Here is a 288,358-nt window from a genome sequence, read left to right on the forward strand (position 1 = left end):
TAAACATTGTGGGAGACTGAGTAGAGCCTCTTTGTTGTTTCTGAAATAATTACCAGCAATCAAAAAGCAATTAAGATCTAAAAGATTATAGACTAAAAAGCTGGCTCATAATTATTTTAGAGACCCTTGGATTGACTTAATATCTGAAGATAGCTGTAGTCCCGGTCTGAAATCAGCTGAAGATCCCAACAAAGTGTACAAGGCAGAGTGTGGAGTGTCTGTAACAATACGGGGGCTGAGAAGTGAAAGCCCCAAACTACCGCTTGTCGTTTTCCTCTTCCATTCTCCCAAGGCAAACGAGACAGAAAGGGGGAATCAAGCAAGCCCCAGTGGAGGGTCTTACGCTTTATTTGCGGGGATAAAAAGGTAAAACAAAATTTCTTAGACGATCCCTCTTTCTCCTTGCTGCAGAGGGAAAGACAAGCTCTCTGACCCCAACTCCCACTGCCCCTGGGTCTCTTAAAATCCCGCCACCCCTCCCTCCCCTGCGTTTCGCCAGGGACCTCCTCACTCCTTAGTCCAGGGCTTCGCCGCCAGGATTTCTTGCTGCTGTTTCTTGTCGTATTTGTAGATTTCATCAATACTCTGGGCTTCCTGCATGTTGTTGGCTAGCTCCCACGTTTTCTGGGCCATGCCACTCCCGGAAGCCGCCATCGCCGAGGAATCGGATAAGCTGTCGCCTCCGCAATCGAGACGCAACTTTACCTAGCTAGGTTTTCGGGCGTGGGCTCCGGACCCACCCCACCACAGGTGCAAACTCACACTAGGCTCTCGGGGCAGCCATGACACCCAGCACCGGAGGTGAAGTTGGTACGGACCATCCGCGGGATGGCGGGGGTCCTTGGGGGACGCGGCTATATACACAGCAGTTACACAATAGTTAAGAGGCAGAGGAGTCGTCTCATTACTGGAAAGAGAACTTATTATCTTGGAAAATTATATGTGTGAAATAAGACGAAAACAGTAATTACCTAGGGAATGGTATAGTCTTCTGCACCGGAAGAAGGGCATGTAACGTTATGCCAGAAACAGGAATTGACCTTCCTTGTTCGTCCTGCGCAGGCTCGGCCTCCGCCATGTTAAAAATGGGTAGATACTTAAAGCTGCAGTGGGGCAGAGAACTGTTTTTACGTGGGTGTAGGTACTTTTAAGATTGTTGAAAGCCAAAAAAAAAAAAAAAAGATGTTTATGGAAAAGTTGACATAGAAGTAGTTCTGAATGCCGCTTTTGAGAGAATGGTAAATGGCCTCCTAGTTTACTTCCCGGTGAATCATTGCACATGCGTAAAGCCCTTTGACTTGTAGTGGTTTGGCGCTAAACTTTCCTAGAGGGGCGTTCTCTAGCGTCCCAAGGTGGCCATGGAAACTCGTGAATGGCTATGATCGTGCCTTTTGGCGCGTTTGTAAAAATTAACATCTATACGAGCTATTAGTGTTTTGCAAGTGTCCAGTACCCACTTCTTGAAACAGTTTACAGTTTAATCTACATTCCACTGTGGAACCAGTTCTGTCCCCTAAGCCGAATTAATTTAGGGGGAATATGTTGTCACCTAAGAGTTAATACAGTGTTTAATTATTTCAGTTATTTCCTTGTTTTAGGTATTCTTCTTTCTTCTCCTATCCCCCATTCCACACTAGATTCTAAGTTCCAAAACACAGGGACCGGTGTCTCTATCCCTTGTTTTATCCCCAATACCTACCATAGATGCTCAGTGTTTATATTACTGGGAAAAATAAAGGGGTGGAGGGGGGTGGAGTTTCACCTCTGCAACTTCAACTTTTAGTTACCTTGAAACTTTGCATAAGGGGTCAGCGTTGCCTGGAGTGCTTTCCCCTTACTTTTCTAACTGGGAGCTCATATTAATATTTAAAAACAGAGCTCAAAGATCTCTACCATGCAATCATTCTCAACTTCTTTCTCTCTCCAGTCATCTTCCTTCCACGACGTCTCTAAATGTCTGTAGGTGCTTCTGTAACTGTTACACATTGAAATAATGTATTTGTTTACTTGGAAGTTTTTCTTTTCACTGTAAGCGGGTGCACTCTGCTCTGAGTTGTATCCTCCATTCCTAGAAAGGTGTGTGACATTTAGTTAAGACAAATATATAGGAATTAGGGAATCCACAGCCCCGCCTGCGATTTTGACATAATCTTTTTTTTTTTTGACATTATTTTTCAAACCCTCATACAAGGTGACTTCAGGTAAAGGACCCTTATCCCCACTGGCCGGGGAAGCTAGAGATCTCTTTTCTAGTGGTGATATATGGCCACTAAGTATTCGGGTGAACTGAGTATTTTGAAATTAGTAATAAAGCCTATGTTGTAGTAATAAAGACAAAATGTTGACCAGACTCCTGAGGGAGCAGTAGTGCCCGGAGAGGTGTGCCAACAGTTTTTCTCTACCACCCCTGACTTGTCCCCCATCTGCACCCTCCAGGCTCCCCCCAACCACCGCCCCCAGGCTCTGAACAGAGGCCAGCTGGGGCTTGGAAGGTTTGAAGTGGGCAGAATCAGTTTAGCCTGGGAAAGTGGCTCCCGCAGTTGAACAGTCTCAGGCGGAGTCCCAGTCCCAGATACGGGTGAGCCCTGCAGACTGCCGGGCGTCCATGCGGCCTCCGGGGCGGCAGGGGGCGCCCCGGGCCGCGAGCCTCTGCCCCGCGGCCGTAGTTGGGAGGGGCCACGCCCGGCCGTTGGCGAAGGGCGGGCGGAGGGCTCGGCCCGAGAGGCGGAGCCCGGGCGGCTTGTCACACCGTTCCCGCGCTGGGCGACCGCCGTCACTTCGGACCGCGGCGAAGAGCCGCGCTAGAACGCTGTGCTGTTCCCCGACGCCAGCCCGCTTGCCTGAGTAAGCGTCCGTCGGCCGCTGTGGGGAGCGGGCCTGTCGGGGTGTGGCCGGGCTTGGAGGGCGTCCCGGGGCTGGGTTCGCGGCTGAGGGCCTCGCTGGGGGCGGAGGTCTGGCAGCGGCCAGGCTGGCCAAGGTCCTGGGGTTACCTGGGTTGGGGTGGGGTTCCCTGCGTACTGGGGTCTCGTGGCCGCCGGCCTGGGGTTGGAGTCTAGCAGCTGCGGGCCCGGGGATCCCGGACCACTCTGGGGTCTCGCTGCAGTGTGGCTGGGGGCGGTGCTCTGTTCCCGGGTTGCCCTGTGAGTGAGGGTCTCGCCGTCGCCAGACCTGCCCAGGGCGGTGCCTTGGTTACGCGGTCTGGACTCCGGGCCGCAGCTACCACCGCCGCCGCCCCGGGTGCTGTTGAGATCCGGTTGCCTGACAACGCGTTGACGCTTCCCGAGGAGACTGCCACCCACGGCGCCGGCACCCGGAGACCAGCTGCGCCTCGGTTCTCGTGCCTGTCCTCCCCATCAGCCGCTCTCCGCTGCTTGCCTGTGCCTGCCGAAGCACCTTTCCTTTAATTGGGGTTAATGGTTAACGTTTATTGAGTGTTGTGTCCCAGCGCTGTTTCTCAGTGCTTTGCTTTGCAAGTAAAATTGGTTTCCCACAGCCCTGTGAGGTCGGCGCTATTATTATCCAGTTTTCCTTGAGCTTGAACCTGTTGTTTCTAATTGCCTTAATTCCTGCGATTGGAATCACGTTTGCAATAACTTAGCACTGGGATTCATTCTTTGAGAGAGGCTGGGTTTCAAGATTATAGGATGAAGTTTAGCTTGGGTTTCTGGGAAGACTAATTTCTATAGTAAGCCACTACCTCGATTCCAAACACCTCTGGAAATGAAGGAGTCTAATAGTAACCTATGGTTTTTCCAGTGGTCATGTATGGATGTGAGAGTTGGACTATAAAGAAAGCTGAGCGCCGAAAAATTGATGCTTTTGAACTATGGTGTTGGAGAAGACTCTTGAGAGTCCCTTGGACTGCAAGGAGATCAGTCCTGGGTGTTCACTGGAAGGACTGATGCTGAAGCTGAAACTCGAGTACTTTGGCCACCTCATGCGAAAAGTTGACTCATTGGAAAAAGCCCTGATGCTGGGAGGGATTGAGGGCAGGAGGAGAAGGGGACGACAGAGGATGAGATGGTTGGATGGCATCACCGACTCGATGGACATGGATTTGAGTAAACTCCGGGAGTTGGTGATAGACAGGGAGGCCTGGCGTGCTGCGATTCATGGGGTCGCAAAGAGTCGGACACGATTGAGCGACTGAACTGAACTGAATAGTAACCAATATGAGTTTGTAAAAAGCCAATTATCCTCAGACAGGGTTCAACTTTATATGAATGAATGGCTTTTCATGTTCATAAGCAAAAAGGAATCCTATGGTAACCCGTAAAATATTGCTTTCTTTTCTGCATATTTCTTCTTGCTAGGAGTGCACTGACTTTCTGATGGTTAAGTGTATGCTGAAGTGCTCCCCAGGGAGGAAATTTTGAGTCTCCTTCACACGTGGCGCTAGTGGTAAAGAACACCTCCTGCCAGTGCAGGAGACCTAAGAGAGAGGGTTTGATCCCTGTGTTGAGAAGATCCCCTGGAGGAGGGCTTGGCAACCCACTCCAGTATTCTTGCCTGGAGAGCCCCATGGACAGAGGATCCTGGAGGTCTACAGTCCATGGGGTTGCACAGAGTCGGACATGGCTGAAGTGACTTAGCACCCAGGCACGCAGTACAGATAACCCAGTGGAAGGGAGCAGGTGGTTTTAGAAAGGATAAATTGAAAAAAGGTGCTTTCACTGAATGGATCTGGTTGTGCCTTCCACACACACAGACACACACACAGGCATAATGATGGATTGCTTAGAATGAGTTCCTCTGGGATTGCTTTTTCCCTCTAGGTTTTTCTTTAAATTAAAACTTCAGTTTTGAGTCACTTAGTTGGCTGTTGCATCAAATGATTGGTTTTACAGGTTGTCTTCTAGTGATGGCAGATGGGATCAGCATAGCCACAGGTGCTCCGTTGCTAATACCTATCCTATGAAATAACATCTCCCCCCACCCCCCACTGGAGAATCATTTAAGAGTTCTTTGGACTTCATCTTCAAAAGTAGCCAGAAAATTCAAGTGACAGGTTAACCCAGAAAATCTTTTGCAGTTAGTGAAATAACTAAAAACATCCAGAATACCACACACACAGTTCAGGTGATGCTGGTATAGTGATGGGACAGCGGTGATTGTAGAATGAAAGTAGTTAGCATGCATATTCTCTGTTGGGGAAGACTAAGGGGAAGCAGGGGGTCAGCCTAGACGAGAAATAAGTGTCTTGGGTTTAACTTTGAAATAAATTTAAAAATTGGGGGGGGGGGAGGTGCTTTGAGTACAGCATTTCTCAAATGAAGTTTTTAGACTTAACCTGATTAACTATTACAGACTTTGAGTGGATTGCAGATTATCCTTTAACGTCTTTCTGACTTAAGTTCTGATTGCTTTCCTGAGTGGGAGACAAAAGTGTTTGAATAAATGTTTTGGCAATTTTGCATAACCAAAAGTTTATCTAATTTATGCTACTGTTCTTAGCACTAATGATGTATTATTAACAGTTACTAACAGACTTAGTCATGCCTTTATAAATTTATGTGCTCCCTCTGTCCTAACCCTGTTGCCTTTCTCCTCCCAGTAACGTGGTATTTACTTCTTAGCAATATTTAGAGAGATTTGTCAAAGTTTAGATACAGCCTTGGAAGTTATTCATGTGGATGTCATCTGCCAGGAGAAAAAGATTTAGCACCTTTCATTAGGTGGAAAGATCTTCACGTGGATGGGAAATGAAAAACGTTGTCTTGGTTCAGCTCAGAACTCCCTTTTTTTATTTTATTTTATTTTTTTTCAGAACTCCCTTTTATCTTCTAAGGCTTTTTCACAGGTTCCCCCCTGCATATATAATCACTCCCTGCTATTCTGTTCTCTTGCACTAGGGTCTCTTTTTCCTGACAACCTCTTTTTTTTTTTTATAGCTTTAAAAAGCATTTTAAAAACTACTAACCCTTTTTTACCAACATGGACTCTACTCTGAATTCCAGATGTATTCAGATTGTTTTCTTGATACCACTATTGGATCCTTTATGGGTGGGTACCTCACATCAACCCCAGTCTGGCTAGACTGTGAGCCAGTGTGGCAGGGGACATAATGTCCCCAAATTTGAGGGCAAGGATCATATATCACACTTTTCATTCCCCTAGCATCTAGAACAATGTCCTTCTTTGGGATGGGAGTTACTTTCCCTTCCTAATACTTCCATAAAGTGAAAAAGTGAAAGTGAAGTCGCTCAGTCGTGTCCGACTCTTTGCGACCCCATGGACTATAGCCCACCAGGCTCTACGGTCCATGGGATTCTCCAGGCAAGAATACTGGAGTGGGTTGCCATTTCCTTCTCCAGGGGATCTTCCCGACCCAGGGATCAAACTCAGGTCTCCCGCATTGCAAGCAGACCCTTTAACCTCTGAGCCACCAGGGAAGCCCTAGGGTGGAAATTTGCGCTTCACCAGAGAGAGAAAGAATGGGAACAATATTTTCCCTTCCCTTTGTGGTTATGAGATTGGGAGAAGGCAGCAGGCATACTCAGTTCTTTCTGGTTTCTCTGTTTTTTGGATTGACTCAGGTTTTTCAGAATGAATATGTTTCTGGTCAGCTTATATTACTATCTATATAATAAGCATGAAGGGCGTATGTTTAAAATTTAAAGATATTGATTTGGATTATGATAAATAAGTATTATTTGTTGGTGACATGAATCCCAGTATACTTTGGATGATACATGTATACAAAGACTATGAAGATATAATGAGAATTAATATTAGTAAAACAGTTGTGATTTATTGATTTATTTTAATTAATTAGGCTTTGTCGGGTCTTGATTGTGGCATGCAGAATCTTTTTAGAGTCATGTGAAATCTCTTCTTGGGGTGCCGGGACACTGTCTAGTTGTGGCATGCAGGCTCTGGAGCACATGGTTTCGGTAGTTGCAGTACGCAGACTTAGTTGCTTCACAGCCTGTAGGATCTTAGTTTCCCAACCAGGGGTGAAACCCACGTCCCCCTGCATTTCAGGGCAGATTCTCAGTCACTGGACCACGAGGAAAGTCCCTGGCTATTGATTTCTGTGTGTCAAAGGTACCGTACACTTTGTATGTACTGAATCATTTCATTTTTTCTTCATAGCAACCCTGGACTAGATAGTTCTACTTTACAGGTGAGGAAGCAGAGGGACAGAGAAGTTAAGGAACACACTGAGGTCAATCACATAGAGTCAATCAGTGATAGAATTGGTTTCAAATCCATGTCTTTCACTTAAACTGATTTTCTGAAAACTGTTTATCATCTACATACTACATTTACAGCTACTGGGGAGAAAAACTGGTAATATCTTGGGAAAAATGTGAGTGGTGTTATATTGTAGAGTGAAGGAAGAAGGAAGAATCCCATTTAGATTTCTCAGGTTGATCTTCCTTGTAACTTAATCTCAAAATTGTAAACCTTTTTTACTCTATTTTGTACTTAGACTGTATCCATTAATTCAGTCTCTATGATTCATTAATTCTTGAATAAATTTTTAATTGAAATATGTTTTATGTAACTTGTCACATGATTTTAGGAGTGAGAAGCAGAAAAATGGCCATGACAGCTAGAGGCCAGCATGTAACCAAGGGCTTGGTGTTGCTAGAAATTGGCCTGACAATACTGCTTAGACTTGGTGTTCTTCTGTTGAAGACACGCAGTTGCACAGAACATCAATATTAGACAGAGCTGCTCTGTGTCTATGGGAGAGCAAGTGAAAAACAGTGCTACTCCACAGTCATGTCCAAACACAGGTGAAACAAGAGTGTTGTCCCAGCCACAAAGTAACTAACTCCCAGTTGGTTATGATTGCTGCTGCTCTACTAGTTACATCTTTAGCCTCCCTGTGGTTAGATTTACTAAGATGTCCAATCATAGAATTATACTTATTTCCTGACAGCATGACGGAGGAGCCTGGTAGGCTGCAGTCCATGGGGTTGCTAGGAGTCGGACTCGACTGAGCGACTTCACTTTCACTTTTCACTTTCATGCATTGGAGAAGGAAATGGCAACCCACTCCAGTGTTCTTGCCTGGAGAATCCCAGGGGCAGTGGAGCCTGGTGGGCTGCCGTCTATGCGGTCGCTCAGAGTTGGACACGACTGAAGCAACTTAGCAGCAGCGGCAGCCTGACAGCATTTAGTCCTGAGCAAACATCTGCTTCCTTAAGCTAGCTAGCTAGTGTGTGCTCAGTCATGTCTGACTCTCTGCGACTCCATGGACTGTAACCTGCCAGGCTTTTCTGCCCATGGGATTTCCCAGGCAAGAGTACTGGAGTGGGTTGCCATTTCCTCCTCCAGGGGATCTTCCCGACTCAGGGATCGAACCTGTATCTCTTGCGTCACCTACAAGAAAGAGGTGGGTGGATTCTTTACCACTAGCACCTTCCTTAAGCCCTCCCCCAAATCACCTAATACAAGCCCAACCTGTGAGTCTTTCTTCAGTTCAGGTCAGTCGCTCAGTCGTGTCTGACTCTCTGTGACTCCGTGGACTGCAGCACGCCAGGCTTCCCTGTCCATCACCAACTTCTGGAGTTTACTCGAACTCATGTCTGTTAAGTCAATGATACCATCCAACCATTTTATCCTCTGTCATCCCCTTCACCTTCTGCCTTCAATCTTTCCCAGCATCAGGGTCTTTTCAGATGTGTCAGTTCTTCATGTCAGGTAGCCAAAGTATTGGAATTTCAGCTTCAGCATCAGTCTTTCCAATGAATATTCAGGACTGATCTCCTTTAGGATGGACTGGTTGAATCTCCTTGCAGTCCAAGGGACTCTCAAGAGTCTTCTCCAAACACCACGGTTCAAAAGCATCAATTCTTCAGCTCTCAGCTTTCTTTATAGTCCAACTCTCACATCCATACATGACTACTGGAAAAACCATAGCTTTGACTAGACCGACCTTTCTTGGCAAAGTAATGTCTCTGCTTTTTAATATGCTGTCTAGGTTGGTCATAACTTTTCTTCCAAGGAGTAAATGTCTTTTAATTTCAGGGCTGCAGTCACCATCTGCAGGGATTTTGGAGCCCAAAAAGATAAGTCTGGCACTGTTTCCCCATCTATTTACCTTGAAGTGATGGGATCAGATGCCATGATCTTCGTTTTCTGAATGTTGAGCTTTTAGCCAACTTTGTCACTCTCTTTCAGTTTCATCAAGAGCCTCTTTAGTTCTTCTTCGCTTTCTGCCATAAGGGTGGTGTCATCTGCATATCTGAGGTTATTGATATTTCTCCCAGCAATCCTGATTCCAGCTTGTGCTTCATCCAGCCCCGCGTTTCTCATGATGTACTCTGTATATAAGTTTAATAAGCAGGGTGACAATATACAGTCTTGACGTACTCCTTTTCCTATTTGGAACCAGTCTGTTGTTGCATGTCCAGTTCTAACTGTTGCTTCCTGACCTGCATACACATTTCTCAAGAGACAGGTCAGGTGGTCTGGTATTCCCATCTCTTTCAGAATTTTCCACAATTTGTGGTGATCCACATAGTCCAAGGCTTTGGCTTAGTCAGTAAAGCAGAAATAGATGTTTTTCTGGAACTCTCTTGCTTTTTTAGTGATCCAGCGGATGTTGGCAATTTAATCTCTGGTTCCTCTGCCTTTCCTAAATCCAGCTTGAACATCTGGAAGTTCACGGTTCACGTACTGTTGAACCCTGGCTTGGAGAATTTTGAGCATTACTTTACTAGCGTGTGAGATGAGTGCAATTGTGCGGTAGTTTGAGCATTCTTTGGCATTGCCTTTCTTTCGAATTGGAATGAAAACTGACCTTTTCCAGTCCTGTGGCCACTGCTGAGTTTTCCAAACTTGCTGGCATATTGAGTGTAGCACTTTCACGTCATCATCTTTTAGGATTTGAAATAGCTCAACTGGAATTCCATCACCTCCACTAGCTTTGTTTGTAGTGATACTTCCTAAGGCCCACTTGACTTCACATTCCAGGATGTCTGGCTCTAGGTTGGTGATCACACCATCGTGATTATCTGGGTCATGAAGATCTTTGTTGTATAGTTCTCCTGTGTATTCTTGCCACCTCTCCTTAATATCTTCTGCTTCTGTTAGGTCCATACCATTTCTGTCCTTTATTGAGCCCATCTTTGCATGAAATGGTATCTCTAATTTTCTTGAAGAGATCTCTAGTCTTTCCCATTCTATTGTTTTCCTCTATTTCTTTGCATTGATTGCTGAGGAAGGCTTTCTTACCTCTCCTTGCTATTCTTTGGAACTCTGCATTCAAATGGGTATATCTTTCCTTTTCTCCTTTGCTTTTCGCTTCTCTTCTTTTTTTTTTTTTTTTTTGCTTCTCTTCTTTTCATAGCTATTTGTAAGGCCTCCGCTGACAGCCATTTTGCTGTTTTGCATTTCTTTTTCTTGGGGATGGTCTTGCTCCCTGTCTCCTATACAATGTCTATAGTTCATCAGGCACTCTGTCTATCAGATCTAGTCCCTTAAATCTATTTCTCACTTCCACTGTATAATTGTTAACACCTTCTTAATAAGATACTCCAGAGTTCCCCATGGTGGCATTGACATCCCTCAATTTAATGAGTAATAACCCAGCTAGTTTAACTATAGTAATGTTCCTGGTGTTCTCTGGAGGGTATTACCAGAAGGTGGCTTATTAGTATTTTTGACTCTTCAATTTTGAGATGTTATACTCTGATCAGGTTAGACAGCAGGGCAAAATTAGAGATAATTAAACGTACTTATATGTACTAAATTTTATATTTTAACTATGGCATCTTGTAAAAATATTTACTTATTTATTTATTTTGGGTGTGCCTTGTCTTAGTTGGGGCCTGTGAACTTAGTTGCACCATGTGGGATCTAATTTCCTGACGAGAGACTGAACCTGAGCCTCCTGAATTGGGAGGGCTGAGTCTTAGCCACTGGACCACCATAAAGTCCCAGCTAAGGTATTGATGTATTTTATGCTCACTACCACTGCTTAAAAATGTTTTATTGCTATGATAACTGTTCAGTGAAATCAGTTCTAGAATTTATAATTGATGTTAAGTTATTGTAATAAAGAGAAATCTACTTATTTATAAATTCAAAGTCTGGTTAGAATTAAGAAATGAACATGTTAAACTGATAATTATTAACAGACCTTAATTAACTGATTAACAGAGTGAAAGAGGCCTGTTAAACAGTTTTTCTTTTTAGATTTAAAGACATTTCTGCTTAAATTCTTTATAAAATTGTATAGCAAATTATATTATTATATATGTATCATCCCATCATTATCTTTTATTTTTTTCAGACATAAAATACTTAGGAAATTAGGTTTTAAAACATGACTTTCACTTGAAACTACTGTTTGCTGTTGAACTGTTTTGAATTTTTATTAGGAAAAGCTCTTTTGTGAAAAACTGCACTTAACTATTCTTGGTTTGCAATATATTTTGCTAAGGCCACATTTTCAAATCAGTGTTATTTTTGGAAGTAAATAATAAAATGAAGTTCACATTATGTACTACTTAGCTATAATAATATAAGTTTCAACATACTTCTTTTAGGTAAAACTTGCTTTTCTACATTTCTCCAAATTATTATTGTCCTCCTCCAGACATTAAGGGCTTCCCTGGTGGCTCAGCTGGTAAAGAATCCACCTGCAATGTGGGAGACCTGGGTTCAATCCTTGGGTTGGGAAGATCCCCTGGAGAAGGGAAAAGCTACCCACTCAGAATTCCATGGACTGGAGAATTCCATGGACTGTACAGTGCATGGGGTTGCAAAGAGTTGGACATGATTGAGTGACTTTCACTTTCCAAATATTAAATTTTGTGCATGCCTTTTTGTTTAGCTCTCTTGCATTTAATATTGTTTACTACTTTTTTTCTCATTTTGTTTTTCTTCTGTAAGTTACATTGACTGGGTTTTGCTTTGTATCCTCTTCTAATTATTCCTTCTTTGTACTTCCCCCCCACCCCCACACTCCAGCTTCAATTCTTCTGTTACCACCTCAAATGAACATTGCTATCATTTAGTTCTGGATCATCTTTTTTCCCTGTCTGCCTTAATTTTCCAGATCTTCAGCTATTATCTTTAAAATTATTAACTTTTAAACAAAGATTTCTAATATGGTCCTCTTGAATCTGTTGGAAATTTCCATCAGTTAGTTGGTCATCATCGGTGACTAACTGTAACTTAACACAGAGAAACCAAACCTTGCCAAACTACCCAGCTTCTTCTGACTTATTTCTGTCCAGGAGTCTATTAATGTTTAGTTTCCAGGACTTAAAACTTCAGTTATCACTGGCTCCTTTCTTGCCACACATTGAATTAGTCATTAATTTTTGTGGATTTTTCAAGGATTTATTTAAAAATAAATTAGTTTCAGTGAGAAAAAGATAGTTTTTTCAAAAACTGGTGCTGGAGTTTATATTCAGATGCATATAATTGAACATTGATGACTCTTAACCTTAAACATTTGAAATGGATTGCGGTATAAGATATAAGAAATAATACACGTAAGAGAGGTGGTTATAAAACTTCTAAAAGAAAACATCGTTGTTCAGTCGCTAAGTCGTGTCCGACTCTTTGTAACCCCATGAACTGCCGCATGCCAGGCTTCGCTGTTGCTTCTTGACCTGCATGCAGATTTCTCAGGTGGCAGGTAAGGTGGTCTGGTATTCCTATCTGTTTAAGAATATTCCATACTTTGTTGTGATGCACACAGTCAAAGGCTTTAGTATAGTCAATGAAGCAGAGTAGATGTTTTTTGGAATTCCTTTGGTTTTTCTATGATTCAGCCTATATTGACAATTTGGTTTCTCGTTTCCCTGCCTTTCCTAAATCCGGCTTGTATATCTGTAAGTTCTCTATTCACGTACTGTTGAAACCTAGCTTGAAGGATTTTGAACATAGTCTTTCTAACATGAAATGAGTGCAGTTGTAAAGTAATTTGAACATTCTTTGGTGTTGCCTTTCTTTGGGGTTGGAGTGAAGACTCACCTTTCCAGTCCTGTGGCCATTCTGATTTTTCCAAATTTGCTGGCATTATGAGTGCTGGCATACTGACTGCAGCACTTTAGCAGCATCATCTTTTAGGATTTGGAAACATAGAAGAAAATATTTGTGAACTCAGGTTAGGCAAAAGTTTCTTACATATGATTCAAAAGACACAAAAAGTTGATTAAAAATTGATGATAAATAGATAAATTAGACTTCATAAAATTTAAAAACGTTTGCTGGTTGGAAGACATCACTGCATGTGTTGATAGCTGCTTTATTTATAATTGTCAAAATCTGAAAGCAGCCATGCTAGCCTTGAGTGTGGGGTGAAGGAATGGATAAGCTGTGGTATATCCAGACACTGTAATACTTTTCAGTGCTATAAAGAAATGAGCTGAAAAGCCGTGAAAAGACAATGAGAAACCTTAGTAGTATGTAATAGTAAGTGAAGGAAGCCAGTCTGAATAGGCTACATACTGTGTGTTTACAACCATATGACATTCTGGAAAAGGCAGAACTATGGAGACAGTAAAAATATCAGCAGTTGACAGTGGCTGGAGGGGAGGGAGAAATGAAAAGGTGGAATACAGACTACTTTTAGGGCAGTGAAACTACTCTATATGATCCAGTAAAGGTAGATCCATGTCATTATACATATGTCCAGACCCATAGAAAGCACAGCACCAAGAATGAACCCTGATGTAAACTATGGACTGAAGGTGGTAAGATGTGTCAGTATAGATTCATCAGTTGTAACATGTGCCATTCTGGTAGAAGATATTGATAGTGGATGAGAGATTACATGAGTCAGGGCAGAGGATATAAGGGAAACCTGTACCTTATGCTCCATTTTGCTGTGAACCTAAAACTGCTGTAAAAGATAAAGTATTAAGAAAAGAAGACATTAAAAAATTTGAAAACAGACTGCGGACTGGGAAAATATTTACAAAACGTGTTTGATGAAGGACTTGTATCTAGCTTATATAAAAGTTTTTTTTGTTTGTTTCTTGCATTTCAATAAGAAAACAATTTCATTTTAAAAATGGGCCTGAAGATTTGAAGGCTTTGGGCCAATGATTATATATATGGATATACGAATAAGGACGTGAAAAGATGTTCAACATCATAGTCATTAGAGAAATGCAAATTAAAGCCACAGTGAGAAACTTTAACATACCCACTAGTGAAGTGAAAGTTGCTCAGTTGTGTGCGACTCCTTGTGATCCCATGGACTATATAGCCCATGGAATTATCCAGGCCAGAATACTGGAATGGGTAGCTGTTCTGTTCTCTAGGGGATCTTCCCAACCCAGGGATTGAACCTGGGTCTCCTGCATTTCAGGTGGATTCTTTACCTGCTGAGCCACCAGGGAAGCCCAACATACCCACTAGAACGACTGTCGAAAAGACTGAACGTACCAAGCGTTAGCGAGGATATATAGCAACTGCACCTCTCATACACTGCTGGTTGGAATGAGTAAGTTGTGTGGCATGTAAATTATTCCTCAAGAAAACCAACAGCTTTGGATTTTAAAAATCCAGGGCTTACAGAAAAAAAACCTTTTATGAAGTCTTACAATAAACTGAAAAATAAATCAGTGGCAACTGATAAATATATATGCAGGGAGTGAAGAAATTGGAAAATTAGCATTTTGCAGGCATCAGGAATCAAAGATTAAATCAATTAAGAATCACCAGTCGATGCTAAATCTTGGAAATTTTGTTCAGGAGCAGAATATTTGCATGGTGTAAAAGTACCATTTTATAGACTGCTTATTACTTACAAGGAAACAGTAGTGCAGAGATCAGTCTTGACCACCATGTGATAAAAAGTAACATCACTAGTAAAGAGCAGGTGAATGTGTGTCTGTCATTGTTGACACCTTTAGGACACATCACCTACGTAATATTCTTTCTGATGATGTATAACCTGAATTTAGTCATGAAGAAACATGAGGCAAACTCCAAATAAGGACTGTTCTGTTAAAAGAGTAGGTGGTGGGTGAGCTGCATTACAAAATATTAGTGTCATAAACGACAGTAAGGTTGTAGAAATGTTGCAAAGTGGAGACATAACAGTGAAATGCTAGACCTAACCTAGACTGGATCCTAATGGAAGAGAGAGAAAAATATGGTGTACAGGATAGTATTAGGTCAGGTGTCAATGTTGGAACATGGACAGTAGATTAAAAAGATGTTGCTGAAGTTGACAAGTATGGTGAGGTTATGTAAGAAAATAATTCTTAATACACAATGAAACATTTAGGGGTAAAGAGCGCTGATATGTGTAATTCATGCTGTGAATAACTTTAGAAAAATTGTGTAAAAAGGACAAACTTGTGTGCACAAAGGTAAAGCAAGTGGTGCAAAATCTTAAGCAACAGAGAATGGATAAATGATATACAGGTGTTCTCTGTACAATTCCTACTGTAACTTTTTTGTAAGTTCAGAATTATCTCCAGATGGTTAAAATAAATTTTAATAAAAGTGTTTTGTTTGTAGGTTCAAAAGTTTTTTCTTTTTTTTTCTGATGTGGTGGTGGTTGTTCATTTTCCTTTTTATTTCTTTTCTGATATTTTAAAGTATGTTGGCGGTTTTGGGGGGAGTTGAGATTGAAAGCTGGTAGGCAAATTTCATTCAAGCTTGTTTGATGTCCTCAATTTGATAACTGACACTGAGTACTAAATGTAGACTAAACCTGCGTGTTAATAATTAGCCTAAAGATATTCTGATACAGCTATGCTCACTGAAGGGTTTTTAAATATTTAGACTGTGATCTTTTTTAAAAGACAGTTTTATTTATTTTTGGCTGTGCTGGGTCTTCATTGCTGTGCAGGCTTTCCTCTAGTTGCAGAGAGTGGGGCTGCGCTTGGGTTTCTCGTTGTGGCGGCTTCTCTGGTGGTGGAGCGTGGGCTCGAGGGTGCGCGGCCTTGTGAGCTGTGGCTCCCAGGCTCCAGAGCACAGGCTCAGGAGTTGTACACGGGCTTAGTTACGCCAGGGCATGTGAGATCTTCCCAGATCAGGGATCGAACCTGTGGCTCCTACATTTTCAGTCGGATTCTTCACAACTAGGCCACCAGGGAAGCCCTAAAAACTTATTTAAAAATTTTTTTAATTTTTAGTATCTTCAAAATGGCTGATAATTTGGATGAATTTATTGAAGAGCGAAAAGCCAAATTGGCCAGAGACAAAGCAGAATTGGAAAGTGATCCACCATACATGGAAATGAAGGTAAAGTTAATCATTTTCTTCTAACGTGTTTCATTAAATTGTCTCTGAAGATTACCCTCTTTAAATGAAAAACATCTTCTGGGAGTGAGAAGCTTCTGTTTCATATTTTAGTTTAACTGTGCTATTGTTCTAAGTCTGAGACCCTGAACCTGGGTAAGATTTCAGTAATTTTGAATGCAGTTTTTCTTCTGTAGTGTTTTGGACCTCACAGTTTCTCTTCTCTCTTATTAGAGTTTTAATTAATAATTTGTGTGCTTCCTAACATGATTAGGAGACTAGTTCTACTGCAGGGAACTTTCAGAATTTAAACAGAATAGATGTAAGAGCAATTTCTTATATTCTTTGTGAAAAGGTTCATTTTTTTTTAATGAATCAGTATCTTAAACATTTTTGAAATCTACAAAAATGAATTTGTCAGGACAGTTTCTTTTGTATTTAATTTTCAGAATATAAATCTGTTAAAATGTTTCTGAAAGCAGTGCCTGAAAAGGCTTTCTTAAAACTTTTCTAGCTTTGGTATTTATTGAGACTGCTGGGTACTGTGCTGGGCTCAGAGAATACAGCCGTGGTGTAGACAGATGTGGTGCTTTCTCCCATGGGCTCAGTGTGTGTAATAAGAAACAGGATGTACGTTAATCTGTGCCACATGGGTCATCCTAATTAGAGGAATCGGATATGATGACTTGCCCAAGACAGTCTTGGTTTTCTTGTTGTCCCAGTGTCTCATCTGGTTTAGCCCTGGACAAAGGTATCCTGGTGGAAATGATAAATAATATGGACACCATAATTATAAAATAATTTTATTCATATAGCAAACATTTATTGTGTGCTAACTATGGATGAGGCATAAAGTCTTTAGTGGTTACACTGATACTTCGCATCATGAATCTATGAGATAAATACTGTTGTCATTTTCCAAATGAGTAAACTGGGACATAAGTGTCGTTAAGTATGAGACTTAGGTGATAGAATAGTAGAACTAGGCTTTGACCCCTGGCAACCTGAATCCAGTGTTTATTCTTTTTTTTTTTTTTCTGAATCCAGTGTTTATTCTCTTAACTATCTTTCCTTCCATAGTACCTGCTGTGTACAAGGAGCTGTGCCAAGGACTTTACATGTATGATAGCATTTAATCATAAAATCCCAGTGAAGTAGGCAGAATTTTTGTTTGTTTTATAGATTACAAAAATGAGGCTTAAGGGGTTAAATAAATCATCCAGGCACATACAGGATTGTATTTATGTGTCCACATTTTATGCCCTTAACCATTCTCCAGTACTCAGGACTGACAGGTTTAGGAGAGAGTTATTAGATAGCTTTAAATATAGGTTTATTATGATTTCTTCCCACTCCAGTGTTCTTGCCTGGAGAATCTCAGGGACAGCAGAGCCCGGTGGCCTGCCGTCTATGGGGTTGCACAGAGTCGGACACGACTGAAGCGACTTAGCAGCAGCATTATGATTTCTAATACTATAGCAGATAGATAATAATCTTCAAGTCTTAGGTCAAGTGTCACCTACTCAATCAGGCCTTGCAGTTCCTCCATTATCATTTCTGGGCCTCCTTACAACTTGTTCTTTTTTTTTTTTTTTCTGTTTTTCCTCTGTATCACTCACTACATATAATCTAATTGTGTGTTGTGTTTATTGTTTGTTATCACAGTAGTTTATAAGCTCTGTGATGGCAGAGATCCTTTAGTATTTTCTTCACTTACCTGTTTTTGATGCCTAGGACAATATCTGGTGGGAACTCAGTGAATGTTTGTTGATAAGTCAGTGAGCTAAATAATAGAACATTGCAGCACTAATAAATACCTTTGAGTAATTCCTTAAACCTTACACTTAAATTTCGTTTTACTAAAAATACTGAAATTAATTGTACATTTTTGGAATTTTTTTCCCCCCACTGCTTTTGTAAATATTATGTCTCTTTCAGGGAAAAGCATCAGAGAAGCTTTCTGAAAACAGCAAAATATTAATCTCCATGGCTAAGGAAAACATACCACCAAACAGTCAACAGACAAGGGGTTCTTTAGGTATGTCTTTAGGTGTGCTAAACTGAATTTAAGATATTCTTAGCAGGCTGTCGTGAAGGAGCTTTGTCTTGTCAGAAAAAAGACAATTTTTGAATCCTAGTAACTCCTTCCTTTCTGGAATCTTGTATGTGACAGTGTGGTCTACATGTGAAATATAATATATTCCGAGAAACTTGTTCTCATTTTAACTGTTACTGTCTTGGTTATGATATATGGAAATCATAGCAATAAGTATGTATCGAAAGTGAAAATTTTGAATCAAATTTGTGTGAGAAAGTGTAATTGTTGAATAATAATGGTGGACTTGCTTTTATTTAAAAATCAAAGAACTGTGCTTAAAAGATAGAAAATACTACTGATGACTACTTTGAAATTGTAAATAAGTTAATATTTGGCTATATTGAGTCTTTGATTATGGTTTGGTGTGAAAATATTTGGGATACTACCTCATTTTAGCTTTTTGGTAGGTGTATTTGTTTTTTTTTAAAGAAAATATATGAATATTTTAAAATTACCTTGTGAATTACTGATGATAATTGAACCTTTTTCACATTAAAGAAGTCAAATATGGGTTATCTATTTGGTTAAAGCATTATTCTCATGTGGATGACTTTTCATGGCCATGAGTATACTCCTAAGTTGTTAGTTGCTTTGCATTTGTGTTCTGCTAGGAGTACATGGGGATGTTGGCCGAAGACTGCTGAATAGTTTAGTGGGCTCTCTATCTCTACTAGAAAAACAGCTCAAAGTGAATGCCATACTTTTAGTATCATATATACAGAAAACCTTTTCCATTCTGAGTCTGTTACAAATTATTGGCTAATATATAGCTTTTGGAGGAGGAAATAGCAGCCCACTCCAGTATTCTTGCCTGGAAAAATCCCAAGGACAGAGGAGCCTGGCTAGCTCAAGGGGTTGCAGAGAGTCGGACACAAGTGAGCACGCATGCATGCCTGCAGCTTTAGTGAACTAAGTATTATATTTTGGTTAAGTACCTTAATCTCTAAGGCATTCAGTTTCTTTATAATATAAAGAGGTTAGATTATCTTCTAGCCCTAAATTTTTATGAATTGAAAATTTAATTCTTCTGAGAGAGAGTTTTTTGAAAGTTTGATAGTAGGTTCTCTCAAGCACTAGGTGAATCACTGACTTTCTGGACTTATGAGTTGCTTTGGAATGTGGCTGTCATGCCTTTGCAACCTGGCATAAATTATTTAAGCTCTTTGTTTCCTCATCTTAAGAATTATGTCTATCTTAAAAGGTTATTGTGGCAATAGTTGAATACATATGAAAAGATGATTGGTGCATTATTGATAGACAATAAATATTAATTTCCATGACTTTTTACATTTTTAAACTAGGTTTTTATTTTTAAGAACTGTATTAAAACTTATTATTACATTCACAAATCATGTAGAGTTTAAAATCCAACTTAACAGATAATGACTTCTCCTTCTTCCTTAACTGGTATCCCTTATTCATTCACAGGGCTTTATTTATCATTAGTGTGCTCATTACTCCTTAATCTCTATCCTAATTCCAGTTTCTTTGATGAACTCCAGACCCATATGTCTAATGTTTTAATGACATGTGTACTTGGATGTCTTGGACTCAGAATCAACATGTGCAAAATTAACTTGACTCCTCTCAAACTTTAGTGAGCTGGTTTTGTGGTCATCTTTGACACCTTTTTTTCCTTTTGGTATCCCACAGCGAATAATTACATAGTTCAGAGATTCTAACATCTAAACCTCAAATAAGTTGACTTTTCGCTAATTCCACAGAGACCATTTTATGTAGGCGTCCATTGGCTTTCACCTAGATTTTTTTTTTCTAGTGTTCTTTTTGTTGTACAATCTAGCCTTCTCTGTTAAGTCTCTGCACTGCCAGTTGATGTCCTCCCCCAAACCGAATCTGATCATGTTAGTCTCTATTTCAGACCCTTCAATGGCTTCTTGTTTCCATTATGGTGATTTTCCTCTTTTGTCACCTTTACCAGATTGTGTTGGACATTCCTACCTTATGCTCCTGTGACATTGGCTCTCCCCTTGAAGAACAGTTTTGAACTTGTTCAGCTCTCTGTTTTATCCCAGTGGCATCCCAGCTTTTCTGCCCTTGTACGTTCATTGCCTAACACAGTGTCTGGCACTTTGGTGTTTAGAGAAGATAGTTTGAATGAATGAAGGTCCCATGGCAAAAATAAGCAATTTTGTTAGGTGTGTAGAATTTAATTTTCATGCATTATTTTTTTAATTGCCAACTGAAGTATAATTATTTTTGATGCACATTGAATCTTTCTAAAGAATAATAATTTGATTTTGTACCTCTGAGCATTCAGTTACTTATTTCTTGCCTGAATAATTGTGGTCTTAAGATTAGGCCAAATACTTAATTTTTGATGTTAGGAAAAATGTAAAGTAACTTGGCAACAGTTTTCCACAGTGATCTCATTGAGGAATTAGAAAACAAACTGGTCTAAAATTTATACATTGAATTAAGCTCAGTGACACTATACTCTGAATGAGTAATTAAGCATAGTAGCTATCAATGACATATAAACTGGCAATATTTGTTTTAGCCAACGAAGACAGCCTATTAATAGCTCATTGTACAGCTGTCATGGACCACTACATTTTTATGATTATGTAAATTCATTTCTGTTAGACAGTGATATTCATGGATAATGCTTACTCATGTGGCTCCTTCTTCCACCATTTATACCTCTGACCAACGGATTTGAGGAGTGTTAAGACTTCTGCAAGTCTTAACGTACAAGACTTCTCTTACTTCAAATACCAGGTGCAAGTGTGGACTTCATGGGCCATTCTTCCTTCTGACGAACTGTTTCTACCACCTCCTCAAGTTTGATAACTCACTAGATGACTCCCAGAGCTCAGGAAAGTGCTGTACTTATCATTACAGGTTTATTATAGCAAAAGGATACAGATCAGCCAGCCAAAGGAAGAGACACACAGGGCCTGGTCTGGGAGGGTTCAAATATGAAGCTTCCATCAACCTCGGCGATGTGTGTTACCCTCCTGGCACATCAATAGGTGACAGTATAGAGTAGTGCCACCTAGGGTGCTCACCTGAGCTTTGGTGTCTAGAATTTTTACAGGAGTTTCATTGTATAAGCATGAATGATTTTGTCACTGTCCATGTGGCTCATTCTCTCCAGACCTACTTTCCTGAGGTCAGGCTGATGTCACATGGGTCAAAGGTCCAACCCTCCAATTACATGTTTGATCTTTTTGGTGTGAACAGTCCCCATCTGTATTATTTCTTTAGCTTAAACCATCTAGGGACTCACTGTGAGTCACCTTATTAGTATCAACATAGAGGTTTGTTCTGGGGACCTGTCATGAGTAACATAAGATCTCATGACTCAGAAGATTCCAAGAATTTAGAAGTTACCTCCCAGAGACAGAGGCTAGCTAGATTCTTTATTATACACAGCATGTGCATGGCTTAGTTGATATATGCTGATGAAATGGTGTCATTGATAAGGAGTTTGTTAGAATTACTTAGATTTAACGAAATTATGAGAAAATCTGAAAACAATCTGTAAAAGCAAATGCTGTTTTCCATCTCCCTAAACCATTTCTAGGCATAATGCTTGTTACTATTTTATTTAAAAATCCTTTAGCCTTTCTGACTAGCTCATTTTCATGTTTCATAAGCATTGTTGATGAGAAATGCTTCCTTTCATCTTTTAAATTTAGTTCTGTCATACCTCAGTCAAAGATCATCCCCTCATCTTTTCTCTTCTTTAGAGAAGTTGAACACTTCCCCTTAGACTGGTTGAGGATTATTCCTTTCATTTTGATGTTTTATATCCTGGAAGACATTTTTAATAAATGAAATAATACAGTAAATACTTCCAACATTTTTTTCATATGTAAGTGTATTTTGGCTCTACATCCATAGATTTTGTACTGCTTTTAAAGTAGTTCCTGGCTCAGTGATAAGGATGAGAGCATTACTGTATTTAAGGTTTTTACCCCTCTGTATTTTTCATTAAAGAAATAAAGGAAAACGTGCACATGGTAAAAAAAAAAAAAAAAGACACAGAAGTATATAGCCTGAGAACTGATGATCCTCCTAACATTGTCCTCTAGTTATTTAGCAGTTTCTTGTATGTAGTTTCATGACTAGACTGCACACATGTGTATAACCCTCTTTTCTTTTTCTGTATATGGTAGCATAAATCCTGTTGTGCAGTTGAAGATACCACCATTTACAGTATAGGGACATGACCATGACCTCTTGAGATTAAAAAGAACCTTACTGTCTGTTGACAGACCTGGACCAGTTACTGTCTGCTGCTAGGGTTTCCACTGCAGACTGGCTTTTGGCTGCTGTCTGGAATTTAGCTTGTAAATAGTTTCTTACACTGATAAAAAGAATGGCTCATTGTGCCTAAACTTTATATAAACCATAGGGTTTATGTAGAGTACCTGCTTTCTGTCTGTAGAGTCTGGAATTTTGGTACGTACTAGCAGAGGGTACCTAGGTGACCAGCTCCTGTTAGAAACCCTGGGCACTGAGTAGGGAGCTTCCTTGGGAGACGACCCTTCACGTGTGCCATCACAGCTTGTTGTGCAGGAATTAGGCACGTCCTGTGTGATTCCACTGGGGAAAAACTCTTAAAGTTTGAACCTAGTTTACCCTGAACAGTGCCTCATTCCTTTGTTAATTTTGCTTTGTATCCTTTCAGGGTAATAAACCATAATTGTGAGTATAATGGCTTCTGCATTCTGTGAGTCCTGTCAAGTCACCAAACCTGGGGATGGCTTTGAAGACTCCCAACACAGTCCTTTTCATCTTTATTTTTTCTGGTTCCTTTCTATCTCCCTTACCTCTAAAGTTTGAATACTCCAGGATCCATCTTTAATGTTTGTAGGCCCTACGTATTTTTTTATCCATCTGCCATTTCTAGGCAATATCTCTCACTCATATCAAAGTACCATTGATTTGGGCTCCAGAATGCCCAAAATTTATTTTAGTTTTCATTCTCAGAAGTCAAGTAAATCTGCAAGCAAAAAGTTTGCAGATTATTGAAGTAAGAAAAAATTTTATTCTTGTCACTAGAAATTATTTAGTATGATTTTTAAAAATTTTAAATACAGTTGTGCTTGTGGAAATTTGAAAAAGAATTATAAAGAAGGGAAGTTACATTGCTGAAATTTAAAAATATCAGAAAAGAAGCAACAGCAGAGTTTCATATTGCAGCGTCATTCTAGGGTATAAGCTAAAAAAGATTTTGGAAATTAGACAAAAGGAAAGTAAATTGATTTACTAATTTTTAGTAGTACTCTTAATTGTCACTCCTTGTAGCATACGTAGTCTTAGGTTTCTCTTATTCCAAGCTAAATCCCAGACATCCTACCTCTTTGGTGCAGTTTGTACAAGTCAAATGGGTCCTTTGTAATAATGTCTTTTCGCTGAAGTTCTTCTCAAAGTATTTCCATCTCTTGATAAGTAACTTGCTTATGGAAAGGCTTAGTATTATTTCCTATGATTTGTCCTTTGATTATTTTGACATAATACTTTTTGATGGTAATATAATAAGAAGAAGAAACTAAGTATTCCATGGTAATCTGTAAAGTATTTACTATGAGTGCTATTTAGAAAATGAAAACTAATTTTAAAAAGATTACACACTGTAGTTTTAAATATTTAACCCATACCTGCTATGGAAACCAGATACTTTGAATTGCTCTAGCTCTGAAGCATAATGTTAACTTAGAGTCACTGATGTTGTATTTGGTGAAGTGACATCACTTCAACTGACCCTACGGTGACACTGATGCTTTTACTTGCCCCTGGAACAATCAGAAGACAGCTGCCCTGAAAAAGTAAGTCTCACCATATTTCTCAGTTCATTAAGTCAGTTAGGATCCCGTTGTTAATACTTAAAGTGCACAGAATATTTTAATAGTTCTATACAGTTCTTAATTTTATGTCTATGACCTACCTCTAATATTGTAAAATATTGGTACCAGATAAAAATAATTAAAAAGTATTTTCTGTTGACTGAACATTTAGTTAATAAAATTTTAAATAATTCTGAAGGCATTATGTATACTCACTCATCTTTTAAGACAGTTAATACAAATACTATTTGAATCAATAGTAAAAAGCAGATACTCATGATAAACTTGATATGAATAGTAACTATAGATGAAAATGAACCATATTTTTCTTTATTTTCTTTCATATAAACCCACAAAGCAGAATTGAAAATCAGCAGTAAAAGCCACCTTAAATACATGACTTAAAAAGCTGTAAATTACTTGTTCTGCTGAGTAGGGAAGCTGAGCACATTGGAGGGCATCATCCTTGTAGCATTGTTTTCTTTTCCTCCTTGACACAATAGTGCATCCATTGTGACCTTGTGTAACTAGAGACAGGTAACTGGTTACTAGTCATTATGCTTACTCTTTCTATGCAATCATACTCCTAAAAGCAGAAATGAAATACTAAGAATAGTGTTTTTCTTCTTGATCTTTCTCTTACTCAGGCATTCATTCGTATATTCATTTACACATTTATTGTAAAGTTGAATAAAGCATGGACCGTGCGTTTATGGATTTTATAGTTCTAAGTTCATGTCTGAAATTCCTTTCTGAATGTGAAAAGCAAACCATTTTTCTCTTTAGGCTTTAATTCTGTCTCTTTGAGAATAGGTTTGTAAATTTTCTTTGTGAGGAAAGAATGTCTTTCTCAGATGAATTTATATGGAATGCTTTAGATTCTTTTGGAAGAGAATTGGGAGCATGAGTAAGCGGTGTCTTTAAGGAGTCCTCTGTTATACTCTCGTCATGAGGAGTTAAGTAGGCCAGGAGTGTTTATGAAGAGAATTCGGGTTTTTATGGTAGAAAGGGGAATTCAGTATTACATAAAAATCAATAGGCGTTCGTTTATATTTATACTACTTTGGTTTTATTTTTGATCCTGGAACATTTTAGTGATGTAACACAACAGTGATATGACACAGTCATGAAAAGTTTCCATCATTTAGATGCATTATGAGGAATAAGGCAGAAAAAATGGTAATATTCCTGTTGGTGTATTACCTACAGTCAGTTACTTCATCTGTATTTCTGGTAGCTGACTTTGAGGAAAAAATTTATTTTGTTCAGAAATAATATTTTATACTTTAGTATTGCCTAGTAGGACTAAAAGGGCTTCCCTGGTGGCTCAGAGGTTAAAGCGTCTGCCTGCAGTGCAGGAGACCAGGGTTCAATCCCTGAGTCGGGGAGATCCCCTGGAGAAGGAAATGGCAACCCACTCCAGTATTCTTGCCTGGAGAATCCCCATGGAGGGAGGAGCCTGGTAGGCTGCAGTCCATGGGATCGCAAAGAGTCGGACATGACTGAGCGACTTCACTCACTCAATCAGTAGGACTAAAAAAGTGAAAGAGGCTTCAGAAATTGAAACGCTTACGTGATATCGGTGCTTGACATAGTATTTTAGTATTAAAAATATATTTAAAGTATATAGTTTGATTTTAACTGTTTTATTAAGATATAATTTACATACCATAAAGTTTACCCATTTAAATTGTACAATTCAGTGGTCTTCAGTGTATTTACAAGTTGTGCAGCCATCGCTATGGTCATCACCCCAAAATGTAATTCGATTTTTGAACTCTTGCGTAAGGAAGCCCTACTCAAAATGGAGGTTTTTCTTAGAAAACTAAGATTCTTTTATAGAATTTCTATTTGGAATGACAAAACTCTGGAAATGGATAGTGGTAATGATTGTACAACATTTTGAACGTACTTAATACCAGTGAATTGTATGCTTGAAAATGGTTAAAATGTCTGTTTTACCACAATAAAAATTAATATCCATTTATATGAAATCAGAATTTGCAACTTTAAAATTTTTTGGAAATTTCAGCCTAAACCATGCATGGCCTAACAGTTTTTTCAAACATGTTATGTTCAATATCCTGTGATAAACCATAATGGAAAGGAATATGAAAAACTCCCTGGGTTGGGAAGATCCCTTGGAGAAGGGAAAGGCTACCCACTCCAGTATTCTGGCCTAGAGAATTCCATGGACTGTACAGTTCATGGGGTGGTAAAGACTTGGATGTGACTGAACGACTTCACTTTCACTTTCATGTGTATGTGTAACTAAATCACCTTGCTGTACAGCAGAAATTAGCACATTTTAAATCAGCTATCCTTCAATTAAAAAACTGTTACGACACATATTCTTCTGTCAGAATATCACATGATTAATTTTCACAGACTAAAAGACACATATTAAAATTGCTGTAGGTATTTTAAAAGAATTTCAGCAGAATTAAATGAAGAAGTAAAGGTAATTGGCTTTTCTTTGCTTTAATTTTGCTGTCCTTCAACAAGCGAGATGGCAGGGACTTCCCTGGCAGTCCAGTGATTGAGACCTCACCTTCCAATCTAGGGGGTGTGGGAACAGATCCCTGTTTGGGGAGCTGGCATCCTGCAAGCCTTGCAGCCAAAAAACCAGAGATAGAGAAGAAACAGTGTTGTAACAAGTTCAATAAAGACTTTAAAAATGGTCCACATCAAAAAAAAAAAAAAGATGGAAAACATGCAGAGCCATCTATCAAAAGGGGGAAGAACTAAATATAACACCCACACATAGTACTCTGAAGATGCCTTTTATAGATGTATAAAAAACCTCCGGAAGAAGACACAGATATAGCAGTGTTGGTTGTTCTGGGCAGGAGAAGTGGGTGGGAGGGATATTTTCCATTGTTTGAATGTATTACCTATTGAAACATTTCAAATAAAAAATTTATTATCCTGATCCAAGTCTCAGAATCCACATGACTGTGTTCCTTCCTACTGTGCTTTGTTACAGGACATTGCATTGAAATTGAGATTGGGTTGCAATTAGCTACATTGCTTAAGAAGTTGTTTTCTTTCTAGGAATTGATTATGGATTAAGTTTACCACTTGGGGAAGACTATGAACAGAAGAAACATAAGCTGAAAGAAGAATTGCGACAAGATTACAGACGCTATCTTACTCAGGTAATGAGTTCTAGTAACTCGTTTGGTTTTGTGCTTTAGAATTTACCTCCTGAATTTATTTTCATAAGATTTTTTAGTCATGTACATTAATATTTACATTTTTAGGGGTATCTAGCAATGTCCTGTAGCGAAAGTTAAGTGATATATATGACATTGATAGAGAAAAAAATGATTCTGAGAATTGGTGCCATGAAATAACACAGACTCTTGACCTTTTAAGGAGGGCAGGGGTTCTAATTTTAAATGAGATGGTAAATTCTTGTTCATGTTTTTTGTAAAGTAGTCATGGTGTAAAATAGCACAGCTAGTACTCTCTTCCGCTCAACCATGTATTAAAATGACATGTGGAGTTCTAGTTTCTAATTATTTTCCTAAGAACTAAGCTTATAAAATGTCATTCAGCATATTTCCTTAACCATCAGGTTTTGCTTTATGGTTTAATCTATTTACCTACTGGAACTCTTGTTTTAAGTATTTTTTGTTAAATTATATGATAACTAAACTAATTATTATAGTTTTAAAATATAGTTTACTAGGTTATAAATGTATCTAAAACAGTCATGATGTTTCTAGTCATCCAAAGAGATTCTTTAGTTTCTTCCTACTTTGTAATGTTTATTCCACATGTGTGAATCGTCTCTTATTTATTCTGGTTTGACATAGAGAAAGGACTTTGAATACATTTTACCAATGGTTTGTTTCCCTTGACTTTAGGGTGTTACACAAGCAAAAAGAAAGGTAGGGTTGCCTGCAAAATGTTCTTCTTTACTGTTTTGTTTTAGATCTAGTAGCTTGTGATTATTTGCATATATGATATTGTTGTTCGAAAACTAATAAAAATAACTTCATTTGTGATTCAGAGACTTTTTAATGGCACCATTTTGGATCCTTGCTTTTAGCAAAATGACAGTCTATACATCTTACGTTTCCATTAGTAGAATCAAGCATTGTTTTTGATTCCTGCTTTGCATTTGTTTTTGTTGCTTTCTTATGCATCTTTTAGAAATATTCTATAGCTATTGTAAATTCATTTGTTCTCAGCATGCACGTTTTTGTTCTTCAAAATAATTATAATTGTACTAGTCGCATTAAGATTAACTAAACAACAGAATATTTAAGATATTCTAAGATATTTTTGAACTGTTTGTTGTCAGTCTGGATTACTCAATATTTTGGTTCTCAAACCTGTGGATTACATTTGCAAACTTATATTGGAAAATGAAGAAAACATTTTGTAAAACTGTTTTTAAAATGAATCTCACACATCCATTTATCTTTCAGCCAACACTTTTTAAACACTTGTCATGGAGATGAATCTGGTATGAATTTTGTCTTCAAGGAGCTTAGAATCTAGTTGTAGAGATAACATTTATACAATTCAGACAGTGATAACTCTTTTAACAAGGCAGGTACTGTAATGATCAGGAAAGGCCTCCAGATTTTTGACTGATCTCCTTGCTCTGATTCTCCGTCCATTCTCCATGCTACTTTCCAGATGATCCTGTCCCTTACCAGTTGAAATCCTTCTGTGTGTGTCTCCTCTCTGCCTTCAGGATAAAAATTCAAGTTCCTTAGCATGACATGAGTAGTCTCATCACGATCTCGCCTGCCTCCCTGGCCTTGGGCCTCATTGTCCTCTCACCTTCCTTACCGCTCGTTGGGTGAGGTTTTCCTTTAGTATCTGCTACAGTCCGTGGGGCCGCAAGAGTTGGACAAAACTTGTGACTAAACCACCACCACTTTCACTTGTGGCTTTTGCAGTATTTTATAGACACAACGTTTTTAAAAAAGAGTGGCAATGGAAGGTATAACAAGAAATTGCCTTTATGAAAGAGAAGAATCGAGGAGCACAAATCTTTAAATGTAAAGGGCTGTGAAGGAAGTTTTGGTCTTAGATTATTAAGAATATAGTTGTGGTAGAGGAACAGTAGTTCCTTAATATGACAAAGACAATTTTTGGTTGACATCTGAGAAGGCGGGAGTGGAGAGGAAAGCAAGGGAAAGAGAAAATTATGTAGGATATGGGGAGGCGGCTGCCATGGCTTCCTTGACCCCTGGAATATGTACAGTTTCCAAGTCCCATTCTCTCTGGATTTCTTGTGGCTTCCAGACTTTGGCAAGAGTATTAACTTAAAAAAAATGATCAAATCTTAAAGTTCTGCCAAGAAGAGACACTTAAACAGTTAACTACCATCTTCTTTCTAGTCTTTAGAATAAAAAACACTTGGCCATCTAAACACAAAAAGAACATATTTTCAGAAGAAGTTTTTAAACTGAGTCAGTAAATTATTTTCAGCCTAGACCTCTCTCCTGAACCTTAAACTCTTTGACGTTTTCACTTAGAAATCTAGTGGGTATCTTGTGTTGAGCACGTCTAAAAAAGGAACTCCAGATTTCCAATCTTTTGACTCCCATCCCCTAGAAGCCTGTAGGCTACCTGACAACTGTTCTTTTCATTTTATTTATTTATTTTTTGGCCATAGCACTTACCACCTTCTAACGTACTGTAGAATTACTCTTCGTTGTGTTTATTATTTCTTGTCAGTTCTCCCTGCTGGAATGTGAGCTTTGGGAAGGCAAATATCTTTGTTTTCTTCACTGATAAGTCCCAGATGTATCGAACAGTGTAGATATATTGGCCCTCAATATTTACTAAATGAATGAGTGAATGATTAAAGTTCACTGTGTCAGCCTTATTATTAATTTTTTTCATTTTATTGAAAAGTACAAACATCATCCTGGGCCCATGTTTGGAGTGGGGCATGGCTTAATGAAGGAATAAGGATGCAGTATCTGTCTATGCTCAAAATTGGAACTCTTTTTTTTTTTTGATACATGTATAACTACAAAATGACTAGGTTTACATTGTACTTTGGTATACAGGGATCAAACTGACTCAGGTATCTAGTCATGTGTCAAATAACAAATAAGCTTAGAATTTATATAACCACCTTTCAAATTAGCTTTTGTAGCACAGCTTATTTCTAAATTCAGATTAGTCTGTTTTATCAATTATTTTGTTCCCATGATGTTTTGAGTGTAACTCTGTTGTGGTACATTATATTATAGTTATTTGTTTCCATGTTTGTTTCTTCATTTGAATTATAAATCTCTTAAATAGAGGGAACATATGCTTATCTTTTTCTCCCTACCACCTGTAAAAGTAACAGAAAAGTATTAGATTGTTTGTTTTATGAATACAGAAAAGTCATAGAATTAGGTTAATAAGTATTGATTGATTTAATCCTCATTACCTAATAATATAGATGCTATTATTATTGTTTTACAAAGAAACAGAAGCAGATAAATTAAGTAACTTCTCCAGATTATATGACTACTCAGCACCAGTACCAGAAAGTTGGGGATTGTATTTATTTTTATAAATCCCTTGTGTTTGTTTTATGGTGTTCAAAGAGATTTTACATTTTTTAAATCCTTCTTGATCTTGTAGCAGCTTTGCTAAGGCAGAACAGATTCCAGTTTCGTTTTACAGGAGGAAGTCTGGATGAGAGAGCTTAGGCGACTTGCTCAGTGTAGCTCAGCTGGGAATTGCTGTAGCTGGTCCAAGAGCCCAGGCCTCTGGAGTCCTAGTCTGATGCGCTGTCTGTCACACTGCATTACATAAATGCTTAATGGACAGGGATGGAGAGGCTCAGAAAGAAACAACGTTCCTAGTTTATGTCTTCTGGCATTTAAATAGATGTCCATTAATTGCAGAGAAATTAGAAAATTCTCTTTTTTTCTAATTTTGGTATAGTCTTCACACATTTGTAGTTTCTGCCTTCATCTCCATTTCATTCTGTTGCTCTGTATAATGTAATAATTTAGACTATATTAATAGAATGTAAAGCACATTTATGAAACATTTTATAAAGGCAATTAGGTAATGTATTTTTTTTAATGTGTGTGTCTGTATACAGAAAAATTTTCTATCCACGAGTGAAACAGATCCATCTACTCTGGGAGTTTCTCTTCCTATTGGTGAGAGGTTATCTGCTAAGGTAGGTGGATAGGAATAGTTGTTATGGATAGCAGTTTCTTGAGGCATCAAAATCATGAAAGAGCATACTCTTGACTTAAATGCAAACAAGTTTACGTCATTTTCCATACTTGATTTTTTTCAAAATCTGTTGAGTCTCTAGTGCTGTTCAAAAAATGTTTTGGAATGTCACATTTGTAACCATGTAATATGCTATATTCCTTTAATACATTGATTAATTGAATATTCAGAATTCATTTTTTAAAGCATTGGTTTCTAAGCTATAAAGTTCATGGTATATGAAAAAATTATCAGTGAGATGAGTGGATGAGAGCTTTTATATAGGTGACTTTTGGGCTATTTGAATATGTGTTCCTATCACAAATAAATGTATATTATCTTAACAGGGGGTAGTGATTAAGCACTGTATTCCTCTTGTAGATATTCAAATTCCCAAGCTAGATCAGAATTATGATATAGTATATGAGGCAAAAGGACAGTAAGTTTCAAAAGACAGCCTCACTTCTTGCAAAACTTTTTTAGATTGTGCTGTTTCAATGATGCTAAAGGTATTGGGTCTTAAGAACATTTCCTAATACAACATATTTATGTTTCAATAGAACATTGATGTTATAACATTTTATTACTATGATAATTTTACGTTTGTATGTTTTAAGTAGAACAAAGATCTTTCCTTAAACTTGGGAAGGAAATTGATAGAAGCAGGTCTTTCAAGGGTGGGGTGTGAGAAATTGGAGGCAAGAGATATCCTTGAGAAGAAAAGTAGGAAGGTAGCCCGGTCAAGTCTTGGAAACATGCTAATGACAGACCTACTGGCAAACACATTCGTGTACTTCCTGGTGGAAGAGATTTATTTATCAATAGGAAGGTATCATCTAAGTCAAGTAACTATTGGAGTATAAAATGCAGGTGTTTCAAAATCAAAGCCTTGCCCTCATGTTAGATATCTCGTGTGTTAATTGAAACTTAAGCATGTAGTAAACCTTATTTTAATGTGGGTCCAGAATGGACAAGGGGAACAGCCCTGGTGGTCTCTGATCTCTTCCTTCATCTCCTGTGCCTTATAACTATTCCTGCCTTTGACATTACTAGTAAAATTTGATGCTGAGTAGGACCTCTGAATTGTATGAGTCTGATTTGACTGTTAGGTACTTTTTCCTAATGTTGAAATTAACATTGCCTTTTTTTTTTTTAAACATTACCTTTTGGCTTTCTATTTTAAGGAAAGGTTGAAACTTGAACGTAACAAAGAATACAATCAATTTCTCAGGGATAAGGAAGAATCCACTGAAAAGTTCAGACAGGTAGAAAAGAGTACTGAGGTAGGTTTTGCTTCTAAATAAATCTTTACCACCACATGCTGAATGTTTGTATTCACTTGAAAATATTTTTATATTATTAAACATTTCACTTAGTTTTTATATAAATATTTAAAAAGTTAAGCCAAACTGAACCAAACACAGGAGAGAGATTTAATTTTGTAAATGGTTTTATCTCATACTGAAGAACTTACTCTGGTTTTTAACTTTAACTTCACGGAAGAGATTTAATTTTAGAGATTGGTTTTAAGTAATGTTTGTTTATATTTTATTTTTAAGTGATTTTTTGTACTGACAAATTTCTAGCTATATGTATATATATATACATATATATGTAAAGAAATATAACCAAATTTAAGAGTGGTTGAAAAATTTACTGTATCCTATATTCTCTGTGTTGAGAAGGCATTTAATTTGAAATATTCTGAACCAATATTTAACTGCCAAAATATGTGTAAAATCTCCTTGGGATAGTTTATCTTCTCTTTTTGTAACCATCTATCCATATTATTGTTGCCTATTTATTTTGTATTTATTAAGTTTTATTAAAGGATAACACTTCCTTGAAGGTTATTTCCTAAAGAAAAGATATTTCTTATGGGTGATTAAGTCTTTGAGTTGAGATGGTAAATAGATTAAGCATCATTTGAGAATTTAATTACCTTTTAGGAAATAGCATCTCATTAAGATCTTTTTCTTCTTTTTTTTTTATTAACCAGCAGAAGAATCAAAGAAGTAAAAAACCTATCAGTCAGGTTAAACCTGATTTACCTTCACAAATACAGTCATCTTGCGAAAATTCAGAGGGTCCTAGAAAAGATGTCTTAACTCCTTCAGAGGCATATGAAGAACTTCTAAACCAAAGACGACTAGAAGAGGACAGGTACCGAAAATTAGATGATGAAATTGAATTAAGGAACAGTAGAAGAGTCGTTAAAAAAACTGATGAAGAAGTGGGCGTTTCCAATAAAAAACATCAAAGGTTTGACAGCAAGACTGACATTCCAGATAGAAGATTTCACAGGTTTAATGAGGATCGTGCTTTTGATAAACAGTATTACAGACCAGGCTATGATCCAGAAGTAAGTGAAGACATGGATGAGAGGTTTAGATATGAAAGTGATTTTGATAGAAGACTTTTGAGAGTTTATACAAAAGACAGGTATTTACAACTTCATTTTTATTTTCTTTATTTGCTTAATATTGCTCTTGTTACTTTTTATCATTGTTAGAGAGATGCTATTTCATTTGATGTACATATTTGATTAATTTTAGGATGCTATCAGTTTTATACCATAATTTATGTGTCACTGAAAAACAAAGAAAAAACCCATGATAAGGAAAAAGGGACCCAATTAAAAAGCTAGGACACTGAAAGGCTACAACTTAGGTAAATATAAAATTAAAAGGGAAATAAACTTTCCCACAGGAAAGGACAGAAAAGAAACTTCCACTTCTCAACCTTGGCACTGAGTGGAGGGAATTAAAAAGAACTTCCCTGAGAATTTGAACTGTAAGCCAGTACTGATTCAGGTTTTCAGTCTGAATTCATGCTGCAGTATTGTCCAAAACCGGAGAAGGCAATGGCAACCCACTCCAGGACTCTTGCCTGGAAAAGCCCATGGACGGAGGAGCCTGGTAGGTTGCTAAGAGTTGGGCACGACTGAATGACTTCACTTTTACTTTTCACTTTCATGCATTGGAGAATCAAATGGCAACCCACATCAGTATCCTTGCCTGGAGAATCCCAGGGACAGAGGAGGTGAGTGGGCTGCATGGGGTTGCATAGAGTCAGACATGACTGAAGTGAGTTAGCAGCATTGTCTGAAACAACCCTGAGGCGAGAATTCAGTTATCTTGTTCCCATAGGGCGCCATGGTGACTGGCATGAGAAAAATAGCTTCTCCTTGCAATAATTGACTTACAGCCAGATTCAAGGCTGTTTGAGTTTCAGATGTAAAAATGTGGGGGGAAAACACTTTAAAATAGATGAGATACAGTTCATTCCTTTAATGTTTCTATGCTCTAAGTACTTTCATCAACATTTTTGCTTTTAAGTTATTTATTGAACATTTATTTAAGTGAAATGGCACTTATTATTTTTGATCAGATTTTTAGGTGCTTTTCAGTTCCTTTGGATGTTGTTTCTGTGACACTATTTGTAATTTATTAATTGCTACGATGGGGTCTTATTAAGTCATTTGTCTTAATACTCAAAGCTTGCTTTAATCTAACTTTTGATTTGGAGATAGAAATATGATAGGATCTGATATTTTCATTGACTAGATAACCTGTAGGGATTAAATGTAAGTATTGAACAGTTTATGGGACTTGTTTCATTCATTCATCCAAATAGATTATTTTTTAAAAATATTTTAGAGAATTTTCTGAGACATGCTACATGATTATTGTTCTAATTATTAATAATCATACAAAGCCTTTGCAGTGCTTTCTCATCTGCTCTTTATTCTGTAGTTATTACATTCTGCTCATATCCAGTCTTTTTTTTTTTAATTTTTAGTTTTTTAATTGGAGGATAATTGCTTTACTAGATTGTGTTGGTTTCTGCTGTACAACATATTCACTCTGATTCAGGTAATCTGATTGAAGGATTAGAATTTTGTAATGTCAATTATAGTTTATCTCTTGTTTGGATCTAATTGTACTTCAGAAAATGCTCCAAATTCTGTGACATTTTATATTTGAAAATATTTATATCTGGAGGTCGTCAAAGGCTGCCTGAACTACAGGAAGTCTCAGTTGGGAAAATACAGATATTTTTGGACTCTTGGTATTGCCTTAACTTGTACATGAGAACTTTTTTTCCTTATGGTGTCAGTTTATGTTTAGAGTATAATGTATACCTTTTAAGATTGGAATTTCAAAAAACTTATTGTGATGGTTGTTTTGTTTTTAACATTTTAGTCTATTATTTTTGTAATTATACCTTATGATAATTTCTACATGAACTAACAAATCAATTTCAGCCCCATTATTTGAGAACAATCTTTTTTCTTATGTATCCCACGAATGAAATGAAATTTCTACATAAAATCTTCCCCAAGCAGTAGTTTAGATTAAATATATAGGTCAATGTGACTAATTCCTGTTATATATATTAATGTTTTTAACAGTATTTCTTAAAAATGTGAATCATTATTATACATTTTGTTATTGTGTAAGCTTTTACGTCTCTAAATGTAAGGTTTTTCACATATGTCTCAATGGCAGTTGAGGTTAAAATTGGATTTCTGTATTTCAGATTTGTAGATTTCTTTCCAGCAAAAAAGAAAAGATTTCACATTGATCACTAGATTTATTTAGCAGGCAGAATGGTTGCTAGGAAAAATGACTCTGCTTGTTAGTGAAATTTTTGAGACTAAAGAAATGTGTACCACTATTTGGTCTCTTGCTTTAACTATTCTTAAAACTGTTGTTCCTTGGTATTCAAGGGGGATCCATTTCAGGACACCTCAGGGATATCAAAATCTTTGGATGCTCAAGTCCCTTTGGTAAAGTGGTGTAGTGTTTCCTTATAATCTATGCACATCTTCCCTATGCTTTAAATCATCTCTAGTTTACTTATAATATCTAATACAATGTAAATGTTATGTAAATAGTTGTAAGTGCTATGGAAGTAGTTACCTGTTTGCAAGAAATTCAAGTTTTGCCTTTTGAAACTTTCTGGAATTTTTTTTTTCCCTCAAATACTTTCTATCTGAGATTGGTTGCAGGACCCACAGATACAGAGAGTGAAACTGTTAGTTACTCAGTTGTGTCTGACTCTCTGCGACCCCAGGGACTGGAGCCCGCCAGGCTCCTCTGTCCATGGAGTTCTCTAGACAAGAATACTTGAGTAGTAGCCATTCCCTTTTCCAGGGGATCTTCCCGACCCAGAGATTGAACCTGGGTCTCCTGCACTGCAGGCAGATTCTTCACCAACGTTTGAGCCAACAGGGAAACCCCCACAGATACAGAGGGCTGACTATATACTGTAATCATTTTTTGGCTCTGCAGGTCATTTTCTTTTCTTTTTTAATTAATTTTATTGGAGTACATAGTTGGTTTACTGTCTACTTAACCAGAAGTTCTTGAAAACAAATAATCACTGCTGATTGTGAGAAGTACAGAGTTCTTCTTCATATTTCTAAATTTCCCATGTTCTTTTTTTTCCCTTTGAATAGTCAACATGCAATGAATTCTAGTTTTGATTTTTATTTTTAGGTTTTTAATCTTAGTTCTTTCCTAATTACCCTATTAACTTTTCCATATACCATTATGTATTTATTAATGAAATATTTCCCTCACTTTAAATATGAGAAGATAAAGCCCAGGAATGATTTTACTTTCTTAAATTAATCAATCACTGACAGTGTTTTAAAATAGGTAACAGATGGTTAGCATTAGCTTGACAGTTGCACTGTGTGTGTATGTGTGTGTCGTTTGATACATATTTACCAATTTAAGTAAATTAATAATGTTTTAGGAGCTTTCTGAAGTTGAATATAATACTGTTTTATAATACTTTGAAACTTTTACATGCTTTTAAAAGAGATAGTCATCCTAGTCTTTATTATTTATTAACTTGAGCTGTAGAAGTTAATATACTACCTTATTATGTTTTACTTTACAACCAATGTTAATGTAATGGGTAAAGGAAATTTTTAGCCTTAAAAATGTTTCTTTTTTAAAGTTTTTATGTCACTAAGGCAGTTAGCACTTCCAGTTTAACTCTTGAATTTGTTAGTTTGTAATTGTGATTTTCATTTAAGAAAATTCTGAAATTATGCTTCATGTGAAATTAGAATCTGAGCTAGAATCTGACTCAATAGCCTAAGTGCTTGCTTAGTGTAGGACACTCTTAAATGTGCATGCTTAATATGTAAGATATAAATGAGGAGAAATGGCTTATTAGAACATGAGTTTATTAAGCTTGGTATTACTTTTTTTCCTTAGTTACTTTTTATTTGGAAGGACCATTTTTATGTTGTTTTCACCACTTTAAAGATGGGATCAATATTAGAGAAACCCATTATTGAATTAAAGTGAATATGAAAATTGGAAGAACAGAAAACAAGGAGAAAAATAGTGACCAACATTTAACAGCTCAGTAGTTTTCTTATAATTTCTATAGTTGAGAGTCCCCCTAGCAGAATTCATTCACATTAGAGAAATTTTTGATATGAAAACAAATAGGTGGTGTAACCATTGTGAATTTTATGATTTAAGTAAGGAGGAACTTGATTCTTTCTCCCTGTAAGCTGTGTCAGGACCAACAGGTGGTAAATATTTTATTTTTATGTCATTCTTGATGGCATAAACATTGTAAATTTATTCCTGAAGGAGTTTTTTGATTCTGTGGTTTATTAATGAAAAATGTTTTTTATTATCAGTTAGAAGTTGTTCATTCACATTTAACTTAGCTGAAAATACTTGTGGTTTTAAACAACTTGCTTTTTCTTCTGTAAGAGAGTAATTATTTTTTAAAAGATAAACATGCTAATTTTTAGAGTAAATTTGGCCTCTAGCCCATACCTGTTTTCTTTGGGCCTTGAAATTTGAACCTAATTACCTAGAATTACTGACCCATGTCTTCAAGGAAATAGAAAAAGCTTTTTCCATTTAGCATAGGTTTAACTTTTTTTGATAGTAAGATGGTGAAATATTTTGTAATTATTTTATTCCCTCAATCAAATCTGATTTGATATATCAAAGGAAGTAAAGTTCTCCTTTTATGAGATCTGTCCCTTTCTGAAAAAACCTCAGTGGCTTGAGGTGTGGTAAGTGAACCTGTGGATCAAAGGTGGTAGAATATTTAAATAAATTAGTTCTGGGTCACAGGGATAGTTTTAATGTGGAACTGGCTCCCAAGTTATAACTAAACAGAAGGAACTTACTGGCCCTAACTGGAATCCCTGGATCTGAATAAAATTAGGCTGTTCTTAGATGATTGATGAGTTCATTACTTGTGGATTTTATCATCTATCAGTCTCCCCGTAATGTGAAGAGGGCTGAAGAGATAAGATGCGAGTGGTGAAAGGGTTGCTGGCTCTCACCAGTTCCCCTGTCTTGGGACTTCATTTGCTTCAATAAAATAAAAGTAAATTGTGAGAGCCTCATAAAAGCAGTTAAAGCCAACTCATTGGGATAGTTAAGAGTGATTAAATGCTAAATTTATTGTAAATAGGAAGGAGAGTTCAATAAATGGAGGATATTCCATTATAATTATAGGGACATTTTAGTAATAAGTAAGGTGGTTAACTTTCCAAACTATAATTTGACTTCACAGCTTGTTAAGTTGCTTTCTAGGTTTTTTGTTTGCTTCTTTGATTTTTTTTAAACGTCTTGTATTAGTAATTTAAGAAATATTTATGAATCTCTATTTGTAAGTAGTAATTTTTCCTTGATTTAACAAAGTAAGCACAATCATGTCGTCAGTCATTTCATAAAATTGAGTAGGATGTCTTAAATATTTCTCTAGTCTTGAATTTATTATGAGTAAGTGACAGAAGGGGACTTTTATGATTAAATAATTTTTTTTCTTTAGTGAAAGGGTGTACTTTGAAGTATCTTTCATATAGTCTTTTTGTTAGGAAATCTGTGTGGTTTTACTGTAGAATTTAGCAGAGACCTTGACCTTATGCATGCATAAAATCATTTCTTAAATTTCTTTAATTTAGAATGATCTTTGAAATTTCTTTTGCGTTTTTGGTGCTTGCTTTATTAAGATATATTTCTATATACTGAAGAGCTGATAAAACATTGTAGATAAAAAAAAAAAAAAAAAACATTGTAGATGTGCTAAATATAGCATACTTGGGGGTGTGCTTAATGGCTCAGACATGTCTCTTTGCAACCCTCTGGACTGTAGTCAGGCTCCTCTGTCCACGGGATTCTTCAGGCAAGAATACTGAAGTGGGTGGCCATTTCCTCCTCCAGGGGATCTTCCTGACTCAAGGATCAAATTCACATCTCCTGTGTCTCCTGCATTGCAGGCAGATTCTTTACCCACTGAGCCATCAGGGAAACCTGTACTTTGGGGACAGCTGTATAAAGATAAGCCACAATTACAAGTCCAAATGTTGTTTTTAGACAACTGAAAATACAGGAAGCCAGAAACTTTTCGATAGATTTTATAGAGAATTTTTGTATGTCTTAGTCTTTAATTCTGGTTAATTCTGATTTAATCTCAAGTTATGTCTTTTAAAATGTGTAACTTTCTGGACTGAACTTCACTGACAGGAATGGAGGTTCCCCCAGCACACCCACCCTGCACTGGGCTGGGAGCTTGGCAGGGCTGGCGTATTTGGGGTGGGGAGGCAGGGGCTGGACCCCCCAGGAACGTTACAACATAGGCTCCGTGAGGGGCCGGTGCTGAGCAATAAAGCACAGATGACTTTTGAAAAAAAAAAAAAAAAAAAAAATGTGTAACTTTAAATGTCTCTGTATTTGAACTTTCACCGGTTTATGCTCTGCTTTGTCACGTTAACTAATTCACTTCTGTCTGTTGTGTTGTGGATTTGTAAGACCACCCCCAGGTTTGGCAATTCGCTAGGACTCACAGCACTTTGTGTATGTAGTTATGTTCATGGCTGTGGTTTATTAACAGTGGAAGAATACACAGTAAAATCAGCTAATGAAAAAATTGCATGGGACAAAGTCTGAAGGAAACCAGGAGCAGGCTTCCAAGAGCCCCCTGCCAAGGACATCCTTAATTCCTGCAGTATCAAAGTGTGAAAACAGGAGTGAAGTGTTGTCTACCAGGAAAGTGCATTAGAAACTCTTTGCCCAATGTTGTTATTGGGGGCTGGTCATGTAGGCACCCTTTTCCTAGCATGTGCCCAAATTCTACACTTGCTGAAAGAAAGCAGGAGTTCAGCATAAACTCTATTGCTTGTACAAACAGTTGAGGCACAGTGGGTCACACTTGCCAGTTCTGAGAATGGTGGACTCCTCCCAGTCTGTGTTCCCAGGTGCCACCTAAGGGCCATTCTTGCAAACAGTCCTTTGTTAAGGGTGGTGGTCTCAGGCCTGCTGTTTACGCTTTTCTGCACATGTGTGTTTGTATAGATGCAGTATAACTAAATCTGGTTGCCTGGCACTATTAACTACAAAGGTGACTTAAAGTTTATATATCCCTGTTCTTTAAGTGGTAGAAGTAAGGAATAACAGTAAACTGATGTGTCAGTTTAAAAGAGAGATTTGAGTCCTTTGGCTTTAGATATAAAATCAGCTGTGTTTTGATAAATTGAAATAATTTGAAATTGTGTTTTGAAAGGGATTGGGGAGGATTCTGTTTTAGATGTGGATAAAAAATGGAAACCATGTATCTGTTCTGCCACAGTGCATATAGCAGTCAGGTTACAGTTCTGGGTAGTCTTTCCTCCACAGGGGATGTTGAAAAGTGTGATGGAAACAAAGAGAAGATTTTACATGCTGGCTCTGTGGAGAGTGATAAGTTCCTTTTCTTCTGAAAATTGCTTTTTCTTAATATGATAAATTCACCTAAATTATTGAATAATACTTTAATAATCATACTTCTTACCAGTTGACCTCATGAGAGAGATTATAGTTTGTTAACAGCCATGCAAAGAAATATGACTTATGAAATGCTGATTTTCATGGGTGCTGATAAAGGTTGGTGTGAAAAGTCATGTTGGTTTCTTGATGTGAGAAATTAAGCTCAAGGAATCCTTGTTTGCCAAGTGGAAATAAAAAATTAATTAAAAAACACTTAAAAGTTATTTTCTGGAAATAATTCTTAAGAAGAAAATAAATTAAAAAATTCTAATCTTCCTTTTTCTTATTCATGAAATTGTGAGTAAGATGAACTAATCATTTTCTACTCATGTGTCAGCCTATTTGCTTATAATGTTCTCTATTCATCTATGGGTATTATTTAGTATTTCATGTGATTTATGTGTTAGCAAATGTTGTGGCTTGCTACATTTGGTTTAATTTCATAGTAAGACTGCGGCTGTATTTGTAAGTTAAAAGGTTTGTATATGCAGTGAAATAATTCTCAGAATCTGTGAATTCTGATGTAAAAGAAAGATCTCATTTTGAAATTTGACTTATCTTCATGAGAGCAAGGACCGTGTGTGCATACTCAGTGCCTGGAATAGTACTTGGCATGTAGTAGGTGCTCAATAAATATTCTTTGACTAACTGAATAATGAAAAAGTCTTATTAGTATTTTCATATTTTTAATATTAAGATTTTCTAGAAGTTATATTGAAATAATTTATAATTGATCTCCCTTTGTTTTAAAGACTATTGAATCTAAACTCTTAGTGTCTCATTAGCCAGCAGATCATATTGTCAGATGTCATTTGAGTTAATTTTCAAATGTATTTACGGTAAAACTTGGTTATAACGCTTTGTTCCCTTTAATATTTCCAACATCAAATGTAAAATCACCAAAGAAAGATAAGAGAAGTCCACTGTATGTGGAACAAGCTCTATAAGCTAATATGTTTTTAAGGATGTACGGGAACAGACGAGGCAATGAGCCTCCTATGGAGTATCATGGTGATGTCACAGAACAGTCAAACATACGAATTTCATCTGCTGGAAATCAAAGGTATAGTATGTAATATAAATTCTGCCCTTCAGCCATTGCACTGTAAAACAGCAACTGCTAAGACTGGTTTGCTGGAAAACTGGAAAGGTATAGTGTGTTAACAGTCTTGCTTATTAGTGAGAGAGGATTTAGGGGAAAGGAGGGGAGGGAAGAATTGTGTTATATGAAACTTTGTGGTACTTTACAGCATTCTCTTGAAGGGCAAGTTTTGATTATAAAGTGTGCCAAGGTGTTCTGAGTCCTATCATTATAAAATCTATAAATCTGAACTAATGAAAGGAGAAATAAGCATATAATTTAATGGACCAAAGATCAATTTATAATATCTTGGAGTTATGGAGGGGACATAACTTGAAATAAATTGAAAACGTTCTTGTAATATGAGTTTCCTTTTCAAAACTATCATTTTCAACAATGAGTAGATAACATTTTTGCTTACTTTGTAAAATTAGTGCTCATACATAATTGTGTTATATTGGGGTAAAAAAGGAAATTATATGCATTTTATATTCATGTTCTTTTTCTATAGTTTTTTATCTTTTGGTGGCTTTCTTGTGTTGTACATAAGTGGTTCTGAATTTATAGTGCATAATGAAGATAATGTGTGTCAGGAAAGTTGTCTATTTTGAGTCTATCTGTATTTGGATTTTCTATTTGAATCAAATTAAATTTACTTTGAAAGAGTTGTCTTTATTTTTTTCCCCCTTGATTCTGTCTTTCAAGGAAGGAGTTTCTTTTAAAGATGATCTTCTTTTCAGAGTGTGGGTGGTATAGATACCATCCTCTCTTTTTTAGGATTTATTTATGTGTACTTATGTTCATTTTCCTTACTGGGTTAACTGTTCTTAGGAAAAAGGGTTTTATTGGGAATCTGGAGTCAGTGAAGCTGGCTGAAGAAAAAGGTTCACATATTTATGTGAATGCCTTGGGGTCCCCTGAATGCCTTCGGGTCTCACTGTATAAAGAGATAAAGTGCCATGATTTTACCTTTATTTTAAGAACACGTGAAAACTGTTATGTTAGTAATATCCATAGTATGTTGAAAGGCCAATAACTCACACCTACATTTCACTTTAACTTTTTTTTCCTGAAAATTGTTTGAGTCTTGATTCTTTTTGTTTTTTTGTTTTTAGTGCTCGAGACAATGAACCATCCAAACCTACTAATCGAGAGACGTGCAGTCCTTTTGCGGGAATGCTCTTTGGTGTGTACATGCCCTCCAGTTAATTAGATTTTTGTGGAGTGTTTTATAAAAGGTCTTTAGTGAGAACTCAGCGTTGCAATTAGTACCACTCTTACTAATAGAAAAATTTCTTTAGTGCTTACTCTGGGGTAGGCACTATTCTAAACATTTAGCATGTATTATATAGCTCTGTCTATAATTTTATTTTTTTTATTTTTTTGTCTATAATTTTAAAGCTAAATTGCTTTTATTTAGTGATGAACTTTCTGTAGATGATAAATGAAGTATTATGTTCAGTAAAATCTTTAAAATTCATATTTCACTTTAGTGTTACTGTTATATTCTTTTTTATATGTAATAGTTTTTTTCTTGATTCTTTTTGTTTAGCTAGCATAAAAGTGCCGTACGTTTTAGTTTAGTTCCCCTGAATGAAACCTTTTTATCTTGATAAAATCCTTTCCCATGTTCTTTCCATTTAGTTTCTGAGAATGTGTTTTGGTCAAATAATGATTATAATCCAGATATTCTGTTTATTTTGTCAGAAATGAAGGTCATTGTTTAAGCATGTTGATTTGTTGTATTAACTTGTTACATTTAATTTCAGAAATGATGTGAAGAGAGAATATTTCCTGTGTGTAACTTTAAGTAGAAAAGTGGTCTGTTCTTTGTGTAAATCTGTTAGAAAAATTGCCTGAGATTCTGTTTCAGCGAAGTATATGAAGAAATTGTAGTATAAGAATGCAGTTTATATTCATTCAACCTAAAATCAATCACTAATTTAAATTTTGGCTTCAGTTCAGTTCAGTCGCTCAGTCGTGTCTGACTCTGCGACCCCATGGACTGCAGCACGCCAGGCATCCCTGTCCATTACCAATCCCTGGAGCCTGCTCATACTCATGTTCATCAAGTTGGTGATGCCATCCAACCATCTCATCCTCTGTCGTCCCCTTCTCCTCCTGCCTTCAATTTTTCCCAGCAATCCTGCCTTCAAAAATTCCCAGCAAATTTTGGCTTAGAGATAGATATTTTTGTGATATTCTCACTTTTGTTTCCTTGAAATGGCTATTATGAGAAAAATGGCATAATACCCAGAGTTTTATTCTAATGTCTTTAAATGAGAATTGACCAATTTAACCTATCAATAAGAGTAATGGCTTCCTTCTTAGGATTCTTTTTTTGTTAAACATGGTAAAAATTGGAGAAATGCTTTTCCGTGTTGGAAACCCACTGACAATTTTATCAGTAAATGGATTACTCTACCCTAAAATTTTAAAGATAAATGGAATGAATTTATTATTAATTCAATCCAGGAATTATAGATTGACATTTGATAATAGACTCTATTGCTTGGAATAGACTATTAAGCTCATTTAATTCAGTGATTTACCGCATGGTTGGATCTTTCTTCCCCAGCTATATTTGTGGACCCAGAGTTCTTAGGGAACTAACTCTCCCCAGAGGCAAGACATTCCAACTTGAGGTGACTCTGATAGTTGCAGTATTCTCATTTCTCTTGAGCTGGAATTTGTCTTCCTTTAATTTTTCCCCAAGGATCTTGTTTGGAGCCTTTTGCTTTCTTTAAAGAATTAGGACAGTTGACTCCTGAGAGCAAAAATAATATATTGTGGGGTTTATAATGAAATCATGGATCATTCAGAAGTATGTTTTTAAATTTTCATTATTTGGGGATTTTCCTGCTGTCTTTTTGTCATTGACTGCTTGTTTAATTCCCTTGTGGGAAAAATAATTTTTAAATTTCAGTTATTTCAAAATTGAATTTTTTAAGTAAAATTTTAAACAGTGGCTCAGAATTATGTGTCTCTTGGTGAATGTTTAATGTGTACTTGAAAGAATGTGCATTGTGTGGTTGTGGAGTGTAATAGTTTATAAATGTCAAGCCATTTGGTTGATAGTGATGTTCATGTCTTTTGCATCTTTAATGACTTGTTTAGAGAGAAGTGTTAACTTCCTGACTACCTTGTTCTTAGTGTAGGGCCTGGAGGGGTTTTCTCAGCGTTCCTGTACCGTCCGCAGTTTTACTGCATGCCCCCGACAGACAGGATCTCTCTCGCCAGTTTTCCTTGCTCAGCAGTGGTTTGCTGTAGCTTGTTCCTCGATGCAAGGCTGGCTCTGTGCATTTGGTTCTCAGCAATGAGTCTTTCTTAGTGCTCTGCTTCTCCCCAGAGTGGTAGCCAAACTCTCCTTTGTGTTTGTGGAGGGTCTTCTATGTAAGAATTTCCTGCTCCTCCCCTAGCAGTAGCAGACCTTTGCTTTGTATGAGGGCAGAACTCTGGGTCCAAGGTTTTCTGTCCTTCAACCAATAGATTTCTGTACATGAAAGAAGAGTCTGGAATGTGGGCAGTGGGCAATGGTTGGTTGGTTGGTTGGTTTTGCCTCGGAATGCTGTCTTCCAGGTGTCTTGTGTTGCCCCATCTCCAGCCTCTCATGAGCGTCAGGTGAAGGCAGCAAGTGAGTGCAGATTCCCCTTGTGTCTGGGGCTTTCAGAGAAGCCTGCTACTCCAACCCCACACAAGCCTTTAAGAATTCATTACCATTTCAGTTATTGTCTTTTTACCTACTTTTAAAGTGAAAGTATTAGTCACTCTGTCATTTCTGACTCTGCTACCCTGTGGACTGTAGCCTGCCAGGCTTCTCTGTCCATGGAATTCTCCAGGCAGGAATACTGGTGTGAGTTGCCATTCCCTTCTCCAGGGGAGTTTCCTGACCCAGGGACCACACCCAGGTGTCCTGCATTGTAGGCAGATTCCTTACTGTTAGGCCGCTGCCCTTTTCTCCATACTCTGGTAAAGGTAAAACACTTGTATTGTCCCATCTTTCTATGAATTGGTTTTTATACCCTTTGAAATTCAGTTTACCTGGTTGCTTATAATATCAGCTCTCTGATGGACTTTTTAAAAGTTACGATTTTGTAGACGAGCTTTTTCCTATCCTAGGGTATGAACAGTGTTCTCTTGTGGCTTTCTACTTTCTAAGCAGAAGTAGGACTCCCTATTTGGTTCTTTATAATAGTTTCATTTTATCCTTATTTATATTACTATTTTCACTTAAATATTTGGGCATAGTTTTGGTAGCTATCTTAACATCTTTGTTCATTGTTCCATCATCTCTGTTTCTGTGATTTTTTTTTTTCAATTAACTTTTCTAATGATTATGGGTCACTGTTTTGCTTTTCTATTGTTGCATTACAGATTAGCAAGATTTAGTGGGTCAAAATGTCACACATCTGAGTTTCTGTGCGACATGAATTTTGTTGGGTCCTCTGCTCAGGATCTCATAAGGTGTTAGCCAGGTTGTTTTTCATCTGGGGCCTTACAGGGAAAGAAGCGCATTCAGATTTTTGGCTCAATTCATTTTCTTGTGGCTGCATTACTAAGGTCCCTGGCTTCTTACTGTGTATCTGCTAGACACTGTCCTCAGTTCCTGGAGGCCGTCTGCTATTTCTTGCCACATGGACTTTTCCACCAAGATTGCTCATTTTATCATGCCACCAAGGAGAATCTCTGAACTCAGTGAGAACGTTTATCTGCTTATTTCAGACCCACCCAAGATCATCTCCCTTTTAATTAGTTCAGAATTGGTTTGGTGCCTTAATTAAATACATCTGCAGATTCCTTTCACCTTTGCCACATTCATTGGCTGGAAGCAAGTCATTGGTCCTGCCACACTCAGGGGAAGGTTTATGCAGGAAGTTCGTGCCAGAAGGCAGAGAAAGAATGTAGATATGTCTGAGAACTTTGTCTGCCACATTCATGTTTTTCTGTTGCCTAAGGACCAGACTCTCTGAGGCCTTATTTTAAACTCAGCTGGAACATCTAGAGCAGCCTTCCTGCTTGCTCCTCTTCCCTGAGTACTCTTAAAGGATCACCCAGAACTCCAGTCTAGGTGGCTGGAGCTTAAATTTCTCCCTACTTCATTGGAGGAGGTCTGTGAATTCAGTTTATGGGTTCTCTGTATTTTTTTTTTTTACCCAGCCTAATGGAATTTCACTCTGCATACACTGACTAGTTCACAGTAAAGTTCAGAGGAACCCCTTTACAGATTTCCAAAGCCCTTTTACGCTTCTTTTTGAGTCTTTGGCCCAAACTTTTAGCCACTTTAGCTTTCCTAAATTTTGACTTTGATCTGCTCAATTTAACCGTTTCCCATGTTAAATTTTTTCCCTCCCTATACCTGTGAAGATTGCGTGCAGGCAGAAACGGAGGGTGCTTGAAAGGTGCTCACATTTATTTACCTTCTCTCAGGTATTACGTGTGCTACCTGTCGTCCAGTGTCTGAAAAACAGTTATTTCATATCTTTTGCCTAGTTTTATTATTATTTTTTTTAATGGAAGGAGGCTGAGTTTTGTGCTTGTTAATTCCATCATGATCAGAAGCAGAATGGACATATCTACTTTGATTGTAAACCATTATTATTAACCTTAACATAATTTATATTACCTTATGGGAACTTCAGTGTTGCTGACATCTGTGCTTAATGGACAAAAGGAAACTAATAATTAAGGTAGTAGAGAAGTTTCTGGTTCAGTTGCATTTTTGATATCCTGTGATTTGTGTAGTTTTCCAGATTTTGCATGACTGATTTTCATGTAAGTGATACCAGAGTAAAAGGTTTGCATATTTTTTTTCTGTAGAATTGAAATAACCACTGAAATTTTTTGAGCAGGGTGTCATCATCATTATTGTTGTATTTTAGGACAGTTAATCATATGTAAGTGTGCTGGATGTATTAGAATAGGGAGGGAAGAAGTTCTGGAGACAAGTTAAAAGGTTATGGCTGCAATTCAGGTAAAATGTAGAGTTCCTATCCAAGGTTGATGGCCATTACAGTAGAGAAGAGGGGCCTCACATGAAATAAATAAGAAAGGATGAGATAGCAAAGTTATAGTGAGATTTTGAGGCTCGATTATTAGGCTGCTAACAGAAAACAAAGGGGCAGTTGCTTTTGTGATGTCCATTTTGAACACACTTGTTAAATTTAAGGGGCTTGTGGGAAATATTACTGGAGATAGTATCCTGATTTATGGAAAGTGGCAATAGAAATTGCTCTCTTATTTAAGAAGGTTTTTGACTAATGTAGAATTTTGGGAAGGATTAATGTGCCTTGTGTTTGACACATAGTAGTTATTAATAAATTATAAAACTAAAATTGAATATGTAATGATTTTACCTTCTATATTTGCTGCATATGTAATAATTATACTCTGATATAATTACAGTGAAATTAAAAAATTGACTTTGCAGTTATATGTGTTACTTCAGAGTTAAGACTGCATTTTTTTTTTTTTTTTTTTTACCACTTTCTAGGGGGTGAAGATCGAGAACTTATTCAGAGAAGGAAAGAGAAATATAGACAAGAGCTATTGGAACAAATGGCTGAACAACAGAGGAACAAGAGACGGTAATGAAAGGTTTGCATTTAATAAAGATGTTTTGAATTTAAATACGTTTGTTTAAAATGACATGGTAGTAACTGTTACATGGTAAAGTAAGGGAATATTTTTCCTAATACAATTCTGTGTTTGTAAATCATTCTGTTCTAGTCTCCATATTGTAAATCAGCCAGGGTAATAAAACAGATACTTTGAGGGTGATCGTTTTCTTCATCACAGGTAACAAAAGAGACTGTGTGTTCATTCTGTAATAGGCCTTGTACATACGCTCATTAATTCTTCAATTTTAGGGAAGCATTTAATGTTATCTACATGCCCACTGTGTTATCCCATATATAGTAGTAAGTATAAAAGTGTTTTGTCTTTTAACAGTGAAATGGTAAGCACATGTGTATGTACATGCCATATAAAAATAATCATGAGAGATCCACAGATATGTATATTGTATACAACTCTCAGAGTTTGTAATCATTCATGTAGAAAGACCTCTGAAATAATAATTTCAGTTTAAAATTAGGGATAGATGTTTTGGATGTAGAGAATTTGAGACCTGTCACCTTTTAGTTTTGCCTTTTTCTTAGAGGAAGCCAGTATCTGTTGTCTGGTATTAGCCATATTTAAGATCATTTTCTTTAACACTCTTACTGGAGAGTATCATGTTAATTTTTAATTTTTTTATCCTCCCTTTTGTGAACTGAAGATATACATGTACCCTAAAAGAAGTTTTTATTTGTTTTATTAAGTAAAGACTTTGTTTTACTTCTTTATTCTGTGTAAATTGCTTAGACTTTGAAGTATCCCAGGCACTGGTTTAGAGATATTTATTCCAACTCAGTTTGCATGTAAATGCTTGTTTACTTGCACCGAATCAGAAAATTTAGTTTTCAGAATTATTTAAGGTTTTATTGTTAATTAAAGAAATTATTTACTATTTATTTCTGGAGATGCCATTGCATGGACTTCATAAGTTTGTTTCAATAATGATTATGATTTTGACACTGTTTATTATAACCTTGTAATATATAAAACTTTAATTTTGTTTAGAGAAAAAGATTTGGATCTCAGGGTTGCAGCTTCTGGAGCACAAGACCCTGAGAAATCGGTAAGAGTTCTTGCCATCTTTTAATGTTTAATCTTTCATTCAAATAAGGCTCAGATGTAGTGGCAGGTAGAGACAGAGCATGTTGGGGAAAATGTAAGAGTAGACAAGTCTGAACAGTAATGAACTAAATTGAGTAGTCCTAACTCTTGTTTACTTCTCTAAGATAATTTTTCCCTTTTCATATATGTATTTTTAAAGTTTCTTATAAATTAGTCCTTTCACTTTATTTTCGTGCACTATTTTAGTTTAATATAAAATGAATGTTAATCTTCATTGTATTTCGATAATGTTTCTTGTATTAGAGGGGTTTCCAGAGAAACTGAATTCTTAAACTCTAGTCTTTAAGCATTTTAGTAATTTTTACTTAATGTAAATCTAGAGGTAATAACCTTATATTACTTTAATTTTTTAATTTTCGTAATTGGAATGAATTATACACATCATTGCAGTTCAGTAAGGAGAAGGTAATAATTTATTACTCTTCTCAAAAGCTGCTTTTTTTTTTTTTAGTTAGATGTGTAGAATTTATTTGCTAGGGCAAGTTTTTGTTTCATCTCTAAGAAACTTTAATTTCTTTAAAAATTACATTAAAAAGTTTGTTCTTAAAAAGAATACAGCAACTGAAAATAACTCTGTTGTAGGCAACTTTTGTCTTACTTTTTCTTATGCTAAATATAACCTGTGGATTCTTCCTTTTAAAAAGTTTGATGCTGTACCAGTATCACTCCTAGTGTGCTTCTTGACTTCTCATAGAGTAAAACTTTTAAGATTAATCTGAGAAATCATTCTTGAGAAATTAAAAATGCTAGGAAAAAAGAATAAATTCCAAAACTGAATATATTTTCCTCTGTCAGTAAATACCTTCCAAATAGTTTTGACAGTCAAGAATTTCCTTTTAGAATCTTGAACTTTTTAATGTAATGTGGTGGCATGTTAAACCTCACATTTATAGTTACCTTTGTGTTTGATGGATCTTCCTATTTATATTTAAACAACTTTTAGAGTGTCAAGTTGCTTTTTATGAGAATAAATAAAAATGTTACATGTAATAGTTATTTAGACCATCACTTTTGGATTTATTTTTGATGTGCAGATCTTAGAAAAGGGCACTTAAACGATTTTCCGGAGTAGAGGTTAGCAAACTATATAACCTGTGGCCAAATCCATTTGCTGCCTGTTTTTGTAAAGTTTTATTGCATCACACCCTCCTCGCTAATTTGCTTATATACTGTTTTGGTCTACTTTAGAAGTTAAGAAGAGATCACGTGGCTTGCAAAGTCTGATATGTTTACTAACTGGCTCTTCACAGAAAACGTTTGCTCACTCTGCTCTAGAGAAACTTTAATGTTAGAATACTTTGAAGACAATTGAGAGTAGTGAAGCAGCATAGTGTTGTAGTATAATAGAGTTTTATATTTAGAATTAATATCTGGCTCTAGTCTTTGCTTATTTTTTAATGGTGAAACCTTAGGTGATATATGTACTTTCATGGAGACTCGGTTACTCATTTTATAAAATAAGAATTGGATCTTCAAAATCTCTTACAGCTGTAAAATTCTGTTGTGTGTGCTCAGTCGTGTCTTATTCTTTGTGACCCTATGGACTGTAGCCCTCCAGGCCCCTCTGTCCATGGGATTCTCCAGACAAGAATACTGGAGTGGGTTGCCATTTCCTCCAGGGGATCTTCCAAACCCTAGGATCAAACCCAGGTCTCCTGCATTGGCAGGCAGATTCTTTACCACTGAGCCACCTGGGAAATCCCAAACTTTTCTGTCTCTGCTCTGTGTCTAACTTAAGTACCTGCTGGTAGTCTGGGATAGAGGGTCTTTTGAGATCTCTTCCACCTTTAAATTTATGATTACATGTGACACACAGATTTTTTTCTCTTTATTTTAGCCTGATAGACTAAAGCAGTTTAGTGTGGCACCAAGACACTTTGAAGAGACGATACCACCTGAGAGACCCAGAGTAGCTTTCCAGACACCTCTCCCTCCTCTGTCCGCCCCATCTGTCCCACCCATCCCATCAATTTCCTCCATCCCATCTCAGAACGAAGATGTGCACAGTGGACTCAGCAGCACTCTTGGTGACATGGTGCCTCCCAGGTGCTTGTTTAAAATGTTTTGTGTTTGGGAATTAGGTAAGGTATCATTATTTTTTATATTTAGAAGTAGTTGCTGAAGCAGATGATGGTATCCTTCAGAGATTTTCATACAGTTAATGGATTTTGTCAAATAATTTCTGTTGAAATTTGTTTTCATTGTTGATCTTTTCTCTGTTAAAAAAACAAGGGAAATTCTTATAACATTCTTTTATTGTTTAAAGATGCTTCAGTATTTTTAAAATTGTAACTAAATACATTTAGTATTTAGTTTTAGGTCATATTTTGGAATGTCTGTTTTTAATAGCTTTTAACATATAAAACCTGGACATTTTCAATTTTGTGATTTCCACTTGGCAAACATTGAATACTTCCTTCAGTTAATGCAGAAAAAGTTATTAATGTGACTGTTTTATATATATTACTTTAGTTTGTTTTCTTCAACTCTTTCTCTGTGATTACTTACAGGCTATGCAACTCAAGTATCTGAAATAAAGTGTTGAGATTATAAAACCTGTAATTTAGGTATTAGGGTAAAAATTTGATGTCATAGGTAAAAGGCATCATGCTATATTGGACTAAACATAAAGAAAATCTTGTTAATATTGGTATTTTCTGGTCTATATTTTCTTCTCTCAGTAGGATTTTTGCTTATTTTTTGTTCACTACTAATGTATTAATTGACAGATTGCATTTAATCAGGTGTTTTTCCTTTTTAACATTGATATTTTCTGGCCTATACATTCCTTCAGTATGACTTGGTATCATCTTTTATTTACTGCTAACAAATTGTCTGACCATGTTTACTGTATTTATCAGATGTTTGGTTCGTTTCATCTGATGGCTTCCCGACTCAAAAGGCTAGGTGGGATTGAAATTACAGAGCATGGTATGATGATATCAGCGTTGACTTAGGGATTAATATGGCTGCTTCACTGCCTGGAGTTTGGGCAAACCATACTTTTATTGAACTTCAGTTTTCTCACTTGTTGAAGTAGAATAGTAACATACATATGTGTGTGTGAGTGTGTGTATGTTTTTTAAATCTACAGTTAGAGGATTGTGATGAGGATTAAATCTTCCATAAATCTCTAAACCTTTGAACTTTAATGATACTGAAAGTTTCCTTTTATGGTAATTTTTCAGCTGTTTTGTTGATGTATCTACAGAGTGAGGACAGTAAGATTAAACACATAAATGCTTAGTAAATGTGAAGAGTATTCATGACTGAAGAGAACTTTAATGCCTTCTTAGCTCTTCAGAATTATTTTGAAGTATACAAAGGAGAAGCTAAGATACACACTCAAATGTGAAGACATTCTAGGATGCCTCCTTTCTCTTTCTGTTCATCTAAAGGAGTCTGCTTTTTACCTTTTACCAAATGGAAAATACTGCCTTGGTGGAAATACAGAGATACTTGTTAATCATTAATGAAGTGCTGATATAGACATTTTCAGAAGTTATAACTTTATGAAGTGCTGAAAATTAAGTCAAAAATTTACTGTTGATATTTAAGTAGTTTCTTTTTCACATTATTGTTTAATTCCTTTGAAAGAACAATACATTTTTAGAGTTAAAAAAAATACGCCTTTCTCTCAGTCACGTGGAGCCACTTGTAATCCCATTCTGTACCTCTGCCTTCTCTTCTTGTTGTATCCTCCTTGTCTGTGATGCACTCTGGCAGCGTGGCTGAAGCGTTGCCTTCCCTGGAGAGCCTTCCTTGTCCGGCCTCCTCTTCTCCGTGTGCTCTGAGTGTCCCGCCCTCTCACACCCGTGTCTCCTGGCCGTGCTTCGTCTGCTCTGTGCCGTGTGCTGTGCTCAGTGGCTTCAGTCGTGTCCGCATCCTCGCAGCCCCGTGGCCTGTAGCCCAGCAGACTTCTCTGTCCACGAGATTCCCAGGCAGGAGTACTGGAGTCGGTTGCCAGGCCCTCCTCCAGGGCACCTTCCCAACCCAGGGATTGGACTTGTGTATCATTATGTCTCCTGCATTAGCAGGCGGGTTTTTTTTGTTTTTTACCATTAGTGCCACCTGGGAAACCCCTTCATTTGCTGTACTCTGCTATAATGGCTGTTTTATTTCTGTATTATTTCTGAAGGACAGAGACCATATTTGTTCAATACTGGCAGATGGTGACAAATTAGATACTCATTGAGTAACTGTGGTACCTTAAATTCTGAAATTTTATATTTTTTGCTTTTTGAATTATAATTTTTGATGAGATTGGAGTAAGATGGTGACTTTTCCTAAAGTAGCAATTAGATTTTCAGTAAGATTTTTGTGAAAGAATAATAATATCTTGATTTTTTTTTAAGTTGCAATGAAATATGAGAAGAATTTCCCAATTTTCTATTGGTACAGAGTTGCACCTCTGCCTCCACCTCCCATGCTGCCCCCTTTGGCTACGAACTACCGAACTCCTTACGATGACGTGTACTATTTCTATGGGGCCAGGAATACTTTGGATCCTGGTCTTGCTTATTGTAAGTTATCTGTGGGATAAACATTATTGTCCAGCAGTTCAGTCAGGAAAATTGGTTTCTGTGCAAGAAAAATATATCAATGAGAAAAAGCACAGCTTTACTTAATTCCAATATTATATATTTATTGATTTAGTAAATGCTCTACTTTAAAACTCAGTTATAATTCGTAGTTATTTCCTGTTTATCTAGATTTGAGAAATAACTATTTCATGTTTTCTTGCATTATTCTTTGCTAACCCTTAACTCAGAAGGAAATGTGGGTTTTTTCCCTTAGGTAGCATTTTCAGTATGTGACTTTTCCTTTAGGGATAAAGTGTTATTAAGTGAGTACTCTGACACAAATGTGTTTTCTTTTTAGATGGTTCAGGGATGATGGGAGTACAGCCTGCTCCTGCTGCTTATGTTACAGCTCCTGTTACCCACCAACCAGCACAGCCTATCATCACCCACCAGCCAGTACAGCCTATCCTGTAAGTAGTTAAAATAATACTTTGTTTCAAGATTAATTTGTCTTCCACTGAACCTGTATTATTCAGTGCACTCTTTTTTCTTCAGAACAGATATAACTTATTTTAATTTCCAGTTATTACATAACTAGTGCACAATGTTGGAAAAGATTGAGGGCAGGGGGCCATGCAGGATGAAATGTTGGATGGCATCACCCACTCAGTGGACATGAATTTGAAGAAACTGCGAGAGGTAGTGAAGGACAGGGAAGCCTGGCATGCTGTAGTTCATGAGGTTGTAAAGAGTCGGACGCAACTTAGTGATTGAATAACAACAACAATGTTATGTGTAGTGCTTCTAAGTCAGTGTTTCGTATTTCATAGAAAGCACATTTAAAAAATTAAGAATAATCTCTCTTTCTTTTATTAGGAAAGTCATTTGTGTGTCTTATTGATAAATAAGAGTACAAACAAATGTGTAAAAAATTGAAATCACCTAAAATCTCATTCATCCACAGATATATATATCTAAATATGTATTTAGGAACCTGTTTTATGTACAAATACAACCAAAAAAGTATATACAGAACACACTATAGCATCATTTTTAAAAAATGACCTTTTTATTTAGAGATAAGCATAGATTCCTATGGTGAAATTATAAGAAGCAATATAAAGACATCTTGTGTACCCTTTAGTTTCAGCATTTTCAATATTCAGTTGCTAATATTTTGCAAAACTCTGTTCAGTGTCACTCAGATATATAACACTGGATACAGTCAAGATACACTCCCATCATTGCAGGGATTCCTGAAGATGCCCTCTTATAGCCAGACATAGTTCTGTCCTACCCCTGTTCTCTCCTTAGCCACTGGCAATAACTGATCCAGTTTCTATTTCTGTAATACTTCAAGCACGTTTTATAAGTGGATTTATATAATATGTAACCTTTGGAGGTTGACTTTAGAGTTAGCATAACTGTCTGGAGATTCATCCAGGTTTTTGCATGTGTAAATAGTTCATTTGTTTTGTTAGTAGCCTTCAACGGTGGGGATGTACTGCAGTTTAACCATTCACTTATTAAAGATCATCTAAGTTATTATGAATAGAGCTGCTGTAGACATTCTTGTACAGGTTTTTTTTTTTGTAAACACAGTCTTTATTTCTTTAGGATATTGCCTAGGAGTGTTTGTTATTGTTGGGTTGTATGGTAGTTACAAGCCTACTTTTGTAAGAAACTGCCAGACAGTTTTCAGAGAGACTGTACTATTTTCCTTTTGTATCAGCAATGTATTAAAAACCTGGTTTTTTAAAAACAAATGAACAAACACCTGGTTTCTTCATATCTTCCCCAATATTTGGCATGTGACTTGTGTTTAGGCCATTCTGATAGGTGTATAGTGATTGGGTTTTTAATGTAGTTTCCTAATAATGATAATGTTGAACGTCTTTTCATGTGTTTATTTACCATCTGTAAATCTTTGGTGAAACATCTGTTGATGTGGCTCAGATGGTAAAGAATCTGCCTGCAGTGTAGGAGACCCAGGTTCAATCCCTGGGTCGGGAAGATTCCCTGGAGAAGGGAATGACAACGCACTCCAGTATTCTTTCCTGGAGAATCCTATGGACAGAGGAGCCTGGTGGGCTACAGTCCATGGGGTTGCAAAGAGTTCGACATGACTGAGCGACTCAGACTTTCACTTTTCACTTTTTTACTTTCTGTTGATGTCTTTTTCCACATTTTCCAATTGGAGTGTTTTTTTGTTTTTTTTTTTAACTACTGAGTTTTTAAGAGTTCTTCATATATCCTAAATATTAGTTCTTTGTCAGATATGCAGTTTGCAAATATTTTCTCTCAGTCTAAAGTTTGTCTTTTCATCCTTTTGGTAGGGTACTTGTAAATTTTAAATAAGTCCAATCTATCAGCTTTTTTTCTGTGGATCATGCTTTTAGTATCAGGTCTCTAGGTACTTGTTTCCTAGGCCTGGATCCAAAAGATTTTCTACTGTTTTGTTTTCCCTGAAAGTTTTTATAGTTTTTACATTTAGCTTCATAATCCATTTTGAGTTATTTTTTGGGTAAGGTGTTAGATTTAGGTCAGAGTACCCATTCCCTGCCATGTGAGTGTGCAGTAGCTCCCAGAACCATTGGCTGACAAGATCATTTTTCCTGGGAATTGGTTTTACACCTTTGTCAAAAACAGTTGGGCATGTTTGTGTGAGTCTCTTCCTGGGATTATTCTTTTCCTTTGTTCTGTGTGTCTGTCCTTGTGTTGGTAAAACTTGATAATTGTAGCTCTGTAGAAGTTAGGAAATTTGAGAAGTATGACTTCTTCAAATTTGTATTTCTTTTCCAAGATTCTTTTTTGACCATTCTAGATCCTTTGTATTTCCATGTGAATCTTACTTGGGATGAGCTGCTCAGTTTGAGATTTTGATGGAGAGTATATAAAATCTGTAAATCTGTGTAGTGTTCAGTTCAGTCACTCAGTTGTGTATGACTCTTTGTGACCCCACTGACTGCAGCACTCCAGGCCTCCCTGTCCATCACCGACTCCCGGAGTTTACTCAAACTCATGTCGATTGAGTCGGTGATGCCATCCAGCCGTCTCATCCTCTGTTGTCCCCTTCTCCTTCCACCTTCAATCTTTCCCAGCATCAGGGTCTTTTCAAATGCGTCAGTTCTTTGCATCAGTGGCCAAAGTATTGGAGTTTCAGCTTCAGCATCAGTCCTTCCAATGAATATTCAGGACTGATCTCCTTTAGGATGGACTGGTTGGATCTCCTTGCTGTCCAAGGGACTCTCAAGAGTCTTCTCCACCACCGCAGTTCAAAAGCATCAATTTTTCTGCGCTCAGCTTTCTCTATAATCCAACTCTCGTATCCATACAGGACTACTGGAAAAACCACAGCTTTGACTAGACGGACCTTTGTTGGCAAGGTAATGTCTCTGCTTTTTAATATGCTGTCTAGGTTGGTCATAACTTTCCTTCCAAGGGGCAAGCGTCTTTTTTAATTTCATGGCTGCAGTCATCATCTGCAGTGATATTGGAGCCCCCCAAAATAAAGTCTCTCACTGTTTCCATTATTTCCCCATCTATTTGCCATGAAGTGATGGGACCAGATGCCATGATCTTTGTTTTCTGAATGTTGAGCTTTAGGCCTACTTTTTCATTCTCGTTTTTCACTTTCATCAAGAGGCTCTTTAGTTCTTCTTAGCTTTCTGCCATAAGGATGATGTCATCTGCATATCTGAGGTTATTGATGTTTTTCCTGGCATCTTGATTTGGCTTGTGCTTCATCCAGCCCGCGTTTTTCATGATGTACTCTGCATATAAGTTAAATAAGCAGGGTGACAATATACAGCCTTGATGTACTCCTTTCCCTATTTGGAACCAGTCTATTGTTTCATGTGCAGTTCTAACTGTTGCTTGCTGACCTGCATATAGATTTCTCAGCAGGCAGGTCAGGTGGTCTGGTATTCCATCTCTTTCAGAATTTTCTACAGTTTGTGATCTGCACAGTCAAAGGCTTTGACATAGTCAGTAAAGCAGAAATAGATGTTTTTCTGGAACTCTCTTGCTTTTTTGATGATCCAGCAGATGTTGGCAATTTGATCTCTGGCTCCTCTGCCTTTGCTAAATCCAGCTTGAACATCTGGAAGTTCACGGTTCACGTACTGTTGAAGTCTGGCTTGGAGAATTTTGAGCATTACTTTGCTAGCTTGTGAAATGAATGCAATTGTGCGGTAGTTTGAGCATTCTTTGGCATTGCCTTTCTTTCAAATTGGAATGAAAACTGACCTTTTCCAGTCCTGTGGCCACTGCTGAGTTTTCCAAACTTGCTGGCATACTGAGTGCAGCATTTTCACAGCATCATCTTTTAGGATTTGAAGTAGCTCAACTGGAATTCCATCACCTCCACTAGCTTTGTTCATAGTGATGCTTCCCAAGGCCCACTTGACTTCACATTCCAGGATGTCTGGCTCTAGGTTGGTGATCACACCATCGTGATTATCTGGGTCGTGAAGATCTTTTTTGTACAGTTCTGTGTATTCTTGCCACCTCTCCTTAATATCTTCTGCTTCTGTTCGGTCCATACCTTTTCTGACCTTTGTTGAGCCCATCTTTGCATGAAATGTTCCCTTGGTATCTCTAATTTTCTTGAAGAGATCTCTAGTCTTTCCCATTCTATTGTTTTCCTCTATTTCTTTGCACTGATTACTGAGGAAGGCTTTCTTATTTCTCCTTGCTATTCTTTGGAACTCTGCATTCAAATGGGAATATCTTTCCTTTTCTCCTTTGCTTTTCACTTCCCTTCTTTTCACAGCTATTTGTAAGATGACCTCTGACAGCCATTTTGGTGTTTTGCTTTTCTTTTTCTTGGGGATGGTCTTGCTCCCTGTCTCCTGTACAGTGTCACGAACCTCCGTCCATAGTTATCAGGCACTCCCTCCATCAGATCTAATCTCTTGAATGTATTTCTCACTTCCACTGTTTATTTGTAAGGGATTTGATTTAGGTCATACCTGAATGGTCTAGTGGTTTTCTCCACTTTCTTCAATTTGAGTCTGAATTTGGCGATAAGGAGTTCATGATCTGAGCCACAGTCAGCTCCCGGTCTTGTTTTTGCTGACTGTGTAGAGCTTCTCCATCTTTGGCTGCAAAGAATATAATCGATCTGATTTCGGTGTTGACCATCTGGTGATGTCCATGTGTAGAGTCTTCTCTTGTGTTGTTGGAAGAGGGTGTTTGCTATGACCAGAGCATTCTCTTGGCAAAATTCTATTAGCCTTTGCCCAGCTTCATTCTGTACTCTAAGGCCAAATTTGCCTGTCACTCCAGGTGTTTCTTGACTTCCTACTTTTGCTTTCCAGTCCCCTGTAATGAAAAGGATATCTTTTTTGGGTGTTAGTTCTAGAAGGTTTTGTATGTCTTCATAGAAGTGTTCAACTTCAGCTTCTTCAGCATTACTGGTCGGGGCATAGACTTGGATTACTGTGGTATTGAATGGCTTGCCTTGGAAACAAACAGAGATCATTCTGTCGTTTTTGAGATTGCATCCAAGTACTGCATTTAGTACTGTGTAGTATTACCATCTTAAGATTTTTTCATTTTTTTTTATTATGGTAACATACACATAACATTTATTTTATCATTTGTAAACATTTGTAGTATATAGTTCAGTTATGTTAAGTACATTCATACTGTTGAATATCCATCACCATCATCTGTTTCCAGAATTTTTCATCTTGCAAAACTGAAACTCTAACCTATTAAATGATATCTCCCTTTTCCCTCTCCCCTATGTTCCTGGAAACCATATTCTACTTTTCCTATGATTTTGGCTAGTTTAGGTACCTCATAAAAATGAAACCATACAGGATTTGTGTGTGTGACTTTTATTACTTAACCATAATATTCTAAAAGTTTATCCATATTGTGACGTAAGTCAAAATTTCCTTACTTTTTTGCCATGTTACATGGCTTATGGGATGTTGGTTCCCAGAAAATTTCCTTCCTTTATAAAACTGAATAATATTTTGTTTTTTATGTATTTACCGTATTTTGCTTATCTACTCATCCAGTGATGAGTACTTGGTTGCTTCTACAATTTAAGTGTTGTGAACTGGCTGCCGTGACTATGGGTGTACAGCTGTCTGTTTGAGACTCCGCTCTCAGTTCTTAGTTGTATACTCAGAAGTGGAGTGCTGGATCATATGGTCATTCTATTTTTAATATTTTGAAAAACCCCTGTACTGTTTTCTACAGAAGCCACCCTATTGTATATCCCCCCTAGCTGTGCACAAGGTTCTGACCTTGACACATCCTCACCGACAGTTACTGGTTTTTTCGTTAGTCGCCATCTTAATGGGGGTGATATGGATCTCATTGTGTCTTTGATTTTCATTTCTCTGTGATTATCGATGTTGAACATCTTTTCATCCGCTTTTTGGCCATTTGTCTGTCTTTGGAGAATGTCTTTTCAAGTTATTTGCTCATTTTTGAATCAGATACTTTATTTTTTTGGTGTTATGTTTTTAAGAGTCTTTATATACTCTGGATATGAATCCCTTATCAGATATATAATTTGCAAATGTTTTCTCTCATTCTGGGTATTATCTTTTTACTCTGTTGATATGTAGCAATGCTATAGATTCATACACAGTTTTAATTTTTGTGAAGTCCAGTTTGTCTGTTTTTTCATTTCTTGCCTGTGTTTGGTGTCATATCTAAAAAATCCAAATCCTGCCAAATCCAGGGTTGTGAACCTTTTGCCCTGCATTTTCTTCTCAGCATTGCAGTTCTGGGTTTTACGTTGAGGATTGTGATTTTGAGTTACCTTTTGTATACAGTGTTAAGTAATGGTCCAGTTTCATTCTTTGCATGTGGGTATCATTTTTACAGCACCACTTATTGAAACGACTGTCCATCCCACATTGTATGATCTTGGTACCCTTGTCAAGAATCATTTGACTTTATATGTGAATTTATTTCTCAATTTTCTATTCTGTTCAATTGTTGTATCTGTCTATATGCCAGTCCTGTGCTATTTTGACTACTGCAGCTTTGTACTGTGTTTTGAAATCAAGAAATGGGAATCCTCTAGCTTGTTTTGTTTCAAAATTTATTTAGCTATTTGGAGTCCCTTGAGATACCATATAAATTTGGGGAAGAGTTTTTCTAATTTGGCAAAAAAGGTCTTTGGATTTTGATAGGGCTTATGTTGAATCTGTAGATCATTTTGGGTAGTTTTGACATCTTAACAATAGTAAGTTTCCCAATCCATGAACAAAGGATGTGTTTCCATTTATTTATGTCCTCTTTAATTTCTTACAGCAGTGTTTTGTAATTTTCACTGTACAAGTCTTTTACTGCTTTGGTCAAGTTAAATCCTAAGTTGTATTTTTTTGATGCTATTATAAATAGAATTGTTATTGTAATTTCTTTTTCAGATTGCTTATTGTTTGTATGTAGACATGCAACTGATTTTTTGTGTTGACTTTGTATTCTGCTACTGTGCTGAATTCATTTTACTAACAGTGTGGACCACAACAAACTGTGGAAAATTCTGAAAGAGATGGGAATACCAGACCACCTGACCTGCCTCTTGAGAAACCTGTATGCAGGTCAGGAAGAAACAGTTAGAACTGGACATGGAACAACAGACTGGTTCAAAATAGGAAAAGGAGTACGTCAAGGCTGTATGTTGTCACCCTGCTTATTTAACTTATATGCAGAGTACATCATGAAAAACGCTGGGCTGGATGAAGCACAAGCTGGAATCAAGATTGCCAGGAAAAATATCAATAACCTCAGATATGCAGATGACATCATCCTTATGGCAGAAAGCTAAGAAGAACTAAAGAGCCTCTTGATGAAAGTGAAAAACGAGAATGAAAAAGTAGGCCTAAAGCTCAACATTCAGAAAACAAAGATCATGGCATCTGGTCCCATCACTTCATGGCAAATAGATGGGGAAATAATGGAAACAGTGAGAGACTTTATTTTGGGGGGCTCCAATATCACTGCAGATGATGACTGCAGCCATGAAATTAAAAAAGACGCTTGCCCCTTGGAAGGAAAGTTATGACCAACCTAGACAGCATATTAAAAAGCAGAGACATTACCTTGCCAACAAAGGTCCGTCTAGTCAAAGCTGTGGTTTTTCCAGTAGTCCTGTATGGATACGAGAGTTGGATTATAGAGAAAGCTGAGCGCAGAAAAATTGATGCTTTTGAACTGCGGTGGTGGAGAAGACTCTTGAGAGTCCCTTGGACAGCAAGGAGATCCAACCAGTCCATCCTAAAGGAGATCAGTCCTGAGTATACATTGGAAGGACTGATGCTGAAGCTGAAACTCCAATACTTTGGCCACCTGATGCAAAGAACTGATGCATTTGAAAAGACCCTGATGCTGGGAAAGATTGAAGGTGGGAGAAGAAGGGGAAGACGGAGGATGAGATGGTTGGATGGCATCACCAACTCAATGGACATGAGTTTGAGTAAACTCCGGGAGTCGGTGATGGACAGGGAGGCCTGGTGTGCTGCAGTCTATGGGGTCGCAAAGAATTGGACATGGTTCAATGACTGAACTGAACTGTGTGTGTATGTAATCATTAGGCTTTTCTGAATATAATATCATGTCTGCAAACATAATTTTACCTTTCTTTCTTTCCAGTTTGGCTGCTTTAAAAATTCTTTTTCTTGCCTAATTGTTCCAGTACTGTATTTTGTAGAAATTGTGAAAGCAGGCACCTTTGCCTTATTCCTGATCTTGGAGGAAGAGCTTTTGGTCTTTCATTGACTCTTAGCTTCACTTTGGGTTTTACATATGTGACACTTATTGTATTAAGATGATTTCCTTCTACTTCTAGTTTGTTGTGTGTTTTTATCATGAAAGTTTGTTGAATTTTGTTAAATTCTTTTTCCTTATCAATTGAGATGGTTGTGTTTTTTTCCCCTGTCATTCTGTTAATATTATCTACTAATTATTGATAGATTTTTATATGGAGAACCATCCTTATATCCCAGGAGTAAATCCCATTTGGCCATGGTATTTAATCCTTTTAATATTCTGCTCAGTTTGGCTTGCTAATATTTTATTGAGGATTTTTGCATCTGTGGTCATAAGGGATATTGGTCTGTAGTTTTCTTTTTGTGCAATGTTTTTGTCTTGCTTTGATATCAGGGTAATGCTGGCCTCCTAGAATGAATCAGGATGTGTTTCCTCCTCTTTCAAGTTTTTGGCAAAATTGAAGAAGGACTGGTGCTCTTTAAGTGTTTGGTAGAAATCACTGTCAGAGCTGTCAGATCCTGGGCTTTATACTCTCTTAGGAGATTTTAGATTAGGGAGTCAATCTCCTTATTAGTTATAGGTTTATTCAGATTTTTCTATGTCTTTGTAATTTAGTTATACATTTTAACTACATTAAGTCTCCAGTCTGTGAGCGTGGATGTCTTTTAATTTATTTGAGATTTTAAAATTTCTTTCAACAGTGTTTTGTGGTTTTTAGACTAGCTCTTGTTTAATATATTCTAAAATATTTAATACTTTTCGATGGTGTTGTGAATATTCTCTTAATTTCATTTTCATGTTATTTGTTACTGGTTTATAGAAATACAGTTTAAATTTGTATATTAATTCTTTTATCCTGCAATTTTGCTGAACTCTTTTTGTCATTACTAACAGTTTTTGGTGGGTTTTGTAGCATTTTTCTGTATATATAGTTATGTCATCAGTTAGTAGAGGTTACTTCCTTTCCATCTAATGCTTTTTCTTTTTCTTGTTAAATTGCCCAGACTAGAGCATCCAGTGCAGTGTTGAATAAATATTATGAGAGTGGGCCTTTTCATTTTATTCTGCTATTAGGTGGAAGGCATTCAGTCTTTAACCATTAAGTATGATGTTTGTTGCAGATTTTTCACATCGCTTTTATTAGCTTGAGGAAGTCCCCTTGTATTCCTTGTTGATTATTTTTATCAGGAAGGGGTATTTGGCATGTTCTTTCAACATATTACTGAGTTGGAAATTGAATTTTGTGAAATGCTTTTTCTGCGTTTATTGAGATATCCTGTGGTTTTTGTTCTTCATTCTGTTAGTATGGTGGGGATATAGTTATTGGATTCAAATATATTAAATCAACTTGCATTCCTATGGTAAATCTCACATGGTCAGGGAGTACAGTCCTTTTCATATCTTGCTGGATTTTGCAGTTTATTAGTTTTTTGTTGAGGACTTTTGTCTCTGTATTCATGAGTGATACTGGTCTTTGGTTTTTGTTTTCTTTTGAAGTCTGATTTTGGTATCAGGATGATACTGGCCTAATAGTTGTATGTGCTCTTCCATTTTTTATTACTTTGAAGAGTGTGTTGTGCGAAGCATTGTTAATTTTTTCAGTGAGTAGAATTCACCAGGAATCCAGTTTACCCTCATCTTTTCTTTATGGATAATTTCCTGATTACTAATTTAATTTCTTCCCTTGTCATTGGTTAATTCATATTTAAAATTTTTTTCTTGCACCAGTTTTGATAGTTTGTGTCTTTCTAGAAATTTGTCCACTTCGTCAAGATAATCTAATGTATTGGCATATAGTTGTTCTTAGTATTCCCTTACAATCGGTTTTATTTTTATAAGGTCAGTAGTAATGTTTCTTATTTTTTTATTTCAATAATTTTAGTCTTGTTATTGTAAATTTTGACTAAACATTTGTCAGTCTTGTTGATCTTGTTAATGAATCAGCTCTTGGTCTAGTTGATTTTCTCTGTTGTGCTTTTAGTCTCCATTTCATATTATTTCTTCTTTTTTCTTTTTATTTTCTTCTTTCTGTTTCCTTTGGGTTCAGTTTGTTCGTATATTTTCTAGTTTTTGAAGATGGAAGCTTAGGTTATTGATATAGTGTCTTCTTTTTTAATATGTATATATTACAACTGTAAATTTTCCTCTTATTGTTTTAGCTTCTTCCTTAAATTTTATACATTATCTTTTTGTTTTCACTCATTTCATTATTTTTCAGTTTTTCATTTGATTTGTTCATTGATCCATTTGTTAGTTTGGAGTGTGTTGTTTAATTTCCATATGATTGTGGAAATTTTTAATAGAGGTTTAATATAATTCCATTGCAGTTAGTGGAGAAGGAAATGGCAACCTACTCCAATATTCTTGCCTAGAGAATCTCAGGGACAAAGGAGCCTGGTGGGCTACCATTTATGGGGTCGCACAGAGTCGGACACAACTGAAGTGACATCGCAGAAGCATTGCAGTTAGAGAATATATTTTATTTTTTTTTAAATTTATTAAGGTTTATTTTATAATTGAGGCTTATAACATGTGATCTGTGCTGTAGAATGTTTCATATGCACTTGAGAAAAATTAGCATTTTCCTGTTGTTGGGTGGATAGTTCTATCAATATGACTTAGATATAGTTGGTTTATAGTGTTTTTCTCTATTTCCTTATTGAGCTCCTGGGCAGTTGTTTATTATTAGAAGTAGTGTATTGAAGTCTCCAGTTATTATTTTTGATTTATTTGTATCTTTGGTTTTGTCAGTTTTTGTTTCCTGTGTTTTGAATCTCTGTAGCTATGTGTACATATGCTCACAATCATTATATCTTACTGATAAGTTGACCCTTATCAATATAAAAGATTCCTTTTTTGGTTCCAGTAATGCTTTTCTTAGTGTTAAATATAGCATTCCATTTTAATTCTCTTGCTTCTTTTAGTATAATTTGTATTTCATTTTCTTTGTGGTTTCCTTGCAGACTGAAATTTATGTTTTTAATTTAAAAGAACTGAGTTCATATTAACACCAGTTTAATTTCCATAATATGTAAAACGTTTCTCCAGTATAATGCCATTCCTTCCCTTCTTGATGTCACTGTTGCATACAAAGTGCATACAAAGTTATATATTTAAGCTCATCAATAGTTTTTAACTGTTCCTTCTTTCCTTTATGTAGTTGTCCTTTAAATCAGAGACTATAGCTGCAAATAAAAGCATATTTGTAATATCTTAAACCTTTACCTGTGTAGTTACTGTTAACTGGTGTTCTTTATTTCTTTGTGTTTACTCCGGTTACTGCCAAGTGCTTTTTATTTCAACCGGAAGTGCATTATTTGCTATTTCTTATAGGTCAGTTAGTGATGTCTGCTCTGAGTTTTATTTAATAATGTTCTAATTTCACTTTTACTTTTGAAGCATAGTTTCCCTGGATATAGAATTCTTGGTTGACTTTTTTTTTTCCCCCCATAATCTCTCTGAATATGTCATTTCCTTGCCTACTGGCCTTCATAGGATTTCTGATGAGCTGTTAATCTTACTGAAGATCCCTTGTATATGATTTTTGTTTTCTTGCTGCTTTTGCGGTTCTTCTCTTTTTCTTTGGGCACATTGACTATGATGTGTATAGATATGGATCTCTGAGCCTTTTTACTTTGAGTTTGGTGAGTTCTGTATGCGTAATTTCTAAGTACAAGCCCTGGATTACCAGGGGAAAAGAAAAATAAAAAAAGGAAGGGTAGAAGGGGCCTTCAATTACTACGGAATCATTGCTGTAACTTTACCCAGCAGTTGGAACCTCTCATCTTTGACACAATTCCCATCCCAGGCCTCCATAAACAGGGCAAGGTTTTGGGGATTTTATTAGTCTTATACCATCAATGCCATTAATAAAATCTATGACTCAGTGAAATAAATTTTATTTGGGATAGTCGGACTTTTTACTATAATTTTTTGTTTTATTCTTAAAATGACTAGGAAGTTATTACTTTATTTTGGAGTAAATTTTTTAAGTGAATCATTAGTTATGATATTACTTGAGGGACTTCCACTGCATTCAGAGAAGTGCATAAGTCATGTGTATATTGCTTGATGAATTATCACAAGTGTTTTTATTTGTATGTGAAAGTTTTACTTGCATATAACTGCCACCTAGATTAGGAAGTAGATTCAGTAAATTTGAAAGTTCCATTAATTTTGAAAGCAGAGATAGGGGTCATTTACTGACAAATTTCTCTTTGAACTATAAAGAAAGAATTTCTCTATTTTGTGTGTGTGTTAGTCGCTTTATCATGTCTGACTCTGTGGCCCCATGGACTGTAGCCCACCAGGCTCCTCTGTCATGGGATTGCCCAAGCAAGAATACTGAAGTAGGTTGCCATTTCTCTATTTTAAATGTGCTTATATGCCATGCTATTTCAAAGAAGTGTTGCATCTTCTCCTTGTTTTGTCACAAATTGATTTAGATTATTAATTGTATATTTGATGTAGGAGTACAGTTGGACAGAATGAGCTCAAAATTACAAGTAATCGAGCAATAAATTCAGGATTATTTTTTGAAGATAAACCAAAGCCTTCAAAACAATCACTTCAGTCTTACCAGGAAGCTTTGCAGCAGCAGGTATCCATTCATTTTTTTCATTTGTTCATTCATGTAATGTTAAACATCTTATGTGTTAGTACAGTGGCCCTTTAAAACTCAGAGTGTGGCTGAGGAGAAAGAATTCCATTTATTTATCATTAATTGTGATAAAGTTTGATATAGACAGGCTGGAATGCATTGGATAGGGAGAGTAATTGCCTCGGCTTTTAGGATGGCTTCGCATGGTTGATGACTTTTGAGTTGCATGTTATACAGTGAATAAATATGAAATTCCTGGTGTATTCAGGAAATGGAATTGGGGCTGGAGAAGGGGCTGGAGTGTTAGATTATACTGGACTGTGGAAGATAGCAAGTAAGGGGTTTTCAATTTCATCTTGTTATCTATCGACAGCCAAAGGGAGGAAATCTTAAGCCAAAGAGTGAAAGAAATATTATAATTGATGTGAGCAGATGTGGCTTTTAGGAAGATATCTGGTTGTGATGTGGACAGTTGGGAAGGAGATGTGCTGGAGAAACTGTTAGGTAGTCTAGCCAGGAAGTGACAAGGTCCTGCACCAGGTGGGGAAGATGGACAGGACGTCGGAAGAGACAGTTCTGGGGTTTCATTAATAGGACCTAAATATAGGGACTGAGGAAAGAACAGGGCTGTAAGATGATTCTGAGTGTTGTAATCTAAGAGGAGGATGAAGCTATGAACTCTTAAGGATAGGGAAAACAGAGGTAGAACACTTAGGGAAGAGGATGACATTCTGTTGTGGTTTGTAATATTTGGAGAGAGTTTGCTTAGGCATAACTGTATCAAATATGTGGATTTTGGGGGGAATAGTTATATCTTCTCCAGAGAGGTCCCTGGAACTCTAGGTATATATATTCACCTGAGGTACCCTTCTACAAAATTCCACTGGATTTCTTCTAAAGCTCAGATTTTTGTTCTGTTTTCTACATTGGGCAACCTCCTTGAAAAGTGGGCTTTTTAAAAATTACAGAATTACCAACATATTTTTTTGTGTTAGGAATCTACAAACAAGAGACTGTATTGATCTGTTTTCAAATGAGCATATTAAAAACACCACTGACAGAACCAGATTTCCTAAACCTAAATAGTTTATATGTGATGACTTCCTTGACCTTCCTGGAGTAGTTACTTAAATTTGCCTTGCATATGGTAATGATTTTGAAAGTAACTTTCCAAAATGTAGATCTTTATTCATTGCCTATTTATATATCTTTAAAGACCAACCCTATTGCTTACACTTGGTGATGATAAGACTGTTTTATGTGCTTTCATAAAGTGTACTTAAATAGCTTGGCATTCTCTAGAGAGCTTTGAACCTTCAGTATCTTTGAACTTTGGGAATGGAGTTTGCCCAAGGTAGAGTAGGTCTGGTGATGGGTAGGGAGTAGTTGGCCAAGGTCTCAGAGATGTGGTGAGTAGTTTATGGCTGGCCAGGTACCATGAAAGGGTAGATGAAGAAAATAAAGGTAGGGAGAGTCTGTTGGACCCCATGAAAATGGTGAGGTTAGGGAGAGAATAGCTCAGGTAGAAGCTGGGGGGTTGGGAAGATGAAGTTGCTTTAGTCCAAGTGGCACCAGTGGCTGGAAAGGGCTCAAGTGACAGGATGTGAGGGAGTAGCAGCTATGTATTCCAGCTACCAAAGTGTTTTTTAATTGCTTTTACATATATTTGTGATATTAAATTTATAATAAAGTATACTGGGAAAAAGTCTAGTTTTCTAATAAGAAAAATAAACTCTGATCTTAAAACTAATTTTTTGTATCAGAGTACTTGTTAGCAGTTATCAGTTATTATAAATGTTTCTTAATGTTGTTAAGATTCAAGAAAGACAAGAAAGAAGAAAGAAAGAACGTGAAGAAAAAGAAGTATATGAAGCCAAATTAGAAGCTGAAATGAGAAGTTATAACCCCTGGGGGAAAGGTGGAGGTGGTGCTCCTCTGAGAGATGACAAAGGAAATCTGATAAGTATGTTATTTCTATTGATTTTTTAAGAATATTTTATTTATTTGGCTGCATCAGGTCTTAGTTGCAGCATGTGGGATCCAGTACCCTGATCAGGGGTTGAACCTGGCCCCCTGCAGTGGGAGCACAGAGTCCTAGCCACTGAACAACCAGGGAAGTCCCTGATTTGTTGTTTTTAAAAGAAACTAAGTTTAACTTTTTAAGAATGGGGAGTAGAAAGAAGTGGGAATCATAATCTGTAAGGAAAGGTCTCTTTTTATACAGCTTGATGCAGAGGAAGTATTTTGATAGTAAACATGATAGCATGTTAAAAAGCCTGTCTTCATTTATTATTATTACAAATTTTTCACCCTCTAATGATAATAACTCAATTGCAGAGAAAAGTTTGTTAGTTAGCAAGTTTTTACCCAAACTAGTAGTTCGAATTTTTTAAAGTTTTCTAGTAAAAATAATAAAATCCTTACTGCACTATTTTTAAACTAATAAAGGTGTCTTAAGTGATCTGATGTAGTTGTGGAATGTTATGTTTAATTCATGTATGCCATATGCTCACACAATGCAGGAACTCCTGACAAAAACCTGGCCTCAGAAATGTTTGGCAGATTGCAGAATTATATTGATTTATCTTTTAATTATGTATTCTTAAAAATGTTTCATCTAGAAATCACACAATGGGCACTTTGAAAAGAGACTTTTTGCAACTTGTTATATATGTTGGGATGGTCTTCAATTAGCTTAGAATAAAAGCAGAGAAAGATAACATGTTTTTAAAAATCATTTAATTAGAAATGGGAAATGAATAATTAGAAAACCCATTAGAGTGATACAAAGTAAATTTGATGTTCTTCAGGTTTATGCTTTGTTGTAGGGATAACTGAGTGACGCAGTCAGAGATATTGGGGGTTATTGAGTTACTAGAGTTCTTAATGGCTATGCCTTTGGTTCACTGTTAAGATGGCTTTTTAAAAAAGATGTATTTGAGGCCCACTTAGATTAATGAGGTAACTCTTTTCTTCTCCGATGGATTTATTCCTTTCCTATATTCACCTCATACTTTCTTCACAATTTTGAAGGTTAGAAGAACTCTTATTCTGTTTATAAATAAGATGATATTAGGTGATCCATTGTTAACATTTCTAATGTTTGAAGTTAAATGTTTATTTGAATATATATTAAAAATATATATATATTACTAGAAAAAAATATATTACTGGTTTTCCATTTATGGATGGTACTGTAACATTTCCTTTGAAAGTAAAGGCATTTAAACGAAAAGTGGTCTAACAAAGAACTCCCATTTCTCACAGGCTTAAGGCAGTGTAAGTTATTCTCACTTAAACTGCATTCCGATGCTGTTTGAGTGATTCTCCTCCAAGAGGTGACTTGGGAATCTGCCTCTTCCAGTGTCACTCTTACCATTTTGGAGTCTTTCATTTCTAGCTGCACAGACGTGATCCAGAGGATGGGAGAACAAGTTGAGAATTTTGATGGTGCCTGACCTAAAGGTGGAGAAATATCACTTTTGTCTTTGTTCAGTTGTTCAAACCTAGTTATAAGGTTCTAAAGTAACTTCTTGGGAGGCCGGAAGGGTTTCTTTATACCCAGGCAGAGGACATAAAATTGATAACCATCTACCCAGTCTTTGCTGTAATAAATTTAAATTATGAATCGATAGAAGCATAATAGTTACCATGAAGGAAGTGCTTATGTAACAGAAACTTTGGGAAACACTGGAATAATTTCCTAGAAGTTTCCAGCTTGCCTCAAAGATTATTTCCAGTTCAGACAATATAATTATAGTGTCCTATATGTGTTTAATTGGTGGAAGTGAGTAGGATAAGTGTTTGTTATTGAATTATAGTATATTGTTTTAGAACTGCTTGACCTAACAGGGATGGAGCAAACCTTTCTGAAGTTTTTATTTTTAATGGTAATGTTTAGTTTGCTTATTTAATGCTTCAGTTATGCCATGAAATAAAAAAGGTGTGCTATTTTATCAAATGCAGTGGAACTCTTTTTTAATGGTATTTTCAAAGCAAGTAAACTTGAAGAGTGTTTTGTATTTAGCTGTTACATTTGAGAGAAAGAGAGGGAACCTCATTTTCCTATTATATTCCCAATATGTAGTAAAAATCAGTGTTTTCCTTTACTTCATGAGATGGCCAAGACCGTATAACAGGGATTATGTTGGATGACTCTAATTCAGCTGCTGGCTTTTCTAATTACTCCTGTTTCATCTTTCATCTTTTATTACAAAGAAATTAAAGAAATGAATGTTCACCGTATTCTTAGCTCTCAGAAAGAGCTCTTTGTAAGGTAGTTATTAATAAAATATCAAAATCTGTTACGCATACAATTTTAACATAGTGTCAACCCTTTAAGAGTAAGTACCTCTCATTTTGATTATTTGTAATACATTTAACAGCTGTTTCCATTCTCAGTTCTTTTTTAAAGTTCCCATAAAGAAAAAACCGAGTATATTCTACGGTGAGTGAATGGATAAACTGTGGTACATTCATATGATGGGATGCTACTTAGCAGTTAAAGAATGAACTGTTGATTCACAGAACAATTTGGGAGACTCCAAAGAGAAGACCTAAGGGAAAGAAGCCCTTTTACATACATATATATTCTCAAAATAACAGAACTATAGAAATGGAAAACGAATCACTGGTACCAAGATTATGGCTGAGGACAGGGAGTAACTATGGAATTTTTGGGGGGTGATGGGACTGTCCCAGTTCCTGATTATGGTGATGTTACTTGACTCTGTATTAAAATTTTTAAAAATTGTACACCAAGAGAAAAAGTAAAAAAAAAAAATTAAAAATACTTAACCAGTTTGAAAGATAGTAAAAATATCTCATAGTTCTAATTGATTAATAGCAAGATTGCTTCATGTATATTTGATTAGGTATTTAAATTTTTTAATGTATTATATATGCCCCAGTTAGATTTATGTTTGGTTTTATGTGATTTATTGAGAGACAATTTGCATACGATAGAATTCACCCTTTTAATATGTCAGTCAGGGCTATAAGTCGTTCAAAGGCTTGATTGGGACTGGAGAGTCTGTTTTCTCTGTGGCTCCCTCACATGACTCAGGAGGCCTCAGTTCCTTGCCATGTGGACTTCCCCGTAGAGCTCCTTTGAGTGTTCCTTATGGAATGGTAGCTGGTTTTCTTCGAAGTGAGTGAACCGATAGATCTAGCAAGATGGAAACATAATGTCTTTTATGAAGTAGCCTCAAAAGTTTTATACTGTCATTGTGCAGAATCCTTTTCATAAGAAGTAATCCACACTCCAGAGGAGGGGAATAGAGCTCCATCTTTTAAGGAATGTTTATATTATAAAAAACTTAAGAATATGTTTAAAAACTCCACTCCACATGATATTTTTTCATTAGGAATACTAATGATGTTGGGTAGATTTCACTGTGACTAGTTTTGAATTGCTACTATTTGTTCTATATTTAGATAGTCAAAGTTCTAAGGAAACTACATATAAATATGGTTTTTATGGGTTGTCAAAAAATATACACTCTAAGTTCTCTACTAATTTTGAATTTATCTTGTAACATTTTTGAAAAAATTTCTTACAAGTTTTGATAATCTTGTTTCTGTTTTCAGGGTACCAAGATACTGTTTAATTATTCCAGTTCTGGTCCTGTTGGTTCTCTTCATTTCTTTACTTTAAGAAAATGTATTAAGCATATTAATTATAGAAATATGTTTATTGAAATAAATGGCTTATTTTTTCCCTCTCAGCTGATTTGAATAGGATGCACAGACAAAATATAGATGCCTACCATAACCCAGATGCAAGAACATATGAAGATAAAAGGGCTGTTGTATCTCTAGACCAAAATTTAGCCACTTCAAATGCTGAGAACCAAGAAGATGCTGCAAATAAAAACTCAGGTTTTTAATCATATATATATATATATTTTTTTTTACATTTCTAAAATTGTTTAGTAGCATTTCTCTTCTGTTCTCCAACAAAGTTCTTATTAAGATTTTGAGACGTTGGTTATTCTGAGTCAGAAAGCATAACACATTATTTATGCTATTTACAATAACTTTTCTATGTACGTATTTTGAAAAAATGAATAAACTATATTTTGCTCCTTAATATTATACTGTGTATTTCTTCTCAGCTTTATTAGTTCTTATATATACTTTAGCTGCTGCTAACAGCTTCATTTTGCTAGTGGGAAGGACATTTCTTAAAATAAAATAGTTTTCTTTTTTTTTTTAAAACCCATACAGAATTTGGTTCTTACACCCATAAGAATTAGTTTAAATTAGTGAGAACATACCAGATGTTGTATGATAAATTATACAGTGAAATTCATTTTTTGTTTGTTTTATAAACATCTGCCCTCCCTTATAAGCCACAGTGTACAAAGAAGTAAATAATTTACTTTGACTTCTGGTCACATCTCCCTTTCATAAGCATATACCTTTGGTTTGGTATTAAACAGGGTCCTTTAATTAAAGATTCTGTAAATTGAAGATTATTCAGTATCTTATGACTTGCCAGGAAAATTTGTAATCATCTTTCTTTATCAAGTATATGTGAAAATATGTTACATATTTAGAATTCAAGTGAAGTTTAAAGAATATATCACCCTATACTGTATTTTGATGCCTATAAAAATAACCATTTATTTACAGCAAATTGAATTATTAAGGACTCAGAATGAGAGCCAAATTAATAATTTCATCAAAAATTCTACTTTTAGTAGTCCAAAAATCAAAACTAGATTCACTGTGTAAAAATCTACTGTGGATCAAAGTAGGAAAGTATTTTCTTGTAATTAGAGATTAAACAGTAATAAAGGCTGTTTACGGAAACAACCTACAGTACATCTCTTGAAGTGTTCCAAAAGGCTGCAGAAATTAGTGCTACCATCAAAGGCTTGAAAGATGCAAGGCTAGTAATTCAAATCAGAGCTCACCATTTAGTCTACCTGTTTGGCCAATAAGTCATATGTATTAAACATTAAAAAATTTTTTTAAAAGACAGTATGATCAGTCAGGGATATTTTGAAAGGACTTTTTAATGCAGTGTTCTTGTCTAAAATTAAAATTTTTGAGAAAGCACAGAGCATTTACTGTAAATAAATGGGTAATGTGACCAGAAGTCAAAGTAAACTTATTTTGTTTATTTCTTTGTACATCATAACACCTTTTCATTTTATTTTAGAGAATTTTTGCTTCTTTCTGATTGCCATTATTTTTCTCTTCATTGGCTGCTGCTTCTGGAGTAGTCTGTATTGAGATCAGTGGTACAGACCCCTTCTCTACTCTTCTCTTCCACCTCCTGTATTGTTTGTACATAGTTCCCTCTTAGCTTAGAACTTTTGTCTTTCATAGTAATAACACGTCAGGCATCTAGCTTTGCTTACCAAGCAAAAACACAGGAAAAATAGAAAGTTTCCATGACTCTTTCCCCCAAAAGAGCACAACCTTGATGATTGAATATGCACAGCAGAATTTGTCATCTATTTTTATTGTATCTAACACAAGGGTTTTGCTGCTAATGTTGTGGCCAGGATGTGGTCAGGATGCTCTAGTTTAAGAAATCATAAAATGTTTAAATTCCCCATTTTTGTGCATTGAAATTCCCTCAATTAACTTTCATTTCCTAAGAATTAATCTAAAATACTTTCTGAATGCAAAAAAACTATTGAGAATCACCTAATTTGTTGCTGTGCCATCATGTATGTGTAGGAGTGTATGTATATGTGTGTATACATGTGTGCACACATACAACATACATATGTGACATGTAGTATTTTAAAGGCCTTAAGGGAGCTCAAATATGCCTGGAAGTTGAATATCTTAATATATACTTGAGATTCACTATCCTCTAATATTTTGCCTTCATTAGGCCTGTTTTAAAAGCTCTTCTTAATGTTTGTTGTTTTTCTTTTACTTCATGGTTTTTGGATGAAAAATCATGTTTATAAAGTTCATACTACTTTGGATTAAATTTATTTTTTTGCTTATTATGATGCCTGAATGCATTTTCATTTCCTTTGTTTAGAGCATGTCTTTCCCTTTGGGTTTGTTTTTATAATGTTTTTATGTTTAAAAGAACTTATCTTGCCTGTCTCTAATAGTAATTCTTCTCTAATTGCCTCAAAGGTTTAGAATTTGACAGATCTCAATGTGAAACAAACGTCTCAGTTTTGTTTTCCTGATCAGTTTTTCCACCATAACCTAAGATTTTAATGTTTAGGTATTGATTTGCCTTTCTGCTGATCTATTCAAGGATTAGTAAATTTAAATGAAAAGAAAAAGAGATCTAAATGACAGCTCAACTGCAAAGCAGTTGGCTTACAACCACTATATGAGTGAGAGAAATAAATGCTTTAGATTGATGGTATAAGGAAACTAAAAAATGGTATATTTTTATATAAATATAAAATGATATAAAAAAGTTATGTGAGCCTTAAATTTGCATACAGTTTTTTTCTGCATTCAAAAGACTGCTGGGGTATAATTATTTTCCAGGCTGCTTTTATAAAATAATATTTTTCCTTTCCCAGAATGTTTAGTACTATTTATAGATAACATATATATAGCATATTTTTAATCTTCAAACTTATATCTCATTAATCTGATATAATTTTTAAGTAAAAAGTATTGCAGTGATTAAAAGTCATTTTAATTTTGTAAAAATTAAAAATGTTTTTAGAGCTTATTTTCTAATCTGTGTTTTAAACCATGGATAGGAATCCACTGATTTTTTAAAAAGCAATTTTAGAAATATTTTTTATGTGTATACATAATACATTTTAATGTGTAATTAAGCAGTGTTCTTAAGAAAAGGATATTTACATCATACATAAGAACTTAAATGTGTGCTTTTTTTCCTTTGTGTAAATTTTATTTTAAAGCCTTTGCTGCAGTGAGAGTTGCTTAGGTTACTAACTTTTATGTTTCCTTGATGACTTTCAGATATAGCTATATTATGATTTTTCAACTGTGTATTAATTTTATTTTAGTTTCACCATTTTTCCCCTCTCTTTTCATCTGGTCTTAAGATTCTAATCTTAGTCGTCTTCCAAGTTTAGCCTCTGGGCTTCCATATTTAGTGCATTTTTTCAAAATTTGAATTTATTTAGCAAAGTCTTTATTCTTTAACCTTTATGTTTTTAAGCACTGGCTAATGGTATGTTTTTGAAAAATTTCCCTTTCAAGGTCATATGCAAACACAGAGCTCTCCTTTTGCTCGGGGAAATATTTTTAGTGAGCCTCCAACTGAACTTCAGATTAAGCAGCAGGAATTATACAAGAACTTTCTTCGTTTTCAGGTGAAATGCTTATTTGATCATTATTTCAAGGTTTCATAAAAGTTTTAATAAATTTGCAAAGATTTTATCCACAATATAAAGAATAAATTCTAAAATGTCATGCAGTTATCTAAAATATCTAATTCATATCAGATAGAAATTATATTATTTAATTTATATTATTATACTGTTTTATGTATATATGAAAAAGGAATAAGGAGACATGTTAGGTATACCAGTTGACGTAATCTTTTTTAAATTTTGTTAAATCATTAAGTGTTAGTGTTGGAATTTCTAAAACTGAAACTCTTAAAATGTTCACATATTAGGCATAAAATGAATCTTTCTAGATGTTTATGTGTTAATAGAAATAGTTTTTTTCTAAATGATTTTATATTCTTGACTCAGTTGTTTAGTTTGTAGGTAAATATTAAAAATACTCTCACATTTTGTATTTATTTGCTTCATTTATATGTGTAAGCAAATTGCATTTAAAACACTAGAAGTGCCCAGAGGAAGACACTTGAGCATCAGGTGTTTATTAAGCAAATGGATTATTTGAACTCTCATACTGTGTCCACCCTTAGAATGGAGCCTGAGGTGAATGAGACAGCTGCCCATAGTGGGCTCACAATATTTTCTCTTCTTATCATCCCCCCTTCCATACCCACTTACAACCCAGTGTCAGATTAATCCTTTGGCCAGGTTAATCTTCCTTTGATATAATTTCTCATGCTTTTTTTCTTTATTTAAAATCTGTCAGTAGTTTTTCTAAATAAAATGTCCATATTCCTTACTCTCACACTTAAGGCTATCCAGTCTGATCCCAGCCTCTTAAATTCTTCTTAAAGAGAGGCTACTCAAATATGCCATCTTTCTGATCCTAATTATTATGGACTCATAAATAAGGCAGTGACATAATGGATATGATCTTAAGGATAATTGATCTGGCAATACTGTTGACGTATTTTGGGTGGATTTAAAGGACTTGAAGCATGGGTCACAGACAACTAGCCAATCTGATCACATGGACCACAGTCTTGTCTAACTCAATGAAACTAAGCCATGCCATGTGGGGCCACCCAAGAGGGATGGGTCATGGTGGAGAGGTCTGACAGAATGTGGTCCACTGGAGAAGGGAATGACAGACCACTTCAGTATTCTTACCTTGAGAACCCCATGAACAGTATGAAAAGGCAAAAAGATAGGACACTGAAAGATGAACTCCCCAGGTCAGTAGCTGCCCAATATGCTACTGAAGATCAGTGGAGAAATAACTCCAAAAAGAATGAAAGGATGGAGCCAAAGCAAAAGCAACACCCAGTTGTGGATGGGACTGGTGATAGAAGCAAGGTTCGATGCTGTAAAGAGCAATATTGCATAGGAACTTGGAATGTTAGGTCCATGAATCAAGGCAAATTGGAAGTGGTCAAACAGGAGACGGCAAGAGTGAACATCGACATTCTAGGAATCAGCGAACTAAGATGGACTGGAATGGGTGAATTTAACTCAGATGACAATTATATCTATTACTGTGGGCAAGAAACCCTTAGAAGAAATGGAGTAGCCATCATAGTCAACAAAAGAGTCCGAGATGCAGTACTTGGATGCAATCTCAAAAATGACAGAATGATCTCTGTTTGTTTCCAAGGCAAACCATTCAATATCATGGTAATCCAAGTCTATGCCCTGACCAATAATGCTGAAGAAGCTGAAGTTGAACAGTTCTGTGAAGACATACAAGACCTTCTAGAACTAACACCCAAAAAAGATGTTCTTTTAATTATAGGGGATTGGAATGCAAAAGTAGGAAGTCAAGAAACACCTGGAGTAACAAGCAGATTTGGCCTTGGAGTACAAAATGAAGCAGGGCAAAGGCTAATGGAGTTTTGCCAAGAGAACACACTAGTCATAGCAAACACCCTCTTCCAACAACACAAGAGAAGACTCTACACATGGACATCACCAGATGATCAACACCAAAATCAGATTGATTATATTCTTTGCAGCCAAAGATGGAGAAGCTCTATACAGTCAGCAAAAACAAGACCGGGAGCTGACTATGGCTCAGATCATGAACTCCTTATTGCCAAATTCAGACTGAAATTGAAGAAAGTGCAGAAAACCACTAGACCATTCAGGTATGACCTAAATCAAATCCCTTACAAATAAACAGTGGAAGTGAGAAATAGATTTAAGGGACTATATCTAATAGACTGCCTGATGAACTATGGACGGAGGTTCATGACATTGTACAAGAGACAGGGATCAAGACCATCCCCAAGAAAAAGAAATGCAAAAAAGCAAAATAACTGTCTGAGGAGGCATTACAAGTAGCTGTGAAAAGCAAAGGAGAAAAGGAAAGATATCCCATCTGAATGCAGAGTTCCAAAGAATAGCAAGGAGAAATAAGAAAGCCTTCCTCAGCAATCAATGCAAAGAAATAGAGGAAAACAATAGAATGGGAAAGACTAGAGATCTCTTCAAGAAAATTAGAGATACCAAGGGAACATTTCATGCAAAGATGGGTTCAATAAAGGACAGAAATGGTAGGGACCTAACAGAAACAGAAGATATTAAGAAGAGGTGGCAAGAAGACACAGAACTGTACAAAAAAGATCTTCACGACCCAGATAATCATGATGGTGTGATCACCAACCTAGAGCCAGACATCCTGGAATGTGAAGTCAAGTGGGCCTTAGGAAGCATCACTATGAACAAGGCTAGTGGAGGTGATGGAATGCCAGGTGAGCTATTTCAAATCCTGAAAGATGATGCTGTGAAAATGCTGCACTCAGTATGCCAGCAAGTTTGGAAAACTCAGCAGTGGCCACAGGACTGGAAAAGGTCAGTTTTCATTCCAATCCCAAAGAAAGGCAATGCCAAAGAATGTTCAAACTACTGCACAATTGCACTCATCTCACACGCTGGTAAAGTAGTACTTAAAATTCTCCAAGCCAGGCTTCAGCAATACGTGAACCGTGAACTTCCAGATGTTCAAGCTGGTTTTAGAAAAGGCAAAGGAACCAGAGATCAAATTGCCAACATGCACTGGATCATCAAAAAAGCAAGAGAGTTCCAGAAAAACATCTATTTCTGCTTTATTGACTATGCCAAAGCCTTTGACTGTGTGGATCACAGTAATCTGTGGGAAACTGATTAGAGATGGGAAGGGATACCAGACCACCTGACCTGTCCCTTGAGAAATCTGTATGCAGGTCAGGAAGCAACAGTTAGAACTGGTTCCAACAGTTATACTGGTTCCAAGTAGGAAAAGGAGTATGTCAAGACTATATTGTCACTCTGCTTATTTAACTTCTATGCACAGTACATCATGAGAAATGCTGGGCTGGAAGAAGCACAAGTTGGAATCAAGATTGCTGGGAGAAATATCAATAACCTCAGATATGCAGATGACACCACCACCTTTATGGCAGAAAGTGAAGAAGAACTAAAGAGCCTCTTGAGGAAAGTGAAAGAGGAGAGTGAAAAAATTGGCTTAAAGCTCAACATTCAGAAAACTAAGATCTTGGCATCCGGCCCCATCACTTCATGGCAAATAGATAGGGAAACAGTGGAAACAGTGGCTGACTTTATTTTTCTGGGCTCCAAAATCACTGCAGATGGTGACTGCAGCCATGAAATTAAAAGACGCTTACTCCTTGGAAGGAAAGTTATGACCAATCTAGACAGCATATTAAAAAGCAGAGAAATTACTTTGCCTACAAAGGTCCATCTAGTCAAGGCTATGGTTTTTCCAGTGGTCATGTATGGATGTGAGAGTAGGATATAAAGAAAGCTAAGTGCAAAAGAATTGATGCTTTTGAACTGTGGTGTTGGAGAAGACTCTTGAGAGCCCTTTGGACTGCAAGGAGATCCATCTAGTCCATCCTAGGGGAGATCAGTCCTGGGTGTTCATTGGAAGGACTGATGTTGAAGCTGCAACTCCAATAGTTTGACCACCTGATGCGAAGCGCTGACTCATTTGAAAAGACCCTGATGCTGGGAAAAATTGAGGGCAGGAGAAGGGGACGACAGAGGATGAGATGGTTGGATGGCATCACCGACTCAGTGGATGTGGGTTTGGGTGGACTCTGGGAGTGGTGATGGACAGTGAGGCCTGCCGTGCTGTGGTTCATGGGGTCGCAAAGAGTCGGACACGACTGAGTGACTAAACTGAACTGAAGCGTGGTTATTTCACTAGAGTTGTGACTGTGGAAATGGATGAAAAGACATTTCTGAGGTTTGGCAGAATGAATAGAGAATGAATTAATAGAGATTGGCAGAATGATACTGCACTCAGAGATCCTGAGGATACTGGCCATTTGAGTTAGGTACAGCAGATTGAGGGTCCATAGTCACTTTTTGAACTTGTAGGACCCTCTGGTATATTGCCCATAATGATAGCAAGTCAAAATTATATATCAATAGTTCCTGTTATACTTAGCAAGTATTAACATGGTCTAAAGTAGAGAGACTTTTTTTGGGCTCCAAAATCACTGCAGATGGGACTGCAGCCATGAAATTAATAGACACTTGTTCCTTGGAAGAAAAGCTGTGACCCACCTAGATAGCATATTAAAAATCAGAGACATTACTTTGCGAACAAAAATCCATCTAGTCAAAGCTATAATTTTTCCAGTAATTATGTATAGATGTGAGAGTTGGACCATAAAGAAAGCTGAGCACTGAGAAATTGATGCTTTTGAGCTGTGGTGTTGGTAAGACTCTTGAGAGAGTCCCTTGGACTGCAAGGACATCCAACCAATCCATCCTAAAGGAAATCAGTCCTGTCTATTCATTGAAAGGACTGATGCTGAAACTGTAGCTCCAATACTTTGGCCACCTGATGGGAAAAACTGACTCATTCAAAAAGACCCTGATGCTGGGAAAGATTGAAGGCGGGAGAAGAAGGGGATGACAGAGGATGAGATAGTTGGATGGCATCACTAACTCGATGGACATGAATTTAAGTAAGCTCCTTAAATGTGATGGACAGGGAAGCCTGGCATGCTGCAGTCCTTGGGGTCACAAAGGGTTGGGCATGACTGACTGACTGAACTGAACTGAGGGTAGAATTTAGGGAAAAATAAATAAATCTTGCCATTTTGTAGTCTTTTATTGTTTGTAAGATAGTTCTATATATAGTCTCTTATTAAACCTCACAACTCTCTGAGGAAGGTATTACTGTTTTTGTTTTAAGACCAAAAAAAAGGCTGAGGCTCACCTGTGGTGGCAGAGCTAGCACGTTGACCCCAAGTCTCTGGACTTCATCATACCTAGAGATTCCACACACTGCAGTGTCTTTCTTCTGGGAAAGACTACTAGTAGTTTGGGAAACTTTGACTTACTAGTTTCAGAATAAGTTCAACCTTCAGTTCTCCCACCCTATAAAATGGTGGTTTATGTATTTTTCTTTTAGCAGTCTGTTAAAAACTCCTGCTTTTCCCCCCAAAAAAATTATTCCAGAGCTCCAAGAAAATGTAAAATAGCTAAATGGTATTTATTAATATCAACAATATAATGTCAGACAAAAAGAATCTCCAAATTTAAGTGTTAAAAGAAATGTTATAAAATGTTCAGATCTGTGCACAAAGATGCAAAGGAAGCCTTAGCTCCTTATCTGCATAAATAAGTTTTAACACTAAAAAAGTTATACCATTAGTTATTAGTACAGCAAAAGTCTTCATGTGCTTCAGATTTGGTGAATAATACATGCGAGTGTTTAGATGTCATTGTAAACTGTAGCTTTAAAAATAATTAACAAGTTTAATAACATTTGCAGGACCACTGAACTACTTTTGTATTATATGGTTTGAAAACCATTGACCTGAGCAATAACTTTTCTGTTTCTGTTGAACAGCTGTGTGGCATTTTTGTTGGAATGATATTTCTGTGGATTCATTAGGTGTGAGATCCATTTATGATTGTGACCCATTAATGGTGAAGTGACCTGCTGATTGTGATTATTTTTTTCATGGAGGAGAAAAAGGGAACTGAGTGTTAAATGTGTGGTTTTATTGTATGGTTCATGAATGATGCTTTCTTTAGGGCTGTTGTAATTGAGGAGGTGATTACATACACACCACTTAGTCCTAAATATTAGGACTGTACATATCTAAAAGGGTTGTGATAAATGTTGGAAAAAGCCCTAGCATGTAAAGTTGTGGCATATGTAAGAAGACTGTGTTCTTATAGCTCAAAAGTTTGACAGCAGTAAATACGGCAACCTTGAGACTAGAGGAAATGCAGACAAGAACTCTTAAAATATTGTGAATAGTCGTGATCAGTCCATACTTAAGAGGGATAAAAATTTATTGATATCCTTAAACCAGCATCATGAATCCTCAGGTACCATGCTGTCATTTTTCTCTGTCTCATTCATGGAGGATGTAGACTATCTCTTAAGAGTCTTCTTCCTGTCACATCTTAGATTTTGCCTTACAATATTTGCCGAGAATACTCAGCACTGCAGGTTTCAGGTGGCATTCAAACGAAACTTAATTATGAATCCTTGAAGCTGACATCTTCATATACCTTACATCTTGTCATTAGAAAGGAAATAAGAAAGGCTATTCTAGGGAAGAGATTTCTACTTAAAGAATGGTTGCTAAAACATTTCACTGCTGTTTCAGGATACTAATCACAAGGAACATTGAGACATAGTAGTAGTAGTCATTATAGAATAATATAATCATGAATTATTAAGTATTGGACCTTCTACTTAGGAACTTTTATGTTTTTTACATACATAGTTTCATTTCAATCTTTGAGCACTACTTTGAGATATAGATGTTAGTAACTCTTTTTACCAGATGACAGAACTGAACCAGAAAGTTTCATAAGGTCTGTGGTAGCTGGAATTTTACTTAGAGCTCTTATCATTATGTCATGTGGCCCCTCTAATACAATACAGGAAACTGAAAAATTTAGGAACTTACTTTTACTTACAAAAGCAGGATATAAAGGCTGAATTCATAGGATAACAGGGTAAATTAAGTGGTGTTCTAACTTTTCAGTAGTTTCAAAAGTAATAACTAGGTTTTATTATTTAGATTGAAGAAAAGAAGCAAAGAGAAGAAGCAGAGCGCGAGAGATTAAGAATTGCTGAAGAAAAAGAAGAAAAACGGCTTGCAGAACAGAGAGCTCGAATCCAGCAAGAGTATGAAGAGGAGCAGGAAAAGAAAAGGGAGAAAGAGGAGGAGGTGGATTTTTTCCCTACTCTCTTTTTCTGCTTAGTCTGAGAGTGAACTCCTTACTTTGACTTGAAAAGATACTTATTACTCACAAAGGAGAACAGTCTTGAAGTACATTTAGAAAATATCAGATCAATATGCATTTGTTAGATGTTACTTTATAAAAATGAAATACTAAATTAATAAAAGAGATAAATGATGACTTTTTTTAAAGCCAAAAAATAGTTTAAACTGTCTAGCATGTTGTAATATTTTAGATGCCTAATATTTTATTGTAAGCAGACCAGTATGTCATCTGTGGGCTTCCTTGATAACTCAACAGTAAAGAATCTGCCTGCAGTGCAGGAGACAGGTTTGATCCCTGGGTCGAGAAGATCCCCTGGAGGAGGAAATGGCAACCCACTCCAGCATTCTTGCCTGGAAAATCCCATGGCCAGAGGAGCCTGGTGGGCTATAGTCCAAAGGGTTGCAAAGAATTGGACACAACTGAGCGACTTGAGCATGTCATCTATACCCTCCGTTTTATCTCTTTATTTCACACAAATATGAATGGACTGAATGTGTGTATGGAGTGTGTATTTTTTCTTTATTTTAAAGCAAAGACTGAAAAATGAAGAGCTTATTCGGTTAGCTGAAGAAAGACGAAAAGAAGCAGAAAGAAAGAAGAAAGAAGAAGAAGAAAAACGTAACTTACAACTTCAGCACTACTATGAAAGAGAAAATATGGTTGGGGAAGATATAAAGGTAAGTTTCAGACAAAAATGTCTGTGGAACCCATTGTTTAACCCATTTTCCCTGTAAAAGTAGAGTGGTCAGCAAAAAGGAGAGAGCAGAGGCGGTGCTTTTGTCTCCACTTTCGTCCTGGTGCTTTTCTGGGTGCAGTGCACCGAACCTCCTGTCCTAGATGATGTCACTGTGCTTTGCTGTGTCTTCCCTGCTGGGAACAGAGTAGTCTTGTTCCCATGGTCTGTAGACCAGCACCCTACAAACTGTTCCTGATAAGACTGAAAGTGTTTGGAAACTGTTGTAGCAATTTGTCATTATAGTTTTATATCTGTTGAATCTGTTAAAAAAAAAAAAAGTTGGGTTTGGATTTTGTAATATCTGTTAACAGTTTTTATTTAGCTAGTACAGTTGACCCTCGAACCAGGGTTAAGCCGAGGGGTTAATCCATAATGTGTAATTGATAACTAGCCCTCCATACTTGCAGTTCCTACACGTCTGTGCAATCAGCCCACCACTGCCTGTAGTACTGCAGCATTTGATACAGAAAAATATCTCTGAAAGTGGACCTGTGTGGTTCAAACGTGCATTGTTCAAGGATCAACTATAATTCATTCTTACTCTCTTATGCATCTGTCCCAATGGATTGGAAATTAAAAAAGAAACTTGTGGCTCACTGCAGATTGATTTGAAGTCCATGTTTCTGAGATGGAGGTTGATTCACCCTTAGGTGCGTGAATCAGTTATTAGACAGGTGTTTTCTCTCTATAAAATCAGTTAGCCCTTATGAAAATTCAGTTCATATATTTGCTTATATTTCAAACTATATTTAAGATTTACTATGTACAGTATCACTTGTTTAGTCACTGTCATGTCCATCTGTTTTGCAACCGCATGGACTGTAGCCCACAGACTCCTCTGTCCATGGGATTTCCCAAGCAAGAATACTGGAGTTGGTTTCCATTTGCTTCTCCAGGGGATCTTCCTGACCCACGAATTGAACCCGCATCTCCTGGGTTGGCAGGCGGATTCTTAGCTCTCAGCCCATAGTATCACTAGGGACTTAATAAAAATGCATCTTCCTGGTCTCGTCTACAGTGTAGCTGATTTGTTGTTGTTCAGTCACTAAGTCATGTCCAACTCTTCGACCCCGTGGACTGTAGCATGCCAGGCTTCTTTCTCCTTCACTGTCTCCTGAAGTTTGTTCCAACTCATGTCCATTGAGTTGGTGATGCCGTCCAAGTATCTCATCCTCTGTCTGCCCCTTCTCCTCCTGCCCTCAGTCTTTTTCAGCAGTATCTGATTTACTAAGTGTAATTTAGTAACCCATAGGGGTTTGGATGCAGTTGGCTTGTGAACCATACCTTGGAAAACCCCGTATCTTGTAGGTTTAGCCCAATTTAATTTTAAGGAAGCTGTGGTACATATACACCATGGAATTTTACTCAGCCGTCAAAAAGAATTCATTTGAACCAGTCCTAATGAGATGGATGAAACTGGAGCCCCTTATACAGAGTGAAGTAAGCCAGAAAGATAAAGAACATTACAGCATACTAACACATATATATGGAATTTAGAAAGATGGTAACGATAACCCTATATGCAAAACAGAAAAAGAGACACAGAAATACAGAACAGACTTTTGAACTCTGTGGGAGAAGGTGAGGGTGGGATGTTTCAAAAGAACAGCATGTATACTATCTATGGTGAAACAGATCACCAGCCCAGGTGGGATGCATGAGACAAGTGCTTGGGCCTGGTGCACTGGGAAGACCCAGAGGAATCGGGTGGAGAGGGAGATGGGAGGGGGGATCGGGATGGGGAATAAGTGTAAATCTATGGCTGATTCATATCAATGTATGACAAAACCCACTGAAATGTTGTGAAGTAATTAGCCTCCAACTAATAAAAAAAAAAAAAAAAAAAAAACTTAAAAAAAAAAAATATTGTTTTCAGAAATTTAGATTTATGCAGACATTATTTCTTCTAAGTAGAGTTGACAAAAAGATTACTTTCAACCAGTGTGCTGCTCTGGTATATTTATGGTGTGTTTTGATACATTGTTCAATATGTAATCTTCTGCAGATCATGTGAGCCATTTCTGACTGGTACAAATATACTCTTTGAATTTCTTACCCCCAGGTTTTATGGTGATAGAAATAAATATTCACAATTTGAATTTGCTGAAACGTTGTTTGAAGGGGAATCTATGAGTCAGATCTATATTTTTGTTTTATTTTCAGTGTTCCAGGAATATAAGGCTAATATCCTTCATTCTTAGGATATATAATTGGATATATATTTTCTCAGCTTTTTAAAATATATCAGTCAAGTGTCATATCATTCACATTTTTAATTGATAATGTTTGTTTTTTAGAGCAGTGTTTGGTTTATAGCAGAATTGAATGGAAAGAGAATATTTTATTGTAAAACTGATTGTTTGAAAAGGAAAGTTGTTTCTCACAGTTCTCCTTCTGCCATTTATTGCATCTAAAAAAATGCTTAGGGATATGTAATTTTATGACTGTTTTACAGTTTAATTGTGATGTATCAGAAAGTTTTAGAGCAGCTTTGTTCCTTTTAACACAGTTTACCTTCAATTTTGAAATTATCATTGCTAGCTGTTATTTTTTAATTTATGTAGGCTTAAAATATATTTGTCTACTCTTTTAGTTTTTACTTTTGTGTCTGCATTTTTAATTTTTAGTCTGTATATTTTAGTTTGTTGAAATTTGCTTTTTATCCTAATCTGAGTTATAATCTTAATGAGGTATTGAATCCATTTATGTTTATCATGGCCAATGTGTTTGATCATATTAATTGAATTTCTGACTTTCTTGTTTGTTTTTGCTCCCTTGACAGTTAATCATTTGTTATGTGGACTATACTTTCTTTGCTTCATTCTTTGTAGTCCTTTAGAAGGTTTAATTTGTTGCTATACTTCTGCTTGTGGTCACTTAGAGTTTCTTTTTAAATTTTGTCTCTCATATATTTCTAATTGTATTAGTCACTAGTGAAAGTAATATTTGATTTTGTACCATGCAGAATGAACAATTAACATCCACCTTTTTACATACACATTTATATTTTTACCCAGACAATCATTATTGAATTTTGTTGAGAGTATTTGTGTTTCCAGCATTTTGATTTTAATATGAAGTTGGGAGCTATTAGCTTTATTACACCATGATCTGAAACCCTATTTTCTTCTCTCATGGAGATGCAGAGCTCTGCTCTGACCCGTGATGTTCCTGGTGACAAGGGAATCTAGATTTTAGAGACTGGTTTATATCATTTTCCCAGAAAGGGTTTTTGTTTCTTTTTTGTTTTATCCTATTTCTTTTTATTATTAAGACAGTTTTTTACTTTGGCTATATTTTTTTATTTTTGCTGCTTTCCCAATATCTGGCATGCGATTGCCTTACTTCAGTTTGTTGAATTTTTTAATCCTAGTCTGATAGTCATATTCTTGAATAAGGATATGTAAATCCATTTGTTTATCCTAACTAATGTATTTGATCTTACATAACTGAATTTCTGACTTCTTGGGTAGATATGTTTTTTAATGGAAGGTAGTTGATTTATAATATCAAAATATTGGTTTTGAGTGCACAACATAGTGATCTAATATTTTTTATAGATTTTTTGGTAAATATTTTATTAAAATAAAGCAATAGTAGTCTGAACCTCTTTGGTGGTCTTATTAACTATTAGGGGTGTGTGTGTTTGCATATGTATATGTATACATACGTGTGTGTGTGCATGCACACATACATGTTGGGGTATGTGTATACACACATAGACATTTGTTGGGGAGTATGTGTGTATATACATATATATATATACACACACATACATTTCCCACCCCTCCCCCCACATCAGCACTTGAGACAGCCTTCTCCTGTAGTTCCTGCTCTTCAGAATAAGATTGCAAGCAGACTCCAAAGACCTCCTTCAGTTGACAGCATTGTAACTTCCTTTACTCAGGTATATGCTTTTTCTTTTGATTTGTTCATCTAAGATTAAGGGGATTGATTGAGATTTTCTTATTCATCTTAATTAGCTAGATTACATTTTTCAGATCTGAAACATAGGTAATGTTTACATTAATTTGTCTGTTTCTTCAGTTCTAAATGATAATACTTATAAATGATAAAACTTTGGTGCCCCAAAGTTTAAATTCTTTTGACAGCTCATAATATAGCATGTGGCTCTTGTCCAGGTCCCTCAGGAAGGCTTTTTCTTTGATAATATATTTACTAGCTAGTTGTAGTTATGCTAATAAAGTCCCTTGTACTTTAGACTGAATTACAATTAAAAGACAGCCAGGAAAATGTTCCAGAAAGGGTTGATCCTTGAGTTGACTCTTGAAGAGTGAGTAGGAATTTGCCAAAAAGAGGATGAGGAAGAGCAACTTCCAGCACATGCAGAATCTTGGAGGGAACTGTAAGCCACTTGGTAGCATAGAGAATACATGGTTTGGTCTGATCTGATAATGCCTGACCATGAAGTAGGGGAGGTGAAGGTTAGAACATATGCAGGGTGTTGTATGGAGTGCTAGAGGGCTTGATTCATTCTATAGGATACCAATTACTACAGGCCAATTACTAGAATAGACAGAGAAATGTATTAGAATGTCTTCCTAACCCCACCCTCTGTGGTTCTGGTTTAGTAGGTCTGTGGTCATGTATGGTGTTCATGTAATGTTTTAAGTAGGAAAATGACATGGTCGTGTTTGTTTTGCATAATATTCTCTCAGGCAGTGGTATGGAGATGCATCATGGAGGTGGAGCAGAACTGTAAAGTTAAGATGCTTTTGCAAAAGTCCAGATGTGATTTTGAGGACCTATGGCAGTGACATTAAGAACTGAAAAAGGGTGACAACTTCAAGATATGTTTATGAAACACAGATGGTGGCATACTGACTGTGTGTGGTGGGTTGGAGTCAGTGACAACTTTTATATAGAGTAGGCGGTTGAAAATACATGTCGTGGCCAAGGAAGGAGCTCTGCACCGGATTTGTGGTTTGGAACTACTACCATTACTGCCTAAGTAGTACGGTTGTCTCGTGTGTGTTCAGGGGAAGTAAAGGGCTGAGGATCTAACAGTAGAGAATTATCACCACTTAGAGCAAGGAAATAAAGTGTCAGTGATAGTAGTTGCTACTGGCCAAGTAAAATAAGGGCTTAAAATGCCCATAGACTGCATCGCTGAGGGATCACTTGGTAGGAGATGCAAAGGCAGTGGCCGCAAGGTGAGGAGTGAATGGGAATAAGGAAGCAGGCGCCATACTACTGCACATACTTTTTTTTTTTTTTTGAAGAATGACTGTGAAGGAAGGAGAGAATGGATGCTAGATAGTGAGTGATGAAGGGTGAGGTTAGTTTTTTAAGCACAGATGGATAGAAAGGTGGTAGAGAAAGAAGAGTAAGGGATGGAGGATGTGGGGGTCACCTGTCAGATGCAGAGCACAGGTGAAAGTGCTGTCTGGCTGGGGAAGGCCTCTCCCATGGTAGTGGGAAGAAAAAATAGATGTAGGTAAGTTTATAGATAGATTGGTTGGGAATCTGGATTCTCTTACGGTTTTTTTTTTTTAATTCCTCTTTTAAAACTTCTGAGTAGGGAAGACATATACTGAATTTATCTTTGTTGTGATTGTTAAACAGGACAGTTCTGTGTCCATGGCACAGTCTCCTCCGGTACCTGCCAGGAAAAACCAGCTTCGTGCAGAAGGTAGAGCTGACTATTAAACCTGTAATCTAGACTGTTTCTTTTTTCCTAACTTTCTTGTTCTGAAAAATAAGAATCACAGAATATTGCAAAATGGTATAGAGAGTTGCTGTGTAACCTCCCTGTAGCTTCCCTCAGTGGTGCAATATCACAACCAGGAAATTGGCATTGGCATGCTCTATGGACCTGCGTCTGGTTTCACTTACACTAGTTTATGTGTTTGTGTGTGTAGTTCTGTGAATTTTTATCATGTGTAAATTATGTAACTACCACACAATCAAGGTTACAGAACTGTCCATCATCACAAAGGAACTCCATTGTGCTGCCCCTTAATAGTGGAAGGCACTCTCTCCCTCCCCTCAGGAATGTTTCTAAATGTTTGAAATTCTTGTATTATCAGAAGTGTGTTTGTGGGTCTTAATAATGTTCATATAATGCATCTATATATAAAGCCTTAAAAATAACTTTCCATAAAAATATAACTGAGCATTTTAGCTTTATAAGTCAGGTTATGTTTAGTGTTTAACCTTTTATTCATGTATCTCTCTTATTTTTCACTTACTGATGGGAATTTTCAGAGGAGAAAAAAAATGTAATTATGGAATTATCAGAAATGAGAAAACAGCTTCGTAGTGAAGAGCGACGTCTGCAGGGGCAGTTACTACACATTGACAGTGATGATGACGTTCATATAAGGCAAGTGCTGAATTCCATATTTTTGTCTGTTCTTGTATTCTTTTCTGTCAGAATCAGGAATCAGAATTTGTCCAGTAATTCTATAGTTTTGGAACAGGATTAATTATCATAAACCCACATCTATTAGAATTTTGCAAGCTTGAAAAACGTTTTTAATGGATTATTGGTGAAATTGTAATGATTCAAAATAGCTTTCCCCGCTGCCCAGAAGAAGCAAGCTAAATAGTCATAGTCTAGTGGAGGGACTCCCTAGGTGGCGCAGTGGTAAAGAATCTGCCTGCCAGTGCAGGAGACACGGGTTCCCTCCCTGGGTCAGGAAGATCCCCTGGAGGAGGAAACGGCGACCCACTCCAGTATTCTTGCCTGGGAAACCCATGCACAGAGGAGCCTGGCAGGCTGTGGTCCGTGGGGTCACAGTCAGACATGACTGAGCACATTTCACAAGCAACAAGCAAGGGAGGGGACTCAGGACAACTAATACAAAATAATGTGTGATTTCTTTAGTCTATTTGTGTTTGTAGTGTATGGTATATTTTCTTTCTTTTCTTTTTTTGGCACAAGAGCTTTTTCTTTAATTAGCTAATATGCTATTTAATTCACATTCTTGAATTTTATGTAGATAAAGTTACCTTCATAAAATGTTTCATTACAGTTGTGAAATCTATTCACTGTGAAAATATGGGATGTTTAATGAATATTGATTTAACCAAATACAAAATATTTTAAGTTGAGCATTTTAATTGTCCCTCTGTACTGCCAGTAATGTATTTATGGCAGTGGTGATGACAGTGGTAGTATTGATAGGAGGAGGAAAGAAAAAAAGAAAGAAGTATGACTTTCTTAAGGCAAACCAAGAGTCTTATCCCTTTTAATAGGATTGACAGTGACAAATCAGCAGTGGGAACAGACCATTCTTCAAGCTCTGTCCTTGGGATAGATTGCCTCACTACAGAGAAATCACTGCATGAAAAATAATTGACTAATTTAGGACTCAGATGGATTCAGAAGTTGCTTCGTAAGCTAGGTGATAAGGAATTTCAAGATAGGAAAGTTATAGCTGAAGAAGACATAGACTCAGTTCAGTCGCTCAGTCGTGTCCGACTCTTTGCGACCCCATGAACTGCAGCACACCAGGCCTCCCTGTCCATCACCAACCCCCGGAGTTTACCCAAACTCATGTCCATTGAGTCGGTGATGCCATCCAACCATCTCATCCTCTGTCGTACCCTTCTCCTCCCACCTTCAATCTTTCCCAGCATCAGGGTCTTCAAATGAGTCAGCTCTTCCATCAGGTGGTCAAAGTATTGGAGTTTCAGCTTCAACATTAGTCCTTCCAATGAACTCCCAGGACTGATCTCTTTTAGGATGGACTGGTTGGATCTCATTGCAGTCCAAGGGACTCTCAAGAGTCTTCTCCAACCACAGTTCAAAAGCATCAATTCTTTGGCGCTCAGCTTTCTTTATAGTCCAACTCTCACATCCATACATAGATATAGACTAGACAATTATAAAACAATCTCCTTACCTGCCCTTTTTGGTCTTCTAAAACATCAGGCATAGAAACTTGGTCCTTGAGGGGAAAATAATAATAGCAGAAAACTTCAGAGATGGAATAACCAAAGACAGTTACTTTTTAAAACTATTTTTAAAAATATTTTCCTTCAGCAGTGTATTGTTTCCTGAAATACTTATGTTCCAGCAAAATAGCTTACAGACTACCAAACACTTCTGATCATTTTTGCCAAAAGGCCTCATAAGTTTTCTAAAGCAGTATTCTTCAAACTGTAGGTTGCAGTCTTTTAGTAGCTTGTAAAATCAATGCAAGTGGGTAACTACCACATTTTCTTTGAAGAGTATTTATCTAAAAAAAAAGTTTATTTTGGCATAATTTTAGACCATAGGAAAGTTGCAAACAGTTTCTATAGACCCCTCACCTCACCTATTGTTAACAATACATTCACAGGATGTTTGTCACAACTAAGAAGCTGACATTGGAATATTAATCACAATCTAAATTCCAGACTTTATGGATTTTTCCAGTTCTTCTATCAGTATCTTCTTTCTGTTCCAGGATTTAGTCAGTACAGGGCACTACACTGCATTTAGTTGTCATGTCTCCTAGTATCCTCTGATCCAGGACAGTTTTTTACTCTTTCCTTGTATTTTTATGACTATGACAGCTTAGGGGGATATTGGCTGGCTGTCCTATAGAATGTCCTCCAGTCTACATTTGTCTGATGTTTTCTCATGATTAGGCCAGGGTTAAGGGGTTTTGGAAAGAATAACACAGGGTAGCCTTCTCATCACATTGTATCAGGGGGTACAAGATGTGCATGTGATGGAACCACTAAGTTTAGCACACTCAAAAGAACTGAGAGGTGGTGGGGATAAGCTTCATCTCCTGGAGAGGGTGTTATCTACGTATATTTAGAATTCTTCTGTTAGAATTCTTCTATAAGAAAGATTGTCCCTTCTCCTCCCTTTGTTTAGTTATCCAACCATTTACTTATATCCCTGTTGTTACATGTATATTTATTTTGTACTTTTTGTTATCATCCAGTGTTATTTGTGGTGTTGCTTAAGTTGTTGCAGCTTTGGCTACTGAGACGTCTTTCCTGTTGGCTCCTGTGTCTCTTTGACATGTCCCATCCTTTTGTTTTTTGAGCACTTTTTTACTCTGTTGCTGCAGAAGGCTCCAGGATCCTCTTGTGTATTCCTTGCCCCTGCCCTGGAATCAGCCATTTCTCTAAGGAGTCCTGGTTCCTCTTGGAGAGCTGTGTCTATAAACCAGGCTCTTGGTGGACATAGCTAGATAATATGTACATATACTAAGTCATAAACATCTGTTATTGTTACTGTGTCTATCAATTTGTATATGCATTCAGTTATACTGATATTTATGACTGTAGTCCAGGATATGGTAGGATTTTAATGTAGCATGTTGACCTGCGTAATTATGCTTCACTTAGATTTTTGTCAGCATTCTCTAGGCGTGTTCTGGCCTAAGCAAACAAGGTGAGGGAATGTCAAGACATAGACTGGCTAGGTAGTGGAATGTTAACCCAAGGTGGTAATTTTCAACAAAGAATTCTTCTGTAGTAGGTCAACTACTACAAAGTAATAGGTCAGTATTGGTTTTCTATGGTTACTTTCAAGATTTTATGAATGCCTTAACTGTTGCAACTTTCCATATTCCAGACATGCATATTCAATTAAATGTAATGGGTTATTGACATTTTATTTCTTTTCATTCATAAACTGAAGACTATATGTGCTCTTTTTTTTTGCAAATCAGTATAAAAAAGAGAAACCAGGCAGCTTTTCAGTTTTCTCACTTGCAAATCTTGCATAATAATTTCTACCCCATGAGAGTCTAGTGAAAAATAAATAAATATATGTATTGGAAAGTGCCTTGTAAATTATGTGTGCTAACTTAAGTTAGATAATATATGTTAGAATTGCCATCATTTAGCAAGAATTAGTTAAATATATTTTACTTCAGTGTAGTTTTCACTGTGTATTGTGATCAGAGACATCTTAGTGTTGGTTTTTTATTCCAGTTTTATAAATAGTTTCACAAAAAGAATCTCTTATTTGTTAGTTAATTCACCATATTATTGAGTTCCTCATGTATGTTAGGCACAGATGATGCAGTCAAACATATAGTAAGCTGGTCTTTGAATCTTGATTTCTTTGACCAAAGACTACTGTTTCTACTATGTGAACATTTTAAGGTAAAGCTCACGCATTGTATTCTTCCAATAAGATACTTTGCTTCCGAGCATTTTGAAAGATTATAGTGACCTTATAAATAACCTATTTTAATACAGGGAATTGAAATAACAGCTACTAGAATAAATTTTTATAATATACTGTAGTGAAAGATGCCAAATTTCTTGTATAGGGAGTTAAATGTCAACTCAGATTTTCTTCCCGTAAAAACACCTTTATCATAATTTATTATCTATAGGAAAAGAGAAAGTTCCATGGATGTATTTGATATGGCCAGACATCGGTTACAAGCTCCTGTCAGAAGACCGTCACCTAAGAGCTTAGACTCTGCTTCTTCTCAGAATATTCATGACTTTAAGGAACTGAAAGACAGAGGTAAGAATGCTGCTATTTTAAAGGTAGAGCCATGTGAAACAAATTGCCAGTCCAGGTTTGATGCATGAGACAAGTGCTCAGGGCTGGTACACTAAGATGACCCAGAGGGATGGGATGGGGAGGGAGGTGGAAGGGGGGTTCAGGATGGGGAACACATGTAAATCCCTGGCTGATTCATATCAATGTATGGCAAAAACCACTACAATATTGTAAAGTAATTAGCCTCCAACTAATATAAATAAATGAAAAAAAAAATAAAGGTAGAGCTTGAGTGTTCTACCCATATTCAAGGGTCTTTAAAGACATTTGTATCCTTTTTCTTAAGTAAAGTTTCATTTGTGGTATCTATTTTAAGTGATAATGAATAAAACTCTTCTGTATTACTCTAGTTCTTTAGTTTACCAGTCTAGTGGATAGAGCTTTGGTGTGGCTATTTTGCAGGGCGTACAGCTCTTAAAGCCACAGGAGTGGATTAGATCAGTGACATAGTGTGAAGAGTGGCACCTGGCATTTAGTGGAGGATGGACAGCAAGATGAGCTTAGGAAAGAGATGAAGAAAAAGTCAGTGATTGGAGGAAAAGCAGGAGAATGTCAATCCTGAAACTGAGGGAACAGAGTCTGCCAGGGAGGAGGGTTGTGTAAAGTGAATATTGGAAGGTGTCAATCACATCAGAGGTCACTGGTAACCTCAAATAGATCTTTTTGGCAGAATTATTGGATCAGAAGCCAATTACGTTTGGAATGAGGATTGAATAATTAGTAGGCATGGCGTTGGAGGCAATAAGCATAAGAACCCTTGGAAGAAGCATGGGTGGGAAGGGGGGATCACAGGGTCCTGGAGGAACTTGTTAGGATGCCGATGTGAAAGGTGTTGGAGAAGTAAGAGGCTTGTAGTGTAGGGGAGGGAGGGAACGGCCGCTGAAGAGGGCAGAGTCCCTGAGCAGCGGAGGAAAGGAAGGGTTGTTGAAGGAAGGGAGTAAAAAGTGTGATGCAGCCACTTAGAAGGAGGAGAGAAAGCTCATTAGGGAAGTTGGCTTGCCAGGGTAACAAAGGCCTGGGAGACTGAAAATGTGTAGGGGAACCAGAATGTGTTATATGTGATTTTTACTCAGGAGCACTCTCAGAGCAGCCTTTGGAGCAGAGGAGGCAGGCTGTTGGATGATGGTCACATAACCTGTACCAGATGAGTTTACTTCTGTTTCTCATTTTAAAAGTAGTACCTATTTTAGAAGTTTTGAAAATCTACAAAGAGAGGGAAACATCTCTTTACTCAAATCACCTAAATATAAAAACAGTTGATATTTGGTGTATTTACTAGTCTTTCTGAGCTTAATTAAAATGAGAAAGATAAAAGCTAGATGTAATTATGTTACTCAATTTTATTTTCCACTTAGATATACATGTCATCAATTACATATACCATAGTTATGTTTTTATGCTATCATTTATTGATTGCTTATTATATGCCAGGTGTTATATTAATCCAGTAGGTCTTAGAATTTGGTCAGGGGACTTTTTGAAGTCAAAACTATGTTTATTATAAACTAAGTCATTATTTGTCCTTCAAGTTTTATTTTTTCCTGTGTGTACAGGTTTTTGAGAAGTTTTATGGCATGTGATAACTTCATTGCTCTGAAGCTAATAGAATGTGTTTTTGTATTTTCATGTTTTAAAAGTTTCTTAGTTTTAATTTCTAATGTGATGTGTGGGACAGTGGTGAATAAAAGCTCTTTGGGGGTTCTTAGCTTTTTAAGAAGGTAAGGAGATCTTGAAAACAAAAAGGCTTAAACCATAAAATTGAGGCATTCATTTCCCTGTTACCACAACTAGTTCTCATTCATCATATGACTTGTTGTTAATGTCTCTTGTTTTTACGGAGGAAACAGTCTGGAAGTGGGCAAGTCGGGTGAAGCCACGTCCATGTGTCCAGAGCCTCTTCTGTTAACTTTGCTCTTAATCATTTTCTAACTCTAAGATATTCAGCATGTTCCCATTTTCCACTGTTGTTATGGAATAAGCTCTGGCTGGCTGCTTGTTGCTTTAAAAAGTCAATACTTGTAAAAGTTGGTAGGAAGGAAAGTTGTTGTCAGTCAGAATGCTGACAGTCTAGGGAGATGGTAGACTCAGTGTCCCCCTCAAAACCATCTCCAAAGATTCTGCTGGACCATGAAACTTCTTAAATGGAAGAAGGGAAGTAATCTCAGTTAGTCAATGAGATGGGGGTCAGAGTGAAGGGAAGTAATCTCAGTTAGTCAGTGAGATGGGGGTCAGAGTGAAGGGAAGTAATCTCAGTTAGTCAGTGAGATGGGGGTCAGAGTGAAGGGAAGTAATCTCAGTTAGTCAGTGAGATGGGGGTCAGAGTGAAGGGAAGTAATCTCAGTTAGTCAGTGAGATGGGGGTCAGAGTGAAGGGAAGTAATCTCAGTTAATCAGTGAGATGGGGGTCAGAGTGAAGGGAAGTAATCTCAGTTAATCAGTGAGATGGGGGTCAGAGTGAAGGGAAGTAATCTCAGTTAGTCAGTGAGATGGGGGTCATAGTCTTCGCCCCCCCATTGCGTGCAGGCTTGTGGACTCCTCCTGACCTTTCTTTAGATGCTATCTGATTCACATGGTTTGTTTACAAGATTACTGAAGGGGAAGCTAGGAAAGAGATATGGTCATCTGTTAATCACCTGTTCTTCATTTCTACTTGATATATGGAAAGAGTCAACAAATTAGGCAAGGTATTGCGTGATCAAAAGATTTGAAAGGTGTGCTAGGGCTTGAGGTAAGTAGAGCTTGGGGTGCCCGGTTTAAGGTTAGTGACAAGACAAAGGGACTGCCTGCAGAGAATTCTTTCCTGCCAAAAGCTGCTCACAAACCCCCACTTGTCAGAACGTCTTTCCATTTCTGTGGAATCATGTGTGAAGGTCCCTTTTCTGTAACTTCATGCTGACACAAGATGCTGTATTAGAGATGTTGACATGCTCTGTGGCATCTCTCTGCTGGCAGTCATACTTGCCCGTTTACATATATGGGCAGAACAAGCTACAACTATTTTGATGCCCACAAAGATATCAGTTAGTATGAGCAAAAGTGTTAATCCCATTCTCTTGAGGCCAGTTCTTGGAACTGTCCTAGCCATAAATTCAGTACTGCTCAAGATGGAGCAGTTTATGTTGTGACTGCAGTCTGGTCATCATGCACTTTCCCTCTGGTGAGAGTTCAGAGTATCTGTAGAACAAGTCAGGAATTGTAGCAGACACAAATCTGGAACTCTGTTGTCCTAATCATTAGCTGCTTGAGCCTGCTTTTTGGTAACTCATGGAGGCCTGGGAGATTTCAGCCTTTCTATAAACAAGGGGATAGGGGGTGGGGCACAGGATTTTGCTTGATTCTACTATGGGTCAAAAGATTTTTAAACGTGTGAACTATATCTTTATTCTCAAGATTTAGAAATTAAGGTTTAACATTTTCATTCTGATCAGTTGATATTCTTGAACTTGTGCCATAGGTGAATTCTTAGTCTGTCATTTCCTCCAGATATGATGTCCCTCTTAATGCTCCAGCTGGCCTGTATTTTTACCTTGTTTTTGTTTTTTGGCATGATATTTACAAATATTAATTGGCCAATAACATTATGTTTCCGTTTTTCCAGTATATTTGAGGGCTCAACTCTGATTCAGTGTCTGGTGGCTGCCAGAGTCACAGCCATCTGACTGCCGGCCTAGATGCTCCTGCATGTGGGTGCAGGCTCTGGGGAGCTTCTTGGGGAAGTGGGGGTTGGGATGGAGTATGTGGCAGTAAGGCGCTGCTTGTTCTGGGGCTCCCTAATAATGTTGAGTTTGTGAAAATGTATTTATTTAAAGAATATTAATTTCATGTTCATTAGTTGTATGATGATGTGCTTTGACTTTGCTGATGTCTCATTATTTATATTGTTCCTTGATTTTGAATTTAGGTTATTTCATATGTTATCTATAGTGAAGTTTTATAAAATCTCATTTGGAAACAAGATTTAACTTGGTTACATAACTTATTTTTGTACCAGATTCAGAAACACGAGCTGATCTGAAATCTATGTACCCGGATGATCCAAGAGATAATGACACCTTGGAGATAGAACAGCAAGCCTTGCTAAGAGAGCAGCAGAAGAGACTGAATAAACTAAAAATGCAGGAAGGTGCTAAAGGCAAAAAATAATCATTGCTATTTCAGATCGTTTCAGTGGGTTGTTTTTCTGTCGGCTTTCTTTCTCCATCTCTAATATTTCTGCCATCTCCAAGGCAGGCAGCCTCCAATGGCAGCCCCACACTCACATGCCCCTTTGGTCTGTAGTCCCAGAAAAGAGTAAGTCCCAGAGAGGGCCGTGATTGGCTGTCCATGCATGAGCGGAGTCCATCCATTCACTGTAGCCAGAAGGGTTGAGTACCTTGACGAGGCCAGGAGACATCTGCACCAGGGGAAAGAATGCCTGGCATACACACCAGTGTCCTGGGGGACATTTCTACCATGTGTGTCTGTGGGTTTTGATACAGCATAAAATCTTTATAAGTAAGCCTCATACTGGGCTATAAGTATATCTCTGTGTAATTAGCTAATCAGCAGATAACTTACTGAGTGCCTGCTATGAGCGTGGGTACTGCCCCATATCCAGGGAGTATGGGGATGAATGAAATATGCTGCTGCTCTCAAGGAATTTATATTCTACTGGAGAAGTTAGATGCTAAGTAAGTGTGATGAATGTTGCAAAGGAGAAATCTAGGGTCCCTTGGGAGTGTGTAACTGGAGGTGGGGTGGGCACCCAGGGGTGGAGTGGTGCTAGTGGCCTCAGAGAACATGGATGGGTCCTGCATGACCCTCGCAATATCTCACCAGCTTTGCCGGCCTTCAGGCCATTGAGTGCAGCCATGGAAAATGAGTCATAAAAATACAGCAATTAAGTAACAAGAATAGAAGGAGACGGTCCTACCAGTTATTTTTAGGAAAATTCAAAACCCTACTTAGCAGGCTTGTCTGACCAGCAGAATCTGAGGAGCCTGTTTTGATCACATGAGAGGATCACAGGAGTAAGTTGTGTACCACGTCAGGCCCAGACACAGGGCAAGACTTTAGTGAAGGGGATAGGGGACGTCCTCCCTCCGTCTTTACAGAACTTTTAACAGTGGTCTTATTGATCACCCTCTGACAGCAGAGTAACCCAGAGTCCATGATAAATAGTAGGCATATTATTAGGAGAGAGGGGAGAAGCAAGTACAGTCTTCAATCGTTACACCCACTTTGGTGGAACTTTCCTATAGGTGACCTAGCTGATGATCTGATCTGGTGTGATCTTGGCAACTTGGGGACTACTTATGGGCTAATTTTAGCCTATGTGGATACAGGTCCATTTTGGCACTGAGGGTGTACACCCACTATGGCAACCACCCCAGTTTCTACCAAATACTGTGATGACTTAATTCATAAGAATATGATGTAACTCACAACAATCAAAAACATGGCTATAAAATATTTTAAGAAGGAATACAGGCTACCATCAGTAGTCTATTTATTCCCAAAGGCAGTAGCTAAAAGGATAAAATATGCTATTCAGAGGAACACATCAAACCCTGGTCAAATCAGAGAGGCCTTTGGGATAGCTGATCCAAAAATCTTCACCCCTGAAACCAGGCGCTTGGAGTTGAATTAATTTCCTTCAATGCCACATAAGGGAGTTGTTTAGCTCTTCTCAACAATTTTCTACACAGATTGCAGAAATAGGAGATGGTTCTGTTTCTATAGGCGTCAGTTTTAAATTCACAGTGATTTTTATTTATTACATGTGAATGGAAGAATTTTATGCACCTGGAATGAATTGGGTGCTGGGTTATATTTATTGATAAACAAGAAGTATCTTTAAAATATTCTGAAGTATGATCATTGAAAAGTAATTTCCAGTAAGGGATTAACTACAAAAGATGCTCTAAAATTTATTTGTAAAGTATTTTCTAACCTTTTATCTCGTTTTTACCCCTCATTGACTATAGTTGACTTGGATGCTGTCCCAAGCACTAAAGTACGAGACCACAGAATGGTAAGAAAAGTTATAATTTTTCAAGCTAGTTTTTGAGTGGTAGAAGATTTTAGGAACATGATAAGGGAGTATTCCAATTTTGAATTCTTTAGAAATACTGAGTTAAGAAAGAATTTAAATCTTGTCCCATCAGTGTTATGGGTAGGTAAAGTCTAATAACCTAGAGAAAGCTTACTGTAATGACCAAGAATAGGACTCTAGAGCTAGGCTATTCAAGTTAGTATGTTTTTAGCTGTGTGACTTTAGGCAAGGTACTTAATCTTTTATTTAATCTTTCTTTGCCTCAGTTTCCTAGTCTGTAAAATGGGATGATAGTACTTATCTCTGAGGGTGACTATAAGATTAAAATCAATTAATATCTGCAAACACATAAGAATAGGCCTAGCATGTAGTGATTTCTCCATAGATGTTTATTATTAACTGGATTAAAAAAATGACTCAAAGGCTATTGTGAGGATTAAATGAGATAAAACATTAAAAACCCTTGTGCGGCCTGTTCCATAATGAATGTGATCAGTTTTAGTGCAGGCAGTAGTGGTGGGAGTAAGAGTCTGTAATACATGCAGTGGTGAGACCTGTAAAGGGCATAACTTATCCTGAGAAAGAGACATCTGTGCGAATACTGAGCCATTGCGGGGCGGGGCGAGCCATTTTTGTTCAGCAGATATTTGTGGAACACTTACTATGGACCAGATAATACTGTACGTGCCTGGGGGCACAGGAGTGAACAAAACTCTTTGCCCTCCGAGGGATTACTTTCACTCAATTGTGTCCGACTCTTTGTGACCCCGTGGACTGTACAGTCCATGGAATTCTCCAGGTCAGAATACTGGAGTGAGTAGCTTTTTCTTTCTCCAGGGGATATTCCCAAGCCAGGAATTGAACCCAGTTCTCCTGCACTGCAGGCAGATTCTTTACCAGCTGAGCCATAAGGGAAGCCAAGAAACAAGGAGAAATTATAAAATATTTAGTTGGTAGGTCTAAGATGCCCACTAGACAGACAGTTGGGAGGTGGTGAATAGATGGCTAAGAGGAAAAGTTTGGGGAAAGATTGAGGTTGGAAATAAATTTAATCTTCCCCACACTAATAGTACAGGTAATATTATCTCCATTTTCAGATTGTAAAAATAAGGCTCAGCTAGGCTGCTACTTGCTCAGTGTTACCAGTTGGTGCTGGTTTTGAACTGATAGTGGTAGTAACAGTCTCACAGCAGCAAGTCCATACCCATACTGCCTGCGAGGTACTTGGTGTGTATTTGCTCTGAAGTTGACAAGAAGGTCTGCCTACCCCCATTTTACTTAAGAGGAGACTCAGGCCACGATCACACAGCCAGTGAGCAGTAAAGTCCATGTCTGGACGCAGGCTGAATCCAGAGCCCTTCCCTGTCCCACATTACCGGAAGTGCATGGACATCTTTTCTGAACACACTGTAGGTTCCTCTGTATATGGCAGCACATTTCTCAGTGAAAAGGCACTGGAATTTAACCACTGGGGTTTTAGTTAAATGCTGACCAGTAACCCCACGTTTTGCTGCGTAGAAACTGAGCATGAACCGACAGCTCAACAAGGCTGTCACAAAAGAAAAGCCAATAGACTTGGGGCTCACCTTCCTAGAGACTGGACTCTATGGAGACTCAAGATTGTCGTGGAGAAGATTGGGCTGAGGTGGTCACTCTTTCCAGTGTGGCAAGGACAGTGAGACAGAAGAGAGGCTGGACAGTGTATGCACAGTGTTAAGGACAGCTGCTGGTTCAGACCAGTTGGTAATTTGAGAAGCTCTTATCACCATTACTGTCTTCTTGAAGGCAGAAGTACAGTCCTTGGGTGTTAAAGGTGAAAGAATTCAGTTCATATACTGAAAGAATTCAGTATATGGAAGACCTCCGTGAAAGATAAGAACTTTCTGGTAACCAGTACTATGCCTCAGTGCGTGCACTTCCTTAGAGGTTAGTGGACAGCTCTTCACTGGAGTGTTCTAGCACATCCTAGAAATCTGGTAGGGACGTGCAGGGAGGGGTGTGGGGTGAGTTTAGATTTCTTCCAGTGTGTAAGATGACATTCTCTGTTGTAAACCCTAGATGTAAATTTCGTGCCTCTAATTTGAGAGCTCATTACAAGCCCGACCCTAGCATTACTTGCCCTACTCTTACATCCCCGTCTATCATGCTGTGTCTTTGGAACACATGCCGTCCCATGGGGCTGTCGTTACCGAGGGCACGCCTCTCCCCTCAGGAGCGTGACCCACTCCATAGCAGAAACTCCTACTCCTCTATCTCCAGTATCTCACATGCAGGAAATACTAAGTGCACTCAACAGATTTATTGAGAGAATAAATAAATCTTGACAATGATGTAAAGACTTTAAATGTTTAATTTGGTTCATTGCTTCACACTCTATTATATTTCTATCAGTGGTAATGTAACTCTTAATAATAAAAGGTCTTTTCCTGTGGTTTCTAGGCATTGGAATGTGGTGGAAGAGGGAACCAGCCAGTCCTACTTCTCCCCATGCACTTTTGCTAGTTTTGGGGAGTGTGGAGACTTGTGCCTCTTTGTACAGATTTGTTGTTTTTCTACACAGGACTAATAAAAATAGTCATTAATATATGATGTTCTTTTTAGCCCAGAGATGACACTGATGATTTCTTGACAAACTCATTATTAGAATCTGATAGTGCTTTTATTGGTGAGTATGTTTATTTTAGCAATCTATTTGTTTAAATATTTAGCATTATTTATATTCAGGTGTTTTTCTCCATACCTAAAAAATCATTACTTTACTCTTTGTGCTGTGCTTAATTGCTCAATCATGTCTGACTCTTGGGACCCCATGAACTGTAGTCCACCAGGCTCCTCTGTCCATGGGATTCCCCAGGCAAGAATACTGGAGGGATGTTCCTGACCCAGGAATCGAACCTAGGTCTCCTGCACTGCACGCAGACTCTTTACGACTGAGCTATGAGGGAAGCCCACTCTTTGTTTGGACCTCGTTAAAATTAAACTTCGGTGACCTGCAAATGGCAAGAAAATAAGACAAGCCCAGAGACAGGGAGAAAATATTTGTACAAAGCATGTCTAATAAAGGACTCCTATCCCAAGTACACCAGGAACTCTTAAAACAGTTAAGAGAACAGCCCTGTTAAAAGATGGGCAAAAGATCCAGACACTTCACCACAGACAGAGGATGGCAAGTAAGCATATGAAAAGGTGCCCCATGTACATCATTATCATTAGGGAAACACAGGTCACGTGTCATCAGGGAAACTCAGATCAACACGAGACACCACCACATACCAATGGAATGACCCAGATTTGGAACACGGACACATATTCTGCCAAGCGCTGGCAGAATATGGAGCCAGAGGTACGCTAACTCATTGCTGGTGGGAATGGAAATCAGTACCATCACTTTGGAAGATGGTTTGGTGGTTTCTTACAAAAGTAAACATACCCTTACCGTATGATCCAGCATTCACATTTACCCAAAGGAGTTGAGACTTATGTTCACACAGAAACCTGCACACAGATGTTTTTAGCAGTTTTATCCATAATTGCTAAGATCTGGAAGCAACCAAGTTGTCTCTAAGTAGATGAATGGATATACAGTGATAGAGCTGGACAATGCAGTATTATTCGGTGCTAAAAAGCATTGCGCTACAATGCTTTTTTTCGAAATGGAGGAACCTTGAATGTTTGTAAGGGAAAGGAGTCAATCTGAATAATCTACATATTGTATGGTTTTAACTATGACTTTCTGGAAAAGGTAAAACTATGGAGGCAGTTTAAAAAAAAAATCAGTGCTTGCCACAAGGTTACAGCAGGGGGAGGAATGAATAGGTGAGACATAGAGGATTTTAGGGCGGTGGACCTATCCTGTATGATACTGGAATGGTGGATATGTTAAAAGCCATAGGGTGTACAACCCCAGGAATGAACCCTAATTATGGACTTTCAGCGAAAATGATGTGTCATTGTAGGTTCATTGGTTTTAACAAATGTACCATTTTGTGGGGGCTGTTGATAGATGGGTAAGCTTTGAATACGTTGGTGGCAGGGGGTTTAATAGGAATTCTCTGTGCCTTCCACTCAGTTTTACTGACCTTAAAAACTTGTAAACCGTTTAAAAAAAAGAGCAAGTGAGTTACTGGTGGGGTATAATAAAGAAGTCAGAAAACTTCATTTTTGGAGTTTTAGAAAAGCCCATTTCTCATTCAATAGAATATAGTTATTGCTGCTTTAAAAAAAACTATAATTTCAGAAATTTGAGTATCAATTATATATTAAATGATAGTATTGTATCAATGTTACATTTCCTGAATGTGGTACTGAGATTGTAGCTGTACAATCTGTGGCCCTTGTTCTTATATGGCGTCTGCTAAAGCATTTAGGGACGAAATATCATGTCTTTAGCTTACTATTTTTTGTTCTGCAAAAAATAAACAAGCCCCACAAAATATTACATTGTAGAATTCCATATGGAATCTTAGGAACAGTACACATCTGGAGACTGAAGGCAGATCAGTGTTCACATGCTTGGCAGGTGGAAGTGGTGGAGTGATTTTGTCAGCACAAGTGAGCTTTTTTGAGGTGATCAAAATTTCTAAAACTAGAGCATAGTGATCGTGCAGTTCTTTAAAAATCACTGTTTATTGTGGGCAGATTTTATCACATGTAAATAATATCTTAATAAACAGCCTTGGATTAGCTCTAAATGGATACGTTAAAGGTGGATGTTCACAGCTTCCCCCCATGTCCTCTAGGTGCGCATGGCGAGACGTACCCTGCCATTGAGGATGGGGGCTTCCTGCTGCTGTCTCCGCTGCCCTCTGCCAGAGAGCGCAGGAGGAACAAACTGAAAGGATTGGACTTCGTATGTATGAAATGTCCTCTTGTTTTTTCAAGTGTAGGAAGGAGAGGTCTGGGCCGACTCATGGCTAAACTGGTGTGGTCCAGTAAAGAAAGAGAACATGCTCTTGATTAAGCTGGACATGGGTCGGAACTGAGGCTCTGCCACCAAATGCTGGATGACCATGGGCAGGTTACTGGGACACAAAGGTCCTCTGAGTCATAACATGTAATTGATTCCTTTTTATTGCCAACTAATATTTCATCATAAGGATATTCCACATTTTTTTTCAATTGTTTATTCAACAATGGATAGACATTTGGGTTGTTCCCACTTTTTCTCTGTTATCAATATAGCAGCTTTTAAAGTTAGCATACAGATGTTTTCTGATGCTATAACATCTTGAGGAACTACCAGACTGTTTTCCAAAGTGGCTGCTCCATTTTACATTCCCACTCTGTGAACAGTCTGTGAAGGTTCCAGTTTCTCTACACCCTGGCCAACATTTGTTAGCGAGTGTAAAGTATTATTTCATTGTGGATTTGATTTTGTATTTTTCTGACAAAATGATACTGAGCATCCTTTCTTGTGCTTCTTGGCTGTTTGGAGATCTTCTCTGGAGATAGGTCTATTCAAATCCTTTGCCCATTTTCTAATCGGGTCATCTTTTCATTGTTGAGTTCTAAGCTCTTTATAGATACTGGATACAAGTCCTATATTAGACTTAACATATTTTCTTGATGGTGTCCACTGAAGTACAGAAGCTTTTGATCTTGACAGAGGTATAGCTTATCAATCCTGTTTTTGCTTGTGCTTTTGCTGTCGTATCTAAGAAACCATTGCCTACCCATGATCGTGAAAGTTATTTCTGTGTTTTCTTCTAAGAGTTTTAGCTCTTAAATTTAGGTCAGTGAAAAAAAAAAAAATTTAGGTCAGTGAATGCACTTTGAGCTAATTTTTGCAAGTGGTATGAGGCATAAGGGTTCAAATTCGTTATTTACATGTAGATATTGTTATTCTGGTACCATTTGTTGAGAAAAATCCTAGTGAATTTTATTGGTTTTTCTGCCCCTAAGTATAAGGGCTTATTTCTGGACTCTTTATTTCTATTCCACTCATCCATGTCTACCCTTAGGCCAGGACCAGGCTGTCTTGGTTAGCATAGCTGGACTGATTCTTAGCCCTCGATGTTTCAGTTTTTCCTTTTGTGTTTTGTAATTCCCCACCTTTATCCACTCTGATAGCATTTATATGTTATCACTAAATGCTTTACCTTCATCTGAGCCTGCAAGGATAAACACAAGTTAGAATTTAAATGCTACAGATTTAATTTTGTTCACCACTATACATTTATCAAGGTTAAGAACATGTTTTGATTCACTGGTTTATTGTGAACATATTTTATGTTAATGATCATTTCTGAAGTTCTGTTTTCTTAATTACAGGATAACAGTCACCCTGATGTGCCACCAGATGGTGTCTCTTTAAAATCTGTATCCAGTATAAATATTGATCAACTTAGAATGAGAAATGAAGAACGAATGAGAAGACTGAATGAACTTCAGAATAAACCTATTACTGCAGGTAAAAGGCCAAGTGTAATAGCCAACAGCAGATTCGGTGAAAACTCAAACCTGCTTCATGGAGGTTTTCACTGATGGCTGAGAGAGGAAGTGAGTTCTAAATCCTTTGAGTTGCACAGCCTAAGGATTAACTTTGCAGCAGATTCTTCCTACCAGAGAGAGTACCCCTTTTCAAGTGGATTCTAAATAGATAAGGTTTTTTTGTGTTAAACATATCCAGACTTTGCTTTCAGCAGGGAAAATGTTGATTTGTACTGGTGTCTTGCTTCCCTACTGAAGAAGTTGTTCACTTGCTCAGTCACGTCCGACTCTGCGACCCCATGGACTGCAGCGCGCAAGGCTTCCCTGTCTGTCACCAACTCCTGGAGCTTGCTCAGAATCATGTCCATCGAGTCAGTGATGCCATCCAACCATCTCATCCTCTCGTCCCCTTCTCCTCCTGCCCTCAATCTTTCCCAGCATCAGGGTCTTTTCCAAGGAGTCGGTTCTTCGCATCAGGTGGCCAAAGTACAGGAGCTTCAGTTTCAGCATCAGTCCTTCCAATGAATATTCAGGACTGATTTCCTTTAGGATGGACTGGTTGGATCTCCTTGCAGTCCAAGGGACTCTCGAGTCTTTTCCAACACCACAATTCAAAAGCATCAATTCTTCGGCACTCAGCTTTCTTTTAGAGTCCAACTCTCACATCCATACATGACTACTGGGAAAACCTTAGCTCTGATTAGACGGACCTTTGTTGGCAAAGTAATGTCTCTGCTTTTTAATATGCTGTCTCTGTTGGTCATAGCTTTTCTTCCAAGGAGCAAGCATCTTTAAATTTCATGGCTGCAGTTACCATCTGCAGTGATTTTGGAGCCCAAGAAAATAAAGTCTGTCACTGTTTTTCATTGTTTCTCCATCTATTTGCCATGAAATGATGGTACTGGATGCCATCATCTTTGTTTTTTCAATGTTGTGTTTTAAGCCAGCTTTTTCACTCTCCATTACTTTCATCAAGTGGCTCTTGAGTTCCCCTTTGCTTTCTGCCATGAGGGTGGTGTCATCTGTATATCTGAAGTTATTGACATTTCTTCAGGCAGTCTTGATTCCAGCTTGTGCTTCATCTAGCCTAACATTTCACATGATGTACTCTGAATAAGCAGTGTGACAATACACAGCCTTGATGTACTCCTTTCCCAATTTGGAACTGGTCTGTTGTTCCATATCCAGTTCTAACTGTTGCTTCTTGACCTGCATACACATTTCTCAGGAGGCAGGACAGGTGGTCTGGTATTCCCATCTCTCCAAGAATTTTCCATGGTTTGTTGTGATCTACAGTCAAAGGCTTTGGCACAGTCAATAAAGCAGAAGTAAATGTTTTTCTGGAATTGTCTTGCTTTTTCTGTGATCCAGGTGTTGGCAATTTGATCTCTGGTTCCTCTGCCTTTTCTAAATCCAGCTTGAACATCTGGAAGTTCACGGTTCAAGTACTGCTGAAGCCTGGCTTGGAGAATTTTGAGCATTACTTAACTAGCGTGTGAGATGAGTGCAGTTGTGCAGTAGTTTGAGCATTCTTTGGCATTGACCTTCTTTGGGTTGGAATGAACACTGACCTTTTCCAGTCCTGTAGCCACTGCTGAGTTTTCCAAATTTGCTGGCATACTGAGTGCAGCACTTTCACAGCATCATCTTTTAGGATCTGAAATAGCTCAACTGGAATTCCATCACCTCCACTAGCTTTGTTCGTAGTGATGCTTCCTAAGGCCCACTTGACTTTGCATTCCAGGATGTCTGGACTGAAGTGACAGATTATCAGAAGTCAACTTTAAAACCTTGTTCTTTATATAACACATCTTTTATAAATTTGTAGTAGTACAAAGAAAATTTTTTTAACCTTTTTACTTGGCTTTCTATATGTGGATAAAGCAAAAAAGCTTCAGGATAGTATTTTCTTTTTAAATGTCAAAATATAGTTTTGTTTTTTTTTTTATCATGCAAGGCATTGCTGTATCTCACATCTTTGGTGAACACCGGGTTAAAAGCTTAATCACTGAGCACAGGCAGGCAGGACACTTCTAAGGCAACTCCCGAGCTCCTCTGCCAGCTCGTGGCCACCTTCTTTATGGCACTGCTATGACATGAGGATAATAGGATGATAATATAGTAATAAGCCCTGTTATTAGCTGTAGCAAATAGCAGAGTGGTCTATTTGAACAATTCACCTTATTCTGTTAGACTACATTACAATAATTTTCTAATAGCCATTTTTTTAAGATTTTTGAAAGATATATTTTAGATACAACCTTTAATGTTGTATTAATTTAAAACTGTACTTATACCATCTCTATCAAGATATCATGTGTGCTGACTGTAGGAATTTCTTACCAAATACCAGACAACATGGTAGACTGATAAGATAAGTACTTTTCATACCATACCTAGAAAAATGTGGACAGTGGGAAAGAATGCTTGCTTTCTGACTAAAAGACATTTTAATCTGTACTGAGAATTACCTATTCATCAATTTCTTTTAGAACCAGTAAGTTGAATTAATAGTGAACAAGGATATACTTGAGAGAAAATAAACCATTTGAAGTATCTTTTTCAGAAGAGTTTCAACTTCTGAACTTTTTTTAAAACATTGTCCTTTCAAACAGCTTTTTAGTATGTTGTAGACTGATTGCTCATTGCATTGATTGCACATGTCCCTTTGCATTGATTGCACATGTCCCTTTGCACATGTCCCTAATGCTTCACAGACCAGCAGATGTAATTAAAAAAAAAAAAGAAATTGACATCACAGGGTAGGGAAGACAGATTTTCCTATTATTATATCTAATGAGAAGTTAAATAGAGAAGCTCTGTGTGTAACTAATTAAAAGAATGAAAAATGAGAGCTACGTCTTAATGGAATAAATAAAACCTCTTAGATTAGGTATAAGAATGGAAGTAATTTCATCCCTGTCTAATGTTTTCCTACAATTACCTTATTTCCTTAAAGCAGTGTTAGGAGTATTTCCAAAACATCTCTAAAAACAGAAAAAAAGTTTTACTTGGGACACAAAGTAAGACTGTGGACACTTTTCTAGTCATCTGGTGTCATCTGCTGCCCTTGAATCCGTGTGGGTGCTGGGACCATAGAGTCACCTTGCTTAGCTGATCCTGGCTTGTTCCTGGGTTTGCTTTCCTATCTCTATAAGGAGGGGTGTGGACAAAACAGGACAGTTTAGAACACAATGCTGTGGAGAAATGCAGAGCTTAATGGGTTAGAATACAGGAGGTCTGCTCCCATCATCTACCTGCCGCTCCTGTTACCTGAGTCGTCTCTCTTGCCTCCTTTAGATGATGAGAGTTCACTGGTTGACCCTGATGACATCATGAGGCACCGGGGTGACGACGGATCAAACTCTGTAGCCACTGAGCCCTGGCTCCGCCCAGGCACCTCAGAAACACTGAAGCGATTCATGGCGGAGCAGCTGAGGCAGGAGCAGCAGCAGGGTCCTGGCAGACCAGGCGCTTTCACCTGGCAGGGCCTGTCTACTGCACACGGTTAAAATCGGTCTGTACTGGACCCAGTAGTGCCTTTGAAGGTGGAAGGAATGTGAAACCTGAACCTGAATAATGTGTGCTACTTTTGGCCTGTACATGGCAGTTACTCATATTCCATCTGTATATAAGGTATATTTTTTTCCATGATGATGTATATGATGTATTTATATTATGTACATAAATAAAAAGCCATGGCTATTAATTTATATAATGTAGAATTGTACAGAATTATTTTTGCACAACTTTGCCATAAAGTGGGGTGGTAATGAACTCTTGGAATCAACTACCATATGTGCATTATTTTAAATTCTGCTTGTAAGATAAGGTGAATAAAACAAGTATCTTAACAGTACTGTAAGAATATTCTTTGCTATATGTACATCTGCTATTATCATCACTATTCAAAATCATTTCTTCACTTAGTAAATATACTGGTTATAGCTGTTGCTCTGTAATCAGAATCAGATGTGCTATTTCTCATTGATAACTACTGACTCAGTATAAATGATAGAGTTGTTAGTGATTATATTCCTGTGAGCCATGCACTTACATGTCCCATCTTTCTGCCTCTATTTTTGTGCCAACGAAGGCAGTAAGTTTGCTCTTTATATGATGTAACTACTTCTTGATAAAAATAAATTATTTTTATTACCAGTGTCAGTTTCTTCCTTTAACTGGAATTGAGGTTTCTACATAGACGTCGAGGAGAGGCAGGAGGACCCGGGGTCGAGGATGGGGACCTTGCCGCGTGGCTGAGGACCCTGTGGTGAGGGGTCAGCCCTCCTAATGCTCCCTAAGAGATGCCTTTAAAAAAGGGAAGACTAATTCAAATCCTTGGAAATATTTCTTGTTTAGATTCTAGTAATGAGAGCCGAGAACACACCTAGGCACTGATGGTATGCTTCTAAGATCAGGTAAGCACACCCTTAAGTGGGAAACTTCCCAGATATTTGAAATTTTAGTTGCATGTAAATGCCATGCTAATTTTTTGAAAGTAAGATGAAAGCCTCTGCTGGAGAAAAGTCCTGATTTTATACCATAAATATTAATAACACACAGCCAGGTCCTCTAACATACCCTGAGACAGGCCTAGAGATGGTCACGGGGGGTCCTGGCTCTTGCCGCATCCAGCTGCGCTTGCACAGGGCCAGGTCCTGGGGGTAACAAATGTAGTGCACTTAACAGATGCTCTGTTCAGTGACTGCTGGTGACCTGAGAGATGCGAGGGCTAAGGCTGAATGCTCTCCTGTTTTTTGAACACAACCATCAAAATAAATAGTCTTGACATGTTCTTTTTCCTTTTCAGGTCGTTGTAGCACTCAACTGCACTCTGAGGACACACGCCACCACCCTGCAAGCTGCCCCAAAGGTTAACTTTCTTTCTCTTTCTCAGCGTTCATTCACATAGTACTGCCCGATTCCGGGTTCATATATGCACAAAATATTAAACTATGAATAGCCTATAGTTGAGAAAGCAGGATATGGGGGAGGATCAAATGCCAGGAACTGGAGAGAAAATATCACAACTGAAGGACATTGAATTCACATGGAGCTGTGAATGAGAATATCCTTTCCCTAGTTAGGCTTTTAAGAAAAAAAAAAAGTCAATGAAACATGGGGCTGTGGATGACATAGCTTTTGATTGCACTGATGAAATAATCCAAAAACTTTATTGACCTATAACCTGATTAGAATATGCCAGATGAGAATCAATATTGTACAGAAAGTTGTACAGAATTTTTTACATAGAAAACTTTACATCTGTACCATATACATTTTATCCATCTGAAAAAATTTTCTACATCCACTGTTAATACGGAATGCTTGACAATCTTGTTTTTTTAACCATCAGAGCACAATTCACAGTATGAATACATTTCCAGTAAATCTAACCTCCCCAAACCATGCCAGATTTGTTATTTTAATATATTCAACATTAAATTCTGTACACAGAGTAAAATCTACATCAAGCCCCGCCACCCAAAAGAAAAGAAAAGGAAGTGACAGCAACCGAGATTCATTCTGCAGTGATTCAAGTTTCGGTCCATGAAGGATCATTCTATTTTAATGGCTCATCTTTCAAAGCCCTAAGAGAAGTGTGTTACAGGTAGTTACGTCAGCAGGGGTATGTTCCACCTTTGTTGGTGTTGATTATGACAAGTGTCAGCCACAACAGCTTCTGTGCATGTTAAACCCTTAAAATAACCACTCTGTAAAAAGGGCAAAACCAAATCCCCACAAAATAAAAAGGACAAGAAGTTCAACCCAAATGTTTAGTGCATTTGACAAAATATTATAGGTATTTAGCAAATGAATAAGAAAATAAAGAAATAAAACAGTGCAGGAAGAACTCTATAATGTCTTAAGATTTTTATATTACAGACCTGCATCTCTGTACATTTTTCACAGAAGGATCATTACCAGTATCTCAGATAGCCTGAGTGTGCAAAAATCTTCAGAATAAGAATACCATAGTTGCTAAATAACTTTTACCATGAACAATAATTTCTTCTTCTCCCCCCAACCCCCAATTATAAACAACATTTTATCCTTCAAAATACAGCTCTCCTGAGTTGTACTTCTTGCAGAAGTTCAAATCTTTACATCTAGAGTTCTTTGGGTAAGTTTCACTTCCATACCTGCCAGAAATATGTAGGGCTCTCCCTGCCACCGAGGACAGGGAAGGGCTTGTGAGCATACAAGCTGACGCTGTGGGAAGAGCTTTTTTGCTTGTGAGCCCAACACGACAAACAGAATCCACCAGGTTACCAAAGGGACGGACGGGAGCACTGCAGGTTCGAACTGAAATTCTAAGCTTCTTAGAAGTAACCCTTAGACACAGCAATCCAGAGAAACCATTTTTTCAGGTAGGAAACCTCAGCTCCGGGGTCCTTTTAAAGAACGGAGGGATGTAAACGCCAACAGAAAAATATGAAGTTCCCATCATTGCTTGTTTATTCCAAGTTCCTGTTCAGGTGGTTGTGATATCTGAAAAACTACTCCAATTCTCAGAAAAAATCTTCTAAGAACAGCACGAAGTTCAGGAATCAAGTCAAATTGCATAATTTCACATAAGAGAGGGTAGTAGAATGATGCATGAGCTTTAAACTGGGGGGAAATGAATTCTCTGTTAGTAATGCTCTCATTGCAAACCACAGAGCCTCAAAGTGCCTTTAGAAGGAACCCACTCGGAGACAGTGCCCTGACAGTAAAGACAGGAGACGCGTCTGCATAAAGCAGTGATTACTGATCATGCAACTGAAAGACTGAGATGTATTCAGAACTTAGTATGTACATGATTCACTTAGTTATCCATCCTTATTTTGGAAAACATTTTTCATTACATTTCTTTGAAAAACTTATGACAGACAGTTATTATTTATCATTGTTTTGCCTTGGGTAATAAGCAAAAGTAAGAAGCCAAGCAAGAATCACAGTTTTTATAAGCTATGGGTTACTGAAACTATTCTGTCTGGTAAATAGACTTGTCTCTAAAACTTCAAATTCTAATATTGCAATATAAAATATGAGGGCTCCATGCATTCTATTACTTATAGTTCCACTGATACACTTTGTATTTTTGTTGTAGTTCAATCTCTGAATATCAGCTGTCTGCCTGTTTTCTCTCCTTGTCTGTTCCCCCACCTCCCAAGGTGTGAGGAGCGGTATGACACTGGTAAGAAGGCAGCCTGTGGGACAAGGCGGATGGCCTGGAAGTCCTCCTCATCCACTTGGCTGCTGGTTGCCGGAAGGTACTTCTCTGGGCTCTACCTGGCCCAGGTCAGAGGGGCACACACATGGGCACAGAGCGGCATTACATGGCATCTGTGGGGCCCAAAGTGTCAGCCACCAGACTAGGCATTTTTAAACCTATTTAGGGATCACAGGAACCCCTGTTTCCGTTTATGTGGGCTGTACATTGCTATATTTTTTAACAAGTAAAATGTGTATTTCTGAAAAGTCTAAATGGTGTATATATATAGCTATACATTATACATTTGATCTTTGTTTTCTACTGGTTAAAACTCTCAAATGAGTTTACGGCCCCTTCCCACAGAATCAGTCCCTCTCCCAGAGGAACAACGGGAGCCTGCTGCCCAGATGCAGCCATGGTCGGGGCCACGCCTGGCAGCTGTCTTGGATGTGACAGGAGAGACTCCGGGGGGCTGGTGGGGGAACCTGGGCAGCTTGTCAGTGTCCTAACGGATTCTGATTCCTCCCCTAGTGCAGCCCTACAGGATCACACACTGGAGAACAGAGTGGGGCGGGGAGGCCCTGCACCCTTGCCTCCCACTCGGGCATGTGCCCCTCAGGCTGGGGATGCTGGTAGACAAGGTGCCTGGTACTCACCCTATTATCGCTGATCTTTAGGACTTTAGTCAGAAATAAGAGCAGTAAGTTAGTCCAGGCTTCCCGATGACTTTCTGACGTCAGAGTAAGAAAGTAACTGAGTGCTTCGCTGCAGACACTGAAACGGAAAAGGTTCCCATCACGCTTGCTGCTGGTGCACCTGCTGGCCTGACAGTCACCGAGCAGGAACAACTGGGACCAGGAGGAACGGTAACTAAAGTCAACTACAGCCTGTCAGGAAACCCCCATTTTCTTCATTTTGAAAGTTTTCTTATATGCTAAACCGCTGTGGAGGAGCACAAGCACAGGATTGGTGTCAAGACTGCGGCTGACCCCCGGGGTTGCACTTCCCCTCCCGCAGCGGGACCTCGATGCTTTGGGGCCCTAACAGTCTCATCAAGAACTGGGGAAACGGCCCAGGTGACTGCCAGAAGTTCTGAAATGAAATTAGTTGGCTTCTGAGAACATCTATTCCCTTAAGTAGACAAAAAAATACAAAGTAAAAGACTGTATTCTTTCTGAAAGGACAAAATCTTAAGTTGTCATGGAGTAAAAATGGAATGCAAACAAAACTAAAACACCAACAGAAACTCCACATACTTTTTCAAACTAAATGTTAGCAGGGATTTTTTCACTTTCAGATTTGTTTTTAGAAACTGATCCATTTCTATCTATGACATGAAAAAAAGCCTAAAAATTAAGACCTAGAACTTCCTCCTTTGTCCTATAACAGCAAAAATAGACAATTTGCTTACATCTCAACAATTCTGTGGAAGCACATTTGTCTATAAGACTGTGTTAGCTTTTACAGTCTCTTCCGCAGGCCCCAAGTCATCTGCCCCGCTGCGGAGTCCCCGGGCGGGGCACGGCCCTCCGCCCTCTGTACTGAGCAGCGCATGGGCCGAAGCCCCGAGTCTTACTTTAGGAGCCTCTGCTGGACCTCCTCCCAGGCGCTGGCCCGGCTCTCGTCCGTGTACATCCGGAAGAGGATGCGCAGCCCGCAGGCCAGGCTGCTGGTCTCCTGCTTCAGAAGGTTGGGCTTGGACTTGCCCTTGAAGCCTGCAGAGAGGAAGTCGGAGTTAACAGGAGGGGGGGCAGCTGGTGAGGGTGCACAGCCTGTGTGGAACCAGAATGGTCAAAGGTCAGCAGCCTACAGGGCCCAGGAAGTGAGGAGCCCAGTGCCCTGGGCAGGAACCGTCTCACCTGAACAGTGGCCACAACTTGGGTTGAATAAATGGGAAAAATTTAAGTACCATCTATTTATAGAAGTGAGGCTGTACAAGAAGGGAGAGAATGAACAGAGCCTGGGTGGGTTTAATGAGGTGGTAAAGAGACCACGGATGAAATGAAATTCCTAAGTGTACAGCACCCAGCACTCTGTCAGAGGGCTTTGCTGTTCAAGGAACAGCAGCTTCCTTCTTTTTTCTGCATATTCTTCAGTCTCTCACTCTCAGCACTGTTCTGCACCTAATAGGCCCCAAGTAACTATTTCTTTAAAAAATATCACTGTCAGTAAAATTGTTAAAAAGCTTATTTAAATTTTCCAACTTGTTCAAAAAAATTTCCCTCCCACTTCAAAACCCTGACTTATGTTCTGGCCACACCCTGGGGAGCAGGCACTCAATACAGATGCCTTCATGCCTGGGACCCTCCCACTTTTTCTCAGCTCTAGTAAGCAGACAGTATTGATAGCAAGGCCCAGGTTGAGCACAGAAGGTGAAAAACAATGCGAAAACCAGTCAATTAACAGTGTGATTAAACACGGGGAGACTCATCCACCCAGGCGGTTATTCGGCATTTTCTAAACTAGAGAAAGACCTGTTGGTGGAGTGTTCGCCGACGGCTGGTGAGGACTCAACATTCACGCTGTGAGTCCCCTCGTGTGACCCCGCTGCACGCCCGCTGAGGGTGCAGCCCGCACAGCACGGCTTACCCGCCTTCCACAGAGCCGTCCTCTGTTCGTTGTTGGAGTTGAAAGCTTTTGCGAATCTGTGCGATTCTAACAAGCAGTCCAGTAACTTGAAGAGTTGTTGTGATGTTAAAAAGCGATACATTCCTTGGTCTTGAGTGTCCACTCGAACATCAAAGTCCACAGCGTCTCTCTTTGGAAAACAAACCACCACAGCACAGGTACCCACAGTCAAGTTAGAACCACAGACCACTTCTATGAGCAAGCCATAGAACTTAATCTGTCTCAACAGGAAAAGACCACCTTCTCTTATGAAATCTCCAGAATCTTCATTCCTTGCACCCTTCTCACTGAGCAGCACTCCCAATGTCTATGGCTCCCTGCCACAGACAACTCTCAACCCCGGAGCTCTGCCCCAGGAGACCCTCAGCCTCCGCCCCCTTCATGGTCCCTGCCCTACTGAGGTCCTCACTTCTGTTAACCAGTTGGAGGCTGTGGACTGTAATCATAAATATGCTTGTGCATAACCCCCTCCTCACCCCTTTAGTAACTGGCTGGCAAACCCCCTACTCCGCAGTGGACGAAGGATACTTGCCCTAGCATAGGTGACCGCAGCCTTCTCAGCACAGCTCCCTCACGGGGCTGCGAGGCAGCACTGGCTCGTGGACCCTCCTGCCTCCCTGGTTCTCGCCCCCAAGCTCTTCACCCACTGCTTCATCATGAGCTCTCAACCACAAGGCCCCAGGCTCGCTCCCTGACCCCCTTCCCCGCTGTGTCCACACTCACAACCTTGGCCATGTCCTCAGTCCCATGGTTTGGATTGACATTCATGGGGCGATGGTCCCCCAAACGGCCCCTCTAGCTTGGCCTCTGCTCTGAAGCCCAGATGGCAGAGCTGACCCCCACACCCACTCACCTGCGCCGCGGCTAAGTTTTCTGCGTCCTCCTTCCTACTTGTGGCGGGGAAGAACACGATGTTGTCGATAGTCTGGATGAGTTCCAGCTGCACAACACATTTAATCAACAGGGCAGCAAACAATTTTTGTTCTGGAAATTCTGTGAGGAAACCCACCCCAATGCACATGCAAACAAAAATTATTTTGAATTCTTTATAATTTCTGTGACATTACAATGCTAAGGAAACATTAACATGTATGAAGGTAACTTGCACACATCACATTGAAGGACAGCCTGCTTCTGCACATGAGCACTCAGTAAAAGCTGCATTTAATCAGTATTTAGAAAACCTTAGAAAATTCACTTCTTCAGTAAACAAAAATATTCAAAGTAACTTTGAATACATTCAAGAAGGTGCCAGGACAAATTTTAAAGTAATATTTAGGTTATTCCTTAATAAAATGTATCAAATGGATTAAAAGCTACAGTTTCAATAGTATTTGCTACAAACTCAAGTTTGATCTTTGACACAGGTAATATAAAAAAGCCAGAAGAAAACAACAGGAGCTAGATCTGTGAGGCAGGCAGTGAGGGGGTCACCAGAGTACATGCTTTATCTGGATCCAGGTTGGTGGTGCGTCTAAAACGGCCTGTTTCTAAAGCATAATAAGCCCAGAAGTCCACGCAGCGTCATGTCTAGTGCCGGACTGTAAGAGCAACCACCCTGGAGGAGCCTGGTGCTCAGACGCGGCCTGGGGCGGAACACGGCTGCCTTCCTCTGGCCTGAACCGCTGTGCTCGGAAGGGCTGTTTCTATAAGGACACGCAGACTCATGGAAGGAAGGACTTTCTACCTCCATGGTGTCCGGTGAGCAGATGTAGAAACACAAGGTTAGGAAAGACAACTCAACTACTGAGGTGCTCAAGGCCAGCAGCACTGGCTCAGCCAAGCTCAAGCCAAGCTCCAGGAAGCTTTCCAGGAGTCGGATGATCATCCCGGTGGGGTGGGGCTGTACAGTGGCCTCAGGGCATCAGCTCCAGCACTGGACGCCTTGACAACCCTTCAGGTTTTTTCTACTTTGCTTTTATCACAAACTCCCTTTTCTGGCACCAATTTCTAGCATTTAGTTTTTTTGTTTTTGGCCACACCTTGCAGCTTGCAGGGTCTTAGTTCCCTGAACGTGGGCCACGGCAGTGAGAGCTCTAAGTCCTCACCACTTGGACCCACCAGGGAATCCCCCCATTTCCAGAAGTTAAATTCAGGTTTTAGGAATTTGGGGAAGACAGCCAAACAACTTGCTTAAATTTATTCTCTTATTAGGTCATGATGGCTCCTTTCCAGATAGTTTTCAGAAATGTTGCTGTACTGAACATTCAGTTCTTAGTATTAGGTCTCAAGTCAAAAAATGTAAAAAACCAAAGACACCCCCAAGTCCAAGTTGTCCCTTCCTAGCCCTCCCTCATCCAAGTCATAACTACACTCTCAGGTTTCTGGGGCAGGACACGCTTGCCACACTCCAGACTCAGGGCGACTGAGGCTGGGGAGACATGTTCTCACCAGCCACCATGTCTGCGTGGGCATTCAGAGCTGTCGCGGGTGAGGCGCTGGACTCGGCCTCACCGGCAGGGACAGCAGTGTGTCTGGGGGACAATGTCTGCCTCACTAAGTCTGCTTCGCAAGGCTACAGGGTCATGTTAGGGACCATTTCACTGGGCAGCACCAGCTTCTGAGTGTGAAGGAGCGGAGCAGCCGTAATCTGTGCTGCTCTGAGCCACCTCCTCGGGCAGCACTGCTGCCCCGTCCCCTGCACGGAGGGCTCTGGGGGACACGGGAGCTCTCCTAAAGGACTGCGAGGGGGTGGCGGGAGGAAGGAAACGTGAGCCCTCGATCAGAGGGGCGGGGGCAGCACTCTCCACTCCACTCCAGGCATGTGCCCAGATCAGCTCAGTGAAAACTTGGAACTACATCCTTCCCTTCCAAGGTCCAGTCCTGGGGCTCAAAGAGCAAAGCCATGTACTGTGGCATTTTCCAGGGTAGACCGAAGCTGGTATGGATTCTAACAGCTGTGCTCCAGAAAACAGGAGTGAAAAACGAAAATGGACAACTCATCGCCACCAATCTCCCTTCTAAGTGGCGAGACATAGTAACTGAAGCTAGAGGCTCCTTTCCAGGAGGTACAAAATCTGTCTTCCCTCAACAAGTATAAACACCAAGGGTTAATAAAAATACCCTGAAAACAATAAACTGAAAATGGATCAACTCCCTAAATGTAAGAGCTGTAAGTATAAAATTCTTGGAAAGCAACACTAGGGAAAATCTCCCTGACCTTAGTTTGGGCTGTGGTTGGTTCCTAACCATGACACCAGAAGCGTGAGCAACAACAGCAAGACAAACTGAACTTCAGCAAAATAAGAACTTTCGCACCATCGGAGCATTTATCATCAGAAGTGAAAAGATGACCTATAGAATGGGAGAAAATAAACCCTTGCAAATCGTGTATGTCATATGGGGATTGTATCCAGAGTATGTAAGAAACTCCTACAACTCAACAACAAATAACCCAATTAAAAATTAGCAAAGGACACGAATAAATATTTCTCAAAAAATGATTACAAATGGCCAAAAGGCACATGAAAAAATACTCAATATCATTAATCAATAGGGAAATGCAGAGTAAAACAACAATGAGACAACATTTTATACCCACTAGGATGGTTATTATTAAGGAGAGAAAAAGAAGACTGAAATGTTTGTGAGGAGGTGGAAAAAATGGAATTGCTGGTGGGATATAAAACTGTGCAGCCACTGTGGAACACATTTCCCGTGTTCCTCCAGGAAGGAGGCTGTCTTTCCTCAGTGCTGTTAACTTTTGTTCAGTAAATGAAATTAAACCCATTTAGTGAAACACAAGGGAGTCCCCCTTTGTGAAAAGAACTGAAGGTGAGGGGAGGTGCAGAGGAGCATTGGGGTCGGTGGGGGAGCAGAGTGCTCCTCAGACGCCCTGGCCGATACCCCGCCTCTTGCTGAGGACAGACCTGTTAGGCCCCTCTTCTGCAGGAAGAACACCCATGTGCTTGTAACAAACATCAGCTGAGAGCGCTGTAGGAAAAATAATGAGCCTGGCAGGTGTCAGCAGAGTCCCAATCACCTGCGAGACAGCCTCTATCAGGGATGTCCGAGCTGTGGCAAACTGAGGAATAAAGTGACTACAATAACCAACTACAGAATGTGTGTGTGAGTACAAGCAAAACTTTCTTATCTTGCATACACAAAAACAAAATACACAATTGATTAAGAGAAATAACTCACTTGCTGTGGGTTTAATTTTGCTGATTTCTTCATTCACAGTAGAGACAGAAGCCAACGGAGCTTGCTGTCTATTATCTGCAGATCTTGGCTGAATAGAATCATGAATATCTACAGATTTCTGTGATATTGTATCCTAATAAAAAAGATTCACTTTAAGTACAACAAATAAAGCTTAATGATGAAAACAGTTTCTATTACATTGTCTTTAAAAAAGTAATTTACACTGTGTCCCTATGAAAATGACACTGCACACACTGCAATAATGGACATAATGGGAAAATTATTTAATATCACTACACACAGGTAAGAGCTGGTAATCTTTTAAAGAAAAGCTTACTTTCTGACCCTCACTGAGATCAGGCCTGACACCACCCAAGGATAACAGATAAAAACACTAAGTGTCACTGTGTGGCAAAACTTGTCAGCAATATCCATGAACTGTTGTGAAATCCAAACAGAATGTATGTAGTGGGTGTAGTGTGCGCACACCTAGTGCAGGCTGAGCCCAGGAAAGCTCTGCAGAGGAAGGATGCTGTCATCCCAGACCAGCATCCAGAAAGGTCAGTGAGAAGGTGGCCGACAAGGAGACTGGCCCTGCAGAGAAGCTGACAGGTCCACAGAACCACACCAGAGTCCAGTTACGTGTAACCTTGGGAGAGCCAGGAATCTCGTTCCTAAGCTGAGGTTTTCTGGTCTGAAAATGAAGACGACACTTTCTTTGCAGGTTGTGGAGGATTTGGTAGTAAATGCAAGGCACTTGCAGTGTCAGACAGTATGTGGTGGCCGACATGACTACTCTGCCAGCTCCACCTGGTTCCAGCAGGAGGTCAGAAGCAGAGCCAGGGCAGCTGCAGGTCTCAGACAGAGCCAAGGAAGAGACTGAAGATCACTGCCGGACTCCACAAGTGACCCTTTTCTTTCTTTCAGTTTTCGCTTTTGGCATGAGAATCTTTACTTATGCTGGCCCACCACTGTATTTTGCAAGGGGGTCATTTATTTTACAGGTTCATGGGTCCAGAGAGAGAAATTTTGCTCCAGCACAGACCATGCACCTGATCTAGATGACTTAGAGGACAAGATCTGGAACTTCTGATATGATATTTACATGAGATTCTGGACTTAGTGGTGATGCTACGATAAATTGAGACTTTGGGGATGTTGGGACGGGATAAATGTCTTAGCCCAGAAGACAGACATGAATTTTGGGGCACCAGGGGGTAGACTGCAGTGGGCTAAATAGTGGCCCCAAAAAGCTAAGTCCAAGTCCTAACCTTTGGTACTTACAAAGGCTACATGGAAATAGGGTCTGCAGAGTTAAGGAACTTTTGAGAAGAGGTCATTCTGAATTTAGGGTGGACCCTAAATCTAATGACTAGTGTCCTTAAAAGAGAAGGAGAGATCTGATACACAGATCTGACTTTACACAGCCACGTAAAGATGGAGGCAGCGAACAGAGTGATGTGTGTGCAAGCCAATGAACGGCAGGGGTTGTCAGCAGCCAGTAGAAGCTAGCGGCAGCAAACCCGGGGAAGGAGCGTGGCCCTGCGAAGCCTTCAGTTTGGACCTCTGGCCCCACCCGTGAGAGAATACACTGCTGCTGCTTTAAGCTGCGAAGTTTATTAGTAATTTGTGACAACACACCCAGGAAATAAATGTGCAGGGGGAGGGTCTGCTGGAATTCTTTATCCTGCTTTTCTAACTTTTCTCTGAGGTAAAATTTTTATCAAAATTGGATGTTTAAACAATATCCAAAAACATCTTCAGCTTGACACGTACGCCCTTCTGTAAACTGGTATTTGCCTATTGCACTCGAGAAATCATTTGAATCTTCGTCTCAGAACCATCTATATTTTACACCATCTTTCTGAAGAAGCTGGGCGCATGTTAAAGGAACTGCCCCATGGTAAAATTTCTTATCACGAATAGTTCAATGATTTAAAATAGGCTTGATTTATTTAAACTTACCAACTGGTTTTCACTCACAGGAGATGGGGTTGAGGGAGCAGTTTCTCCAGAAATGGGACGCCAGGTCAAGAGCCTTTGAAATACCAAAACCATACCAATCACTGAGAGCGTGAGACATGCCACAGCTAACACACTTTGAAATAAAAGAAGCTGGGGAAGTTCAAGTTGTCCTACAAACGACTGGGTGCCATCAACTGTCAAGTGGCAGGACTATGTCTTAGTTTCCCCACTAGTAAAAACTCACCTACAATTCAATTCCAAACTTATCCCTCAGAAAAGGATGACAAATAACTATGAAATACAGTATTTACAAATAAAGTTTCCTTAGACTAGTCACAGTAACTAAAATAAATGCTGAGATTTTTAAAAAATTCAACACCACTGCTTGGTTTAATCTGCATGAATAAAAGCTCATAAAAGCACTTCATTTTGACCCAAATTTAGATGATAAGACTAAAGGTTCTGGTTTACAAAACAATTCATGTATTTGTTATGGTTTATAGGAGTTTGGTCTGTAATAAATACAAATTCACAGAACACTGAGATATCTGATAAAGCATTTGTTATGAGAAATCACTAGTTACTATCAAATCTTTTATGTCCATCATTCAATACACAAAGTGGTATAAAATCTTACGCATGTGGGATTGTGGTTTTGAAGATGTCCAGTGTGCAGTTGCAGGTTTTATCCCAGATTTCTAGTGTAAATTTTTCACCATTCAGAATAACAACATTCTCTAAGCAGTTTGTACCAGATCGTGCCAACTGCTCATTGTCTGGAAAAGAAAAGAGCAATTCATTTGTGTATCACCAGGGTCACATTTAACACTGTGTCATTTATCAGGAGAGACCTACCTTGCTGCACACACCAGTAGAGCTGGGCAAAAATGTCATCCAAAAGGACATCACTGAGTACTTCTAAATACTGGGTGAACACGTCACAGATCGCATAGAGTGCATGATTACATGTTGTTGTCATCCATTCAGCTTTCTACAAAGGAGACAGTCATCACATGAAGGTCAGACCACTCATTAGTTACTAGAAGTTACAAAGAAAACGTCTGCACATTTAAGATAAGACTGTCCACGTTCCTTTCAGAGTGCTTAACTCCCCCTAGAATATACTCACCTCAACTTCGTATCTGATACCTATTTCTCATTATCTCATAAATCTATGCATAGAATAACTATTTTCGCACTGTTTTGATTATAAAAAACCATCACTGCATTGTCCTATTATTAGTGTCTGCTACTGAAAAGTCATAGCATTAATTGCAACAGTTGGTCTTGCTCTAGAATATGACAGAACATGGAAAAAAAAATTAGAGGAAGGAAATGATAAGAATTTTCCAAGTGGGGTTAGCATAGGTTTAAAATAAAACTGGTGTAAGTAATTTATTTTTCTCAAATGGACTAATCTGATTCATTTTTATACATGGTTTTATGCCCCTGCATAAACATATGTCTACTTAATAACATGTTTTAAGTAAGAGCCTACCTGCAGATCTAAAGTAAAATCTTCTGCAGGTCAGAGAGGCCCCCAAATTTGCATTTAACACACTATATGGAACAAAACACAAAGACCTGATGTTCTCTCCTCACAAACACTGAAACACATTCTGTAACTGGTTTGTAGTAAAAGACCTAATTAAACTTAAAAGCTTTTGCAGAGCAAAGGAAACAAACAAACAAAACACCCTCAGAATGGGAGAAAATATGTGCAAAGGAAGCAACTGACAAGGGATTAATCTCCAAAATATACAAACAGCTCATGCGGCTCAATATCAAAAAACAAATTAAAAAATGGACAGAAGATCTAAAGAGACATTTCTCCAAAGAAGACATACAGATGGCCAAAAAGCACATGAAAAGATTCTCAACATCATTAGTTATCAGAGAAATGCAAATCAAAACTACCATGAAGTATCACTTCAGACCAGTTAGAATGGCCATCATGAAAAAAAATCTACAGATTATAAATGCAGAGAAGGCATGGAGAAAAGGAGACTCTCCTACACAGTTGGTGGGAATGTAAATTGGTGCAGCCACTATGGAGAAGAGTATGGAGGTTCCTTAAAAACTAAAAATAGAGCTACGGCTACCATGAATTGAAGTTGTTCAGTTGTGTCTGACTCTTTGTAACCCCATGAACTGTAGCCCACCAGGCTCCTCCGTCCATGGGATTCTCCAGGCAAGAACACTGGAGTGGGTTGCTATTTCCTTCTCCAGGGGATCGAACCCAGGTCTCCCGCATTGCAGACAGACGCTTTAACCTCTGACCCACCAGGGAAGCCCAAGGACCCAGCAATCCCATTCCTGGGCACATATCTGGGAAAAAACATGATCCAAAAGGGTACATGTACCCTGATGTTTACTGCAGCACTGTTTACAATAGCCGGAACATGGAAGCAGCCTAGATGTCCATCACCAGGGGAGTGGATACAGACAATGTGGTACATATGTATACCAGTCATAGAAAGGAATGAGATAATGTCATTTGCGGTAACACGGAAGGACCTGGAGACTGTTGTACTGAGAGAAGTCAGAGAAAGACAAACATCATATGGTATCACTTACATGTGGAATCTAAAAAAAAAGTGGGTACAAGTGAACTTACCTACAAAAACAAATACAGAGGTACAGATGCAGAAAATAAACTTATGGTTACCAGTGGGTTGGGAGGAGGAGGTGGGGAGAGGGATAAATTGGGAGATTGGGACCGACATATATATACTACTATGTATGAGGTAGATAAATGAGAATCTACTGAACATTACAGGAACTCTACTTAATACTCTGTAATGGTCTAAATGGGAAAAGAATCACAATGCGTGGATGGAGGTATACGTATAACTGAATGAATCACTTCTGTAAAGCAGAAACTAATACAATACTGTAAATCAACCATACTCTAAAAATTAAAAGAAACTGAAAGAAATAAATAAAACTTACCATGTATTCTTTATTCAATTTAGAATAAGTCACTATGAATACTAAGTAGAACTACTGATGTTTTAGCTGTGACAGTATTAAAATGAGGAAAAGATACTGAAAGCTCAACAAAAATACTGAAAACCTTAGCTCACTTCTATTGTCAAAACTGCATTGTTTTGATGACAGAAAACATACTACAAAGATATACTACTATATCAGAATGCCTTAAAAAAGATATCACTAGGATTTTTTTTCTTTTCACTGTCCTTAATTTGAAATACTAAAATGTATTAGGAAAAAAGAACCTTTGACTTGACTATATTAAATGAAAATCTCTTACCTCTGTCTGCTGTTCTGGCAATTTCATGTTATCAAAGATTCTGAAAACAATTCTAAATAAATCCTGCCACCAGTGTTTTTCATAAGTGTGGCCATAAGTTTTCATTATTTCAAACATTACTGTTAAACCCCTAAAATGAAAAAATATAATTAGAAAAGCTAGCATACGACATCAGTATCTCCCTCCTAAAATAGATTTTTATAAGTTAGTTCATGAAGTTACTGAAAGCTAAGTTTAAAACACTTGATACTAAAGTTTAAGAAATTTAGGTTGTAAAACAGGTTTTCTTAGGAAGAATTGTTTAGGGAAAAACTCCAAAGACCCTGGCCTTTAGTTTTTTATTTTTCTTCTACTCCCACTCCATCACTGCAGCACTTAAAAAATGTATATGGGAACTACAGAGTGAGAAAAATTATAATTTGGGTGAATACTAATTCTGTGGCTCTATGACCATGGAAGAAAGTATACTGGTATGTCTAAGAACAAATAAAATTAGATTCTGGAAAATCTTTTTCAAAGAACTATAGGAATTTTTAGCTAATGCCTTACTTGTTCATATAATATCCTCAAACTAAAGGACTTCTCAAAATAATTCTCTAGACCCCCACTCATGCGGGCAGGGCATCTACTCCCCACGGTGTGCCAGGCCAGGGCAGCATGTGTCACACACGGTGCACAGTGAAGTGTTCCTTGAGAGTAAGCTGCTTTAGTATTCCATTCATTCTCTTCTGAATAAGTGTTAAAACTGAAACTCAAAATTGCCTTCTGATTCCTTATCATCCTTCTTGAAATAATGCCTTCATGTAACCATTAAAAAGCTTGATCTTTTCTCTCGTTAAATTTCTTCTAAGAAAACATAGGTACCCTTCCCCCTTAGAAAAGGATTGTATTTCCCAAAGTCTGGTCGTAAGTCAGAACAATATTTCCTGTGAAACACTCCTTGAAGACTTGCGGACTCCCTGAGATGGTCCAGCTCATTTGCTACAATGCTACCCCTGGGCCTGGTACCAATTCATGCGTGGTACACAGTTAACACAAGGTTGTTCAATGGATGTAAAATAACATTACAGTAGCTTGGTCCTGAGGCAAGTTAAGTTTGTTTGCTCTGTAAGATACCTAATGTGTAAAACTACAGTAAAGGAATTTCTGTGGAAGAAACACACTGTATGTTTCCCAGAAATCTGTGTCACAGTTCCATGCCCGCCCCGCACCCCTACCCTGCCACACACACACAATGGGACAGGGCTGGTTCGTCCTCCCACTCCAAGTAATTGGATGCTGAATAACCCCCATGGCTGGGCTGAGCAGACGTGAACATCCTGCTTCTTGCAGGCCCCCAAAGCAAACAGAGATCCACAGAGGTTCCCACGGCTTTTTACCTATTGAAGGAGTTCTGCTGAATATTTAAGTTCCTGGTATATGGAAAAGAATATGGAGGGCTCTGGGTTAACTATTTAACCCTAAATCTACAGAATTTTGAGGGACTCAAATGAGAATGCATGTGAAAGTACTCTATAACTAGTGGGTTATACAAATCACAGTGCTGCATTTTTAGATGTAATTGAAATAACTGCCTTTACAAATCATGGAGTGAGCCAAGAAAATCAAAGCCACCCCTGGACAAAGCTTACTCACATCTCTTTACCACCTAGAACACTTATTTTCTCTTCTTAAGAACTAAACCCATCCATAATCTGAACACAGGATACAGTGAAAAGCAAGGTAGCATGGTCCCGGACGAGGACAGCTAACAGACTAGGAAAACAGGTACGTCCGTCCCCCACCAAATAGATTTCTACAAATAAACTCGGGCAGGGAGGGAGTGCTGAGCTGCTGTGACTTTCAGTTACCACATCTTACTGCTCTACTGAAGTGGTGGACATCTGAGAGTGGTATATATAATTCAGAGTTACATCAATTAGGGGGCTAGCTTGAATTTTATCAAATTTCCTAACAGGTCCACTGACAGAAACTCTTCAGGGCCTAAACGTGAAATTAATGTCAAATGTGCTTGTGATAACTAAATTCTGTGACAAGTTTCCAAGGTTTGAGTATATTTTGGATTATTTTAAATTTCATAAGAATCTGTTGTAACAAGTAACACTATAAAAATAGAAAACTTCTTAGGCTATAAAACAAATTTTACCTGGGCTAGGGATGGGTGTGGTTCTGGCATAAGAGGAGTGAGGAAGGAGAGATTCATTCTTTTATTACATTCTATCACTGATTTGTTACAAGTCTGTACTACCTTTCTGATGTCCTGCTGACAGATATTAGGATACTCAAGTTGGTTATTTCAATTCGGCAGTCAAAAATACAGAGTGAGAAAAACTACATTATGGGATTGATAAGAATGCTAACAAATTCATAACAAGTTCTTTTAAGTATAGAATGTGTGCACTGAGCACTTGTCTGGTTACATCACACCCATAGTAGTTTCTTTACAAATGGACTGGACAGTCATACAGAGCTTTTATTAAGAATATACTTTTGAAAGAGTGCTTTTTCAACAGGCCTATGTTACTCAAAACTAGGTTACTGGCCAGTCTTCAAAGAGAAATGATTCTTTACCTAAAAGCCACCAGGGACATGCATTTGGAAATTCTTTTCTCATTCAACAGAAAATAAAGTTTGGGACTAACTTTAATTTCTGATTGGAAACAAAAGTATGAAAAGACAGAATGTGTAAATTAACATGGAATCTAAAATTCAAACTTGGAAATAATCAAAATTTAAGGAAAAGTAACCTATTTCCATTTTTTGTTGCTCTATTTAACGTATTTTAAAATTTGCCAAAGTAATAATTACTATATTTGATCAAGTTAAACTTATGTTCACATAAGAAAGGTTAATTTGATTAAAGTCAAAATAACCCTTGCAAAATTTTAATTACAAATACTGATTGTTACCTGGTTCTTACATCTAATTTGCATCTATTGATGATACATGATAACTCGAAGAGAATTGGGAACCAGCCTCTCACCCACACTCTGTCTTCAGGTGCCACATTCATGTCATCACTTGTGTACTCCTTGAAAGCCTTTAAAAAGAAAGGTAGGTTTATTAAAGACAAGGTGTTAATACCTATACACATTTCTCCAAAGCAGTTTTTAAACACTTTGCAAATCAAAAATGAGCAATTTGATTAGAAAAACTTATAAAAAGATGGAGATTACAACTGCCTACAGGGCATGGAATAGAGTCCAAAAGCTGCTTTCAGCTCCAACTCCATCATCAGCTTTCCATTTTAGGCATTTAAGTGGTTTTAACATCACATAGCCACACCACCACACTAGGGAGGTGTGCAGATCGAATGCATGTAAGACGTACTGAACACACCACAGGTCCATGTCAGCATGTGACAGAAAGTCTATGAGGCCCTCTTTTCTCCTAATGACAGTTACAAAGATATGCAAGTCAAACCCGGCTGCCAGTTCAAGCTTTCACTCCAGTGCTTACAACCACACTCACCCAGTTAGCTTCAGTCCTGCAGAGCTTGACACACAAGAAACAGCGTATCAAGGTAATGGCTGAACACACAGGCCTGGGCTCACATCCTGTCTCCTTCACTATCCCTATCATCAGGGGCACATTTTGAGATTCTCTGTGCCTCAGATTCCTTATTTAATGGGGCTATAACACAATCTATCCCATAAAGCTGTTATTGAAAATTAAACAAGTTTATACATGTGAAACACTCAAAAAAATACCCGAGGTCTTCAATAAATGTGACAACTCAAGATAATTTTGAAAAATGCTTCATATCCCCTAGATTCCCAAATAAACTTAGATCTCAGACTAGAAATAAATGCTAAGTCACATTTTGTTTACTAAACGATGCTATACCTGAGGTCTATCAGACACGTATTTTGCACAATGGCGAATAAGTCGAATTGCTTCCATACTTGTATCTGGGAAAGCTGCATTGCACGCAAATTCAGACAAACATTTCACTGCATCCTGGAAAGAATCAATGGTCGCTGGAAAGTGTTTTTCAAACACAAGGGCTATAAGGGAGAAAAACATATCCAAATAATTAAAGATTTTCAATTATTCCTAATTATACCCAAATACACCGAGCTCTCGATGTAATGGATACTTCTTGAAGGTTAAGGGTTTTGATTCCAAAAGACATGGGTTCCAAAGTCTGTCTTGACCTGACTGCTGTGGGTAATGGGAACAGGGAGATAGATAGGCCTGTGTTTTGTTTACACTATAAACCCAGCACCTAACAGAGACTGGTACACTCAGATGGTAAAGAATCCACCTGCAACGCAGGAGACCTGAGTTCAATACCTGGGTGAGGAAGATTGCCTGGAGAAGGGAATGGCAACCCACTCCAGTATTCTTGCCTGGGAAATCCCATGGACAGAGGAGCCTGGTGGGCAAGTCTATGGGGTTGCAAAGAGTCAGACATGACATAACGACTCAACAACAACAAAGTGCTTATTATTAGCACAATACTTAGTTTACTGAATTTAGGCAAACATTAAATGATAGCTATGGTGATGTCATCATTCTTGATGTTGATGACAACGATGGTCATTATTATCTTTTAAGAGAGGCTAAATTGACATCTTAGGTGTTTCAAAGTCAAAGGAGGTTGTATAGTACAGTGGTCAGAAACAAAGGCTATGTCTTAAGCCTCTGGTTTTGTGCCTCAATCCATCACTCACTAGTTTTGTGCCTTTAGACAAATTACATAACCTCACTGGATCTGTGTTTCCTTATCTAATTAAAAAAAAGATAATAAAGATATTTTTCTCACACAGTTATTGTGAAAATTGAAGAAAATACATGCAAAGTGCTTACAGTGCTTACCATGCAGTAAACATTATTATCAATAATAATGATAATACTATCACTTTTTACTCTGCTTCTATAGGCAAAACTTGGTAAAGCCCAGGACACGCCAGTAACCTTACACGTGAGCTATCCTCTGAACACACTGAAGCTGTGCTGTGCTGCGTTCTAGCTTGAATAGTGCTTAGGGGACACTCACTGACAATATGTCCCGTTGTCTGGAATGCAAGCTCAACTATGCTTTCATCTTGATCCGATGCAGCAAGATGAAATACAGAGAAGATGTTCTTCCATCCAGACCGAATGTTAGCAGCTTGAGAGTTAACCATCTGTGCTATACACCGTACAACCATATCGCGAATTGTTGGAGACCTAAAATAGTAATATAATTGCTTGGATAAATCTCATCAGGTTTTTTTTCCCCCTCTCTTCTGTTCCGCCCCACTCCCCCACCCACTACTGTGGAAAATACACTATTTTCCTGATGTTAAGCAGTTCAACAAACATAATACCTGTTCCGTTTCATTATATGTTCAAAAGGTCTTAAGAAATCCTTCTGGAATCTGAAATTAGCAAGCTCCCCTTTCTCTAAGAACTTCATTGACAGCTGCCTCAGGGAGTCTACTGCAAAAATAGCTACATCTTCATTAGGATTACAGCCAACCTGTAATAGCAACAGAAATAGAGGATGCTAATATCAGCAGAAAAATCGGTAATTTTCTAGAAAAATATATCATTAATAGCAAAGACAGGTAAATTCAAAGATTCTCCATAGAGGCACTAAGTATGCTAACAATATTTCTCAACAAGAAGAACATATTTGAACTAAATTCTTAAAACCTAGAACAATTATTTCTAGAAGAAAAAACGAGACAAAGTGTTTTCTAATCTAATTACAAAAAAAATGTAATAAAAAACTGCTTAGAAAGGAAAAAGGTCTCAATTAGATTATGGTAAGGGAATTTTAAACAACAAAAAAATTACAAATTAAGCAAATTATATAATTACTCAAATACCTTATTAAAATGATCTCCAATAACTTCCCAAATTCGAGACCACTGCAATCTTATTCTTCCCATGTTGTAATATGATATTTCTACTATTTTTTGCAGACTAAACATTCTTGGATGCGTAGTGGAAAGTAATTCATCCATAGATACAGCACAGAGCCAACGGACAAAATCCACTATAATAGAAATAGATTAACATTTATTTAAAGCTCAAATTTAAAGTCTTTTAGCCCAAAAGTCAGTTTTTTAACTGAATGTACATACTTACCAATGGCATTTCCATCTAGTCTTGTGGACCCTGTGAATATTCTAAAGAAAAAAACAAAAATCATAATGCAAAAATTTATAAAGTCTCACTTCTGATATATTAATTCAAAAACAAGAGGCCTAGTTTGCTAATTACTTTTATCTGTTTTAAGGGAACAGAAGATCAGGTAACTGAACATGTACTTTTTACCAGGTAGTTTAGTAACAAGTGTAGTTGGAAGGTACCCTGCCCTTGCACTGAATGGTATTAGAGAATGAACACACTGCTGCAATTTTACCAGTAAATTCATCAGCACTAGGGTGGGTATTTCATAAGCCTCAAAATAAGAGACTATTAGTTTGTAAAACTAATAATTGGCATACACAAAACAGACGTCTCAATTTTCCTATTTACTAGTTTAAACATGTTCTTAAAATGAAAACTTCTACTTTATTTTTATAAATAACGTACATCTGATTAAAAAAAAACTCATGTTGAATTACAAGTGATTAATAAAACCTTACAAATAGTTTCCAACAGTTTAACTAACAAGTAACCAACCCACTTTTCTTAGAACATTCAAACATTCAGAGTTAAGCTATGCTATCCAGCTTTGCCCTGCCATCTTCACTGAGCTCCTTTTCTGTATTTCGAAGTTTCATAAAAGTTTTCAGCATAAACACATTAGTCCTCTTACTTTAAAGTCTGCATTTTTACCCGTGTTCCAAGTTTGTAACGAAGGGTTTGATGTGGTGACTTCAAGGATAAATTGATATTGCTCAATGTAAACTGTACATGAAAGGATTTGAACGATAAAAACGAAACCTCAAAAGCAGGAGCAGGTCAAATATTAAACTTAGAAACAAAGGTAATCATAGTAACAGTATATCTACCAGCAATAACAAGGTGGGTACTACCCGAAGTGCTTTGTATCTATACCTACCTATCTATTTACCATATATCCACTCACAACAATCACAGGTACCATGAAGTACGTTAGACTCCCCACTTTATCAACACAAAAACTGAGGCACAAAGACGTATAATAACTTTCTAAAATCACAAGGCTAGTACGTACTAGAGCCAGTCAAACAAGGACAGGCCGACCCCAGAGTCCACCCTCTCAACTGCCCCACACTTATCTGAGCAAAACAGACTTTAAACATTTAAAATACATTCTAGTTTTTTCCTACCACCACAGTCAAAATGTTCTGAGTATATCATGATTTTTCAACCTCTATGCCCCTGAAGGTCTATGCGTCCTGGCAACAGTAAATAATGAAAACAAGAAGGAAAAGCAGCTTAAAAACTGACAAGGTAATAACTCAGAATCTGATCTCCTGCTAAAGGGATATCTTCACATTTCCTCTATTACTCTTGTGAGTAGAACAAAACAAAAGTTCAAAAATCTGACTGAAAACACTATGGGGGCGGCGGGGGGAGTAAGAGTAATAGGGCCTCAGTGAACCTAGTGGTTAGACTGGATCCAGAAATTTAAAATAAAGGCTACCACCCTCTCACATGAACAAAAATGAGAAGTGCTAGACTCTGCATTATGAATGTCATTAGCTGTTTCTCAAACTAGAGGCGTGTACCTGGAAGGGAGTGGCTATAAAAACCACACCACAAACAAAAGTCCAACCCAAACAGTACAAGGGAAACAATAGGAAAAACAACAAAGGAAACAGAGAATCCCTTTTAAGCAAGGAGGAAGCAAGTGACAAAGAGCCGGGGAGGAAAGAACAGCAGCAGAGAACTCCAGGGGAAGCTGCAAGGACCCCTGTGAAGATGGCCAGAGAGAACCGCAAGCAAACAGCCAGGCCCTGCAGACTCAGGTGAGTGTCAGCAGGGGAGCATCCGTCCCGGGAAAGAGCATTTTGATTCCCACTCACTCTGGTAGCCTCTGAAGGGTCACTATATTTCTAGAAATGCTCCATTAAAGATAAGTCATATGGGAGAGCAGAGTGGTCTGGGGAGGCATTCATAGTAGAGCCTTAATATACTAAGGCAGAAAAGAGCTATGCTTCACATCAACTATAAAATGGATTCTACACGCCTATGTGAAAAGCAGAGAACAGAAGCATGAGAATCTTGTGTGCTAATATTAAAAGACATGCCCCTGAAAAGTAGGAAAAAAAAGATTGACAGATTTACTGAATTCTTACACATTATGATAGTGGTGAAACAACGCAAAAAAAAAAAAAAAAAAAAAGATGAAACTTGCAGATTCTAGATCAAATCAACTTTAAGCTGCATGCAACATACAGGCAGATGAAATGACTGCGTATCTAAAGTTTTTATAGTGAAAATATCAGAGATAACATCTACTGCTTAGACTCAATTGAAAGACGTTTATGAGAAAACAGGGAGGAGTAGTCCGTACTTTCTGACAGGTGACAGAATATTCCAAAGTGTGGGACAGATCCGGTGTGCTTAAAAAACAACAATTAAATAAAAAACTATGGTGCTACATAACTTTTGACTTTCAGGGGTAAATCGTTCCTGGACAAAATCCACCCCCACGAAGTTGAATAACATTTAAGAAATAGCTGGTTTAACAACGCCTAGAAAATGTTTCCCTGGCAAATCCAGGAGGATCAAGGACTCCAGGTTAAAGTGCCCTCACACTCTTAAGTTCTAATAATACAGGATTCCAAACACAAAAATGAAGATAATCAGGAAATTTTACCATTTTAAAGCTTTTGATGAAATAAAAATTTTTTCCATTAAAAAACAGAACCTATATATAATTAAGCAAAGAATTATTATTTCCATTTTGCATGTTTAGTTCTTATACTTATCACAACACATTATTCAGAACAATAGGCCTAAGGTCAGAAAAACAACGTTTTTGCTGAATAAATACACGACTTTCAAGGATGACGCCTGACAATATTCTCAACCACCGTCTTGACTACCAGGGCTGTCTCACCGAGTCAGCCTATGGAAGCAGAATATCATAAATAAAAATAAACTCAGATACTCAGAAATTCAGAAGTGACTTAATGAGAAATTGTGATACATACCACATAAGAATAATATAAATCTTGTAACAAATCAAAGATGTAACTTTTGATGCTTTCACAATAAGGTAAAATGTAAATATTGAGGTTGTGCATAAAACTGTGGACCGTTATAGAAGTATCTGGTGATGAGGAGTTTGAGACAGTGCCTTACTAATAGAATCTGTACTAAGACTTTTCTGAAATTGCACAAACTCCTTAAAGTGGAGAGGCAGATCACCTGTTCAAATGAGTTACATGTTTCTCTGCAGCAAACTGGCCAGCTGGATAAATCAGAACTGGCTTTGGTCACATGAAATATGTTATGGCAACAAGACCAGTAAGTACAGTTTGACTCTTGTCTGGGTCGATTCTCCTAACAGTGATGATGTGTTTTTCAGATCTGGAGGAGGTCTACCCTGGCAGCAGCAGGACAGACACTACAGTGCTCTGGAGCTGCACACACGGGCAGACAGGCCGAGGCTGAGGGCACCCCTGGCGCTATTCCTCAGATTCTCTGCTAATCAAAGTGTCACTGTAATCATCACGACCAGACTGGCCTGGCTGCAGGAAGGAGCAAGTAATCTAACCCCCCTTGTCTCAGTTTCCTCATCTGTAAATTGAGGACAGTAATAATATGTATCTTATATGCTACTGAGAGGATTAAATGAAGTAACACACGGAAAGCACTTTTTCTGTTTGTTTAATATAATCAGTTATACATACATCCACTCTTATTAAAAATTTCCTTCCCAGAGAGCACTCTGAAAAGCACATGTTAAGCCTCAGAGTTATACAGTAGGTATAAAATGATATATAATCTTTTTTCAACCGTCCCAAGAAAAAGGCAAATTAAGCCCCTCCCTCCACCCCCAAAAAAGCAAGTGGACACATGGACACTAAGAATTCTTTCCAAGTAAGACGTTCCAGGGAGTACTGCCAGGGTCAGTAACAGCTAAACACTCTATTTCCATCTAAGAGCAAAAAGTTTTCATCTACAGCAAAGTAAAGTAACAGATCAGCGGGAGTCTTTAAGCATCAAGGAAAGATTATAAAACACACTGTATTTTTGACAGTTCCCATCAGAAGTGCTAAAATGTAAACACCAGTGTTACAAAATGTTAGGTTTCAATTATTTGGGCATCCATATGGAAAACGTTCATCTTCTTAAAAAAAAAAAAATACTAGACATTATTTTGAATACTGGGGATTTTTTAAATCTAGAATATTCTATAGTAAATATTCTAGAATACACTAAATATTCTAGAATATTCATAGTAAAACAAACCATAATATATTCTTTTAGAAATATTTAGAAATATTCTTTTAGAAAACCAGACTAAAGATGAGGAATATGTCTCAATGTATATACTATAAAATATAATTCTCCCCAGTGAGAACTGCCAACAAACCCCTTCATTTTCCCCATAATGCAATCCCATATCATACACTCAGGAAGATAAATTATACTCTATTTTCAAATAGGAATAATAAGGGAAGTATATTTTTTATAAAGGACGTTTTTAAAAAATAGAGGAAAAGAAAAACTGTGTTATTTCTCATCAAGGTTAACATTTCCCTAATGCCCACTAATGTCTACGGTCACTTAAATTTTCATACTGTTTATCTCCTTCCTATATTCTGTGACTTAAAAGCAAAATTGTAGGTACTTCATCATTTAAATCATAGCATATCACAATATAGGAAAGATATTTGGCAATCATTTTTTTTTCTTTTTACTAATGAGCAACACACATCTAAATGCTACAGAATTAAAACAGTATTCATCTGAAAGGGGAATAAAACAGATACCTTACCTATCTACAGCAACGACAACACTTTGAGAACTGGTTTCTCCAATGGATTCCTGAATACTTGCTATCTGCTTCCAGTCCACATTTCCTCCAACTACCACACATAAAAGAGTCATTTCAGTGTGAAAATAATTCAGTGAAAGAATATACTTACAGTTCTAAAACACATTTCTAAAAAAATCAGTCATTTTCCTAATGAAAGAAAGCTTTGGGTGAACAATTCTTTTAGGCATCAGTGACTTACTGAGTTATACTTAGTGGTATACAGACATGGGTAAAGACACAAACTTGTTTGCAAAGATCACACAAATTAGGGACACTGAAATTTTTAATCACTCAATGACATTAGGCAGAATTTCTCTCAATGTTTAAGAGAAACCCCCTCCCCTGAGAAAACCCCTGCAACGCATAGCATACAGAACTTCCCCAACCAGGGACAGAATCTGTGCCCCCAGCAGTGGAAGCGCAGAGTCTTAATCACTAGGCCACCAGGGAAACCCCTCCCTCAGCATGTAAGAAACAGAACCAACCCCAGTTCCAAATGTATCTACTTAGGAGGATTCCCAATTCCATACAATTAGATCTCTCCTGTAATGTAATCTTCAGTCCCTTGTTTACAAATGTTCACTGAAAATTTAACCGGTATGCTATAATATCCTCTTATTCAAGAAAATCACTTGGTTTTCCCCCCAACATTGGTTCCATGTGTTTGCAGACAGCAAAACAACGCCCCCACTTCTCAAGCTCTTAATATCTTTCCCTTCTTCCATTATCACTAAATCTTCTGGCCTGTTTTTCATTTGATTAATTCATTTTCATTCCTACTTAGTTTAGACCATTATCACTTCAGGACTGAATCACTGTAACAGTTTACTGCCTTCCTTTTTGCTGATTTCCCCCCCTCTTTAATCTCCTTTCTTCTCCTGGAGATTTTCCTAAATCACCACCTTTATTTTGCTTACTATTAGTTTCAGATAAAGTATAAGCTTTTCAGCCTAGGACTTAAGGCAGCTCCCTCCAACATATGTCTCTATTCAGGCCATCATCTAAAGTTTATCTACTGAGACCCAACCTGAGTTCTCAATGAAGGATTCCCCTCCACTGCTTCACCTTCCTCTGAATGAAGTATTTACTTAAATAAGTACTGCTCAACTCAGAATTTCTTCCATTTAGTTTCTTACTATAAATTACTCCAGGTGTGTCACTGTTGCCTTCTCAGCCGGATAAAAAGTTCTCATGTTAGGAAGCAAATCATACACTTTTTTTTGTGTCTTCCTCTACCTTACTCAAAGCAGATGCTCAATAGGTACTTGTGACTAACTAGACATGCAAATGGCTTTTTGAATGCAGATGTAATAGATGGTGTTATTTAAACCAGCTGAACTAAAAATCTACTCCAGGAACTGAACAAACAGAAAAGAATGTGATCCTTGTTCTCATGCAGTTAATGATTTACCAGGAGAGACAGACTTATTACCTACTTTAGTACAATCTGATGATTACTTCATGGCTGAACTCAACTAATTATATATATGTAACACAAGCATGGCTAAACAGAACTAATTTTTATAGGGGAAGGGGAGAATGCGGGTTTTCACGTATTATGAAATGGCAAGTTTTCACGTATTATGAAATATTAATTCAAGTTAGATCTGAAAGGATTATCATGTGGGAAAGAAAGAAGAAAAAGCAATTCAGGAAGACGGAGCAGCATATATGAAGTAATGGAAGCACGCATGTGAAGTTCATGTTCCAACACACTCAGATATAACCATAAAGGAGGATGATCTGGCAGGGGACAAGGAAGGAGAGAGAGCAACAAGCAGTAAAAGACGAAGCTGGACAGACAGACCAGAAACAGAATGTGAAGAACCTTGACCATCATGTTTAATGTTCTACTTTTGAAAACAGGGAACCATTAGGTCTTTTAAAAGACCGACATGATCTGATCTATTTTCTGAAAAATAATTCTGGTAATATCTGTAGAACACAGTGAAACATGAAGAGCCACTGAAGCCATGCAGACAAATTAAGGGTCTATTTCTGTAATACAAGTGAACAAGGATGAAAGCCTGAAATACGTGACTGAGAAATGGGGTGGTAGGAGGATAGTGTCAGGCAATATGAGGTATGTAGCATGTTACAGGAATTTAATGAAGAAAAATCTGTGAGAAAAGAATGCCAGTCACTACGTAACTTCGTCTGTGTATCAACTGAATGTCCTTCCCACAGAGATTTCTGTACCTTCTATACTTAGATAAAATAATTTGTAATCATTAGACCTATTTAAAGAATATTTAAAATGCCTAACAATCCAAGAACCAATTTCATAAATATATGACATCTATCAAACATTTGTATGACAGTACAAGTAGTAAGCCAATAGTTTTGGTTTTACCAAAGAAATAACTCAAAGAACAAACATCTAGATTAACTAAGAACAAAGATGTAAGATGTCATTAAATTCACTCAATATTTATATGACCAAGCAACTGAATTTTAAAATTTAATACATAATACATATCATAATAGTATGCATATAATTCAAATCTAATAATTCATATGCTATTTATTCTTAATAACAAAAGTTTCCTGTTTCCAAATATTAAAAGTATAGTCTTGTATCTCATCTGTAAGGAAGTGAGATAAATATACACTCAGCCCTATTAACTTGGTTACATCAATATTTGGGGTATAGATTCTGTTAACAAAGGAGGCTAATAGTTTATTTTTAAAAAACAAATTATATACAGATGAAGCCAGCTCAACTGTGTGCACCACAACCTCCTCTAGCTTCAGTGTGGACTAAAGCTTCCTGAGCAGATGCCAGGACACCGCTGCACAGGGTGGACACTGGCCATGCTGGGAGAGCCAGGAACCAACTACCGAGACAAGCTCAACTCGGGGGGAGCTCTGCCCAAGAAGGGCTGAGTCAGCGTAGGGGCTCCTCTAGGACGCAGACTAGAGCCTGAGACCTGATCCCTCAGCAATGAGAGCAGAAGGGAGCAGGCCGTGGAGCAGAGAGAAGTGGATGACACAGAGGTGAATGGCGTGGTCAGTCGCTCATGTGGCTTGGGGGCCTGGAATTTTTATCTCAATCTCAGTTCCAGATTCCAAATGTGATTATTTTAATATAAATTCCCTTTTCCTGAAGGGAGAAGGCAGGTCAGGTCACCTCTTTGCAACCTACGCAGCAGAGCAGCACAATGATCCAATTAATTTTAACTCATTTTCAAGTATTCCAATAAACATGATCTGCAAGTATGATTTCTCTTGTTTTACTAACACTAATAGAAAATAAAATATTCCACTGGTATTTTATTTTTAGTGTAACCTACTTCTGTTACTTGCCAAAACTGAGCCCTGGTGATCTCACCCCTCTTTATCTGGGCTCTCCTCCACTCCTGAGGCCTTAGAAAGACTGTTCAAAAGCAGCTGAATCAATGAATGCACATTCACTTCACTTACCTGTAAATATTTTTCATCTGCATCTCATGCTACTTTCTGGAACAATTAGAGTTCTAATGTCTGAGTCAGACTTCTAGGTTATATAAGTCACTAACCATGCGGGTGCTCAAGCAGTTCTAAATCCTGCAGCTGTCTATAACTGCACCTCCCAGAACCACAGAACACCACTGGTATTTTACAAATGAGGTGCTGACTGCACTGCTGAATTACCACTGCAAACTCACTCAACATGAGTCCACATGTTGCCACAACATGGTCCTCATTTTTACTCCCCTCCCTGTGGGTCGCTTTTCAAGTCTCAAATTCTTCTGTAAGACTTTTTACTGCTGGCAATAACAGAGAAACCACTAAATGATAAAAAGAGAATGTCCAGAAGTACAATGTTATATATAGCACAAAGCCTTAAAAGGTAAATGTAAGTATTCTTAGACCTCAGGTGTATTCATGTTTTTTTTTTTTTTTTTTTTAGGTTGTATTTCTAGATTTCTCTGTCAGAAGTGAGGTAGGGAGGCCAGATAAAGAATAATCCAGAAACATGCAAGAGCTGGATCATAAAGAAGGCTGAGAACTGAAGAACTGATGATTTCGAACTGTGGTGTTGGAGAAGACTCTTGAGAGTCCCTTGGACAACAAGGTGATCAAACCAGTCAATCCTAAAGGAAATCAACCCTGAATATTCAATAGAAGGACTGATGCTGAAGCTGAAGCTCCAATACTTTGGCTACCTGATGTGAAGAGCTGACTCACTGGAAAAGACGCTGATGCTGGGAAAATTGAGAGCAGGAGGGGAAGGGGCCAACAGAGGATGAAATGGTTGAATGGCATCACGGACTCAATGGACATGAGTTTCAGCAAACTCCAGGAGATAGTGGAGGACAGGGAAGCCTGGTGTGCTGCGGTCCATGGGGTCCCCAAGAGTGAGACATGACTCAGTGACTGAACAAAAACAACAATGCAGAAACAGTATAGCAGCACTAAGTCCACTTACGCGTTAACATATTGTAATCCCGACAACTCCGTAAGTAGATACTACGATTAGTTTGGAAAAGAGGAACCTGAAGCTCAGAGAATTAAAGTAACTTGCACACACATCTTGCACAAGTGAAGAAGCAGCACAAGTGAAGAAGAAACATGGAAGAATTCAAACCCAGAAGTACACATTCAAAGTCAAAGACCGTCTAACCTTTGTTTCTTCCCTGGAAGAATGTTTTCCACTTATGACTAGAAATGTATGGTTTTGGTTCTTCTTTATCTGCTTTTGATGGTACCTTCCTTTTTTCCTGCTGGGTTAAACCTGGATGCGCCTGGCTGCACTGAACTCAAGGGGCGCCATGGGACAGTTTCCACACTGGCCTAAGACTTGGGTTATGTCTGCATGGTGCCGTTTAAAAAAATCTGCATGTGAATGCTTTCTCCAGGTGCCCCCAACTATTTATCATCTTAAACAAGCCTTCACTCATTAACTTATCTGCTTAGTCTTAAAAGCAGGTAATTTTTTAAAATATTTTTTCAGATTATTTTCCACTATAGATTATTGTAAATATTGGATATAGTTCCCTGTGTTATATAGTAAACCCTTGTCACTTATCTATTTTCTATATAGTAGTTTGTATCTGTTAACTGCATACTCCTAATTTATCCCTTCCTCTCTCCCTATTCCTTTCGGTGACCATAAATTTGCTTTCTATGCTTGTGAGTCTGTTTCTGTTTTGTATACAGTCACTTGTATTATTTTTTAGATTCCACATGTAAGTGATATCACATCATATAACATTTGTCTTTCTCTGTCTGATTTAGTTCACGAAGTATCAGTCCACTCAGGTCGCTGTAATGGCAGCATTTCTTTTTTTTAATGTAAAAGGAGGTAATTTTAAACTGCACATTTCTCCCACCCTCAACTATGTGGTTAAGACTAAGGGTCATTTAATATTGCAAACTGGACCATGCAAAAAAGACTTACAATGTTATCTTGCTTAACCCTTATAAAGTTAGCCAAAGGGCATTTTATCCTAGCCCTCTAATCATATTTCTCTCATACAATAAAGTTACTTATATTGAGCAAGTTAGAAACAACTGTGATACTTCACAAAAGTAATTCAAAAAATTCTCACCTAGCCCTAGCCCCACAAATTCATCAGGAGCTTGATCTTTCGCTCCAGTAAGTGATCCTTCTCTGCCTCGCACTGTTCCAGAAATGTACCGAGGCTTCACTCCAGTTCCTATAAGTTGAGCAAGCTCCAGCTGACTGATGCACTTCAGAATCTTAATTACAAAAAGGAAAACAAATTTAAATTGTGTTAAAAATCTTCATAAAAATATTTAAATGTACAAAGTCACAATTTAAAACAGGCTACATTATAAATCAGCATAAAAAAGTTAAATGTACTTAATCCTGAATGTACAAGATTAATTTTCTCCCCAAACACTTAAGCATGTCAGTGATATAATATTTAGCGTTAGCTCATTTTATAAATCAAATTGCAAAAGAAAAAAGAAAGTGCTTATACCTCATGCCATGAATTTCCTAAGTAATTTCCATCTGTATGAGCCACTGTGATAAGCGTTTTGATTGTGTCAATGTTCTTCTGCTTCATTTCAGTAATCCCAGAACTCACTGTGAGTAAGGTAAATCTTGCCAGGGCCTGGACGTATGCATCTCTTTCCAGCTGTTGAAAGAGACAGAGAAAGAGAACTCACGGGGCTGTAAGCACAACAGAGTAGGCTCTGGTTCCCTACTGATGAAATGTTTACTTAATTTAGTAAGTTTTCAACTATGTCATGAATTACATATAACACCTCAAAACTATAGTTCTTTAAATTTTAATATGAAGCCAAAAAGGATGAATTTTTAAAACTGAAAGGCAATGGTGGTGTCAAGTGAAGATGAAATTTCAGCAACAATAATTCATATAGTAAGAACGCATTCACTGAACACATACGTCAAGTGACTTGTGTGAAGTAGCAGAAACTCGATTTCCAAATTTGCTCATGTTCCCCCTACAGTTAAGACTATGCTTTTTATGCTGTAACATTCATAATTAAATGTGAAATGGGTTTTCAAAAAGAAAGTAGGCAAGCACTGGATAAAATTTATTATCAGACAAAGCATATAATTTATTAGAAAGGACTATCTTCATAAGAATTATGTCCTTGATACTTGAGTCTCTTAAAGATAACCTGTTCTTAGACTTAAATAAAGTTATAAAATAATATCTATAAATATAAAATATGAAAAAAGTATTATATGCTTCAATAAGTAAGAACATGCAATATAAATAAGATATTCAAATTACAATACAGGAATTCAAACTCTTAGAAATTTTCCACACAGCTAATATTCTATACAGAAAAAAACTGCAACACGAAGTTATTATGATGAATGGCAGACACATCAACAGAGAACTACCCTGTTTTGTCACAGCTTCTTGGAAACTTAAAACATTAAGATTCATTTAAATTCCACTATAAACTTGAAATTAGTTTTTTAACACTGTCAACACAAGAAATAATTTAAACTATAGTAATGACATAAATAATTGATGTTTTCCAGACTGGCTACAAACGCAAAATTCTGTTACCTGAATGCTGAAAATGCATGCAATTCTGATTGCACATCTTATACCTTCCAGGCAAAGAGAGGCTACTTCAGTGTCGTCACAGTCTTGTAGACCCACACTGAATGCAGCCAGAAAAGGGGTCCAAGCCAACTAGAAAAGGTAAAAATTTAAAATGTATCATGAATATCAAATGATAACTAAACTTTAAGATAAGACCACATTAACATTTCTCAAAGCTTTCAGACAATAAATGATTTGTGGAAGTTCTGAAAAAGAGCAATGAGTTTCTAGGCATAGTTATTTGGAGAGCTTTCTTAGAAAAAAGAGAGAAACTATATAATGCTGCCTGGGCTTAAGTAAGTGGAAGAGCAAAATTGTAAATTCAAGAGACGATGGTAGATACATTTTAAGCACAGCACCTATGAGTTATTCACATTAATAAAAAATGGGGATAGTCTATATTCATAAATTATATTAATTTTACCCCTGACTTCAGAATTCATCTCTCTCTGCAAGCTGTGTCTCTTGCAATATTTCATGGACTAATTTTATTTCCAAAAAAATCCTTTTAACTGTTTTCTACTTGTAAGACTTACATTACTCTCTTTTCTTTAAGCCTGTTCTGTGGGTGTCATTTAGCCTTATATTTTTTCTAGTAAAATATTACTATTTTACATTGAGACAGCAATGATATCTCTGGCTCCTAGTTGAACAATATTTTAAAATATAGTTCAATAAAATACATTTTCTTTACAGACTATGAAACCAACAAACACTAAATTTTATCAAAATTAAATACCTTCTGAAACTGTAATATAAAATTTTAAAAAAGAGAGGTACCCTTGACTACTGAAAGTCTTCATATCAAAACATATACGTATATACTGGTGTGTATATACTGGTATATATATGTGTGTGTGTGTGTGTATAACTTTGAAATGTCTGATAAGAGTATTTGCTGCTTTTAATAAGTCAAAACGAAGCAGAACTATGTACAGATGAAGAGTATTTATGACAACATGGCACAGAAACAATAACTGGAATTTTTAAAAGATCTAAAAAAAAATTTCTGCATTATTAAGACAGAATTACCCACAGCTTTGTAACCTCAGGAAGTGCAGAAGTGTAATTCCTAAACAAAGGAACATAAGTCACAGTACCTAACTTTCAGTCTTAGCCTTGTCACTTATTTCTCCTCTTTCTTTCTGAACCTCATTTCTTCCTCTTTAGTACCTGGACTGCCACTACAAAGAGATGTTATGGGAAGCATATGACTGGCAGGACTTTAAAATACAAAGCAGCACAGGAAAGTAATGCATTATGCATCCTATGCTAAGTGAAGAAACAACACATCTCTATTTAGAGACCTATTTAATATATACAAGAAGTATAAGCTTCTTAAGCCTGTGACAACCCCATTGCAAATTAAAGAATGATCAAATTATACCTAAATAACATCCAAGGGACAGTGAAATTGTCTGCTCAACTGTATAAGCCTCTGTAGAACATGATTTGGCCATACATAAAAAGCTTCTTAACTACATCCCTTAATATTACATCACTTCTAGGAATCTTTCATTTATTCCTTGACTCAACCAATGCTTCCTTACTGAGCACTAATTCCAAGCCATTGTGTCAGACTTTGAGAAAAGTCACCGGAACAGATGTACTCCCTTACCTCCCAGAGTTTAAAGTCTAGCACAGACATTAAGGTTTAAAATAAATAAATGTATAAATACAGTGAAGGAAGAACATAGCACGTATGAAAGGAGACCTGATTTAGAGAGGCCAGGGCAGAACTCACTAAGAAAGTAACAATGAAAATAGAAACTACTTGGGCAAAGAAGGAGAAAGCATTCTAGACGGAGGACACAGCTTGTGTGAATGCTCTGAAGAAAAAATAATTTAGGGCACTCTAGAAATAGAAAGAATGCCAGTGTGACTGCAGCACAGTAAGAGGAAATCTAGTGATAAGGCTGGAGGCAGGTGGAGCCAGACCACACATGGTATTCAGACCCCCAGAATTATGTTTCACCACAGTTGCAAAATCAGTGAATGGCTTTAAGGAAGAAGGTGACAGTTGTATTTTAAACATTCTGTGCTCCGTAAATGGGTAAGAGAAGCACAAAAGTAGACCCAGACACCAGGCAAGAGAACACTCCAGCATTAAGAGTGAGAAATGAAGGACACTGTCTGAAAAGGTAATGACAGTAGAAATGGCGTGAGAGAAAAGGTTCTCAATTCCAGCTCAGAGGATTAAACAAATGATACCTAACCCAGAGAAGAGATCATAAAAGCTATTTATGAAGAATTCCCAATGACATGGGAAAACACTTACGTGAGAAACAGCAAGTTACAAAATTCTATACACAGTAGGATCACAACTCTTTAACAAGATAAAAAGTAGTATGTAAATATAGTAAGAGAAATGTTCTGAGTGGCAGAATTATGACTGGTTCCTTTTCTTTTTGTTTTTTCATCCTCCACCTCCTCTCTACCGAAAACATTTGCAAACAAAACAAAGGGATAAGATTATTCAAAAAAGAACAAAAACTTGCTTTGTAACTTATTTCATAATAAGTGCTCTTAATTTCAATCTCATTTCCTATATTACGGTAAAAGAGAGGCTGGCGATACTCCACTATTTCTTCTAACATTCTCTCCCCGAATTCCCACTCTGAGCCTGTAACTCTCCATCAACTTTTAGAAATATCATGATCACACAGACCTTAAAGCAAGGGTAGAACTATAACATATTAGAGCTGAAATATCATCATCTTTTACTACCCACACAAATGCAGTTAATGTCTGAAGAATTCAAGTGATAACCTTCACCCTCCACAGACCCTCTAACTGCACTGTCTCACAAACGGACATGTACTTGACCCATTTTTTCCTTCTCTAGGAAAAATTCCCATTTTCCTTGACCAGACTCCCCTCCACTTCCCTATAACCCTCATGATGCACTGCTTACTCATTCTGGAATTTGAAGAAAGGATAGAAAAAAAGTATAGGAAAATGAAGAAGAAATGGAAAATCAAATTATAAAGAAGCAATAAGTACAATCCTAACTAGATCTATAAACATAGAAGAAAGTTCCCTTTTGTTCCCAATGCTACTTTCTGGGCCCCAGGAGCACTCAGAACCCTCAGATTAGCCCCTCGGCCATAGGCACTGGAAGATAGCAAGAGGCTCAAGGTCACTTTGAGATGTCAGGGAACCCCCGAGATCTAAAGAGAACTCAGGGGAAACCAGGCCAGAGATGAATTCTCCCCAAACCTTTCTATTCCTAAGGTCACACACCTACCTATCAATTACTAATCATGCATACCTAAATAATAATGGCTTTCACTTCTGGGTCTATACTAATGCGTTGTATCACCGTACTGCCTTAACTTAAAAATATGCTGAACAGCAGTATATATAAATGTATATACTACAACCAAAAGTCGTTAACAACTCTTACCTTAAACATGGGTCTCACATGCTCCAAATGTGTGGCACTAGTGAAAGGTGCCTGAACGTGGCTCACAGCCTCCATGAGCGCTTTAGCGGTCTTGGCCATCTGTTCCATCTCTAAGTTATACAAGAGTCTTCTTTGTTTTTCACTGGCTACGTCTGAAACAGCAAACACCATTAAGCATTTAATATATAAAGCCTTTAAGAATGATATTTTGATGTTTCAGCATAAAATAATCAACACAATCAATGAATACTAATTCAAAATGGTCCTAAGAAGCCAGATGCAAAGGACACATAACATATGATTCCATTTAGATGAAATATCCAGAGTAGTAAATCCATAAAAAAGAAAGCAGACTGGTGCCAGCCAGAGGCTGAGGAAAGGCAGGGAATGTGGAAGAACTGCTTAATGGATACAGGACTTTACTGGGGGTGATGAAATATTTGGGAACTATATTAAGGTGGTGGTTGCACAACACTTTGAAGGTACTAAACACCAGTAACTGTTCACTTCAAAACAGTTTATTTTGTGTTATAAGAATTTCACCTCAAAAATGGGGGGGGAAAAAAAAATCCTCAACTAGGCTTCAGGGATATGCAGAAAATCTACGAAAAGGGACAAGAGTAGGCACAAATCTGTCACACTGAAAGCGCCAGGGAAACAACCCAAACAAGGGCTAGAACAGACGAGAGGCCACGGTACACCTGTACGACCTGAGGGATCTCATGAGTTAAGAAGAAAACAGAGGCCTCACATTCAGGATGACTGCAGAATTTCAGCACACTGCCACCCCCTTCCTACACCCAGAGTTCCCAGTGACTTCCTAGCACTGTACACAGAACAGACCAGAGAAAGAGGGATAGGAAGACGTCATTATGTGGGTATGAAAAAGAAAATGAAATCAGCTAATTGGCATCTACTCAGGTGTAAAAATGAAATCCTGATTAATACACTTAACGATTTTTTAAGTATTAGAGAATGACGCTACCATGTGAATGCTGACTGGTGTCGGACTGCAGTTAAGAGCCAAGGATGCTGACTCCTGGGTCAGCCTTTGCCACTCGTCAGGTTTTAGGCACAGAGATTTAACAAAAGCTTCCACACTGCACTCAGCTCACAGATCCTTTAAGGGTCCTAGGTCTCTGCACTTCTGCTTCCTTGTCTATAAAATGAGGGAGAACTTACTAAAATTCCTCAGAATCACTCCTATACTCCCCAAAAAGAAGGCCATTTATACTCCCCTATTCCTTCTAACATTATCTCCGGAGTCTCTGACTCCCACCCTGTAATTCTTCATCAACTTCTAGAAACACACATATCACACAGGCCTTCTGGACCCTCTCTCCTGTCAACGGTCACAGTCTATTGGGTCGTAAAGAGTCGGATACGACTTAGCAACTGAACACCAATAACATGTCAACAAAATTTTGCTGCTGCAATCTGTTTTTTTTGATGAAGCCTGAGATTTCATTTCCAAGTGGAAGCTGCTCAGAAAGGCAGGCGCTCTCCTTCTGTATCACTGAGCCACTACCCTAACCTCATGCCTGCAGTCTGGTTTTAGCTCTGCTTTAACCACCACTGTCTATACAGACAGAATGTTGAGAATGGAGCCAGGCACAGGGAGCTCCTGACGCCGGTCAGATCTAGGAACGCCAGAGTGACATAATTTGTGGTGCACGTCAAGTAGTGATTTCCAACCCCCCTGACCCCCATGATCCTAACCTTCCCCATCTTCTTCAATCACCCCTACTTCTAGCTTCTGTTAACGTGTAATGACAGGTGAACCAATGAAAACAAGACAACAAGGAGGCAGAAGAAAGAAGAGTTGAAGTCTGACTACTGGGGCTGCCTAAGCAATCTCTCTGCTCTCCAAGTCCGTGCTGAGATTAACTGCCTGGTGGACAAGTGTATACTCAATGCATGCTAATTCATGCATAGTATGTAGCATTTTCCATTTATCATTGATCAGTGCTATCTTTCTTCAGGATATGGAGAAAGACATAATCAGATCATCAAACAATGTATTATAATACTTTTCATTAGAATAAGTGATACTTGGTCTACTCTAACTTAACTTTTTAAGAACCATATTTTTTCCTCCTAAACAACCAGGATTCAGTTGATCTGGACACTTACTCTGTTTACTTGACTTTGCAGGGATTGTCAACTCCTTCGTTTCTTTCATCGATATCTTTTTTCCAGCTATTTCATTATAGATGGCTGACAGATACTCTTCAGGGAGATCTTTACTGTCATTGATGCCTCTATTCATCTTAATGTACTGTTCCTTGGTCATTTTATTTTTAACCTAGAAATGAACAACTGTTATAATTCTTAAAAATGAACAGAAAAATACTCATATAAGAGAATTTATAAATACCATGAGACAGAAAGTGGAAAATACAAAACAAGGCAGACATTAAAGTAAAAAAAGGAAGTCACAGAAAATGAGGACAATGTAGCAAAGACCTAGGTTGGCAGTATGCTAATTCACCTTGCTGTGATGCCCCCCTGAGTGATCTGTGATAAGAAAACAGGCAGATGGAATAATGAAACTGTTTTTGCCCAAGGTTTAAGAGCTCTAGCCAGAGTCTTTAAAAAAGGATCATAACAATCATTAGAAACTTATGCTACCAAAAAGATTCAGATCTGCATTCAAAAAACATAAGTGTGTTTGCTAATGATTTGAGAACTGATTTTATGTAACAATGGATATGAGAGTAATAAGAGCTGAAATTTATTTAAAATCAGATAACAGCCTTGCTGACTGACTCAGCAGTTAACTGAATGCTAGGTGATGTGGACCAAGTATTCTTTGAACTTTTCGTTTTGTTTAAGGATACGCACAACAGGAACATCATGCTGCATACCAATGGTAAGACTGTGAAGTATAAATCTGTAGTATGTATGATGGTGGCCCTGCCACTGAACTTGGTAACTAACGCAACCAAAACTTCTCTGCTTTACATCCCCAAACGCTGTGGATAAAACCCAGAAGTCATGACATCTCTGAAGATATATTTACTTATTAGTTAAATATATTCCTACCACTTTCCACAAAGAATTTAAGGCACCTCTAAAGATAAAGCTCTTGTAAATTTTTAAGAAGGTATATGAAATAACAGTCAACATCAGGAGTAAATGATCAGAAGTTTGCAAAAATAACTATAGAGAAACCAAAAGGTCCAGAAGACATACTAACTGGGATACAAACATTTAACTAGTTTTGTGTTTGTGCGTGCTCAGTCGTGTACGGCTCTTTGCGACCCCATGGATTGTAGCCCACTAGGTTCCTCTGTCCATGGAATTCTCCAGGCAGGAATACTGGAGTGGGTTGCCGTGCCCTCCTCCAGGGGATCTTCCTGACCCAGGGATCAAACCCACGTCTCTTACGACTCCCGCATTGGCAGACGGGTTCTTTACCACTGCACCACCTGTTCTGACTACTCTGCAAACAGATCTTTCTAGAATGTCAGAAAAGATGAGAGAACCAACCAGTTTTCCTACAAAAAAGTAAAAATGTTACCATAAAAGTTTTCAAATGTAATCATTATTACTCAAGGGAAAAACACTCTAATATACTAAAACTTCAAAAACTTGAGTTAAGGCACTTAAAAAACATTAAAATAAAGCCATTTCACCTCAATTTCTAATGAGTACTAAAAAGGCAATGACCCAGGGACATCAAAATAAATGACCACACAAATGCTTCCAGTAACAGGCTACAAGATTAACATCACTGGAAATTCTGAACATGGTACAATATTTTAACATCATACCAATGAGAGACAGAGACGGACACAAAACAAATCTTGGCAGAAAATCTGAAGTAGCAATAAAGTATATTTGTGGATCTAGGTTGGGAGGGAGAGCAAGGAGCTCCCAGAACATTAGAGAAGAGAATACATTAGTTTCAGGTACAGAAAATAAAAACACACTGCTCAAACGGAATACTTCTGCCACAGCAGGGTTCTGGGAGTAGTGTAAAACATAATCCTACTTTTTCTTCTCTGGCTCATCTTTTATGGAACACTTTACTCTTGACATTTATTCTTATATGTTTAAATTAAGCTGTGCCTAATTAAGTATTAATGCTTAAATCTCTTCAAGCCAATTGTTACCACTGATGAAGATGAATAAACAAAAAAATTTAACATGTTCTAAATATATCTCAAACTTTAAAAACTGATTCACACTATATATAAAAGGTAGTCTAACTATAAATGTTCTAGTTAGTAAAGGAACATAAATGACTTGTGGAATTCACTTATATTTTAACTCTGAAAACAAGAATGCAGAGAATTAGTCTTAAGAAAATTCTTTAAAGTTACTTGTGTTCTTTAAAAAAAAAAAAAGCTACCATTTGTTACAGTTCATCTGGTCCTGCATCATAAATCACATAGGGTCCTGATTATGGGGTTCAATTTTCTAACAGGCCACCTATCCTCACAGGGACTCCCAAGCTGTTTGAGAGCTGGCAGGCTGAATGGGAGCAAGGACACCAGCCTGACAGGGAGCAGCATCTCAGAGGCAGTGTGCACTGCTGGAGTGTGGGACTTCACGCACGTGGTCAGTGACAGCGACAGGGCCACAAGGACACGGCACTGATTTTGAGAGAATGCTCCCTAACTGGTATGTGTCCAGAAATTTTTAACAATCTGGAAACTGTGAAAGAACATTCAAGGAAGTTTTAGAAGAAAATAACCTACATGAGAATGTACATATATAAGAATGTATGAGGAATCTAAAATATGGCACAAATGAACTTATCTACAAAACAGAAAGACTCAACAGACATAGAGAAGAGACTTGTGGTTGCCAAGGAGAAGGGAGGAGGGGAAGGAAGAACTGGGAGTATGCGATTAGCAGATGTCAACTATTATATATAGGATGGATAAACAACAACGTTGTACTATACAGAACAGGGGATTATATTCAATATCCTATGATAAACTGTAATCGATAAGAATATTAAAAAAAGGATGTCTATGTGTATAACTGGGGCTTCCCTGGTGGCTCAGATAGTAAAGAATCTGCCTGCAACGTGGGGGACGTGGGTTCTATCCCCGAGTCAGGAAGATCCCTTGGAGGAGGGAATGGCAACCCACACCAGTATTCTTGCCCGGAGAATCCCATGGACAGAGAAGCCTGGAGGGCTACAGTCCACTGGCTTGCAAAGAGTCAGACACGACCAAGCGACTATCACTCTCACATGTGTATAACAGTCACTTTGCTGTAGAGCAGAGGTTGGCACAACACTGTAAATCAACCACAATAAAGAAGATTAAGAAGATATGACACAGATGCATTTAATGTTATAATTCATTAACACAACAAAATTTGTTAAAAGTATGACCTTCTGAAAACAAAGGGAGGCAGTGTAAAATGTAAAGTCACTTTTGGTTTAGACTGAAAAACCTGACAGAAAACTCTTGATATGAAAATATTCAAATAAGTTTTTATCTGTAGACTGCTTCATAAAACCATGGAAAAAGTGTCATGCTAGATAATGAAAAGCCCTGGAAGTGAGTTGCTTCTATAATACTGCCAGTAGTAAGCCAAAGACAAATTTTAAATGATTAAAATCTTACATGTGGTCAACACTTTCTGTATCAATCCTGCCTTAAACACCTCAAAATATATATCCAAAAAATTCCTATAAAGTTTAATCTTAAACTTTACAATTTGTCCAGTTCATCTCTGCTTAATAATAAGTATATAGTTTATTTCTTCTCTCAAGAGCAACAAGTATCATTAAGAGCTTATCCCTAAGAAGCATTAAGAAATTCTTGCAAATAGGTTTATTTATAAAGATAATTTCCCCCAAGTTTTTGGAAACTAAACCTAAAACCTTAAAAATAATGTTTTTATTAGTGGCTATCAGAAATCAAGTGACAGTTCCTTAATATTTAAGAAGGAATTACAATTTTATGAGGCAAATGAAATTTAAACACTTCTTGGATGTTTGATATTTTAAAATTATGATTAATACCATACCTGTGGACTGTGGAGATCTGTGGTCAGCATGATAATTGAATAAGCCAAAACATAAGCAGTATCCGCACTAGCAAAAAGGGTTTGTCTGGAAAAATAAATGTGTCATGTTATAAACTTATACAGTTTACATGTATCATTTAAATAACTTACCTCTAACCCCGCATCACTTTTCATTTTCTCTCTCAAGATTTATGTTCTATCTCATAATATTTTATGGAACTGTCTCATCACTTCCAGATTACAGACAATCTAAGTTCCCTGGGGCAGGGGGTTATGGATCACCCGAGACTCCCAGAAGAGGGTCTGGATACAGCCAGCAATCAATAAACATTTGAATCTGAATCCTGCTTACCCTTGGTTGCATTCTAGATATCTTGCAGCAAATTTTTCCATCAATCGATCAATTTTCTGAGCTTCCCCTGGAAGACGGAATCCTTCCAGAAACATACGAAGGGCTGAAACAAAATCTTTTCCTGAGAAGTCATGTTGGTCCACATAAGCATACATGACTTCTTTGTTAAATTTATCATTATCTCCCAGGAATTCACCCACTTGAGTCTGAAGAATAAAAGACAGAAATTGATATCCTAGTGGAACATTACATTTCCCACAAACCCAATTTTTGAAAAAGCAGAGAAGTCCATAAGATCCACAGTTAACTAGTCCATTAGCCACAGGGTTAATTAACTATTTTGAACAAGAAGTTAAACGTACCAAATGCATTAAACAAAAATCAAGATTTTTTTTGAGTATAGACAATTAAAAAGCAAAAGTAAGAACAGCTAGCTTATTTTAACATACTTAGGAGGGCATTTGAAAGGGGCAGCAACACACATTATTATTAACTTAAAAAGAAATCCTACAGAAAAGGCTAGGATGAAGTAACATGGTGCTCTTACTGAGTCTAATCTTTCCTCTTGGTGTAAGAACTGGGCAATGTCTTCAGGGGTGGTGCCAAGCATCCCTTGTTCTTGGAGGTACTGGATTCCTCTCTTTGGTTTCTTAGTAAATCTGGATGACGTTAAAGTTAAAAGGAACATTAGAAACAGGAAATCATTCATAGTCCCTGAAAAGATCTAAAACTACAGTAAATTACAGTGCTTTCCAGCACTCAGAAAAACAGTTTACTTAAAATAATCAATGAACAAGTGCACAAAAAATAATACATTATGCAAAGTTTTCTTTATTTTTTCTTCTTAGACAAGAATCTCAAATGGAGGGCAATCTTTATCATTGATACAGATCATTTCACATGTTATGTGAGATAGGGCCCTTCATTAGATGAACTCTGAGTAAGGATATGAATACTAAATATCTCATGCTTTTAATATATAGTCTCCCTAAGTGCTCATGGAGAAGGCAATAGCAACCCACTCCAGTACTCGTGTCTGGAAAATCCCATGGGCGGAGGAGCCTGGTAGGCTGCAGTCCATGGGGTCGCGAAGAGTCAGACACGACTGAGCGACTTTACGTTTACTTTTCACTTTCATGCACTGGAGAAGGAAATGGCAGCCCACTCCAGTGTTCTTGCCTGGAGAATCCCAGGGATGGCGGAGCCTGGTGGGCTGCTGTCTATGGGGTCGCACAGAGTCGGACATGACTGAAGCGACTTAGCAGCAGCAAGTGCTCAAGCAATCTTGGCTCATTCTCCTTTTATCCAATGATTAATTCTAAGTTTCCTGCTTTTGAAACACATAACTGGAATTTTGGTGACTGTTTTAACTATAACCTGATGGTGTTATTTCCTTCATAAAAAAAATTTATACACTCAGTGTTTTCAAAATAAAGCTCACACTGATTAGACAGACATACAAAACCTTCCTCCATACAGCTCGTTCCTCTCTCATCCACCTCCATGCATCCCCTTCTTATTCCCTAAACAAAAAGCATTTGCAGCATCTTATTTCCTCCACATGCCCTTGTGCTCCATTCAGTGGAGAATTCTCCTTCATGGCTTAATATCTAAGTTAAGTGTCACCTCTCTGTTTCTAAATCATTTCCTTTCTCCTTTCATTGGTCCAATAATTAGTTTGGGGCCCCATCACCTGGGTACTGCAAGAGCTCCTAACTGGTCTCCCTATCTCTTGTTTTGCTCACATTCTAATAATTTCTTCAGGCTGCTGGCAAAGTCATGTGTTGAAAACAGAAATCTATCATTGCTGGTCCTCTGGCTTAAAATCCTTCAATAGCACACCAACGCCGAGAACAAGACAGAACTTCCTTTACACGGAGAAAAGAGGCCCCTGTAATCTGGATCCAACTCAATGCCCTCATGTCACCTCCTGCCACTACCCGCCCACCTCCACCCCTGCCGCACTTAACCATGGTCCTCAAACGTCCTCCCGTCCCTCTGCCAGGGCCGTTCTGTCTGAAACGTCCTTCCCTGATCTGTCCTCCCAACACGCCCCTATCAACTCCTAATTAAACTGCTGCCACATACATAAATCAAAACCAAGCATTCTCCCCAAAGATAAACACAACCTCTGCTCTTCAGAGGCTCTCACTCTAACTGAGGAAAAATCATCCCAGACAGAGAGGAAGTATTGATGGCTGTTTCTGAGGCTACTTTTGAGATTTTATATTTTTATGACAATGAATATGTATACATTTCATCAACTTTTTTCTTTTACATTAACAGCAAAAAGGGACCCCTGAATATTTAGCAAAAGCTGCTGCTTAAGATTCAGGAAGAAATGCTTTACAGTCGAGGTAGCAAGCCAAGTAAACATATAAGGGTATTTTTTTAAATAGTTTAGATTCATGGATTGAGATTCATAGAGAAAGGCCAGCAAGTTCAGTTTTCCTTAGAGAATCTCTCTGAAAGAAGAGATGGGCGATAAGAGGAAAGAAAGCAGTATGGGCCTATTTAGACCCAAAACAGCCCAGGAGCTGATAGCACACAGCTTAGCAGGAAAACTGACTTCACAAGAGCAGGGTCTGGTATAGTATCCAAGTCTGAAAAGGAGGTGATCACCTTATCAACATATAAAAATGCAAGCAGTAACAATAAATCACTAATAAAAGTAGCACATCTGTAACTGAAGTGAGGAAAATATAAAGCCTATAAAGGAGCAACACTAGCAGGAGACGTTCTATAGTTGAAATTTTTTGGGTTCTTACCTGCTTAGGAAATACAATGGGGGATTCTGCACCTGAGCTGAATGAACAAAGCAAAACTGCCTGGATAATGTTCAACAGCATGTAAAACACGGTACAAAATTAACACACATCACAAGGGTCTGTCTGGGCTGGATTCCAATGAACAAGGGGCATGGACTAAGGAGTCACCGGAAGTCTTGGGTCTGGGAAACTCTGCCCCATTTTATTCACTGAAGGGTGGGAATAAGAAGGGACTAAATATAACCCAAAGATGTAAAGAAACCCAGGACAAGGCGGCACAGAAGTGGCAGAGGAATATTCAGTGACATTCTCCTTAAAATGGTGCACTCACAAGTCTATCCCTTGCTCTATTATTTCTTTTTGTTGCTTGAGGACTTCGAACTGCTCCGGATTATCAGTGCCAGACATCTGTGTGCTGTAGCTGCCTATTCCTGATGACGACGTTGACTCCAGGGAATTTAAACTTCCATATCTGTTTATTGTCTCTGGGTGTTTTATTTCACTCGTCTCTTGCTCTGAGGGTTTTTCCTGACCTGTAAGTAGAAAAACTGTCTTAATAAATTATTCTGTCAATGGAAAAAGATTTCTCAAATAAGGCAAGATACTTTCATGTTGCTTACATATCTATTATTTAATACAAATAACGTATTAAGTGCCGTAACAGATCATACACACTGATACTAAAACACACTGCAATTAGTACGTGTACAATTTGCACCATCAGTTCTTTTCACAACTACAGTGCTGAGTATTCACTGGGTTTCTGCTCTTAGCTCAAGCAACAGTTTTGGAATAGTTTTCCCTCAAAGCACTCTTGACTAAGATAACACCAAGATGACCCTGCAGCTATGAATTTTTCTCTGAGTAAGGGTAAATGTCAAACATAAATGAACAAGTCAATCTTCTTAAAATATTTCTGGTGTTTATATGTTTCTTCTATAATTATCCTCTAACAAAGCTGCATAAACATGATTCACTTTAATATGATATTCAAAATACTTCTGGAAGATTTAGAAAGAAAAAAGTTTGGATAACTAAGTTGGGAAATTCATAATTTTAAGTTTGTTATTTAACTCACAGAGAACTCTGCTTCATCAGCTAAATGGGAAAGATGTCATGAAACTGGTTCAGTGGCATCTGCAACCATCCTCCACAGTATCACTTACTTAAATGACAAAAAATTAGGTTCAAACATCAGCTTACCAAGAGTTGTCTGTGAGTTGGGATTCACATACTGATCCTTGCTCCATTCAACCATGCACTTCAAAATTGACACTAAGCATTCTAAACCTTTTTTCCTTAGGCTCAGTTCCTACAAAAGAATTCATAAAAGCAATTAAAACAACAACAAATCTCTTAAGGAAAACAAACAGCTCTTCCTTGGCAAAGTTCCAATTTGAACATGGTTTTCAAGTTCTTACCTGAACATTACTCATACCAAGTTCTTGACTGCCTCGTCCTTGGGCAATTTTTGACAGATCATTTACTAGCCGTTCAAATATGTTTGCTGCATTTAAGTCACAATCATAGTTTACATATATATCCACTACGCTCTGAGCATCTGTAACAGTGCAATATGTTGATTTTAACAAAAGGCATCTAGAATATGGCCTTTTAAATATCTCACAGTAAGAAAGAGATGATAAAGAAGGATAATTTCAAATACCTGCACAAATCCTTGTTAATGTCTGAATAACCATCCATTTGTGGTCAAATGAGCTGGTAGAGGTCTCCAAAATATATAGGAAAATTTCTTTAAAGAACACCTGTGATTAGGGAAAAACCTCTACTTAAAATACTGTTTATAACTCATATATGTGATTGCTTTGTAAATGTCCCTAAGTTGTAAAGCAAAGATAAGGACCCAGGGTCCTGGGATTCAACTCCTTTAGAGTTCTGTTTCTGAAAAGTCAGGACTTCAATAACATGACTTGGTCACTTCCACTGGCCTTTGCAATAAAAGAACTGTACTTCACATCACTGTATTTTGTTACCACACAGTCACTACAAAGAAATCTGCAAAAATCTGGAGTTCTAGGAGATTATTTCTTAAATATATTTACAAAACTAATAAAACTCCTATTTCATTTTTTAATCTCCTATAGACCATAAACTATATTCTATTCATCAGTTACATTTTTTCAGACATTATAGTACTGGGAAGGCCTGAGGGTTCCTAGATTTTAAAGTAGATAATGTTATAATCTACACAATAAAAAGGATCTAATTCTCATATACTGTTACATTTTTATAATTATTCACACAAGTGGAAATCTCTGTCCGAAAACTATAAAACTATTTCTAACTATTCTTTACATCAAATAATGTCAAGCACAAAGGGTTTAGTTAACCTAATTAATTTCAATTTAAGAGCTAAGAATTTTCAGACATATTTATTTTGGAAAAGTAACTGTAACTTAAGAGGGGATGAGTGATAAAGAAAACCCAGAACAACATAATAACTTTTATGGCACATGCTATTATGAATCCAAAAATTCATATTTATAATTTAGGACTACTAACATCTTCTCCTCCCAAAATGGGTCATGTACCCTTGTAATCAGCTTTTCTTTCACAAAATTTAACATATTTCTATGACTTGTCCAATGTCAGTATTTGCTGTAAGACTGTAAGCTCTAAGAGGGTAGATACAATGTCACTGTTGCTAAGCATTGTGTCGACACTGCATGGCAAATACAGTAGGCATTCAATGCATATTTACACTCACAGTTCCCAAATACTGCACCAAGGCACCCCAGAATGCTGCAGCAAACTCAAGAGGGATGCCACGAGAATTTCTGGGGGAAAATTCAGAGGGAAATACAACAGTCCCTCTGAGTATCTGTGGATACGTCAAAAGACTGTTCACAGATTCATCATCAATTAGATCACAGTACATTCCTTTCAATGACATTATCATTTTCGCAAACCTGAGGTTTAGTGGTTGCTATGAAAAGAAGCAGGTAGTGCATGAAAATCAAAGTAAGAAATGAGGGTGGCAGTGTCCAGTTTGATTTCAAGGTCTGAGAAGTTGTGCAGTGTCCTATAGGCTCATGCATTCCAGTAGTCAGTAACTGCTAACTATTTAACAATGACATAAAACATTTTTTCTTTCAATTTATGTGTGCTTCCAACCACGCCCCCAAATGCAGACTTCAATTCATTTCAGTTCAATACCTCAGTTGTATCCGACTCTTTGTGAACCCATGGACTGCAGCACGCCAGGCCTCCCTGTCCCTCACCAACTCCCAGAGTTTACTCAAACTCATATCCATTGAGTCGGTGATGCCACCCAACCATCTCATCCTCTGTCGTCCCCTTCTCCTCCTGCCCTCAATCTTTCCCAGCATCAGGGTCTTTTCAAATGAGTCAGCTCTTCGCATGAGGTGGCCAAAGTATTGGAGTTTCAGCTTCAATGTCAGTCCTTCCAATGAACACCCAGGACTGATCTCCTTTAGGATGGACTGGATGGATCTCCTTGCAGTCCAAGGGACTCTCAAGAGTCTTCTCCAATACGACAGTTCAAAAGTATCAATTCTTCTGTGCTCAGCTTTCTTCACCGTCTAACTCTCACATCCATACATGACTACTGGAAAAACCATAGCTTTGACTAGACCAACATTTGTTGGCAAAGTAATGTCTCTGCTTTTTAATATGTTGTCTAGGTTGGTCACAGGATTTCTTCCAAGGAGTAAGTGTCTTTTAATTTCATGGCTGTAGTCATCACCTGCAGTGATTCTGGAGCCCCCCCACCCCCCAAATAAAGTCTGTCCCTGTTTCCACTGTTTCCCCATCTATTTGCCATGAAGTGGTGGGACCAGATGTCATGATCTTAGTTTTCTAAATGCTGAGTTTTAAGCCAACTTTTTCACTCTCCTCTTTCAAATGGAAGTATCTCCCTTTCATCAAGAGGTTCTTTAGTTCTTCTCTGCTTTCTGTCATAAGGATGGTGTCATCTGCATATCTGAGGTTGTTGATATTTCCCCTGGAAATCTTTATTCCAGCTTGTGCTTCATCCAGCCCAGCGTTTCTCATGATGTACTCTGCATATAAGTTAAATAAGCAGGGTGACAATATACAGCCTTAACATACTCCTTTCCATATTTGGAACCAGTCTGTTGTTCCACTGCAGTTCTAACTGTTGCTTCCTGACCTGCATACAGATTTCTCAGGAGGCAGGTCAGATGGTGTGGTATTCCCATCTCTTTCAGAATTTTCCACAGTTTACTGTGATCCACACAGTCAAAGGCTTTGGCATAGTCAATAAAGCAGATGTTTTTCTTGAACTCTATTGCTTTTTCAATGATCCAATGGATGCTGGCAATTTGGTCTCTGGTTCCTCTGCCTTTTCTAAATGCAGCTTGAACATCTGGAAGTTCACGGTTCATGTACTGTTGAAGCCTGGCTTGGAGAATTTTGAGCATTACTTTACTAGTGTGTGAGATGAGTGCAACTGTGCGGTAGTCTAAGCATTCTTTGGCATTGCCTTTCTTTGGGATTGGAATGAAAGCTGACCTTTTCCAGTCCTGTGGCCACTGCTGAGTTTTCCAAATTTGCTGGCATATTGAGTGCAGCACTTTCACAGCATCATCTTTCAGGATTTGAAATAGCTCAACTAGAATTCTATCACATGCACTAGCTTTGTTTGTAGTGATGCTTCCTAAGGCCCACTTGACTTCACATTCCAGGATGTCTGGCTCTAGGCTGGTGATCACACCATCGTGATTATCTGGGTCATAAAGATCTTTTTTGTATAGTTCTCCTGTGTATTCTTGCCAGCTCTTCTTAATATCTTCTGCTTCTATTAGGTACATACCATTTTTGCCCTTTATTGTGCCCATCTGTGCATGAAATGTTCTCTTGCTCTAATTTTCTTGAAGCGACCTCTAGTCTTTCCCATTCTGTTGTTTTCCTCTATTTCTTTACACTGATCGGTGAGGAAGGCTTTCTTATCTCTCTTTGTTATTCTTTGGAACTCTGCATTCAAATGTGTGTTTCTTTCGTTTTCTATTTTGCCTTTCACGTCTCTTCTTTTCACAGCTATTTGTAAGGCCTCCTCAGACAACCATTTTGCCTTTTTGCATTTCGTTTTCTTGGGGATGGTTTTGATCACAGCCTCTTGTACAATGTCACAAACCTGAGTCCATAGTTCTTCAGGCACTTTATCAGATCTAATCACTTGAATCTATTTGTCACTTCTACTGTATAATTGTGAGGGATTTGATTTAGGTCATACCTCAATGGGCTAGTGGTTTTCCCTACTTTCTTCAATTTAATGCAGACTTCATTGTTCAGAAAAATAATTGTTCAGTTGTTTGGACCTAATTGTTTAATAAATGGAATTGTTGGATATTTCATCTGGACTAAGTACACCATGGAAAGATGAGAAGCTCTAATGGTGCTGTGAATCAGTGTGAATCTCTCTCATTTATGGGATAAATAAAAAACACAAATTTGGAGAAACAGGGGGGAAAAGTCTTTAGCTACTATGTATGGGTTATTGAATTGCACTAATAAGCAAAAGACTATCAGAGTAATTTAAGACACCATGCCGATTAACAGGGGCTCTAAAAAAAATTCTATAGACTTACAGAGCAACTATCATGAAATACATGTAAAATAACAGAAGTACTTTGTCTTCACATAATAGATATTGTCTTTAAAAAGTGTGTATAAACTGTATTTTCTGAAATAGATATGTAAGTTACTACCCAAGGGAAAATCACATTATAAAAACTCGGTAGTGAATATTCTCATAAAATAAATCTTCATGCAACAACCATCTCAATTTTGTTTTGCAAATTTAGGTTGTCTTATGTTGGCTTTTCTCCAATTGGAACACAGTTCATCCTGTGTTTGAATATGTTCAGTACTCTCAAAAGCATATCTATACTTATCTTGTTTTATTTTCATATTCTCCCCACAGGGGACAATCGAGAGTGAAATAAACCTGATCACTTAAAAAAAAAACAAAACAGACTATTACTACAATAGTTTTAATGAGAATCTTCCATCTATGAACAGACAGGAAATTTCTGTAAGTATTTCCCTTTAAATTCATGCCTACACAAATTTTTTTATATCAAATTTACTTTATAGAAACTAATCACAACTTAAATGGGCTTTATGGTATCTGGTTCTATAAGAATTTACACTTCACACAGTCATCTAAATAGTACTTAAAGTAGTCATCTCCGAGTGGTAGTAACTGAATGCACAAAAGTCTTCCAAAATTCTCTAATGTCAATTTAAATGCCTCATCATCAAATGAAATACTTTTCGCTTGTTACAGAAGCAAAAGTTTCATAAGTTTTAATTTTAAAGTCTCTTATTTGTAGTTCCTGAAGATAATGAGAGAAAACTATCTAAAAATAGTAACTTTCTAGTTTTGCCTTATATTATTTTAACATATGGCAAACTTCAAAAACCTTACAACAAAAATGCACCAGAAACTGCTTCCTGTCCAAAAAATAGGATCCAAATTAAAAAGTTTTTACTTTAAATACCAAAGTCTTGGCGCTTCCGCCATCTTTCCAGCCCTCAGTCAGACGGGCGCGGAGATGCTTCTGGAAGTAACATCGCGATGGCTGCCCAAGGAGAACCCCAAGTTCAGTTCAAACTTGTTTTGGTTGGTGATGGTGGTACTGGAAAAACTACATTCGTGAAGCGTCATCTGACTGGTGAATTTGAGAAGAAGTATGTAGCTACCTTGGGTGTTGAGGTCCATCCTCTTGTGTTCCATACCAACAGAGGACCTATTAAGTTCAATGTATGGGATACAGCTGGTCAGGAGAAATTTGGTGGACTGAGAGATGGCTATTATATACAAGCTCAGTGTGCCATTATAATGTTTGACGTAACATCAAGAGTTACTTACAAGAATGTGCCTAACTGGCATAGAGATCTGGTACGAGTGTGTGAGAACATCCCAATTGTGTTGTGTGGCAACAAAGTGGATATTAAGGACAGAAAGGTAAAGGCAAAGTCAATTGTCTTCCACCGAAAGAAGAATCTTCAGTACTATGACATTTCTGCCAAAAGTAACTACAACTTTGAAAAGCCCTTCCTCTGGCTTGCTAGAAAATTGATTGGAGACCCTAACTTGGAGTTTGTTGCCATGCCTGCTCTTGCCCCGCCAGAGGTGGTCATGGACCCAGCCTTGGCAGCACAGTACGAGCATGATTTAGAGGTTGCTCAGACAACTGCTCTCCCGGATGAAGATGATGACCTGTGAGAAAGTGAAGCTGGGGCCCAGCGTCAGAAGTCTAGTTTTATAGGCAACTGTCCTGTGATGTCAGTGGTGCAGCGTGTTTGCCACTTTATTATATAGCTAAGCAGAACATGTGCTTAATCTTTGGATGCTGAAGGAGATGGATGGGCTTTGGAGTGAATGTGGCAGTTTAAAAAAAAAAAAAACGTTCATTTTTTGGACCTGCATATTTAGGTGTTTTGGAACACAGTTGTTTCCTCCTTGAGTTTCAAATATAAGACTGCTATAGTCACATGACAATATTGAGAGGTGGAATCTTGTTTGTTACTGTCATTCCCATTCCTTTTCGTTTAGAATCAGAATAAAGTTGTATTTCAAATATCTAAGCAAGTGAACTCATCCCTTGTTTAAATGAGCATTTTAAAACCGCTAACAGGGAAAGTTGTGCCATGTTACTATTTGAATTGCCTTTGCTATTACCACTTAACTTGATGTCATTGGGTTAAATGCTCCTAATTTTTTGTATACTTGAATCATTTCACATAAACGTAATGACAAGTCAACAGTATTGTATTCGATAAGAGGTGTAAGTACTATCAATAGTTAGGCTAAAATAACACCAACCCCACCTGCCTTTGGGCTTAGGTAGTGTCACCTAGGGATGAGATTTATGTGACCTGTCAAAGGTGGTACCTGTTTCAGATGTTTCAAACAGATATCTTAATTATATTTGCATCTTATGGTAGAAGTAACCATTTTCTAATGTAGAGCTTGTCAAAGTCTAATGAAATCATACAAATGGTTGCAGGAACTTGAGGGACATCTCGTCTGTTAAATATGAATATAATTGTGCATTTACTTTTGTTTTTTGATGTTACATGTTTAATGTAAAGTTGGCATTCTAGGAAGATGTTCCATGTTTACCTGCTGTTAAGTACTCCCCAGCTTTAAAGGTTATCAAAGATTAAGGATTTCAATGGATATATCACAGCTTTGGTGATTTTTCTCTCCCCAAAGAATTTTTCTGGGTGGTGCAAGAACACCACAGGATGCTGCAGCATAAAAGTAGGTCTTAGGTAAGCCTCTCAGTGATGTGAACAGACTGCCAAACTTTCAGTAGATTAACCACTTAACGTATGGTTTCCACATGTAAACATGAATTGGGTCTGTCTTGCCTGAGTTTGATCTCACTGACACCATACTGTAGCAATTAGAAATCAAGACGAGCTATTTTCCTCTTGTAAGTACTACTGTACTATAGTTCAGTTTACCAAAGTTCTTTAGATGTCCAATTATCCTTAAATGATTACTTTCCTACCTAGAAGTAGGGAAGGATCCCTTTTAAGTATATGGAAAAATCGACTGTAAAGGGTAAAATTGGATACATTTTGTTAAAATATTGAATAAATATTAATAGATTCACTTAAAAAAAAAAATACCAAAGTCTTATTCTGTCTCATTCCCATAATAATGTGCTACATGAATTTTGATACTACAGAACATTTATAATAAAGGAGATATCAAAACTCTAGGAAAATAATAATGTATCCTTCCTGTGTGCTAATGAATTATTAGTTTTGAGCCAGGATTAAAAATTAAAATGTAACCTGTAAACCATATCAAACAAAACATGAAGGCAAAAGTTGACTAGCAGAAAGGTGTTTCTAAAATATATCATGCCCCAACCAAAACAGTATTTCCACAAAGGACAAATTGTAAAAAGAAACCCAGTAAATAGGTAAAACATAAAGTACTGTTTTTATATACTGAATTATTTGAAGGTGTGGAAAAAAGATCATGAATTGGTACACTTGCATAATACATGCCATGGTTGGAAACATCCCCTAGTTCCATTTTGCTAAGTCTCTGGAAATATTTTAGAATGATATAACTGTTATTCTAGTTCCAAAGATGTTGAGAGAAAACTTGAGGAATATAATACATACACTGGGGAAAAAACACAAAAGTAAAAATTTCAAATATAACCCCTAAAATATAATTCTTCTTGATCACCTCCTTAAAGTACTAAAAACTTAAAATAGCTTAAAACCATGTAGACAAAGTATTTATTTAGAGCCTCCTTTCAAGATAACCAAATTCACTATTATATACAATAGGAAAGTTACTGTGAGGACCAAATTAATTCAAGACAATTAAAATCATTCGTGGAACAACTATAAATTCCGTGAAGGCAGGAGCTATGTCTTAATTTGATTTGGCATTCTTAGTGCTTACTGAGTGCTTAGCACTTTGTAGGCAAATGTTATACAACAACACACAAATATTATTTCATGTTCTAAATAACTTTCCAGTGTGTTAAAATATGATTTAACATGAAACAAATGAAATATCCAACAATGCCTAAATGCAGAACATACCTCAATCTGCATCTTCAGATGTGTCTTGAAGTTTGACAACAAAGTAAGAAATATGGAAAGAGAAAGCTCAAAAACCTCTGGGACAGATGAAACTCCATTTTTTGAGAGTGCAACACACAGATACTGCTTTATAGCATTAATAAACATCTCATTTGTCCTGAAAATAGGTCCTGCATTCTGCAGAATGGATAGAAGTAACTGCAGTGAAAGAATCTTGGATCGTAATTCATGAGACCTAAAAGACAAAAAAGAAGACAGTGGACAAGTTTAGCATCATGGTGACAACGGGTTGTTCTGAAGATATTTCCTATACCACATAATTTCATAAACCTTTACATGGAAAGAAAAATTCTACAGCATTAATAAAAGAAAAGTACACAAATAAGCTTAGCCACGAGTAATAGGTAGTTTCACTGGTGTTCTCTTCTACCACATAACTTCAAGAACTTTTTAAATGGGAAAACAATCATTCACACATATCTAACATCAGCTTACTGTTCCTTTGAACAAGAAAAGATTTACACCTTGTTCCCTTCTTTCACAAATATATTTCACCGTTTAGAAATCATTGTGAACTTCTCAGATGAAGGGCCAAATTTAGCATAAATAGATTCCAAAGTACTTTTTTCCAAGTTATGCTACTCAAAAATCCTGAACAGTAATAAAAAGCACTATTAGGGCATTAACGAAGCATTATTTAAAGCTTACTTTTTCAGTAACCATTTAAACTTAAAAAAAAAAAAATAGAGGCTTTTAGAATACTTGTACCTCTTAGTAGCTTACCCATTCACTCTATTAATAAATTATTTTTATAATGAAAAGCTGAAAAATACATTTAAGCTTAAGTTTAAAATTTTATTTTTCTGATCAGTATCTAGAATTTTAATTATCAGGATTTCACAAATACAATTTTTCTCCCATTGAAACAGGTTTTTTAAGTCCAACAGACCAAGGAGATTGAGTGATTTATCCTCGGTAACTTTACAAATACAGGACACATTTCAATGCTTAGCAGATGGTTCTTATGTTTATTTATTCCAAATTGTACTCAGTCTCATTTCCACCATATAGTAAACTTAATTGCTCTTGATTTCTTCTACCTTAAAAATGTTATGGTTAAAGTGTCAAGTGACTCAAGGACCTAAAACTAACAGGGAATATTTAATTTTATGCAAATAGGAATAAAAAAAATACTGCCATCTTTGAAATAAAACTGGAACCAATAATATCACAGCTCATTAATATGTAGTCATGTTTCCAAGATAGCCTATGCCTCTGAATCTAAGAATCTGTATGTACAGCAAATACAGCATTACCAAAACCAAAACCAACCACCCTGCCAAAAAGCAGATAAATCAAGTTAGAAACAGTGAGAGCTGAGACTGAATAGCTACAGGAAAGTACAGAGTGGGCCAGGTATTCCCCTTTGATGCCGAGGCTTTCCCAGGCTTATCCACTACTGCTACTTCCTAGTCTAGCTCACATTTATCACCCTTTTTGCTCAATTCCAACAGTAACTAAATCCTGTAGCTTATCATTCTCTAACACAGGAGTTTTAATGTTTTACCATTTGTATTCCCAGCATCTAACAGAATGCCCTGTTAGCATGGATCAAAATAATCAATGGATTTATTCATGTACTTATCTAAACATTAAGTATCTACTAAGTATAAGATATCTGTCAATGAAGAAATGAGCAAATCACTGTCTTATAACACAAGTATACTTTTGACAGGCAAAAGAAGCTGGAAATTACAGGTTTGCAATTTTTCATGGGGTAGTTTCAAATTATTAATATGATTCCAGCTTAAAGAACAATTCCTGGATCATCATCTTAGAAAGGCCACAAAACATAAAGAGAAGACAAAAAAGAAAATTATGTAACTATATTCAAGAGATCATTAATTTTGGAAAAATACCATTCAAGATAGAAAATCATATATTCTGGAAAAAGAACAGTTTTAGGGGTGGAAAATCTGATCTCTTTCAAAATTCAGTTCCAGTATTTAATGATTCTGGTTGTCAAGGTTTTTTATTATGGTCCAACAAAAATTTCCTAGTATTTGATTTAAGCCCACCATGTAGGAGGATAATTTACATTAATCCTCATAATTATCTTTTGTAACATTAAAGATTTTATTTAGGAAAACCAAACATGTAAGGCTTTTAAGGTCAATAATATTTTTAAATCATGGAAAAAATGGCCTTCAACACTAAGACCAAATCCTTATCTCCTCCTTAAAGAAGGTTTCATCAATCCAGAATGAGATGTCAAAACTGTCAGTTTCTGCCTCCCCTCATACTAAAAATTTTAAATATATAGTTATAATCAACTTTTATATTGTAATCTGAACAACCTTAATCTGTAGCATCTGTATTTTAGAAATATGTTAACAATCAATAAACTGTACTTCTGCCTCTCAGGATTTGGGCCTAAAAAGATTTGAGAGTTCCAGGTTTCTAGGCCTAAAAGATGTTTCTCACTGAATCCATAATCTGTGACAAAAGAAAACAAAACTGTAGAAAGTGTAACAAATGTGGTTTCCCAAAACTTATAAAGTTTTTATTATAACTGTCTCCAGTCTTCTTCCCAGTTGACATCTAGAAACTGAAATAGAGTTTTTAAAATGAATTTTAAAATGAATTTCCCCCTATTTCAATATTCCTTTCTAAAAATCACTCAGGCCTTCTCCAAGCTGTCTTATTCCAGAAAGTTCTCCTAAAACTGACGTTCTATATAACACATCATGTTGCAACATCAGAGGAGCAGAGCTCTCTAGTAACTCCCAAACTCAAATCTTCAGCAGGAATCAGTTGCACTGGAATCATCTAAATGGAAAGACATTTGACAATTTATGACTTAGAAAAATGGCACTTCCCTGCTGTTTAAACTAATATATATGATGGGAATCAGACAAGTGACGCCTATCTTAAAGTATTTCCTGCTCCCCACAGGAGGAAGTTATCTTATGGCATTTTTTCAAACCTTAATGAGTATGTTATTATCTTACATTCTGACTTTTAAGATTTCTTTCTCTTAGGTTTTATTACTTTTCAACTGGTAGCTTTCAGATGCCTAGCATAAGGATACATGTAAAGGGCTACATTACTTCCAGTGTTACTTACTATACTGAAAAAATAATTCACTCAGTCATTCAGTCCCTGCTGAGCCCCTACAATGATCCAGACACAATTCTATAATGCTGTGCTGTTCATGTGCTTTCAGAAATAGTGCAAGGCATCTACTCTAGCTGAATTTTGACACTCACTGTTTTTTAATTCCTTTTTTTTTTTAAGTAAAATAATCCTAAAAAATAATTTTGAAGGTCCTAAAAGACAAAAGGAAAAAAGAAACCCCAAAGACACAAGAAGGTTCAAGCTTCAAAACCTGCATTAGTCAGGCAGAGCAGCTGAAGACTTACTTTGGATCCGGTGGTCCATCCGATAGTGGTTTCATTGACAGTTTACACAATGACCTGAATACTAGAAAGGCATCCTTTTGTAAAATGTGGGAAAACTTAGCACCAGGTGAAGGTCCTGAAGAATTTCCAGATTCCTAAACGAGTGAACACACCGTGTAAATGAAGGCATTTACCAGTATAAAATCATATCGGTCTTCGATATACTTTACTCAATCAGTAGGGTGTGGGGTTCTACTGGAAGGAAAATCAGATGAGGAATGGGCCACATGGCTTTTCTTTACGGTGACATGCCACTCCTATCCCCAACAATAAATATCTCTTTTAAAATATTCCCCCAGCTACCAAACTCTTAAAGTTTACTTGGTATATACTATTACTAACAGAAACTATTAATAGCACATCACGCCTTGATAAGATACCTCATCCATGGCCTAAGCTACGCTTTCTACTACCTGTCTTTGGGTATTTTATGTTTTTGTCCTATTTTATATTTTGTCTACTCTGTGCAGATAAGACATAAGACAGTTGAGACTATCCAGGCAATGTTTAAAAGTTGTTAACTGATGAAGGCCAGCAAGGCCAAGAAGACTCACCCCTATGTACTGGGCAATGATTCAGGGTAGGACTCCCTTAACTAAAAAGATAAGGAAAAAATATACCAAATATAGGGGAGGAAGGATGAGGAGGACCTATCACTACTTCAGTATGGATTTCACTGTAGTCCTAAACAAAGACAATGTTCTCTAGCTAAAAGTTCTTTCTTCTCCTAGTATACTAGAATTATCCTATGAATATGTGATAAGAATTTTTTTTAATGTAATTTCAATGGGAGGGGGATGTGAACACCTACAAGACTTACTTCCAAGTTGGAAATTTAGCTATCAATATTTTAAATGAATAAACTGCTCAATTAGAAAAAGTTTTTACTTCGTCAAACTGAAATCAGCCAGCACTATCAACTGGATATATTCACCACAAGGTGTTGGTAGCCTATCAATGTTTAAGATGAAGAGGACTTTTTCCTTTATTTCTACCTGAGTATCATTGGAAGAAACAGACAATCTGTCATCAGGTAAGGACGGTGTATAAGCAACAGAAATTGGTGTTCCTGGAATTCCGTTTGCTTGAATATTTTCACTGTCGCTACCATCCTCTATGGTTCCATTGTTGCCATCTGCACTTACATTTATGGTAGTCCTTTCTCCCATATCTGAAATGGCAAGGATAAAAAACATGCAAACATTTCTAATTGAAGTGTGCTGAAAAAGCATAGACTATTTAAAATGAAACAGCAGAAAAGCAGTGTGAAGCAAGATGTATTGGCATCTGGAAAGGTTAGCATAAACGAGTAAGTATTCATTTGGAATACCTCCAAACATGATCTGTAAGTAGCTCTAGCAATGAAACACACTCAGCTGATGAAAGGCTAACCAGAATGTGCCAAAACAGAGGCTTACTTGTAGTCTACTGATATATTAGCATTTACTAAACTGAGTTCTAATGAATGCTAATGCCTTAAGATAATGAAAACAAAAATCTTTCAAACAAAATTCCATTTTCAAGTAAATTAATGAAATGATGGAAAACATGTATCTTTATTTTAGATTTTAATTCTCTAATACACATTGAGTTCTCTAATACACATTGAGTTCTCCAAAGGGATATACAATATGCAGTGTTTCCAAAATCCATTTTATTACCAGACTCCCCTTTTTTAGAACACCTATTAATACCTCTAATAACATACATTCTTTGAAACAATTATGAAAAAATGGCCCTGAATATACTGCAGTATGTCATTCTGAGTAATCATACTTGTAAGATAAACAGAAATAAATGACTTCCAGTAGAACAAACATAGACAATGAAATAATACCAAGTTTTAGAACTAATCTAGGTGTAATGTATGTTACCTTAAAAAAGGAACACGTCACAGCAGCATTATTTACATTAGCCAAGGCATGGAAACAATGTAAGCAATTCCCTGGGCCCAGTGGTTAGAACTTGACACTTTTACTGCCAAGGACCTGGGTTCAATGTCTGGTCAGGGAACTAAGATTCCACAAGCCCTGCAGTGCTGGCCAAGAAAAGGAACACACACACACACACACACACACACACACTCTGCAATAATACTCAGCTTAAAAAAAAGAATGAAATAATGCCCTTTGATGCAACATAGGACCTAGAGATTCTCATACTTAAATGAAGTCTTTAGAAAGAGAAAGAAAAATACCACATGACATCACTTATATGTGGGACCTAAAATACAACACAAATTAACTTATCTACAAAACAGAAAAGACCCACAGACATAGAGAACAGATTTATGGTTACAGGAGCAGGGGATATGGGGGAGGGATGTACTAGGAGTTGGGTTTAGAGGATGTAAACTATTAATGTTATATCAATATATAGAATGAATAAATAATAAGGTCCTACTGTATAGCCCAGCAACTATATTCAATATCTTGTAATAAATCATAATGGAAAAGAATATGAATAAAAAAAGGAACACACACATGTCTGTGGTCATAACTCAGTAGCTGTCTGGCAAAGAACCACTCCTTTCATGCTACCACGTAAAAGAAGTTACAGGCTAGTATAAGGGAAATACAATGACTAGAAGGAGCCCTTGTTTCACCCATGTCTTTACCATTTAACTGGATAAGTTACTTGTCATTTCATCTTCTTTTGCCTCAGTTTTTTAAGTAACAAAGATAACAATGTCTATAACATTGTCTGTCAGGAATCACCAACAAACACGCACAATACAAAAAGAACACAATTGGTTCTGAATTAGTGGTAGCTATTATTAATTTTGCTGATAATTGATAACATGTGTCGATTTTTTTTTTAACTGATTTGGGAAATGAAAAGAGTGTACTTGGTAATACGCTGTCTGCCACACTAAATACTATTATGGCTTTCTATATATATGTAGAGAATTATACATATATGTATATATATATAAGGAAAACCAGATGAGGAATTTATAAAGAACTCCCTGGAAGAAGGCACAAAAAATTTAATAATGATTATCAGAAACTGGTAATTGTTCCCCAAAGCACTTACTCCAAACCTTTTTTTCTGTTCCCAATTACAGCTCTTTACACTGCCCTTCCCTTAATAAACAGCTTCGACTTTCTACCTAGCCAAGCAGATAATTTAACACAGGCATCCTTACTCTTCCTCGCCCCACCTGAAAGTTCCTTAACATCAACAATCACCTTTTTCTTCCCTCTCATTTCAGGGGAAAAAACATTCCTTCACATTTGTAAGGTACACCATTCATTCAGCCTCAAAAACTCATCTCTTCTTGCCTAATTTAGTAGTATGTTTCTCCCCTGAATGTTTATTGTAATATTACATTTTCAGTTTGTGCACATAACTGGTTCTTCCCCAATACTCAACCAACACACTCAAGTCTTTACACTGTAAAAACATAATCTTCTTTCAACTCTTGCCACATACAAGCTACTGTTTTTCTTTTTTAATCAAATTTCTAAAGGAATTAATAATCACTGATAATACCTTCCTTCTTAGGAAATTTCTCGAAAGAACTGAAAACATTCTTTAATTGTCAGGCTTTGAAGCCAGACATCCTTGGATTGGAGTCTTCACTTTACCACTTCTTACAGGTTACCAATCTCTCAGTGCTTGAATTTTCTCATGAGTTAAAAAGGGAATCATAATAGTACCTAAACATCTCCAAGTCTGGGGAGGATTAAATGAATAAACACAAGTAAAACACACAAAATCATTAACGATACAAGGAAAGCACTTAACAGTTAGATATTATTATTCTCTATGTTTTTCCTCTAATTCTCCCTCTAATTGTTCCCTAAACGTAAGTGCAGACTTCTGTTTACAGGGTGATGAGCTGAGCCCACTAATTTATCTTCTCCTTTCATAAATCTCACTGAAATTCCTAAGAAAAAATATAAATAGGAAAAATTGTCTTTAGTAGCACTGGAAAACTAAGGAAGATATAATCAGAGATCAAAATATTGAAAGAATTCCTAAAGGTTAAGAAGAGTTTCTGGGAATTCCTTGGTGGTCCAGTGGTTAGGACTCAGTGTTTTCACTGCTGGAGGCCTGGATTCAATCCCTGGTCAGGGAATTAAGATCCCACAAGCGGCATAACATGACCCCCTCCAAAAAAAAGATAGGTTCAGACAAACGGAAAAGCCAACGTCAAAAGCCTGCGACTGAACATGTACAAAGGACAGAGCTACCTGAGAGGTTGCTGAATTGCGCCATATGGGTTCCAATAAACTCCGAAGCCTAGACAGAAAGGCCAAGGGCTATGGGGTAGGAGGGGAATGCCTGGGGAACCATGCCAGTGTCTACCAGAAGCTGTCCGCAGACGTTATCATGGAGAATGTATTAGAAGCCAGCCTGATAACTGAAGCGCAGATTTGCGTGGTAGGTCTCATAACCTAAGAAGGAGGTGCCAGGGGAGAGAGCAGTATCCCAGCTCACTCAGAGCGCTGCAATAAACAGGAAAACCAACCTGGTACAGCGGTGAGATCTCCTACAAGTTCTGGGTTTCCACTCCAACTATCTGTTTCTGCTTAACTAACACTAAATAAAGCCCTAACTGAAAGAAGGCAGCCTAAGATTTGCTGGCAAAGGATGGGAGAATGGGAACAAACCAACAAGTTGGAAGAACACCCCCCACTCCAAGTCTACAATTTATGCAATGTTCAAAGAGCATTTATCCTAAGCTTCACTTGGCTTCAGTTTGTGCTTATAGCACAGCCCAAAGACCACTACACCACACTCTGCTTAAGGGAGGCCTGTGCTGCTTATGGCTAGTTCTCAGCTGGGAAACAAGGTCTGCCTTTGGATCACAGTCAGCTCGCAAATTCTGGAGAGGAAAGCCTCGTGAGAACTGGAAACAGAGCACGCAAAATGACTGAGAAGGCTCTTTAAATACTGATCAAATCTACCCTTGCTAGTCTTTTTTTTTTTTTTTTTAGTGTTTTCAGGAACCTCCATACTGTTCTACATAGTGGCTTTTAAAAATTAACATTCCCACCAACAGTGTAGGAGGGTTCCTGGTCTTTCTAGTCTCCAGACAGACAGAAATGCAAAGTCTGTAGCTCAAAAGTAAGGACAAAGGTCAGCACTCTGAGCAAATGGTTTCCCGGTGAAACAGATTTTATAGCTGGAACAATTTTAATTAGTACTCCCAGATATATGTAAAAGAAGACTGTATCAAACAGGAACAAAGTGCTATGAGAAAAGAAGCTCAAGAAAAACAGGATTCTTTGAGACAAAAACAAAATTACTGAAATAAAAAAATATGAAAAGCAGCAGAATGGACGTTAATGAGTAAGTATCGGAAAGCCCCTTGTAACATTCTCTCTGAATACAGAATTGTAAGACAAAATGATGGAAATTAGAAAAGATTGTCAGAGCAATTCAACACTGGATAAGAATAAATAGGTCAATGTAACTATAGAAAACACCAATAGATACACTTAGGATAAATCTGGGATTTCAGATTAAGTAATCTGCTCAGAGAGTAACGCAATCACATCAAAAGGACATGAGAATTAGCCTGAAGGGATTCCTGATGGTAAAGAATTATAACACACTGAACAATAAAAGAATTTATGAGCTCATGGTATTTTTTTTAAAGGGAGATGCCCTTCTCCACAGAAAAATGTTAATTTACTAGAATTATGAAATCACTATACTGATTTTAAAGCCACTAAGTGAATGGATCTTCATATGATCTCAAAGTATCACTCTCAGATTACTTATTAATGATAAAGGGAAAAACGTTCACTTACAGTGAAGAGAGCTGGTGGTCACTATCTTTACCAAGTGATCAAACATACCAACAGGTGCTAACTTCATTATGTACCAATTTATATTATGTAATATACCAGTATTACCGATGTAGTATTTTGCCAAATATATTTACTCTAAATCAAAATAAGGAAACTATCAGATCAATTCAAAATGTGGAATAATCTACAAGACAAAATTATACTCTTAAAAATAAATGTTATGAAAGATGGGAACAAAGCCAAGAGGACTTGTTCTAAACTAACAAGACTGAAGAGAAAATCAAATGCAGCAAGTGTCCCTAGAATGTGTCCTGGACTAGGGGAAAAAAAGGACAGAAGAAACACATTTGGGGACAACTGGGAACATTTTTAAATTTTATATTAGATATTCTTAAAAGAGTGTTATTTTTGCTAGGTGTGAAAATGGAACTATGGTCATGTATGAGAATGCCCCTATTCTTAGAAGATATATGCTGAGTTATTTAGGGTGAAAGTGTCATGCTATATACAGGCAATTTTCAAATGGTTCAGCAAAGACACACATACACAGAGGTAAAACTGTAACAATATTATTAATTAGTGCCCTAGAAAAGCACATACAGCTTTCACTGTTCTTTGAACTATTCTCTAAGTTTGAAAGCTTTCTAAATAAAAAAAGCAAAACAATGGAAAAAATTTTCACTTCACAGTCTATACTCACATGTATTAGAAACTGGCAAGTTTTTTTTGTAAACAGCCAGAAAATAAACATTTAGGCTTTGCGGGCCATGTGATCTTTGTTGCCACTACTCAAATTTACTTTTGTAGTGCAAAGGCAGCCACTATAGGCAATATATAAACGAGCATGACTGTATTCCAATGCCACTTTATTTACAAAAATAGGTGATGGGTCAAATTTGGTTCTCACATCAGTCTTCCAACTCCTAATATACATGATGAGATTTTAAAACAATGCATGGGTACCTAATGCTCTTTCTTTCATCTTTAATAAGTTCACAGTTTTTTGGGGAAAAATTCATACTCCTTAAGATCATGCTGTCTTCTTTAGCCTCTACACCTTTCTGTCTGGTAATCTACTTCAAGTACTAATTTTCACAGAATGACTCCCACCTATGACACCCGCTTGATATCTCTTAGGCCAGAGTTCTAAGAGATATCAATGCAGGTGTTATATTTCCATTATATATTTCATGAACATTTTCACATGAATGGCATGCCTGAAGGTCAAGTTCAGTGTCAAAATAAAAATTAGTCCCTTTTTTCCCATGCCAACCTCTACTTCAACAATTCTATCAATAATTCTACCACCTATTTAACCATTTAGGCTCAAAACTCGGTGACTGCCCAGGCAGGAAGAGCTAATATAGCAGGCCTGAGTGAGACTGCCTATACTCAGAAAGCCCTGCTTGTAAGGTTGACCCATGGCTAGAACCTCAGTACTTGTACTTCAGAAGGGTTTCTACCATCCCCAGAACTACTGAAGTGGCTCACTGTGCCCCAAATGTTTGTGCAAATAATGTGGTTTATGTTGCAACACCAGTGTTCTCTCTGGGAATCTGGAATCTAGGAATATGCAGCTCGAGGGTGCTGACAGGACCAGGCCCCAGTAAAAACTCTGGGCACTCAAGTCTCTAAGGACCTACCCTGATAGACAACACTTCTCAGTTCGGTGTCGGAGGAATTAAGTTTCTCAGGCAGCTTCACTGGGAGAGGACTCCTGGAAACGGGCACCCGACTTCCTCAGACTTTGCTCTGCACACCTTATCCCTTTGATGATTTTGCCTTGTACCTTAATATGTAATAAATCATAGTGCTGAACATAACTGTATGATGAGCGTCATGTGTCCTGCTGGTGAATCACCATATCCTCAGGTAATCCTGGGAACTCCTGACACCTAACTTTCTCTTTCACCTAGATGTCAATCATCTGCAAGCTCTTCTTGATTCAACATCTATTATCTCACTTCTCATTCAGTTTTTCCTCTCCATTTCCATTGTTACTGTCCTATTTAATTTTAGATTACTACACAGATCTTTTATAACTTTCTATTTCTCCACTTAGCTTCTTAGAATGTTATTCTGATAAGTTCATTTCTTAGTTCTAAAATCTTCAGCGGTAATTTATTTTGCCCTAGGACAAAGTCCATAATCCTAAGCCTGGAGTGTATAACCAACCATTGGTTGGCTCCTAACTATTTCAAACTTATTTTCTACCACATGACACAACATCCTCTCCACTTTACCCAAACCAGTGCCTGCTGATTCCCAAGTCATTCTCTCCAGACTTTAGCCAACAGTGAACAACTGTCACCACGACTCCCCACACCAGCATGAACACTGTCCAACCATCAAACACCACTCCCTACACCTGCATGAATCCAGAGAGTCTAAGTTCCAGTGTCACCTCCTATATGAAGCCTTCCTGCATAATTTTACCTAAATATGACCATTCCTTTTTTCTGAATTTTAATAGAATTTTAGCTGTTTCTTTCTAATGGCACTTATCTTACATTCCTACACTCGAGAACCCCTTTCCTCTAGAGCATGGTCTATTTCAGATAAACTTTTCTATCTCCCTACAGAGCCATGCCACCACCAACGCACGCTTCCACCACAGAACTCCTGGACACTCATGGGCAAGTCTGAGTCAGTCTCTTGTGGGGTCACTGCTCCTTTCTCCTGGGTCCTGGTGTGCACAAGGTTCTGTGTGTGCCCTCCCAGAGTCTGTTTCCCCAGTCCTGTCTCAGTTCTGGTGGCTCTATGGTGGGGTAATGACGACCTCCTCCAAGAGGGCTTATGAATGGACTAGAATGCAAAAGTAGGCAGTCAAGAAATATCTGGAGTAACAGGCAAAATTTGGCCTTGAAATACAGAATGAAGCAGAGCAAAGGCTTAACAGAGTTTTGCCAAGAGAACACACTGGTCATAGCAAACAACCTCTTCCAAAAACACAGAAGACTCTACACATGGACATCACCAGATGGTCAATATCGAGTCAGATTGATTATATTCTTTGCAGCCAAAGATGGGGAACCTCTATACAGCCAGCAAAAACATGACCAGGAGCTGACTGTGGCTCAGACCATGAACTCCTTATTGCCAAATTCAGACTGAAATTGAAGAAATTAGGGAAAAACCACCAGACCATTCAGGTATGACCTAAATCAAATCCCTTACGACTATACAGTGGAAGTGACAAATAGATTCAAGGGATGAGATCTGATGGACAGAGTGCCTGAGAACTATGGACGGAGGTTCATGACATTGTACAGGAGGCAGTGATCAAGACCACCCCCAAGCAAAAGAAAGTCAAAATGGTTGTCTGAGGAGGCCTTACAGAGAGCTATGAAGAGAAAAGAAAGGCAAAGGAGAAAAGGAAAGATATACCGATTTGAATGCAGAGTTCCAAAGAACAGCAAGAAGAGATGAGAAAGCCTTCCTCAATGATCAATGCAAGGAAATAGAGGAAAACAATAGAATAGGAAAGACTAGAGGTCTCTTCAAAAAATTAGAGATACCAAGGGAACTTTTCAGGCAAAGAAGGGGACAATAAAGGACAAAATGGTACGGACTTAACAGAAGCAGAAGATGTTAAGAAGAGGTGGCAAGAATACACAGATGAACTGTACAAAAAAGATCTTCATGTCTTACATTTAGATCTTTAATCCATTTTGAGTTTATTTTTGTGTATGGTGTTAAAAAGTGTTCTAGTTTCATTCTTTTACAAGTGGTTGACCAGTTTTCCCAGCACCACTTGTTAAAGAGGTTGTCTTTTTTCCATTGTATATCCTTGCCTCCTTTGATAGAGGAGAACATAGGCAAAACACTCTCCGACATGAATCACAGCAAGATCCTCTATGACCCACCTCCCAGAATATTGGAAATGAAAGCAAAAATAAACAAATGGGACCTAATGAAACTTAAAAGCTTTTGCACAACAAAGGAAACTATAAGCAAGGTGAAAAGACAGCCCTCAGATTGGGAGAAAATAATAGCAAATGAAGCAACAGACAAAGAATTAATCTCAAAAATATACAAGCAACTCCTGCAGCTCAATTCCAGAAAAATAAATGACCCAATCAAAAAATGGGCCAAAGAACTAAACAGACATTTCTCCAAAGAAGACATACAGATGGCTAACAAACACATGAAAAGATGCTCAACATCACTCATTATCAGAGAAATGCAAATCAAAACCACAGTGAGGTACCATTACACGCCAGTCAGGATGGCTGCTATCCAAAAGTCTACAAGCAATAAATGCTGGAGAGGGTGTGGAGAAAAGGGAACCCTCTTACACTTCTGGTGGGAATGCAAACTATGTACATACAAACTATTTCCATAGTACAGCCACTATGGAAAACAGTGTGGAGATTTCTTAAAAACTGGAAATAGAACTGCCATATGACCCAGCAATCCCACTTCTGGGCATACACACTGAGGAAACCAGATCTGAAAGAGACACGTGCACCCCAATGTTCATCGCAGCACTGTTTATAATAGCCAGGACATGGAAGCAACCTAGATGCCCATCAGCAGATGAATGGATAAGGAAGCTGTGGTACATATACACCATGGAATATTACTCAGCCATTAAAAAGAATTCATTTGAACCAGTCCTAATGAGATGGATGAAACTGGAGCCCATTATACAGAGTGAAGTAAGCCAGAAAGATAAAGACCATTACAGTATACTAACACATATATATGGAATTTAGAAAGATGGTAATGATAACCCTATATGCAAAACAGAAAAAGAGACAGAGATGTACAGAACAGACTTTTGGACTCTGTGGGAGAAGGCGAGGGTGGGATGTTTCGAGAGAACAGCATTGAAACATGTATATTATCTAGGGTGAAACAGATCGCCAGCCCAGGTTGGATGCATGAGACAAGTGCTCGGGCCTGGTGCACTGGGAAGATCCAGAGGGACCGGGTAGAGAGGGAGGTGGGAGGGGGGATCAGGATGGGGAATACATGTAAATCCATGGCTAATTCATGTCAATGTATGACAAAAACCACTACGATATTGTAAAGTAATTAGCCTCCAACTAATTAAAAAAAAAAAAAAAAAGATCTTCATGACCCAGATAATCACAATGGTATAATCACTCACCTAGAGCTAGACATCCTGGAATGTGAAGTCAAATGGGCCTGAGGAAGCATCACTACGAACAAAGCTAGTGGAGGTGATGGAATTCCAGTTAAGCTATTTCAAATCCTGAAAGATGCTGCTGTGAAAATGCTGCACTAAATATGCCAGCAAATTTGGAAAACTCAGCAGTGGCCACAGGACTGGAAAAGGTCAGTTTTCATTCCAATCCTAAAGAAAGGCAATGCCAAAGACTGCCCAAACTACTGCACAGTTGCACTCATCTCACACACTAGTAAAGTAATGCTCAAAATTCTCCAAGCCAGGCTTCAACAGTACATGAACCGTGAACTTCCAGATGTTCAAGCTGAATTTAGAAAAAGCAGAGGAACCAGAGATCAAATTGCCAGCCTCTGTTGGATCATTGAAAAAGCAATAGAGTTCAAGAAAAACATCTGCTTTATTGACTGTGCCAAAGCCTTTGACTGTGTGGATCACAGTAAACTGTGGAAAATTCTGAAAGAGATGGGAATACCACACCATCTGACCTGCCTCCTGAGAAATCTGTATGCAGGTCAGGAAGCAACAGTTAGAACTGCAGTGGAACAACAGACTGGTTCCAAATATGGAAAGGAGTATGTTAAGGCTGCATATTGTCACCCTGCTTATTTAACTTATATGCAGAGTACATCATGAGAAACGCTGGGCTGGATGAAGCACAAGCTGGAATCAAGATTTCCGGGGGAAATATCAACAACCTCAGATATGCAGATGACACCACCCTTACAGTAGAAAGCGAAGAGGAACTAAAGAGCCTCTTGATGAAAGGGAAAGAGGAGAGTGAAAAAGTTGGCTTAAAATTCAACATTCAGAAAACTAAGATCATGACATCTGGTCCCATCACTTCATGGCAAATAGATGGGGAAACAACGGAAACAGGGATAGACTTTAGTTTTCGGGGCTCCAAAATCACTGCAGATGATGACTGCAGCCATGAAATTAAAAGACACTTGCTCCTTGGGAAAAAAGTTATGACCAACATAGACAGCATGTGAAAAAGCAGAGACATTACTTTGCCAACAAAGGTCTTGTCTAGTCAAGGCTATGGTTTTTCCAGTAGTCATGTATGGATGTGCAAGTTGGACTGTAAAGCAAGCAGAGTGCCAAAGAATTGATACTTTTGAACTGTGGTGTTGGAGAAGACTCTTGAGATTCCCATGGACTGCGCAACCAGTCCATCCTAAATAATCGGTCCTGAATATTCATTGGAAGGACTGATGCTGAAGCTGAAACTCCAACACTTTGTCCACCTGATGCGAAGAACTGACTCATTTGAAAAGACCCTGATGTTGGGGAAGACTGAAGGTAGGAAAAGTGGACGAAAGAGGATGAGATGGTTGGATGGCATCACCGACTCAATGGACGTGAGTTTGGGTAAGCTCTGGGAGTGGGTGATGGACAGGGAGGCCTGGCGTGCTGCAGTCCATGGGGTCGCAAAGAGTCAGACTCAACTGAATGACTGAACTGAACAGAACCATGAAATTGTATGTGCTGCTTAAGTATTTGTTGAATGAAAAGATGTATGAAAAATTAAGATGCAATCAGATGAATACATGCTTCAAGTGTTCAAACTAAAGAAGGAAATATATTCTTAGAAATGATGTTATAAATTGAAATCAGGTATGGTTGAAATAGTACTACTACTGTCATTCAAGAGCCATACTGTACATTTAATTGTATTTCTAGAGCGTTTGTAGCAAGGTACTATACTTAGTCCTATGCAAGATACAAGAATTAAATAAGCTTCAATGGATTGGTCTTGAATCTAATGCTATCTATAAATCTACAATATTGTTTACCAGAAAAGTGAGTGAAATTACTAACTTTAAAAATTTTTATAATACAATCCACATGGTAGGACGTGACCCTCTACCCTATATTATGACTTAGTCATAATAATAGATACAAGAAATCACAATTTTTTCAAAGATATAAAATACTAAAAACCAAATAAATTTTAACATTTTCTAATTTGTAAAGCTTAGCATATTTAGGAGGATGAAGAATATACCCTGCCTGTATCCCACTAAACAAACAAAAATAATAATAATAAAATGGTATCAACTTTTTTAATGCAGTGGAAATAGTGGATTTTTACTTTTTAAAAAAGTATCACTGAAACTGGAGAAAAAGGAACTACTCCTTTATAAGCAAAGATATTTAAAATTTTTTTCTACATAAAATTTTAGCCTTTTTTGTTCCACACATTATAAAAACTGTCTCCACTGTTAGATAAAATAACATAAGACAGACTAAATTAATTTCAAGTCAGATACACTACCTCCAACAACGATGTTCACCATTTCTTCTACAATGCTCTGTACAATGTCTTGTGGCTTTTCCTCACAGTCATGGTTTTCTCCATCATATAATATATCATTTTTAGACAATGCTTTAAAGGAGAAAAAATTTAAGAAAATATTATTTTAGCTTTTTGGAAATTTTTACTAAACATTTATAATGAAAAGAAACCTAAGAAATTAAGAATAAAAGAAAAAAAATCAAATAGATATACGAAACTAGATGCAATTATTCTTTAAATCTTCAAAATTTTTAACCAAACCATATTTTTAAATGTTTTATAATTTCAAGTCAACTTCAAAAATGATTCATTTGACAAGCTATTAATATTAAATAATTATTCAACTTCAAGTTTTCTAGAAGATTAATCCTTCAGATTAATCCTTTAAATTACATTAATCCTTTAAGAATCAAAAAATTTTAAAGTATTCTGAAGGAAACATTTCTAACATGTCCCACACGCTAATCAAAATATATTAAATGTAATTAAACCTTGTTTTGATTAATGACACCCACCAATAACAACCAGCTCACTACTGTGCTCTAATGTAATGAGGTCACTGAAGAACCAGAGACAGGGGTATCTGGGCCCTTCCTTACTACTTCTTCCCCAGCAGACTCCACATATCCAATGTATTAATAAAACTAAATTTAATAAGTAAAAAAGAATTCATCCCTCAATTTAACACTAATTGAAAAGATATAACTGCCAATCAGGAATTCTGAACACATAAGAGACTAATAAAACTTGATATAGCTGGTGAGCCTGTACAGACTATTGCAGATAAAAATAGGATTTCCACTGAGTTTTCTGAAATGCTGAAAGTATCTCCAGAAGGCTCAAGCAGCACTTTATGGTGCTTTGGGAACTGGGACCCTGTTCTGGGAGCCACTGCCCTACACCAAATGGCCTCAGACCGCATGTGAGCCGACAGTGCTATAGTCTACACACCCCGATCTCCACTCACCCTACGGAAAAGAACCACTATTATAACTCTGGCTTCCAGAAGTCCATTCTTCCTACTGTTCACTGCTCCTAATCTACTGTTTGCTGCATTCTGCAAAATGCTGAATGTCACAGAAAAAATTTGATAAATAAGCATGTCAAGGCAGTAACTTTACAAAAAATTCAATACAATAGCATTCAGATTCTTCTGTGGAGTAAAAACATAAATGTCTTGAGAGATAATCTTTCCATCACTCTTAAGGTGTGTGTTTCTGCACTCTACTTGGCTAAAATTACCAAGAATCTAAAAAGTAATAGCTTCAATGTAACTAAATATGGTCACTAAATTTTGCACAAAATGATTAGTGAATCAAAAGTCAATTTTCTTTTAAGTCATTTGACAGAAATAGATTAAAGTAACAGTGAAAAATACTTATTACACATGGAAAACCATTACAGAAGCTAACTGTTATGGCTGAAGTCACATAGCCAGGAAGTGTCAGAGATGTGATTCAAAGCAGATGACCCCACTCCAGAGCATGTACTCTGAACCAATGGCTCACAGGCAAAATTTTCATTTATACAGCTATTGGGAGAAAAACACCTTTAAAGCCAAAGTAATCACAATATGATGCAGGAATTATGTTGTATTTGTAGCTTTGTATCCTGAAATCACCTACTGTGGTGTCTACTACACAGCAGGTGTTTCTATTCCTTGGGTCTCAGCCTATGCTGTTTTTTCTGTTAGAAAACTTCCTAAATTTTCTAGCCAGTCAACTCCTACCTTTACCCGAACAAGGTCCAGCTAAAACATCACTTTTTCTACAAAAGCACCTCCTAACTTTCCTCAACAGAATTATCTCATGCATGCCACTTGCAGGGTATTTATCACATTATAATTCATTAATACATGCCTGACCTTCCAGGCAGATGATGGACACCCTAAGAGCAATGGCTACACCTTTATCAGCTTTTTAACCCCCAATTCCTAGCACAGTGCCTGGGACATAGTATTTGAAATCAATGTTTGCTAAATGCATGGATGAAGAAATGGAGGAATAAATAAAGTTGCAGCTTTCTTATGGATTAGCTCTTTGAATCAGTCCCTGTATAAGCTTACAGTGAAAGAAAGGGAACCTTTATTAAGGGCAGACTAGAAAAACGTAAATCATATTATAAGTAGTGTGGATTCACTATTAGTATGAGTACTGAGAATGTTTGGTTTATCAAAAGTGTCCCTTCTAAAATAAACACTGAGTAAAGCACTATATAACAGAGTAAAAAGCCACCTATTCATGCCACTGCCAATGTTCATGCCACTGTTACAGAAAAGATGTGGTTTAAAAAAGTCAAGAGCTGAAAATATACTATAGAAGATTTTCCTCAAAGGAAAATGAAAACAGAATTCAGATGAACTGTAACTAAACCCTAACCATCCTAACTCTATTGGGAAGGTAACAGAATTTTCATCATTTTTTGACACCAAGCTGAGGAGGGATGAAGGGAAGAAACTCACTGCCTGGCAATTTTATAAAACAGCTAAAGCTGAGAACAATGCTTGTGGGGAAAAATGATTGCATGTGATTATTTTTAGAGAAACAAATTTGTAATATAAATAAATATAGTTTAATTTTTGTAGTCTTGTAACTTTTCTTATAAATAAGTATACTCAGAAAAAACAGTGCCAGAGAATATCTAAATATCATTGACTATTACATGTCAGGATTTAAAAATAAGTATTTTTATATGTCAGGTGGTTACTCAAAAGATTTCTTTTCATATTTAATTTCAGTACTCTTTTGACAATAGTATTTTGTGAATTTAAAATGATGTCCTAAAATTTTCAGTCACATTCCAGAAAACCTTACAAATAAATAGGTCTCCTGTTTGCTATAAACTGATTTTAAGAAACCTAAAGCTCCTACATAACATGCTCACAGACATTTATGACCCTCTTTAGTAACATATCTCCTCCAAAGCCCATCTGTAAATCATCCTGCTTGTGAGATACTAATGAATGCATAATATCGCTAATAGATGTCTTGTGAGCTTAAGTGAAATTAACTTTACCGACTAGGCTGGAAAAAGTCCACAATTACCACAATGTGTCCGATATCCATTAGGTCATATTACTCTTTTCACACTTCTTTACCAGAATTGCCTTCCTACATTCTTCCTTTAATACACACCCTCCCACCCCGCAAACCCTTTCTCAAAAAGATTACTTTCAGCTGCAGTTGCCTGATCAGCTTCAGTCTGCTCATTTTCTGCACTGGAAATATCAGATCCATTTTCGGGCTCTGTATCATCCTGAAGGCTTTTATCCACATCATTTGTCTGGGGATCAAGGTCCCCTTCATGTTCTTGGGATATGTGATCAACAGTTTGAGGTGGCAAGTATCTGAGTTGAGGTGATTCAGGCTCATGATGGCTTACTGGAGACTGCAACAGATGGTGGTGCTGTCGATGCCTTTCTTTTTCCATTTGTTTGGCTTCCTGCAACTGCAAAAAAAGAAAATAATTTCCTGTATTTGGCAATAAGAACAGAGATGAATGTCTTTCACTATATCCTCTTGTCAATATTTTTGGTGTTTAAATGATGTTAATGTATTACTTAAAAGAAAAAACATTTTTTTTTAATAACCTTAGGATAATAACTAGATTGCTGCCAACAGAAAAGCAGACTTACCTAAAATCAAATAAAAGTTTCACCAAGGAAGGGAAATAGTAGATGGGGAAATAAAATACACACATATTCATTTTTACTTATATATACAAAAACAAAGTCTAGACATATATATAAGAAGCTAGAAATAATGGTTACCTATAGGGGACAGAAGTTAGGAAGAGTGGAGGGAACTTCTCAGTGAAAACCTTTCTGTAGTATGTTCTTCTGTCAACTTGTCAAATGTATTAAAAATAATAAAATTACAATGAATAAATAAAATGGTAGTAAATACTTAAATGCCTCTGCCTAATCAGTCATTTAAAGAATGAAAAATACTATCTATAAATGTTTCAGTTTTATTTTAGGAGACCTGTCATTATTATGTATATAATACCACGTGTAAAACTGGCTCACTTACAGGATGCTAAAAACAGTAATAATCAAGATCACAGCGTTTCATTTTTTAGCACTTTATTGCTTTTAAACACATCTCTTTTGGTCTTCATGACCTAATAAGAAACATTCTCACAAAATTAATTTCCACAAAGATAAATACTTTACAGTGTCATATATGAACATTTCATACTCCTAGTAACATTCCAGGTTATGTGTACCATAAAACTAAAAAAGGGGGTATATATGTGTGTATATATATATTTTTTTCTTTTTAATTCACTTTGTTGAACAGCAGAAATTAACACATGTGAAGCAACTATATTCCAATAAAAATTAATTTTGAAAAATTAAAAATTCAAGGTTATGTGGAAATATCAGAATTAGCTATATGAATTTATAAATTAAAGTTGAATTAAAATATTTTAATCCTCAAAAGGTAGGAAGAGACTTATAATCTACACCATCTAACTCCCGTGTTTTACAGATAAGGAAACTGATGGGCATGACAAGTTGCACACAGAATCAGAAGAGACTTCTCAAACCAAAGCTTCAGCCCATTTATGAGAAAGTCAACTTCCAAATGAACAACGAGGAACCCATGACCCGCAGTCTCGCCCTCAGCCTAACCTCAGCTAATCTACCATGGTTTAGTAGGGCACGCACACGCTTTGGAACTACAGACAAGCACAGTGTTGAATTCTAGCTTTTTTCTACTTATCCCAGACTTGTATAAATTCTAGAAAGGCTCCTGAAAATAACCTTTAAACATTTTCTATATACTCTCACACTTTCTAGAGCAGGATTTCTCACCATCAGTACTACTGACATTTGGATCAGATAATCCTTTGTTATATGTGAGTGGGGTTGGGATGGGGTGGACGCTGGCTGGTATACTGAACAGGGTTTAGCAACATCACAGTCCATGACAGGTCATGACTCACCCCAGTAAGTGTCTCAAAAGTGGCTTTGGGTACCTCCAATTGAAGACGACCACTCTAGAGAAAGAAACTAGCATTTTCTCCTTTAAAATAACTTTAGAACTGAACACTTTATAGTGATTTTATTTGGAAAGGCAAGGACAAGTTATCAGTAGTATATATAAATGAATTACACTTCCAGCTTAGAATATTTTAGCATACGTGGAAAATCACTCTGTCCCCCTTTTATTTTTCACTCTCTTCCCTTTCCTACTTTTCTCTAATTATCCATAGCACAGGAGTAAATATGCTTCATAACTTGACACATGTTCATAGTCTTTATCATAATTCAGCTATATATTTATTTGTGTGATTATTTAACACTCACTTTCCCCTCTATGCTCCACGGACTTTAAGCTCTTTGAGAGTAATGGTCATTTAGCGCTGGTTATGTTCAGCACTGTATAACTGAGAACAAGAACAGTGCCAAGAACATAAAGAAAACATAGCATGATTTGTTGAACAAGTCAAACCAATAAAATTTGTATTTCTTATATTTCTGTTATTAAAAAGTGATAGTCTCATTCACTTCTTCAAAAAGCAGCAAAACCATTTTTTGTGGTTGTAAAATATGAGCAATAATCCAATGCTAATAATCTAAAACACAGGAGAGTGACTGAATAGACTATGGTACATCCTTGAGTACTACACCATCTGTCAAAAAGAATGAGGAAGTTTTCTAAGGGTAGACATGGAATGCTTTCCAGGAAATAATGCTGACTGCAAAAAGTAAAGTATGAAAGAGTATCCAGAGCAGTGTGAAAGCCAGTCTTCCTAGGACGGCCACCAACCGTCTCCACTTCTGACCCTCACCTCCCAGTAGAGTCCCCTCCCACACCGTGCCACGGTGGTCTGGGTGATACTTCAGATCATGAGACAGACAATGTGTAATGGCTTCTGCCAATCAATATGTATCTTTCAAATTCTATTTGTGATGAAAAAAAAAATTTTAATCCGAAACTAAACAAGTCAGTAAGCCAGTCAAAACAAAACAATACCACACATCTCCAGTACATGAAACTATAAATGAAGATATTTTCTGCACAGTCACAAAAGATTTTATTATAATTTTTGCAAAATCTTTTCTATAGTTGATGCCTGTGGTGTTCTATACCATCTCTCTCATTTTTTAATACTTACTGCTTGGTTTTCCATGCGTGCAAAGATAACATTTAACATCTGAGTAAGAGTAGCTTTGGCTGTTGTCTGATTGATGAGATTTTTGCTTGCTAGATATATGTTGTAACATGTTCTCACAGCTTGCAGTACAGTTCCTTCATGAATTTCTATGTGTTGAGATGTTACTGCAGTTAGTAAAGCCTTTAAAAAAAAAAAAAAGAAAACTAAGATAAAGCAATTTTTCACATCCAGATTTTCAACACAAAAATACATGGCTGTGAAGTAATTAGCCTCCAACTAATAAAAAATTTAAAAAAAAAAAAAAATACATGGCTATTTTTTGTATCAGAATTAAAACTTTCAGACACCATTACCACTTTAAGGTAAAGTATACAAGAGTTTCTACCTACCTTAAATAGATCATCAGCTGTGTCATTTTAACAGAAATATTATTTTAGTCTACTAAAATGCACAGCATTAATACTGTCATAGTATAGCACAGATATATGCTTCATATGATGTATCTGTTGAACTAAATGTCAACTTTACAGAATACATATTGTGTCCTATTCACTTCCAAATTTTTCTGAGATCTAACTTATAGACTGAACTCAGTGTGTTACTGTTATTGTTGAAGATACTTACAAATGTTTTAAAATAAAACATTTAAAATAATCCTAAGGTGAATTCTCCAATATAATGAACAGCTTTAACTTATGTGAACTGTCACATGTTACTCAATTTCTCAAAAGCAAGGACTGGTATCTTTTGTCCTTCCATTAATATGCTGTTCAGCACTATGCAGGTCAACATCGAGCACACAGTAAACAAACCACAACTGACATGAAACTGCAAATGAGAGGCCAAACTGGATCGCTTTTTTAGAATCAAGATATTTTATGACTTATGAAGAGAATGCTGCTATGAGACTGAAAAGCTCAGAGGGGACACATTATACATGTAAACTATAGAGGAACACATTATACATGTAAACTATGGAGGAATACATTATACATGTAAACTAAAGTACTAATAGTACAAGAAAATTTTGCTGACAAATCAACATAGCACCACCATTATTAGCAGTAACATTAAAAATTGAGTATTTACACAGCAGACTGAAAACACAAATGAGTGATTTTTCTTTAAAGGAGTTTAATGATCCAGGTGTATCAGAGCACAAACCTAGGCCAGGATTACCTGAGCAGGTTCAGCAGACTGACAGGTGCAAGGGAAGCAGGGAAACTGGTGCACAAGTGTTTCACATGGTGAAGCCTGGGACTAGAAGGCAGACTACAAGGGGTATGACAGGAGAAGAAGAAACTAGAAGGGTCACAGGACCTTCACACAGGACCCTAAAGCTCAAACGATAAAATCATGCCAGAAACTGAAAAGCTCTGGAAGGTTCTGGGGGCCTAAACTGGGACCTTCAAAATAACAATCTTCCCCTAGTGAACTCTCAGCATTTAACAATGTAATCCCCTGAAATAGAATCTAAAAAGCCCCCAAATGAACTTTATCTTATCTGGAAAGCACATAAAATGACTTTTCCCAATGCTCTCAAGGTAAAAGGCATTTGATTTTAAAAAGTACAGATAATGAATAACAAATTCAGTTCTTATAATTAATTACCTTTATTATTTGTAACTGAACTCCTTCATCTGTTTGAGGACCTTGGAAACAGCCACAAATTGTTTCAATAATTCTATCAATTAATTTTTTGCCTGGTGTTGTACTATCTGGAGCATTGCCAGTCAAGTGCCCATAAGCAATAAGTTTCTGAAACCAAGAAAGAAGATAAAGATCCTAATTAAGCTAACAAATATATATATATATACACACACTAATGAAATACACATTAAAATTATAATATACAAATTGATTATATGTTAAAGTTTCTACACAAAAACATTAAGATATAGTAAAAGTCAAGGCTATACCAACTTTTCCTGAAGAAAGCTTTATTAGCTATAAGCATGTGAAATCATTTACACTTGTAATAATCACAAAAACAGGAAAATAATGATAACAAAACCATCAGGCAATACTTTGACAAAGGCAGGCCTTAGAACTTGTCTCTGATGAGTTGTAACAACTCACTGCTTTCTATCCAAACATTACTGATACTGCTTTTGTGAAAGCTATCTTAACACACTCAAACGACCCAAATCTTTTTTCAAATTAGATCTGTGAATATGCTGAAAACCCAATTTCCACACACTCGCCATAATGTATCACAGATCTGTTCATGTATCATTACCATTACAACCCTGGAAGGAAGGCCTTAGATATTATAATTTTAATTTGTCAGAGAAAACAAGGTGACAAATCAAATGAACTTATCCTTAACCTATCTTAACAACAAATCATATGATCTTTTCCACTCAACTGTCAGTTTAAAAGATATAATCCCCAAACAGTGAAAATAGCGGAAAAGAGAAGGACTCTTTCTCTGGAGGTTTGTCTCACAAATATCTAAGAGAATGTGTATACACACATGCACGCATGTTTGTCTGTGTAAGTAAAATAGAAGACAGAAAAGAATTTTCTGACATAAATAAAGGTCAGTGCTAAAGTTTTGTAGTAAGTATAAATATTGAACTGTTAATATTAACCTACTGCTTTACATAAAACAGCAAGCATCTAGTAAAATCACTGCAAATAATGAGATATATAAAATCACCAGCAGGTTAACTTTCATTATTAATAACCTTAGAAGAGACTGCCTCTCACTAAGCTAACTAATGATTTGTATTACCCTTAAACTAGAAACATCTTTTTGCAACTACTGTTTCTCTTGAGTGTAAGAATCCATTTAGTTTCTTACCATAAAAAGAATAATCAAGGCTTTCACAGAAAATGCCTGAGCTATTCATCAACTGTAATATATAGGAATACATACAAATTAGAGGGTTTTTAGATAGTGCCATTTTATACATACCTGTAAACAATCTAGAGATGTACTGACTATGCGGGGACATTTGGACTGGCATGCCAATTCAAAGGGGAGGAAGTACTTGTCTGCTTCGATAAAATTTGTCTTTGATTTCACTGGTGGAAGGGTGCTTGATCCAGCTTTTGCTTCTCCATGAGGAGGACTAAAGGAAAAACGAAGAGTTTGATTAGAATATCATATTCATCATCTTGATGATATTCTCAAATTCCAGTTCTAAAAGGCACTGTGCTAAACCAATCTTCATTTTCTTGTATTTCATGAGGAAATCAAAGCCCAGAGAAGTTAAGTGATTTGCTATAGGTCATAAGCTAGTCATCAAAGCTATAACTAAATGCAAGGAAATTATTTAAACAATTAATTTTTAAATTATATAGGTTACTAAATATTTAGTAATCTTTCTAAAAATGAATCAGTCTTTAAGCAAAGACAAAGCATATCTTACAGTATTTCAGAAATACCCTTATTTATAAAATCTTTTTGTATTTATGTTTATAATATTTCTCAAAATCATTTTTTAAAAATTGATTTTATTATAAAGACCACATACAGAAAATCTGCCACATCCAACAGAGATGATTACATTATTATTTTGCCAAGACTATTAAGTTTGCAAATTATTTTTACTGAAGGAAAAAAAACCCCACAAACCTCTGCTTTTCAGTTTCCGCTTTTATTTCCTCTGGTTGGGGGCGGGGGGAGAAAAGAAGCATACATTAGAAAACTTGACAAGAGAAAGATCATAAAACTAATTTGATTACAGGCTTTGATTTATAACTTCTATAAGATGTTGGGAAGAATACAATTTCAAAAATTATCAGGTACTAAAACTCTGTTGCTGCCAAATATATTAATTTACACAAATAATATAATTCTATAAGACTTATGAGGAACATACATTAACAACCACAAGAATAGGTACAAATTACAGATAACTAATTTTCAAAGCATTTCCTTTTCTCAAAGTAGTTTTTTCTTGGGGGAGGAGGGTCAAGTTAGTATTTGCATTAACCAGAGGCATTAGTATTAAGAACAGAATATGTATACTGTATTCAAATGACAAAATATAAGGCACATGTGGGTAAGGAAAATAACTCAAGATACCCCCTTGGGATTATCTCAAGGAGATTATCAGGCCAGGACTATAACTTCTTGATATAACTTGATATATAACTTCATGTTACAGATGTGTTGATATTTAACCAATTTTTCTACTTATGACTATACAAGGCACTATAACATAACATGCCCAATTTAATGGGAAGATTTCCCTTTTGCTGTTTATATCCATAAGAGATGAGGTAAATTTGAGGAATTGTACCTGGGTCACAGAATAACCTTAAATTTAATAATAAATTGAGGAATCTGGTTAATTGAGTAAACCTATAGGAAATCTGTAAGAAAAGCATTCAAATATAACATTAATAATAACCATAATTATTGAGTATTTACTATAGGATAAGCACTATTACGTTTTACACGGACTAACTTATTTCTTAACTTGTAATAAGTGCCCAGTAACACCTCATTCAAGGAAACTGCCTCTCTGATGAATCAGGGCTTGAAAAGAGTTTGCTTCAGGTTGGCCTTCAACAGTAGAATCAAGTATAGTTGACCTTTGAACAAGGTGAGGGCTAAATTATAGTCAGCCCTCCACTTCTGCTGTATCCATGATTCAATCTACAAAGGACTGTGTGCTACTGTAGTATTTACTACTGAAAAATATCCATGTACATGTGCACTCATGCAGTTCAAATCTGCACTGTTCAAGGCTCAACTGTAAGCTAATTAATTCTCAATTATTAAAGGAAAAAAAACCCAGAAGAAACAAAATACTAAAGTATCAAATTAAGAAATAGTATACTCAAATTCAAAACCTCTGGGTGCTTAACTGTGAAATATTTTCCCATTAAAGTCAGAATCATTACAAGGATGACCACAAACAGCAAAATAGTTCTGACATTGCTCTGGAAACACTAGACGACGCAAACAGACAATACCAGATGTGATAATAAAAGTCCTTACTCTTGAGCTGAAGTAAGACAAAAACCAGACACTGGATTTGTTTGTTTAGTGATATTTAGTTATTTTTAAATATGTAGTCATAACACTTTAATACTGAAATTTTTTCAGGAATCATTGTCTCTCTAGCCATTAACTCGCCCTATCCCTTCACAATCATTTTTATATAATGTTTTTAAAACCTTAAAAACAACCACTGTATTATACATAGAAGGAAAAGGTTAAAAATTGGAGGAAATAGATCAGTGTAAATTAGCATAAAAAGTATAGATTTTAAAGTATTTTAAAAGAAATACAAGTTTTATTCCTTTCAGGTACATTAAGTTACTGAAACAAAGTATATTAAATTACCAGAACAGTTAATAAGGCACAGGACTTGTTTAATGAGCAGGAAAGAATGATTTATTAAAAAAAAAACACCAATTGATCACAAGCAAGTTATGTACTTGGTTCCCCAAGTATATTCAATATTCTCTCTCATGAGTTCCATCAACTTGCTGAGCAGTTTTCTTTTCCCCCACTGACAGTACAATATAAACTTCAAAATGACATTTATACAGATTTCAAGAAATTCTATTAAAATGCATATACATGATACATGTGATTTATATCTACCTCTCATGGTATCACTTCACTTCTCATGACATCACTGTCTTACAGCCTACAGAGCAACAGCACTTACTCACTCAATGCAAACTGATAATTTAAGAAAGTGAAGTGAAAGTTGCTCAGCTGTGTTTGACTCTTTGTGATCCCATGGACTATACAGTCCATGAAATTCTCTAGGCCAGAACACTGGAGTGCGTAGCCTTTCCCTTCTCCAGGTGTTATTCCCAAACTAGGGACTGAACCCGGGTCTCCCGCATTACAGGCGGATTCTTTACCAGCTGAACCACAAGGGAAGCTGAATCTAAGGAAAAGTGAAGATGAAGTTGTTCAATCTTGTCCGACTCTTTGCAACCTCATGGACTGTAGCCTACAAGGCTCCTCCATCCATGGAATTTTCCAGGCAAGAGTACTGGAGTGGGTTGCCATTTCCTCCCCCAGGGGATCTTCCCAACCCAGGGATGGAACCCAGATCTCCCGCATTGCAGGCGGACGCTTTTACCATCTGAGCCACCAGGGAAGCTCCCAATCTCAGGAAAGACAAAGCCAAATGAAGAGTCTGTAATAAACATATTAGAACTTACATGGCCAATGTACTGTCTCTTTCAAAGCAGTAACTGTGGGAGGTTATGCTTCGATTATCATAATACTGCCAGTATTCAAAAATATTTGTGGAATTCACTGTTTGCAGTTCTTTCCTGCCTGCTTCCTTCTTTTAAATGAATAATCTCATAGAAGGAAAAAATCTCTAGAAAAGGAATCAAATTCTAACCACCAATTAACCACAAGTGGTTTGGAGCCAAGCATGAAGAATGGTATGTGACCTCAAAACAAAAGTTCTTAAATTCAGGGCTTCTGCAAATCATGGCAAATTGTGAGTGTGCAAGCAGTGTTTTAGAAAAAGTATGTAACTCTCATTAGAATCTGAAAGAAGTCTGTAACCCAAACTACAAAAATGACATAGGATTAATTAAAAGCAGTAATTTGGATCAACGATGACTAACGATGACTATACATTTAAGCAATTTTAAACAAAACATTTCTAAAATACTACATAAATTTAAGGGATCACTTTGAAAAATAACATGCCTTTGGATGTATATATATTCTGTTAGGTTTACTTTTTCAAAGCCAATTCTATGACTTTAGCATCACATTTCATACAGTTAAGGATTAAACAAAAATACAGGCATTAAATAGAATGTTAACAGTATTTACAAAAGAGATAATGGCTTGAACAAAAGCTGTGACACCAGGGATGAGTAAATGTCATTCCATGGACATCGTGGGAGGAAAAAGAATGAAGCAATCTCATTTATCTAGGAGGAGGAAAAGGAGCAAGAAGAGAAGATGGGGCTTGCCTAACTGGATAATAAAGGTACCACTAATCACACAGTTTTCTCCCTGTGAACAAGTTGGGGTGAAGGTGCAGGGGTGAGGATGAGGAAAATTTTGGTCATGTTTTGTTTTAAGCAATGGGGATGTTCAAGTGGCATCATTCAGCAGACACTCAGGTATATGAATTTGAAGATCAAGAGATACTGTGACAGACTGTGTTTTCAAAAATGGTCACTATTTTCCACCCCCACATGCCCTTCTGCAAAGTGACCTTGCACACCCCACCAAGAGAGACAGTCTAATTTCATCCCCCTTACGTATGGCTGGCCTCGGAAATTCATTCATAACCAACAGCATACAATGGAAGTGACAGGGAACACCACAAAGATTCAGGTCAGAAAAGGCCAAGCATCTCCTGACCAATTCTCCTGGATTGCTGGGTCTCCAGACACCCACTCATGGAACATAAAGGCCCTGATGTGGGAAGTCCAAGCCATGGGAAAGCTGTATGTAAATTGTTCAGTCAACACCACCAGCTGAGCCCAGCTTTCAAGTCATTACAGCCCAGGCACCAGACACGTTGAGTGAAGAAGCCTCCCGAGGATTCCAGTTCTCTGCCATTCATGTCTCCCCCAGCATTTGTGTCTTCTCAGCTGAGACTCCCGACACTGGAGCAGCAACGTGGCTCACCCGAATTCCTGACACACAGAGGCTCTGAGCGTAATAAAAAGGTCATTGATTCACACCACTAAGTCTTGGACTGGTTTATCACACAGCAATAGGTAACTGGGCCTCCTCAGAAAGGACTAAGGAGGCGGAGGAGACTGGGGTTTGAAATAACTCTGGCAAATGGGGGAGAGAGCTAACTGAGGAGTACATATACAAAAAAAGAAAACCTGCCAGGAATGTGGAAAGTTCCAGTGGATTCTGAGCAATTGGAATCCAGCTGGTTAACAGGTATAGAAATGCAGCCTGGACTTCTACCCTTGTAATGTATTTATCAGCCTTCTCAGGACCTTTGTAATGTATTTATCAGCCTCCTCAGGACCTAGAGGTCCTCTGCAAAATTCATTTACAAAATTATGACTAAATCATATATAAATAGTTGATAGCTATGAAGTACAAAGTAATTTAAAACAAAAGACCAGCTGACGTTTCTTTTTAGCACCCAGAAAACAGAAAGATAACTTCTTCTTACACTACCACTCTCACTACCATCTTCCTTCCAATCCAAAAGAAGCAAAAAGATCTTATACTGTAAGATTTTATTGATCGCCATGGCTTACAATAACAACTGTCACAGCTACCAATGCAATAATCTAAGTACTCTTACACAGCTTAGAAAGTTTACTGATCATGTATTTGTAATCATTTTGCCCTGAGCTAAGCTAAAATTTACCTTGCAGTATTCTATAAAAGGAAAGAAGCACCATAAACCAAACTGAGCAGTCCTTTATATTACCAAATTTCCTGCTGAATTCCAAATAAATGTTTTTGTATCCCAGTCAGGACTAGATAGGCGTGGCTCTTTTCTGAAATATGAAAGGGAGAAGAATAGATTTTCATCCAAAAGCCAATATTCCTGCCCTCCCCACGGGAAGCCAGCAGAGCCCCATTGATTCTCTGGCTCCAGTGTGCTTGTGTGCTTAGTCGCGAAGTCGAGCCCAGCTCTTCTGTGACCCCAGTGACCACAGCCAGCCAGGCTCCCTTGTCCATGGAATTCTTCGGGCAAGAATACTGGAGTGGGTTGTCATTTCCTTTTCCAGGGGCTCTTCCTGACCCAGGGATCAAACACTTGTCTCCTGCACTGACAGGAGGATTCTTTACCAACTGAGCTATCTGGGAAGCCCAATATGGTTCTGGAAGATGTGTCAAAAAGAAGGGCAAAATTCTGACTGCAAACATTCTAACTGTCCTCAATGGGTTGAATATTGGTGGAATTTTCAGAATAAAGGTTTAAAGTGAAATTACCACCATAAAACAGGAGCAGCCATCTAAGGGGGTGAGATGGGATGCTCCCACTTAAATAAAAACTGGATACAAGAGCCACAATCAGCTTACAATCACTCAAACTTACAATTCCCTAAGTTAACATTTGAAAAGATCATTCATTACTTGTAATAGAAAGGCACTGTACAACTTTTAAATTTAGACCCTGATTTCTAGCCAAAGATTACATGTACAGTAGATCCCCTTTCACGGTTCCCTTTCTGAAATTTCAATTACCCACAGTAAACTGCAGTTTGAAAATATTAAATGGAAAATTCCAGAAATAAACAGAAGTTTTAAACTGCATGACATGTTGAGCAGTGTGATGAAATCCTGTGCTGACCCACACCATCCTACTTGGTCCCATCAAGGGCATGAACCATCCATCTCTTCAGAGTTCCCTGCTCTGACTTATTATCTCTCTTGGTTATCAGGATGAATATTCACAGATGGTATCACAGTGCTGTGTTCAAGTTAACCCATATGTGACTGAAAAATGGCCTCATGGTGCAAGAGCAGTGATGCTGGCAAAGAGAAGTTTTAGCTTCACTTAAAGTGCTTTCTTTTGGGCTTCCCAGGTGGTGCGGTAATAAAGAATCCACCTGCCAATGCAGGAAATGTAAGGGACACAGGTTTGATCCCTAGAAGCAAGAGTTGTGGGTTCAGTTCCTGGGTTGGGAAGATCCCCTGGAGGAGGAAATGGCAACCCACTCCAGTAATCTCTCCTGAGAAATCCCATGGACAGAAGAACAGGGTGGGCTATAGTCCATTGGGTCACAAAGAGCAGGACACAACTGTGCACGCGTGTACTTAACTAAATATGCTTTCTTTAAGTGACAAGGAGTAAGTTCTTGACTTAATAAGGAAAGAAAAAAAAAAACTGAAGGCTGAGATTGCTAAGATCTTTGGTAAAAACGAACCTTCGACACACAAAATTGGGAAGAAAGAGAAAGAAGTTTGTGTTAATTTTGCTGTCACACCTCAAACTGCAAAAGTTACAGCCAGTGTGTTGAGTGCTAAGTTAAGATGGAAAAGGCATTAAATTTTTACAATAAGATATATTTAGAGAAAGAGACCATACTTACATAATCTTATTACCTTATATTGCTTTAATTATTCTATGTTAATTGTTCATAATTTACTGTACTTAAACTGTATCATAGGTATGTACGTTTAGGTAAAAACACAGTATACAGATGGTTCAATAGGTACCCACTGGTCCAAGCATTCACTGGGGATTTTGGAACATTCCCTGCAGACATGGCATACTACTGAAATTTAAGTTCTCTAATGTACTTAAGTAAGTTTCCCATGGTAAATAACTTAAAACTAGGAATGAAAAATTCTAATAGAGTGAAACTGTTTCTTCAATGTGTGGTACATCAATAATACCGAGATCGGTGAGAAATGTCTTCTAAGATAATGAAAACTGTTGATTAGTTCACCAAAATCACACAAATACAAACAAGTCTAATAAACAACAAAAATATCCTGTATTTGTGTAGCATGTTACAATTTACCAAGAAGTTCTACATATGTATTAATTCTTAGAACAGCAGACAGTACTGTCAACATGTCTATTTTACAGATTAAATAACCTGAATAAAAAACCTGAAGTGACTTACCCAAGATAACAAGAAGGATTTAGAATGGTTTAAGTGTGGCTTTGCTATGGAATAAGCCTAAATCAAATGACTAAATTTCAATGACATATTAATTTAAAAAGAATATTAATTTTAGAACAACGCTGTTTTAGTAGTTTTCCAATGTGCCATACAAGTTCTAACAAAACAAAAAACCACTGTGCTGCCTGTTAATTCATAAATAGAAAAAAAATCCTATTTTGGAAAATCAAAATTAGAAACGTAATTTGAATAGTAAACATTTCAACTCAATAATTCTTCCCATTTCCTGACTTCATGTATAAAATACAAAATAAAAAATCTCAATAGAATTCAGATCAAGTGACTATCTAATGATACTAAAGGAATAAATATAGGTAAGCCAAATTTAAAGAAAACTAAGTGAAAATAAACACTTAGTGAAATTACGAATTATGAACATGGTTCTTTAACAGAACTAAATATTTGGACAGAAAGGAACACAGAGGCTGTCTTCGATCAACAACTTGCAATGGCTACAGTGAAAATCAACAAGAACAGTTATTGTTCTCAGTGTTAACATCCCTACTGGTAAATAACCAATCGACATTTCATAGATTCTGCTCAAAGGAAGATATGCAGAATCCACAGTTATGGGATCATGGAAAGAATACTACACTTGTGTAAGTCAGGGCCTTGAGTTCTATTTCAACTTGAGTGCATAAGCAAAATACAGTAGCAAGAAATGGGTTAGAAGCCCCAAAAGACAGAGTCAAACCCCAGGTCTGCCGCTGTATGACCTTTCTAAACTTCAGTTTATAGACTTTTCAAATAGGCATACTAATATTTAGATTTCTGTCTTGTAAGAATGGGGCTTCCCCAGTGGCTCAGCAGTAAAGAATCTGCCTGCCAATGAAGGAGACAGGGGTTTGATCCCTGGTTTGGGAAGATGCTCTGGAGAAGGAAATGGAAACGCACTCTAGTATTCTTGCATTGGAAATCCCATGGACAGAGCAGCCTGACAGGCTACGGTCCATGGGGTCGCAAAAGTGTTGGACACGACTTAGCAACTAAACAACTACTCATAAGAATATTAGGAGCATCCAGGAAGTGTGAAAGTACTTTGTTTGGGGCTGGGTTTAGTCTTTTTTGGGGATAAGTTTTAAACATGAAAAAGTACAAACAACAATAAATACCCAGTAGGCAACCACCCAAGCTTGACTTTATGAAAGCACTTCATAAATGTATGCAAGCATACAGGAGATCCTGGAGGGTTCAGTCCCAGACCACTGCAATACAGCAAGTATCACAATAAAGGCACACAAATGCCTGGTTTCCAGGGTCTACAAAAGTTATGTTTATACTATACTGTAATCTATTAAGTGGTCATAATAGCGTTATTATGTACATTACTCTAAATTGAATGTACATACTCTAATTGAAACAATGTACATACTCTAATTGAAAAATACTTGTAGGAATCCCCTGGTGATCCAGTGGTTATAGTTTTGCACTCTTAATGCACAGGCACAGGTTCCATCCCTGGTCTGGGAACTAAGATCCTGAAAGCCAGGCAGTGTGGTGCTGCCCCTCCCAAAACAAAACAAAAAATATTTTATTGCTAAAAAATACTATCAATCATCCAAACCTTCACCTTGTGGAGGGTCTTGCCTTGGTGTTGATGGCTGCTGACTGATCAGGGTGGTGGTTGCTCAGTGGGGTGGCTATGGCAATTTCTTAAAATAAGACATCAATGAAGTCTGCCACATCAATTGCCTATTCCTTTCAGGAACAATTTCTCTGTAGCATGCAATGCTATTTTACAGTGTTTTACCCACAGTAGAATTTTCAAAATTGGAGTCAATCCTCTCAAAATCTGCTGCTGTATCAACAAAATTTATGTTATATTCTAAATCCTTTGTTGTCATTCCAATAATCTTCACAGCATCTTCATCAGGAATAGATTACACCTCAAGAAACCACTTTCTTTTGCTTATTCATAAAAAGCAGCTCCTCATCTGTTAAAGCTTTATCATGAGACTGCAGCAATTCAGTCACATCTTCAGGCTCCAATTTTAATTCTACTTCTCTTGCTGTTGCCACCACATCTGCAGTTATTTCCTCCACTGAACTCTGAAACTCCTTAAAGTCACCCATGAGGGTTGAAATCAACTTCTTCCAATCTCCTGTTAATGTTGGTATTTGATCTGCTCCCATGAATCAAATGTTAATTGCATTTAGAATGGTGAATCCTTTCCAGAGGTTTTCATTTACTCTGCCCAGAAACATCAAAGGAATCACTACTATGGCAGGTTTAGCTTTACAAAACATATTTTTTCACTAATAAGACTTGAAAGTGGAAATTACTTCTTGATCTGTGGGCTGCAGAATGGATAATGTGTTATTAACAGGCATGAAAACAACATGAATCTCACTATACATCTCCAACAGAGCTCTTCGGTGATCAGGAATACTGTCAATGAGTAGTAATACTTTGAAAGGAATCTTTTGTCTAACCAGTAGGTCTCAACAGTGGGCTTAAAATATTCAGTAACCCTGCTGTAAACAGATATGCTATCACTCAGGCTTTGTTGCTACACTGACCGAGCACAAGCAGAGGAGTCTTAGTGTGATTCTTAAGGGCGCTGAGGACTTTCATAATGGCAAATAAACACTGGATTCCACTTAAAGTCACCAGCTGCATTAATTAGCCCCTAACTAGGGAGTCAGCCTGCCCTTCAAAGCCTTGAAGCTAGGCACTGACTTCTCCTCTCTAGCTATGAAAGTCCTAGATGGCATCTTCTTCAATACAAGGCTGTTTCATCGATACTGAAAAGCTGCTTTTTAGTGCAGCCACCCTCATTAGTGATCTTAGCTAGATCTTCTGGAAACTTCTGCAGCTTCTACAGCAGTGCTTCCTGCTTCTCCCTGCCCTTTCATGTTCTAGAGACAGCTTTTCTTAACCCTCATGAACCAATCTTTGCCAGCTTCAACCTTTTCTTCTGCAGTTTCCTCACCTTTCTTAGGCTTTAGAGAATTGAAGAAAGTTATGGTTCCTTACTACATATAAAATAGCTAGTCAGGACCTAGCACAGGTAACCTGTAACTCAATCCTCTGCAATGACCTACATGGGAAAACAATCTAAAAAAGAGTGGATCAGAGCTTCCCCGGTGACTCAGCAGTAACAAATCCACATGCCAGTGTAGGAGACATGGGTTTGATCCCTGATCAGGGAAGATCCCACATGTCACAGAGCAACTCTGAGATAAAAAAACTGCTCCTCTTAGAAAAAAGAAAATCATCTTATTCTTGAGTCCTTTTTAAGTCTCCCATTTCACAGTGTACAGGTTTTTAAATTTTTTTATTACTGAAAATTCCAAACACATTTGACAGTAGAGAATAATATACCAAATCCCCGTGTCCCGTTATCCACCTTCATCAATGATCATACTCCACTTATACCCTCCACCCACTTCACGCTCTCCTCCTCAATGAATTCAGTTCAATGACACACCAATTCCAGGCATACCATTTAATCTATAAACACTTCAGTATGAAGTTACCTTTAAAATGTCTTTTAAAACATAATTTAAAAAGTAACCATGATCAGTTCAGAAAATCTGGTAAATACAAGAAAGTATAAAGGAGAAAAAAAACGCTAACCATGATCCCACAATGTAGATATAAATCTAGTTAACACTATACTGTACATTATTTTTAGAGTAATCTTTTTATTAAAGTATAATATATATGGTGGAAGGTGTACGAGTTATAAGTGTTCAGAGTTATAAGCTCAATAGACCCTCCTTCACAAATAGTAAAGGGTAACTGTCACTTTACTTTGAAAACTCAATGACTTAAACTCAAATGACTTAAACAACTATTTTAATATTATGCAGATACTTAGTTTTGTAAATAAATTGTACATACATTCTTCGAAAATCACAATGTAGGGAGAGAAATGCACATTTATTGACTATATACACTATCTTATTTAACTCTATAATAACTATGAAGGAGGCACTACAGATGAAAAGAGATCCAAAGAAACTTGACAACTTGGTCTCAGAGCTAATAAATAACAAAATCCAGATTAAAAATTGCCTATCTGGGTTTTTTTCCACCATACCACGAAATCTAGCTGAACACTATAAAGAAAACAAAAACAGAATGCTGGTGCTTCTCTCTTATTCTATTACTTGTTTTTCTGTGTTCTTATACAACACTCAAGGCTACCATAGGCAATTTAAACAGTAATGTTATTTTTATAAACAAGTAACTTATGTAAAAGAACTACATTTGTGTGCATTACTGCAGAAAGCCTTAGGAGGTCACCAAAGTTAACAAGAGAGATGTCTAATAACCAAGCAACTCAAATTTGTTTAGAATTTTGTGCTTATTAACAACTTCTACTATTAAAGGCTTTTGTTATCTAAAACTAAGACTGAGGTTAAAAGAGACAAATATATGAACTCTTACCTTACACCATATACAGAAATTAACTCAAAATGGATCAAATATCTAAATGTAAAAGTTAAAACTCATATAAAGGAAAATATGAAGGAAAAGCTTCATGACACTGGATTTGGCAATGATTTGTTGGATATGACACCAAAAGCACAGGAAACAAAAGTAAAAATTAATTAGACTACATAAAAACTAAAAACTGTGCATCAAATAATATAATCAAGAGAGTGAAGAAGCAGTTTAAGGAATGGGAGAGAATATTTGCAAATCAATTACTTAAGAGTTAATACCCAGAATATACAAGGAACTTCAACAACCAAAACTCTGACTTAAAAGTGGGCAAAGGACTTGAACAGACATTTCTCCAAAGATGACAAATGGCCAACCAGAACACGAAAAGATGCTCAACATTACTAGTCATCAGGGAAATGCAAACAGAAACCACAGTGAGATACCACTTCACAGCCATCAGAATGGCTATTGTCAAAAAAAAAAAAAAAAAAAAGGTGGCAAGAGGTGAGGAGGTAGAGAAATTGAACTCCTTGTGCACTGTTTGGGGGAATATAAACTGGTGTAGCTGCTTACTGAAAACAGTATGACAACCCCTCAGAACACTTAAAGTACAGTATGAGCTAGTAACTTCACTGCTGAGTATACACCCCAAAGAATTAAAAGCGGGTCTCAAATATTTGTACACCCAGGTTTACAGGAGCATTATTCACAATGACCAAAATGTGGAAGCCACCCAAGTTTCATCAACAGATGAAGGGATAAGCAGAATGCGGTCTATACAGTTGACTCATGAGCAATTCAGGGGTTAGGGGCACCAACTTTCCACTCAGTGGAAAATTCACAAGCAACTTAAGAGTCAGCTAAATTGACTGACGTAGCTATAATTCCTCCAGACCTGCGATTCCTCCCTATCCGTGGTTCCAAATCTGTAGGTTCAACCAACTGTGGCTCATGTAGGTCTGTAGTATTTACCAATGGAAAAAAACCACATATATGTGGATTCTGGTAGTTTAAACCTATGTTATTTTAAGGGTCAACTGCACATACAGTGGACTATTATTCCACCTGATAAAGGAAGGAAATTCTGACACGTGCTACAACATGGATTAACCTTGAAGACGTTACGCTTTGTGAAATAAACCAGTCATAAAAAGACAAATACTGTATGAGTTCATTTATAAGAAGAACCTAGAGTAATCAAATTCATAAAGACAGAAAGCAGAAGAAACAATAGCTGCCAGGGACTGGGGGAAAGGAGGGAGAGTGGAAAATCTGTTCAACAGTAATAAGTATTAGCTTTGCAAGATGAAGAAAATTCTGGAGATCAGTTACACAACAATGCAAATGTACTTAAGATTATTAAACTGTACCACACTTAAAAATGGCTAAGATGGAGAGTTCCCTGGTGGTCTAGTGGTTAGGACTTGGTGCTTTCACTGCTGTTGCCCAGGGGTCAATCCCAGGTCAGGGAATTTAAGGTCCTGCAAGCTGTGTAGTGAAACCAAAAAAAAAAAAAAAGGCTAAGATGGTAAATTTTATGATATGTCTATTTTTTCACAATTATAAAGAAACAAAGACTCATAGATAATTTGTTTTGGCCAAGATGGAGTAAGCCCTATTCCTTGCCAGTCCTCCCACTTACAACTAAAAAATCCTAGGGCATGTAATACAACACACAAAGAAAGACTGAATGGTAGAAAGAAGGCAAAATGCTTCAGGGACCCTGGGACTTCGGAGCAGCACACTGAACTCCCTGGGTTTGAGTCTCCCATACATCCTGAATGGCATGCTGAAGAAGCATCCAACCTGTAACTGCCAACAAGCACACATCAAAAACAAATGAAAAACACCCTCAGGAAAAGCCCCGTCTCTCTAGCCAAAGGTCAGGGAAAAGCAGCCAAAAGAACAGAAAACTTTTTTGTTAGTATGTGCCCAATTTTAACCAAACACTAAAGAAAAAAACTACACGTGCAGTGCCATTGAGGCAAGTTGGACTTATGGTCCCACCTCCTATCAGTGAGGCAGGACAAGTGACCATGAGCTTTCCCCACTAAGGTGATATCAATGGAGCAGTTAAACTTCCAATCCCACAAGACAGCAAAAAGGCAGGATGAAGCGATGCACAGTGATGCTAGCTTGGCAGTCCTCTTTCCCGACAGGGACAGTGTCAGAAGGGTCCAGCAAGGGAGAACTGAATTTCAACTCCCAGCCTAGCAGCAACTAGACAGTTTAAGTAGGTCCTTTGTTTTCATCTACTCTGGTGCTGCTTGGACCTGTGTACACTACACCTAAACTGGGGGACTGCAAAGCGAGCATCAGATAGGATCCAGAATCTCACAACATAACGTAGAAAAAAAACCCAGAATACAACTGAAAAGCATTCATCATGCCAAGTACCAGGAAAATCTTAAATTAACTTCAATGAACAAATAGAATTGACAGGTGCCAATCCCAAGTGACACAGATATTCAACTTATCTAACCAGAATTTTAGGGCTTCCCTGGTCGCTCAAAGAGAATCTGCCTGCAATACAGGAGACTAGGGTTCGATCTCTGGGTCAGGAAGCTCCCCTGAAGAAAGGACTGGCTACCCACTTCGGTATTCTTGCCTGGAGAATTCCAAGGACAGACGAGGCCAGAGGGCTACAATCCATGGGGTTGCAAAGGAGTGGGACACAACTTGAGTGACACACACACACACACAACCAGGATTCTAAAGTGGCCGTCATTTAAAACAGAAACAGAGGAGAGGGCTGAAAGAGTACAGATAACCACGGAACAACATGGGCTTGAACTGCACAGGTTCACTTATATGCATTTTTTTTTTTTTTTTTTTACCAATAAATGCTACAGTACTACACTATCCATGGTTTGTTAAATCCATGAACAGGGAACTGTGGATACAGAGGGCTGACTACAAAGCCACACATAAAGGTGACTGCACACAGCAGTGAAGAGACTGGTGCCCAACCCCCACGATGTTCAAGGCTCAGCTGTATATGAAGAAGTCAAGGATGAAATCTTCCAAATGTGACAAAATACACAAACCATAGATTCAGGAAGCTGAGCAAATCCAAACAGGATAGGGATTAAAAGGAACTCATGCCAAAACATATCATAATCAAACTTTACAAAATTAAATACAAAGAAGAAATCTTGAAAGCAGGTTTAAAAAAAAAGACATTATTTGTAGACGAGCATGATTCAAATGACAGTGGATTTCTCATCAGAAACTAGGGAGGCCAGTATTTGGAGGCAGTGTCATTTTCGAGAGCTGAAAGAAAAGAATTGTCACCCAGGGTTTCATATTCAGTGAAACTATGAATGAAGGTAAAATCAAAATCTTCTCAGAAAAAAGAAAGTTGTCACCACTAGATCTACCCTAAAAGTTCAACTGAAAGAAAAACTGAAATGGAATTCTAAAAATCTGTTCAAGCAACCCACATGAAGGCAGGAAAAGTGACACACAGGGAAAAAAAAAAGGAATAACAAAAAGCAAAAATAAAAGGCAGAATTAAGCTCTAACATAACAGTATTACATTAAATGTAAAAGGTCTAAACATAACAATTAAAGACAGTTTGGCAGACTAGATTCAAAAAGTATGAACTAACTATAGGCTATCTACATCAAACTACTTCAAATATGATGATACAAGTAGGTTAAAAGTAAATGAATAGAAAAGATATACCATATTAACACTAATCAAAAGACAGCAGGAATGATCATACCAATACCAGACAAAGTACTGATAGAACAAAAAAGAAAATGACCAGGAACAAAGGACATACATTACATAATGATAAGAGAGTCCAACACAAGAACACATAGCAATCCTACATGCGCATGCAACAACAAAATCTACAATTATCAATTGAAGACTTCAACACCCCACTCACAACTACTAGACAAAAACTTCAAAGACACAGAACTAAACAGTACCATTAATCAACAGGATCTGAACTTACAGAACACTCTCCTCAACAACAAAAGAATACATTCTTTTCAAATGCCCATAAATATTCACCAAGACACTCCATATTCTAGGTCATAAAATAAACTGACAAATTTAGAACAGAAATTATACAGAATATATTCTCTGGCCACAATGGAATAAAACTAGAAATCAACAGGGATAACAGTATATTTTCCAAACACCTGGAAATTAAGTAATACACTTCTAAACAGTCTAAGGTTCAAGAAGTCCAGAGTGTAATTTTAAAAATACAGAAACTAAATAAAAGCAAAATTACAACAAATACATTTGTGGGACACAGCTAAAATGTACTGAGGGAGATTTACAGTTGTGAATGTTTACATTAGAAAAGAATATCAAGTGGGAGTTATTCCTGGGATGCAAGGATAGTTCAACATACGAAAATCTGTAAGATACAGCACATTAACAAAAGGAAAGATAAAAGCCATATCATTTCAATACATGCATGAAAAAATGGAAAAATTTAACATTCTTTCATGGTAAAAACTCAAGAAATTGGATACAGAAGGTGTACTCAAGATAATAAAGAGACCATATATTATAACCCCCCCAACTAACATCATATTCAATGGTGAAAAGCTTTTCCTCTAAGCTCAAAAACAAGATAAGGACACCCCTTCCTGCCAACTCCATTCAAAATAGTACTGGAAACCCTAAGTTTCCTAAGTTACCTCCAGTAGAGGTAACAAGCAAGAAAAAGACATAAATAAAGGGCATCCAAAATGGAAAGGACGAAGTAAAATTGTTCATTTCCAGATGACACACTCTTATATATAGATAATCCCAAAGATTCCACCCAAGAACTGCCAGAACTAATAGAAGAAATCAGTAGTTGCAGGATACAAAATTAAAATATACAGAAGTTAGCTGCATTTCTATACACCAACAATGAACTATCTGAAAGAGAATTTTCTAAGAAATCAACCCCATTTAGAATGACCTCAAAAAATACAATATTCAGAAATAAACTTAACCAAGGAGGTTAAAGATCCGTACACTGAAAACTGTAAGACACTGATAAAAGACTCTGAACACAAACCAACAAAAAGAAACTCCACATTTGTGGACAGAAACTGACACAAACCAACAAAAAGACACTCCACATTCATGGACAGAAAAAATTAAATATCATTAAAATGTCCACACTACCCAAAGCAATCCACAGAGTCAATGCAACGTCTATCAAAATTCTAATGGCATTTTTCACAGAAAAAGAAGACAATCCTGAAATATGTATGGACTCACAAAAGACCCTGACTAGCCAAAGTGATCTTGAGAATGAAGAACAAAGCTGGAATCATCATATTTCCTGATCTCAAAATATTATAAAACCATAGTAATCCAAAGAAGTATGGCATTGGCATAAAAATAGACACACAGATCAAAGACACAGAATTCAGACTCCAGAAATAAACCCATTCATAAACCATGGTTAATGAATCTTCTACAAAGGATCCAAGAATATACAGTGGGGAAAGGAATAGTCTCTTCAAGTAACTAGTGTTGGGAAAAACTAGAGAACAATATTCAAGAAGAATGAAGCTGGACCCTCAACACCATACACAAAAATCAACTCAAAATGGATTAAAGACAAATGGAAGACATGAAACTATCAAATTCCTAGAAGAAAATAAAGAGTAAGCTTCTTGACATTGGCCTCATCAATGATTTTTTGACTCTGACATCAAAAGCAAAGTCAACAAAAGCAAGATAAAAAAGTGAGACCATATCAAACTGAGAAGCTTCTGCAGAGCAAAGGAAACCATCAATAAAATGAAAGCAACCTACGGAATGGGATAAAATATTCACAAATCACTTACCTGATAAGGGTTTAATATTCAAAACAGACAAGGAACTCATACAATTCAACAACAAAAAAATAGACAATCCAATTAAAATGGGCACAAGACCTGAATTGAAATTTTTCCAAAGAAGATATACAAATGGCCTACAAGTAAGAGAAAAGGCGCTCAATATCACTGGTCAATCAAATGTGCTCATCATCAAAATCACAATGAGATATTACTTCATATCTGTTATGGTGTCCATTATCAAAACTACAACTGATAACAAATGCTGGCAAGGAAGCAGAGGAAAGGAAACTCTGGTATACTGTAGGTGGGAATGCAAACTGGTACAGTCACTATGGGAAATAGTATGAAGGTTCCTCAAGAAATTAAAAGTAGAATTATCATATGATCCAGCAATTCTACTTCTGGGTATATATCCAAAGGACACAAAATCATTATCTCAAAGAGGTATCTGTACTACAAGTTCATTTTACTTGTAATAGCTAAGATATACAAACAACCCAAGTGTCTCTCCATCAACAGATAAATACAATAAAGTATCATTCAGCTTTGCAACAACATGAATAAAGCTGGAGGGCACATGCTAAGTGAAATAAGCCGGACAGAGAAAGACCAATATTGCACAGTAATATTTACATGTGGAAAAAATACTGAACTCACAATTACAGAGAGGAGACACAATTACAGGTGGCTGCCAAGGGCTGAGTGAGGCTGAGGAAAAGAGGGGGAGCTTGGTAAAAGGGTACAAACTTGCAGCTATAAGATGAATAAAGTATGAAGACCTAATATATAATGAAGTAAATATAGCTAATAACACTGTATAGTATAAATTCGCTAAGAGTAGAACTTAAATATTCTTGCCAATCAACTTCAGCGTTTTTTTAATAGAGAAAAGTTCTCAAATCTCATCTCTCACCTTAAGGAGGAGAAGCAGAATAAACCTAAACCCAACTGTCACTGCACTTTCACAGCTGAAAGAAATGAAGATATGAGAAGAAATCAATGAAATTGAAAACAGAAAAACAATAGAAAAAAATGAATGAAAAAGCTGGTTCTCTGAAAAAATTTAATTAACAAATCTCCAGCAAGACTGATAAACAAAAAAGGACAAATCACCACCAGTATCCAAAATAAGAGTATCACTACAAACACCAGACATTAAAGGGCTTAGCACAAACAACTCTATACGCGTAAATTCAACAACTGAGATGAAACATACCAATTTCTCAAAAAGGTACAAACTACCACAACTCACCCAATATGAAATAATTTGAATAGCTCTCCAACTATTAAAGATATTGAATTTCTAGTTTAAAAACTACCACAAATGAAATCTCCAGGACCAGATGTTTTCACTGGAGAATTCTACCAAATACAGAAAAGTTGACACCAATTCCATACAATCTCCTTCAGAAAACGAACAGGAGAGAACACTTTTCAATTCATTTTATGAAGTCAGTATTATCCTGATGATAAAACCAGACTGCTGTATAATTAAGAATTTGGCTAGGTTTTGTCCCTAGTGCTGGAAAGAAGAAAGTCTCTAAAGCCTTGGAATTTCCCAGTTAAAGGAGTATCTTTTTTTTGGCCTGCACTGTGCCACATGCAGGATCTTAGTTCCCAACCAGAGATTGAACCCACGCCCCCTGCAGTGGAAGTCCCAAAGGAGTATCCATTTTATTCATGATTGGCCTGAGGGCAGTTTCAGCATTAGCAGCTAGTCACACTGGAAAGATCAACTAAGATCAGTCATGTGATCTCAGCCTGACCTCCAGAGAGGGGAAGATGGGGACTGTAGACTGGGTTCAATCATGTGGTTACACAATCAATCATACCCATGAAATGAAGCCCCAACAAAACCCCTGGACACCCGAAACTGGGGCTGAGTTTCCCTGGTTGGTGAAACACACTCACATGGCAGAGGGTGGTGCATCCAGAAGCCGCGAAAGCTTTGCAGTTGGGGCTCTGCCAGAGCTCACCCCAAGGGACTCTGAGACTATCCTGATTTGCATCCTTTCTAATAAAACTAAGTGCACTTTTACAGCCCTAAGTAAAGCACTTTTCTGAATTCTGTGAGGTGTTCTGGCAAATCTGAGGGGATAGTGGGAACCCCCAATTTGTAGCCAACTGGTTAGAAGCACAAATGGCCTGGACACTGTGGACCTTGCGGCTGGGGTCTTAAATGAGGCGTTTTGGGGAGGACTGTGCCCCTAACCTATTAAATCTGACCTGATCCCAGGTAGGTAGTATAAAAATTACACTGCAAGGACAGTACAGAAAAAGAAAATATAGACCAGTATCACTCATGAGTAAAAATATCAAAATCCTCAACAAAATATTAGCAAATAAAACAACCTATTCTAGCAACCTATATTTGCTAAGTCGTTTCAGTTGTCTCTGAGTCTTTGCGACCCCATGGACCATATAGCCTGCCCTGCTTCTCTGTCCACGGGATTCTCCAGGCAAGAATATGGAGTGCGTTGCCATGCCCTCCTCCAGGGGATCTTCCCGACCCAGGAATCAAACCCACGTCTCTTATGTCTCCTGTACTGGCAGGCATGTTCTTTGCCACTAAGCACCACCTGGGAAGCCTCAGCAACCTACAGAAACCTATAGAAAGAGTTATACATCATGATTGACCAATGACAAAGTCAACCAATGTAATCTATCATATAAACAGGCAAAAGAAGAAAAATCACATGATCAAACCAATTGTTGCAAAAAAAGCATATGACAAAATTCAATATCCATTCATGATATAAAAAAAAACAAAAAACCTCTTAGCAACCTAGCAATAAAGAAACTTCAAGAAGTAACTATAAAAAACTTACAGCTAACACCAAGTTTAATGGTGAAAAACTGCATGCTTTCCCCCAAGATCTGGAACAAGGCAAGAATGGCTACTGTCACCATTTCTATTCAACTTTGTACTCAACATCCCAGTCAAGTCAATAGGACAAGAAAAACAAAGAAAAGTCACACAAATTGTAAAGAAAGAGATAAAAATGTTCTTATTCACAAATGACATAATTACCGGAAAAAAAAAAAAAAACAAAACCAAGAAGTATGGAAGAAAAACACTTAGAACTTATAAATGTATTTATTGTGCAAGGTTTTAACACACAAAAATAAATCATGTTTCTATATACCAATGACTGGAAACCAAAACTAAAGAAACTATACCATTTATAACAGCTCTCCCCAAAATAAAATTCTCAAGTATAAACCTAACAAAACAAGTACAGGATGTATACTGAAAGAAATCAAAGAAAAACTAAATAGGAGAGATGCATCATCGTCATGGATGAGAGAACTCAAAACAGTAAAGGCTGTCAATTCTCTCCAGATTGGTCCACAGATTTAACCCACTGACAATAACAGTCCAGCAGAATTTCCCATACATAGGTAAGGGAATGATCTATGTAACTACCTATGAAATAAGCAAAAGCAATGTAACATTGATAGAATAGATAAAATAATTCTCATAAAGAATAAAGTAGGAGGAAACAGATTTCACTGTAGGGCTTTAAAGTCACAATTAAACAATGTGGTACTGAAGAACAGATAGACACAGAGTCCAAAAAAGCAGAATAGAGTTCAAATAAAGATACACTGAAACATAATGAATTGTTTTTTAACAAAAGTGCAAAGGTAATTCAATGGAAAAAGGACTATCTTTCTGACAAATGGTGTTGGACCAATAAGACAGAAGAAACCTTAAACTGGACTTTACAAAGATTAAAATCTTTTGTTCTGTGAAAAGCAATGTTAAGAAAATGAAAAGGTAGCTACAGAAGACATTTGCAAGTCACATATCTGACAAAGGATTTGTGTTTGTATATACATATTTAGATATATAGAATATATATATGTGTGTGTGTGTGTACATATATATATTTACTTTAAAACTTAAATCTCAATAGTAAGAAAATAACCAAATTAAAAAAGAACTAAGCAAGACTTAAGACACTTCAAAGGGATATATGCATGCCAAATAAAAACACAAAAAGATGTTCAACATCATTAGCCATTTAAGAAACGCAAATGAAAACCACAATGATACTGCTACACCCCTATTAAAATAGTTTATAGGGACATTGGCAAGAGTTGTTGAGACTGAAACAACTGAACTCTCAGACACTGAAGGTGGGAATGTAAAATGGTATGGCCACTTTGGAAAACACATTAAAAGTTTCTTATAAAGTTGAACACATACTTACCATGTGACCCAGCAATCCCACTCCTGGGTACCTAATCTAAAGAAATGAAAACTTATGTTCAAATAAAAATCTACACACAAATGTTTACAGCAGCTCTAGTCATACTGCCAAAAACTGTGAACAACTAAGATGTTCTTCAGTGGATGATGGATAAACAAACTGTAGTACACCCATACAGTTGAATATTATTGAGCAATAAAAAGGAACTACTAGCAATAAAAAAGACTATTACTACATCCAACAATCTAGATGAATCTCAAAGACATGCTAAGTGAAAGAAGTAAGTTTCAAAAGCTTGCCTTCACTGTACACAACAGTCTCAAAAAGACAAAACTATAATGATATAGAACTTTCCAGGGATCAGAGATGGTGAGAAAGGTATTATTATAAAGAGATATCAATACAGAAATTTTGGGGGTACTGGAACTGTTCTGTATCTCAGTTTTGACAGAGATTACACAAATCTTTACATGGATTAAAATTCATGGAACTGTACAGTAAAAAAAAAAAAGTCAATTTTACTCTATGTTAATGAAAAATATAAAATTTAAAAAGTTAAATAGGATGTTCAGGCTCATGTTTAAACTTAGTGAATAAGGACGTCCAGTACTGTGATGCAGATGGTTGCATTTTAAGATGCTCCACAGGTGATCTTGGTGTATACCCAAGGATGAGAATTATTATATAACTTCTTATATCTGATTTCTCCATTTTTCTACTTCTTTAGGTTGGCCTTCATGTCTCATCAGGCCTACTGATTCCTCATCTCCATTCCTGAGCCTTATTAGTGCCAGAGTGACCTTTACCAGGATAAAGTTCAAGCTCTTCAGCATGGCACACAAGTCTGTCACCCTCGTCTCTCTGCCTGCCCTCCCTTGAGTTCCACACTTCAACAATAAAATACTCCAAATCCCCTGAAGTGACCTGCTATTTCACACCTCTAGGCTTTTGCTCAAACTATATCCTCTATCTGGAATTCTGACCCACCAAGAATTTGTCTGGCGGACAATTTTCAGAGCAGCTTCCACGACGTGTTCTCTGTCACTCCCAACTGAAAACCTTCAGTGGTTCTTTGCCCATGCTCACTTACAGTGTCCATGAGCCTCTCTCCTCCATTCCCACCTCATGTTTAAGATCCTTGAAATGCCAGTCTTCTGGGTAACTGTCTCCCACACTTCATGTTTTTTTGTTGATCAAACCTTTAGCTAATGATGCTCCTCCCCCCCCCCCCCCCCCCCCCCCCCCAGATTTCTTTTCCCACCCATTGTTTCCTGGCACATACCCATTCATTTTAGAAAAAAACAGCTGTCAAGTTCAAAAAACTCTTTTGATGCACTTCCAAGCTAAAGTAATCACACTTCTCTATTCCATACCTCCCTCTGGTTATCACTATCACCAACACTTACCTTATTACACTGAAATTATGTTGTGTGTCCATTCCCCTCAACCAGCTCCTTAACAGCAAAGGTCATCCTCTTTAAATTTCTATTTCTCAAGCTTAGCATCAACTCTGGAACAAATAGGTACTTAACAAACAAATGTTTCTTGAAGAAAGAGTAAATGAGAGTAAATTTGCTGGGCAAATTAATATACATCTCTTTTTCTCCAAAAGGACCTAGGTAGTTCACTACCTACTGGTAATAGCTAAACCTCTCTTTACAGCTCAGATCTCTCTCTCTCTCAAGCTTCTGTCATAAACAAATAAAAAACAAAAACAAAAGTTACTAACAACTGTCAACAAAAACGAAACATTTTAACCTAGATGCTCCATATGCACCTCAAAATCATTTTAACTGCAACTGAATCCATTTTCTTCCTCAATTCCTGCTCTCAAATGTGCTTTATTCCTATACTGCCATTTTTGGTGAATGAAATCAAACAGACTGAAATCCCCCATTAGAAACCTCAGAATCATCCTAAAAGCCTTCATTTCCTTCACTTTTTATACCCAAACAGTTAGGAAGTCCTGTTGGTTTACTGAGATCTAAGCTCTCAATACAAGGCCTTAAGTTCAAGCCCCTGCCTCTTCAAATCTGGGCTATGGCAAACGTTTATTAATACAATGAGGAGGTTGGGGAGGCCAGAAGGCCACAACTATAAACAAAAAAAATCACAACTGGCAAAGTGAACTGGTAAAGGCACACTTACAGCAGAAGTAGGAAATCATCCACACAAATGTGGCATAGAAAAGAAAAAATATGGCATCAAAACCAGCAACTGTGAGAAGAGAACACAAATGTAGGAAATGGGAAATATATTTGAAATTAAGAGATTTCATTGAAATTAAGAGATTTCATGAAACAACCTTGTGTATATACAGACTGCTATATCAGAACCTCATGGGAAATGCAAACCAGAAAACTACAAAAGATACATGCATAAAAGAGAAAAAACATCCCAAACAACAAAGATGGTCATCAAACCACAAGAAAAGAGCAATCAGAGAAGAAAAAGCAATAAAAGGAATCGACTGGAAAAGAAGAAGTAAAACTCTCACTGTTTGCAGATGACATGATCCTCTACACAGAAAACCCTAATGACTCCACCAGAAAATTACTAGAGCTAATCATGAATATACTAAAGTTGCAGGATATAAAATTAACACACAGAAATCTTGCATTCCTATACACTAACAATGAGAAAACAGAGAGAAAACAAGGAAACAATTCCATTCACCATTGCAATGAAAAGAATAAAATACTTAGGAATAAATCTATCTAAAGAAACAAAAGACCTATATATAGAAAACTATAAAACACTGATGAAAGAAATCAAAGATGACACAAAAAGTTAGAGAAATATACCATGTTCATGGATTGGAAGAATCAATATAGTGAAAATGAGTATACTATTCAAAGCAATCTATAGATTAAATGCCATCCCTATCAAGCTACCAACAGTATTTTTCACAGACTAGAACAAATAATTTCACAATTTGCATGGAAATACAAAAAAACCTTGAATAGCCAAAGCAATCTTAAGAAAGAAGAATGGAACTGGAGGAATCAACCTGCCTGACTTCAGGCTATACTACAAAGCCACAGTCATCAAGACAGTATGGTACTGGCACAAAGACAGAAATATAGATCAATGGAACAAAATAGAAAGCCTAGAGATAAATCCATGAACCTATGGACACCTTATCTTTGACAAAGGAGGCAAGAATATACAATGGAAAAAAGACAATCTCTTTAACAAGTGGTGCTGGGAAAACTGGTCAACCACTTGTAAAAGAATGAAACTAGAATACTTTCTAACACCACACTCAAAAATAAACTCAAAATGGATTAAAGATCTAAATGTAAGACCAGAAACTATAAAACTCCTAGAGGAAAAACATAGGCAAAACACTCTCAGACATAAATCACAGCAGGATCCTCTATGACCCACCCTCGAGAGTAAACGAAATAAAAGCAAAAATAAACAAATGGGACCTAATTAAACTTAAAGGCTTTTGCACAATGAAGGGAACTATAAGCAAGGTGAAAAGACAGCCTTCAGAATGGAAGAAAATAACAGCAAACAAAGCAACTCACAAAGAATTAAACTCAAAAAAACACAAGCAGCTCATGCAGCTCAATATCAAAAAAATAAACAACCCAATAAAAAAATGGGCCAAAGAACTAAACAGACATTTCTCCAAAGAAGACATACAGATGGCTAACAAACACATGAAAAGATGCTCAACGTCACTCATTATCAGAGAAATGCAAATCAAAACCACAATGTGGTACCATCTCACACCAGTCAGAATGGCTTCTATCACAAAGTCTACAAACAATAAATGCTGGAGAGGGTGTGGAGAAAAGGGAACCCTCCTACACTGTTGGTGGGAATGCAAACTAGTACAGCCACTATGGAGAACAGTGTGGAGATTCCTTAAAAAAAAACTAGAAATAGAACTACCATATGACCCAGCAATCCCACTGCTGGGCATACACACTGAGGAAACCAGAAGTGAAAAGAGACACGTGTACCCCAATGTTCACTGCAGCACTGTTTATAATAGCCAGGACGTGGAAGCAACCTAGATGTCCATTGGAAGATGAATGGATAAGAAAGCTGTGGTACATATACACAATGGAATATTACTCAGCCATTAAAAAGAATTCATTTGAATCAGTTCTAATGAGATGGACGAAACTGGAGCCTATTATACAGAGTGAAGTAAGTCAGAAAGAAAAACACCAATACAGTATACTAACGCATAAATATGAAATTTAGAAAGATGGTAATGATGACCCTATATGCGAGACAGCAAAAGAAACACAGATGTATAGAACAGTCTTTTGGATTCTGTGGGAGAAGGCAAGGGTGGGATGATTCGAGAGAATAGCATTGAAACATGTATATTACCATATGTGAAACAGATCACCAGTCCAAGTTCGATACACAAGACAGGGTGCTCAGGGCTGGTGCACTGGGATGACCCTGAGGGATGGGATGGGAAGGGAGGGGGGAGGGGGTTCAGGATGGGGAACACATGTACACCCATGGCTTATTCACGTCAATGTATGGCAAAAACCACAATACTGTAATTAGCCTCCAACTAAAACAAATTAAAGAAAAAAGAGTAATGGGGGGAAAAAAGACCTACAAAAACAAACTCAAAACAATTAAGAAAATGACAAAAGGAACATACAGATCAATAACTACCTTAATTGAAAATAGATTAAACGCTCCAACCAAAAGATACAGACTGGATGAATGGATACAAAAACAATACCCATATATATGCTGTCTACAAGAGACCCACCCCAGACCTAGAGGCACATGTAGATTGAAAGTGGGGAGATGGAAAAAGATATTCCATGCAAAGAAGAAATTAAAAAAAAAAAAGAAATAGAAATATTTACTGAATATTTCTATTCAAGTAGAAATGCTTATATCAGACAAAACAGACTTTAAAATGAAGACTGTTACGGGAGACAAGGACACCACCCAATGATCAAAGGATCAATCCAAGAAGCCAAAACTAACTATATATGTATCCAGTATAGGAGTCCCTCTATATAGAGAGCAAAGGTTAATAACCATAAATGGGGAAATTTACAATAACACAATTAACAGTCGGGGATTTAACATCCCACTTACACCAACAGACAGATCATCCAGACAGAAAATCAATAAGGAAACACAAGCCTTAAAGGACAGATTATGCCAGATAGACTTAATAGATATTTATAGGACATTCCATCCAAAAGCAGCAGAATAGTTTCTTCTCAATTACACATGGAACATTCTCCAGGACAAATCACATCTTGGGATACAAATCAAACCTCAGTAAATTTAAGAAAAATGAAACCATATCAGGCACCTTTTCCAACCACAACACTATATATTAGAAATCAGTTCTAGGAAAAAACTTGTAAAAAACACAAACACATGGAGGTTAAACAATGTTACTTAATAACCAATGGATCACTGAAGAAATCAAAGAGGAAATTAAAAAAATACCCACAGACAAATGACAATGAAAACACAACAATCCAAAGCCTATGGTACACAGCAAAAGCAGTTCTAAGAGTGAAGTTTATAGGAATACAATTCTACCTCGAGAAATGAGAAAAATCTCAAACAAACAACCTATCCCTACACCTAAAGCAACGAGAGAAAGAAGACAGACAAAACCCAAAGTTAGCAAAAGGAAAGAAACCATAAAGAGCAGAAATAAATGAAACAGAAACAAAGAACACACTAGCAAAAATCAATGAAACTAAAAGTTGATTCTTTGAGAAGATAAAACTGATAAGACTTTTAGCCAGACTCATCAAGAAAAAAGGGAGAGAATTCAAATCAATAAAATTAGAATGAAAAAAGTTATAATGGACACCACAGAAATACAAAGAATCATAAAAGATTACAAGTAATAATATGCCAATAAAATGGCATAGAAGAAACAGATTAATTCTTAAAAAGACACAACATTTACCAAGAGTGAACCAGGAAGTAACAGAAAACATGAACAGACTAATCACAAGTATACTGAAATTGAAACAGATTAAACATCTTTCAACAAACAAAAGTCCAGGACCACACAGATGACTTTACAAGTGAATTCTATCAAACATTTACAAAAGAGTTAACAACTAGCCTTTTGAACTCTCTGAAAAAATAGCAGAGGAAGGAACATTCCCAGGCTCATTCTACAATACCACCCTGATACCAAATCCAGACAAAGATATCACAAAAAAAGAAAATTACAAGCCAGTATTACTGATGAATGTATACTCAAAAACTTTCAACAAAACTCTAGCAAACACAAATTCACAACACATTTAAAGGACTGTACAGGACTTTCTTGATGGTCCAGTGATTAAACTCCACTCTTACAACGTAGGGGGCACTGTAATAATCCCCAGTTGGAGAAGTCTGATCCCCAGTTGGGGAAGTTTCACATGTCACATCACACAGCCAAAGAAAAGAGATCATACACTCCGATCAAATGGGATCTGTCCCAGGGACGCAAGGATTCTTCAATATAGGCAAAATCAAAGTGATATACCACATTAACAAATTTTAGAATAAAAATCACATGATCATCTCAATAGACACAGAAAAGGCTTCTGACATCCATTTATGATAAAAAAAAAATAATAATAAACTAAAAACTCTCCTGAAAGTGGGCATACGGGCGTCCCTGGTTATTCAGTTGGTAAAGAATCTACTTGCAATGCAGGAGACCCAGGTTCAGTCCCTGGGTTGGGAAGATCCCCTGAAGAAAGAACTGGCAACCCATCCCAATATTCTTGCCTGGAGAATTCCACGGACAGAGGAGCCTAGCAGGCACAGTCCATGGGATCACAAGAATCGGACACGACTTAGCGACTAAAACACAAAAACACACACAAGGACCAAGACAGGGATGTCCACCCTCACCACTTTCATTCAACACAGCTTTGGAGGTCCTAATCATGACTATTAGAAAAGAAACAGAAGTAAAAGGAATCCAAATTGGAAAAAAAAAGAAGTAAAACCATCACTGTTTGCAGATAACATGATACTATACATTGAAAATCCTAAAGATGCTACCAAAAAACTACTAGAGCTCCTCAATGAATCTGGTAGAGCTGCAGGATACAAAATTAATACACAGAAATCTATGTGTTCCTATACACTAACAATGAAAGATGAGAGAGAGATTAAGGAAACAATTCCATTTACCATCACATCATATGGAATAAAATAGCTGGAAATAAACCTACCTAAGGAGGCAAAAGACCTGTACTCGAAAAACTGTAAGACACTGATGAAAGAAATCAAAGATGACACACACAGATGGAGAGGGAGACCACGTTCTTGAATTGGAGGAATCAATATTGTGAAAATGATTATACAACCCAAAGCTAACTATAGATTCAATGCAATTTGTATCAAATGTACCAACAGCATTTTTCACAGAATTAGAACAAAAAATTTTACATTTTGCATGGAAACAAAAAAGACTCTCAAAAGTGAAAGCAATCTTGAAAACGAAGTACAGGGCCAGAAGAATCAGGCCCTGTCTTCATACTATACTACTAAAGTAACCAAAACAGTATGATACTGGCATGAAAACAGAAATAGAGATCAATAGAACAAAACTGAAACCTCCAGAGATAACCCATGCACCTGTGGCCACCTAATCAGTCACAAAGTAGGCAAGAATATACAATGGAGAAAAGACAGTCTCTTCAGTAAGTGGTGCTGGGAAAACTGGACAGGTACATGTAAAAGAATGAAATTAGAATACGTCCTAACACCATATAAAAAAATAAACTCAAAATGTATTAAAGACCTATCTGTAAAGCTGGATACTATACAATTCTTAGAGGAAAACAGGCAGAACACTCTTTGACATGAATGGCAGTAAGATCTTTTCTGATCCACCTCCTAGAATAATGTTTAAATAAAAACAAATAGGTCCTAATTAAATTTAAAAGCTTTTGCATAGCAAAGGAAACCATAAACAAAAAGACAACCAACATTGCAAACGAAGGGATGGACAAAGATTTGATCTCCAAAATATATAAACAGCTCATACAGCTCAATATTAAAAACAAGAAAAAACCAACACAATCAAAACATGGGTGTAAGATCTAAATAGACATTTCTCCAAAAACAACATACAGATGGCCAAAAGGCACATTAAAAGATGCTCAACATCACTAATTATCAGAGAAATGCAAAAAAAAACTAGAACAAGGTATCACTTCATATCAGTCAGAATCAGTTCAGTTCAGTCGCTCAGTCGTGTCCGACTCTTTGCAATCCCATGAATCGCAGCACGCCAGGCCTCCCTGTCCATCACCAACTCCCAGAGTTTACTCAAACTCATGTCCATCGAGTCAGTGATGCCATCCAGCCATCTCATCCTCTGTCATCCCCTTCTCCTCCTGACCCCAATCCCTCCCAGCATCAGGGTCTTTTCCAGTGAGTCAACTCTTTGCATGAGGTGGCCAAAGTATTGGAGTTTCAGCTTCAGCATCAGTCCTTCCAATGAACACCCAGGACTGATCTCCTTTAGGATGACTGCTTGGATCTCCTTGCAGTCCAAGGGACTCTCAAGAGTCTTCTCCAACACCACAGTTCAAAAGCATCAATTTTTCGGTGCTCAGCTTTCTTTATAGTCCAACTCTCACACCCATACATGACCACTGGAAAAACCATAGCCTTAACCAGATGGACCTTTGTTGGCAAAGTAATAATGGTCATCATCAAAAAAGGGAACCCTCCTACATTGGTGGGAATGTAAATTTGTACAGCCACTCAGTCGCTCAGTTGTGTCCGACTCTTTGCAACCCCATGAATCGCAGCATGACAGGCCTCCCTGTCCATCATCAACGCCTGGAGTTTACTCAAACTCATGTCCATCGAGTAGGTGATGCCATCTAGCCATCTCATCCTCTGTCATCCCCTTCTCCTCCTGCCCCCAATCCCTCCCAGCAACAGGGTCTTTTCCAGTTAGTCAACTCTTCTCATGAGGTGGCCAAAGTATTGGAGTTTCAGCTTTAGCATCAGTCCTTCCAAAGAACACCCAGGACTGATCTCCTTTAGGATGGACCAGTTGGATCTCCTTGCTGTCCAAGGGACTCTCAAGAGTCTTCTCCAACACCACAGTTCAAAAGCATCAATTTTTCGGCTCAGCTTTATTCACAGTCCAACTATGGAAAAACCATAGCCTTGGCTAGATGGACCTTTGTTGGCAAAGTAATGCCTCTGCTTTTTAATATGCAATCTAGGTTGGTCATAACTTTCCTTCCAAGGAGTAAGCATCGTTTAATTTCATGGCTGCAATCACCATTTGCAGTGATTTTGGAGCCCCCCAAAATAAAGTCTGACACTGTTTCCACTGTTTCCCCATCTATTTCCCATGAGGTGATGGGACCAGATGCCATGATCTTAGTTTTCTGAACGTTGAGCTTTAAGCCAACTTTTTCACTCTCTTCTTTCACTTTCATCAAGAGGCTTTTTAGTTCCTTTTCACTTTCTGCCATATGGCAACCCACTCCAGTATTCTTGCCTGGAGAATCCCATGGACGGAGGAGCCTGGAGGGCTACATTCCACGGGGTCGCAAAGAGTCGGACACGACTGAGTGACTTCACTTTCACTTTTTCACTTTCTGCCATAAGGGTGGTGTCATCTGCATATCTGAGGTTATTGATATTTCTCCCAGCAATCTTGATTCCAGCTTGTGCTTCTTCCAGCCCAGCATTTCTCATGATGTACTCTGCATATAAGTTAAATAAGCACGGTGACAATGTACAGGCTTGACGTACTCCTTTTCCTATTTGGAAGCAGTCTGTTGTTCCATGTCCAGTTCTAACTGCTGCTTCCTGACCTACATATGTTTCTCAAGAGGCAGGTCAGGTGGTCTGGTATGCCCACCTCTTTCAGAATTTTCCACAGTTTACTGCAACTTAAATGTCCATCAACTAAACAAATGGGACCTAATGAAACTTAAAAGCTTTTGCACTACAAAGGAAACTATAAGTAAGGTGAAAAGACAGCCCTCAGACTGGGAGAAAATAATAGCAAATGAAGCAACAGACAAAGGATTAATCTCAAAAATATACAAGCAACTCCTGCAGCTCAACTCCAGAAAAATAAATGACCCAATCAAGAAATGGGCCAAAGAACTAAACAGACATTTCTCCAAAGAAGACATACAGATGGCTAACAAACACATGAAAAGATGCTCAACATCACTCATTATTAGAGAAATGCAAATCAAAACCACAATGAGGTACCATTACACGCCAGTCAGGATGGCTGCTATCCAAAGTCTACAGCAATAAATGCTGGAGAGGGTGTGGAGAAAAGGGAACCCTCTTACACTGTTGGTGGGAATGCAAGCTAGTACAGCCGCTATGGAAAACAGTGTGGAGATTTCTTAAAAAACTGGAAATAGAACTGCCATATGACCCAGCAATCCCACTTCTGGGCATACACACTGAGGAAACCAGATCTGAAAGAGACACGTGCACCCCAATGTTCATCGCAGCACTGTTTATAATAGCCAGACATGGAAGCAACCTAGATGCCCATCAGCAGATGAATGGATAAGGAAGCTGTGGTACATATACACCATGGAATATTACTCAGCCGTAAAAAGAATTCATTTGAATCAGTCCTAATGAGATGGATGAAACTGGAGCCCATTATACAGAGTGAAGTAAGCCAGAAAGATAAAGAACATTACAGCATACTAACACATATATATGGAATTTAGAAAGATGGTAAGATAACCCTATATGCAAAACAGAAAAAGAGACACAGAAATACAGAACAGACTTTTTAACTCTGTGGGAGAATGTGAGGGTGGGATGTTTCAAAAGAACAGCATGTATACTATCTATGGTGAAACAGATCACCAGCCCAGGTGGGATGCATGAGACAAGTGCTCGGCCTGGTGCACTGGGAAGACCCAGAGGAATCGGGTTGAGAGGGAGGTGGGAGGGGGGATCAGGATGGGGAATACGTGTAAATCTATGGCTGATTCTATCAATGTATGACAAAACCCACTGAAATGTTGTGAAGTAATTAGCCTCCAACTAATAAAAAAAAAAAAAAAAAAAAATGTCCATCGAGAGAGGAACAGATAAAAAGATGTGGTACATATACACAGTGGAATATTACTTAGCCATTAAATAGAATGAAATAATGCCATTTTCAGCAACATTGATGGACCTAGACATTGTCATACTGAGTGAAGTCAGTCAGAGAAAAATAAATATCATATGATATCACTTTTACATGTGGAATCTAAAAAATGGTACAAATCAACCTATTTACAAAACAGAAATAGAGTCATAGATATAGAAAACAAATCTATGATTACAGTGCAGGAAGGAGGAAAGGAGAGGGATAAATTGGGATTGACATATACACACTATTATATAAGACAGATAAGGATCTACTATAGAGCATAGAGAACTCTACTCAATATTCTATAATGACCTACACAGGAAAAGAATCTTAAAAAGTGGATACATGTATAACTGATTCACTTTGCTCTACAGAAATCAACACAAGATTGCAAATAAAAGATGGTTCAAGAAAAAAATGTTAAATCACAAAGATGAATAAATTTCTACATCTATCTTCACAACATGCATCATTATTTTCTAACAATTTTTTAGAAGTAGAATTTAAGATAAAAGGAATGAGAGGAGTGGAGATGAAGGAGATAGGAGGAGATGAAAAAAGAAATGGAAAATAAAGAGGTGGAGTAAGACTGATTTAAAAAAAAAAAAGTAAAACAATATATCTGAATTTATTAGCAGAGCTGCTATTCTATAATTTTCAGCACATTTCTATTATTTAGGTTTACCTAGGGTGAAACTTTGGAGACAGCAATGGCAACCCACTCCAGTACTCTTGCCTGGAAAAATCCCATGGGCGGATGAGCCTGGTAGGCTGCAGTCCACGGGGTCCCTAAGAGTTGGACACGACTGAGCAACGTCACTTTCAATTTTCACTTTCATGCACTGGAGAAGGAAATGGCAACCCACTCCAGTGTTCTTGCCTGGAGAATCCCAGGGATGGAGGAGCCTAGTGGGCTGCCCTCTATGGAGTCGCACAGTTTCGGACACGACTGAAGCAACTTAGCAGCAGGGTGAAACTTGGAATTTTAACTAAACACTTACAATTGCTTCTTTGAAAGCTTATTATCTCTGCCTAGAAATTCATAGGATTTTTTTTTTTTTTGTCTCTTTAATTTTAAATAATACTGCTAGACTGAAACTTACAACAGTCTCTTTACATTGAGTTTTCTTCTTCCTGGGATACAGCAGTTTTCATACATACGTGTTTCTTGGTGAAGAAGTTTTTTTTTTATCATATCTTTGACTATTCTGTTTGTAATTTCCAATTTTTAATTTTCTTGTTTTGTGTTCAGGAAACTATTCATGTGCAATAGTTCTGGTTTTTGTCCTCCATACCTGTGCTCTTTCCTCTCCTTCTTTCAGTTTCACTCATTCTTCCTGGGTCTAGTAAGACTATTATTAATATGGTTTTCCACAACATAGTAAATTTTCCTCCATTTCTACAAGTTAGTGGTCATTTGGAAAGTCACATCAAAGGTTGCTAACCAGATGTCAGATTACCAACTGATTCTCTTTATATTGTTTCAACTGCTTTAAAATATGTCTTTATGAATTAAGAATGTTTTCATACATCAATGCTGATAAAAGAGACTCTGAAGGTTTGAGAAGGAGAAAAGAAAAGAGAATCAGGTAGGAAATGAACATAAAAGGAATGGTTCCCAAAAAAGAACTGAAATACTGTGATTTTTTTTTTAATGAAAAGTTTAGGATAAAAACTAATTTTTTTTTTAAAAAAATGGGAAAACTGAGGAAAAGCAAACATTCTTGACAATTTCCAAACTCAAAGATTTTTGTGTTTTTAATCCATCTTCTGAAAAGCCAAATTATTAACAGTGACTATCCTAAACAAAATATTTGGGGACATTAACTTACTGAATCAACAAAATATACATTAAGAAGCTTTGGTCAAGCAAACTAGTGAGAGATAATTTTATGACACAGAACAGCAGAAGGCATACATAAATGGCAAAAATCAAAGCTCCTTATTTGTTATAAATGAACAATTATACAACCTTAAGAAATGTTAAAAAATAAAAAACTTCAATAAAACCAAATTAATAAAAACCAAGTGTAGAAGCATTAAAAAAAGATATTCAATTTGACATAAAATCCTAAACTGTTCAGGAAATATTCATGAATTTTAACTTAGTAATAAAACAGAAAAAGACTAATCTTTCCTAAAGACATTTTTCATTCAAAACAAGAAAAAATAAACAAAAAGAATTATAAGGGTTATGATTTGAATGCCCAACTTTATTATAAGGAACCAGACTGCAGCATATTGATCACCTAATCAAGTGTGCTTTTTTGAAATGTACAAGAAAGTTTAAAAAACTGAAAAAAAAAAAATCTTTGCTTTGACTATTTCAAAAGGAAAACAACTCAATGAAGATAGGACCACATAAAAAAGCTTTGGCTCTGGCATGTTCATTGACTTTGTAAGGAAGCATATACTGCACACTGGGGCTTCCCAGGCGGCAGGTAAAGTGGTAAAGATCTGCCTGCCAATGCAGGGGATGCAAGAGACACAGATCTGATTCCGGAGGTGGGAAGATCCCCTTGAGTAGGAAATGGCAACCCACTCCAGTATTCCTGCCAAGCAAGCACGTGTGTGTGTGTGTGTGTGTTGCTACACATTACTAATAAAAGTACCTTTCTTTCTAATTTGCCATTCAAGACTTCCCCAACAGCCATAAAAATGAGAGTTGAGATGGGAACAGAGAATAAAATACTTTTTCACTTAATATATCCGAACACCCAGATTCATCACTGCATTTAAGAAAAAAGTACATTCTGATAATGTAAGTTTACCTTCTGTACATGTCTCTTCTGGCAAAATAACCTGCAGACACAGTATTTACTATAAAACTTCTGTTCTCTAACCGTTATAAAATACCCACTGTGGGAAAAGAAAATTTAAAAAATACCCATTTTGGAACTGGTATATGTTTTAAAAGCTTAATTATTAACAAGTGCTAACTTAATTATTAACTGGTATTGAACATATTATATCTTATTTCTGTTCTATTATTAGGTTGGTGCAAAAGTAATTGTGGTTTCGGACCATGAATTTTAAATCATTATAACTCATTACAACTAGGCTCAAACAGATCTTTATCAATCAAAACAGGAACAATTACAATCAACACATTTTTGCCAGTGAGAAATAAGTTTATTTCTGTAGCGTGAAAATCTGTGCTTTAGGATTTGATGAACTCTTGGAAAGCCTTTCCTGCATCTTGCTGGTTGTGGAAGCATTTTTTCTGCAAAAAGTTGTTGAGATACTTGAAGAAGTGGTAGTCATTTGGTAAGAGGTCAGGTGAATATGGCAGATGAGGCAAAACTTCACAGTCCAATTCATTCAACTTCTGAAGCACTGGTTGTGCAACGTGCAGTAGGGCATTGTCATGGAGAAGAATTGGGCCCATTCTGCTGACCAACGCCCGCTGCTAAATCATTGCAGTTTTTGGTGAAGCTCATTGATTTGCTGAGCATGCTTCTCAGATGTAAAGTTTCACCGGGATTCAGAAAGTTGTAGTGGATTAGATGAGCAGCAGACCACCAAACAGTGACCGTGACTTTTTTTTTTTGGTGCAAGTTTGGCTTTGGCAAGTGCTTTGGAGTGTCTCCTCAGACCAAACGGTTGTCGCCGGTTGTCATATAAAATCCACTTTTCAGGGAACATCACAATCGGATTGAGAAATGGTTCATTGTACTTGTGTAGGATAAGAGAAGACAACACTTCAAAGTGACGATTTTTTTAATTTGCAGTCAGCTAATGAGGTACCCACTCATCGAGCTTTTTCACCTTTTCAGTTTTCTTCGAATGCCAAACAACTGTAGAATGGACAACATTGAGTTCTTTGGCAATTTCTCACAGTCGTAAGAGGATCAGCTTTGATGATGACTCTCAATTGGTTGTTGTCAACTTCTGATGGCCAGGCATTGTGCTCCTCATCTTCAAGTCTCTCATCTCCTTTGCAAACATCTTGAACCACCACTGCACTGTATGTTTGTTAGCAGTTACTGGGCCAATGCACTGTTGATGTTTTGAGTTGTCTCCACTGCTTTACTACTCATTTTGAACTCAAGTAAGAAAATCGCTTGAATTTGATTTTTGTCTAGCATCATTTCCATAATTTAAAATAAACACAGGATAAACATCAAGTAATAAATCATTAGCAAAAAAACATAAAGCGAGAAATGCACATTAAAATGATGTATAACATAACCACATTTACTTAAGAATGCATTCCAATATCAAATGGCAAATTTCAACAATGCAAAAATATAATAACGTTTGCACCAACCTAATACTAGACAATGCATGTGTTCCATCTCCATTTCTAAAGATACGAACAAGCACATTAGAAATCACAGTTAAGCTTTTGCTTACCACTGCATTAAATACATTCTCAATTATGTAAGAATTAACACTTAGAGACTAGAAGCATGAGGACCCAATAAAATAGATGAAACAAAATAACCAACTTATTCCCAAGTGTAATAACTTTTTATCTGATACACAAGAATAAGGTAAGAAATACTGATTAAGTATTATGTTAAAAAGTCACTAAGAGAATATAAAGAAAACATTAAAGAATAAAGAAAATCCTAAAATTATTTGGGAAAGAAAATCAAATGTTATAAAAAAGTTAAGGGGCAATGAGGACTAGTCAATGATATTTGACACAATTTAAGCACTAAACAGAAATACTGGAATAAGATGTGATAAAATGTTTTTCTAACTTAGTAATTGCTTTTCAATACCTGATTATCAATTCTGAGACAAGATGAACTTATTAAATATATAACTCATTATACCCTAATAAATATCAAGGAAAAAAGCATGAAAAAAATTAATAAAATTTCTAGAAAACAAAATTATACTTAACTATAAAAAGGTAGTTTTATGTCTTTAATTCCTACTTTTAGAACAAAAATAAGTGCAAAGACAATGAAAAAGAATGTTTACAGTAAAAATGGATCAAAACCAATAATCTAAAGAGGATGAATACCTGGACTTATTTTCCTCATACTGTGCTGTATGTACAGTTATACCCAGCACAACTATATTAATGATAACTTTGCCTAAAGAACAAGAACCATAAGTGACCACACTCTAATAACCCAGTGAGCTCCATCTTAATGTTTAGATAATTCTGCATACATAACAAAATGCTCTAAGAATTTTGCAGGGATTAATAAAAGAAAAATCTGTGAAGCAAATTTTATATGTAAATACTCCCAAAGTAAAAAAACATTTAAATAAACGACACCTTATTAAAATGCTAGGTAGGGAGACACATAGATACAGTATATGAAATAATGAGACTATACAACCAAAAATTATGACAATTACACAATAATTACATTTGTATACTTATAAAAGAAGCCACTGAGATATACAACCAGTTATTTTTAGGTTAAGTCTTATTTGTAATTTCCCATAAGATGACATTTTAATAAGATCTTGTTTTCATTTAAATTCTTAAAATGATCTGAAATTCTATAAACACTAAGAAAGAAAGCACATGAGAGTAGTGTATTTTCACAGGGTTAGGACTACAGATACAATGAAAGCTAGCCTGGCCAGAGTCCTTCGGAGTCAGAGCACAGCTGAATTTTTCAAAAAGCTCAAATAAAAATCTTACTTTAAAATTTGGGTAAAAATCTTCAAAAGACACAGAAAAATGCACAAGAATCTGCCTGACTTTCTAGGTAGAACATAGACTAAAATGATTTTTTGCATGATGTACTCAGGGACACCATTATGAGCACACAGTACATAAACACCCTCAAGACTCACGGAAATGTACAGAGCAATATTTTCTTCTGTTGCTGTTGGCTGACTGTTTCTCTGTCTTTTATGTATTTTGTTCTTTATCTTTTCTTAGCATGTCTTTCCTTCTGTGATTGTTCTCTTATCTCATCTTGTAATTTGTTACTTGTAAACAGTTCTGTGACTTAGGGTGTAGCTCAGGACGGCCACGTTAAGCCAAAAGGCACACACATTCCAACTGTACTAAACACAGCTCTAAACCTCAGTTTCTTCCTTTGCACAACGCAGAGAATAATAGCACCAGAGCACATAGGATTGTTCTGACAACTAACTTGAGATATAGCTAATGAAGTACTTAATTGGCAAAGAACTTGGAATACAGTAAACATGCAATAAATGTTAGCTATTTCTTTTCCTCCTATTATTGCCTCAAATTACATAGCTCAACTTTGGGAAGAATTTATCTGCTCATGTGTATGTGTACAAAGTCTGGGGAAAAAATGCCTCAAAAAGCTAACACTGTTTCAATGAAATAACTTCATATTAACTAGGATGGCTAAAATCGAAAACATAGAAAATAAAAAATATTGACTGGCAAGGTTGTATGAGAAACCCAAATGATGCAGTCACTTTGGAAAACAACCTAGTTTCTTTAAAAGTTAAACAAAGTTATCATACAACCCAGCAATTCCACTTCTAGGTATTTATCAGAAATAAAATATTAGACCTGCATAAAGATTTACACTTGAATATTCATAGCAGCACTGTATGTCCAATCAAAATGTTTATCAACTGTGCAAAGACAAGCAAAAAAATAAGGCACATCCACATCATGGAATGCTATTCAGCAATAAAAAAAATACTGATACATGCTACAACAAGAATGAACCTCAAAAACATTATGATGAGTGAAGTCAGGCATGAAAGACCACGTATGTATGACACACAAATTTATGAAATGTCCAGAAAAGGCAAAGACATGGATTAGTGGGTGTCTGCAAACCGGGGTTAACTGTGAATGGGTGCGAGGGCCCTTACTGGGTGATGGAAATGTTCTACAACTGGTTCATGGTGATGGGTGCACACCTCAGTAGAATTTAGTAAAAATTATATTTTAAATGGGCATATTTTACAGACTGTAAATTGTGACTTCAATGAAACTTTTTATAAAGGTAATAACAGCTACCTCCATTGTGATGGGTCATTTTTTTCCCCCCTAGTTCTACTTTTGAAAATGGTTTGAAGAAAAGGATTTATTTTTTAAAAAAAGTAAACTGTCAAATTTATTGGACTTACATGTAATTAAAAGTAAACTGAGTAAAGGCACAAGGACTCTCCTATGAAAACAGTCCTCAGTTTTCATGATACTACTTTGCTTGCTTGCATTTTTACTGATTAATTTCTTAGCAAGGTGTGGACAGATGAGTGTTATTAAACAGCTGATTAGTGAATTCTTATCAAAAGTAGAACATAAAACTTTTAATTAAACACTTGGGCCCAGGATTCTTTTTTATTAAAAGAGGTTTCCTAAGACTCATGAACATTAAAGCCTGAGAATAATTCCTTTCTAAATTTATGAAAGAGACCAAAGACAGTATTTGATTATTTAAACATGTTTGATCTTCTGAACTTATATGCAGATTTTCTTTAATAAACACTACATGATCCAAGGCTGGCTGAATCCAAGGATGCAGAGTCATGGATAGGGAGGGCCGACGGTAAAGTTATACCTGGATTTTCAACTGCTTGGAGGGTGGGTGCCCTAACCCCCATGTTGTCCAAGTACATCCTGCACTCTAAAAAGAGAAGTTCAAATAAACGAAGTGGGTCTGAAGCTAGGATAAAAACAACGGTTATTAGTTTCCTAGGGCTGACTCAACAAATTACCAAAAACTTGACTTAAAACATTAGAAATTCATTTTCTCTCAGTTCTAGAGGCCAGAAATCCGAACTAAAGGTGTTAACAGAGCCATTCCACCACTGAAGGCTCCGGGAAGAATCCTTCCTTGCCCCGTCTCAACCTAGTGACACCTGCCATCTCTTGGCTTCCAGCAACATAACCTCGATCTCTGCCTGCCTCCATTTCCACATGCCTCTCTTCCTCTGTGTGTCTCTGTTTCTCCCTCTACATAGGACACCAGTCAAGGGATTTAGGACCTTCCCTTAAATCCAAAATGATTTCATCTCAAGATCCTTAACTGATTACATCTGCCAAGTTCCTATCCCTGAAAAGGGCCCAGATCAATTGTTTACTGTAACTGAAACAATGTGAAAGGCGCACTCTCTTAGGAAAAAACCTCAGAGAAAAAACTGACAACTCAAATCTGAAATTGTTTTGTGCCTTCTCACTAGACTATGTTCTGTCATTTTAAGTGTGCCCTTTTCTCAGTAGAAAATATCCTATTACATCAGCAGGAAATTCTATCATTAAAAAATTCTAAAATACACATAAAGAGTTGAATAAAATGTTTTACTAATATGTTTTCGCCTCTGGTATTCCCCATCACAGTGAACGCCTTCTCCAACAGCCTGGAAGCTCTGGCTCTGTTTGTTGTCATGCAACCAACCCATCAGCAAATCCTGTCAACTCTAAAGTATATTGCAGGACTTCCCTGGTGACAGTGGATAAGAATCCGCCTACCAACGCAGACAGGTTTGATCTCTGGTCCAGGAAGATCCCATGTGCTGCAACTAAAACCCGAACCAGTCAAATCAGTAAATATCAAAACAACAACAGAAGAACTGAGGCTCTGAACATGGCACCCTGTACCCTACGGGGTGGGGGGTGGGGGCGGAGAATTTAAAATACAACCAATTCTCATTCCTTCCACCACCTTCAGCCTAAATCACTATCACCTCTGGCCAAAGTGAGCCTTTTAACGTGTAAACCTGCTTTGTCATCCCCTGTAAAACTCTCCAGGGACTTAGAGCACAGATGTAACAAAATCCAAAGTTGTTCTCTCTTCCTCCTCCCTCCTCACTTTCTAGCCACACAAGCTCCCTTTCATCCTGGAAGGTACCAAGTACCACACCCGCGCTGCTGCTCCCTCAGCCTGTGTCACCCAGGTATTTGCAAAACTGGATCTCTGTCCCTTCTCTGCTGAAATGTCACCTCCTGAAAATGCCTTTCCTGACAGCCCCGCCTATACTTGCCCTCCTGGTCACTCTCCCTTTAACTTTCTGAACTATTTCCTCAGATAGTAACAATTAGCAATTTGACAATACAAAACATTAGTTTTTTACTCTCAGCCTCAACTAGAAAATACGTTCCATGAAAGCATATTTGGCTCACTGCTCTATGCCCGGCGCTGAAACACTACCTGGCCCATACTAGTTCAACCAAGTTATCTGAATGAAAAATATACTTAACTTGGAATGGCAACAATAATTTTTTCACGCATTTTCCCTTTTCAGATATTCCCTCATCCAATTTGTGATATTATGACAACTATTCCCCCAAATTATTTCCCATTCACAATACATTTTTATTCTGGTTTGAAAAAATAATTACCGACAGAAGTTTCTCTACGAGTTAAACACTAACACCGGAGATGAGCAGTTGCTTGCCATTAGACAGGATACGAAAGAAAGAGCTAGAAAGCAAACGGCCCTCTGATCCTGATACCACTCTGTCCAACTACACCTCATTTCTGACCTTCTTCACATACTATCAACAAAACTCCTGCTTTCCAAAAACACAAGAAAGGTTCCCTCAGTAGTTAGGGCCATTGTATCTGCATTTGTCTGTTTTTCCCTTAAACAGGGTCCCAAAGTAAATTTCAAGGAACAATATTTCCAAGGGGTGTTAACAGATACTGAAAAGGGTCAAATTTAGGGAAAACTTCATTAAGCAAAACTGAGCAGGTTTTTTTTCATAGAGGACTCTTCAGAATCTTAACTATGTTAATGTGCAGTATAAATTTCCACAATGGCAAGAGTATATACACTGTAACCCAAACTTATTTTTTTCCACTCAAACCTAATATGCTCTTTCAGTCACTTCATTCATCACGCCCTTCTTTCCTAGCTACCTCAAAAATTCTGGCAGCCTGACTTACTGAAAACATCTTTTATTTTAGATATCAAGGAAGGTTTAAAAAGAGACTTGCTAATGGATTTAAATTATAATTAAGATAACTCACTGTCTGCAGGGTATTATTTGAGACAAAGTCATTTTCTGATAAATAGTCAAGAGTGACAAAAATTAATAAAATTACCAGAAGTAGCATAAAACTGAGGTCAAATGCACTCAAATAATCCCACCCCCGCCGACTCATACTTCTTTTTTAGAACACCACTAACCAAAACAAGGGCGAGACCGGAGGTGCAGAATGAAGCAAGTTTTGTAAGTTTCTAGCCTAAATATGATATTGATATCTACATTTCTGGCAAAGACTATAAGCTTAGATAACAAACTCATTAAAAAAAAAATAGTAGATCACTTTAGAACATGATGAACACAAATTCACACCCTGTATAATGCAAAAAGTACTTTCCGAGCAATCCCTCTTTTTCTCCATCACTCCCCGGTATCTCTGCAAGGAACCCAACCTTACTGCCGCCTCTGCAGGCCTCCCTCGCCTCTAAAACCTTCTTTTGGTCAGCTCTTTCACGTCTATTCTCTTATCAGTGCCAGCTTCCAACCTTGAACTCACTCATCCTAACATGTGCAGGATATCTTCACAGATATTCGATGTCAGAGGCAAAAGCTGAACTAGTCATAGCCCTAACATCAAAGAAACTCTTGAAACTTGGAGGCCTGGCTGGAATAGGGCCCAACTGCACCCTACCCTCCCTATAAGACAAACAATGCTACCTTCAAGCCCAATCCCTCAACAATCCTAAATTCTTTAAAACTAAAAATAGTTCGGCTGTTGTCTCATCTGCCAGCAGATGGCCAGACTATTTTTAATTCAGGATTCTAGAGAGCAGGAATGGATCAAGCTAAGCTAGGGCAGCCTGGAGGCCCTGACTCTGCAGAGTTCGGTGGCTGCTGCAGGAAGCCGGTGTGGGGCAGGTACCAAGAGAGGGCAACCTGGAGCTGTTCGTGGGCCTGCGGGCTTCACACTGATGGTGACAACGTCGGGGGGGGGGGGGGCGCGCGTAGTTCTTTTTCTTTTTTTAACCACTTTACTTCAAAATAAAGTCTGAAATGTAAGACAGTTTTACAAAAGTTTCCAATAATCTGCTTTAAAGGTTTCATTATCTTTCTTTACATGAAAATAAAAGCTCCTTTATGTGGTGTTTTTGAGATTGGGTTTTGTTTTAATAAAGTAAAATCTCCCCTTATCTAGGTAAGGTTTCCAAAAAGCTATATTGTGACCAAAGGAAAAAGAAAAAAATACAGTATTCTTAAGAACATGAGATGAACTGCAATTTCATGATTATAATTTACAGAAAATCAACTTATTATAGGTCATCTTGTTAAAAGGTAACTGAATTTTGAATACCAGTGCTCTGAAATCTACTCACACACTACTAACATGATTTTAAAACACAAAAGGATTAGATGTATTTTCTTGTTCCCTTCAGCTATATGGTAGGTGCTCAGTAAAAATGGCGGGGCGGGGGGGCGGGGGCGGTGGACCACAGAATAAATGCAGGCAGGTGTATTGAGGTGGGTTATATACGAAGTCTATTTAGAAGAGTTAGAGCAACACCCACCTCTCTACCACTACCAGCCAACTCGTACCCACTCACAACCTAGAGATAAGAAATGACCAAACCAGGCCACTCCAGTTTACTTTCCCATCCAGCTTGCTAGCCATACAGATTATCAAGAAACCAAAGGGAGCCTGACCCAGGTCACAACAGTGAAGTGGAAGAGGGAGGTCTATGACAGTTTCCAGGGATATATTTGGGGATACTATCTACTACAGGACATTATACTTTCTGCGAAGATAAAAAGTATCATCCCTATTAAATTATGTTTGGGCGGTAATGTACATGGATGACTAAAAGGGAAGAAACAAAGGTCATCAGAGATTAATTACCATGAGATTGCTCAATGAGATTTTGTAGGAGACTAAATGTAATTATGAAATAAAAGGAAAAAGCCCTATATGTCTCAAGTAAACAAAGTACTCTGGGACATTCCTCATAAGCTTCTGTTAACTATGTGGAAGGGACAAACTAAAAACTGGTAAAATCTGAAATAATCTTTGTAGAGCCGAGGCAGACACAAGCAAGTGGTCCCTCCCTCTCCAAACAGCAAGGACCAAGCCATTACAGCCTCTAAAGATGACAATCAAGAGCAGCGACAGGAATACTCTCAATGTACAAGTTAACAAAACAGTTGTGGTCACATTTGTGGCACATTAGAGGGGACCTAACCTTACAACCATTATGCTCAATATCCTAACTGTACAGACAAGGAAACTGAGGCCCTGAGACCTGACTATGCTGCAATGTAACAGAACTGCAATTCAAAGCCAGGATCTGATTCTCCTTCCAGGAAGCATTCCGTTTAGAACAGATACTTATATTAGCATTTTTGGGGGGGGGGGGTGGAATATATATATATATACATACACACACATATATATGTATACACACACATAACACTCCATTTCCTTAGTCTAATACTCTAATAATTTAGTATATGAAAGGTATATTTTAACACAGAAAATCAGACCTCAAAAACTAAAACTTTAGTTTGAACTCTTAACTTCTTTAACCTACAAGTTATTCAAAAACCTACACATAACAATTTTTTAAAAAATTCCCCAAATCACTCCTTCCCTCATCCTGCCTCAAGTTAATTATTTCTTTCAAGACCCAGCTACAAATTCAATTTTTACCACTGTACAACATCCTCTCATAAACCTGGAATAGTCTTTTGCTAGCTACAAGAGTAACAAAAGGTGAACTTCTGATCCATGAAGAGTTAAAAATTTTAATTCATTATACATAAAATTCAAAAAAATTTTAATGAAAATTTCTTCAATAATATTTCTCACATCACTTTAAAGGATTCAAAAAGAAGATAAAAAACCGCTTATTACAGTAAGTTAAAAAGTCTTTTTATTTTAATAATTAAAAGGCAAAGTTGCTTTTGAGCTATCTTGACCCTTTAGCATACACCCAAGTTATTCTGGATTTTTGCCCCTTTTAAGAATGCTTTTTTCCAAGCCCACTTAACACGCTTCCTTTTCTCGTCAACTTCATCTAGTCTGTTTCCAGCGCTATAAACTAAAGCCAAGCATTACGAATTCATCTTTGCGTTTAATGTCCTGGTCCTTCCTTAAAGGATTTCATTCCTGATGAATGCAAAAGATCCATCAGTGGTCCCCCTTAACAATTCCTCATCTGCCAGTCCTCGCTTGTAGGTATTGTTTGCATTTACCCTGCTATGGGCTTCAGACACTGGATCTCTTTCGTCTGAACTGTAAATCACAATTCAAGCTTGCGAGCAGCTGTCACGGTCCAGACATGTGGCTGGTGGGTGTCATTGTCTTGTTCATGTCCCCCGTTTCAAAGCCTCCCTTCCTTGTCACTAAAGCCAGCTTATCCAAAGGTCCTTTCCTTCCCCGCTTTTATCTCGCCACCCCCACCCCTTAACCTCAGGTCTTGTTCTTCCAGGTCAGCCCAGTCGGATACAACATTACTCTCTGTTTTTCCCGTGGCGGAGGCGGAGAGATGTCAGCACAGGCTGCACCTCTGCAAACCCTTTCTCGACACTGTCAACAAGGGAACACAACTTCAGCCTCTCTTCCCAAAGTACCACGCCAAACGAAAAGTTATTTGAAATTACGAGACGGAACCCTTCCCACGCCCCATCTTGACAAGTCAGCTCCACCTCAATTTTCCCAGCGAATAAACAGCAGCTCCTCTCCTGCCTCTTCACAAAGGGTGATGCCCCGGCCGCACCACACGGGCCACCAACCAAACCTTCGCAGATTCCCCAAGCGACACCCCCGCCACTCCCCAGGCCGGCCGCGTTCCCCGGGCCCGGCTCTCTGCCATTCCACCCTGCCCCTGCCCCGCATCGAGCCGAGTTACTGTCAACTCCTGCCACGCAGCCCCAGAGATTCGCCCGGCCTCCCGGAGGTCAGTGGCGCCGGCCCAGGGACGAGCCCCTCGCCCCCGGCGACCCCACCTCCCGCGCCGGCCTCCCTCCCCCGCCCCGCACCCTCCCCACCCCCATCCCTCGGGCCTCCTCCCCGCTCACCTAACGCCACCTCGCACGCTTTGCGCAGCTGGGAGTGATGCGCCTTCTTCACTTCCTTGTCGGCCAAAATCTTCTCCAGGGCCCGGGTCAGGAACATGTTCTTCGTCTTCTTCCCCTCATACATGGACGCAGAGAAGGAGGCGGCGGCTTGTCCGACCCGCGGATCCCAGCGGCTGGAGGGGAGGACGACGACGACGAGGGAGAGGAAGAGCCGAGAGAAAGGAGAGGGGGTGGCGGTGGGGGAGAGGAGGAGGCGTGGAGGGCAGCGGCGGGATCAGGAAGGGGCGGGAGAGCTGGGCCGGCTGCGGGGCGGGCGAGGGGTGCGCAGGTCGTAGCCGTCCCCCAAAGGGCCGCGCCCGTGGGACCTCCGCTTCTCCCGGCCCGGGGGTCGCTTCCCGGCCACCACCACCACCACCACCTTCCCCCTCACTCGCCCCTCCGCCCGGGAGACGGCGAGGGAGCCCAGCCCGGCGGCCGTCAGGCGGGGGGACCGAGGAACGAGGCGGCGGATCAGAGGCCCGGCGAGAGCAGGGCTGCCCTGGCTCCTGTGGGGACGAGCACCCGCCGCGGCCGCAGACTGGCCTCCATCACCGCCGACCTGCCCCGGCCGCCATGTTGGGAGGAAACGACGCGTCACGCAGCGGCCGAACGGCTGCAGAGGAGGAAGCGGCGGCGGCGGCGTTGGCTGCCCAGAGCTGCCGCGGCGCCGGGAGGCAGGGGGCGGAGGGCGGCGCGGGAGGAGCGGCTCGAGCCGCAGCGCTACGGCGGCCTGGCGGGGCCTCGCCGCCTCCCGCGTTCGCCTGCAGGGCGGCGCGGGGCGTGGCGGGCGTCCTGCGGGGCGTCCGTCGAAGCCGCCGAGCGGACGCGGCTCCGGGCTCCGCTGCGGGCGCTTCGCCGACTTTCCAGAGACCCCGTGGGTGGGCGCGCGCGCACGCGCCGGCACCCCCTTCCGCCCCGGGACTCACGGAAACACCCTCAGAGCTCAAGCTCTACCGCACTCGTTCCACCTGCCGCGTGGCCGGTGCTCGGCGGCACTGTTTCCACCTGCCGCGCTCGACTCTTAAGTTTAATTATCAGCTGCATGAAACTGCTAGATCCAAGACCGTGTCCCCCGACTACCTCAGGATTCTCTCTTGGGAAGAGTACAACCGATATGACGAAGATGCACGAATGTTTCACTTTTCCATCTCTGTAGGGTAAATCGGGAAACTCTAGGTTTGAGATTTCTCCTGAATTGAGACTAAAGTTAAGGAACAGATGAATGCTTCTGATTGATGAGGTCCTTTAGAGCTTTGTGTTTCCTGTACCTTTAATACTAAGGTTCGGTCGAGGACATGAAAACCAGTTTCAGAATGGAAAAGCTTTAAGTACAAACATTATCGCAGACACACAGGTGACCGTGTGCCTACTTTGACACCAAAGAGTTATTCAGATTTCCACAGTGTTTTCATTCAGAGCAGAAGATAACAAGGAAAACCATTAAATGGGAAGAATTCGTTTACATGGTGATCCAGGTGCACATCTTTCCAAGTTCAAAGCTACTGTGTGGCTCTATCAATACTAGATCCCTTGTTATTAGAGTATGTCTCTCACTGTTCTCATCCGTTCGATTCCCTTGACTGTGCCGCTGCTGCCTAGTCGCTTCAGTCTTGTCCGACTCTGTGGGACCCTGTGGACTGTACACAGCCCGCCAGGCTCCTCTGTCCTTGGGATTCTCCAGGCAAGAATACTGGAGTGGGTTGCCATGCCCTCCTCCAGGGGCCTTGAGTATGGACTTGTCCTAATGCAGCCCACTAAACTCAAAAGGAGAGGCTGTAATTTGGGACAGGCTAAAAACCATGGGAAGTAAAAATGGAAACCTTGAGGGTGATCCAGAATTAAAGTGGACTGGTATTAATAGATTAGTTTTTTTAAACTTTCTTATCCTAAGAGACATCCATAAATCGATTAATTTCACTCCAATAGCTGTTTCTATATAGATTCCTAGAAGTTAGAGATTTGGTATACTAGATCAGACATAGTATCGATTTCCGTCTTCAGTCTCGTAGGTAATAAGATTTGACAACAAGCTCCCATTTCTAATTTTTGTTTCTTTGTCATGCCAGTGTTGTACCAGGTATTGTTGAAGGTGCTACCTGATCACTGAATCTTTACAGAGATAGAATGTGTTTTCTTGCCTCCCTTGCAGTTAAGTGTAGCCATCCAGATTTAGGTTTCCCAGGTGGCACTAGTGGTACAGAACCTGCCTGACAATTCAGGAGACGATAAGAGATATGGGTTTGATCCCTGGGTCTGGAAGATCCCCTGGAGGAGGAAATGGTAACCCACTCCAGTATTCTTGCCTGGAGAATCCCATGGACAGGAGCCTGACCAGCTGTGGTCCCTAGGGTTGCAAAGAGTCAGACAGGACTGAAGTGACTTAGCATCCAGATTTAGCTCATTTAAAAAAAATCTTCCACAGGCAGTCTTCCATGCTGTTTCCCCTCAGTGGCCACATGCTGAAGACAGCAGAGCCATAAGTTACAAGGAGCCAAGGTCCCTGGAATTACCACTTGATGGAAAGTCATCCAATATTTGTTTTGGACTTTACATGGGTAAAATAAAAGGGTATATTTAGCAGCTAGCCTTATCCTAATCAATGCACTTGACACTCATTAATGAATAATGCAGAGCAAAAACGTCATCTATCCATTTCTATAAGCCTAGCATCTAGTGTAGTCACTGACACAGAAAATGCATTTGGTAGAAACTTGAAACAATGAATGAAAGACACTAGGTTAAGTCAAGATCACATGTGACTTAGGAGCTTGCAGTATATAGTAGGGGAAAAGATACTAAACAAGTAAATGACTAGTGAATATATAATTACAAATGTATGATTCAGGTACTGTGAGGAGATATACTTTAGATTTGGGGTTCAGAGATGATTCCCTGAAGAAGTAGCATTTAACTGAGGCCCAAAGGAAGAGGAGAAATTAGTCAAACTAAGTCGGGAATCCTGGCAGTCTCTTGGGGTAGGGGAGAAGCTTGCAAGATTCAGGAACCAAAATAAGGCAGCAGGGCTGAAAGTTATCAAGGAGAAATGCTGCTAGTAAAGATAAAGAGAGAACTAGGTCATACAGGCATGTTAAGGGTTATGGACTTCATGTTAAGGGTTTAGGATTTCATCCCACTAGCAATGGAAATCTATTGAGTTAAGTTATCAAACTGGCAATATAAAAGTAGTACCTCTATCTGTAGAATGAATTGGAAGGGAATGAGATTGTATGTGGACAGAACAGTGAGATGATTACAACAGTGCCATATGGTTTAGGCTGGGGTCCTGGACTATCATGCAAAGCTTGGGAGACCACGCCCTGCACAGAGCAAAATGGGGCTGGACTTGAGTCCCAGCATCTGCCCAGAGGAAAGGGCTCCTTTTACTAACTTGGGTAAATGTTAGCTTGACCAGTGCTGTGTAGTGGTGTTGGTGGTGGTGCAGAGTGGACAGATTTGAGATGTACTTTGGTAGCAGAATGGACGGGATCTAGTAATGAATTGGAGTGAAAATAAGAGAAAGGAAGAGATCACGATGAATGCCATGTTTCTGACCAGAGTCCACGGATGAGTAGAAATGCTGTTTATAGAGATGGCCTAGACTGGGATAAGAGCATGTCTGAGGGTGAGGATACAATTTTTAGAAGAATCTACGCCTCTGAAACATGACCTGACCATCAGAAGGAATGGCCTCCTCCCTCCTTTCTCCCAGAGGACAGTCCATCTTCACCTTTGCTGAGTCTAGGATGTCATCCAAAACATGGTGGAGATAGGGGTGGGATGGGGTGGGTTATAGGGACTTGGTGCACAACCTTGGAAGTTGGATACCTGTTACTCAACTTGAAACTCAAGATATTAACTCTTAACCTGTCTGGAGCAAAAAGTAAGTATGACTCTAAAGCAGATACCTTTTAAAGATAGGGGAAAGATAATATTTTTACTCTTTTATTCTCAATTATAGTGGAAGGGATGTCAGGCTCAGGCAATTTTTACACTAAATTTGAGTATATTTCCCTGTATGTATGTTTCCTTTTATTTTTTTATTAATGTCGCTGCTTGGAGCTTATCCAATCTATTTAAATAAGTTTGATTTCAGTATTTACTTTCATTTGACTCGTTGTTTTCTTTTTTTTTTTCCATTTATTTTTATTAGTTGAAAGCTAATTACTTTACAATATTGTAGTGGTTTTTGCCATACATTGACATGAATCAGCCATGGATCCACATGTGTTCCCCATCCCGATCCACCCTCCTGCCTCCCTCCCCATCCCATCCCCCCGGGTCTTCCCAGTGCATCAGCCCTGAGCACTTGTCTCATGCATCCAACCTGGGCTGGTGACTCATTGTTTTCCACACTTAAATTCTACCAATTTCTATCCTTGAAATGTTAAAATATATTTTTCTTATACATGATTGCTTTTGCCTGTGTCTGTAACCTCACCTTCCTATCATTAATTACCACTCATCATTTTCTCTTTCATCTATAACTTTGTTGTACATTAGTTGCCTCAACTTTTTGGGTATTAGTCCCATCTTGTTTCCAGATCATTAAATAATATCAAACAATGAAAGACTTTGACCCAGATCTTAGAGTCTTCGTTGGTGTGCTTTATCATCCTTTAAAATATAGATGTAGCATGAAAATTAAATAAAATGTGAATAAAATTTTAATTAATGCTGAGTATATCTGATGTTAAAAGCCAAGATTGGTTAACATCCAAAAATAGCATCATATTCACTTAACTAAAAAGAAGCTATGATGCCTCCAGTAGCCTTTGACATGATCTCAAAACATTCTGTAATCTGACCCTTCTCTGACTTTCCAACTACTGTCTCAATGGCAATGGCAATAATTATTAACATTTATATAGAGCTTATATATATTATAGGCTTCCCTCATAGCTCAGTCAGTAAATCATCTGCCTGCAATGTAGAAGACCTGGGTTCAATTCCTGGGTCAGGAAGATCCCCTCGAGAAGGAAATGGCCACCCACTCCAGTATTCTTGCCTAAAGAATCCCATGGACAGAGGAGCCTGGTGGGCTACAGTCCATGGGGTCGCAAGAGTTGGACACAATTTAGCGACTAAACCACCACCAGATTATAAGCCAAGCACAATAACTCAAACGAAGTTTCCATTACTATTTCTGATTTATAGATGAAGAAACTGAGACATAGAGAATTTAGATGACTTGTCCACATCATGCAAATTATATGTGGTAGAGCCAGATTCCAATTTGGAAAGTCTGGCTCCAGAGCCCATACTCTAAACAACTAAGCTATACTGCCTCTGAACAGTCTTGTAACCTCCTTCCTTGTCCACTCCCTCCTCCACTGAAATACAGATGTAGGTTCTCAAGTTCCAACCCATTCCTCCTCCACGCCTACCTCCTTCCTTCCTCTCATCCCTACACCACATGTCCATACAAACACAAAGCTTTCCTGCCCCGAATGTCTTTGTTCATCATTCAGCAATCCAGACCACCCACCACCACCTCTCTTTTTTTGCTCTCCCCAAAGTCTTCCCAACCTTTCAAACCTCAGTGAAATCCATCTGCTTCTAAGTTTTCTCCTTTTACCTCCAACAGCACAAACCCCTCCCTTTTCTAGCCTTGTATAACTTTGTCTGGGCTTCCCAGGTGGCTCAGTGGTAAAGAATCCACCTGCCAACGCAAGGAGACGTGGGTTCAATCCCTGTGTCAGGAAGATCCCCTGGAGGATGAAATGGCAACCCACTCCAGAATTTTTGCCTGGGAAATCCCATGGACTACAAAGAATTGGACACGACTGAGCAACTGAGCACGCACGCATAGCTTTATCTACCTCATACTTTATACCTAAGTATGTATCCATGGTGGTGCTTAATTGGACTGCAAATTTTTGAGACCAGAGATTTAAGAAAAGATAAAGAAGGCAACGGAGAAGGAAATGGCAACCCACTCCAGTATTCTTGCCTGGAGAATTCCATGGACAGAGGAGCCTGGCAGGCTCCAGTCCATGGAGTTGCAAAGAGTCAGACAGGACTGAGCAACTAACACACACAAAGAAGGCAACTTAATAACAGATGGGAAACATGGACTAAATCCAGAAACATATTGGTTTTGCTGAGACCACGATAATGACATGAATGATAGAGGCCATCTCCAAAGTCATTCAAGTCTGTTTTCTTGCTTTTCATTTAAAGAGTTTAGTCTGAAAACTTGATATTCCTTATTTATCAGTCTGCTTGTTTTCATCTTGTTTATTAAGGAAGTGAATAAAATGTGTCTTTAAACTCAGAGGTCCTGCTCACTGTTCTGCAGAAAAAGTGTCAAAACACACTGAACAGCACAGATAAAAGAAGAGCATGGTAGGCTGAAGAAATTCATCCAGAAAATATAAGAAGAGCAAACAAATTTGTAATTAAATTTGTATCTATATCAAATACCAAGAAGTGGTATTTGATAAAGTGAAGTTTCAAAAAAATTAAATGTTGTGGTAAAAAAAAATTACAAATCTAGAGCTAGAAGTTGGAAGTAATATAATTTTCCAAAAATTTTAAATCATTCAGTGCTAAATATTTACAGAATAATAAAACTGAAAATATAAGCACTTAGATTTCATTAAAAATTTAAAGTTATAGAATTCTCTCTAGAGGGATGGAAAGCACTTACTTTCAATCCATGGTACTGTTCTTTTCTGTATACATTGTTATAATTTTTCCTGTAAAGTCACATTAATGTTAACTACTACTTATTAGGTGTTTACTTTGTATGAAGCCCTTGACAAGCATTAACTCATTTAATTCTTATAACTCAGCCTTGTACATGTTATTATTCTTCTTTTACAAATGAGGAAAAAATGATTAGAGAAGTTAATTGTACCAAATATAAACTTGTCCCTTGCCCAAGTTCATGCATGCTCTTATCCATTGTTCTATCCTGTCTTTCTTCTTAGTCACATATTTGAATAATCCATTTGAAAGTGCTTTTTGACCAATGCTGTGCCATAATTATATTAAGGTAGGCCCATATCTTCCTTTCCTTTGAAACTACTCTGAGTAACTAGTACACATTAATTACTCAGTTGTTTAGTCGTGTCTGATTCTTTGTGACCCCATGGACTGTAGCCCACCAGGCTCCTCTGTCCATGGGATTTTCCAGGCAAGAATACTGGAGTGGGTTGCCATTTCCTTCTCCAGGGGATCTTCCTGACCCAGGGATCGAACCCATGTCTCCTGCATTGGCAGGTGGATTCTTTACCATTGCGCCACCTGGGAAGCAGACCCATATCTTTTATTTCCTTTGAAACAGCTGCCAACAACAAGTACACATTAATTACTAAGTGAGAATTAATTTTCTGGAGGTCAGGTTTTTAAAGAAAATTTTTACATGGGGATTTTTATTTAAAGCCTGTCTTTTAAAGAAACTGTAATCTGAAGCCTTCTGAAAAAAGAAATTTCTAGGTCCAGATAGAATTTACTATAGAATTGATAGAAACGATCAAACATTTAAAGAAGAAATAACATCAAGTCTATCTCCTTCAAAATATAGAAGGGGGGAACACTTCTCAAATCTTAAGGCCAGCATGAGCCTGAAACCAAAGCTAGATAAAAATAATACAAAAAGGCAACTACAGACCATATCCCTTATGAATATTGATGTAAAAATCCTCAACAAAATATTAGCAAATCAGATTCAGCAGTATATGAAGTTCACCACAACCAATAGGAAGGGTTCATCTTGAGAATGCATATAGGTTCAATATTAGAAAACCAAGCAATGTAATTGACCACACTGACAGATGAAAAGATAAAAACTACATGATCTTATCAACTGGTCAGGGGAAAGCAAGTGGTAGCATTCAACAGTTATTCATGATAAAAAGTCTGAGCAGGCATCCTCAACTCGATTAAGGACACCTTTGAAAAAAGCCAACTATGACCCTCCAATTAAAAAAAAAATGGTCACTACTCAATAAATATTGAATAATGAGGGAAATTGAAAAAATATATATCCTTGAAAAAAAAATTTTAAAAAAGCTATAGTCAACATCATACTCAAATGTGAAAAAATTCAACAGTGAAAACCTGAATGCTAATATTGGAAACAAGGCAAGGGTATACATTCTCACTACTCCTATTTAATACCACACTGAAGGTCCTAGCCAGTACAATAAAATGAAAGAAACAGCACACAGAATGGAAGAAACAAGCTTTCCTCATTAACAGTCAGCATAATTGTCTATGCAGAAAATCCCAAGGAATCTACCAAAATATATCTAGAACTTATCACTGAGTTTAATGAGGTTGGGATATAAAATCAATGTATAAAAATCTATTTTATATTTACATATTATTCATATACACTGGAAACCAAAATTTTAAAAATACTGTTCAAGATAAAGGCAAAAATAAAATGTTTAATTATAAATCTAACAAAATATACAAGATCTTTTTTTTTTTTTTAATACAAGATCTTATGATGAAAATTCTGAAGTGCTCATGAAAGAGCTCAGAGAAGATCTAAATAAACGGGGAGACATCATATTCATGGATTGAAAGACATGGTAAAGATGTCGTCTATAGGTATAGTGTAATTCTAAATCTGTAGTTATAGAGAAGCTGGAATTCTAGGATTTATATGGGAAGGCAATGTAACTAGAAGAGTAATAAAAATTTTTTTAAAGAATAGAAATGGGTGAATCATAATACCCAATATTAAGTCTTAATATAAAGTTGTGATAATCAAGACATACAGCACTGGCTAGAAGATAGACATTCAGGTCACAGAACAGAATAGAAAGTCCAGATATAGACTCATAGAAATATAGCCAGTTGATTTTTGACTAAGGTTCAAAGACAATTCAGTGAAGAAAGGATAGTGTTTTCAATCAGTAGTGTTGAAAAAATTAAGACTTCCATATGTGGGAGAAATAAACAGCCTCAACCTAAAGGTCATACTTTGTACATAAATAAACTCAAAATAGGTCATAGGCCTAAATGTAAAATAATAAAGCTATTAAACTTTCAGAAGTAAACATAGGATAAAATCTTCATGAGCTAAGGTTAGGCGTGATCTATAAAAGAAAAAAATTAACAAATTGGACTTGACAAAGTTTAAAACATTTGCTCTGTGAAAGACACTGCTCAAAGACAAGTTACAAAATGGGAGGAAATGCTTGAAAAATCACGTATCTGACAAGTAACTTGTATTCAGAATATATATTTTTTTTCAGAATATATATTTTTAAAATTCCTGAAACTTACTAAAAAAACAACAACCCAATTTTCAAAAATGGGTAAAAAGCTTGGACGTTTCACTAAAGAGGATATACAATGGCAAATAAGCATTAAAAAGGCTTCCTTCCCTAAAATAAATAAATAAATAAATAATAAAAAGGCTTCCCTGATGGCTCAGCGGATAAAGAATATGACTCCAATGCAGGAGACAGAGAAAATTCAGGTTTAATCCCTGGGTCAGGAAGATCCCCTGGAGAAGGGAATGGCACCCACTCCAGTATTCTTGCCTTAAAAACCCGATTAACAGAGGAGCCTGGCAGGCTACAGTCCAAAGAGTCACAAATTAACCATTAATGCAAATTAAAACCACAATGAGATACTACTACACAGCTATTAAAATGACTAAAAAAACATTGACAATATCAGGTGCCAGAGAGCATACGGAAGAATTTGAACCCACATTGCTGTAAGAAATGCAAAATGTACACAGCAACTCTGGAGAAATAGTTTGGTAGTTTCTTATAAAGTTAAACACATACCCTGTGACCCAGCAATCCCTCTCTATTTATCCAAGGGAGATTAACAGTAATAGCCACAAAAAAAGCATGTACACATATGTTTTTGCTTCCCTGGTGGCTCAGATGGTAAAGAATCCGCCTGTAATGTGGGAGACCTGGGTTTGATCCCTAGGATGGGAAGATCCCCTAAGAGAATGGCTACCCACTCCAGTATTCTTGCCTGGAGAATTCCATGGACAGAGGAGCCTGGTGGGCTATAGTCCATGGGGTCGCAGAGTCAGACATGACTGAGTGACTTTCACTCATATATCTAACACACACGTTTATGGAAATTCTATTCATGCTCACTAAAAATTGGAAACAACTCATATCTCTTTCACTGAGTAAATGAATAAACAGTAGTACAAAACTACTGGAGTGAAAATATGTGTTTATGGACATATGGACAGCACAAAGGAGGTTTTTAATTTTATTTTGTTTCCTTTTGCAGGGGGAAGGAGGATGTCAGTGGTTAAAATGTTCTGTATTCTGATTATGGTAGTGATTAGATGCATCTGTACATACATGTGTTCATATTTATAGAAATGCTCACTGGAAAAAGTCAGTTTTACCGTATGATGATTTAAGAAGCCCTCTTAGTCGCTCAGCTATGTCCAATTCTTTGCGACCTATTGGCCTATAGCCCGCCAGGCTCCTCTGTCCATGGGATTTCCCAGCAAGAATACTGGAGTAGGTTGCCATTTCCTTCTCCAGGGGATCTTCCTGACCCAGGGATTGAATCTGAGTCTGCTGTGTCTCCTGCATTGCAGGGGGATTCTTTACCTGCTGAGTCCTTGGGGAAGCCCTCTATTTTTAATACCAAATATCAATTTTACCTCAGTGAGACTACTAAATCAGGACCGACTGGAGAGAAGATAGAGGTAAATGACATTCTAAAGATATTTTAGGTAACTGAAAGAAACAGATTTGCTGTATCAAGCAGTAAAAAAAAAAAAAAAATATGTAAGTAGGATTGGTGAGGGCAGGTGTCTGGTTAATAAAAGAGGCTCAATCATCCAGATAGGCCATGAATGGAATTTTTTGGATCATTACACAAGATCCCACTCACCTGTAAGTAAGAAAGACTCTTGGAGTGCATAAATAATTCCACTGCAATCAATTACATTTTTTGAAACACCAGGTGGCTCAGTGGTAAAAAATCTGCCTACCAAACAGGAAATGCCGGTTCGATACTTGGGTTGCGAAGATATCCTGGAGAAAGAAATGGCAACTGACTCCAGTGTTCTTAGAGAAGGAAATGGCAACCCACTCCAGTATTCTTGCCTGGAGAATTCCATGGACAGAGGAGCCTGGCAGGCTATGGTTCATGGGGTCGCAAAGAGTCAGACACGACTTAACAATTAAACAACAACAACAGGAACACTTACTTCCAAAGCTCATGTTGGTGATTTATGCTGTTTTCAAACCGAAAGAGTTTCTGCAATTTCCTAACACACTATTCATAATCCCAAAGGAATTCCTTACATACTAGAAGATGTCAAAATTGTTTTCTTTTCAAAATATCACTGCTGATGTGCAGCTAAGTAAAATCTCTTAAGTTTTTTAAATACTTAAGACAAATTTGTATTTATTATAGGAACAATTTAGTCTTTATCTTGTGTATAAATATGTTTCCTCTGTGGTTGGAAAACTGAATTATAATTGTTTTCATTTGCAGTTTTTAGAGTTGTCAGTTCCAATTATGTTAATTTAAAGCTACATTTTGAGACTAGTTAAATAAACTATGGCACATGCATCTAATGGCATATTCCAAAACCATAATAAGGAATGAGAATGCTTTTAATGTACTGATATGAAATTACACCTAATACATATTAGATGTAAAAAAAGCAAGCCAGAATAGTAGACTTAATACACTATGAATTGTGCAAAAATGGGGGAAAAGTTTGTACATATACATACACACATATGCATGTGTATTTACTTATAGTATTTGCTTAGACTGTTTCTGGAAGAATATAGAAGTGGAAAATTAAGTATTCAGGAGTGAGAGTTGGAATATACCACTGATGACCATTTTATGTATTTTATATTTTGAACCCTGTAAATACATTGCTTATTATAAAAATAAATGTTATTCCCTCTTCTTTGCAAAGAATACCTGTGTATTTTATAAAACCTGCCTAGAAAAAGAAGAAACAATAATTTGATTTCTTTATTGGGGCCAAAAATTCTCACTCAATAGAAATATACTGAAGAATAGATTTCTCATAGTGATTCCAGTACCGAAAAGCTGGAATAAGGACCTTGGTTCTTATCTTCTTGGAAGAAGGAATTCAGCAAAGAGACCAAGATTATGAAAAAGATAAAATTTTTATCAGCAGCGAAGTATGTTTGGAAAAAGCAAAAGACATATGAAAGAACACATAGGTGAGCTCCGAGTGAGTTGCACCCAATGGGGTGGCTTAGATTGCTTACCTGGGGGTAGGTTTCTGGGTTGTCTCTGGCCAGTGTCTCCACATTTGATCCTGGTGTGAGCACACATCTCTCAGCTAGGATGGATTCCTGCTGGCCTGTCTCTCCTTTTGTCCCTCTTCTAGACTAAGGACCTTCTCTGTGCATGTGTTGGGTGGGGAAATTCACAAGAATGCACCCAAGTGGGGCCAATGCTGCTCCTGGTACCCCATCTTGAAGCATCGGCAGACCAGCTACAGCTGCTCAGCCTGGGGCCCATCTGTCTACTACCTCAAATGTATACATTGGTCTGATTTTTTTCCTTCACAAAAAGAATATCTAAAGTGTGTAAAATCCTTTGAATTGTGTTTTACTCTTCAACATATTGTCTGAGGATAGGTAGCACTGGGAGCTGGCTAGAAATGCAGACTCCTTGTGACCTACCCCAGATCTATCAAATCAGAGCCAGCATTTTAATTAAAGACCCTCCTAGGGGATTTATGTGCACCTTCAAGCATGAGAAAATACAGCCAAAGGAAAGCTGGAGCTGGAGGAAGATGGTGCCAACAGCCCTCCAATATTAGGCAAGTTGATAATACATCAGAATAGAGAAAGGTCAGTGAGCAGACTTTGTGAAGTCTACTGAAGAACCAAAAGGAATCCTAGAAAGATCCAGGACCAAAGGTCAAAAAAGAAAATCCAAGCTCCTGGGTGTAAGTGTATGTGTGTGTGTGTGCGCATGTGCGCTTGCTAGCATGCATGTGCTCGATCACTCAGTTGTGTCCGATTCTTTGAGGCCCCTGGACTGGAGCCCACCAGGCTCTTCTGCTCATGGAATTTTCCAGGCAAGAATACTGGAGTGGGTTGCCATTTCTTACTCCAGGGAATCTTCCTAACCCAGGGATTGAACCCATGTCTCCTACATTGTCAGGTGGATTCTTTACCACTAGCACCACCTGGGAAGTCCTGGGTGTAAATATATAGTCTCCTTCATTTGAATAACCCAAGATTCAAACAAAATCATCTTTGAAGACTCCTAAAGACATGCATCCATTAGCTGTTTCAAAAGTCAAACCAAAATAAGTAAAATCTCTTAGTTTAAGAGTAAGCCCATCTCCCCACCTTCCATCCAGTCTCCCTGCTTATGGCCTTTTCCCCATCCACCACCATTTCCCCAGCAGTAAGAATGATTCTCCTAAAATAGAAGTCAAATCTCATCACTCCTGCAGTCACAGCCTTCAGTGGGACCCTGTTTTACTCAGAGTAAGAGGCAGAGTCCTAAGGCAGACCTGCTGGGCTCTGTGCATAACTCGCCTCCCCCCAACCACCACTCAACCGCTCTTCTTGGCTGGCTTGCTATTCCCTGAACTTGTCAGCTTCCAGATCTTTGCACTTGATCCTCTGCTTAGGATCCTCTTCCTTCAGAGAATCCAAGGCTCACTTCCGGTTCCGGTCTCTGTTTGAGCTTTATCTGACCACACTGCATGAAACAGCCACTTCCCACTCCTCTGTCCCTCTCACTCTTCCTTTATTTTCCCCATGGAAGTTACCATTTCTCACACTACGTATTGCTTCAATTTTTGTTGGTTTTTTTGCCCCCTTTTAGAACATAAGCTCCTCAAAGGCTGGGACTTTATTTCCACAGAGCCTAAAAGAGAGACAGTTGTTGAATAAATGAATGAACAAACAAATGATCCTGTCTTAGCTCAGGCTGCTGTAACAAAATACCATAGACTGTGTGGCTTAAACCATAGAAACCCATTCCTCACAGTTTTGGAAAATGGAAATCCAAGATTAAGGTGCTGGCTGATTTGGTTTCTGGTGACGACCCTCTTCCTGGCTCACAGGTGGCCACCTTTTTGCTGTGTCTTCTCTTCGCATAGCCTTTCCACAGTGTGTGAGCATGGAGACATCTTCCCCTCTCTCCTTTCTTTCTTCCTTTCTTTTTTTCTTTTCTCCCTCTTTCTCCCCCTCTCTCTTCTTATAAAACCATTAATCCTGTTTAATCCTGTTGGATTAGGATCCTACCCTAATGACCTCACTCACCCTTCAGTTCAGTCACTCAGTTGCATCTGACTCTTTGTGACCTCATGGACTGTAGCACGCCAGGCTTCCCTGTCCATCAGCAACTCCCAGAGCTTGCTCAAACTCATGTCCATCGAGTTGCTGATGCCATCCAACCATCTCATCCTCTATTGTCCCCTTCTCCTCCTGCCTTCAATCTTTCCCAGCATCAGGGTCTTTCCCAATGAATCAACTCTTTGCATTAGGTGACCAAAGTATTGGAGCTTCAATTTCAGCATCAGTCCTTCCAATTAATATTCAGGACTGATTTCCTTTAGGATTGACTGGTTTGATCTCCTTACAGTCCAAGGGACTCTCAACAGTCTTCTCCAACACCACAGTTCAAAAGCATCAGTTCTTTGGCACTCAGATTTCTTCATGGTCCAACTCTCATATCTATACACAACTACTGGAAAAACCACAGCTTTGACTATATGGACCTCTGTCAGCAAAGTAACGTCTCTGCTTTTAACCTTAACATTCAACCTTAATTACCACTTAAAGCTGTATCTCCATATAGTCACATTGGAGGTTAGAGTTTCAACACATGAATTTCAGGAGGACCCAATTCAGTCCTCAGCAGATCCCACAAAGAATTCCACTCCCACCATCATCAAAGAAATTGCCCTCTTAGCCAACATGTCCTTTGAAATTCTTATCCCAATCAAGACTGTGCTTGCTCTTTGCACGCGTGTGTGCTAAGTTGCTTCAGTCATGTCTGACTCTTTGTGACCCCACGCACTGTAGCTCGCCAGGCTCCTCTGTCCATGGGATTCTCCAGGCAAGAATATTGGAGTGTGTTGCAATTCTCTTCTCCAGGGGATCTTCTTGACCCAGGGATTGAACCTGCGTCTCTTAGGTCTCCTGCACTAGAAGGTGGGTCCTTTACCACTAGCACCAAACCTGCGAAGCCCCACACTTATTCTTTATTTAAACATAATTTTCTCTGAACAAAAATGCTGCAGCCAGCAGGTGTCATTTGGTTTGATTTTCCCTGGGAATGTGTAGCAGTGGCTGTGGACTTGGAAGGCACAGGGGCTTGGCCTAGGTCTTCCACAGTTAGTTAGTTCACATGTCCTTAAGTACATATTTTTAAATATTGGGAAAAAGGTTCAGGGTGTTTTTGGCAGTTACTTCTCAGTCCCTTATCTTCCTTTACTTGGAACTTCTTGAAATGTTACTTTATAAAATATAAGGTGACTGCAGCTGCTCTGAAATGCTATGTGTCCACACCATAGAGAAGTGCAGAAATCTTTCCTGTTTGTCAATTACCCCTGAAGTTGTGTAAAGTATTAGGAACAACTTATAAAAGAAATACATTTAAGCAAACCTTACCTCTCATCTAGAATTGTAAATCTCCTTACTGTACAAATTGCCTTTCAACCCTGGTCATTATATCATCTATGGGCAGTTTTCACAGTTTCAATGTACAGATGCCTACACTAACAAAGATTCTTTCCTTGACTAAAGTCCAGTCAGGCTCTTCTGATTCCTGTTATTAACCAGGCTCTCAGCATAAATGATTTGCCCTCTCCCACCCCATCAACCTCATATTCTAGAGAACTGAAGAAACACTACACTAGTTTCTAAAAACTCAAGGCTGTGTCCCCTTAAATTCCTTCCTGAGCAAGCTCAGGGCTGCCAGGACAATTTACTGTTTGTTCCAACTCAAACTGGTGATAGGCAGATAGATCCCCTAAACCCCTTCTTAGAGCAGTTACTTTAGGAAAAGTGTAGTTGTTCAATCATGTCCAACTGTTTGTGACCCCATGGACTGCTAGGCTCCTCTGTCCATGGAATTCTCCAGGCAAGAATATTGGAGTGGCTTGGTTGCCATCCTCTTCTCCATGAGATCTTCTTGACCCAAGAATTGAACCCAGGTCTCCTGAATTGCAGGCAGATTCTTTATAATCTGAATCACCAGGGAAGCCCTGCTTTAGGAAGCTTGCAATTATAAATCCTCTCACTGCCACTTTGAGCCATTAATCTCTACCGCCCAGAACTATTTTCTCAAGAATCTCAAGGGGAAAAAAAAAAAAGGTGTGGGTAGGGGGATGAGGAGGGGAAAAAAGAGAATCTCAAGAATCTTTCTTTGAAATGTAAACTTTTAAGGAGCTACCTCTCAATCTGGCTCCCAGTCCTTTAGGGAGAGTAAGGGCTGAACTTTAGTGGGTTCAGGGCATCAACTTGCACCACTGCCTCCTGTTTTTTTTTTAAGACCCCCCCCCCCTTTTTTTTTTTAATGTGGACCATTTTTCAAGTCTCTATTGAATGTGTTGGGCTTCCCTGGAGTTGCATTGGTAAAGAACCCGCCCGCCAATGCAAGAGACGCAGAAGACTTGGGTTCGATCCCTGGGTTGGGAAGATCCCCCGCAGCAGGAAATGGCAACCCACTCCAGTATTCTTGCCTGGAAAATTCCATGGACAGAGAAGCCTGGTGGGCTACAGTCCATGGGGTCACACAGAGTCAGATTTGATTTAGTCACTAAACAACTACAATTGGATTTGTTACAATATTGCTGGTTTTTCACTATATATATATATATATATATAGTTTTTTTGGCCAGCAGGCATATGGGATCTGAGCTCCCTGACCAGGGATTGAACCAGCACCCCTGGCATTGGAAGGTGACGTCTTAACCACTAGGCCACCAGGGATGTCCCAACCTCCTGTTGTAAAGCTAGGAGAAGTTTGCTTCTCCCCTGGGTAAGCACCAATTAACAAACCCAAATGGCCTAGTCACGTGGACCCTTAATACCACTTGATTCCTTTCCCTATGATACCATGTCTTTAAGAAGTCTCTTAGGTTGTTTCCAGGTCTTGCCTATTGTAAACAGTGCTGCAATGAACACTGGGATAAAGAAGATGTGGTACATATAGGCAATGGAATATCACTCAGCCATTAAGAAGAATGAAAGAGTGTTACTGCCGTTTGCAGCGACATGGGCGGACCTAGAGAGTGTGATACCGAGTGAAGTCAGTCAGTCAGAGAAGGAGAAATTCCACAGGACACCCCTTATGTGTGAAATCTAAAGAGAAATGATACAAATGAACTTACAAAACAGAAAGAGATTCACAGACTTCGAAAATGAATTTATGGTTGCCAGGGGGAAGGGATAGCTGGGAAAGTCACCTATATACTGCTATATTTAAAATGGATAACCAACAAGTGTATAACACTTAAGTCTGCTCAGTCTGCTAGCCTGGATGGGACTTTGGGGGAGAATGAATACATGTATATGGGTGGCTGAGTTCCTTCACTGTTCACCTAAAGCGACCACAACATTGTTAATCGGCCACACCCCAGTACAAAATGTTTTGGTGTTAAATAAAAATAAATGCATACCAAAAAAAAAAGTCTCTTGCCTTTAGTTTCAACAAAGTTGATTTCCATTCATGTGGGACCCTCTTCCCTGTTACAGTTGTTATTACTGAATAAACTCTTTATCCTTACTGCTTTAACTGGTATATAGACTTATTTATCTTTGACAAGAGTTACCCCTGATATTCTGTTTTTGTGGATCTAGGGTAGGGCCTATGAATCAGGATTTTATAAACCCTCTAAGAAGAATCTTCTGATGCAAGGCAGGATTGCAAATAGCTGCTGAGAAAGGACAGCGGCTCTCAAAGTGGGGCCCCTGGACCAACCACATCATCACCACCTGGGGACCTGTTAGAAAGGCAGGTGCTCGGCCCTGCTCCAAACCTGCTGAATCCAAGACTCCGAGGTTTGTCGTTGTTCTAGTCACTAAGTCGTGTCCGACTCTTTCATGACCGCATGGGCTGTAGCCCACCAGGCTGCTCTGTCTATGGGATTTCCCAGGCAAGAATGCTGGAGTGGGTTGCCTTTCCATCTCCGGGGTTCTTTGCGGCCCAGGGATGGAACTTGTGTTTTCTTCATTGGCAGACAGGCTCTTCACCATTGAGCCAGGAAGGAAGTCTGATTCTGAGAGTAGGGCCCAGCTGTGTGTTAACAAGATCCTGTAGTGATTCTGATGGTTTGAGCACTACTGCTGTACGGGGTTAAATTTGCTCCACGAAATTATAATTAGGACTTGGCTAGTTAACCGTGACTTGGAATCTAGTTATGTTAATAAACATTAGCCTGAAGAATACGGCTGCAAACTTTCCTACTCCTGCTCTACTCCTTCCCCCTTCCTTTCCCCCATTTTTCTTTTTCCCTCTAAAATGAAAGCTAGAAGGATCCTGGTCTACCAACACTCTTGGAAACCATTTATTTTTGAAATTGTAACACAATTGCTAAATGACAAAATTGGCCATTGGCAAGGGTGAGAAGAATCTAGAGTTCATAAAATGGACTCTCATTTTCCTTTCCTTTAAAATTTCCTCCTTATTCTAAAATGTGCCCAGGGCTAACATGTGTATAACTGGTTATATATTTCAGAGAGAAAGACTGGGGAAGAAAGATGGTGGTATTCATATGTGATTGCCTTTCCTTTCTACTTTTATAGTTGAAGATTAAGTATGTGTTGTTCCAGAGAATTCAGCACCAGGTCTTTGTCAACCTCCTCCTTCTGACCACAGAGATCAAGGGGCATGGATGCCAGGATAATCATGCCTTCCTGATGGAGAAGAGGAGGTCATTGAGAGAGTGTAGAGGAAAAAAAAATGACTGTTTTTTCCTACTTTCTGCTCTAGCCAGCAAAAGACAGTAATGGCTTTTTAAATTCATTCCTTCATCTTATTTGCAAGTGGAAAAACCGATTCCACAAAAAGAAGTCTCTGTTTCTGGAAACACTTGTTTTAGAAAAAAAAAAATCTGGTATGAGGAAGCTTTATTTTGGAGGAAATATATTCTCTTTTTTATTTCTAATTTAAATATTTATGTAGTTTTGTAAAATACATGATATGGCAAAATAAATGAAAAAATATTTACTTTTACACACATACACACAAAGAGAGAAAGAGGAAGAGAAATTTTTCAAAGCGTAGAATTTAACCCTGAACTTTGGAAACAAACATATCTTGACAAAAGGGCTATCTCTTTGTGTTGCTTATGTTAGAATTTTTATTTTGTAAACATGTATTTGTTTCTAGAGTCTTGCCTCACTTAGTGGCAGATGAACAAAATAATTTGGGGAGATGCCATTCTTGAAAGGCACCTACAAATTATTTCCTGTAAGAATGATCAGACCCCCTTGCTCTTCAAATGACGGAAAATGTTTGTGTGAAATTGACATGTTAATAGTTTTCATTTATATCAGTGCTGTTTTTAATTGGCTTTGAATCTCTTTAATTTCCCAGGTGGCACAGTGGTAAAGAATCCGCCTGCCAATTCAGGAGACACAGGAGATGTGGGTTCAATCCCTGGGTCAGGGAGATCTACTGGGCAAGGAAATGACAACCCACTCTGATATTCTTGCCTGGAAAATCCCATGGACAGGGGAGCCTGGTGGGCTGTAGTCCATGGGGTCACAAAGCGAATCTCTTTAGTAACTGCATGCAGAGTCTCAAATCTGGTTTGTACTTCCATTGTTTTTATTTGTCTGAATATTAGAGCCAACAGGTTAAATCAGCCTCCCAGAATCTGTCATCCTCAATCCCCTCTTCCCCAACATGTTTTATAAGAGAAAAGTAAGTTCAGCTGGTAGGGGTGGGAGTGGTCTCTGCTTGGTCATTGAAGTTAATTAATTCCCTATACTTCCTCCAGTGATGTTATCTATGACTCTACCTTGAAATCCTAGAGTCATTTCTCCAAGGTTCATTTCTCCACTTCATTAAGCAACAGGTCTTGCTAGTTCAAGGCTTTACACAAAATAGTAGCAGCAAGAAATCATTTTAGTACCATTTCCTGACTCCAGTGTGTAACACATAAATGAACTTTCTACATTAATTGGTAGTGGTAGCACAGAGGGAAAATTCTAGCCTTTTTGAAACCTTGTGACTCTGTCAAAATTCATGATTAGGAGAAGAAACTTGAGAAGAAACCCCTAATCTGTAAATATATTTGTGTTTTCTTTGTACACACGTATCACCAGTGGGGTCCGAAGGGAGAATGCAGATATGTAAAATGGTAGCTAATTATGAAGCGGTGGAAAATCAATGATAATACTTAGGCCTTGAGCTATGGGAGCAAAGAGGTAAGAGACCCACTGAAGGGAGATTTTATACAGCCACAGGCTGACCAATCCCAGGTTCGAATAAACATACTGTCAGAGGAGAAAACAGTGCTCAAATCGAATGGATCTAATAATATACTGGATATCAAAGTTCTTGGCACATGGTTTAACTTACTGTCGCAAGAAGCCGTTGGCATTGGAGTTGAGCAGCTCTGAAGGATAAAATAACTTTTAAATAGGGAGAAGGATATTCCAAGCTGAAGGAATAGCCTGGAGACAGAGGACTGAACGTGTGGGGCTCAGGTGTGAGGGCCTGAGGGGTTGATGGTGTCCTTCCACCAAACGGTGCCTGGAGAGAGAAAACAGACACGGGGAGTTATATTAGACAAAGCTTTGTGTAACGTGCTGTGGTGCTGAGAGACAATGAAGAAAAAGGTAGTTACTTTACCTCTCCCTTCAGCTATCTCATTAGCTTCCCTTTGGTCCTCCTGACCTGGCCAGAAATTACCAAAGGAAAGGAAGGAAATCAACACGTTGCCACAAACAAGGATATCTTGGAGGTGCCTTTTCAGTGTCCTAATTAAGGAATTATGAAATAGTCCATCGTCTCTGCTATCCCCTCTCCTGCCAGTGCCATCACCTCCTCCTCTGTCCCAAGACCATCCACCCCTGGCCATGTCTGACAACCTCCTCCCCCAGCAGCTCTGGCTGCTGGAAGCACCACCCCAGCCACCAGGCCCAGAGCTCAGGCACCGGAAATACGTCAGTGCACTGGCCTGTGCAGAGAGAATGTTATATTCTGTGCTTTAAAGAAGTCTGTTAAAAAGATACACCTGATGGATCCAGGTAGTGCCTGATACCCGACAGGTCCTCGATAAATGTCTAATAAATTGAGTTTTATTTGTTTATGAGCTCTTGATTAAAATAAACTCTGCCACTTTTCGTTTCATGAATCTTCATAAGTTGATTTTCTCAATAAATGACACTAGACTCTAAGGATCGGAGTGTTGTCAGTTTGAGCCTCAGTGCTTAAAACTTTCTACCACAGCTCTCATTACCATTTTAGTATTTTGGGAGAAAATAACAAACCCGATATTTTTCTGATTATGAAGGTAATGCATACATACACATTATACCTGTGGCTGATTCATGTTGATGTATGGTAGAATCCAACACAATATAGTAAGACAATATCCTCCAGTTAAAAAAGAAGGACCTCAGTGAAAAATAAATAAATAAAAGTAATGTATATACATCATGGGTATACCTTGGAGATGTTTCAGTTCTAGACCAGACAATAAAGCAAATATTGCAATAAAGTAAGTCACACATTTTTTTTTGGTTTCCCAGTGCATATAAAAGTTAAATTTACATTAGAATATGTAATTTAATACATAATGTAATAATTACATTATTCTAATGTAAATTAGAATTCCGTCTAAAAAACATAGTGGACATACTTTAAAAATACTTTCTTACCAAAAATTGCAAACTATTGTTGGACAATGCAGGGTTACCACAAACCTTCAATATATAAAAAAATGCCATATCTGCAAAACATAATAAACTGAAGCACAATAAAATGAGGTGTCTGTATATAAAATTTGGGAAATATCAAACTCCCTTTCTTTCAAAATCCCCCAGGAAAGATAACCAGAATTACCCATTGCATTAGTTTTCTACTGCCATAGCATATTACCACAAATTTCCTGCCTTAAAACACCTTAGTTGGGACTTCCCTGGTGGTCCAGTGATTAAGACTTTGCCTTACAATGCAGAGGATGTGGGTTTGATCCCAGGTGAGGGAGCTAAGACACCACATGCCTCAGGGTCAAAAAACCAAAACATTAAAAAAAAGAAGAAGAAGCAATATTGTAACAAATTCAATAAAGACTTTAAAATGGTCCACATCAAAGAAGAAAAAAAAGAAAATCTTAAACAACAACACTTTAGTTATAATCAATAAAGCTACTCTGGATGTAAGTGGTCAGTCCAATTGGCCCTGCATGTTCTGAATTCCGAGGCCAGTGGAAGTAGAGTGAATGTGTTAGTGTGTGTTGAGTTATGAGTTGACCGAATTTTGGCAAGAAAGTTTGCAAACTCTCTTTCTGGGAAGAATCAGGGTTGTTCCAATGAAAACAGGAGCCATTGGCAGCCGTGAAACCCTAATGTGTCCACACTTGTAACATAACCTTGTATAAAGCATGCTTCAGCCTATTGAGCTCTGTGAAAATGAAGAGACCTAGCTTATATATTTATTCTAACAATTTATGTCTGACTGGGCAACCGTTTCCTTCCTCCTGCAGTGTTCTAAGATTACACAAATGTACAGAATAGTACTCTTGATATCAGATATTTTTCTCCTGGCAGGTCACTCATGAGTCATCATCAAAGATTTTCATAGGACTGTCCTCCCTAGGTAGGGAGCTGAAAACAGTAATGCAATTCATACTCTGAAGAAATTTCCAAGTGGCAAAAATCTGTTTGAGTAATCAAATAAAATCAAGAAAACCATGTGGCATTTACTTTAACTAACAATTATAACTGCAAAGGATACGCTGCTTATTTATAGAGTACGTTTCCCCAAAAGACTTTTAATCACTAAATTGCTATGTTCTGTCTTCGAAGACGAGGAGGAAGGGACATTTTGGTGAGGTTGAGTTTATCTGATGATAAAAGAAAAGAGTCGCTCATTCCTTCTTTTCTTTCCCCATTTTCCTCAATCTTTCAGACCCCAAATTCCACATTGCTGAAAGGATGAGCTGCAACCTAAACCAGAACTGGGGTAACAAGTAAGAGGAGTCCCTGGTTGTTTTAATCCAGGGGTCTCCCTGTCCCTTGAGGTCTATGTGGAATGAAATAAGTTCTCCAATTCCAAGGCTTGTGGCTGGTTTCCTTAAATACCTAGGCAGTTAACTCTGGCTCCAAACTTTTATTTCCTCAGTTTATGGATGGTTCTGGTGTCTCATGTATTTGGTTCTGTTCAGCAATGCATTGACTCAGATGTCACATTCAGGCTCTTTCCCAGTTTTCTTACCCACACACAGCTCCCACAAGGTGATTTGCACAGTGTGTTCGTGTGTGCTCAGCCGTGTTTGATTCTTTGCAACCCCATGGACTGTAGCCCACGAGGCTCAGGCTCCTCTGTCTACAGGATTTCCCAGGCCAGAATACAGGAGTACGTTGCCATTTCCTCATCCAGAGGAACTTCCCAACCCAAGGATTGAAACTACGTCTCCTGAGTCTCCTGCATCAGGCAGGCAGTGTTCTAAGATTACACAAATGTACAGAATGGTACTTTACCCCTAGCACCACGTGGGAAGCCCCGATTTGCATAGCAAGTGGACCTTACCGAAGATCTAAGAGATGAAAGTAGGGAATTCCAAGGGAAGTTTTACTCTCTCTTACCCTCTCCATCTAACCTGGTGCCCTGGTTTCACATTCTCATCACCTGGGCTCCTCCTTCCACTCTGAAGCAAAACAAATTCCTCTTGCTGTGTCATTCAGATCCTGTAAGTCATTTCTGTTGCCTCGGCACCTTCCCACAGACCGCAGGTGTTCACCTCCTCCGCCTTACCAAGGTGTTTTCCTTCCTAAGAAGAGTTCTGGTGCGGCTGTTAAGAAAATAAAAATTTCAACGCTTTATAGCTTATTTTTAAACCCCAGTGTTTTCAGTCAAAAGGAGACTAATCTTTCTTTCATTCAACAAGTAAAAGAAATTTCTGTGTACTTATTTCATGCCAGGCATTATTCCCGGAGCTGGGAACTCAGCAGGGAATACGACATAGACTTATTACAGAGTTTTGGTCTCCTGGAGGAGAAATGTTTTAAACAAATAATGATGTGAATAATCTAGTAACCACCACAGTGGTTACCACAGAGGGAAATTTCTGAGTGTTATCTGGAAGGGTGTGGCAGTGGCAGAAAGGAGAGAGGGGTGAGGAGTGAGGCAAGGTTTTCCTGACACATTTAATCTGCCCAGGATTAGAAAAGGCTGCTTTAGTCCTAAACCAATGTGTTTTTCTCTGCAGTTGCTGCCTCTGAGGAGACAATTAAAATAAGAAAGACAGCATTTGTTGAGTTTCTCTCCTGAATTAACTGATTAACTGAAACACTTGTTGAGGGGCGTGTGTGTGTGTGTGTGTGTGTGTGTGCACGCGCACTTAGTCATTCAGTTGTGTCTGACTGTTTGCAACCCTATGGACTGTAGCCCACCAGGATCAGGCGCCTCTGTTTATGGGACTTCCCAGACAAAAATACTGGAGTAGGTTGCTATTTCTTTCTCCAGGGGATTTTCCCAACCTAGGGATTGAATCTGGGTCTCCTGCATTTCAGGTGGATTCTTTATCATCTGAGCCACCAGGGAAGTCTGCTATTCCACTAAGAGTACATATAGCATCTTATATGTAACCTAGGAGAGTGACAGAAAATATTCGGAAAAATAAACTAGAGAACTATGGTATTATCAGGCAGTATGAAGTGAAATAACTGAAAAGAGGTGGCTGGGTGGATAGTCAGGAAAGGCCCCACAGGGCACAGAGGCCTGGATGGTGAGGAGCTTGCTACAGAGTGTCTGGTTAAAAAGTGTGTTCAAAGGCCCTGATGCAGAAACCATACTGTTGACGTGTCTGACCACAGAGAAATGCGAAGCCAGAGTAAATAAGTGAGAGGAGGAAGGGGAAGAGGTTCTTGGCTAGGAGCCAGGGTCCTGTTTAGGTAGGGTTTTGTAGGCTGAGGGAGGAGTTAGCCTTTTTCCCAAGAGAAAAATGAAATGATCAGTAGGGTAATAACTTACCTAATTTATGTTTTAAAAATTCATTCTGGGTACAGGATAGAGGTTAGATTGCTTATCACAGTGTTTTATAATAAACAACCTAGACATCTACTGATGCAGAATTGGTTAAATAAAACAATGGTATGATGGTTTCTCAGAAAACTAAAAGTAGAAATATCATATGATCCAGCAATTCCACTCCTGGATATATTTCCAAAGAAAATGAAAGCACTAATCTGAAAAGATACATGGACTCCAATGTTCACAGCAGCATTATTTACAATAGGCAAGATATGGAAGCAATCTAAGTGTCCATCAATGGATAAATGGGTAAAGAAAATGCTACATATATATATGTATATATAAATACACACACATATGTACATACATACACACAATGGAATACTACTTAGCAGTAAAAAAAGAATGAGATTTTGCCATTTGCAACAACATGGACAGACCTAGAAGGTATTAATGCTTAGTGAAACACAAACATGTATATGTATAGAGAAAGACAAATGCTGTATGTTATCACTCATATGTGGAATCTAAAAAATAAAATAAATGAACAAATATAACAAAACAGAAACAGACCCACAGATAATAGAGGACAAACTAGTGGTTACCAGTGCTTAAGAGATACAAACTACCATGTACATAGTAATAATACATAGGCAACAATTATAATTATTAATACCATGTATTAGTAAAATAAATAAGCAACAAGGATATATCCATTATTTTATAATAAATTTAAATGAATTATAATCTATAAAAATGTTGAATTACTATGTTGTACACCTGAAACTAATAGTGTAAATCAACTATACTTCAATTTTAAAAAAAGGAAAAAAATGATGATATGTCCATTTGCTGATATGGAAAGATGTTCATATTGTAGTAATTGGGGAAAAATCAACTTACAATATTGAATGTATTGAGCTTTAGTTAGTCTGAAAGCACCTAAATAAAAGTGTTTATATTGCTTATCTCTGGATAGTAACAATATACACTTTTTTTCTTTTTTGCTTGTCTATATTTTCTAGTTTTTCCTTGTGAGTAATAAAAGATGTATATAAAAATAAGTTCATGAGACATAAGATTAGGAGGTGGCATGACAGAGAAAACATTGAAATACAGTAATGTGGCATTTTCATTTACCAAGAATTTTATATTAACAGCTTATTTAATACCTTGAAAAACGTGAATACCTTGCAGCATATTTCTTTTTTGTTTGTTTTTTTTTAAAGCCATAAATGCTTTCTTTATTTTAAAAAAGTAAAAGGAAGCTAGCATGCATCCTAAAAATTAAAGATATAACTTACTGAAAGAGAAAGCCAAGTTGGTTGAAAGAATAAATTCAAAAGCAGGACTCAAGGGGGGGAAAAAAGATACACTTTAAACAGAGAAAAACTCAAGAGTTTGATTGAGAAAAAAAGCAAGAGTAAGAGCAAATTAATCCAATGTTTAAACAAACTATTCCAGACCATAGGAAAATTGGAATCTCCAATTCATATAAACTTTTTGTGGTTTCATTAATATTAAACCTTAATCAAGATACTAAAAAAATACATGCAAAGTAATTTATAGAAATGCAAAATCATTAAATAGTATCAAAAAATATATGTTGATGAATCAAAAGAATATTAACATAACCAAGTAGAGTTTATTCCAGGAGCATAAAATTGGTTTAATAGTCTGTCAACATAATTCATTATATTAATAAATTAAGGAATAAAAATATGATCATATCAACAGAGGCTGAAAGGAATTTGATTAAATTTCAGCAGCCATTCCCTTAAAAAAAAATTAAAACAGTAATGGAGGAACTTTCCTGGTGGTTAAGACTGTGCTTCCACTGCAGGGGCTTGGGTTTGATCCCTGGTCAGGCAACTAAGATCCCACATTCTACTTGGCCAAAAAAAAAAAAAAAATAGTAATGGAATACTGGTATTATCCTAATGGTTAAACCCTAAGGTCATTTCAATTTAAATTAGACCTATACAAGAGGACTTCCCTGGCAGTGTTAAGACTTGCTTTCACTGCAAGAATGCCCACTAACGTCTGTTTTAGAGCACTCAAGAGGATTTTTAGAAATGAAGAAAACAAAACATTTGTTAAAAAATAAATATTTTCTAACTAGACCAAAGAATTTCACAATTTGTATGGAAATACAAAAAACCTCGAATAGCCAAAGTAATCTTGAGAAAGAAGAATGGAACTGGAGGAATCAACCTGCCTGACTTCAGACTCTACTACAAAGCCACAGTCATCAAGACAGTATGGTACTGGCACAAAGACAGAAATATAGATCAATGGAACAGAATAGAAAGCCCAGAGATAAATCCACGAACCTATGGACACCTTATCTTTGACAAAGGAGGCAAGGATATACCAATGGAAAAAAGACAACCTCTTTAACAAGTGGTGCTGGGAAAAACTGGTCAACCACTTGTAAAAGAATGAAACTAGAACACTTTCTAACACCATACACAAAAATAAACTCAAAATGGATCAAAGATCTAAATGTAAGACCAGAAACTATAAAACTCCTAGAGGAGAACATAGGCAAAACACTCTCCGACATAAATCACAGCAAGATCCTCTATGACCACCTCCCAGAATATTGGAATAAAGCAAAACTAAACAAATGGGACCTAATGAAACTTAAAAGCTTTTGCACTACAAAGGAAACTATAAGCAAGGTGAAAAGACAGCCCTCAGATTGGGAGAAAATAATAGCAAATGAAGAAACAGACAAAGGATTAATCTCAAAAATATACAAGCAACTCCTGAAGCTCAATTCCAGAAAAATAAATGACCCAATCAAAAAATGGGCCAAAGAACTAAACAGACATTTCTCCAAAGAAGACATACAGATGGCTAACAAACACATGAAAAGATGCTCAACATCACTCATTATCAGAGAAATGCAAATCAAAACCACAATGAGGTACCATTACACGCCAGTCAGAATGGCTGCTATCCAAAAGTCTACAAGCAAAAATGCTGGAGAGGGTGTGGAGAAAAGGAAACCCTCTTACACTGTTGGTGGGAATGCAACTAGTACACCGCTATGGAAAACAGTGTGGAGATTTCTTAAAAACTGGAAAAGAACGGCCATATGACCCAGCAATCCCACTTCTGGGCATACACACTGAGGAAACCAGATTGAAAGAGACACGTGCACCCAATGTTCATCGCAGCACTGTTTATAATAGCCAGGACATGGAAGCAACCTAGATGCCCATCAGCAGATGAATGGATAAGGAAGCTGTGGTACATATACACCATGGAATATTACTCAGCCATTAAAAAGAATTCATTTGAACCAGTCCTAATGAGATGGATGAAGCTGGAGCCCATTATACAGAGTGAAGTAAGCCAGAAAGATAAAGAACATTACAGCATACTAACACATATATATGGAATTTAGAAAGGTGATAACGATAACCCTATATGCAAAACAGAAAAAGAGACACAGAAATACAGAACAGACTTTTGAACTCTGTGGGAGAAGGGTGAGGGTGGGATATTTCAAAAGAACAGCATGTATACTATCTATGGTGAAACAGATCACCAGCCCAGGTGGGATGCATGAGACAAGTGCTCGGGCCTGGTGCACTGGGAAGACCCAGAGGAATCGGGTGGAGAGGGAGGTGGGAGGGGGGATCGGGATTGGGAATACATGTAAATCCATGGCTGATTCATATCAATGTATGACAAACCCACTGGAAAAAAAAATAATAATTAAAAAAAAATATTTTCCTTGCAGCATATTTCAAATATTATTTCATAAAAATTATTATGGAAATCTGAATAATGTGTGATCACATGAGATATTATTCCTTAAAATTAAAGTTCATAGAATTTTGTCTTTTCCCGGCAAGTATCATTGACTTTGGTTACACACTTCCTCAGATCCAATGTTAAATTCTTTCCCATTAGAGTGCTGACTTTAGGGAGTGCTTCTGAGTGGTTTGCCTTGCTTAATTTTTTTGAACTGGGATTAGAAAATATTTCTATTTTCCTCTTAAAAGTACCAAGAAAAATAATTTGAAGAAGGAAACCTGGACTCAATGGAATATATCTGAGTTGCTGAGACCTTTTATGAGTTGTACCCTGCTTTTCTGAAAGTGCTGCATAACTTTAGACTTCATTTTTTCTGTTCAAGGTGTTTACCATTGTTTACCATTGGGTGAAGTTTGAAGTCTCTCAAATATTAGCTGTTCAATAACAGTAGCACATCAGACTAAATGCCAATGGGTCAGAATTTATGATTTTCTTTTTTTTGTTGTTTTTCAGAATTTATGATTTTCTACTGGTAGCAGTGTGTTTAAATTCTCTACAATGTTGGTCTTTATGATCTTCCTTTGCTAATTGCAGAGGGATCCTCTGAATTTTAAGTTTCATGTCAAGCTTTACAATAGTACATTGCTGCAAATGTCATCAGGTTTTTGCCTTGTATGTGCGCAAAAATTGAAGGTTCCCTGCTCCCCCTAATTGTCCTTTACTATCTTTTTAAAATGATTTTCTGTAACTGTTGTATAAGATAACTTGGACTTCCTAGGTTCTCTGATGTGCCATGTCCATAACAATTTAAAATAAACCATGTAGAAGATATACAAACTATGCCAGTGTTAGTCACCTTACTAATTGTGCTAAAGGAAAAGTATGAATAAATGCTATTTTTTAAAGCTAAGCAGCTTTAATACTTTCAAATGCAGTAGCCATAGAGACACCCCTCCATTGGGCCAAGGTGTTGGCAAGTGGTCCTTGGTACTTCTCTCTGTGAAAAACAGTTGTTTACAACATGACTCTTGCTTTATTGTAATTTTTTTATGTGGGCTGTCAAGCTCTTTGAAAACAGCTTGCTTTCTTGTTCTTCTCTCTCTCTCTCTTTTTTTTTTTTTTGCAAAACCATGTGCTATCGATAGAGTAAAGGTACATTTCAGCTTGCATGATCCTAATGATGAATTCTGATTTCAGTGAAATGCAAATTAATCATAGCCATGATGTTTATTATACTACATTTTATTTTAAATAACCACATTTAACAAAATTGCCTCACTAGGCTACCTAGCTACAGAAACGCTATAGACTTTGTTCATCTCAGAACCTAATAGAAACCACTAGTATTTTTATAATGTTTTAAGGTTTCCAAAGTGCTTCACATACATCGTGGATAAAATGTTTCCAAAGATGTCCATGTCCATTATTGCGAAAGCCTGAACTTCTTAGCTGCCATGTAGTTTTTTTATTTTTTATTTTTGTCTGTGCTGGGTCTTTGTTGCTGCCAGGGCTTTCTCTAGTTGTAGCGAGCCGGGAGAAGGCAATGGCACCCCACTCCAGTACCCTTGCCTGGGAAATCCCATGGACGGAGGAGCCTGGTAGGCTGCAGTTCATGGGGTCGCGAAGAGTGGGACACGACTGAGCGACTTCACTTTCACTTTTCACTTTCATGCACTGGAGAAGGAAGTGGCAACCCACTCCAGTATTCTTGCTTGGAGAATCTCAGGGACGGGAGCCTGGTGGGCTGCCGTCTATGGGGTCGCACAGAGTCGGACACGACTGACGTGACTTAGCAGCAGCAGCAGCAGCAGCAAGCAGGGGCTACTTCTTAGCTGTGGTGAACAGGCTTCTCATTGCTGTGGCTTCTCGTTGCAGAGCATGGGCTCTAGGGCGCTCCACCTTCAGTAGTTGTGGTGCGAGGGCTCAAAAGTTGTGGTTCCCGGATTCTAGGGCACAGGCTCAATAGTTATGATGCCGGGGCTTAGTTGCTCCAAGGCATGTGGGGTTTTCCCAGATCAGGGATCGAAACCATGTCTCCTGCGTTGGCTGGAGGATTCTTTACTGCTGAGCCACCAGGGAAACCCTGCCACATAGTTTTAAAGATCATGTGACACAAACTCACTATTCTTATAGTTATTATTAACCTAAATATCAACTTAGCAGGTTTTTACTCCAATCAACAAACATGCATTGAATACTTGCTATTTGTAAGCACCAGTACAGAACTTAAGGGGAACATATATGATTAAAATTAATGACTGCTCTCAAGAGACTGGCAATATGAAACATTTTAAATAACTAATCACAACATGAAATATAATGAAACATATTCAGTAGAGGTACATTTATGGATATAAAGTGGAGAGGACAATGAATTTTGACAAGAAAGATCAGAGAAAGCTTTATAGAGAGGTGGTCTTTGATCTAAGTCATATTAAAACAAAATAAAAACAATTACCAGAATGGTGCTTCAGAGATCTGCTTAGGAGACTAAATTTCCATTCCAGTGGCTGGGCTGGTGATCAAAATATTTTAGAGATTACCTCTAGAGCCTGTTTCTGAGTTACCAGATAACCAAGCCCATTTCACTATAGTCACACTCTAGTTTTTCAATATGCTGTCCTCCAGTCAGCTCCAGCAGGTAGGGTTTCTCCCTTCAGAGGAGTTGGGACTTGTCTGGAACCAGGGACTCCTGGCCTCTATTCCTGTTTCTTTGTGGTTTGCCGACAGAAGGATAAAGAAGGGATGATTCTGAGAATTTGCAGATCATGAAGCTTTTTTTTTTTTTTTTTTTCTGTCTATCATTGAACCTGAATGACCTGTAGAATTTCAGAGACAATTGTTGGTGTGAAGGAGGCCAGCCTGTCTGAAGTGGACCTATTTATTTTGTCCTGGATAAAATAAATTAGGGCTTCCCAGGTGGCTCAGTGGGTAAAGAATCTGCCTGCAATGCAAGAGATGCTGGAATTGTGGGTTTGATCCCTGGATCGGGAAGATCCCCTGCAGGAGGGCATGGCAACCCACTCCAGTATTTTTGCCTGGAGAATTCCCTGGACAAAGGAGCCTGGTGGGTTACATTCCATGGAATTGCAAAGAGTCCGACTCTAATGAAGTGACTGAGCACGCAAAGTAAGTTAAGGATCAGGGAGGCTCCAGAGGGAAGTGATATACGTATGCTTCTCGCTGAGTCACATTGTCCCACAGCAGAAACTGATCTAACATTGTAAAGCGGTTATACTCCAACTGAAAAATGAATGAAAACAGATGGTGGAACTCACAAGAGATTTTCGAGGAAGGGGAAAACAGAAACTTGAACAGAGTTAAGAGATTTCGATAAGATGATAGATCTTATATATAATAGTGAAAACAAAATCACCAATGCAGTCTTTGATCCCGTATCACCTTTCTAAAAGTTACATTGTGTTTACTAATAAAATGTTCACCCTAAATAAAAAAAGGTTGAGGATTGTCAGCCATTTCTATTGAAGTTTGGCACATGTGAAGGACAGGAGAAAGAGGATCTGCTATTACTTTGTGTACAGTTAAAACAGGCTAGTCTTCCCTCAGAGAAGTACTTGTTGAAATCAGAAAAGTGTGGACAGAGCATAAGTTTCCCAACATTGTTAGAGCCTGCACTTCTCACCATGCTGCCACAAGGGATGAGGAAGCTGTTTTTTTTTTTTCTTTTCTTTTCATTTTTTTTTCCTGTTTGTTACTTCTATTCCATACAAAATGAGTCAAAGGTAAAGGACAGGGCTTCCCTGGTGGCTCAGTGGTAAAGAATCCACCTGCCAATGCAGGTGACATGAGTTCGATCCCTGATCCAGGAAGATCCTACATGCCTTGGAGCAACAAAGCCAGTGTGCTACAACCAGGGAGCCTATGATCAAGAGTCCGGGAGCAGCAGCTACTGACGCCCACGTGCCCTAGAACCTGTGCTCTGCAACAAGAGAAGCCCCTGCAATAAGAAGCTCGTGCACTACAACTAGAGAATAGACCCCTCTTGCTGAAGCTACAGAAAAAGTCCACAAGCAATAAAGAGCCAGCACAGCCATAAGTAAACATTAGGAAAAAAATTAATGAAGGGCAATCTGAAATGATTTGGACATGTACTTTGAATTCATGTAATGTCTAGTTAAGACATCTGTTTCATTGACTACGCTAAAACCTTTGACTGTGTGGATCACAACAAACTGCGGAAAATTCTTAAAGGGATGGAAATACCAGACCACTTGACCTGCCCCCTGAGAAATCTGTATGCAGGTCAAGAAGCAAGAGTTAGAACTGGACATGGAACAACGGACTGGTTCAAAATTGGAAATGGACTACGTCAAGGCTGTATATTTTCACCCTGCTTATTTAACTTAAACTCAGAGTACGTCATGCGAAATGCTGGGTTGAATGAAGCACAAGCTGGAATCAAGATTGCTGGGAGAAATATCAATAACCTCAGATATGCAGATGACACCAGTCTTATGGCAAAGTGAAGAGGAACTAAAGTGCTTCTTGATGAAGATGAAAGAGGAGAGTGAAAAAGCTGGCTTAAAACTCAACATTCAGAAAATGAATCACTTCATGGCAAATAGATGGGGAAACAATGGAAAGAGTGACAGACTTTATTTTCTTGGACTCCAAAATCACTGTAGATGGTGACTGCAGCCATAAAATTAAAAGATGCTTGCTCCTTGGAAGAAATGCTATGACAAACCTGGACGGTGTATTAAAAAGCAGAGACATTACTTTGCCAACACAGGTCCATATAATCAAAGCTATGGTTTTTCCAGTAGTCCTGTATGGATGTGAGAGTTGGACCATAAAGAAGGCTGAGCTCTGAAGAGTTGATGCTTTTGAACCGTGGTGTCGGAGGAGACTCTTGAGAGAGTCTCTTGGACTGCAAGGAGATCAAACCAGTCAATCCTAAAGGAAAACAATCCTGAATATTCATTGGAGGGACTGATCCTGAAGCTAACTCAAGTACTTTGGCCACCTTATGGGAAGAGCCGACTCACTGGAAAAGACCTTGATGGTGGGAAAGATTGAAGGCAGGAGGAGAAGGGGATGACAGAGGATGAGATGGTTGGCTGGCATCACTGACTCAATGAACATGAATTTGAGCAAGCTCCTGTAGATGGTGAAGGACAAAGAAACCTGGCTTGCTGCAGTCCATGGGGTCACAAAGAGTAAGACACGACCGAGTGATTGAACAGCAACAAGCACAAATTAGGGCAAGTGTATGAGTCTGGAGGATTCTGATATTTAAAAAGGGGTCTTTTCATTAACCAAGATTGGGAAACATTGCTGTAAACTGCAATGGAAGATTGTTGTTACCCCAGTGGCTAAATAATATCAAATTATGGACCAATACTATTAAATGAGAAAGTCCTGTCAAAATTGAATCATGATAAATAGCATGGAAACATATACACTACCACATGTAAAATAGATAGCCAATGGGAATTTTCTGTATGACTCAGGGAACTCATACTGAAGCTCTGTAATAACCAAGAGGGGTCGGAGAGGGTGGGAGGTTCAAGAGAGAGGGGACACGTATGTATACCTATGGCTGATTCATGTTGATGTATGGCAGAAACCAACACAATATTGTAAAGCAATTACCCTCCAATTAAAAATAAAGAAATTTTAAAAAATTGAATTATGATTGAGTTTTGGCTTTTTTTTTATTACTTCATAAGAGTTTCGTATTTATTTTCAATTACTATGTAGGGGCAATGGGTCTTAATAGCCTTGCTTTAATTTTTTTCTCCTTTCAGTAGCTCAGAAAACAAATTGCTAGTGATAAAAAGTACTGACTGTTTAAAATGTCCATTCATTATTTTAGTAATGTTGATATTTGTCAAATGGAAAGTATTGCCAGTCAAATTAGTTATGTAAATTTATATTTTTATAAATTTATGCATTTATATAAATATTAAGTATATAAATGTATATGTTTATACATAAGTATATAGAGTAAATAAAATATATACATATGTTTAAATATGCAAATTGATTATTATAGATTGATCAATAGATCTAGATAAATAAAACATGATTCTTGGGCTTGAGAAGCTCAAAATTTAGCAGATGAGATAATGTAGAAACATATAATTACAAAACAATAGAAATTATTGCTATAATAAATATGTGAACTGAAGTAAAGAGAGAAATCAACTTTGCCTGCAGGTGGAAAAGAAGGGATTCACTTGTATTAGGACTTGTCATTCCTCTTACCTGTGTTATAAATTATGATTTTTCACATTCCAGAGTAAGAGGAGAACACCTGTGTAGGTTTTTTCAACTTTATTGAGGTACTATTGACATACAACTTGTAAGTTTAAGGTGTACAGCATGGTGAGTTGATGCACATACATATTGTGAAATTATTACCACGATAAGGTTTGTTAACATCTTCATCCTGTGTAAAGTTTAAAAATTTTATCTTATTAAGGAAACAGGCCTGCAATAGTGTTGAGAATATGATACAAGAATTTGCTTCCCATGATAACAGTTGCACAATATGCCCAGGAAATGTTGCAGTGGCTCCTATTACATAAACCACAGCTTAATTGTATGATGGCAGATGTAAATAGAATACAGTGGATCATATGAGGCACTGCACAAATGATCACTTCATTCATTCATGCATTTGAAAAATTACCTTCTGTTGGCAAAATGTTGCATGGTGCTAATGTGAAAACAAAATTTAAAATAATTTTATTTTATAAAATAAACAATGCAAAAACAATGCAAAAACAATGTTGCATTTATTTCAGTTGTACAGCAAAGTGACTCAGTCATATATATACATATGTGTATTCTTTTTCAAATTCTTTTCCCATTTAGGTTATTACAGAATATTGAGCAGACTTCCTTGTGCTATAGACTTCCAACAGACTTCCTTGTTGGCTATCTATATTAAGTATAGCAGTGTGTATCTGTCCATCCTAAACTTCCAGTCTATCATTTTCCCCCACACTTCCCCCCGGTAACTGTAAGTTTGTTCTGCAAATTTGTGAGTCTGTTTCAGTTATATAAGTAAGTTTATACATATCATTGAGAAAACAAAAACTAATAAGACATTTTTCCTACTTCAATGAAATTGTAACCTAGTAAGGAAGGTAAAAAGATATTCAAGTGACTATGATCCAGAGCAGGTTGTTTTTTAAGTGTTCTGAAAACCATGTAATCAAAATATGGAGAAGGCCAGAGAAAATGCTCAGTTTGGGCACGTGGGATGGCTTCTTGGGAGAAATTGGATTTGAGTTGTTAGGGATGGGTAGAATACTGTTGGAGGCTTTCAGGGAGAGAGGATGGGTGTCCCAAATGCATTTGTAGAGGTGGGAAAGGAGAAGTCATGTTTCAGAAACAGCAAGAGGTCTGACTGGGTTTAAGTATAAAGCACATGTAGCAGAGTGGTGGGAAATGATTTTCAAAAGATCAGTTAGCAACAGGTCATATATGGCCTATGAAATCTCAGGAAAAATGGTCCTACAAACATTTATTGAGGGCTTGTAATATCTCAAGAGTTGAGAGCTCAAAGATGAATGAAGCAAACCTCTCAGTATCTCAGACACACTACCTTTGATGCCTTGGAGATAGCAGAGTGCACTTATTACTTGTTGATGAAAGGAGCATGTCAAGGCTGTATACTGTCACCCTACTTATATAACTTATGCAGAGCACATCATGAGAAATGCCAACCTGGATGAAGCACAAGCTGGAATCAAGATTGCCGGGAGAGATATCAATAACCTCAGATATGCAGATGACACCAACCTTATGGCAGAAAGTGAAGAGGAACTAAAGAACCTCTTGATGAAAATGAAAGAGGAGAGTGAAAAAGCTGGCTTAAAACTCAGCATTCAAAAATAAAGATCATGGTATCCGGTCCTATCACTTCGTGACAAATAGATGAGGAAACAACAGAAACAGTGACATACTTTATTTTCTTGGACTCCAAAATCACTGCAGATGGTGACTGTAGTCACAAAGTTAAAAGAAGCTTGCTCCTTGGAAAAAAAGTTATGACCAAGCTAGATCGCCTTCAGTGTGTTTCCTCTCAAATGGTGCATCTTAAACACCTGGTGATGTCACAATTTCCAGTAAGCCCAAGATCATTCCCTTGGTATATTCTTGATGTTACTTCAAGCCTCTTTCCTCCCACTCAAGTGGTCCTCTAGGTAACACTGTCCCCAAGTTGCTCAGCATTCTGTTTGACAGAAACTGCTGTTAAAAGTTTGAATTCTGAGGAAACCAACATTTACCTATTGGTCAAAAAGTGGCAGGATGTTTGCAAAGCATGCAATGAACAGGGACAAAGTGCTGTGTGTTACCTTGCTGCAGAAAATAGAAAGTCCCGGGGCTTTCCTGGTGGTCCAGTGGTTAAGAATCTGCCTTGCAATATAAGAGACACTGGTTCAATCCCTGTTTGGGGGAGAACCCACATGCAGAGGAGCAACTAAGCCTGTGAGGCAACTACTGAGCCTGAGTGCCCTAGCACCTGTGCTCCAACAGCAAGAGAAGCCAGTGCAATGAGAAGCCCTCCCACTGCAACTAGCCCCCTCTTGCTGCAACTAGAGAAAGCTTGCATGCATCAATGAAGACCCAGAGCAGCCAAAAATAAATAAGTAAATCTTAAAAAAAAAAAAAAAGTCCCAAAGAGCTTTTAAACACAGGGGTCCTAAAACCAAAATGATGAAATGGGAAGATTAATCAAACTGCCATTTGCCAAATGGAGGTAGAAAAGGCCTGGAGCTGGGAGACCATTTAAAGCCAGATAGGATCAGAACTAGGGTGTTAGTAGAAGGGAAGACTATTTTATTAAGGAATCGGGGGACTTGATGGGGCTTTGCTTGTGGGTCAGTGGTAGAGATTCTGCATGCAATGCAAGAGACATGGGTTTGAACCCTGGGTTGGGAAGATCCCCTGGAGGAGGAAATGGCAACCCACTCCAGTATTCTTGCCTGGGAAATTCCATGGACAGAGGAGCCTGGCTGGCTACAGGCCATAGGGTTGCAAAGAGATGGACACGACTGAGCACAGCACACACAAGTTAGCTAAGATTAGGAATTCTAGTAAGTCGATTTCTCCTGAGAAACACGTATGTAAGGCTGTTTCTGTGAGCCCTACCTTTCCACCCTGGGGCGGGGCATGTGACGATACAGCCATAGAGAACCTGGGAAAGTACCAGCCCTACTAGGCAAACTTTAAGCAGAGTGAAAACTAGGTGACCCTCATTTTTGAGTGCTGTTGTATTACTTTTCTTACTACAAATGAGGAAGTTAAAAACAGCTTTCCCTTGTTAGTTATTTCCCCAATTTGAAAGGATAGAAGCAAAACCCCCAGAAGGCTTTATGTGGGTTAGCCCAGAATAATCCAAACCCACGACTAGTGGATATAAGCACCACCATGAATGACTGGTGAGAGGGACTTTTCTTAGGATGCATAGACCAGAGTTGGTAGCTCGAGATTTCCTTGGGGTGCCTGTGATGCCTTTGTCAGTGGTCCTCATCTTATTACCCAAGCACTCAAGATGGTGCTGGGGATGATGTCATTGGTCTTCACACCACTAGATCAGATTGCAGGACAGAATATGTCAAAACATACATCCTTGACAGTCTGGGATAACAGCCATCTTCCTTGTTGGAGCTGTCAATGGGATTCCGCAAGGTGATAGGAATTTGGAGTGGAGGTAAAGGACCCTGCCTTGTAGAATAGTGGAGATGAATAGGGGAGGGAAGTGTTGAGACTGGCGAGTTTTCCTTTTTTTCCTGAACTGTTTTTGTTTTCAACAGCATTTCCCATTTCTCATCCACCACTGAATCTAGAGTTCTCTAAATGAACGATCTAATTATTCAAGGCTAATGGTTTAACACAATTTCATTTTTCCTGGCCCCTGAGCTATCATGAAGGTTATTGGTGGAGTGAGAGTTATAAATGGCACATGAAGCTTTGAAGGAGAAGGTACCTTGCTGTTCCCGCTTTGTGGTAAAAAGGGGAGGTGGGACTTCCCTGGTGGTGCAGTGGATAAGAATCTGCCTGCCAATGCAGGGAACATGGGTTCAATCCCTAGTCCGGGAAGATTCCACATACCTCAGAGCAACTAAGCCCATGCACTACAACTCCTGGGCCTGTGCTCTAGAGCCCATAAACTGCAAGTACTGAAGCCCTTGAGCCTAGAGCCTGCACTTCACAACAAGAGAGGCCATTGCAATGAGAAGCCTACACACCACAAGGAAGAGAAGCCACTACTCACCACAACTAGAGAAAGCCTGAGAGCAGCAATGAAGACCCAGCATAGCCCAAAATAAATAAATACATAAACAAATTATTGGACAAAAAGGATAGGCGGGTGCCATTGACAATGGCCAAAAGAGAGAACACGCCTAGGTCATTTTGGCATTTCCCATTCCTCTGTGTCAGTAGTTCTGTGTGTTCTTGCCACCTTTTCTTAAATATCTTCTGCTTCTGTTAGGTCCATACTGCTTCTATCCTTTATTGTGCCCATCTTTGCATGAAATGTTCCCTTGGTATCTCTAATTTTCTTGTAGAGATCTCTAGTCTTTCCCATTCTACTGTTTTCCCTTTTTTTTTTTTTTTTGCATTGATCACTGAGGAAGGCTCTCATCTCTCCTTGCTATTCTTTGGGACTCTGAATTCAGATGGGTATATCTTTCCTTTTCACCTTTGCCTTTTCTTCTTTGCTTCTTTCTTCACTTGCTCCTTGGAAGAAAAGCTATGATAAACCCAGACAGCATATTAAAAAGCAGAGACATTACTTGGCCGACAAAGGTCTGTCTAGTCAAAGCTATGGTTTTTCCAGTAGTCATGTATGGATGTGAGAGCTGGATGATAAAGAAAGTTGAACTCCGAAGAACTGATGCTTTTGAACTGTGGTGTTGGAGAAGACTCTTGAGAGTCCCTTGGACAGCAAGGAGATCCAGCTAGTCCATCCTAAAAGAAATCAGTTCTGAATATTCACTGGAAGGACTAATGCTGGAGCTGAAGTGCCAATACTTTGGCCACGTGATTCAAAGAACTGACTCACTGGAGAAGACCCTGATGCTGGGAAAAATTGAAGGCAGGAGGAGAAGGGGATGGCAGAGGATGAGATGGTTGGATGGCATCACCAACTTGATGGACATGAGTTTGAGCAAGTTCCGGGAGTTAGTGATGGTTAGGCTGCAATCCATGGCATGCTGCAATCCATGGGGTCTCTAAGAGTCAGACACGACTGAATGATTGAACTGAACTGAACTGTGTCAGTAGTGGAGGCAGCACTGAAATCCTGAACAAAGCTCATGGGAGTTATCTACCCCCCTCCCAGAGCCCCAAGATACAGATTCTGGCTTGAGCCTTAAGGGAGTACAGCATAGGTGCCAAAATTATGAAGATATCCTTTCCTCCACTTGTTAGAAGACTCATCTTCCCTCTCTTTTCATGTTGCTTTGATTAATGGTATTTTGATGGTTCCTGTTTCCTTCTTTCAAATGTTGGAAAAAATAAGGAAAGCAGATTAAGATTGAATAAAATGTGCAGTGTTCTCTCAAGCCATTCCAAATTTTGGAATGTTTTGGATAAACATCCTTTTCTTATTCAACTTTCCACCTAAATCAAGCTCTGGAGCCAGAGTGTGAGGTGTATGGTGCTGCTTGGAACACAGACATATAGTGCTATAACCTTGGGGTGACCTCATGGCTCACCATGCCATCAGGGGCTGAGGGATGGAATCTACCTCCTGCATTTAGCAAAAGGTTCATTTCTAGCAGGAACTCAACCTTGTACATGTGTGTGTTAGTCACTTAGTCATGTCCAACTCTTTATAACCCCATGGACTATAGCCCACCAGGCTCCTCTGTCCCTGGAATTCTCCAGGCAAGAATACTGGAGTGGTTGCCATTTCCTTCTCCAGGGGATCTTCCCAACCAAGGGATCAAACCCAAGTCTCCTGCACTGCAGGCAGATTCTTCACCATCTGAGCCACCAGGAAAGCCCCTAGCCTTGTGCATATGCTATCTCAAAAATCAGTTGCTAAACATGAGAGTCTTTGACTTCAGTTAATCTAAATATAAGTGTTCAACTAGTTTTGAGGTGAATAGAATACATTATTCCTTCTTTTCCTACCTCCTGGGCAGGAGGAAGTGTTTCTTGTACCATCCATTAGTGAGGTGACTCCGGCTTCCACCTGGCACACCAACTTGTTGCCTTTGGCCAGAGATGCTTATTATTTCATGATATCCCCACTACTGGGGCTTTCTAACAGCTGCTTTTGTTTGTTACTTCGCATTTTTTTCAGTTTCTCTTCATGATCTCATAACCAAGTAAGAGTCTATTAATGCATTTATTTTTTTCAGCTTATTAATATACTGCCATGCCTTCTGGCTGCAAAACCATGATAGAATCACTGGGAAAAAATTCAATAATTAATGAGAGTTTTTATTCCCCCCAGCTTACAACATCCAGAAAAAAAAAATTCAAAACGTTGAAATGTAGACTCAACTTTCAATTCTTAAGGACAGAAAACATATACTCTGGACTAGAAAAACTATGCTTTTAAATGATTTTTTTTTTTAAAGCCTTGGAATTGTTAACAGGATCATGCTGGCCAAATGTAATTGACATGAGCAAGATTGTATGTTTGTGTTGGTTACTTAGTCACGTCCCACTCTTTGCGACCCCATGGACCATTGCTGGCCAGCTCCTCTGTCCATGAGATTTCCCAGGCAAGAATACTGGAGTGGATTGCCATATCCTTCTCTAGGAGATCTTCCCGACACAGGGATAAAACCTGCATCTTCTGCATTGCAGGCAGTTTCTTTATCATCTGAGCCACCGGGGAGACCTGAAGCAAGATTGAAAGAGCCTAACACTTTCACTCTTTGATTCTCCAAGGTCTTCAGAGCACCAGTCATTTCAAGAACACTTGTCATGTGGCTCAGCTGGTAAAGAATCTGCCTGCAATGCGGGATACCTGGGTTTGATCCCTGAGTTGGGAAGAGTCCCTGGAGAAGCGAATGTCTACCCACTCCAGTATTCTGGCCTGGAGAATTCCATGGTCTGTACAGTCCATGGGGTCACAAGAGTCAGACATGACTGAGCAACTTTCACTTTCACCTTAGACAATGAAAGAACAGTCTCACTTTGTCTGTTCTATTTAAATAGGCCCAGTTTTAGGGGACAGTGAAGCAGTTCTCAGAGCACAGACCTTTACTGAACTGGAAATACTGTTATTTATTTGACACATTTTATTTTCACATCTCCCATGTGCCATAAACCATGACCTCCTGTAATAATATTTTATTTGTGCAAATATTGTGGGATCACAGATAGAAGAGGCCACAGACCTTGTCTGGAGAAAAGGGAAACAATCAAGGCCTGTGAAGAACATGGGATTTTGCCCTACTTGGAGGGGCTTCCCTGGTGGCTCAGTAGTAAATAATTTGCCTGTCAATGCAGGAGTTTTGGGTTTGATCCTTGGGTCTGGAAGATCCCCTGGAGAAGGAAACGGCAACCCACTCCAGTGTTCTTGCCTGGGAGTCTCATGGAGAGAGGAGCCTGGTGGGCTATAGTCCATGGGATTGCAAAAGAGCTGGACACGACTTAGAGACCAAACAATAACCCTACTTGGAAGTTAACAGGCTAGACTGGTAATGTTTCATAGACGATGGGAGAAGATATGAGATTTTAGGACAAAGACAAATGACTATTAATCACAGTACAGTGACCAGCACTAGCATGATATTGACATCAGGACCCCTTGCCCCCCAAATCCCATGGGGCATGCAGGTGGGGCTAGATGGATGCTTGCACATGCCAAGTGTTGTGTTATATGAGAGGAACCCTGAGCTTAAGGGATTTACCATTTTTACAGTGAGCAGCAAGCAAGATGCTTCATCAGCCCTCAAGACTGCTCTCGGTGAGCTCAAAGATGAGAGCTAAGCAGGGTAAAGAGCAGTCAGAGTTTTTGTGTTCTTGGCATCCCTGGCAAGAATGCACTGGATGGACGCTCGGCACCCAAGATGGATTAACTCTTCTGGTAGAAACTTCACTGAGATGGTATTTAGGATGGAATGAAACGATAATTGATGAGGACAAACAGGAAGAGGGAACAGTATTCACAAAGGCTCTGAGGCATGAAAGACAATGGGATGTCTTAGGAACAATGCAGTGTCTTGCCTGATTGGGATGCTGGTGATAAGGCTAAACAAACAGACTGGCTTTCAATCTTCCAGGGCTTTACAGGCCGTTGAGATTATGAAGTGTGGCTCTTCTGTTTTATCTTAACCTAACACTTTTTAGAGCATTTTAAGCAGGGGAATGACAGGAGTGAACTTTACTATATGTTACCTGGTGACAAGGTGGGGAATAGACTGGAGTCAGAGATAAGTTACATGGGCCTTTTACCAGATGTCCCTGGAACATTTTATTTCTTTTATGTCTGTAAACTCCCTTCCTTTTTTTTTTCTTCTATTTTTCTAAGACCTTATGCCACCCTGTGTCCCGTTCTCATCTTTAGGAATCTCACACTCTTCCTCTTTATGCTTGGCAGCCCTGTTCCTTCAACTCACATTGAATTTGCTCAGATATTTGATGATATATAGTAGGAATATTTCTGTTCAATTTACTGAACTTTACACTATTTTTAGAGTTGAAAACATGTTATTTTCATGGAATTCATCCATTGCTTTTTCATATGTCAATATTATAGGAAGAATATTTACTTGGCATGACATGATTTGTAAATCCAAAGCCTAAAAGGTAAATTTCAACCTTCAATTTATAAATTTTTTTTTAAAACCACACACAAAAATACTTTCAAATCATATTTAATTATTTTAAAAAGGAATCATACAAAGAAAGTAGAAATATGGTATTTTAGGAGATTAAAAAATAGATTAAGTACACCCAGGTACAAAAGTCTTATTTTCTTTATAAGTAATTTTTAAGATCCTTTCAGCAGGGGGATTACCGGATCATATAGTAGTTCTATTTTTAGTTTTTAAAGGAACCTCAGTAGTTTTCCACAGTGGCTGTATCAATTTCCACTCCCACCAATAGTACATGATGTTGTTTGGTCATTGAATTGTGTCTGAATCTTTGTGACCCCATGTACTATAGTTCCCGCCCAGCTCCTCTGTCCGTGGGGTTTTGCAGGCAAGAATACTGGAGTGGGTTGCCATTTCCTTCTCCAGGTGACCTTCCCAACCCAAGGATCGAACCCTTGTCTCCAGCATCAGCAAGCAGATCCTTTACCACGAACCACCAGGGAAGCACATTAGGGGTCCCTTTTCTCCACACCCTGTCTAACATTTATTGTTTACAGATTTTTTGATGATGGCCATTCTGACTGGTGTGAGGTGATAACTCATTTTAGTTATCATTTGTATTTCTCTAATAGCTAGTGATATTGAGCATATACCCCAAGAAAACCATAATTCAAAAAGATACATGCAACCCAGTGTTCACAGCAGCACTATTTACAATAACCAGTACATGAAGCAACACACATGTCCATCAGCAGAGGAATGGATAAAGAAGATGTAGTATATGGTTGCATGGTATCACCGACTCGATGGATATGAGTTTGAGTAAGTTCCGAGAGTTGGTTATGGACAGGGAAACCTGGCTTGCTGCAGTCCATGGGGTTGCAAAGAGTCGGACACAAGTGAGTGACTGAACTGAATATTCCATTTACATGTATATATATACTCAGTTCAGTATATATATACTCATCCTCTGTCGTCCCCTTCTCCTCCTGCCCTCAATCTTTCCCAGCATCAGGGTCTTTTCCAATGAGTTGGCTCCTTGCATTGGGTGACCAAAGTATTGGAGCTTCAACTTCAGCATCAGTCCTTCCAATGAATATTCAGGACTGATTTCCTTTAAGATGGACTGGTTTGATCTCCTTGCAGTCTGAGGGACTCTAAAGAGTCTTCTGTAACACCACAGTTCAAGAGCATCAGTTCTTTGGTGCTCAGCTTTCTTTATGGTCCAACTCTCACATCCATACATGACTACTGGAAAAACCATAGATTTGACCAGACAGAGCTTTGTGGGCAAAGTGATGTCTCTGCTTTTTATTATGCTGTCTAGGTTGGTCATAACTTTTCTTCAAAGGAGCAAGCATCTTTTAATTTCATGGCTGCAGTCACCATCTGCAGTGATTTTCGAGCACAAGAAAATAAAGTCTGCCACTGTTTTCATTGTTTCCCCATCTATTTGCCATGAAGTGATGGGACCGGATGCCATGATCTTTGTTTTTGAATGTTGAGTTTTAAGCCAGCTTTTTCACTCTTCTCTTTCACTGTCATCAAGAGGCTCTTTAGTTCTTCACTTTCTGTCATAAGGGTGAACTCCTCCATAAAAAGGAACAAAATTGGGTCATTTGTAGAGAAGTGGAGGGACCTAGAGTGTCATACAGAGTTAAATAAGTCAGAAAAAACAAATACCATATATTAAGTCATAAATGTGGAATCTAGAAAAATGGTATAGATGATCCTATTTGCAAAGCAGAAATAGAGGCCCAGACTTAGAGAACAAATGTATGGATAACAGTGCAAAAGGGGTGGTTGGGATTAGGAGATTGGGATTGACATATATATGCTATTGATAGTTTGTATAAAATAGATAATAAAAACATACTGTACAGCACAGGGAACTCTACTTAGTGCAGTGTGGTGAGCTGAATGTGAAGGATGTCCAGAGGGAGCGGAAATGTGTATAAGTGTGGCTGATTCATTTTGTTCTACAGTAGAAACTGAGAAACTATGCAAAGAAACTTCAATAACAATTACTTTTAAAAAAAGACTCTTCCAAATATTGCAATGTTTTCTGGAAAAGAAAGGATGGCAGTTATTTTTCCAACCCATTCTGGGAAAGTGCTCTCCGGTAGTCCCTGCATTAGTTTCCTATTACCACCGCCTCAGGTGATGCCGTGGTCAAGAATCTGCCTGCCAGTGCAGGAGACGCCAGAGACTTGGGTTTGATCCCTGGGTTGGGAAGATTCCCTTTTCCAGGGAATGGCAACCCTCTCCAGTATTCTTGACTGGGAAATCCCATGGACAGAGGATCCTGGCAGGCTACTGTCCACGAGGTTGCCAAGAGTCAGACATGACTTGAGCACACGGCACCACTGCCATAACCTTCCACACATTTAGTGGCTTAAAACAAAATGCATTCACCCTCTTATAGCTGTGGAGGTCAGCAGTCTGCAGTCATTTTTGATAGACTAAAAAGTCAAGATATTGGCAGGATTGGTTCTTTCTGGAAGCTCTGGGGAAGGATTGTGTTGTTGCTTTTTTCTCCTTCTAGTGGCGTTCATACTCCTTGACTGGTGGCCCCTCGCTCCATCTTCAAAGTACATCATCCTGATCTCTGCTTCTGTGGTCACAATCTCCTTCTCTGGCTCTAATTTTCCTTTGTCCCTCTTATAAAAATTGTGAGATTGGGACTTCCTTTGTGGTCCAGTGGCTAAGACTCCATGTTCCCAATGCAGGGGCCCTGGGGTTAGATCCTTGGTTGGGGAATTAGATCCCACGCACTGCAACTAAGAGTCCACAGGCTACAACTAAAGATCTCGAATTCACAACTAAAGAACCTCATGTATGTGTGCTAAGTCACTCCAGTTGTGTCCAGCTCTTTAGGATGCCATGGCCTGTAGCCTACCAGGCTTCTCTGTCCAAGGGATTTCGCAGGCAAGAATATTGGAGTCAGTTGCCATTTCCTCCTTCAGGGGATCTTTGCAATGTAGGGATCAAATGTACGTCTCTTAATGTCTCCTTCATTGGCAGACAAGTTCTTTACCGCTAGTGCCACCTGGAAAGCCCATTAAAGAACTCTCATGCCATACCTAAAGATTCTGTGTGCCACAACTAACATCTGATGCAGCCAAATAAAGAAATAAATATTAAAAAAAATAAAAAACTAACTCTAAAAACAAGTGTGACTCTATTGAGCCCACTTGGGTACTTCAGGATAATTTCCCCATTTCAAGATCCTTAAAGTAACCACACCTGTAAAGTCCCTTTTACCTTAAAATGGAACATTCGCAGATTCTGAGGATTAGGATGCAGACATAATTGGGGATGTTGGGGCCCTTATTCTACCTAAAATCCCACTTTGGCCTGAGAGCTTTGTGCGTGTCTCCTTCCTCAGCTTTTCTTGATTTGGGGTTACAACTGAGATAAAGGGGCTCCCCAAACATGTCATCCATGTACCGATCTGTTTCGGAATACATTTATAAAGAAAAGTTCTTAGATTTGGAAGCTTCTAAATGAACCCTCCTTCTTCACAGAATGGCTCATCTGTTTAAATGCCGGGCAGGTATGCGAGGTCCATCTCTCACATACCAAATGCAGCAGGTCCTATCTGTGCCTCACCTGCAACCCCTCATCCCTGCCATCTCAGTGCATCCTGCCTCCAGACTGCAAAGTGCTGACTGGTACCTAGGTCTCTTTGCCAGAAGGCACCACTGGAGAAGGGAATGGTTATCCACTTCAGTATCCTTGCCTGGAGAATCTCAGAAAGAGGAGAAAGAGGAGCCTGGTGGGCTATAGTCCATAGGATTGTAAGAGTCAGACACGACTGAATGACTAACCACACACACACAGCCCTGATTTCAGGGCCTGTTCGACCTGAATTTGAATAAGCTGTGGAAATAAACATCCCATCCCCCAGTAGCCCTGATTACTGAATGGAGCTAATATATTAAAATAAAAATATCCCAGCTCCCTCATTTATTTATTGCAATTTGTTTTTATTGAGATATAACTAACAAAACATAAAGTTACCAAGCAACTTAACAAGCACAGAGGAAATGTTCAGTGTATATCTGATAAACGGATTACTTAACTGGATATACCTAGTGTTCAGTTTAGGTTCTCCCAGAAGCAGATCCTAAAGCAAGGATTTGAGCCAAGACCTTTCTTTGAGACATGATTCTAGGAAACACGGGGGCTGGGTGGGGGTGGGAAGTAGGAGAATGAGATCAGAAAGGAAAAGCAGCCAATTAACTACCTATCACCACCGTGGGTGGGACCTCCGTGGTGGCTCAGTGGTAAAGAATCCGCCTATAATGAGGGAGTCACAGGATCAGGTTCGATCCCTGTGGGAAGATTCCCACAGAGGAGGAAATGGCAATCCACTCCAGTATCCTTGCCTAGGAATCTAACGGACAGAGGAGTTTGGTGGGCTACGTGACTTAGCAAATAAACCACTATCACCATACCACTGTGGGCAGCAAGCTTCATCCTCCTGGGTAAATCTGAGAACCAGTACTGGATATGTGCCTTGAAATTACACACCCAGAAATGAGTGACCT

General features: G+C 38.1%; 4 protein-coding genes across 14 annotated transcripts in view; 2 read left to right on the top strand and 2 right to left on the bottom strand.

Annotated features, from left to right (window-relative positions):
* Positions 1 to 1,098, bottom strand: part of COPS5 (COP9 signalosome subunit 5) — a 14,963-nt gene extending 13,865 nt beyond the window's left edge. Inside the window, exon 1 of one of the 3 annotated variants that reach the window (XM_043483467.1) lies at positions 972 to 1,098. In XM_043483467.1, coding sequence (XP_043339402.1) covers positions 972 to 1,078 — 107 coding nt within the window. In that variant the 5' untranslated portion in view covers positions 1,079 to 1,098. Of the gene's footprint in view, positions 1 to 503 lie in introns of all 3 variants that reach the window. The other 2 variants (XM_043483466.1, XM_043483468.1) reach the window with 2 other exon arrangements.
* A 1,601-nt stretch (positions 1,099 to 2,699) lies between these two features.
* On the top strand, positions 2,700 to 112,144 carry CSPP1 (centrosome and spindle pole associated protein 1). Of its 9 annotated transcripts, XM_043483475.1 has the most exons (32): positions 2,700 to 2,844; positions 16,068 to 16,176; positions 18,112 to 18,211; positions 27,142 to 27,245; positions 27,960 to 27,983; positions 31,166 to 31,246; positions 32,469 to 32,567; positions 33,284 to 33,726; positions 34,270 to 34,326; positions 42,049 to 42,147; positions 43,281 to 43,351; positions 48,656 to 48,749; positions 49,786 to 49,843; positions 51,740 to 51,948; positions 54,304 to 54,425; positions 54,784 to 54,895; positions 67,638 to 67,767; positions 69,583 to 69,730; positions 73,495 to 73,647; positions 76,939 to 77,051; positions 84,086 to 84,235; positions 84,824 to 84,970; positions 88,832 to 88,936; positions 90,616 to 90,682; positions 91,258 to 91,375; positions 95,346 to 95,482; positions 99,512 to 99,652; positions 101,487 to 101,533; positions 104,156 to 104,219; positions 106,294 to 106,403; positions 107,825 to 107,963; positions 111,284 to 112,144. In XM_043483475.1, exons 2-32 carry the CDS (start codon positions 16,078 to 16,080, stop codon positions 111,493 to 111,495), a joined length of 3,753 nt encoding a protein of 1,250 aa, XP_043339410.1. In that variant the 5' UTR covers positions 2,700 to 2,844; positions 16,068 to 16,077; the 3' UTR covers positions 111,496 to 112,144. The 9 variants fall into 9 exon arrangements, with proteins under 9 accessions (XP_043339410.1, XP_043339413.1, XP_043339405.1 ...); XM_043483470.1 differs by lacking the exon at positions 34,270 to 34,326 and having other exon boundaries at positions 2,712 to 2,844; XM_043483471.1 differs by lacking the exon at positions 34,270 to 34,326 and having other exon boundaries at positions 2,712 to 2,844; positions 99,512 to 99,643.
* A 982-nt stretch (positions 112,145 to 113,126) lies between these two features.
* ARFGEF1 (ADP ribosylation factor guanine nucleotide exchange factor 1) lies at positions 113,127 to 240,226 on the bottom strand. Its single transcript, XM_043483469.1, has 39 exons — positions 240,103 to 240,226; positions 193,653 to 193,683; positions 192,990 to 193,146; positions 191,681 to 191,827; positions 190,070 to 190,249; positions 187,114 to 187,390; positions 183,923 to 184,033; positions 171,720 to 171,895; positions 170,686 to 170,819; positions 167,264 to 167,498; positions 159,342 to 159,441; positions 159,097 to 159,236; positions 158,879 to 158,987; positions 158,007 to 158,208; positions 155,455 to 155,566; positions 154,908 to 155,113; positions 154,556 to 154,640; positions 150,695 to 150,866; positions 148,562 to 148,713; positions 145,117 to 145,245; positions 144,046 to 144,204; positions 143,650 to 143,800; positions 138,074 to 138,164; positions 133,276 to 133,316; positions 133,014 to 133,183; positions 132,510 to 132,661; positions 132,197 to 132,369; positions 131,041 to 131,201; positions 130,104 to 130,234; positions 127,195 to 127,324; positions 124,776 to 124,911; positions 124,558 to 124,696; positions 123,921 to 123,993; positions 121,956 to 122,088; positions 118,666 to 118,805; positions 117,774 to 117,942; positions 116,761 to 116,899; positions 115,841 to 115,958; positions 113,127 to 114,598 (listed from the first exon to the last, which is right to left on the bottom strand). The coding sequence occupies exons 1-39, from the start codon at positions 240,224 to 240,226 to the stop codon at positions 114,434 to 114,436; spliced, it is 5,550 nt and encodes a 1,849-aa protein (XP_043339404.1). The 3' UTR covers positions 113,127 to 114,433.
* On the top strand, positions 164,217 to 165,271 carry LOC122451025 (GTP-binding nuclear protein Ran). The gene has a single exon (XM_043483479.1). The coding sequence runs from the start codon at positions 164,259 to 164,261 to the stop codon at positions 164,907 to 164,909; it is 651 nt and encodes a 216-aa protein (XP_043339414.1). The 5' UTR covers positions 164,217 to 164,258; the 3' UTR covers positions 164,910 to 165,271.
* Positions 240,227 to 288,358: the final 48,132 nt, after the last annotated feature.

Source organism: Cervus canadensis, chromosome 12 (genome assembly GCF_019320065.1).
Source record: "Cervus canadensis isolate Bull #8, Minnesota chromosome 12, ASM1932006v1, whole genome shotgun sequence".
Classification (NCBI taxonomy): domain Eukaryota; kingdom Metazoa; phylum Chordata; class Mammalia; order Artiodactyla; family Cervidae; genus Cervus; species Cervus canadensis.

Coding starts and splice junctions, on each gene's coding strand:
- CSPP1 (XM_043483475.1), top strand. CDS start 16,078: ATGGCTGATAATTTGGATGAATTTATTGAAGAGCGAAAAGCCAAATTG. Junction 69,731..73,494: donor TGACAAAGGAAATCTGATAA/GTATGTTATTTC, acceptor TTTCCCTCTCAG/CTGATTTGAATAGGATGCAC. Junction 91,376..95,345: donor GATGATGACGTTCATATAAG/GCAAGTGCTGAA, acceptor TATTATCTATAG/GAAAAGAGAAAGTTCCATGG.
- LOC122451025 (XM_043483479.1), top strand. CDS start 164,259: ATGGCTGCCCAAGGAGAACCCCAAGTTCAGTTCAAACTTGTTTTGGTT.
- ARFGEF1 (XM_043483469.1), bottom strand. CDS start 240,226: ATGTATGAGGGGAAGAAGACGAAGAACATGTTCCTGACCCGGGCCCTG. Junction 150,867..154,555: donor CAGATCTCCACAGTCCACAG/GTATGGTATTAA, acceptor GTTCATTTCTAG/GTTAAAAATAAAATGACCAA. Junction 127,325..130,103: donor AAATTAGATGTAAGAACCAG/GTAACAATCAGT, acceptor TTTTCATTTTAG/GGGTTTAACAGTAATGTTTG.